We start from the raw sequence: 285588 nt of genomic DNA, 5'->3' as shown, positions 1-285588 counted from the left end.
TTTATAATCCTTTTACGCATACAAACGACAAAATGATTGGAATCCATGTTGAATTTATGATGATAATTGCCCATTTAAGAAAAACCACTGATTTTCAGATAGAACAATGTCTGAGCAAGTATGGCCATGGAATGTTTAATGTTGAATCTATTAGTGAATGTGAACATTCAAAATACCATTTTGCGTGTCTTACACGATCAAAGGTCATTACCAAGTGTATGACTGTATGACAGCCAACACTCTCCTCCTCATACACCCTGTCAGTCTCCTGACCCTCGGAGGGGGCAGTCTACGCCATTCCTCGTGTAAAGCTGCTTTCAATTGGACCAGGGTCTGTACAGGAGGATCCCTTTGTTGGACACGACGACAAATCATATACCAGACATGCTCGCGTGGGTTAAGATCGGGCTCATTCAATCAATATCTCAGGAGGTGCTTAACTAAGTTCTTTGTGTATACTTATTCTTCAGTGTTTCGTCATGGAACTTGGTTCTGCTTCATATGTAAAATTAACTCTTTATTGAGTATTTTGTTGATTGTGTTCCCGATAATGTTCCAATTTACTTTGGACTGTAATATATTGCAATATTGTCTGTTCTTATGTACATTTCTTCTAGGTGTGGTTGGGCAATGCTTGTTTGTATAGTGTTGCTATTGTTATCAAAATGCCAATTTCATCTATTTCTGGATCTAACACTTCAATACTGTGATAGGCTCATTTACATCTTTGACAATTACCCTTTTCTGTTTTCGATGAATATGTTATGGGATGGCCTCTAAACATCGTTAAAAATGTCCTTACACAGTTGGTCATCAATGATACATGTTTGTCAAGTACATCTTTTGCATCTTTATATAAGTTACTGAATCGTTTACACGTACCTCTGATCAATTCCTGTTAGCCAAAGGATGCGATTGTATTTCCAGTTACATCTACGTTATCTATTTCACTTATTTTCAAAGAGAACAAAGCTATTGAGTGATAGGACCAATATCATGGGTCGATTCAGTCTGGATCAATACAATTCTCGATGTTAGATACACAATGAATTTGTTATGTAGTTTTTGTATTATTTACACTTCGTACAGTCCCATTTGTTCAGATCAATGTAGTCCATTATCAATAATACGGTAATCGACAGCAGTTTTTTCTTCTTCTAAGTGTTTGTGTTGTACAGTAGAATACATCTCTGCAGTAATATGAAAAAGACACGATTGTGATTTGCAAGAAGAGGTTTCAAATTACTGTTACCACCTCTGATTGAATCAGCTGATCTGATAAGCAACCACATCACAACAGATGACACTATTATTGTACAATTTACCCTGTAAGTAGTGATCACGAAGCATAGATATTACTATAAAGCATGAGCTTAAACAAACTCGTGTGTTAGCAAACACCCTGTGGTAGAATGTGTCATTCTGTAAAACACCAGATACCACAGCTTGAAGACAGCTTCCCCCTCGTCTACAAGGGATCATTTCTGACTTTGACACAGAATGATTTAGAGCAAAATCTTTGCTGCAATTTACACTTCCTATTTTTGCTACATTGTACCCTTCCTATTATTGGCAAACTTATTTCCGGCAATCTAAATCTTATCACACAATTGTGATTTGCTCGTTTTCTTTCATTGTTTGTGTTTGATCAAACGATGATGCGTCAGCAAAGCAAGAAACGTCTTTGAGCTATAGGTATGCTGGAAACTCCCAAAGTGGCCGGAACGTCCAATGTTTCACAGTAGTACGAAGAACGGAGTTCTGGATCAGAATACGAGTCTATGAAATTGTATGACCAAGTTTTGGGCAGATCCATGCAATAGTTACATTGTCAACACACATCAATGGTAAGACAACGTCCACACTGCGGTAATCGTCGCTGATCATATGTCATATATTTCAAAGAATCTGCATCTTTAACACTTCCTTGTCTGAGGTGATCGTGTATTGCGAGTCTCAGGCTAATGTCTATATGAGACAACATGAAGTTCGTGGTAGTTCTGGTATGGAAATAGGTGACATCGCAGTTTCCAAACCCGTCTCTACATTGAGCGGGACTCGACATTACTGTCGTGACATCAAGCTTTGACGTTTTGTCCAAAAAGGACGACAAGTGTGAATCGTCAATGCTCACCTCCAACAGTACATCATGGACACCATGGCATGGCCAGCAATGAAATTAAACCTTTTCTCATTGTACTTTTCTGCAGCATGAAAGGGAGACGTGTTTGTTGGCGTCGCGGGATACCCTTAATGTATCAAAACTTGGTCAAGCGCAGCAAGATGAGTAGGACGGACTGTTGTGAGACTCTCACACACGATGTCGTGTGAACTGAATCTTTGATATATCGCGGCGGTACAACTATCCATAAACATTTACGATATTCGCCCAATGTCCTTCAAGATCGTTTCCGGTCATCTACTGATTGTAATATGATAGATCATTAGTACTGTCGTACAACTATTCTGATCAACAACCCTCACAAAATATTGGGCTAAACCGTAATTTGGTCCTTTGAAAACTTCATTAACATCTAAATATTTGAGGAGCATTTCAATTTGTCAACGTTAAATACTGTTTGCGCGTTTCCAAATAAACTACCGGGCAAACTAAAGTTATCACCGACTACACTTGACAAAAACATAGAAACAAAGACGTATGTGACTTTTATGATAAATGAAATATTTTTACAAAGAGGAATTATTTTCAAGTAATTTGACTGGAATGTCCTTGCAAATGCAAAGGGTCAAAACAACAAAAATCACACAAATCAGAGTTCATTCAAAGAGTGCATAAAGAGTCACATAATGAGTCAGGAGTCAGGGGACACGCCATCAATAGCGAGTGTGACCACCCTGGGCATCCATACACGCCGACTTCTCATTGACATCGTTAGTCGACGGATGGCGTCAGCCGGATTCCTGTTCCATAAGTCCAAGTCAGCCTGTCGGTTCGCCGAAGGTTGTACAAGCTGTCTCAGTTCATGGTCCCAGAGATTCATGTCTAGAGAACACGCTGACTAAGGCAATACGTTGACGTTGACGTTTTGCAATTCGACCAATTCTGGCGGTAACATATGTTGTATTTGGGATTACACTTTCTTTGTAAAGTACAGATTCTAGTACTTTTGTTTGGTTTAGTCCCATCCGGGATTCGAACCCACACCCTCAGAGTCACCTCATCGCCAGCACACAAAGTCAGACGCCTAGACCGCTCGGCAAAAGCGGCTTCCACAAAAATGGAAGTACAACTGGTAGTCTAGACTGCGGACTTTGTGTACCCCTCTGATAAGTGTTAATTGGCACGGCTCCCACGGGCGAAAGCTACGAAATACACAATGCCATTTAGAAAGTGGTCAAATGTAACATATGTTATATTTAGGATTACACTTTCTTTGTAAAGTACAGATTCTAGTACTTTTGTTGCCTTTGTACTTTACAAAGGAAATGTAATCCTAAATATAACATATGTTACATTTGACCACTTTCTAAATGGCATTGTGTATTTCGTAGCTTTCGTTTGAAGTTTTGCAGATAGCTGCGTTGTTATCGGTGCTATGTTGCGTTTTGTCGAATGTTTTTTTCTGCTTGGGTTCAAACCACTAGGAGCGTTTATGTTTGTTTCGTTTTGTATACAATTACTTTAAATGTGATATTTTTCTTTTGCCCGATGGTTTATATAATGACTGAAAGACGGTAATAATTGTAAGTTGGTAGTTTGACGTTTGACATCATGGTAATATATTGTGTAAGACTTGTACTAGTAGGAACGATCATCAGCAACGTGCAATTTTAACTGAAAAAAGCATCTTATATCTCTTGAGAAGTAAACAATTCTATCCGCATGTCATATGAAGATGTGGGGTTTTTTTCTTAGTGTTTCCTGGATGGTTGCAATCCTCTTGATGGCTGGCTACCTGTAGTATACTATGACAAAGGTGCTGATGAACTACTACAGCTACCCTGTGATCACCAACACCAAGTTGGATGTGCATGAGGAACTACCTTTTCCAGCTGTCACATTCTGCAATCTGAGTCCCTACAACCTTACAAGTGTTCGAGCAGTTGATGCTTATCTGGAGGAGTATTTCGCTAAAACCAGCCTCTTCGGATCATATATGGGCCCCATAAATTGGAGTGACCCTAGTTATGGGTCAACATTTCGAGACAGCCACAACCATGACTGGTGGAAAAATATGTACATGACTCCTACACAAATGTTTTCTCTGTGTTGGATGAATGGTATGGAATATCACCCCTGCACCATTGCAATGGAACCTATTTTGACTCACATGGGTCAATGTGCCACCTTCAACTGGAATGCTCGAGATGTTACTAAAGTTCGACTCACTGGATCAGATAACGGTCTCGTCATGCATGCGGGTATTGGTCATGCCAACTATGTTCTTGGGTCTCAGCTGGCTGCTGGTATGAAGGTAAATATCACATAAATGCAAAATTTGAATGCTAGTGTGCATGAACCCATGCAAAAATTTCACTACCTGCACATAAATATTACATTAATTATTGACATTTTTACATTGGATTAGAATAAGTGTAAAAATGTTTGTTGAATTAAATAACACAGTAAGTCACGAAGAAAGGCAGTTATTATTTCCTATTTATACTGAAGCACAAAAGTACATGTTCAATCTCCACGTGGCAATGTTTTCTTCCTGCCGAACACCTTTAGGACCCCTTGTTTTGTTCAGTAAGGATGGAGTCTGAACATCCTTTACGTATTGTCAGTTGTTGCTTGGTGGCCATGTGGCTGATGTAGTCGCTTCTAACTGCAGGTGTTCATTTACTGTGTTGTGTACCGCATGCAGGGTCACTTGTAACAGCAGGTGTTCATTCACTGTGTTGTTTACCGCATGCAGGTAATCTTACACGATCCTCGTATCCACCCAGATGTAGCATCATCTTCCTTCTTGGCAGCACAAGGGACATCAACTTATGCTGTTGTTAAAAGATCGACGGTATGTATGTCACTATTGATAGGCGCTATTTCACACCACACTTCTCTAAAAATAAATATATGTAATGCATTTCTCTCAATAACACTACCTATCAGACCTCATGGACGCTACCATATAAATTATTCCCCCGAATATTTAGATTACAATATTACATAAAGAAGTTCGATTGAATTAATGCGTGTAGGTGCCCTAACTTTGTATAAATGCTGCAGCCTTTTTGTGACATAACATAATTGCATTGCATACTCTCCATATCACAGTAGATTCAATTTGATAAAACTTGTAACGACAGAATTTCATATAACGTTAAGAAGTGAGTGAGTGATTTAAAATTTAACGTCACCCCGGGAATATTTCAGCCATATGGTGACGAGAAATGTTGTACATACACAATAAATACAAGTAATTAAATAACCAGTCACCGACGGACTGTAAAATAACTAGAGTATCACAAAAAAAAGAGTTAAAACTAGCTAGTATTATATTTTAGACAATACAATGTAACAAAATGGGCTAGTGATCGCCAACAACCGAAAGTAGATCACCATACTAGGGCCCATGCTGGATTATAACGTTAAGAAAACTTTAAACAACCGTCAATCTGATTCATATTCAAAGGTGAAAAAACCCAGGAGATACATAATTCTGTACTGCTGACGTCCGTTTACGTACAGACACCCACTGGCCGCCGTTGTATGCACTCAATCTATTTCGAGATGGTTTAAACCTCGTGACGATTATTAACCAGAGAGTCCAGTGCTTTCAGCCACAGGGGAACCTTATCAGAAAATAGTGTTTGTTTTAGGGAATGAACTGAACATGCCTGGATACTTCATCACCCTCATTTACCAACACCCTTCAGTACTTCGACGTTTACACTTATGAAAACTGTCTCCAGGAATGCATCACACTGAAAACACACGACCGATGCGGGTGCATCAGACCAGCAGATAATGGTAGGCTGAATCATGATGTAGCCACCAAATTGATTTATAATTCGATGATTACAGCATTGGCTTGACCGTTCGTTGTCTCGCAGAGGCATGCCACTATTTCCAGGATGTTTACGAGGCAGTCGGAGATGTGAATCATTTTCAATCGGTAGTACAAGCAGGACAATCGCTGACGATCCTTAAACTCAGCTAAGATGCGAGTGAATGAGTCAGGTTTTAACACTGCCTGGTATCCTAATAACATAAGACCTATCAGCTGACAATGGGCGGATGGTATTGCAGTACTAAGTAATGCAGGTGTCGGCCGTGAAACACCTTACTGGTAACATATAACTGGCGGAGACCAGGATTCTAAAAGCGTGGGTTTGAAAGATAATGCCACTAATTGTATTTGTGATAAATAGTAAGTCAATACGAAGCTAAAACAATGCTATAGGGTTATCCAACATATGAAACACACTGTTATGATAGTATTAAATACGCGTCAAACAAATGCCAACTTTGTACTTGTACAGAGGTAGTTCAAATAATTCTCCATTCACAGTATATGACTTGTTATTTTACCCATACACATCAGTCAGAACTAACGCTCTGTGCGTCATTGTGATTCAGATTTCAAGGGTGATGGCTGCTCCCGGGGTATAAGATTTCGTTCGTTCAATTGGCCACGTGATATTGCTTGACGATTTTATTTCAAAATGCATTACGAAACCGTTCTCAATCTTTCAATGTTCAAATTGATTGTTATAACTCATACCTGTTTTACGAGTATACTCTTATTTTCAGCAACTATTGGAAACATTTGTTCCATGTATACGTTCACTACATGCTATGACCCGGTTTATGGTAAGTTTACTCTACTAACAGATGTGCTGTGAATGAATGTGTGGACGTAGTATGGAACTGCAACAATATGCATGATGTATCGACGCTAAAAATATTAACACTATAAGACTCATGTTCATTATTAAACAGAACACTGGGGCTTGGTGTTTGCTGTCCCCACAAACACTCTCCGACTTATTTACATATATATGTTACAGTCAATCTGTCAAACTAGTCATTTGGTCAAATGACTGAAACAATCAGTCATTTGGTCAAATGACTAAACTTCTCAGCCATTTGACCAAATGAGTAAATTTTTTGACCAGTCATTTGACCAAATGACCAAATGACTAAATCGTTTAAGTTAAAAAATGAAACACACAAAAAAATAAAGTGAACACTTTATTTATCCAGTTTCAACATAGAGCTTTGCATTACTTGTTTTGATTTGACCAAATGACTGAAACATTTAGTCTTTTGACCAAATGAGTGATCGTTTTAGGAATTTGACCAAATGACTGGAATTTTCAGTCATTTGGTCAAATGACTGGTTTGACAGATTGACTGTAACATATATACTCTTAAAAAAGAGTAGGGAAACCTGAACTTTCAATTTGGATAGGAAATATAAGCTTTAACAAACCTTTCAAAGACAGACATCTTATGAACGCACTACCATTTCTCTTTATCGACACCCCTAAACACAATGCATGGAATACACAACGCAGTAGCCCCATACACGTGCAGGGGGTGTCATTCTTGATTTTGATGGTTTTCAAGAAGGTTGATAATTCACTGACCATTTATTTATACATTCATCTTTGTTGTTAGTGTTGGTTAGTGTTTGTTTTTGAAAATGAAAACCGTACACATGCCAATTTCACATCATACACAAATCATATTTCAAGAGCGATAACTGTACAAACAAATATGGTCATAAGGAAATGCAAGTGGTGATGCACTCTCAAAACATTCATTATTATCATATCAACATTGATTGACTCATTGATTCATTATTATCATATCAACATTTATTTGCAATCGTACATAAAATATGAAGCTTCCCTACTTTATTTGAAGAGTATATGTTGTACCAGAGAATTTATTCTCTTATCAGAATTATTCTTCTATGTATATATAATACGTGTTCATTACATCTAACTTTGCATATATGTTACAGAGCGTATTCATTTCGTGTAACTTTGATGTTTCAATTATTCAGTTTGTACATGTTTTAGATACTAAACTCATTAATGGATTAATTATTTACCATTGTTTTTCAGAATATTTCATGCAGCATAGGGAAATTCTTAAATCTTGCGGCTGTCAAATGTCATGTTCATTCGATACTTACGATGTTAAAGTATCCACTGCGAGATTCCCCTCAAATGCGACATTGGCACTCAGTGTAGAGCTTGGGTTTGCACCAGATGAGAAATTTATCAGGTAACAAATAATCGACGAGCATCAAGGATATCTAATCTAATTCGGTGCCAATAATAAAAGTCACCACGGACCACACACTCACTAAACATACCTCATGACAGTTGTGCCAGAAATAATGAACTGCGTTTAAGGAGTTGATTGGTTGTCCATAGACTGTAACTGTTGACAGTATCTCAGAAATGCCGGCAAACAATTAGGTTAAATAGATATGTAAACACAGATGGCTGGAGACTTATTAATTATGTTTATATCCATCAACTGAGAATGCTCTGTTTGTTTGGTTTCCACGGCGTTTCTGGCCAATGGAGTTTCGCGCATCCTTCCATAGTTAGCACTGTCCAATGATTTAGCTTTACGTGGCATACAATCAATCAGTAAAATGCCTCCTGCAGAACCGAATATGGTGCCCATTGCCATGCCAGCCGATGGTTGAGTGAGAAACTTCTTCGGAGGCGGAGGCTCTCGACAACTTTCAGTTCAGATGGCGATCGTGACCCCGCGGTTTCTAGGTACCCCTCGTTCGGATAGCATGGACATACCAAGATGCTCATGAATAATGGTTTCGAAAGTTCCAACTGATATTCGGAATTCCTTAGAAACTTTGAACAGATACTTCATTCGTGGGTCAGACAAAGTTCTTTTCATAGCGGCTATGGTGTCCGGTTGGGTGGCATCTGTAGGCCTGCTTGACCGTCGGTCATAGCCTGTGGACTCTCTGCCCCTTTTAAACTGTAGAGATCAAAGCAAACTGTGGAATAGTCAGGAGTATCCTTACCCATCACTTCATACATGTGATCATGGATTTGGTTTCCCCTCCTTGGTAAGGAACTATTACAGCGCGTTGTTCATGTTTGAGAGAACCCACGATTGTGACCACCCTTAGGTGAATGAAGCCATTGTCTCTAATTTAGTGTTGTGTCTGGAATTTGCTATGACACGTGTCAAGCGATGTTATGACTAGCGTCACACCTGCCACAAGCTGACATTGTTTGTGTAAACACAAATGCCCATGTTGTAATATCGTTATCCTGTCGTATTATTAAGATAATAATAAAGACTATATCTTTACAGGGAAAACGTTCTCGAAATTAGGGTTTTCTATGAAAACCTGATCGTTCAATCAACAGAACAAACCCCACGGTATACTACGGAGACTATCATAGGTAAGCATTAAAAGTCACGATTTTCATATTCAAGGAATTTAGAAAGTATAGCACAGTATGTGTAACCTAACCCAGCCAAATGGTGAACAGCAAGTTACACTTAGAATGCACCGAACATTCAAACCTTTATCACGTGTTTCACAGAAATATGCATATGTATTAAGTTAATGTGTTCATGTGTCAACCACACTTGTCTACATTTTGCTGTCGTCACAATTTGGCGATATTTTCGTATTTAATATTTATTCATGTCGTCCAGTGTAAGTTCCAACTCTGTGCTGTAATGTAAGGATGCGGCTGTAAAACATAAAACAGTGATGGTTCCAGGGCTATGCAAAAAGATAAGCCTATCCTGCCTTGAGTGGATAGACAGAAAGGGTTGAAACCACTTGTGTAATAATCAACATAAAGGAACACCAAACGTTAGAATGTTTTCAGTGACTATGTTTCAAAGAAAATACAAACTGTGACGGGTAACCTTTTTATGTTGCCAGGTAACCTGGGTGGGCAGATGGGCATCTGCCTCGGAGCCAGCATTCTGACTCTAACTGAACTCGGAGAGTTCCTGCTCAGCGTTTGTTTGATAGTGTTCAAAAAGAGAAGACATGGCGGCAGAGTCGAACATACCAACACCTCCCAACACTAAGTACTAACAACCCAAAATAATGTTGGACTATTTATTTGTGATAGTTTTTAGACATTTTGGAAAGAACCAACCCTGATTCATTCAGTTACTCTACAATAGGTAAATCTGTTGTTGTTAGTTAGTTACACGTCATATGGGTGCATCTACACAAAAGTTGAACCAATGTTGTTTGACCGTCACAAAATTATACAATATGCATAGGTCTGCGGATTGACACATTAAATACCGCTTGCAGTAATCATCTACCTACACACCAAACACCATCCACGAAGATCACTAGGGGAGGAGGACGTTCCTATTCTGAGTCAATTCTCAAGTGGTATTAACACCATGTGTCGGTAAGCCCAATCTAAGTGTCATAGCTCTGGTGGTTTCAGGAAATTCTGTACGCTCAAAACCATGTAAAGAGAGTTTTCAAATAAACAGTAATAATGCAAGGGAAAACCCGGCCAATCATGAAATTAATCAGAACACCACTATGATGCTGGATCCTTTTCTGTGGCATGGTTATATCTCACCTTGGAAACGTTTTTTTAACGTTTTGACACTGTATAAAGAAGGGGACCATGATTGCCATCCAATCGACAATAATTTAGTATATGCCCGTGGTGTTGGTTGCATGCCACACTCCCAAATGTGTTTTACGTTTTGACGACAATTGATGCTGTTTGATGGATGATACCCAAGGCCACGTGTATGTGAATACTCCGAATCTCTAGTATGACATCATATCATCAATAGCCTGTTGGGACAACGTAGATTACATAATTCAAATCCATAGATGTTAGCAAGAGTTTTGAAAACACAAATAGAGCTGATAAACTGTCAAGGCAGCAAGCAACGTCCTCAGAGAACACACGTAAAACCATCAGTCATCAAGGCTAACTCTCAAGCCCCCTACTGCTGCTGCTGAGTCTCCCATGTTATATCGACGTCGTGTGAACAACGACGCACTCCCACTAAGTCCATCAGTGTCCGTTCAAGTATGGGATGGAGTGAGTGAGTTACACTTTAATGTCACCTTGGCAATATTTCAGCTAAATAGTGACGAGTAAAGAATGGAACGTAGCTGCAAAGGGAGCTCCTGGAGGACAACGTGATTCCTTTGATCACGCAGTTCTGGCAGAGATAATAAAAAAAAAACACATCTCTTGCTTCGTTTGTGTCAAGAGGACTCACTAAGTCTTGTTATAGCCCGCTCTCGTCTACTCATCTGCAGCTCGCCTTTGTGACTATAACCAGCATGTTGAAATTTACTTATCCTGTTGTTGTGTTCTGCTCCTATCGTTCTGAGCTAAATCATTCACCACTGCAATCCATACTCAGTGTGATTAATTTTCAGCACATGGTTTATATAAGTGCAGTTTGAGTTTCGTTTATCAGAAGTGCAGCAACGTCGATGTGCTTATTAAAATATACGACACTCGACATTTTCTATTACAAAAATGAAATGCACCTTGGCTCCAGTTTTTTTTGTTACTCTAAAACGTCACGTTTCTGACTTTCTTTCACCCTGTATCAAATCGAAGACACAAAACATTCCATTATCCTCGATGCTGGTGTCATAATGTAAAAAATCATTCACGAAATGCATCGCTTTCTTGGACAAAAGGCTGATAATGGCCTGACGGTAACACGCTAAATGTATCAAAAACAAAACACATATAAACTATTTTTAAAGAAAGAAATATAGACGATCCGTGAACGGAGCAGGCTGGGTTGTGTATCGAAATACTCTAATCTATTAGGTGGTTTCTTTCTTCAAGATTTTCAAGACGTGGTTGTCTAAAAGTTTAATCCACAATGTGTACAATGTGTATAGCCCATTTATGGTGTCCCCACCGTCTTGTCAGAGGAATATTCATCTGTACCCACTTATTCATTTCGGTGTGATGATTTTCAATAATGAGAATTAATAGCTGTTTATTCATACAATTGTTCAATTATTTGATATCACTTGATAAACACATTGGCATCAATAGAACCGTGGAAACGGTTTCAAACCTTCAACACGTCGATATCACACGTGTTCACAATACAACGTCATGAAAAGTCAGTGTTTACTGTTCCTAGTATGGTGATCTACCTTCAGTTGTTGGAGATCTATAGCCCGTGTTTTATATTGTATTGTCTGCTTTAATTAAAATGTTTTAGTTTTCCATGCTAGTTTTATGTCCATATCTGTGATACTCTATTTTACAGTCCGTCGATGACTGGTTATTTACCTACTTGTATTTATTGTGTATGCCCAACATTTCTCGTCACTATATGTCTGAAATATTGCCGCTGTGACGTTAAATGTTAACTCACTCACTCACTCAGTCAATGTTTACTGTACAAACAAATGAGACGTTCGAATTATCATTTGTTGTAATTACTCCACGGCTGTGGCAAGACGATGACGCAAGTGAAGTAGTTATAGTCCTGGGCTTTGGTAGTTACTCTGATGCTTCTCGACAGCTGTTTCTCGGGCGAGCTTGGTCTTGTTCTTAATCTGCAGGAAACGAACCCTGTATCCCTGGTTTCAGCATCTTGGATACCCGGTGCTATGTGACACCGTCCTTGCTGACACTCCATGGTGGACGAGGAGCAGGACGCTGAATCTTTTTCCTTTTAGCATGACCCACCAACAAGCCGGTTCTGCTGGAAATGAAAAAGCGAACTTGATCGTCCATTTGGCACTAATTCTGCAAACGTCGATTCCTGGCCTAGATGCCTAGTGATTGTGTCTTCAGATTATCTACCCATTAAGCTAAACCCATTTGCTGTGTCCAAGGCTATCTATGGGATTTGTGGGCAAGTGAGAAGTGTCACCCGTCCCCGTAGTGCTTTACTTCTGGTGGAGTGCGCACGGAGACTGTAAGCTCTAAACCTTATGTCTGTAGGACAGGCTGTCTGTATGATATGAACAAAGCGGACATTTTTACAGAGCTTGAATATGAGGATGCAGTTACAGTGGTGAAACGTTTCACCATTAGAAAGGGTGGGATCATAGCTAAAACAAATTCTTATCTCCTAACATTTGCCAGATCATCTGTTCTACAGTAACTTTTCAACATGTTAACATCGGAGTGGATGTGTATGTCCCCAATCCACTCATGGTTCCAACTCATGCCGTAATTATGCAGTGTGTCATTGCTGTGGAGATCACCATGACGACACAGACTATCAGAATGATCTCAAATGTGTAAACTGTAACGGGGCGCATCCTGCTTTGTTTAGGTCATGCCCTGAATACCAAAGGGAATCAAACATAATCAACATAAAATGTTACAAAACAAATGTCCTATCTGGAAAAAACCTTTACACAAACCAATCTTCAAACGCGTCAAACATCCCGTATTCTGCTGCAGTCACCTGCTCTGTAGCAATGTCCTCAGCTGCATGCCAGACTGACATGTAATGGATCAAGTCAGAAAAACATGTCTTTTCATCCAAAAAATATACTTCCCCATCCAAAAAGCCTACTGCCCCAGTCACTCTGTCGACGTCTGGGTCTGAGACATCATAATCGATTGCTTCACAACGAGCCATTTCACAGCCAACCACCGAGGCGTCCAAACAGAAGAAAGGAAACCAAATTAAATAGAAACTTGCCATCTACTGACTCTTCACCTTCAGAGGTTCTTCTCTAAAATGTATTTGGACCTCTAGATATGGAGGTTACTCTGTCCCCAGAGGACAGGCGGAGGAATATTTCCTCCTCCCATTCAAGAGAACGATCGCCAGTTGAGCCACCATGACTCAACTGGCCAATATAATTCAGTGGAACTGCAGGGGACTTAAAAGAACTTCAACGAAATACTGTTACTAATTCAATATTTTCAACCGTCAGAATTATTTCTCCAAGAGACATAACTAACAATTTCAGATAACTTTGATTTACGACAGTACAATGATAACCATTCCTTCTCTCCTCCAGGATATAGAGCGACAGGATGTGCTTTCATTGTGGTGCGGCCGTGTGTATTACATAGCCTTGTCCCTATTAATACAAATCTTCAGACTGATGGTGTTCGTTTAACTTTGCACATTGCATTGACTCTGTGCAGCTTGTATATTCCATCTTCGTCTAATATTCAACGTTCGGATCTTCAAAATCTCTATGATCAGCTTCCAAAGCCATGTGTTTTCATAGGCGACCTGAACGGACACAACACGCTTTGGGGTAAGTCTCCATACTAGTAATAAAGGTAAATTTCTCGAGAAATTTATTTCAGAAAATAATCTCTGTATAGTTAACGACGATACAAGCACCTACATGTATCTACATCCAGCTACTGAAACATATTCTGCCATAGATCTTACACTCACCGATCCCTCCTCATATAATGAATTTAAATGTGTTGTCTATGGTGACATATGTGGGAGTGATCACTTCCTTTAACGAGGTGTGTCTGTAAAACCATCGAACGAATGGTTAACAATAGATGAATTTGTATTTGGAAACCTCTACTAATTTTAATCTTCAATGTGGTTTCCGAAAAATTCGTAGTACTATCGATCATATAGTACGAGTTTAGTCTTTGTAAGATTTTAAATGATTCAGTCGATGGATCACTTCTTGTCGATGACTTAAATATTTCTTGTCGTGGTAAAACCCTCTTACACCTATATCGATCATTGGTCCGATCGAAACTTGATTATGGCTCCACAAAAGCAAAAGCAACCTAAACCTATTAAATTCTGTCCACCATCTTTCAGAAATAGACAGTCTCTACCTCGAGGCCAATGAGCAATCACTTGACCAACGCCGTCTAAAATTATCTTTACAGTAAATAACAAAACTATATTCAAATGGGTCTAACCCTGCGTTTAACTGTGTTTTCAATCCTCTTTGTGATGTTCTACACAACAAAAAGTCTTTTCTTATTCCGCCTCTATGACTAAGAATAAAACTGTGTCTTTAACCCCTCAATGAGGATATGTACAGCAAAAGGTCTTCTCTTTTCTCGCCTTCAGGAATAAGAGTAAAACCATTCATTTCTGCTGCTGGAGTTGAGGTAGAAAATATATCTCTTTCCCGCCTTCACTCTTCTCCACCTTGGCCACAAGTTGACCTAACACTGACAGCATTTAAACATTCAGAATCTAAATGAATTACAATATAAACACGAATTTAATCAATAAGGAAATAAATATAATAAATACATGCAAATCCTTCTTTACAAATGGTCCAAGGAGGGTGGCGTAGTTGCTTGTGCTACTGTCATTGGATCCAGAACAAATATCTTCTTAATTACCAAATAACAGTTCTAATTTCACAGCAGGCTAACGTCGTATTCCAGCTCTTACATATATTAATAAAGACAGTAAATATAAACAATACATAATATTTTAGACTCTCTTTCTTGCCTCCGGGCTATTAAAATCTCTTTTGTAAACATCCAGACTTAATGGAAATTATTGAAGAATAATCATCTTGCTACTGGCCAATGCGACATAGTTCTCTGTTGGTTACGTTGCCACGTTGGCATTTCTGGTAACACAATGGCCGATCTTGCTGCTAAGGCAGCACTGAACAAATCTGTGAGACCACTCCAAAATTCAATACGCTGATTACAACGCTGTCATTAGATCTTCCATCCGTCATCTGATGCAAAAGAAGTGGGACGCCCAAGTAGGTATGAATAAATTACATGACATTTAACCATCGGTTACGCCAACCTGGTTGTCAGTCCAAATTTGAAGGTGTCATTATGCTATAAAGTTAAACCCACGAACATTTGTTAAAAGGTGAAGATCATCCGTTTTGTATCCCTTGTGATGAAAGAATCAAGGTCAAGTATGTCCTGCTTGACTATATTGATTTTTCCATCACAAGGGATAATTATTTCAATGTCAAGACATTGAGAATTCCTTTTAACGATAATTTTCATTTAATCATTGCATTTTTGTTACATATATTACATCAATATTTTAAAATTGGTTTTTTAATTCAGTAGCTGAGATTGTTAGTGTCTGTATTGTCATATGTGGTTGAATCATTGTAAAATTATTGTCCTCCTCTGGGGGTACGTACATCCCAAAACATTTAAGGAAGATTTAAACATGTCATCCCCTTTAATCGTAGAATTTATGTTATTTCAGTTCATGGCTAGATTGTATAAACTTGCTAACAGCTGAAGGGATGGTGTCAACCCAGCTAGGGTCCATACAGGAGGCATATGTACTGTAAGTTCCAAAGGTCCCTAATATGGTGAACTACCTTCAGCTGTGGGCAATCTATGGCCTACTGTTATAGTGTACTGTCTGCTGTGGGTAAAATAGTTTAGATGTACATTCATACACTATTTTTTCACATCTGAGATTTTAGTTGTTTTACTGTGCTTTGTTGACAGGCTTTTTATAATATACATGCATTTGTGGTGAATTTATAACTTGTTTTAGTCACAATATCGCTGAAATATGTGACTGTAAATCTTCACTCACTCACTCACTCACTGCTCTAATTCCACAACCAGGTCGTATGCATATCGTAATCCCTAACTGGATTTACACCATCCCTTCAGCTGTTAGCAATTTAGACACATCTACCCATACAATTAAAATGGCACATATTCTACGACTGAAAACAGTGGAGAGATTAAACTGCCTTTGAATATGTTGGGACTTACGTATCCTCTCAGGAGGGCAATAGTTTTACACCCTTGGAGGATACAACCACTAACAATCTCAGTGACTGATTTAAACGACCAATTATATAAAATACATCTATCTACCACAGATATGTCTCAAAATATATCAATCACTTCAATTTGTTTTAAAATTCGATAATAAAATGATAAGTAACATTATAAAAAAGATCCTTCAATGTTTTGACATTGAAATATTTATCCCTTGTGATTGACAAATGAACACGCAGGACATGCTGAACCGTGATTCTTTCATCACAAGGAATGCAAAAGTGAGAATGTTCTACTTCCAATAAGTACTCATGACTATACCTACTTTGTTTGTCCATTTGACGTTTTTAATCAATATATTTCCTTTAAGGTGTTGGCGGTTGATTAGAAACTTCGTCAGTTATTTAACAAATACATTCTACTGTTCAAACAATGGTAGATACCTCGTCTTACATGGCCTTACATACCGTCCCGCATACTCTCTGGAGCGGACAGTAATGTTACGGTACTTAAAACCCCGTCGAAGGGACAACCACAAACAATCTCCGTTAACATACACTAACAGTTTATAAAATACATCATTTTGTACTTTCTTTTTTAAAACTTATATTTAACATGCATTATCTTTACTAATAAGGCCCTGTACTGCCTGTGGACGTTTGACTGTAATTATTTCATCACGAGGGATAGAAAACCCATGATATTAACCTTTTGATTATCATATATGTTGTGACCAAGACGGAATCGTCTCAAACTTATCATTCCATATATGAACTGACATATGAAATAGGTGATAGCGGCAGTTTGTTTCATTGCACATAACTTATAAAGACCTAATTGAGTGCCCCTGTCACATTGTGGAATTGTGCACATCTTAATGCTATGACTGCATTATTCTATAAGGATAATATGTGCCTGTGACCAGTAGACATTAACGTGTATTTTCGGGTCATATATATTGCACGACATTATTCATGATAGAAGATGAAAGAAGTTGAAAACAATCCCTACCGAATTACCCCATAATATTTAATAAACAATGAACCATTAGTGGTGGAACATGTGATTGAGACCGCATTCAGATGATCAGTAATAGCAAAGTATTTTGAAGGATACACATTGATTCTATCAAATATAAAGACAATGTGGAGTAGCCAACGATTCATCAGTGCCAGTATTGTAACACAGGCATCAACCTACACACATTTAGATCGATACAAATAGAGTGAATAATGATATTATTTGCTCAGAACGAGATCGATTTTCGGGGCAGTTTGCTGAAGCCAAATGTGTGATTCATCAGTCTACAAAGGGTGGCTTAGGGACTATATGTCGCTGTAAAATGGAGTCTAAAACAGGATTAAAAGCTGCATGGACAGAGAAACCATCATGTACTGAGAAGAAAATAGGTAGTTTGTGGACTGATTTTACCCAGAACACAGGATTCCATGGAGTGAATAAACTCACCCCCGGACGACACTACAAGATTAGATGGTGAGTTGTTTCTTACAAAGTAGCATTATCTGATAATGTGACCAGTGTAGTATTGTCTGAAGGTATCATTTACGAAGTGAGTGTAACGCTTTCAACTCAGTTAAATTTATTTTGTAATCCTATATTGATATTTATGTTCTTCAAACTACTCAAACTTAGTATGCATCTGTTTCGTGTTCACAAAATATAAATGCAGTGTTGAAAGATCATGTATCAAGTAGTTTGTGAGGATGAATACAGAGCAGCTACGTATATAATCTGAGGTTTTACCTTCAGTACTATTTCTACTCAAGTGCCTCTTGTGACTGCACAGATGCACAGATGGTGCTGGTGTATTGTTGTTATTATTTCTCTTCACCTGATCTACATATATTTACATATATGTGGAACTACATAGCAACAATCATTAACAACCTTAAATATATTGTTCATAGTATGCCTGATGGTGTGGACCTGCTGCATGGCAATGTTGCAATCATGGTTACTGAAAATGAAGCTATATCTAACGCAGTCCAACATTATACACATATGACTATTAATCAAGCACCACCAAATTTTTATCATATACTACCAATCAAATGTTTAGACTCAATTAAAGCACTCGCTATATGTCATGTATATATGTATGGCTACATCGAAGATAAAATTCTCCACTATCTTCGGGGAAACCAACAGTTACTGCAAATCTTATGCTGATGAATTGCATGAGGATCATGCATTAAACTGCTGAAAAGCCTGTGCAAATATCGTGCATGTGAACAGCTGCGTTTTGGCATACGGTTTTGTTAAGTGAGTGAGTGAGTATGGTTTTACACCGCTTTTAGCAATATTCCAGCAATATCACGGCGGGGGGACACACATTTTACACATTTGACCTTTGTGGGGAATCGAACCCGGGTCTTCGGCGTGACAAGCGAACTCTTTAAACCACTAGGCTACCCCTCAACCCCCAGTTTTGTTAAGAATTCGCCAATTTCAACTGAGTTTCATCATTTATTGACAATAATATTTTCAACATTACAAATTTGTTTAACAATACATCAGTTCATGTGTAAACAGTACCTTTAAACAGTTTATTTTTCAAAGTTTAGACAAGTTGACTGAAGTAAGTGGCTACATTTACACCAGTGAGTCTAAACTTTTGATGGATAGTATATGCACCGAAACATTACTTGTTTGTATAAGCATTAAAAACCAAATTCTCAAATGATGACTTCTCATGGAGTGCCTACAAAATTAAAATAGTGTTACGTACACAGATTCCACAGATGAAACTTAAAAGTGAATGGGAAATCAGTCGGTAAAAGAACTTGGTGTGAAACCAAGAAAACACAAACCAATGTGATAGCATTAGCAACTGTAATCTAAAATCAACTAATATTACCAACGAATTCAAATCTCTATAAGGGCATTACAGTCTCGGTGCAAAATAGAATAGCAGCATAAATTCAAAGGCAGTCTAATACCTCAAAATGTACCTCGGCGGCGGGATCCAGTGCTTACTGTTGAACACGTTGACCATTGAGTATCCAACTTGCAGTCAAATCAAGCGTTACCCCACACCATCACGGAGCCATCAACTGCATGGATCCTCTCCCCGGTGCCCCGTTACGATGTCTGTAACACGCAAAAGGTCGAGACTTTCATCAGACCAATGGACTCTACTCCATGTCCTCAAGGTCCGGCATTAGGAACCTGCATAAACCTAGACATCCGTACGCTGTTGTTATAGTCCTTGCCCGTCCCGGACTTCCAATGTCTTCAAGGCTTTGGACGAGCTTTTGCTTTACTTGTGGCCACGTGCCTCTTCAAAGGTCAACTTATAACCGTCTAGTTCAAGATGGTGTTGAGGCAGGATATCTCTACGTCACGAATTGCAATAGCGCGCCAGTTTTTGAATGAATCTTATTATGAGAATATCAGTTTATTTTCTATGTTAATACAGAATTCATAACCCAAATGTGTCTGTCACCTTTACTAAACGTTAACATGCCAACCATTTATTTTGAGGTTCTGTGTGAAGCGCATGGTCATGTGCATTCCAGTACTCCCCGTGCATGATCGCCTGTTTGGATCAACATGTCATTTTTAAAAAAAGAGAGAGAAACAAGAATTATATTTAGGTGGTGCTTAATTAATACTCATGTTTAAATATGTACTGCTGAACGACGACAAGATGTAAGGAGTTATTCAGCTGAGTAATTTCCGTCCTATGAGTGAATAGCATATCCCTTGCAAGTTTAATAAAATTGCCGGCTTATTTGTCATACCTGAAAAACACATAATATTACCTCTCTTCGGAGAAGTGTGTATATTCTTATAGGATTGTTTTGTTAGCTTTTCGTGGACTGTCGCAGTTTTGGCGATGACAGCATACATGACCTACAACATAACAAAGGAGCTGATGAATTACTACAGATACCCAGTGATAACTAACACGAAGGTGGAAGTCCTCGAGGAGTTGCCTTTTCCTGCCGTCACCTTCTGTAATCTGACTCCGGTTAATCTGACCAAGATTAGAGCAGTTGATCCTTATCTGGAGGAGTATTACACAAAAGTCAGCATGTTAGGACGACGGATGGGGAATATAAATTGGAGTGACCCTGGCTACGGGTCAACATTTCGGAAGAGTCATAAACATGACTGGTGGGAAAATATGTCCATGACTCTAAGCCGAATGTTTTATATGTGTTTGATGAATGGCGTTGAACATCGCCCCTGCACCATTGCAATGAAACCTGTTTTCACTAACATGGGTCGCTGTGCCACCTTTAACTGGAATGCTTCTGATGTTGCTAAAGTTAGACTTACTGGATCGGACAACAATCTTATCATGTATGCCAATATTGATCAGCCCAACTATGTTCCTGGGTCACAGCTTGCTGCTGGGATAAAGGTATGCAAAACAAAGTAATGCACAGTAAATGGGAAGATGATTTACACAATGCACAACTGAGAATCACATGCTTACCTTTGCGTTTTCCTTTTATTAGTTGTACATGTGTACCAACACTCGATGTAACTGCCACGTAAATCGTTCCTGGGGTTATTCCAGTAAGCATATAAATGTATTAACGGCAAACTATATATATAGTGTATAGATGATGTTTTATGCATCTACCAGAACAATCATGGTTTTTGTGTGAAACCGTTTATCATGTTCAGTGATTTGATGGTGAAGTGACATACAAATATGACACTCACTAAATATATTGCTGTTTCACTCACTGCAGGTAATCTTACACGATCCTCGTGTACACCCAGATATAGCGACATCTTCCTTCCTGGCAGCTCCAGGAACATCAACATACGCGTCTGTTCTCAGATCAACGGTAACTCACTTACACGTTCACTTCCATAGTCTCTGCTAAAGCACGCTGTCATCTTGTAACTTTCAACTTTTGTAAATATGCATGTGTCAGGTGCTTTTTTGTATTTTCCATACCAGTAATGAGTTTCAGCTCCGTTCGTTTGATTTATTTTAGAATTAATAGTGACGGGATATGGTTGTTTATACGGATGCTCATTTCAACGCAAAGAGTCCAACATCTCAAACTTTAAGAAATAGTCATGAATGACGGTCACTGAACCCCAGTGAGCAATGGAATAGGAATTCAAATCACACTGACCAACGCTTTGAATTAGATATTATTTACGTCCTGACAGTTGATATCAGTACTGGTGTCAAGTTTCAAAACGCGGTAGCACTGAAAGCACAGATTACTGCATCGAACTACTTTTAGCACACAAGGATCAAATTATAAACACTACCAACATCATTTTTGTGCAAATAATGCAATTATTGTTTAGACAAAATAAGATGCATGTTATTTATGAAGTTTTTTGTATCAGTACGAGTACCTGCCACCACCCTATCAGGCCTTCAAGAACCGGACATGCTTGGATACTTTATCACCCTCATTTAACAACACGCTGCAATATTTCGACACCTACACATATGAAAACTGTCTTCAGGAATGCGTTACCAGGATAACACGCGACCGGTGTGGTTGCATAAGGGCCTCAGATAACGGTAAGATTGACTGACAATTACTGGAACAGAATGGTTAACTATTAAGCTGTGGTTTATAGAATCCCGTCTCCTCTCACAAATATAAAACAAGCTCTAAGTTAGTGGTCAATACATACAATTATTAAATAAACACGTAAATAAATATCTACAATTAACTGACGACACCTTAACCGCATGTAGGTTGTAATAATGGGTTTTAAATGAACATGTTGTTATGAGCATAGAAGTACCTAGGCTTGTTTCTCATTTTGTTTTAAAATGCCATTTTTCTAACCATTATGCTTTTATTTCCAGCAATTTTTGGACCAATTTGTTCCATTTATATCTTCACAACCTGCTATGATCCAACATATAGTGAGTTCATTCTGCTGCTATGAGAGTTTATGAATGCGTGTTTCGGTTTTTCGAAAATTCATTTACAATCACCTAAGCATGAATTATGAGCAAACGTAGATATTCTCGCCCATGGGCCAACTGTTAGTTGAAGTTTGAGCCATATGGATTTACTTTCATTCATATACAACCAGTTTTGAGCAAACGTAAATATTGTCGCCCATGAATTTCCGAACGAAAGAAATGACATTGTTTCATCATTACAGTCTATGAAAATAGCTACTTGAATTTTGTCAAATCCTAAGTCAGTTTCAAGACTTAAGGTTACAGAATTAAATGGTGAGTGAGTGAGTCAAAGTTTATAGTCACAGCGGCAGTATTGCAGCCATATCGAAATTACATTGTGATGTCTTACATGTATTCTTGGTATATCCTGCACACGAACGTGTTTGGGTTTGGAAATCTAGGGAGCATAACCCGCACTTGAACTTAATATGTCTTATAAGACACGTACAAAAAACACAATAGCAATGGCCCTTTTTAATATTCAGCTGTCTTCCATTTAAATGCTACCATATTTAATTCAGCTTTTAATTACTCCCCTGTGAATTATATACTTCTTTTTGTCAGAACAATTTATGCAAAATGCGACGATTCAGAAATCCTGCGGCTGTCAAGTGCCATGTTCATTCGAGACATACGATGTCAAAGTATCCACATCGAGATACCCATCCAATGTGTCAATGGCGCTCATTCTCAAGCTTGGATTTGCACCAGATGAGGCATTTATTAGGTACCTCTGCGAATCATATGATAATAAGTTGTAAGATGCACAGAATATCTACAAGTAACGAGGACCGGTCATATTTCGCAAGCGAGTTAATGATGTCGTGATCCTGAAAGAAACACCTGACATTTTCCAATTGAACCCATGGCTCTTCGGTTGTCAAATGCTTACACTTAAAAACTGATATGAATAGTAGGATTTCACTATGGTGACTGTACGTTATTTTCCCTGTCCTTGTACAACAACTTGTACTAATAAAAGCTACATAATTTCAGAGAAAACTATCTCGAAATAAGGTTGTTCTATAACAACCTGATCGTTCAGTCGACATCACAAGCTCCACAGTATACAACTGAAACCATGATAGGTGAGTGGCAGATTCATATTTATCGCTTTCAAAAAACCTTTCAAAGTTATCGACCATCGTGAACAGGTCTAAACATCACCTATCACGTTGGATGCAACGTTTGTAATCACAATCTGATTTCATATTAATTTAGCGATTAAACGTCACACTGCAAAGGACATCTCCTAACGGGTATATATATTTTGTGTTGTCAGGTAACCTGGGAGGTCAGATGGGCATCTGTCTGGGAGCCAGTATCCTGACTCTCACAGAACTCGGAGAGTTCCTCCTCATTCTCATTCTCACAATCTTCAGGAGATGGAAATATGGCGGCCAAGTCAAGCATATCAAACCTATTCAGCACTGAAGTAAAGTGTTGTCTACAGCCAATTAAGCACAATTTAAAGTATTTTAATATACTTTGAAAGTAACATTAGAAGCATATGACAATTTTGATTATCCCCAGTACGTTAAGGAAATCATTTTATATTTCAGATATCTTGATAGTTCTTTAATGTGATGAAGGAAACATTTTTATGCTAATTAGTAGTAAAAAATACCTGTTGTACATCACAAAAAGAGTGATTTAGCTAAATCTGAATGTTTGAATCTGTTCAAATAAATAGAAACATAGTCCCCATCGTCAGAACGCGTGTGATTTGTCCACGTAACTTCTCCTAATAAGTCTTTCACATTTGTATTGTCATGTTCACAGTATCAACAAATGCGACAAGCAGTTGTATCGTCATTTTATATTTTGTCAGGAAGGGTTGAGATTTTTTTAACGCAAATAATATTTCCGAACATGCAGATGGGAATTTTTTGAAGAGTTGCCTGAAATTCCATTCCATCATCCTTATTTAGGGATCACGTGAGAGAGACGCGCATCCGAATGTGTTCTCAGTTAGGTTTTCATTTGTTTTGCGATTGTTAACTTCCTTTGGATTCTTCATTCGGAAGTGTTTGGTCGAGTGAGTAAGAGGACTTTTAGTTCAAGATACCAAGTTGGGATTAACCAATCCTTTTCGAGATTCTGCCACCGGGATAGCCATTGTTTTAGCAGAAGTCCCTCTCGACGGAATTGTCTACTACCCTCAAGTAATGTTTCATGATCAGAAGGCGTGATCCAGTCGTGAGCCACAAGAGAACAGCTCACTCAAGTGGAAAGCTAGCGGTACCAGAGATTCTGGTAAGTAGCGTAGTCGAGAGGAAAGCCGTAAAATCAGCCAGCGAGGCAGATGACTGTGCGGATTGCCATCACAAGGGATAAGTATTCAAAGTCAAAACATTGAAGGATCTTTTTAATGTGAATTTACATTTAATATTTGCATTTTTATTTTTATTATTTTCTAGTGGTTTTTACTGTTTCGTTGACAGGTCTTTATCATTTACATGTTTTTATGGTTAATTAATACTTCTTTTAGTCACAATATGACTGAAATATTGCAGATGTGACTGTACATTTGAATTCACTCACTGTGTGGATTGAGATCCTTTTGAAATCCGATGACAAGTTGGGATCCAAAGGAATGGAGTCCTGGCTACTGCAATTAATGAAGCGCTTCCAAATTAATACTCATGTAGCCACGGGGGAGAAGTATCGAATACCTGAAAACTGCCATAGTCTGACGGTGCCTAGAGTAAATACGCCAATATGCAAATCATTAACACTTCAAACAACAGATACCTCAAGGTCTCCTGTCAAAGACAATTTTCCGATGTCAGAGTTGACAACTGAAATGATGACAGCTTCAAACGACAAGACCAACAATGTCTTGTTTGGCTAAACAGCCTCGGATTCACAAAAACGCTGGCAGGGGATTGGATCCGTCGTCATGGAGACCACAGCGGGATGGGAAACGAAACTATGACAGGGATCAGCGGCATCAGAGATACAGTGAAATTGATCAGGTTTTTTACTACAAAGCCAGCCAACTTCATTCAAGATAAAGAGACGATACCAGCACCAAAGCAAGTTTTAGACTGGTCTTGGGACAAGGATGGAGAGTTGAGAAGACACAATTTCAATTTTATTCACACTATTGATAAATGTATGGTTGGTGGCATAAGCTTTTGTTTGCCGCAGTGGGAAGCAATATTACTTCTGACCGGTATATACTAGACCCTCTCAGTGAAGGTTATAAACTTCAGTCTTGAATTTGAACACAAACCTTGCCAATCCCGACAACCGAAAGGACTGACGTTTAGCAAAAGTGAACAAATGGATATCAGTAATAAAACCATTAGCATCCTCAGATGGGGCATCATCGAAACGATTGAGACCTGCAATGACCAGTTCATATCTGTAGGGACAAAACTAGAGCGGTATCCGGGTCATATTAGAACCCGCTTACCTGAGCACAGATAGAGAAGATCACGTTCAAAATGATACCATTAAGGCAGCCATTACCGTTATGAAACCAAATTCCTGAATTGCCACCACCCAAACCAGGGTTATTGATACAAACAGTTTTGCCGCTCAAGAATGACTAGTACGCATGCGCGTCTCTCTCACGTAACCCCGAAGTCAGAAAGATGGTTCATGGAATCTCTATCAGACTTCACCTTACAGGTCAGTCTCGTTTAATTGTGTAAATATATTCTGCGTCACAGCATTGCCTCTGCCACTATTGCAGCTACAGCCTCGGGGTCCAGTCTCTTTGTATAGTTGGTTGGTTTGTTGTTTAACGCCTCACTCACCAATATTCCAGCTGTATGGCGGCGATCTGTAAATAGTCCAGTCTGGACCAGACAATCCAGTGATCACCCTCAAGAGCATCATTATACGGAATTGGGATACGATGGCATATGTCACCCACGTCAGCAAGCCTGACCACAATGTGAATGCTAAATACAAGTTTTGTTATGTTCAGTAATGTTCACCATTGTTAAACCATGCATGTACGAGTGTTTTGAACGGTGGCCTACTTGTTAACACACTAGTCTTGAAATCCAAAGTGTTAGGGTTCAAATCCAGCTCAATCATAAAAACTTCTGCAAATTCAATCAGTAAATATATGGCTTCACTTTCCTAATTGATGATCACATGACCTAACCCTTGCACAAAATCTTCATGCAAAGTCTGATTCACTGTGATATCCACATGGTCACCTGGCTGTCTGCAAACCTGTATAGCAACACAAATGTGAATACTTTTAATCATATCTTGTGCGCTTTAAATGATATTTGGATAGTATATGTTGTAGGATTATCATTTAGAATATTTTGACCATCATTTTGTGCAATTTTGATAGAAAGCTGTTTTTGAAGCACATTATTGTAATGCATTATCTGACAATCTTCAAACGTTTTATCTTATAATTTTGAAGTGCTTTATTTGATACTCTTGAAATCCTATATTTGAAAATTCAGAAAAGTTATATTGAAATGCTGCAATCAATGTATTATCTAAATGAATCATTTTGTTTCTTTTAGTTTCGTAAACCTCATTGATGGATCAACGTTAATATGCAAGTGATATGTCAACGATTAACGACAAACTGTAACCTTAATAAATCCCTGTCGATGCGAATCTAGAAGTTGTGTTCTTGCATCTACACACAGGATCCCTTTAGTCGCCAGTTACGAGAAACTGAAGACCAATTCTAAGCCGTGCTGAAATCTGAGTAACAATGTGATTATCACGCTCTATGAGTGTCATCTCTCATAGCACAAACCAGTCCGTTCATCAGACGCATACATACATGCACATATAAAGGTATGTGATTTGTAATCAGCTTACATATCACTCATAAATATAACCCAACACAATGCATCGTTTTTATATCCAAAACAAATTTATCACAGTATGAATGAGTGAGTTTACTTTTACGCCGCACTCAGCAATATTACAGCTATAAGGCGGCGGTTTGTAAATAATCGAGTCTGGACCAGACAATCCAGTGGTCAATAGCATGATCATCGATCTACGCCATTGGGATTAGAAGACATGTGTCAACTATGTCAGCGAGCCTGACCACCCGATCCCGTTAGTCTCCTCTTACGATAAGCATGGGTTACTAAAGATCAAGTCTAACCCGGATCTTCACGGGTTTGTCACAATAAAACCAAAAACAGTCACATGTATATGCTAAGCTAACTAGGAGTAATTTCAATTTCTCCTTTGTGGACATATTATCGTACTTTCATGTTCAGGATAGTACTTTTTGATTTACGATTAATTGTGGGCTGCGTTTACACAGGAGTGGTGTCATCGGACCCTGGTGTGTGCACACTTGTACAATCATCATCATACATGATCCACATACTTACTGGCAGCAGATAATGTGTTAACAAGACTGTACTGTGATGGCTTTTGATAAAAATAATACTCATTGCTGGCGTCGAAACTAATTTTACATTGATGTCACTTGCTTATGCAGGGTTGTCACTGAGACATGTGTTCAAATGGAAAGAGACGCTGATTTGCGCAAAGACGAGTCCAACAATTCATCAATTTGTATTTCCTGTAGTGGTAGGAAACTGTCATTCAACTGATGCTGGGTTGTCTATCCCGGATGCACCGCTTGGAGATGGGGCCACTATTGGCTGTACGTCTGAGAGCTGAGCTATCTGACAGTATGGAGGGGGGTCATCCTTCACGACTTCACTGTAGGCAGGGGGTGGTGTAAACACACCCACAGGTCCTTGACGATTGGAAAGGGGAATGGAATAGACGCTGTTGTTCCCTGATCTGTCCCGCTGTTGGTCGTTGGTTGTTGATTTTTTCAAGGGGCAGACTCCACAACAGCAGCACACAACTACCACAAGAACGACGATGCCAGCGAATACACCTCCAATTATTGCCCCAAAGTTCCTTTTATAAGCAGCTGTAAAAATACAAAAACAGCGTTTAACTTAAGAAAGAGTAACTTGCTTATTCTGCGTTTACACTTGGTTACGATGGCCACGATTCAGATTTTTTGTTTTAAATCGTAACTCATCTTGTAAAGCGTGAGAGATCGCAGATCCAAATCGTGGTGATCGCAAGATATCTCCATGATCGTGAGACATCTTGATAATCGTGGCAAAATATTAAACATGTTTAATAACAAATCGTATAAGAGCGTGAGAAAGCGTGAAAAAGCGCAATGGAGCGTGTCGGGATGATCGTAATACATCGTAATAACAGTATGAGATGTTAGTTCCCATTATCCCACGATTCTGCCACGATCCATAGCGACTCTACAAAAACCTGTTACGATTGTATTAAGATCTCCTGTGCTGTGCCACGTTGTACACAATCTATCTCGATTTCAATGAATTTCTATGAACTTATTAACACGCTATACTATGAATAACCTCCACGGTCTATCTCGACCCGTCACGATTTATTACGCTCCCTTGTGCTGCGACACGTTCTTCTGCGCTTGGTGTGCTTTCCTATAAATTGTGTCACGCTGCCAAACGAAATTTATTGTGATCCAACTGCAAGGCATATCACACTATTTTATCGTCATTTGTATTGTAGAATATAGGGAATGGGATCGAAAAAGGTCAAGGGAAAAGGAAAAGGTTCTAAAGTTACTCATGATGTCCGAGAATCGTGTCACAATCGTGTTTATTCGCCCTTCTTTGTCTAAACAGAAGGTTACAAAAGGTAACAGATCGTTATGAACGTCTCAAAACGCAAGAAATCGCAACAGATCGTAAACTCAAATCAAGATGATCCTAAAAAGTCGCTACAGGTCGTCAAATATTCGCAACAGATCTTCATTGAAGTGTAATTGATCGGATACTCAATCGTAAGAATGCGTAAAAGATCCAATCAGAGCGTATGAAACCGTAACAGAGCGTCAAGAAAGCGAACAATAAACAAAACGTTCCACGATCTTGAAGATCTACTACGATATTTGGTTCGCGTCGGGTCTGCATAACCGTGGCCTAATCGTGGCCTAGTGTAAACGCAGCGTAAGTTCATTTCACACTACGCTTCTGCGATGGATGGTTTTAGGTGTCGTCTGGTTTCAAGTATTTTGAGATACGTATAATCGTGAACTACTTTCCTCGGGACAATGACACTTCATAATACACTACTCTGTTGTTTTTCCACTAATGTTGTGGGTGGGGATGGTGTGTGTGTGTGTGTGTGTGTGTGTGTGTGTGTGTGTGTGTGTGTGTGTGTGTGTGTGTGTGTGTGTGTGTGTGTGCGCGTGCGTGTGCGTGTGTGTGTGTGTGTGTGTGTGTGTGTGTTTTCTTGTATGACAGGTGTCACATATTAAAAATGATGAGTTTTTAAACCCGTGACGTCATCAATAGATAAGCCGCTCACGTGATCCATACTGTAGTTGCTATGAACGTTAACCTGTCCCTCTGATTCATCATTACTGGTTTATTGAAAAGAGGTGTAACCTAAAACCATGAAAATAATGTAACAAAGACGAAAACCCAGACTATGTAGGTTGAAATGTTTGAGTAACTGTATTTAGACATCTTCAAATTTTCTCTGGGTATAGGAGGATACCCCGGTTGTTAAGTTTTGACGGGCAACCAACTGTGGTTGTTGGCCTGACCGTGGTCACAGTCTGATGAAGTAATGACCGTCCACATAAATACATAGTAGCGGTTGGGTTATCAATTCAAACAAAATGATATATTTATGAGAAATATGTACGGTTTCAAATTTAGCGGTAGTAAAACACAATTACAGAATCTACAAAACTCGCTTAAAACCGTTCTGTTTTGCCCAACAGTAGTTTAAGTAGTCTATTAAAGTATAATTAATTACCTTAACGTGTTTATGCCAGAGGTACACCCTCATGTCCTGTTCCATACTTTCGGAATTTTTGTCAACAGCCTCGCGAACATGCCAGCGAATCCGATTCAATTTGAATCCATTACACTTTGAACCCACTAGGTCACAACACACTTTCCAAATTGTTGAAAATAATATCCTTAAAATCGAATTTGAGCACAAAGTACACACATGAGTATGTAAGAGCCACCACAGCGACTCTTCTGTCGCACGCAGACGTAGAGGTGCGTGAAATCGTCAAGTTGAGAGGGCGCAAAATTCAACAGTATCTAAATTCGGTACAACACGGACTTCTCATCACAGCAAAAGCGCCTCCACTCTTACATTGTGCAAGGCACCAATAATTAGATATCAAAGGCTCTATCTCAGTCATATAATCATGTTAACCTTGCGCAAACTGCAGCTGCTCTCCTGTCGCATCTTTCCAAATTTCCAATATGCAACGTGAAGGTAAACAATGACTTCCGAGAAAAAGTCAAGGCCATGAGATTGCTGCCATTATTCGGGTGGGGAAAGGGTCTACGGTGGAGTTATAATATGTGAACCAAGCTTTTAAAACTTATTTGATACATGTTTTCCAATTTATCAGTTAATGATTGATGATTATTGCACTCTATTTCGTGGAACATTAGTTTGGCGAATCTAGAAATCGAACCAATGCACCCTGGAGGCCTGATTCGATCGCTTTGTCAAGCAGGCCATCTGTTTTTTGTTCTTGGTATTTGAAACCAAACACTTACGTTCAGATGTTGGATGGTCGGCAGTGACAGACAACTTAAATCCTGACGAAGACCTCGAACCATCGGCGTGGAATAGAATCTTCAAAGTTGACCATACAGTCTCTGTTTCTGGTCCATTTGATCCGCACCATCGACCGAGCCAGTATTCTTGTGTTCCGTCAACTAATAAAACAGTTCACCATCCATATTGTGAGACGAGTTTGTAGAACGATTCACGTCAAGAAATGTTTGATAGGACAAGAACATAAAACCAGTTTACCTTAAGCCATACATATTATAGGGATATGAAATAAACTTTGTAGTTATTACTACAGACAACTTTACATATATTTCCTGGTGTAGCGATCGCCTCCATGATGTAGTGGTTAGACCGTCCGCCCGGAGAGCGGAAGGTCGCGTCATACCAAAAAGACGTTAAAATATGGTACTTGTTGGTCCCTGCCTGGCGCTCGGCATTAATTGGTACAACAAGGACTGGTCGGCTCGGAGTCAGTCTAATGTGTCTGAGTGGGGTATTCATGCTTCACTGTTGCATGATATCTCAGTGGGCTATCACTTTAAAACCAGCTTAAGTCTGGGCTAGTACAAGCAGCCGCACATACACATGCATACACGTCGTCATATGAGCGAAAGATTCTCAAGCACGACGCAAAACCCATTTTCACCTCACCTCACCTCCTGGTGCATCAAGCGATGATAACATGAAACATCGATAACATGAAACATCGATAACCCGAACCCCGCTATTCCCGGAAATAAAATGACTCATGGAAAGAATGATTATGGGGCAGAACGAACCCGTGATTAGTATTGCCGGAAAAAAACATAATCTGGATGATTGAACACACGTGCCAGTTGTGTTCTGTGCCAGTGTGGAATATAAATTATAAGTTATATCACAACATTGGAGCTAAATGTGAGAGGGAAGCCGGAAATCACCACTGTGGTGTACAGCTTTTGTGAAAAACGTAAACAAAATCTGCACTGTGAATTCCGTGTTTTAAAATATTGTGCCAAAGGTTTTAATTGCAGCAATATAACCGTACCGGTCTGACACCGCATTCATCGTGTCTACCTTTACCTTTCGACGGAGCCCAAAGACCTTATTTACGTAATTTGGTTCAGACGGATGCCTTTAGGCTTGTGCCATCCAAACACATCTGTTTTAGCGAGTGAGTTCGAGGTGCATCATTACAGAGTGTCTCCCACAGTGATATTTGCTGAAATATTGTTAAAAGTTGCGTAAAACTAAACTCAGTCACTCAAAACGGAGTGGATAAAAGAGCTTCCTGTGCCGGTTGGAACATTACCCTCTTTGAGAACTACATAATCCCTGGAACACGACGTGTCATATGGAAGGTTGAAATTCACCACCTTAACATCGATTGAAGGTCCATCAACACCAGTGCTGATCTTCCAAGCACAATCCGCATTCCTAAAATTGAAGCAATATTCTCATATTAGCGCGGGAATGCGTGTTGTATGTACAGTCGCGCACCGTTGTCTCGATATTCATGGCACCAAGAAATAGTACCGAGTTTTCCGAACTTCGAGATAACTGTATGTATGTATGTGTGTATGTATGTATGTATGTATGTATGTATGTATGTATGTATGTATGTATGTATGTATGTATGTATGTATGTATGTATGTATGTATGTATGTATGTAAGTAGGTAGGTGTGTATGTATGTGCGTGCGTGCATGTATGTATGTATGTAACACTATGTATCTATATGTGTATGTAGGTATGTATGTATGTAGGTAGGTAGGTAGGTAGGCACATATAGGTAGGTAAGTAGGCAGGCAGGCAGGTAGGTGTGTGTATGTATGTATGTATGTATGTATGTATGTATGTATGTATGTATGTATGTATGTATGTATGTATGTATGTATGTATGTATGTCTGTATGTATGTCTGTATGTCTGTATGTATGTATGTATGTATGCATACATGTGTGCGCGCGCGTGTGCATGCATGCACATATGTAAGAATGTGTGTGCATGCTATGTGTCTGTCTCTCCGTCTCTGTGTAAGTATGTATCTTACAGAGTAAGTGTGTAAGTATGCATGCATGCATGCAAGCAGGCAGATGTGTGTATGTATATAAGAATGCATCTGTGTGTGTGCGTGCGTGCATACATGCATATATGTAAGAATGTATGTGTGCATGTTGTTTGTCTCTGTCTCTGTGTGTAAGTATGTATGTAATGATGAGTGTGTGTGTGCATGTGTGTAATACATTTTGCGTAATACACATTGTATGTGTGTACACATATGGTGTGTATAGAGTACCTCCACACCACTCCTTGCGTTCGGAGTTCAGTGTAACAGTTTGGCAGATGCTGCAACATGACTAATGGATTTGACAGTTTTATTGTGATGTATATGAAGTTAAACGTCATCAGTATGTGCAACACGTACCACTCTTGTAATCAAAACCAAATTATGACTATCAAATACCACCAGCGAATCATTAAAGCGTGTTAGGTGTATGCTCTGTGTTGCTACGCTATGGGTGGTAAAAGACAATACAGTCAAACACTGTCGTTTCAACGTTGAACTTCGAGTTATCCGAGGTTCTAAACAACCGCAATAGATAATGAATAAGGAATACACTAGGACCAAGCTTTTACTTCGAGACAACAATAGGTTCGACACATGAAATTTCGGCACAACGGTGTTTGACTGTAACATGAATATACGATAGTCATCCTTGACTCGAGGAAACTATTCAGCATGAACTATTCAGAACATACTCAGCTGTTATCTCGACTATCTGATTCAAAAAGGTATTTGGGAGACCTGGAACTTGCATATATCGTACATCAGTACACCTCCTATATCACATATAGGGTCTGATGACGCGTTGACCATGCAGAATGTAAAGGTGTGTACTTACGCTGGATAGTTAAAGGGATAGTTCGGTGATTCAATATATTTTATTTCAGAACCGCTGAGTTGTAAGTCTTGACCACACCCTGAAATACAGAAGGCGTCACATTAAACAGGTACATTGCATTAATTGGTGACGTCTTCGGACCATCATGATCAGTGAGTGAGCATGATGTTACGCCGTTTTAGCAAAATTCAAGCAATATCGCGCTGGGGTGGGGGTGGGGTGGGGACACCAGAAATGGGCTTCACAATCTGTAACCATGTGGGGAATCGAACCCGGGTGTTCGACGTGACGAGCGAATGCTCTAACCACCAGCTGTTGTAGGCAGAAGGAGTAAGCTATCCCCGGTTATATGATAGCCGTCCATTTTTGCGAAAAAACTGTCAAGAATTATTCATGAGATATCTGACGTCTCACCGCCATATGTTACAGGTATAGGTGTGGTCTCTCTGTGGAAACACAGTATATTCTAGCCTTGCTCCAAGGCTGTACTGAATGCTGAGCCAGTGGATGTATAGTAATTCTATCCCTCGAAGGGGCAAGTCTAGATAAGCGGACAGTACATCTAAGAACGCCAGTTTTTTTGTGTTTTTTTAGAAATTATAATTTAAATTATTAATATTTACCTTAAAGACTTTATATTCATGCGGTGACAAATACCAGGTATGTGACAAGTGTTACGTACGATACGTTTCTGTCGTTGAGGGTAATATTAGACAGCATATGTGACAGCAGTATGAATGCTATAGTATTTATAGCCGGTACAGGGGATATGATTGCTCGAAAAAACTGTCAAGAATTATTCATGAGATATCTGACGTCTCACCGCCATATGTTACAGGTATAGGTGTGGTCTCTCTGTGGAAACACAGTATATTCTAGCCTTGCTCCAAGGCTGTACTGAATGCTGAGCCAGTGGATGTATAGTAATTCTATCCCTCGAAGGGGCAAGTCTAGATAAGCGGACAGTACATCTAAGAACGCCAGTTTTTTTGTGTTTTTTTAGAAATTATAATTTAAATTATTAATATTTACCTTAAAGACTTTATATTCATGCGGTGACAAATACCAGGTATGTGACAAGTGTTACGTACGATACGTTTCTGTCGTTGAGGGTAATATTAGACAGCATATGTGACAGCAGTATGAATACTATAGTATTTATAGCCGGTACAGGGGATATGATTGCTCGATGGCTCAGTATATAATGGTTTAGACGGATAGAATACAAAACAGACATGGAAGGCTCATCAGGGCCCACTTGCATGAAACAATCCAAGTTACAATCAACCTTAGGCCCCTACAATAAATTTTTAAATCACCATACAATTGTATACTAATCCATTTCCACAAAGCCGATCTTAGCGCGAATGTAAGACGACGTGGATTTTAGCCTGGATCCTAGCTAAGATCGGACTCTTCACAATCTTCAAACGTGAAGCTGATTACTTGAGTGAAACAGACCCTGACTTGCAATTCAACGTAATTGGATCACATACAACAACGATCTTAGCTACTAAAGACTCGTCCGGACCAATTGTAAGTTTCGATTGCAGCTTTCAATGACCTCAGCCTTCAAACGCTTTGTGCAAGCGAGTGGCAATTCTAACCGAATCCTAAGATCGTGATCTTAAGAATTTACAACAGCTGTAGCGCTAACATTGCTTTGTGCATGCGGGCCCTGGAGTAGATGACACAATCCCTCAGTCTGAGTGTTCATTAAAATACGCATGGGTTTAATAAAATCATTTTGTTATGGATTCGAATTCTGACTCTGCTCTAAGATTTACATGATTTACTTGAAAGGAAAAGTGTGATTTAAGGAAAGCCTCTAACTGGCTTCCTGTAAAAAATATATATTTTGCTTGCAATCATATTCTGTCATTCACCTCATGAAGGTGCAAGAAGTAGACCAGAAACGTCGTGTTGTAAATATTAAAGAAGTTGTAAATGCATACCATACGTTGTTATGAAAGCTTGTGATACATTAAAGATAAAGGAGTACCTGACGTTGTCGACTTGTACTTCAACGTAAACCCTTTTCTGGTGACAGAGCTGTCGGTGTGGAAGGTGAGGGTTATGTAGTTGCTGGAGCTGAAGACGGTCCCGATGGTATAACCACAGTACTTGCCTAACTGAGCGGCGTAAGACGATGAACCTTAAATAAATTAGCTAATGACTAGTCATCATCAGTCCTGAATTGAATAGTATGCAAAACCATAAGCTTTGACTTGTTGAGTTGTCCAAAGGGTTTAGTTGAGACAAATACATTGTGAACTTGGATCCGTTTAAATTAATACAAAATACAATATGACAACTATTGACTGAATCCCAGTTCACTTCAACTAAAAAGAGTGTATTTTTATGAACATACAACGTTCCATTGTACTTACCGTCACTGATTAAGAGATAGTCAGATGCACACGAAACCGCATGCTCTATAAAGAGATCGACAATTTCAACAACTACTTTTCGTCCAACCGGTGCGAAAATTGTCCATCGACAATGCAAGTTGCTGCAAAGAGGAAATTGGAACATCAGTAAAGACATGTTCAAATCAGACCCGTTTCAGAGAGTGAATAAGGTTTTATGCCCCTTTAAATGTAGTCAAGCAATATCAGGGCTTTTCAGCTTGTAACCTGTGAAGAATTGCTGACAGGCCTTCAACTTCAATCCAATTTGCTTTGGCTACGAGGCAAGACTATACGATTACTCTCCGTAACTGCTCAGAGAGATAAAAACCGTGACGACCATGCTTGTTGTAAGAAGCGACTAACTGGAACAGGTGGTCAGGCTTGCTGACTCATGTCATCATATCCCAATTGCGTAGATCAGTGGTCATGCTGTTGATCACTGGGACAACCAGTCGAACAGGTAAATACGATAGAGAAACTTACAAAATATGTACATGTCACTTAGATGTTCTAATATGGAACTAAGGTCATGCATTGAAATATCAAATGACGTTCCATAATATCAAGAGACGTATTACAAATTGACTTTCACATGCTTTACGTACGCTTCAAGCACTCAATGGGTGTGTGAGTGATTGGACTGACTGACTGAGTTTAGTTTTACGCCGCTTTTAGCAATATTCCAGCAATATCACGGCGGGGGACACCAGAAATGGGCTTAACACATTGTGCCCATGTGGGGAATCGAACCCGGGCCTTCGGCGTGACGAGCCAACGCTTTAACCACTAGGCTACCCCACCGCCCGTGAGTGATTGGAGATGGAGATGGGTGGAGTGAGTGGGTTCAAACTGCACTGAAAAGTAAATGTATTATAAGAGTACCACAGGTTGGCTTTCATAATCGTGCAGATTTTAGTTCCTCGATAGCTTCTCAATAATGGGGGTTCGGGGCAGGGAGTGTGTTGCAATTCATTTTCACCCATTCTCACGAGGGATTCAATGGTCATTTAATAAACTTTCAGGACAAAAGAGGGGTTGGGAGGGGAGCGCACCTCTGCACAACCCCTCTCTGGATCCGCCTATGGGTGTAGGCATATTTAAGATCAACTTTGCATTTCCAGTCGTTCAGGTGAGGGAAAATGGAAGCCTTTAATGAAGAGTCCGATCTAACTCAGACGTTTACCAAGAGGAAACACTAACGGCAATGAATGTCATGAAAAAGGTTTGCTTAATTTTTAACGCAGCACCCAGCAGTATTTCCGCTATATGATAGCGTTCTGTCCACAATCGCGTCTGGATCCGAAAAACAAAAACAGTGATTGACATCGTGAGCGTCGAACTATGCAATGGGTATACGATGGCATGTGCCAATCAAATCAGCGACCCTGACTCCACGATCCCGCTAGTCGCATCGGATTACAACATGCAAAGGTTGATAAGTCCAATTCTAACCCGGATCGTCATATTTCATGATGACGAAAGAAAGAACAAATGGCGAACATAGAACAATAGGACCACAGCCCACAAGTTGGCAACAAATCTGAACCCCAAATTGGGTCCAGTACTTGACTTTTCGAGGAGCAAGGGGTTAATGTTCCATCAATATCCCATAAATAGGTTTCACACACTACCCATGTGGGAATCGAACCCGGCTCTTCTGCGTGTCGACCGGACGCTATACTAACTAGGCTACCCCACTGTGCAGACTTTTCGCAGAAGGAATAGCAATTACATTTACCTCATGATAACCCCATATTGTTGGAGGGCAGGTGATACATTTGATGCTCAAAACGTTATCACACGTTGTATACTCACTGTGTCGTCATTCAGTAATGGTATCGGGGCGGTGGGGTAGTCTAGTGGTTAAAACGTTGGCTCGTCACGCCGAAGACCAGGGTTCGAATCCCCACAGGGGTACAATGAGTGAAGCCCATTTCTGGTGTCCCCGCCGTGATATTGCTGGAATATTGCTAAAAGCGGCGTAAAACCAAACTCAGTCAGTCAGTAATGGTATCATCTGTATCTACTTACTTAGCATAGTTGCCAGGGTACCCGGGGGAAGTCAAATGTTGCCATACGGACGTGGATGCGCTCAGCGACGAACTGGAACAATTCCTGTCACTTGGTGTCTCTACGTTAAAGGAACCAATGAAGACTTAAGTCACAGCTATCAACGCATCCACAATCAAACAATCTAAGAAGTATCACAGATAATTACAGTTGGTATGTTTGTTGAACTAGCCTTTTTCGCTGTCCATAATTCGTTTATATCCAGATATTAAAAATCATAAATAGGATACTTTGAAATCATGTTAAGGTAACGATATAGAAAGGTCATTTATGATACTGACGAAATGTGCATGTTTTCTCTTACAGCGTTATGCAGAAGCATGTCAAAATATGTATTTTTAAAGATATTCAGAAAACGGTTTTGTCCTGTATTAAATCCAACACTAATATTTTCTTGAACAAAACATGACTACTTGCACATTGAATTCCCTTTGAAGTATTTTTAATCCCGACCGTTGCTCATTTTACACCTAAATTATTATACATTGAAAAGTGTTGAAAAAGCAAAATGTTAGTGCAATGCAAAATGAGCGATAACTCTTTTCAAATTTTTATTTCAGTTTTAAAACTTTTCTTCTGGTTTCGTGGATGCAAACAAGAAGCTGTTTTAATAGTCCATTCACCAACACACACATACCAGTAGTTGCTAGGACATATCCAGCTTTGTATTTCAATTTGAACCCTCTATTTGGGCTGTTGGTGTGGAAGGTGACGGTCATGTGATTGCCTGAGCTGACGACGGTGGCGTTCCTATGGTTAGAACCACAATATCTCCCCAGCTGAGCAACATTAGGCGAGGAACCTTGAAAAACATTCCCTAATGGTAATCATCACTCAAGAATAAACGGGTTCAGAACATAGTTTCCAACTAATACATATCCAAAATCTATTATTATTGACTAAGTGAGTGAGTGAGTTAAGATTAATAGTCACATTGGCAATATTTCAGTCATTGCGTGACTTAAAGACGTATACATTGATAATAAATACAAAAACCTGTCGACGAAGGACAGTAAAATAACTAGATTATCACAGATAGAAACGTAAAACCAGTAATTACTCTAAAGCATTTTAACTATAGAGGACAACACAATATAAAATCAGGTTATAGATTGACAACATTATTGACGTAGGCCTTAATACGAAAATAGTCACAACTTCATCCTGTTATATTCTGAACTGATATAAAGACCTATGATAATATTCATCAGATACGACGCTAAACGTTTTGAGCGGGAAGACGGTTATATCAAAATAGGTTTGTGGACAAAACACGAAAAACAGTTAACTTAAAATTGGATTGATGTGAAGATTTTTATTATAAATCATGAATGAACTTGTTGCAGATATCCACATTGTGCTTACCGTCACTGAAGAGAAGATAGTTACTAGTACATGATGCGTCGATAGAAAGAACCACAATTTCCACTTTTATGTTATATCCAATGCTTGCAGATATTGTCCATGTGCAGTGCATGCTGCTGCAAACAGAATTTGTTACAGATGTCCGAACGTACACAAGGAGCAGAGACATATGTATAAAAACACATCGATACACTCTCACAAAAACCAAAAACAAAACAAACAAAACAAAATAACAACGTGTATGACTTTCATTATGATACTTGCAAAAAATTACCAGTGAGGGAGAAAGCGAATACATTATTCCGTCGAACTTAGCCACCTAGTTTGATAAAATGCAATCAACTAAATCACACAGGCTGATGTCAGGCAATCAAGTAATCCACACAGTCTGATATCAGGCAATCAACTAAATCACACAGGCTGATGACAGACAATCAACTAAATCACACAGTCTGATGACAAGCAATCAACTAAATCACACAGTCTGATGACAAGCAATCAACTAAATCAGACAGTATGATGACAAGCAATCAACTAAATCACACAGTCTGATGACAAGCAATCAACTAAATCACACAGTCTGATGACTGAATGACATTTAGAAATGACACACAAAAAGGGATGGCAGGGTTTAGATATGGACATCAACGTTTGTAGTATAATAACAGTGTGTTCCTCAATTCACAGAACGTCATATCCATACTATTTATCTCATTTACCATCAGGGTTATTCCTGCTCACTGTGTTTATGATGATTGGCATACTTCCTGCATTCACAAACTGTCTAGGATAAACCTCTCCAATATGCGTCAGCCTCGTGCAAATGGCACATTTCGACAATGCTACCAAGAGGCAGTTCTTGCATCAAGAATTAAAAGTAGGCCCATGTACCAATTGGTGAATGTGATACAACGTGATACGTATTCGGTGCCATATTCTCGTTTCCGAAATGTTAAAATCCAAGGTATCACATGTATCACCCAACTTTACCTTTATAGTGCTACTTATATGAGTATCGCCCAAGTTAATTCATGTACATTGCTGGTCACGTGTTACTCTAATGTACTTATCACGTGTCTATTGCCTTTGAACTCCTAAAGTATACTAATATTTGTCCCGTGTTCACACTGTATACTTTTCCTCTTGTATGGGTAATGCCGGCCCTCATTATGAAGAGCTCGTCATGTGTGTACTGGATTATGTGCATCACATGTTTAGTGTCCCTTGCCATGTTTGGGGTGATTATGAATGTTTCAGCGCTTGTCATGTGTATAGAAATAAGACATTTCAGTGAAGCAGTGCTTGTCATGTGAATAGAAATAAGACATTTCAGTGAGACAGTGCTTGTAATGTGTATAGAAATAAGACATTTCAGTGAGACAGTGCTTGTCATGTGTGTAGAAATAAGGCGTTTCAGTGAGATAGTGCTTGTCATGTGTATAGAAATAAGGCGTTTCAGTGAGACAGTGCTTGTCGTGTGTATAGAAATAAGCCGTTTCAGTGAGACAGTGCTTGTCATGTGTATAGAAATAAGACATTTCAGTGAGCCAGTGCTTGTCATGTGTATAGAAATAAGACATTTCATTGAGACAGTGCTTGTCATGTGTATAGAAATAAGGCGTTTCAGTGAGACAGTGCTTATCATGTGTATAGAAATAAGGCGTTTCAGTGAGACAGTGCTTGTAATGTGTATAGAAATAAGCCGTTTCAGTGAGACAGTGCTTGTCATGTGTATAGAAATAAGGCGTTTCAGTGAGCCAGTGCTTGTCATGTGTATAGAAATAAGACATTTCAGTGAGACAGTGCTTGTCATGTGTGTAGAAATAAGGCGTTTCAGTGAGACAGTGCTTGTCATGTGTATAGAAATAAGACATTTCAGTGAGACAGTGCTTGTCATGTGTATAGAAATAAGGCGTTTCAGTGAGACAGTGCTTATCATGTGTATAGAAATAAGGCGTTTCAGTGAGACAGTGCTTGTCGTGTGTATAGAAATAAGCCGTTTCAGTGAGACAGTGCTTGTCATGTGTATAGAAATAAGGCGTTTCAGTGAGCCAGTGCTTGTCATGTGTATAGAAATAAGACATTTCAGTGAGACAGTGCTTGTCATGTGTGTAGAAATAAGGCGTTTCAGTGAGCCAGTGCTTATCAGGTGTATAGAAATAAGGCGTTTCAGTGAGACAGTGCTTGTCGTGTGTAGAAATAAGGCGTTTCAGTGAGACAGTGCTTGTCATGTGTATAGAAATAAGGCGTTTCAGTGAGACAGTGCTTGACGTGTGTAGAAATAAGGCGTTTCAATGAGACAGTGCTTATCATGTGTGTAGACATAAGGCGTTTCAGTGAGACAGTTTTGGTTTACGCCGGAGATAGGAAAATCACAAAGAGGTACACCAGTGATGGGGTTCACACATCGAGGGGACGCAACCCGGACGCTCGGCGCGACGAGCGAACGCTTTACCCAGCAGGCTACATGCTCGCCCCCAATGCTTTTGAAGTTTTACCTGTAGTTTGGACTGCCGCGGACTGTCACCTGTTATGTGCTTCTTGTCATGTAAGTTGTGCCATTGATGCAATGCAGTATTGACTTGACAGGGATGTGGTTCTACTTACTTGTAAGATGAGGGATAGCCGGGAGACGTCAAATACCTTTCCGTGTACAGACTGGCCGTAAGATATGACAGACAGTTGGAACCTGCCAACATGTGACAAACATAATAATTTACGGTATTTTAAATTATGATTCCAAGAATCTAGACTGGTACATTGAAGATCCTGGATAGCATCTGTAACATTCTATCCAAAATAATCCGATTTAGATCGATGGACACATATGTGTGCGTACCTGAAGATTTTCAACAATGTTGACGCTTACCGTTCTAACACTGGCATCAACAACGTGGGAAGGACAAAGTTGACCCAAATAGAACGAAAATTAATACCCGTGAACGAAGTAAACGAGCTTGTTGTGGGCATTTGGTTTGAAAAGCACAAAAATCTCTCACAAATTGTGAGATCTCTGGTTCTCAAATAATAGTATTTTCAAAACGGAGATGCGAACGAGAATATGACCTTACTAAAACACAAAAATTATAATACTTGCAGGGATTATCTGCGGAGTACTGCAAACGAAAGCCTTTCCCTGTGACTGTACTGTCTGAGTGAAATGTGATGGTCATATGGTTACTGGAGCTGACGATGGGAGAAGAGGTAATGTTACAGACCTTTGTCTGGCCAGCAAAGGCAGAAGAACCTTAAATGTAAAAGGTATTATATTACTAACTGACGAATGTAGTCTTCGAATTCCATTTACATGTACTATCGATGCAGTTATGATCACTAATATGCCAAATACTGTGCAATGGTTCTTTTGGATGAAAATAGTTTGAGGTTTTGTTATAGTACAATCAGAATTGTTTCTGAAAACTGGCAAGCATTTGAGTTTTTCTTGAAACATTGAATTGAATGAAGGTTTTGGGAAAACCTTACTTTACAAACATTTAAGGTAGTGACATTAAAAACACAGGATACCAGGATTAGTTTGTGTACAACAGGAGATGCCAAATTTAAATGTTTAGATTTAAATCATTTTCTCATTTATATATGTCACTGTCACTTAATGACTTGATTATTTCTCGGGGTGTGTCATTTTGAGTGAAATAATTTCATTTTCGAACCTATTTTACCCTCAAACACTTCCTGTCCCTGATATGGTGATCTACCTTCTGTTGTTGGCGATCTATAGCCTGTTTTTATATTGTATTGTCTATATAGTGCTATTAGTTTAAACTTTCCACGCTAGTTTTAATTCTAATTGTGATATTCCAGTTGTTTTACTGTCCTTTGATGACAGGTTTTTATACTATACACATATTCCATCTTAAATATGTTCTCGTCACGATATTGCTGAAATATTGCCGATGTGACGATAAATATTAACTCACTCACTCACTCAAACACTTCCTAGATACCCTTCAGCTTATCCCTGTTGTATGTTGTTACAAGTATAATAGCTGCATGTGACGAAAAACATTAAATGAGTGCATTTCAACAGGTCTTTACATTTTTTTCACTTTTTACATTCAAACAGAAACAACAAAAACTGAATAGACAATGCCATTTAGAAAGTGGTCAAATTTCATAACAAAATAACCCCTGAACAGGTCAATTTAACATCGCAGTGTCTCCTTGTTACCACACATTCATGTAATTGCCTCGGACAGCCTCAGCTACTGCAGAGAACGAATTGCAGAAATATATTCCATAGATCCTAGTTTTACCTACCGTCATTGAATAATAGATAATCCTTTGCGCACGATGGCGCTGTTTCCATATCAACAAACAGAATTTCAATCCTGATGCTGTTTCCAGACGGCGCAATAATAGTCCATTGGCAGTCTAATCCACTGCAACATATGAAAATAAGATACAGAAAGGAGAACAAGGACGTTCTGTAGAACCTCACGTTTCAAAATGTATCTTTGGGGAGGAATTATGACCCGTCTTTGTCTCAATAACTGTTCATGAAAATTATATTAATGTTTGTGTCTGAACATGATTGAAACTCGCGAACAAAATATTACATCAAGCACACCTTTGTAAACTTTGACACAATGTTTATTTTGACTTCGATCATAGGTTACCTAGTCCAAAAAAACAACTGGTCATCATGCACACTTGCATATTTTCATCTTGTAAACATTCTGGAACATTCAGTCAGAGATCGTAATATATTATAAGGGTAACGCTATTTTTCAGGTCATTATCATTTGCAGAAGCTCGAGGTCTTTTATTAACTGCCCGACAGAGGAGGGCAGTTGAAGACCGAGGGCATCTGCAAATGATAATGCCCTGAAAAATAGCGTTACCGTTATTATCGCTAAAATGGGTAGAATGTTTAACAAAATGAACACAAACAACCGTATCGGCTTTGAAGCATTTCCTGCTAACAACAAACGACGGAGTTCACTGACACACGTTTTACAGGTATGGAAACGTCATAGAACAAAACAAATGAGGTCACTATTGAGAGTCACCACATTCGCCCTTGACCTTTGCCCACACTACCAGCCGCCATTTTTTCAATGCGCAACAACGTTCCAGTTCCAGTCGATGTTTGTATTTCTGCATGTTGCAATTTATGGTACAATCGTTAAGGTTGGCACCGGCAAGAAAGTGCAAAATATCACATCTATATGTGTCGAGTGTGAAGCAATTTGGGGGCATTAACAAGTTACATTGGCCCGCTCAATTCTGATAACATGCGGGCGTTTAAATTATAATTCTATCAATTTTAGCTATAAGTAATGATAAGAAGGGTCAGAATATTTTCCAAGTGTTATTCACCTTTGGTAGTTGTGAGGATAGCCAGGGGAGACAATCTGTATCGGACTCTTCCCTGCAGGCAACGTAACGTTGCAAGTCGTTGCTGACATTGGAGACAAGATCATGCATAATACATATTACAATTCCACTTTGAGATAAATATATGCTACTGACATATTTTGTATTGCCCATAATTATTGAACCTATTGATTATGTTTCAGCGTTTCCTCTGGACTGATTTAAGCACAAAAAGAAAACAAAGCAATTAACCACTGCGAATGCATACGGTGTACAAACGCGATATGATTCCAGAGAGTTACAATTAAATCCAGTCTTTAAATCGGGACAATGGCAGTGGGACTGTTACCCTCCGTATTCAATGTTGTGATTCATGAACAAACACGAAACGCTCTTCTTGTACGGAAGTCATTTCTTTTTCGTCAATCCACAAATAGTATACTCAACGAGCAGCTCACAATAGAATTTTTTTCCGAAAATGATGTTTTAGAGAGAAAGGTCCCTTGATAAGGTACGTTAAACACACTGCAAACCCGATATACCTTCGTGTAGCATTCATAAACGCAATATTTTTGTGTAAGAATTCACACCAAATAAACGTGTAAGAAAATAAGTATATTAAGTAAATCACAACATCGATTTGACTTCGAACATATTGATCGTTTTCAGAGAGATTGGACTACTAAGTTATATTTAAGTTGCTGAATTCAAACACACCAGGTACAGCTTTGTAAAGCATTCTGAATCCCCTGTGGTTTGTCGTGGCATCAGTGTGTAGATGAACCCGCAATGAGTTGCCTCCACTGACAAATACGGGTTTTTCGTCACCACAGAAGCTGCCGAGTGTCTCAGAACCTAGATTGGAACAAAAATCAACAGTTTTATGTGTATGTTTCACATACAGTTTCATATGGAATCCGAGAAGGGACATTGTCGCGTTGTCGCATTGTCGCCCTCTCAAAAACAAGTAAAATGTGGTAAAATAAACCAAAACGCGACACGCGACACGCGATATCGAGACAACGCGACATTTCGCCCATTTGTCGCATTGTCGCGATGTCGCGTGTCGTGTTTTGAATAATAATTTAGTTATTCCTCCAAAGGGTGACACGCGACATAGCGACAATTTTCAAGGTCAAAATATGTCGCGTTGTCGTATTGTCGCCCTATGTAATATGTGTAAAAACATCTAAAAATTGACTAAAACGCGACACGCGATGTTTCTGCCGATGTGGCCTGGATTTTAACAATATTTCAGTTTTTTCACAACCTGTGAGCTTAATATGGGTGAAACGTTCAAAGTGATGAATGTGTATGGTGCTGGGATTCGAACCTATGATCATAGTTATCTAGTGTGACTAAGAGACACAACCCTGCACAGCAAATTGCCTCGCCTTGAATGACAGGGCCACCGTGTGCCGTGATTGCAATGAATAGTAGCGCTAATAATTTGTCTGGCTGCTAAAACACACTTTATTGGCTAAACACACTTACAATATATAAAACAATAAAGCAACAATAAAAGATTTGCGTTAAGTTCAGGAAAAGCAGCCCCATTGCCATTACGAGCACTACTTCATTTTGAAAACCATTGGAGGTAACAAAAGACCAGTGAAGTCTGAAAAAGAGTATAACATTTAGACTAATTGACTTTCTACACATGCGCATCGGTAATAGAAAAGGGCGACAACGCGACAATGCGACATATATTTTGTCGCATTGTCGCGTGTTGCATTTAGTCATAAGATATAATAAATACTATACTCAATATTTTAACAAAGCGCGACACGCGACAATGCGACAACGCGACATTTCATCAAAATGTCGCGTTGTCGCATTGTCGCGTGTCGCGTTTTAGTTAATTTTTAGACTGTTTTTACAAATCCTACATAGGGCGACAATGCGACAACGCGACATATTTTGACCTTGAAAATTGTCGCTATGTCGCGTGTCGCCCTTTTGAGGAATAGACAAAATACTTTTTCAAAACGCGACATGCGACAATGCGACAAATGGGCGAAATGTCGCGTTGTCGCGATGTCGCGTGTCGCGTTTTGGTTAATTTTGCCTCATTTTGCTTGTATTTGAGAGGGCGAAAACGCGACAATGCGACAACGCGACAATGTCCCTTTCAGGATTCCATGGGTACACATACAGAGATACAGTGTCAGTTCCACAATAAGGTAAAATATGTAATGATCATAATCGTGAGTCAAGTGGCAGAGCAAACGTGGAATGGAAGACCAACATCACACATATTTCTGGCCTGCATACATACCATGGTATGAAAATACAACATCACAGTCACTTTCGCTGCTGGCAATCCATAGCCTGGTTTTATATTATATTGTTCTCTTTAATGATGTCGTTTTATGATAATATGCTAGTTTTACTTTGATATCTGTGATACACTAGTAGTTTTACTGTTCTTCACCAAAAGACTTTTAATTTCTAATTTCCTTGATCTATGACTTAGAAATCAATGGTTCTCGTCACGATATGGCTGAAATATTGCCAATGTCCCAATAAATAGTAACTTACTCAATCACTAACAGGCACTGCAGACGTTAATGGTCAACATTGCACTTACTACCTCAGCTCTTCTTTTTTTTAAATGGATCATTGTAAGTACCTTGCAGAACTAATGTCATCCTACATTTAAGCTTCGAAGAACAAGAGTATCAACGGAAGTGAAGTATTATACATTACCATGCTAGAACTTGGCATGTCACTGCATACGCACCGATACAGACATCATGGAGCCATCATCATTATATATATTCTTTGATGCTTTGTATGTATTTCTCCATCATAAAAGGATGAAGAAGAAGGTACAGATCATAAGATTGATCCCGACTTACTGTTTTGTCCGTTATATACAGTTACGTAGTCTCGGCCACAGACCCTTCGTGTGCAGTCGTCTCCAAGTTCCGAGTCGCTGGTATACAATATAACAGTTTGGTTTGGGTGTTTTGTTGTAATATCCCAGGTACATGACTGGAGCCTGAAAACTGACGCATGTTTCTGAACTGTTTGGCCACCAAAAAATACAGTTTGCGAAATGAGCCATATGGTTAGGTAGGATAGCTTAGTTTTTTAGCCTATTTGATTTCGTCAAGCCAAAGGCCAAAGTTAAATTCCCGAAATTCGCATAAAGCAAGAAGCGTAACTGTGATGTTCTTGGTTTATCACTGAAATCGTCGTAAAGCCAATAGCCGGACATTTAAAAATAGTTTAGGAATAATATCATAAAGCTAGCTTATTTAAAGTTACTTCAGTATCGCAATCTGAGCGTGTTTTCTGATCAAGGGGAGACAACAACCAGAAGGGCCTCTTTCATAGGATCGACACTCTTTCGTGGCTGAATTGTCTTTCCCAGTCCTGAATTTAGGACATCAACCTGAAAATTGCCGTTTGTTTTCTATGATAAAGTTATCAATTAATAAATATGGAATATTTCATTGTATGCTCTTTCATTCAATCGTGCTATATTTTAACATATATTTAATATTGTAGATGATATGTTATTAAAGTTACTCACAGGAAGTAGGAGTTTGGGTATCCAGGCGAGGTAAATGTCTTGCCGACAGAAGTTGCTACGAGAGGTACACCGCAGAGGGCTCTCTCTGAATGTGATAACAGTGTTTATATATTACCCACTCAGTGAATGCATTTATTCAAATAGTTAAGTATTATTAAGTATTTATTCTTTAAAATTATGACAAATTTTATATTTATATTGTTTAAACATGACTTCATATCGGCCCTGCAAGGGCTATCGAATGTACATGATCCCGCTGTGTAATTATGTACTTTGCAAACCTCCCAGTTGGCATTGAGAGATGTAGATTTATTCAAATACATTGTTTGATATTGTTTAGACCATGGACTATATGTAACTTCATTGCAAAGGAATATCCAGTTTTGATTTTACCAGAAACAGATAAATTTTGGGATAAAGGAGGCACATCTGTGGAAGCGCTATAGTTCGATCACTACAAATGCTCCTGTTTTCGACGAGACTTCTTGAAGAACTCAGAATCAATTGGACTCCTCCCTTACAGATAATAGTGTTGTGGGTCAAAATGCTTAAGCGTCAGTCTTTACAACAGTATTACTCTCGTACAGATGTGTTCGCGAGACTTCATTGTCCCAATTATTACTTCAATTTCACTAATGCTCACATGATATTGGGCTGGGTCATTTAATGTATCTATGGTATAAAATGTTAAAGTCAAAGAGTAGTTTTGATATAAAAGCAATCACAATTTCGGATCAAACCATTTTCACTTATCCCTCAATTCCCCGACGCAGAAAATATTTGACATGACCCATGCCGCATCACTATATTCAGAATAAGCTTACGTATATATTGTCATTTTGCACTGCAGAAATGTTGTGTTTATACTTTAAATGTTTACGAGGTGTTGTTGATTATGAAGAACGTCAAAGCCTTACCCACCTTTTGATTCGTAATATCTAATTAGGAAACCTCTTTTCGTGACACTGTTATCAGTCTTGAACACAGCGTGGAAGTGTTGGTCGTCATCGACAATGATAGTCCATCTGTTTGAACCACAAATTCTGTGTACATTTGCGGATGTATGATCACCTGGGAAGGGAGGAAATGTAATTGTCAGGATATATTTGCTGTCCCTTCATTTGGACTGTTACATATTACAAAGATAAATTGTAAATGTTATGTTAGCATCAGTAATAGTTAAGGAAAAATTTCAACTGAATACATGTATATGATTCCACATAAAAACAACCCAGAGTGTCATTGAAGCAACATTAATCAGTGAAATTTCTAGGTTCGTTGATCAATTTTCATCATCAACAGGTTTGAGTGAGTTTTGTAATTTCTAACCATAACTATTTTACCGTTATTTATGGTGTATATGGAAAGAGCGTCATAGCGACAGGTGGGAGGTGAGCCTTCGATGTTACTGTACACCATATCAAGTACAACTCTGTAGCCGCTTGTCTGAGGGTAGATGTCCCAAAAGCAGGTTTCATTACTGAAGAAACAACGGTTATATTTGAGTCACATGAACATTACATTTGAAATCCCCTCACTATTTTAATATTCTCTTTTGCCATGTTTGACCTTTCACTAAAAGGCGTTAAAGAAAGTAATATAAAGAATAACACTTCAGTCATATGAAAGCTTACAATGATACTTACAATATATATATATAATCACATATGACGCAAAAAAACAGGAATTTCGTTTGTCATTCAGTTTATGTCCATATGTGCAGCATCTGTTTACGGTTTTACGTACTCAGTATTTCGTCAATAGAATGTATAAAAATCAGCAATGGTAAAAATGAACGATTTCGGTATGGGAGAGCATACATGACGTGAATGATTAAAATAAATATTCTTTCACTTACTTTCTATAGCTGTTAGGGTAGTTAGGAGATGTGAAGTTCAGTGGTTCTCTCTCTGCATAGAGTGTAACGTTGCACGCACCTGTAAAGAACACGCTCACAACAGTATAGACTTCAGGTAAGTATTTTCTTTCGTTGTATCACCTTGATCAAAACTACATTACTTCGAATGTCAGTTGTGAATGCACGGGTGGATATAGGTGAAGATACAGTTTTCTGGTGTCTATACATTGTTGCTTTAAGACAGCAGTTTCATTAACTGTGGGAAGGGTGTTGATTTTTGGTTAATCGGTTAACCTACAGTTTGTAAGCTGCATGAATCTGTGTTTATGGTCAGGAAACAAGTATTTTGCCTCAACATAAAACGACAATATATAATATATATAAACAATGATGGTTTACACGAGTTGTGTCGATGTCAATACACGGGCGCACGCACACACACACACACACACACACACACACACACACACACACACACACACTCTCTCTCTCTCTCTCTCTCTCACACACACACACACACACACACACATACATACATACATACATACATACATACATACATACATACATACATACATACATACATACATACATACATACATACATACATACCACACATCTTTGATATATCCCATAACAGATCTCTGAGCAGTAGGGCTCTATCAATGCATCGATAGTATGTGTGACTATCGCTAGGTTAGCAATTGATAGTTAATTGTTTTTATTAACTAATTATAAACTATAAAACAATTTGTTTTGTATTTTTATTGTTTAGGTACAGACATGTCAGTTATTGAAAGAGATTGAAACTACTTACTATTTATATTTCCGTATTATCAACTTATTTCATATGTTCTTCACATAGATGAATATAATACCACGTACACGAAATATATCAATTTCAATGTAGCACAGGAATGACACAATCCAGTCGGCATAAGTACATTCATTCCAATGTCAACATCTGTTTTTTTCCAGAATGCGGGTGGCATAAAATCTAGAGATTTGATGTAACGTGCAGTATGTGTAAAAAGACATATCCGTTCAAATTAATCATTTTCCTTTAGACTGACGTGACACAAAGCATATTAAATTCCTATAATAGTAAATGTATTAAAACTTATGGTTTATGCAAATGAAAACAAAGTATAAACTCCTTGGATACAAGTAAAAAACCCTTTACTTCCCACCATCAAAGTACCACCAGATCATATTCACGATTCAACAAACTGTTGTTATCAAATCCAGAAACTTGTGGCGGGCTAACTTAGTTCAAACAAACGAAAGGTGATAAGCAGTAACAGAATAGGGATAAGCGTGCATTTCTACACTGAAGACAGGCCGCAGTTTCAGCTGATTAACAATATTTTAGGAGAAGTGTCCACGATAGATTTTTTTTGTTATTTAAACAAAATCGGATTTTTAAATAAATTAATATTAATGTTCGAAAATATACACTCAATGTTCTCACATTGAAAGTAGAATCCTCAATATTAGTATTGAAATCATTATGAAATCGAAAAAAAAAACAGGCCAGAGCTCCATCCCCACCCCCACCCTTGTGCCCGCCCCCGTGATCACAATGATATAAGGCTTTTAAATTTTCCAGTAAGTATTCGATATTTAGATTAAAACATCCACGAAATCACGTGAAACGCCATGAATTGTGTTTTAGTAATGTTTCAGATGGGTGTATGTTGTACATGACACAACAGAAAAGTGACGGGTGCCACCGGTGGGGCAGGTATTATTATCATAGGATTTTATATATAGCGCAAATATCCTCGCAACTAGTACATGCTCAAGGCGCTGGTATTTTTCTCTCGATCATTGGACGTCAATCTCAACGGCACATGTTATTATCAATTTCAATTCCCTGGGGACCATGCAACTCTTACAGCCACTAGACGCAGCGAGTTATTGCGGCTTTCCCTTCCTTAGGAGGTACCCATTCACAGCTGGATGACACATAGTTACAGTACAAGCTGCACGTTGCTGTGTTTGCAGGTATTCACGTGATCACTCTCTGGTCATATACCAACGGATTCGTGAGTTCTTTTAAGTGCACAGGGTTGTGTACTGTACACTAGGGGTTTTGACAACACTGAGAGAGTCACAAAGTTGACTTCAAGGCTTCTACTCCCGGTCTCAAGTGGGCTCAATCCTGGCACCTCAAGCTCGCTGGATCACTAGGCCAACTCGCCCACCATTCCCCAAATCATCACTGTTCATAGTGATTGATAAACACAAGCTCTGTTATCGTATCGCATGGTGATAATCACTTAATTGTCGAGTTCAGACCCGATTTGTTTACAAGCAACACCATACAGCTGTAATACTGCTGAAACAAATATCTCCTCATGATATAGTCACAATTGTACCATCGACTCCGCTTTTGGCAGAGAATATTGATGAATGTGGAAAGGGTTTTGTCGCATCTATTCTCACAAAATTCAAACCTGCGAAGTGCCTTCATGTTCGTGAAGTTTTTGGATTTATCAAACATAGGGTTGAAGTGGAGGGACATACTTTATACGATTTATGAAGAAAAGTACTTAAATACTGTTTAACAGTAATGTATATTCCAAAGAAATGCACCCGGAATGTAACTATACTATTGTATATTCCATAAGAAAATAGACGGTACAAAACAAAAGGGATTATTGTTTCCTTATGAGTCTTCTTTTGTGCCAGTATATACATATCCATTGAATATTTCAACTGATCTAGGAGCCTCGGTGTCTTATACCACGCCATTTTCCAACTTACGGTTATCTTGACTGAACCGAGCCCGTCCCGCTGAGTGTGTAAACATGATATCGCCATTTTGTTTAAACGAATGGCTGGACGGGTGTATGCGTTCGATATGAAATTATGCATTATTTGTACCACACTTATCATATTACGAGTGAAAAATATGAATATTGAAGATGTGTCCCTCAACTAGACATTAATTTAACCCTCTACATTTTCTACATGTGTAGATACACTGCCAGATATGCATTACGGGAATATGATGGCGATACTGCGGTTTGAACTGATCTAAGAGTCCATGTCATTTGAAGTGTTTAATTTGACAAACAGATAATTGAGCACCTCAAAAACAACCACAATAACACTCACCTGAACCACAAACCAAATGCCACAACAACAGGGCACATACCCCAAAGAAACAAGGTATGTTCATAATAGCGTCCCTTCGTCGCCGCCAGCTCTCCCTAGAAAACGACAGTATCAAATTATTCCGCGATGTATCGAAACACCGTCTGTGTACACACTTGTTTGTTGAGACTTTTAAAGCTAGACAAGAGCAATATCACATTACTATATAAATATCCCGATATGGTCCATTTCAACGTCAAAGTAAAGTCCGTGGTGATCACCGAATGGGACCAGGATGTGACCTATGACCTTATCAGATAACAACCGTCTGACAAATGAGTGTTAGACTGACACGTAGTCACATGCCTTCTATACAGTAAGTTATACAGTATTGTCTACACATTTGCATGTTGTGTTACAACGTTTTGTGTCTATATTCAAGGCTTACTAAAGCGCTGTTCATAAATATGCGCTACGTAAGTAAATACGGGAGCAAGTGAGGTCACTTCAACAAAGATACTGAAATCCATACCACCGCCAAGTGCTGGTAAATACAAGAAAGAACTAAATTCACTAAACATTGTTCCAATTTTAACACTCGAACTACATTCTAAATTGTACAGTAATTGCGATGCGATGTATTCTTATTAATTATGTTCGCTGTGATTAATGTTTAGCTAATTAGCATAAATATGTAAACATCATATGTTAATGATACACGATATGACGACGTGTGAGTTATAGATGTGTGGAAGTCGCATAGTAAAATGTCACTCTAAGCTGATGAAATTAGCAAGGGCGAAATACTTCTATGGGAGGGGGTTGAGGCAAATAATTATGATGAATATGAATCTATACATAAGGAGATTCTTGAGGGGCATTTAGAAATTGGTATTCAAGTAAAAGGCAAAGATTATGGATGACAACTTCTACTTTATTGTATGTCACAACGTTTCTGGGGCTATTCCTTGCCCCTTCGTCAGGTGAATTGTAACAAACAAGATACATCAACGAGTATATATGCTAAATGTACAAGAAGCCAGTGTTGCCGGTATATACAATAAATTGGATAAGAAACGGGAGATGAAAGAGTGACATGTACTGATGATAGGTATTGTTTACACAAGGGAAGAGTTTATACAAGTGATTAGCATTTTTTGAATAGAAGCCAGTAAACTAAGTATTTGTCCACATATCATTAGATATAAACCCTAACTGTTTAAACAATGATCACATGTGTATATCTTCAAAGGCTTTCAGCGAAAAACATGCGATTGAGTGCATAAGGGCATGTTCGCGTTGTCGCCTCCTATAACATTATGCAACAAAAGTCCACTCAATCAAACCACAAAAATGTGACAACGTGACATTGTTGACGTTTGTGGCATTGTCAAGATTATAATTGTCGTGTTACTGCATATTTGGACCCCACGTTTACGGATTTATGACAGGGCGACAGTGTGACAAAGCGATATATATTTCAACCTTCAAAACTGTCGCGTTGTCGCATTGTCACCAATTTGTGAATATATCATTCATAATATCATTGCAAGTCACTGACAATGCAACACAAGTGGCCGCAATGCTAATTCTAACAGTCCGTTACCATACCCGGTTGAGGCACACAGCGTGTCCACGTCAAAAAGAGCTCTACTAGTGAATGAATAGTGTGTACAGAATCGCAAATGTCATAATATACAATTTACTGCTGCATTGCGTGTACTGTTTATGTCGATTATATACATCGTATCCAGGTGTGAAACAGCCCGTAGTGTTCAGAGTGAAGAGTAAATGAACGACCGTATTAAATGTTACTGACACACATTACTGTTTTACATTTACTATAATTTTATATAATAGATTGTGTGCTGTATTCTTAATATTGGACGTGGTTTTGGTCTTCTTGTGTACATGCATCACAGAAAGCATCTCATCTTAAAGGGTCACTACTCTGCGAAGGTCAGTCCCTAGTATGGTGATCTACTTTCAGTTGTTGGCGATCTATAGTCCGTGTTTTATATTTTATCATACAATGGATAGTGTTCTCGGCAGGATAAAGCCAACGGATATTTTCGGTATCCGTTGGGGTCATATACGGATATCGATGCAAATTAGAGAGGTCATATGCAAATTTCAGGGTCTACTTTCACAGTGTAAACAAACATGGCGTCAAGGGTCGGCGGTCGTGTCCGGATTGACGACCGTGGTTACGGTACTGTCAGTGCTTTGATCCAAGAAAATTCATGCCTGGTTATGATAGATGTAGTAGATTACAAAGCGAAGATAGAAATTCATAGGCTTACGAAGATACCAACATCAGTTCCCCGACCGACTGTCAGTGTTTGCGAGAGAACGGCATAGGAATCCAGGTGCACAATGTCACGCGAACATTAAAGCGTATTTTGTTGTTCAAAAGGTTAATTGAAGGTTTCTGAAGTTTCTTAGACGTAAGCTAAGATTTGTTGACAACAATACGTGCTTTGGCATAAAAGCTTACTGGGAACTAGATGACCTAACGCAGTCAGCTGAGTGATCAGGAGAAAATTATGTCAGCGGGCTTTTGACGTAACGTATTACTCCGCACATATTTGTGACGTCATAGACATTCCACGAAGTTTAGGTTCATGATTTGTGGCATTTGAAATCGCATTTTTTTTTAAATTATAAAGCAAAAATGACATTGTATGATAAATAGGTTATCACACTCGTGTGTTTTGGGATGGTTTATATCCTGCATTAGGAATAATCATTGTATTTAGCTCGCCTGTGTTTTGGGATGGTTAATATCCTGCATTAGGAATAAACATTATGTATTTAGCTCGCCAAGGCTCGCTAAATACAATGATTATTCCTAATGCAGGATATTAACCATCCCAAAACACACTCGCGTGATAACCTATATGTATTGTCTTCTTCAATTAAAATGTTTTAGATTTACATGCTAGTTTTATGTTCATATCTGTGATACTCTAGTATTTTTACGGTTTTACTCTTCAAACTTGTTTTCGTCACGATATGTCTGAGATATTGCCGATGTGACGTTAAATATTAACTCACTCACTCAGCGAAGGTCCGTTCATGAAAAATCATATTAGCTAATTCGATAACCATTGACTGCCGGTCGGCCGTTCTTTGAGACATCTGTTCTATATCAGTCATGTCAAAGCGTGTGCAATGTGATCAGGGCGGAAATATGTCAGTTTGGTCAACCTGTCGAATCGTGTCCTTCGCGTCCAACTCAACATACTGCTAATCTTTCGACACGTGTTATGTGAAATGTTTTGCAATTTGTTCATTTACAAGATAAAGTGATATGTTGCAACGGTGCACTTGACGATTCACGTGACGTCCCAAGTTACAAGACCACTATTATATTATGCTAACATTTGTGTAGCACCGATATCCAGCTCAGTTGCTGGAGACGCTTTTGTTTTTCCCTCGATCACTAGATGTGAGTCACAACGGCACATCGTACTATCAATCGCAACTCCCTGGGGATCATACAACGACTAGGATTGTATATCGTGATCATTATACCCTTAATAACTCTGCCTGGGTGCAAGATGTTTTTCTGCTGCCGAGAAGTGAACATTACCATCACTGTTTGATTGTCACATCCACTGCTATTGTTATATTACTGTTGAATGCCACAGTGATAACTTTGTACTGATTTGAGAACTCATCAATGTTTGAATACAAGTGTTAATGACATCGTATTTCTTTGGTGCTTGTCCTACTTTTACGGATACCTTTCTAGTCTCAACCTGGTAATCAACACATAAAACAAACAACAATATTACGAATCCTCAGTGATTCGAATTCTTTGTGTGTAAAGGCAAGTCAACATGATTTATAAATCCAAAAACGGTGTGTCAGTTGCTGACTACGTCAACGTGGACATCATATTAGTTACACCGTATCTGCTTAAAGTGGGAAGGAAACCCGATATCACATTTCTTTCCATGCTTCAAACCTAGTTCACGGTTAACCTGTTAGTTTCAACTTGGAAATCAACACGTAACGGCATCAATAATATAAGGAAACCATGATAATTCGAATTCAGAGTGTTCAAACAGGGCACCAGGACTTATAACTAAAGCATTTGTTAATGAAATCCTGTGTCAGTGTTTGGCAAAGTCAACGGGGACATATCAGTTATTTTACAAGCTAAAATGGGGAAGGATACCCGCAGTCACACAGGTCTCTGATGTTTCCTTCTCTGGATACAGTTATACAAGGTTAACGAGGTTCTTACAACACTTGATTAACAATGAATACAGTTAAAATCACCGACATAGGGTTCCTGATGCAGTCGTTCCAAAAAGCCAACTGTCATTGTTACTCATTTCAGGGGAAACCATGATTGAGTATAAACCAGTACCATCATAGAGCTCCACACAGTCAGAGGCACATGTCGTACCCAATGTCGAACATCACCACTGTAACATAGATTACGTATCCCTCAGTGGAAGTGTTGATCGTCCACAGACAGTCCGCATTGCTAAAATTAAAACAATGCAATAGTATTAGCCTTGGCTTACGATTGTACATATGAAATCGAAAATATGCCATTAATGTTGAAACTTAATATTGCATTATCAGAAGATCACTTTAGTTTTTGATTTCACAGGCATTGCAATTACATATCTGAACTTTTACAAATTATATAAACTCATCCTTCAGAGTGAAGGGAGTTAACTGACCACAAAATTTCAGTTTCCAATTTCATGTCTATTATGAGTTATGCCCCTCCTATATTTCTGGTACTGTCCTAATCACGTTCGACGTGTCATATTACTTTCTTCAAGCGAACTCTCGGCCGTTCAAGACTACATGCCCAGTGATCAAATTCTGCTGTCTAAACCTTGTAGTGTTACTGGAATGGGTCCTGAGTCTCCACAGCCAAAAGGAGCAGTTTCAGCACCTCACTGAACCATCGTTACAAATAGTTCTGCAATCACATATGTTCTCCTTTAACAGACCATGGTAATCAGACACACTCACATGTGAGGTGAAATTGGGTTTAACGTCGTGCTTGACAATATTTCGCTCATATGACGACGTGCATGCGTGTGTATGTGTGTGTGCGGCTGCTTGTACTAGCCCAGACTGAAGCTGGTTTTATAGTGCTAGCCCACTGAGATACCATGCCGCAGTGAAGCATGAATACCCCACTCAGACACATTATACTGACTCCGAGCCGACCAGTCCTTGTTGTACCCATTAATGCCGAGCGCCAGGCAGGGACCAACAAGTACCATATTTTAACGTCTTTTGGTATGACGCGGTCGGGGATCGAACCCGCGACCTTCCGCTCTAAGGGCGGACGCTCTAACCACTACACCACGGAGGCGGTCCACTCACGTGTACTCTGTGCATGCATGTGTATGTGTGGCTGCTTGTACTAGCCCAGACTGAAGCTGGGTTTATTGTGCTAGCTCACTGAGATACCACGCTGCAGTTAAACATGAATTCCCTACTCAGACACATTATACTGACTCCGGCCAGTCCGTGTTGTACCCATTAATGCCGAGTGCATGGCGGGGAACAACAAATACCATTTTTTAACGTCTTTTGGTGTGACGCGGCTGGGGATCGAACCCGCGACCTTCCGCTCTCCGGGCAGACGCTCGAACCACTACACCACAGAAGTGGTCCACACACACACATCTATACTCATAGTAATCACACTCACAGGTGATCTGTTGGTAGATTATGATAACCACGCTCACATGTACTCTGTTGATAGATCATAGTACACACACACACACACACACACATACTCTGTTGATAGATCATAGTAATCACACTCACAGGTGCTCTGTTGGTAGATTATGATAACCGCGCTCACATGTACTCTGTTGATAGATCATAGTACACACACACACACATACTCTGTTGATAGATCATAGTAATCACACTCACAGGTGCTCCGTTGGTAGATTATGATAACCACGCTCACATGTACTCTGTTGATAGATCATAGTACACACACACACACACACACACACACACATACTCTGTTGATAGATCATAGTAATCACACACACACACATGTTATCCGTTGATAGATGATGGTAATCATACACACACATGTACTTGTTGATAGACCATGGTAATCACACATGCATGTACTCTGTCGATAGACAGTGGTAATGACACACACATATAATGTGTTGATAGACCATGGTAATCACACTCATATATACTCTGTTGACAGATCATGGTAATCACACACGCACACACATGTTACTGATAGATCATGGTGATCACGCACATGGTATCTGTTGATAGATGTACTGTGTTGATAGATCATGGTAATCACACACACATGTACTCTGTTGATAGATCATGGTAATCACACACACATGTACTCTGTTGATAGATCATGGTAATCACACACACATGTACTCTGTTGATAGATCATGGTAATCACACACACATGTACTCTGTTGATAGGCAATGGCAATCACACACAACTTTTACTGCTGTGGTATATTTTATATTTATATTCAATTAGTTCATCGTACATTACATAAAGTAATAGCTGAATCGATAACAGGGGTATGAAATACATGACGATGCTGTTCATCAGACATTCAAACACACCAAGGAAGAGGTACTGACACAGAAGGGGCTTAAGCATACATCTTTGTGCATCTGGCCCCTTCCAAACCATGGCCATATTGAAATTCTTCCCTGCACATTTAACAGTATCATCAATATGTCTATCACTATCGAAATGTGTACACTGGTAGATAGGTCCCATAGTTCATGCGTCCCAAACAAGTATAAGTCAACTGTATATCATATAAGTAAACGCTAAAAATGAACATTATTTATTGTTTTGTTAGATGGTTACTTGTACAAGTGTTAGGGAACAAACTGGTTGTGCAGGCAGCGTATCAAACATACAAATGACCCTTAACATATAATAATAATAATAATAATAATAATAAGGGTACTTATACTGCGCAATACTCCATACCACAAAGGGGCATGCTCAAAGCGCGCACAAATGTTTAAAAACAAACACATCAAAAAGTCACATGAATCAGTATTGTAGTAAATATGAGCTTGGAGAGAGTTACTGTTTATATCGACTGAAAAGGTGTGTTTTGAGGTTACGCTTGAACACTTGAAGGGATGGAGCTGTACGTAATTTAAGTGGAAGTGAGTTCCATAGTGCGGTTGCAACTGAAGCAAAAGAACGGGCACCAAATGTCTTGAGGTTGAATGATGGAGGATCCAGCAGGTGTTGGTTACTGGATCTGAGGGCACGAGCAGGAGTGTATGGTGTGAGAAGATCACACAAGTATGAGGGAGCCGTGGAGTTAACACACTGGTAAGCGAGAGTGAGTACCTTGAAATGAATTCTTTCATGGATCCGTAACCAGTGTAAGGAATCCAGAATGAACTGTACGTCACTGGATGGCTTAGAACGGCTAACAAGACGGGCAGCTTTATTTTGGAGAGATTGTAGGTGCTTTATCTGGGTTTTGGAGGCACGTGTAAGCAGACTGTTGCAGTAGTCCAATCTTGACAGAATGAGGGAGCGAACAAGCAGAGCGGTGGTGTCTTGGGTCAGTTGGTGGCGAATGCTGGATATGTTACGGAGGTGATAGTGAATAGTTTTGCACAGCTGATTTATATGAGTTTCCAGCATTACATTCATTATTTGCTCTTTCAACTTCACAAATGACAATATATAACAAAGAAGGACATGCTCAATGATTTATACTTCACATTCGATACTACAACGTTGGGGATGATTTAACATAGGAACGATGACAACTATCTGCACATGACATCTACTTGGTGGGAATTTCTCTATTTGTGCGAGGTCTTTTTTACATTTACCACACTACACAAAAGATACACGCAGGAAATGTTCTGTATAAATTAAGCACAGTGTCATAGTGACAAAAAAATTATCAACGCCAGGAAATTTGGAAAACATCAGCAAACAGCAAAACGCAACAGCACTGCGATATGTCTCTAAAATGACTCTCCTGCTTGTCAGCTTCAGTTTCGTTGATAACTCTCTCTGTTCACTATACCACTGATCAGAGCATACAAAGTATTTCACTCCAAACCATAGTACGTTACAGAATCGTCACACATGTTGACCTCACAGCCAACACACAGTTCAACCCAAATCATCCGTCTACAGTCAAACAAAATTGCAACGTGCACCTGACGTACATGCTTGTCCATTTGGAGGCGTTATATCTAGCAGTGCATTTTTATGCTGTGAGTAAAGAGGTTTCAATTCACCTTACATGTCTCACATTTGAGGTATTGCATAATACCGCGCGTTCGTGTCATATGTCAGGGATTGGCAAAGAACACACATACTTCATCACAAGTAATCTGTGTGTTTGTTTGTTTTTTTAGAAACGCACTGCATTATTCAAGCTGTATGTCAGTGGTTTCGCAATGTTCCAGGCTGATCCAGACAATCCAGTGATTGACATCATGAGCATCGATCTTTCCAGCTGGTATAAAATGACATCCATTAAACACTGTATCGAACTTTTAATCTGTTAGATGCCTCTTATGACAAGCTTGCTGAAGAGTAGTTTTAATATGTATCCCAACTGGCACCACAAGAAAAAATAGAACAGATCAAAACATAGTTGACAGTTTTGACAGAGGGGTAAGTAGTATCTCACCTTTATGGGGAAACGATGCATCAGAAAAGAGATACGAGATACATTTAAGCTCTGTTAAACTACAGCACACGCATAGGTATATATATGGCACACCTGTCATTCCTCTCCGTCCCACACTGTACAATGATATTCACTTGAAACAGGGTTACACAAGAAATAACAGTCCCACGTGGCAATATTTGTCTTTCTTGTTTCCGTCTGTTGTGCGGTGGTATTATATAATCCAAAGGGTACCAAGTAGTAGAAATTCTTGACTCTAACTGGAGCCAGGTTTGTTAGTCCACATAGGTGTAATATATGAATATGGGTCCTGGTGTGCGATGCTGTTATACTGTTAGAATAATGTCAAAACTTGGTAGAAACTCGCGGAGTAATCATTTTACGCATCTGAAGACTTTACCGTTTACACTGTTGTGCACGTCTTGCAAGGATTAAAACTAACGGAAGAATTCACCCTACTATTGTACAAAAAATAACAGATGGCGTGTTTTACAGAGGTTATGAAGAAGCTGTGTTTAACAATTGTTAATAGGGTGTGTGTTTTGTAATTAAAAATATCACATTGATTAGGTGATAGTCATTAACAATTACAATTGTCATATTATGTCACACCGTCTGTGATTTTCCTTTGCCTTGTCCTTCCCGTTTTGTGATCAATCTTGTGACCACTCACACTACTTAGTTTGAAATACAGTTGAGCACAGCCTCTGACATTCTGATGTTGTTAACATTACATATGTTGGATCAGAGCAAGACGGACAATCGTGTTGATATAGGCACGCATGTGCGGGGCTAGCAACTGGTTATGAAAAAAAAGGTGATCTGATAAGCGTGTTTGATTTGTTCGGATGTCGGTTGGGGCTACCGCAGACGAGGCCTCGCAGTTACAATTAGGCGTTACAGTTACATTGTGAGGTGATCTACTAATGGCAGTCTTAGATGAGTGACAGGACGCCATCATGACCATACCTTATGCCGTTGGAATATGTGTTTTATTGTTTGGGCCGCTGGTCTCAGGTGAGTGTCATATATATTCGTTATGACATATATTATAATCGATAACTTGTGTGGAAGGCCGTGATTTGAGGCTGATATATGGTCCTGCTTCATTTCGTGTACTCGTATGAGCTGAAGTTCATGTAGATCTCGATACTGTTAGTGAGTACTTAGGATTTACCCTATGTCTGTCTGGGTCAGTTGCCATGTTTTGTTTGTACGGTCCAGAGCTGTTTACTAGGAGCGCTCTGATTGGACGAATGGAGCACGCTGTAGCGCGCATCAGTCATTTGTCTGAATGACGAGCAGCTGGTTAGAGGTGAGAGCTCTCTCGCACCAGTACGTTCTGAATAAGACGACACGACTCCCTTTCTCTTAAGATGATTCTTGAATAAAGTATTCTTTCGTGGTATGGTTAAGTAGGGTTAGACGGGGTGGGATGATTCATTTTGCTGGCTCTTTCAGTGAGTCTACGCATTCTATTTTGTAGGAATGTTAGCAAAGCCATATCCAAAATTTCACATGTGTGGGTAATGTGGTTAACCAGATATTTGTCATCACAACACATTGGGGTATAATATTTGTAACAAAATTGCAGAAAATAAAAACGATTTGTCTATTGGTACCTCTTGGATAATGGTATGCCCTCACATAATGTCATATAAAATATGTTCAGTATAGTATTGGATGACTTCCCGTCATGATCAACAGTCAAAGATTTGGATTGCCTGATTTATGTTTAGTCGGGGGCTATTTCTAAGGACACCCCCATATTAATCTTTCAAAAACATTGTGTCCAGATATTCAAGCTGGCACTGTTTACAATATATTGTGAGCTGACACTTGTGTGACCATTCAGTATTTAGTTTGAACCCATGGCATCATGTATGCAGAAGGGAAAACATTAGAATAAGCCATGCCCTTATGATTACGTCATCTGAAACGGGGGATGGATAGTGTCTGCAAAACGAGCTCTTTCAGTCAACATGAAGGGGGGAGTCACTTTAACAAGCGATTGTAATTTCAAATTGCTTTTTATGAACTTTAATGTCTAAGTGTGATTCTAGGTGACTTCTATCAATCTCAAACACACAATATATTTCTTGCATATTTTGTTTCCTGAAGTTTTTGATGCATTTATTGTAGATTTTGCGTTTTAGTGAGGGTACCAAGATAAAAGGTCAAACAAACTGGGGATCGTGAGACTGGAACATAGCAAAACCAAATTGCTTGAGCTTGACAGATAATATGTAGAAAAATAAAACATAAAATTTGTACTGCATTTGTATCGTTTTCTTGGTGATTCTACATACTTTTTGATCGCCCCTCGTATATGGTTACATCGAAGATGAATTTCTCTACAACTTGAGGGAACCAACTGCAAACCTTAAGCGGATGGGTTGCAAGGGGATCATGCATCAAAATTGCTGAAAAGCATGTACAAATATCGTGAATAGCTGCGTTTTGGTGTTGAGTTTTGTTAAGAATTCGCCAATTTTTACTGAGTTTCACCATATATTGAACTCATGACAATAATCTTTTCAACGTTACGAATTTGTTTTACAATTAGAAGATAAAGCTACTCTGTTTTCAAAAATACAGTTTATACTGTGAGCAAGTACAATTATTTGATTTTCTTCAAGCGAATTATTGATCTCCCCTACTGTATGACAATCGACTCGCCCAAATGCAAGCCGTGAACTAAGTTTAGTCGCCGCAAACTTTATTCACGGAAATAATTGTTGATGACCACCTTACTATTCCCAATTTGGAAAAGACCTTACATGCCACGTTTTATGTGGGATACACTGACAGTGGAAGTGGAAGGACTGGGCATTACGGCCGAGACGGAAGCGGTCAGGTTAGGACGTGTGGGCCGACGTGTGTTGTCGACGTCAACACACGAAGATCTGGACCCGCTTTGAATATACTTCCGCTTTTGCGCTGCTGACGGAGTTTCGTAGTTTCTTCACTGGGATTAGGGTCAAGAAATTCTTCTTCAAACCATTCGCTTTTCACTTACAAAACACCAAAGATGCTGCCGAGATAGAAATTGCCGATGTCCGACATGTTTGTTTACAAACAATAGGGTCAACGAGTTCGTTGTATTCATACGCGGTAATTCGGTCACTTTAATTAGCGGTCCTTAAACTGTCATTTAAGTACGGTTTTGATGAGCTCTCAGCCAATCAGAATCGAGTATCACACATTGTCGTCTAGAATGGATCAGTTCATGTGTAAACAGTACTTTTAAAAAGTATGGACTATTTTGCTAAATCTCGTTTAGAACAGTTGACTGAAGTAAGTGGCTACATTTACACTAGTGAGTCTAAACTTTTGATGGGTAATATATTTTTCGTTTCTACAGAGACAGGGCACGTGTTTGATTGTGGTAGTTCATTTCTCAGCGCCAACATATCCACCTGGGGAGTTTTGTCATCCCCTGGGTACCCAAACTACAACTACAGCAAGTAAGTATACTTAATCGTTGTTGAAAACCCTATTGCTTGTTGGCACATGCATACAGTGAATTCTTCCCAGTCGTTTTGGTGCTTCAATGTACACTGCACAGTTGTCAAGGGCTGGAATGCCAAACAAAAGCGCATCATGATAACAATCAAACATCATAGCTGTCTTGCCGTTTACACAGATCGCTAGGGCTATATACTGTTCATAAACATCTCACATAAGGACACTAAAATAATGTATTGTGATTAGGCAGCTGTAGGAAATAACGATCGATTTATTCTTGATTCCAGATATGAATTTGTATCCCATCATCGGCTACAATGGATAATGGATATGATACGTGTATGGTACTTCATAATACAACAGTAACATGACTGCATTCATTCATGTCGATGTCAGTGACACACATACCAGAATTATCATGAATTATTGTTGAGAAATACCATTAGTTACTGGACAGTGTTTGGTCCTGCATCTTTACAAACTCTACCTAATAATCAAATCATCCTTGATGACTTCAAGTGATCCTGATTTGGAAACATTCTGAGGGCTTTCTCGTTCTCGCTCGAAGACAATGCTGCAGCTGTTGAGTAACTGGGAACCGCATCCCAATGGACAGTAGTCATAAGATGGAAAATGGATGTTATATATCATCTTGGGATTATAGGTAATTATAAGGAACAACACTAATGATATTGATGGAGAGTGTTGTGGACATGAGACTCCTGTACCAGATGATTCAGCAGGCTTTTGCGTGCTGTCTGATAAGCTTTCTGCCGCGCCAGCATAGAATGTCGTATTTTTTTACCCAATCTGCGCCAACGTTTAAGAGTATGATTTCTTTGTAGCAACATGGACTGCAGATGGACAATCACTGCACCCGGTGGACATATAGTAAAAGTCGACTTTGAGAATATTTCTTTGGATGACAAATCCTGCGCAAAAGACTACCTTAACATCAGTGACGGTAAGTACAATGTTCCATTTGTACACAAGTACTAAGATATAGCGCATTGGTTTGCAATTATCAATGATCATTAATTACTATCAATCGCCTCAAGCTGTCTTAAATGCATGTGCCATGGGCATATCTTCACTGGAATAATTCAATGTATTTATCGAAGGTCCCACGCCTTTCGACCCACGGTTGGGTATATACTGTGATGACATCACGGGGTACATCGTCAGCTCGGGCAGCGCCATGACAATCACCTTCCACACTGACAGCTCTGTGACAGACAGAGGATTTTCTCTGAAATACATTGCATGGATACGAGGTACTTTCTATAGTTTTGTAAATTGCTTTTGATAAACCAACGTTTTATGTTTAATTTGGTGACTTTGAAATAAGTTGGTTTTGGTTAATGCATATAAAAATGATGCTGTATGGCCTTAAGCAAAAATACATGTAAAAGGGAAATCGATTTCCTTCCATAGTTACAACATAGAGGGGCGGTGGGGTAGCCTAATGGTTAAAGCGTTCGCTCGTCACGCCGAAAACCCGGGTTCTAATCCCCACATGGGTACAATGTGTGAAGCCTATTTCTGGTGGCCCCCGCCGTGATGTTGCTGGAATATTGCTAAAAGCGTCGGAAAACCAATCTCAGTCAGTCAGTCAGTCTTTCCATAGTGAAACAATCTGTGTTTCAAAACAATTCCTTTTGTGACACATTTGTTATATTCCCTTGTAGCAATGGTCTCTAACCAGCAAGATGGGGTCAAATTGCCAAGGTTATGCGAACTCTTTGAAGCCAGAATAACACAGGGGACTCATCATGTGTTGCTTTATACATGGCAGTTACTCTAATCTGGTTTGGGAAGATTGTTTAAAATGTGCAAACATCAGTTTTGTGCATACCACAACTTTTGATTCGGGATGACGATGTAAACTACTTGTATATAACGTCATACCAGACCGAGTGCATCTGAGTTGCAGTCTAACTCCCAATTGAAACTTCCGCATTGAGGTTACCTTGACCTAAGTATCACTACGCGCAAGCGATATATCACACATGTGTACGTGAGATCGCATTCCTCCGCCTGACGTCATCAATCAAGTGCCAGGTTCTGATTATGAAAGAAACAAAACAGAATAATTGACTCAACACAACTTCCATTTAATAACTATTCAAAGAAATAGTTAAACGATTTCATTTGGGATACTATTTAGATTCATTATCGTCATTCACACCCTGCAGGCGACCACATCTGATAGCCGTGCAATACGGAAGTTGGAAATCAATATTGAAATCGCTTAAGCTCGATATCACTTTTGCAGGGCTATATTGCTGACGTAAACTGAAATAGGCACGTAATAAAACCTGCCTTTTTATCCATCCGTCGAAATAACAATGACAAGAGCTCCATTTATCCATACATCCCTATTATATCATTTCAATGTACGTCACAAAGGAGTTGGCTTCTCTTTTATGTATTTATGTGAATTAATTTTACATGTTTGACACAGTTGTATGTAAAACGTTAAAAAGGCAAACTTGTTTATATGTGCCAACAAATGGAGGCGGTCTCGTTGCCCTGCTGAAGTGTTGTGAAAGTTATTTATTTTTTAACGAAAAAAATTCCTAAACATGTAATTCTCTACAATGTCAATGATTCAGAAGCAAAACATTTATTATTTTGGTTAAAGATGGAGGATGTGACACCTGAGATATTTGTGTATTTTGAAAGATTAGTAACCCACCCCTTTTCGTAATGCTTCAAATGGTATACTGCCTCGTGTCTCCAATTGCATCCGCTTCATCAAAGAGTGAGTGAGTGAGCCGCTTTTAATAATATCAAGGCGGGGACACCAGAAATAGGCTTCACACATTGTACCCATGTGGCGAATCGAATCCGGGTCTCCGGCGTGACGAGGAACACTTTAACCACTAGGCTACCCCACCGCCCCGCTTCTTCTTAGAAACTCCTCATGAAACCAGTGTTGCAGAACTGTTTAATATCACAGAAATGCTTCCATGTTTCAGGGTGTGGCGGACATAACGTCGTGCTAAGCAATGAGACGAAATATATTTCATCACCAAATCGTCCTTTTTCTTATCCAAAGTAAGTATACGGCACACGTTACAGGATAACACGGTAACAATATCACTCTAAAAACAATACACGAATCTTTCGTTTGTCTTCATACTGTTAATTGAGCCCTAGGTGATGTTTTGCTTTCATGTTGATGTTTATGCATCACATGCATTTAATTCTATTCTGATGTACATGCTGCTGTGCAGTTTCGTTGTACGGAGCTTGTGTTACAGCGGGTAAAGGGATCAGCAAAATGTTGTCTTATATACACCTAGAGCCACTTGGAGAAACATCCACAATATAATACCCGTAGTTTCCGTGAAAGTTGATCTAAGATATATATTGTATTAAAATCGACTTAAATTCTCTTAAAACGTCTCCTAGAACACATGGTAGATATAGTGTCTTCCGATTTAAGGTCGAGACATCACCCCGTCCCGAACGTACAAAATAACGTTTATCGATCAACACATCATGTTCTTCATTGTTCTTTGCGTTCTATGGCGAAGCTATTTTAGTGACATTATTTCATATGTACACTCGTAAGGCAAGGCTTAGACTAATGCCTTGTTTCAATTTTAGAAATGTGGACTGTGAGTGGACAATCAGCACTTCCATTGAGGGATACGTAATCCATGTTACAGCACCGATGTTCGACATTGAGTACGGCTCCAGATGTACCCGTGACTATGTGGAACTCTATGATGGTAATGACGACGAGGCACTGTGACAGTTGGCCTTTCTGAATGACTGTACCAGGAACCCTATGTCGATGATTTTAACTGTATTTCTTGTAAGTCCATCCTCGATAATCTCCAGGGTATTCGTTACGATAACTCTCCACTATACCCTGGATGCATCTACGGCTCGGTCTGATGATTTTATCACCTCCTTTGGTTGGCTTTTTATCCAATCAGGTGTCTACGCTGGGAAGTTGAGCGTACCAATCACAACTCACTTTCGCTCCTTAAATTATTTAACCGTATAAATTTGGCAATACAATTGATGCAGAGGTACTCTGAAAGAGGTAGAAGGAGTTCTTACATATATTTTTCAGACCTTTCAATTTGTATTTATGATTTCCCCAATCAGTGTGGCACTGCGAACCAATCTTCACGGCTGCGACCGCTATCTTTGTTGACACTGGCAAGTTCGGTTGTAGCGGCGGCTTAGCTGATTGGCTACTGCGAGAATGCGGAGCCAGCAAAGGGAGGTAATAACATTATCGGGCCGAGCCATAGTGAGTGAGTGAGTGAGTTACAATTTATCATCACATCGGCAATATTTCAGCAATATTGTGACGAGAACAATTAGTAGTTATACATAGTAATTAAAGTAAATTACAAAAACCTGTCAACGAAGGACAGTAGAATAGCTAGATTATCACAGATATGAATTTAAAACTAGTAATTGTATCTAAAACAGCTAACTATAGATGACAATACAATTATAATTTATATAATAACAGGCTATACATTGCCAACATCTGAAGGTAGATCACCATAGTAGGGACCATGGGGACTTACAGTACATTTGCTTCCTGCATGGACACTAGCTGGATTTACACCATCCCGTCAGCCATTAGCAATCTAGCCACAAATTAAAAGAATCTATATATATACTACGATTAAAAATAATAGTAGGTTTAAATTTACATTGAATGCTTTGGGACTTACGCACCCTCTCAGGAGGACAATAATTTTACAATACTTCAACCCCCTTTGAGGGTACAGCCACTAACAATCCCAGTTACTAATCTAAACTATCAATAATAAAATGCTTATCTATCCGAGCCGTAGATGCATCCGGGGTACCTGTGGAGATTTTTCGGAACTTATACCCTGGAGATTATCGAGGATGTTGTATGTCAAATGTCGTTAGAATCTCGTTAACATTGTATAACTGCGTTCAAAGTAGAAAGGGCGGTGGGGTAGCCTAGTGGTTAAAGCGTTGGCTCGTCACGCCGAAGACCCGGGTTCGAATCCCCACAAGGGTACAATGTGTGAAGCCCATTTCTGGTGTTCCCCGCCGTGATGTTGCTGGAATATTGCTAAAAGCATCTAAAACCAAACTCAGTCCGTCAGTCAAAGTAGAAAACATCAGTATCCAGTGTAAATTCGGGTTGACACAAGATTTGATTAACAGATTTTTTTAGTTATAAATTCTGGAGACCTGTTCAAGCACACTGGTTTATCAAGGTTTCGTTTTATGATTGATGCTGTTACGTGTTGATACCATTTCCCAAGTTGAAACTAAAACGTTAGCCGGGAAGTAGTCCGTAAAAGAGCTAGGTTTGAAGCAAGAAATGAGTGAGTGAGTGAGTTAAAATTGTACATCGCATCGGCAATATTACAGCCAAATAGCGATGAAAACAAGGTAATCACTTTAAAAAAATCTGTCGATTAGTAGTGAGTGAGTACTGTTTTATGCCGCTTTTAGCAATATTTCAGCAATATCACTGCGGGGGACACCAGAAATGGGCTTCACATATTGTACCCATGTGGGGAATCGAATCCGGGTCTTCGGCGTGACGAGCGAACGCTTTAACCATTAGGCTACCCCACCGGACAGTAAAACCAACTTGACAATCACAGACATATATTTAAAACTAGTAATGAAATCTAAAATACTTTAACTATAGAGGACGATACAATATGAAAACAGGCTATAGATCGCCAACAACTGAAGGTAGATCACCAAACTAGGGACCATGGGGACTTACAGTACATTTGCTACCTGCATGGACCTTAGCTGGATTTATATCATCCCTTCAGGCGCTGGCGATTGTAGTAGAATTAAGCCATAAATTAATCACAAAAAAAATACGTTTATAGAATCCGGTAAGTTTAAATTTACTTTAAATGTTTCGGGACTTACCTACCCTCTCAGGAGAACAATAACTTTATAATATTTAAACCCCCCTTTGAGGGTACAGACACTAAGCAAAGAAGTGTGATATCGGGTTTTCTTCCCACTTTAAGCAGATACGATGTAAAGTAAAGGATATGATGTCCACGTTGACGTAGATAGCAATTGACACCCAGGGTTTTTATATTTTATAAATCATGTTGATCTGTCTTTACTCAAAAAATTCGAATCACGGAATATTCGTACTATTATTGTTTGCATTACGTATTGATTCCCAAGTTGAAGCTAAAAGGTTTTCCGTAAAGTATGTGTGAAACAAATCAGCAGCAAAAATGTGATGTAATTAAAACTTGTATGACAGCACAAAGTTATCACTGTGGCATTCAACAGTAATATAACAAGAGCAGTGGTTGTGGCAATCAAACAGTGATGGTAATGTTCTCCTCTCGGCAGCAGAAATCCATCTTGCACCCAGGCAGAGTTATTGAGGGTATAATGATCACGATATACAATCCTAGTCGTTGTATGATCCCCAGGGAGTTGCGATTGATAGTACGATGTGCCGTGGAGACTGACATCTAGTGATCAGTAAATCATCTTGCACCCAGGCAGAGTCATCGAGGGTATAGTAATGACGATATACGATCCTAGTCTTCGGGCAACTTGAGATGTCAGGTGAGATGAGTGAGTGAGTGAGTTGATATTTAACGTCACGTCGGCAATATTTCAGCCATATCGTGACGATCAGGTGAGATGAGAGGCAACAGGAGTGTAGTACATTTCAGTATCAAATATAACACCTGTCTAAATACAACACACCACTGCCCCCATTGAATACCACGTGCACAATGTATTGCACTTGGAACATTATCTTACCTTCATGTAAAATACTTTAATTTCATTGGTCAATGACGGTTTAACAAGTTCCCGTGTCACCCTCTCAGGGTGACAGCTGGAAAAAATATTACCCGCTGCCACGGTAACCGCCAAGCTCTCCGCCGAGAAGGTGTATCGCTAAACAATCGTATGACGTCATAATATGACGCATGCAGTGTCCGGAGTTCGAAAACCGTTCGATCAGCTCTTTTTGAGTTCACTATGTACAGATCTATTTTACCGACTTTCACTGCTTTATTTAAGCTATTTTATACATTAAGCCGTTTGCACACTCAGCTTAAACATGATTAACCATTTTATAGCAGTATTAAGCTTGTCAGAATATGCTTCAATGATTTAAAACATTCAGTCGAGAGGCAGACGCCATTTTGTTTACGTGTCATATAGTCGATAGCCTACCGGCCTACCGGCTCGGGTGACACTGCTACAAAGAGGCGTACATCAGACCGTATTACCCTCGAGAGAAGCATACAACTTATACAGTAACACAATGAACATCACTGCTGCGTTACATTACCATAATTATAAACGATGCTGTTAATGTTGTGTCTACACCAGAAGGTAAAAAGTCATTTAGAATAGCATAGTTTCATCCCGAAATAAGACCAAAGCAAAGACTTTTTTAACGCAATATATCTCTCAAAAATGTTTGTAAAGTTCGCTGATGTTATTTGTTCTAATTATGACATGGGCTCACAGGTTATATATTCTGTCCATAGTCACGGGAACAAATGAAACCTCCCTCGGTCGATGGTGTAGGTCAGATGGACCAGATACAGAGAGCACAGGGCAGCGAATGAAAGTTCGATTCCACTCGGATGATTTGATTACACGCAGCGGATTTATCTTGGCCTTCGTTGCTGGCGAGCCAACAACCTCGAGCTCTGACAGTACGTATTTCAGTATTTTTTCGTTCATTTCAGAATGCACTGAACCTTTCATTGAGATCCATAAATTGTCATCCCAAATGCATGTTTCAGCCATTTCACATTTCATTTTATACGTTTTATTTAACACCTGGAGAGTCCTTTGCACCGTTATAACATACTACTAACGACGAATACTTAAATGAACAAATGGGTAAAACAAGCAATATGTAAAATTGGGCCAGAAGGGAACGCTTGGTCAGAACGGCCTAGATTCGACCAGGTCTTGTTTCCTGGACTTATGTTCGTTAGTGCGATAAGCTGATAGGCTTTGACATGACTGATACAGCTTCAGAACAGTTAGGTAAGGTTTCGTTCGTCACACCGGCGACCTTGACGTCCCCTAGTGTGTGAAATCGACATCTGATATTCACCATCTTGACATTGCTTGAATATTGCTAAAAGTGGCTTAGAAACCACACTCACGCAAAGTAGCCTTAAAATACACAGACTCACACTGTCCCATCGTGCCAGAGCGTTATGCCACCAGGTTTAGCGGGTGTAATTGTCGTTGCATCGTAATTGTCCCTTGACCTATGTGAGTCTACATAATCTGGAAGTTGGGCAGCAACTTGACATGGTTAGAGATTCCTGGATTGCTGCAACAGTGTCACAATACCACAATGCTGATGCAATAAAATAACTTCACAGAATCTTATGCTTCTATCTCAAAACAGTACTCAACAATACAAAATACAAATGGCTTGTAAGATCATGTAGCACGCATATTTAAAGGATTAAAATTTAAGAAGTCCTTGAACTTGACTTTTATTTGTTCAGCTGGTGCGCCCAATAACTTAGGAGCCGTTCTTGGGGGTGTATTTGGCGGCATTGCGGCTCTGGGTATTGCATCGTGTTGCTGCTATAGAATATGCTCCAGGAAGAAAGCCATGTCCAACGAGGAGCAGCAGAGGAACAGATCACGGGAAGACAACGTCTCCTTCATCAACATCCCCAGCTACGCGCAAACTACGCCTTCTGCTCCTACTGCCCCTTCTCCTTCTGCTCCTACTGCCCCTTCTCCTACTGCTGCTTCAGCTCCTACTGTTCTTACTCCTCCTTCTGATCTGGAGATCAAGTTTCAACCACCTCCTTCTTACAATGATATCCTGGAGGATGATCCCCCACCGTACTGTCAGACAGTTCATCTATCAGACATACAGCCTGTTGTGACGTCATCCCATATCAGTGCATTTGAATATCAAGAGATGGATACCCATCAGGACCCATTTGAGTGACAGTTTCACATACCGTACATGTTTGCATCACTGGAGTAAACAGAACACGGGACGCATACGTGTCTATCATCCAAAACTGTGCTACACTGGAGATATTGCTTGTGTGAGATCAAACGATATTCCTAGGAGATTTTGTACAATGCCAAAACGTCAGAACCTGATGACATCACAATGCTATGACGTCATACAGTTGGTAACGTCACAATACTATGACATCGCAGCACTGTAAGTCTAATGGCAGTATCGTGTTCAGTACGTTTTTCATTGAAAACTAATAAAGAGTGATTTTTTATGATGAATAGAATCTCACCCTCGTGTCTTCAGATATCAAACATATCACCACTCGTTGATAAAAGTGTTGTTTTTTTCACTTTTGTCAACTTGTGGTGATATATTTGATATCATAAGGAAACGCAGGTGAGATTCTCTACATACTCATGCACACATTCTTTTCGTCCATATTAACTTTGAGGGAAAATAACCTACCTAATTTTTGAAAAATCTATTATTTGATATTCATCAATCAAAAACATTCAGCGTAATTAATGCAAGTTTGGAAAATGTGACTTGCCTCTTCTTCATATTGACTTATTAATGGGGTGATCAAATGGCTACCATTTATTAAATGTACTAAACGCCTGACAATATGTTTTCGTGGCGTGATGTAAGCAAAGGTTACTCTCATCAGTTTCTGAATACATTGTTGCATTCTTTTTAAAAAAGTACCAAAAACTTTCAGCCACATCAAAGTAACTAAAATCGAGTTTTGTGCATTTTTAATTTTATAAAAAATGAACGCCTGCGATCGCAAATGATATCAACGTCATCAAATCTTCTGAATCAACCAAAAATGTGATATATAGTATATATACTTATATTGTGACATCTAGGGCCCGAACTGTTTGGGTCCTGCACGATGTTGATAGTTTAACTGTATACAAACAAAGGACAGGTGGCAGGTTTTGCAAATGGCAGATCGCTTTAATAAACACTGTCTTAACAGGTATTAGTAGGTCAGAACAAGCGGAAATTTGTAAGATAGATAGTGTCACGTGCTGTGTTATATATTGTGTAATAATGTTTCAAGTGTATGACAATGTACAGTGAGGGAGGGGGAGAAATGACAGGTGTGCTATATTTATACATATGCGTGTGCTATATTCAAACAGAATTCTGGAAGCTACTACAATGTTCAGCAAACCCTACGGGCCTTTTCATTCGAACATATTCAGAACCAGGGAATCTTCAGGTGTCTTAGCTACATCACTTGTTTCTTATTTCACAATACATCTCACGGTACAGTCAGTCTGATTTCATTTCAGGCCGACGAATTGGTCACTATCACAAAATCTAATAATTCCAGCAAAACCAAATTTTGTACACTCACTAAAATCGACAGACCAACTCTGATGATTTTGGAGACCCGAAAAAAAGGATGTTTTACAAACGATCATTATTTTGTTGTCACTTTTGCCTATTTTTACGAGGAATACCACTTGCTGGTAGAACAGCCAGAATGCGAGTTTCGCGTGTGAAATTGAAATGCTACTACACATGCTTGTTGATTACCTGGCTGTACGGTATTGGTCACACAAGTCCACCCGTTTAGGACACATGTATACAGAGTACTTTAATCTCCGTGTTCCCATCCCAGGTTGATTTCTCTCTTTCAAACACATGAGCGTATCTTTAAGTGGTTCTATTTTCTCGTGTTTTCTATGATGCATCTTTCCCATGGTGTTGACATACTACAGATCGTATCACCCCTCTGTCAAAGCTGTCAACTATATGTGTTGAACAGTTCTATTTTCTCGTGTGGTGCTTGTTGAGATACAGATTAGACCTGGCCTTCAGCAAGCTTGTCATTTTTTTAATAGGATATTTATAGTGCATTCTCAAGGCGCTGGTATTTTTTCCCTCGATCATTGGATGTCAATCTCAACGGCACATCGCATTATCAATCTCAACTCCCTGGGGAGTATACAACTCTTGCAGCCACTAGGCGCACAGAGTTATTGTGGCTTTCTAATCCTAACGAGGTACCCATTCACAGCTGGGTGGACTGGGACACACAGTCAGAGTAATTTGTCCATGTTCACTGCACGTTGCTGTACCCGCAACTAAGTGTTTGCACGTATTTATGTGGCCACCATCTGGTCAAAAAACCAACGGATTCATGGGTTCTTTTAAGTGCACAGGGTTGTGTACTGTACACTAGGGGTTGTGACAACACTGAAAGAGTCTGCACACAAAGTTGACTCCAAGGTTTTTACACCCGGTCACAGGTGGGCTCGATCCCGACACCTCAACCTCGCTGGATCATTAGACTGGCGCCTTAGCCAGTTCGCCCACCGCGTCATAAGAGGCGTCGAACAGAAGTTCGATACAGTGTTTAATGGATGTCATGTTATACCAATTGCAAAGATCGATGCGTATGATGTCAATCACTGGATTGTCTAGATCAGCCTGGGAAATTACGTAACCGCCGATACACAGCTTGAATAATGCAGTGCTTTTCTAAAAACAAACATTACTTGTGATGAAGTATGTGCGTCCTTGTCGAACGCGCTCATCCCTGTCATAACCTGCTAACCTGGCACGAAATATGCAATACGTCGGATGTGAGATGTGTAAGGTGAATGGAAACCTGTTTACTCACTGCATAACACTGTTAGATGTAACGCCTCCAAGTGAGCAATCATATAAGTTAAGTGCACATTGTAAGTTTGTTTGACTGTTGACGGAAGATTTGGGTTGACCTCTGTGTTGACTGTGGGATCATCAAGTGTAACTATTATGTAAACGTGGTGGGGTTTGGAGTGAAAGACTTTGTCTGCTCTGAACAACGATACAGTGTATAGAGAGCGTTATCAAAGGATGTGTAAACGTGATAAGCAGGGGAGTCATTTGGGAGACCTGTCACAGTTTTGTTGAGTTTTTCGTCTTTGCTGATTTTTTCGCAATTTCCTGGCGTTGGTAATATTTTTGTCACTGTTTCCATGCTAATGTTCAAGTTCTACGGAACATATAATTTCGAGCGTGCATCTTCTGTACAGTATGGTAAATGTAGGAGTTCTCACACAGAAATGAAATTCACACGAAGTGGTCAAGTACTGGTAGTTGTCACCGTTAGTATGAAAAATCATCCCCAACAATGAAGTATGCAATGTGAGTATAGATCATCGAGCATGTACTGCTTTGTTAGATATTATCATTTGTGAAATTGTAAGATCAAATCATGAATATTATTCTTGGTATGTTAAATGTCATTTCTATGTTTGATATGTTACCTGGATAAACAAGTTTCTTGCCTCATACCTAGACAAGTAAAAACACTGTCTAACAAGACAATACAATTCTGTCGCACAAACCAATTGTAATTTAAACCAATGTTTGGGGCAGAGTGAGTGAGTGAGTTAGTTTAAACCATTGTTTGAGGCATATTGATTGGGTGAGTGAGTGAAGATTTTAAGTCATATCGGCAATATTTCAGCCATATCGTGACTAAATCAAGTTAGTGATTTATAGTAATTAAATGTACATGTTCAAAAAACCTGTCAACGAAGGGCAGTAAAGTAAAACAACTATAATATCACAGATATAAATATAAAACTAGTAATTAAATCTAAAATGTTTTAACTTCAGATGACAATGCAATATAAAAACAGGTTATAGATTGCCAACAACCGAAGGAAGATCACCATACAAGGGACCATGAGGACTTTGGGCACGTTGCTAGTTATCATATAAGTCTTGATATTATATCTTACTTAGAATTTGCTACGAATCGGCGTCCAACTCCAGATATAATACATACAAGTATGGTTGGATGGGTCGTTCTTTTCTAGCAGAAATTAGCGCCTCAGTGGTGTAGTGGTTAGAGCGTCCCCCCGAAGAGCGAAATGTCACGGGTTCCATTCCCGACCGCATCATACCAAAAGACGTTACAATGTGGTACTTGTTGGTCCCTGGATACAACAAGGACTGGTCGGTTCAGAGTCAGTATAATGTTGTCTGAGGGGGGTATTCATGCTTAACTGCGGCATGGTATCTCGGTGAGCTAGCACTATAACACCAACTTAAGCCTGGGCTAGTACAAGCGGCCACACACACACAACGTCATCAACGTCATCATAGGAGCGAAATATTCTAAAGTACGACGTTAAACCCAATTTCGCCTCACCTGTCGCAGTAATTACCTCCATTTGACCATTACCCTCATCCTCACGTGTCCGGAAATCGTTTTTTATGGGTTTACGTGTATGATATACAGCTGAATTAGACTTGTTTGGGACACGTGAACTAGGAGACGTATCTACAAGGGTATACATCCTAAGCGGATTGTGAGAGGCTAGATGGTTAACAATTACGATCCCGACAAATAAGAGTTCAGTCACTGCTGGGAGAACAGAGGCATATATTTAATTACAATACGCTCGACAGCATGGAGCAATGTTTAACGTGTCCTTCAGTGGACAGTACTTCTCGTTCGCTCATGATTGTGATGATCATAACTGAATATCGATCAGTTTTGAAATTTCATTGATTTGTAAAGTGAACTCATGTATAAACATAGGTAGTCGATCATGTGTTAAAGTTATTGAACTGACTTATGAAACAAATATGTCTTTGATTTGTGAACAATCGCAGATATTATTTACCGTGGGTAGGTGTACTCTCGTAAACTAAAGATATTGATTTTATTCGTAGAATACACGTGAATGTGACATTTCTTATTTACTCACTCAGTACAAAACATGTACATTATGATCACCTGGAAGTCACTCAATTTAGGCAGGCTGGGTTATCTTTCCCTTGATGTGGAGATGCACCGCCAGGGGATGGCGTCACAAGTGGCTGTACATCTGGCACAGCCTGGCAGTACAGGCCATGGTCAGCCTCCACACTTTCATTGTAGCCTGGGGGTGGAGTAGACCTGGCCGGATGAGTAGTAGATGTAGTTGTCGTGTATTTGGGACAGGGGACGGAAACTACGTTGGTCACTGATCTGTTCGACTGGTCTTTGGTAGTAGACTTTTTCTTGATACAAATTCCACAGCAGCAGATTATTATTACAAGCACAGCCACGGTGCCACCGAGTATGCTGCCGAGTAAGGTTCCAGTGTTCGGGAGCCAAAACGCTGTACGACAAAGCAGAAACAAGACGGCAAAGTTTAAGGGCAGAAAACAGCGTGCATATTAGTGGTGGTACGATTAATTGAAATAATCGGAGATTGGTTGCAGTGACTAAACGACCAAGCAATCGATCATGTTTTCTCATAATCGAACACAAACAATTCTGGAACACTTTTTGCATTAACAATATTTTTCACAAGGTTGGTTTTGTAAGTTACATTTCATAACCACTACAAGCTTGTTCCAAGTCATGATTACATTTATCTTAAAGACTCATGGAATTTTATGTTCCTAACATACTAGTTAAGTAGTAATCCTTTCAAGATGTGAAATTTGCCACACCAAAAACCCAAAGAACTACATGTTTTTTCATTATGTTTTTTTTTTCATTAACAAAAACAACAACATAAAAACAGGAAAATTTCATAAATGAGGCTAACCAATTATTTTCGATGATTGATCGGTTGTAATGAAGCAATCATCAATTATGAGGTTTTAACCAATTCCCAACACTAGTGCATATCAGGTTTAGACTGACAGTATGCGTCAATGAGTGCTCCACAACCAATCATCCCGAATCCCAGACTTTCTTTTTTTTGTGAAGCCTGTAAACAGCACATTGGTCAATGTATGTATTTAGCTCAACTTGTAAAATCCGGTTTGAACATTATTGCCTATTTCAGCTTTGAACATAGTTCTACATAATGAGGGAGAATTTGAAATATAAAAACTGAACACTTGACAGCGAAGTAAGAGTTTGGTCTTCGCGGCCACCCATCTCCAACATCTCACTGCTGCCCAGTTCTTAATATCTACAAACAACTTTGTTATGTCCATGTTTAAGTTAATCCCATATGGCTACTTAACTCCATCTGCTCTGTTAGAAGAAAGAAACAAAAGGACGTAAGTAAACTACCGTTTACTAACGAACTCGATCTGACCACCAATTGTAGTTCGTTGTAACCGTAATTCGTTGTATGCATTACGACTAAAATATAAATCAAACCAGATGGTCGAGATAAAAACAGTCAACATCAATAATATCAATCAGTTCGTTATAAACGTAGTTTACTGTAAAATCAATTCGAATAGCATGGATATGAACTTGACGTAAAGGTTTTACATCTCATTCACCTTACAGATGTTCAGCTTATTCCCACATGATTAAATCATAACATACTTACGCGCTGATGTTGGCTTTCCAGCAATGAATGCCAACTTAAATCCAATGTAAGTAGGGGAATTATGGGAGTGGAATCGAACCCTCACAGTCATCTCTGTACTCCGTATATTCGGTCCACCATATCCACACCATCGACCGATCAAGTATTCATTTGGTCCATCGACTGAGACAGGAAAAATATAATGTGTATAAATAATACTGCCAATTCAAAATCGAAAAACACGACCTACAGATGCTGAAGTGTTTTGGTAGGCAATCTTCCTTTACATACATTTGGGGAAATGAATCTCAACAATCCGAATCTAGGTATTCTGAAGAGGTTGCCTGTTCAATGATTGTCGCAATGCCCTTTCACAACAAATAGATAAGTTGAACTCCACTATTCGCATTATGAGCGAAACACTCTCTGCCTTGAAAACAGTTGTGGACCAAAACACAATCAACGTCAATAATCAACTCGAAAAGATCCAAGCAGAGAACAGTGATTTGAAGATGACTATAAAAAGGCAGTCAACAATTATATCATCCTTAGAGAACAAACTTGACAAAAATGAAGTTTACTCCAGCCGTAACAATCTACTGATATTTGGTCTGAAAATGAAAGATAAAGAAAGTAACAACGATACTACGTTTATGGTGGAGGACCTGGAGATAGACGATGTAGATGAGATACAGTTCCACACAGTACATAGACTTGGGGCTAGGCGTGGAACCAGTACACCTGCACCTATCATCGCTAAGTTTGTATCTCGGGACGACAAGAATCGTGTATTCATGCAGGCGATGAAACACCTTAAAGGTAACAATGAATATCGGATCTCTGAGGACTTCTCGATGAAAGTTAGAGAAAGAAGAAAGAAGTTAGGACCCCATCTCAAACAGGCCAGAGAGGAAGGTAAAACTGCCTTCCTCAAAGCAGACTATTTGATCATCGATGGAGTCAAGTACTTCTTTAATGAGGTGACAAATGACGTCATGAGAGTATCTAGGTCCTCTGATTACGGTAGAGAACCACTGGATTCCTCTCTATATTGTGCCTTTATAGACTTTAGAAAGGCGTTTGATATGGTGAATAGAAAAAAGCTGTTATATATTTTATTACAAAATGGTATCCATGGTAAATTTTTCAATGTCATAAAAAGTATGTATACTAATGTTAAATAAACAGTTACTTTTGATTATGGTAAACAATTAACAAACTCTTTTTACAGTTCCTGCGGTGTCAGAAAAGGATGTACACTAAGCTCAGTGTTGTTTTCGCTATTCATAAATGAGCTTGTGTGTGATTTGCAGAGCCAATTTGATGATGGTATCTTTATATCCAATGAAATGTTGAACCTTATTGCCTTGTTGTGTGCTGATGATTTGATACTAATTGCAGATAGCGTTGTTAAGTTGCAAATACGATTGGATGCCCTACATAATTATTCTTATAGATTGGGTATGGACATTAAATTAGCTAAAAGTAAAATAATTGTCTTTAAAATGGGTGGGCCTCTGTCTAAATATGAAACATTCTTCTTTAATGGGAATCCTATTGCAATATTAAATGCATATAAATATTTGGGGTTAATGACAACGCCTAAATTGATATGGACTAGAGCCTGTAAAACATTAGCGGAGCAGGCAAGTAAAGCATTATGGCCCATAAAATCATTGATCAGACGTTTTGAATTTACAGTATAAGATGCGTTCTTTTTATTTGATAAAAAGATTACTCCAATTCTTACATACGGGGCTGAAAATTGGGGTTGGGAAGAAAGGAGTAATATTGAAATTATTCATAGGAAGTTTTGTAAATTTGTTCTCCATATTAGTTATAAATCGTCGAATGCCGTATCATACGGTGAGTGTGGAAGATATCCACTTTATGTTTCCTATCATATTAAATGTATTAAGTATTGGCTACGATTGTTGAGAATGCAACGTCAAAGATATGCTTTCCAATGTTATAATATGCTGTTGTCCATTCTTGAGAGAAAAAGACCGAGTTGGGCCGATCAAGGAAAATATTTACTTTTTCGTTATGGCTATGGTTTTGTTTGGATAAGCCAAGAGGTTGAGGATCCAGATCATTTTATTTATATCTTTAGTCAACGTGTTAAAGAATGTGCTTATCAGAACTGGCTCTATTCTCTTCAGAGTGATTCTCTCGCATTTTATCATTCTCATAAGTCTTTGCTTAAATGTGAAAAATATTTGTTAAATATCAGTTCCCATGAGCATAGACGTGTATTAACTTTATTTAGAAGTGGATATCTGAGTAAGAAAATGTCTTTAGTAATAACTCTTACATTTGTAAACACTGTAATGTAATGCTGAATGAAAAACATGTACTGTATGATTGTGTATATTTTGTAACATAGAGAAAGCGTTTCATCCCAAATTGTAGTAGTGGTAACCATAATAATGTTTCAAACCTGTGCCAATCAAATAATAACATATTTCTGTTAAATCTTGCTAAATTTCTTAAACATGTGTTTGAATGTATAAAACTAAAGAAAGTAACTCTGTAGAATCTTATGTTATATTGTACATTTGTACTTTGGGTCATATGGCCTTTCTACAAATAAAAATCTTGAATCTTGAATCTTGAACAAGATAATTCAGTGGAGAATATCGGTCATTATTTTGCAATCTCGAACATGACCCTGTTTGGCATGTGGGTTAGCTGGACTGTTGAAGGTGTAACATTTATATCACAATTTGTCAGCTGTTATTTCAGAGAACTCGAAGTGATGCAGGTCAGTGATGCTTAATACGTTGATGGAAGAGACCCAACCCTGCCAACCATACCACGTCATTTAACTTTGAAAAGTTACTTCCCTATCAACAAGGTTTTGTTTGTTTGTTTAACGACACACTTAGCAGCATTACAGCTATATGGTGGCAGTCTGCAAATAATCGAGTCTGGAGCAGACAATCCAGTGATAAACAGCGTGGCCATCGATCTACGTAATTGAGATACGATGACATGTGTCAATCATGTCAACGAGCCTGACCACACGATCCCCGTTAGTCGCCTCTTACGACAAGCATGGGTTACTGAAAACCAATTCTAACCCGGATCCACACGGATGCCCTATCAACAAGACCGCGTTGTCGTAAACGAATATGTCCTACACAAACAGTTACAATCGTCGAACTGGGAAAAACTAGTTTTAACCTGATGCAGTGGCTGAAGTAACACACTGTCGCCGTTACATTTTATATGCTAGGAAGACACAGGGGAGCATTACCATCGTAGAGTTTTAGGTAGTCTGTACACATGGCGTCAGAAATAAGGTTGAACTCCTCCGTCACAACATAGATTACATATCCGTTAACATTAGTGCTAATTGTCCAGGCACAGTTCGAATTTCTAAAATGGAAAAAAATCATAATTAATATCAGTGCATGTGGAATATGCAAAGGAATATGGACATGTTTTACATACTAAGAACAGAAACATAATATCACGAAACATGAAACAAACTGTCGCGAAATATATCGCGAGATAATTATTATTACCAACTTCAAAGAGTGTGCAGTAAAACCATCGATAAAATTCGTCAAAGAGTCTAAGAGTAAGTGAGTGAGCGAGTTTAATTTTTGCGGCACTCAGCAACATCGAGTCTTGACCAGACAATCCAGTTATCAACAACATGAGCATCGATCTACGCAATTGGGATACGATGACATGTGTAAACCCAGTCAGCGAGCCTGACCACCCGATCCCGTTAGTCGCCTCTTACGACAAGTATGGGTTACTGAAGATCAATTCTAACCCGGATCTTCACGGGTCCAAAGAGTCTAAGAATAGTTAACAGGGTTATATACGTCGAAGGTGCAATGCGGTCTGTATTTAGGTGTTTCTGATGTTTGCGTTAGTTTGCATTCAAATCTAATCCGAAGATAACATACGTGACACATAGATATACAGAGATACCATACACATTATTATAACGTTCTAAGAAATGTACCCTCATTTTGACTTTTTCTGTGGAGGTTGATATTGTGATAATTCATGATATTTGACTGATGATGTTGTGCCGAACGAATAGAGTAATGAATTATATCCTTCTAAAATAGGCTTCAACATTTTTACATGTGTTTGTACCTGGTACCATCTTTTGGCAGGATACACTCAAATGATTATGACAGGAGGAATCGAATCATACAAGAGACTTTACTTCAAGCAGATATTTCTTCTGGTCATGTATGTTTTTTCTGATTCTATTAATTACATCTTATACATGTATTGTTTACTCACGGTGGATAGTACGAAGGATAGTTCGGTGATTCAACATATGCTGTTTCCCGAAAGCCAATCACTTTATCTTCGCCACATCCTGGAATACATGAAGTTGCGAGAATGGAGGATTATAGAAAGGTTACCTGCATGTATATGTACATATATCCGGATTTTGGGAGTGTCTGATAATACGGATAGAGAAATGTCATGAACAGAATATTCGTATGAGCATTATAGGTTCACCATGTCATTATGTTTTGGTGGAGATGGCATAATTCCCTCCAGTTTGGGAATCAGATGAATGCGAAAAGATTTACATTTTTCTCTGAAGGAAAGAGTCAACCATCCGTGTTTTTTCTTCCGAACATGTCCAATGAACAATGACCATTTTTGTAAATATTGTGGGCAAAATGTTTATCTCAAATATTTTTTAACATATTGCACTTATTCAACAGAGCTTCATTTTAATTTTTTACAGCACTATTGATGCAACAGGGTAGAGAGGAGACACTCTTAAAGATGAATACCTGACGGTATCGCCTTGTACATCAAACTGAATTCTGCGTGTCTGGCAGTGCCGTCGGTATGGAAGGTTATGGTCACATCTTTGTTGGAGCTCATGACGTTCCCGGTGGTGGATCCACAATATCTTGCTAATTCGGCGGAATTAGACGAGGAACCTTGAATAAATATATTTCATGACAACCATCACTCGTACATTGGTGAGTTATGACGCTTTTTTATAATACCAATGATACTTTAACCATAGTATATGAAAGCAAAACCTCAGCCTGTTTAGAACTTGCAAAAGACCAATGTTACTCCTTCATTGATCAGTGTTATTCAAACACATTTTGAGATGAAGAACAAATATTTGTCGAATACAGACATTGTGCTTACCGTCACTGACGAGAAGGTAATTCCCTGCACACGATGTTGATTCTCCTATAGACAGTTCCTCAATTTCAACGGATACTTCATTTCCAACAAGAGCAGAAATTCTCCAGCTGCAGTTTACTTGGCTAAACACAGGATATTACAGCATCACTTCTCATGGAGGAACAGATCATACCAAAAATCAAGGGCAGCCAACCATATATATTGAAACTCAAGTAACATTATGTGAATTGTCGTTATGAACATCTTTACTATCAGCTGGTCGTAACATTTAGTGAATGAATACAGTTCGTTTTGACAATACTCCATCAATATCGCGGCTTTACATGTTACCAGTTTAAAAGAAAAATACAGGACCAAAAGGGGGCAGCGAAAATGAATGTACAGTTTCCACCTTTGGTGAACTATCCTGAACCATTAAAGTGTTTGGACTACCGAGTGCATAACTAGACCAAATATAAACTGCGGTGATTTCGGCACCAGATTTGTAGAGGTTGTATGTGGTTTTCGACAGATCCTTCAAAATCGACCGCCTCCGTAGTGGTTAGAGCGTCCGCTCAGAGAGCGGAAGGTCGCGGGTTCGTCATACCAAAAGACATTAAAATATGGTACTTGTTGGTCCCTGCCTGGCGCTCGGCATTAATGGGTACAAGGACTGGTCGGCTCGGAGTCAGCATAATGTGTCTGAGTGGGGTATTCATGCTTCACTGCGGCATGGTATCTCAGTGGGCTAGCACTATAAAACCAGCTTAAGTCTGGGCTAGTACAAGCAGTCGCACATACACATACACACGCATGCACGTCGTCATATGAGCGAAGTATTCTCAAGCACGACGTTAAATCAAATTCCACCTTACCTCACCTCCTTCGAAATCTGATTATGTTGTTAAAGGTGCTCAAATGTCATGATGCACTTCCCGAAGTACACATGCTCGACACAGTCGTGGAAAGGGTTGAAATATTCTTCTATCGTAGCATCTTGAGGTTGTGTATAACATGTGGCTTATTCAACAGCGGGCATTTCTTGTATGCATCTACTTACCCTGCATAATTGCTTGGGAGACTAGGAGACGACAATAGGTTCCACGTGGAAGTGGCACTGAGCCTTGACGTTCCACAACTTGGCACATATGGTGTCACTACACAAACAATATGGAAACCAAGGAATACTTTAGTCACAGCAATCCCATCCGAGTTGATTTGAAACACTTTGTTTTAAACAATCAATTACGAACAATCGCCGATATAATTACAGTTGCAAACAATATGAACCATTTTACAATTAGCAATATTCACAGGTAACACCAGTTGACAAAAATCGGATCAAAGACTTAAAAAGGTTTAAAGGTTGAGATATGCTAAGATCCATAAGAGATGTGCATCATTAAGAAATGTGTAGAAGAGTTAAGAAATTCGTTGCTGATTTTGATTAGACAACACTAGACGTAATTTAGCTAAAATACCGAAAAATGCTCATTTTCGAGATGTTGGAACATTTGAAAATAGTGAGTGAGTAAGTTTAGTTTTAAACCGTTTTTAGCAATATTCCATCAATATCACGACGGGGAACACCAGAAATGGGTTTCACACATTGTACCCATGTGGGAATTGAACCCAAATCTTCGGTGTGAAGTGAACGCTATAACCACTAGGCTACCCCACCGCCCCTATGTGAAAATAAGCAAGATCAACACTGAATATTCCTGTGCATGTATAAGCCTCAGATAGGTGTCGGATATTATGTTGGCTTGCATATGTTGACTTGTATCATAGTTCCCGTGGATGTAGAGGGTACATGTGTGCATGGCGGGTGGACCTGTGGGGCCTGATACTGTGGTATCACGTGGTATCATCAGTATTTGTTAGTGATTCAAAAACAGATCTTCGTGCTGTCATATAGTCTCTCTTGGTAGGTGTTTCAGGTGAATGTGGAAAGGATTTTGTCGGTTTTATTTAACTCATTTTAGTCGTCGGTCAAATCCCAAATTGGCCATTTTTAGAGGAAACGCTTTAGTAGAACATATGAATACGTCCATTAGTTTTCCGAAGAAGTGTTAGTTTTCGTTACCTAACGTTTCTTGTAAATGTGATTTTTGTGTGATTTTAATTATGGCTAAATTTGAGTACTATCACCGGCTGCTGAAGGGATGATGAAAATCCAAATAGGGTCCATGTAGGTAGCAAAGGTACTGTAAGTCCCCATGGTCCTTAGCATGGTGATCAACCTTCAGTTGCTGGTGACCTACAGCTCGTTCTTATATTGTACTGTTGTCTCTCGTGATATATTTTTATGATAGCGTACTAGTTTTAAATTAACAGCTGTGTATTCTAGCAGTTTCACTATCCTTCGATGACAGGATTTTACGTTAGACATTTATTAATTTGAATATTGACATCAACTGTTCTCGTCACGATATGGCTGCAATATTGCCGATTTGACGTTAATCTTAACTCACACACTCACTCTGGTAAATGTGGAAAGGATTTTGTCGGTTTTATCTCACTCAGTTTAACCGTCTTTCAAAACATATTTCTTGAACCTTAAGGTTGAAGTGTACACGAAACAATCACGATTTTTTTATGTGTGACCAAATGTGAGTTTTTGAATTAATTAACATCAATGCTTGAAAATATACACTCATTTTCTTACAATATATATAACCTCAATATAAGAGCTGAAATGTTATGACATTATGAGGACTTTGTTTGCCGAGCTAAACGCCACTTGATTTAGATTGGTCTCTAGTCTAGTCTCAAATCAAAAGATATTAATTCTGAAATTGATCACATGAACATGTTTTTGTAATATACGAAAGAAGCATACGAATTGAAAATGTAAGCAGAGGGATTGATTGGTCGTGTGTATTTTCATTCATAATCTCACCTCAGCGAAAATACCAAACATACAAAAATGTTGACGTACGTATGACATCACTATCTGTAAGCGACTTCCACAAAATGGCGTGTTCAGCGACATGAGCACGCCGGATATTAATTAGAAGGAAACTTTTGTCGTTTATTGTTTCAAGCAACGTATGTATGCATAATGGTGGTATGTAAGTGGTCTGATAATCTGCTTGTTGTCATTTTCTTTTTGTGTTCATTGTGATCATAAGGATCCTCATCCCAGAAAATGAAATATCTATTCCCTAACTCAGTTATACCTGTCGTTGTGGTTGTTGGCAGGAATCTTCCAGCTGTGTATTTTAAAGAAAAGCCTCTCCTTCTTGCAGAGCCGTCGGTGTGGAAGGTGATGGTCATGTGGTTACTGGAGCTGATGACTTGTTTGCCCGTAAAACCACAATATTTACCGAGGACAGCGGCTTCATATGATGACCCTTTGATACAAATAGTACCTCCTAATCATTCCCGGATTTGGGAGTTCTGAATTGTTATTATAAGACCAATAAATCGCGCGCTGATGCGCTTAAGATGTCAACAAGCATAATGACACATTCTTATTTTTAGTTGTGACGAATATGCATAAACAAAATGAACGTCAGTGTCATTTTAATTAGCTTCGACTAATGGGATAGTCGAGTTAAAGACATTCCAACACATAAGGCAACAGGAATATGTTTAGATTTTATAGCTTACCATCGCTGAAGAGAAGATAGTCAGCTTCACAGGACGTCGAGTTTTCAATATCAAGAGACACAATGCTGACTTTTACTTTATACCCAGCCGGTGCGGAAATTGTCCACGAGCATTGTAGGTTGCTACAGATAGAATCAGAATCAGAACCAGCTTTGAATGAAGCACCCAACATCATGCATTCACATGTAAAAATAACATTCGCCGGCCAAAATATGTACGATTTTAGTGAACATCTTGGTCATTGATTAATATTCTGAGATTTGTTCTTTCACTTCTTCTAGTACGTTCCCTAGTATGGCTGATATTACCTGACTAAAGCTGCTAATACACAAAGTATTCACCACATTCCACATGTATTCCTATTAAACACAACGTGTAAGCACAGATACACATAACTTCCTAGAGGCAGTTCTTTCAACCATAAGACCGCCTCCGTGGTTTAGTGGTTAGAGCGTCCGCCCGAAGAGCGGAAGGTCGCGGGGTCGATCCCCGACCGCGTCATACCAAAAGACGTTAAAATATGGTACTTGTTGGTCCCTGTCTGTCGCTCGGCATTAATGGGTACAAGGACTGGTCGGCTCGGAGTCAGTATAAAGTGTCTGAGTGGGGTATTCATGCTTCACTGCGACATGGTATCTCAGTGGGCTAGTACTATAAAACCAGCTTAAGTCTGGGCTAGTACCAGCAGCCGCACATACACATACACACACATGCACGTCATCATATGAGCGAAATATTCTCAAGCACGACGTTAAACCCAATCTCACCTCACCTCATCTTTCAACCATAACCATATTATTCTCCTCAACTACATGTAACTGGGCGTGTTACATTCAATCTCAATTATACACAGTAAAACCTATATGTTTTCAAAAGTTTGTAAAATTCAAATATTTCTTTATCTAATCAATATAGCACCTTGCGCATATGTGCTTTACACGCAAGCATCTTGTCCTGTGGACATGCTAATGCTCATATGAACTTCCTTAGCAGGGGTGTAGGTCTGCTTGCTGTTATGTTTAATGATAAACATTGCCCTATATTGAGTCAATAGTATAGGTCTACTGGCTTATCGTGGTAGTAATTGTAATTCTTTGGTCCCTGTCTTGTGTTACGGATTAAATGTTGTATTATTCATTTAACAGTAGTGTTGCACTTACTAATAATAGTATGAAGGATAGCCGGGTGAGGTCAGATACGTCTCTGTATTGGGTGAGGCGCGGAGATCTGGTGTTCCACAAGTGAAATCTGCGACAACAAAAGTGAAAATGTACATTGATGATAAATACTATTTACGAAATAGACGATTAGGTCACCAAACAAATATTAGTTAATGTTAGTGGAGTCTAAAGCCTGTTACACAAATAAAATCGAGCCTGAGATGTTCAACGATGTCCACCACGGTAGCTCATAAGCTGATGCAGCTTAATTTAATGGTTTATTAAGTTTATTATATTATTTATTTAAGAGTGAGAGACTGTGATTTTTGACTTTCAGGAAAATAATATTTTCACTACTGTGGCGAACATTTGTTCACTACAGTAAAGATATAACTTTGCCTGAACTATTTCATAGGTCAACAAAGTTTTCACTCGTATCTTGTTCCACAGCAGAATATAAGCCTATGTGAACACATGCATTTCACCAAATGAATTTGGTTATCAGGCCAACCTCCTCTGATCGAATTTTCAGGTATTAATTATTTCGGTTTTAAATGAAATTTAGAGCTATTATAATTTTGTTATATACCTCTGATTTTCCAACACAGTAGGTTTATCTCCATTCTACCATGACAATTTTATGAACACTTTCAGTTGGAACTCTTTCTTTGGTTACGAGTCAATACGTGAAGGGGCCTCGCATTCCAATCTCAAGTGGCATCGCCCGAAACGGGGTGATTGGTGGCAAACCGTCAATAGCTAACAAACACCAGATCCAGTAATAACAAATAACGTTTTGTTTTTTCAATGCATTAATCACCAATCATTAACTGATAAATTGGAAAACATATATTACATAAGTTTAAAAAGCTTGGTTCCCATTTTCAAATTCCACCGTAGACCCTTTACCCAACCCAAATAATGGCAGCAACCTCATGGCCTTGACCTTTTCTCGGAAGTCATCGTTTACCTTTACGTTGCATATCGGAAATTTGGAAAGATGCGACAGGAGAGCAGTTTGCGCAAGGTTAACCTGATGATATGACTGAAATTTAAGAGTAGAGGCGCTTTTGCTGTGATGAGAAGTCCGTGTTGTACCGAATTTAGATACTGTTGAATTTTGCGCCCTCTCAACTTGACGATTTCACGCATGACTCTTACATACTCATGTGTGTACTTTGTGCTCAAATTCGATTTCTACAAATATTATTTTCTACATTTTGGAAAGTGTTTTGTGACCTAGTGGCTTCAAATTGAATCGGATTCGCTGGCATGTTCGCGAGGCTGTTGACAAAGAGCCAGATTTGTGGTGATATTTCCGAAAGGATGGAACAGGACATGAGGGTGTACCTCTGGCATAAACACGGTAAGGTAATTAATTATACTTTAATACACTACTTTAGATCAAGCAGTGTAATGGATAAGAGGGATCATGACTAAGCTAAATAGTTTTTTCAACGATATTATATTTTTAGAAAGAAATATGTTGGGCTAAACAGAGCGGTTTTAAGTGAATTTTGCAGATTCTGTAATTGTGTTTTACTACCGCTAAATTTGAAACCCTACAAATTTCTAAAAATATATCATTTTGTTGGAATTGATAACCCAACTGTTTATTTATGTGGACGGAAGGCATTAACATTTCTTCTGCGTTCGATGTTAATGCATCCTCCGTTACCGGATCAAGAACAGTGGCGATATCGTTGAGGAAAGCTGATAATAAATTAAATACGGAAATTATGTAGCAGTCTATTGCTTAATCTATTTTGACATGACATAGAATCAACGTAAACATATTTTTCTTGTTTAATTTTTATTCGGAAAGCAGACGATGTTTTGATCTTGTTCGGCTGAATATTAAATTAATTTGTTTCTATGCTTTCGAAGTACTTTTGTAGGTATAAACACCCATTGCTGTGATTTACGCAAGTAGTTAGTGGTGCCCATCATCGCTAAATCCATCTTTAAAGACATATGTGTAATTTCCGACAGCAAAATCGCCGTAATTTATCGATGCATCGGTAGGTTGTTTGGTGTCCGCCATGTTGGTAGGCAGACAAAAAAGTGCATTACCGTAAACAATATATAATTGCGCACGGAAAATCAGAGACCTGTATAACGTGATTCTATACCTCTGAATAACTTTAATTAACCAATCACAATCCAGTGTTTACTGAAGTCATGGTAGAAACATGTTTACATTTGATTAAACAAAACTGAAAGCATATAATAAATAGAATATTTCAAATATGATGTATCTGTCATCTGGTGACAGGAAATATCGTCAGTGTATATTTTAGACTAAGACAGCAAATGAATGATAATGAAACACCAAACGCCAAACTGTTTGGTTTCGTTTCACATTAAACGACTTGAAGAACATTACCATTCGAGTACTTCAAACGAAAGCCTTGTCCTGTCGCGGAACTGTCTGTGTGAAATATAATGGTCATATGGTTGTCCATGCTGATGATTGGAGTGGACGTCACTTCACAGATCTTTGCCAGTTGTGTGTCATAAGTCTCAGGGCCTTAAAAATAATATTTATTATTGAATAAGTGGCGAAAGTAGATTCAGTTTCTGTTAACATGGTGTCTTCAGTTAGATTGGGGGTGATGGGGTAGCCTAGTGGATAATGCGTTCCCTCGTCACGCTGAGGACGCGGGTTCGATTCCCCACATGGGTACAATGTGTGAGGCCCATCTTCCTGTGTCCCCCGCCGTGATATTGCTGGAATATTGCTAAAGCCTGCGTAAAACCATACTCTCTCACTCACTTCAGTTAGATTACGATTCTTGAAAGTTGCGATTCCTAAACTTGTCATCGTTCTTATGACTTATGCAATATCTGAGCTTATCTCAGTGACTTATGCGATAACTGACAAGCATAATATTTAGAAATGAACAATTAATTATTCGTATAAAGCGTCTATACAAACTTTTCAGTCCTCGAAGCAACAACACCTCGGTTGATGATAAGGAATCTTTGTGTCGATAAATACGTTTAAACATTCAAGGTCATTGCAATGTGTTGAATATCCCAAGACTGGCGACACTCGCGCTATAGTAATGTGTTTATAACATCCAGAAGGAATTAGACGTGATGAGAATTGCTCAAGAGCAAACCAGTCTGACAGTAGGAGAAAACGTTTTTCAGTGGCTTAATTTGTAAACCGAAAGCGCGGGACCTTGTATTCACGTTTTGATACCGCACAGTTTGAATAATGCTGTTGGCGGCGATAAACATCAAATATGTCCAGGGAAGAATTTTCATATCGCCACAATATTTGAATATAAAATAATATGGTTCCATCATTGTAAATTTTCATAGTATGTGAACGGAAAAAGGCATTGTTTTTAACTGATGGAACAATCAATGTATTTCTAAAACACACATGTGATTAAAACGGAAAACGATATATTAGTCAAAAATAATTACAAAGGGTTTCTCGACTCGTGTTGTCCACATGAATGTTTCCTCTCATAACTGGGGCTATAACTGCCTCAAAAGAAACTTGTATAACAAATAACTCAATTTTACCTACCGTCTTTAAACAGAAGATAGTCGTTCAGGCATGATGTCGTTTTTTCCATATACATATACAAAACTTCAACATTGATGTTGGTTCTATACGGCGCAGTAATAGACCATTGGCACTGTAATCCACTGTAAATAGATGGCGAGATCAGAAACAGCGGTCGTGTTCCTTATCACACTGTAATAATGCTCTTGAAAGAATACATGTCTGCGGGATATTTCAAAACGCTCTAAATTAGCCGTATAAAGTTCAAATGAGTTAAATCGTGTGTCATGATTCTTATAAACATACGTTCATGCATGTACAACCTCCAAAATATGAAAACATGAGCAACATTAACTTTTCTGGTTTTCGAAAACAAAATATGTCATCCTCAGCATAGATTCATGATAACTGATGATAAACTGGTCACATTGCAGGTAGTTTCTGGACTTTTAGGTTTTCAGAATTAAATTGTGACGTGTTATCAGCAATAATACTATAATTTGAGTTAACATTGACCGACAACCGAGGAGGCGACAAACCGCATCGGGTTGTATGGCTCGGTAAGCGAGTTGATGCATATGCCAATAATGTTGATAAATACCTATGATGTCAATCACTGAATTTTCTGGTCATGACTAGGCCCTATGCCAACTACAGACAGGCATCATAGTATAGCTGGAATATTTCTCAATAAATATTTATGATTGTATGTAAATCAATATATAATAATTTAATTATAAAAAGTGTGATTGACACTATTACGGAATTAGTAAATGATCAGTGTTGTTAACATATACTGAGGGAAAAAAAATAAGGGATCACATGAAAGCACAAGTGTTCCTTTATTTTTTACCAGTTTTTTCACAAGCTGTGCGATTCAAAGTTTGTAAAGAAACCTTGGGAAAAATAAAGGAACACTAATGCTTTCATGTGATCCCTTATTTTTTTCCCTCAGTATGTTTTTACAACACATAGAGTGTTCACGCACAGATCAAGGCGTTGTTCAGATGAGCACAGTTGGAAAAAGTAAAAAGTTGTGCTACGTTAACAGCAGCATTAACATCCTCATTTCGAGTATTAAGGAAATCGTTGTAGTTATTTCGTTATCTTTGATATATCACGTTCTCTATATGAAACATTTTCTTCATTTAGTTTACTTCTATTACCTTGTCTTGTTGTTCCGATCAACGCTATATTTATTTCTCTTTGGAATCCGAATTGTACCAATAGTTTCATCCAGTGTTAGTGTAACAAGTAGCTTATTGCAGTATTGTCTTTGTGAAAGGGTGGTACATTGCATCATTAGAACAGAGATAATGTGTTAACTAATCCATTGGAATCAACAGGCAGATTTCCACCATGCAAGAATAATTTTATACCCATGTATGTATATTTCCGTAAAGCATGGTTACCGAGAGAATCGGAGTGTCTATTCAAATTATTGTATATGCACTTCTTTGAGAGGCACTTTTGAAGTTGTATAGATGAAGGAAGACCAAGTTCTATGGAAGTGCGATTGCTTGATAACGGTGTTAGTACCTACACCGATACGTCGCATTCATTGCAATAAAGAAGTTGACTATTCATAGAACTTGGCCTTCCTTCAATGTATATGCAATTAGTAATCTAAATAATTTCTGTTTACCGTTGATAGTTGTCAGGGTAACCAGGGGGAGACAAGATGTATTGGACTCGGCCCTGCAGGCAGCGTCAGATTGCACGTCGTTGCTGACATTGGATACAAGACATTACATATACAATTACAATACCATTTGGATGGATGGAAGTACGCATGAATGGATGAGCGGGGGGATAAATGGCCGTCTGAAAGTCGCTCTGGATTAACTGATGGGCCGCTGGGTGAATGGGTGGATAGGTGGGTGTGTATTTGGATGGATGGATGGATGGATGGATGGGTGGGTGGGTGGAAGGTTGGGCCGTTGGGTAAATGGGTGGTTGGACGGAAAGATAGATGGACGGATGCATGGATTGGCGGGTTTGAAACTGATAATCTGATTCTGATTCTCTGTATATCGTAATTGCATTTATGCGCGCCCAAGTCACAATCTAGATTGTTCACTGCATACAAACCCGGTACAGCTGTGTACATCATTTTGAATCCTTTGTGGTTGTTTCTGCCATCGGTTTGAAGATGGACGCGCATAGAATCCCCGCTGCTGGAGAAGACGGGTTGTTGGAGACCACAGAAGGTGCCGAGCATGTCAGCACCTGGACAAAGTGATATTGCTATTGGCAGTGAACATAACATATCACCTCTAACTAGCATAATCTTCATTTTTGTGAAGCCCATGCAGGAAGCAAATGTACTGTAAGTCCCCATGGTCCCTATTATTGTGATCTACCTTCAGTTGTTGGCAGTATATAGGCAGTTTTTAAATTGTATTTTCATCTATAGTTAAACTGTTTTAGATATAATTTCTAGTTTTAAATTTTTATCTGTGATAATCTAATTATTCTACTGCCCTTCATTGACAAGTTTTTATAATTTACCATGAATTACTATGTGTACAATTAATTGTTCTCGTCATGATGTGGCTGACATATTGCCGATGTGACGATACATTGTTACTCATTCATTCATATCTGTGAAATATAATACCGAGTGTAGGCATCAAGTTTGATTATTTCCCAACGTGAACTATCCACAACCTACACTCCAGGCTTTTGAGTATGTGACGCCACAAGACATTCATGTTTGTCATCAGTCAGCTGCCACAGAAACTAAACGTTACTAATAATCATCATTTTTTATTTAACAGCATTTGTGAAACGTACGGCTAAATCCCTACCAGTTAAAGACTAGTTTTATGTTAAGCACTCCATTAGTTAAAACAATTCTAATAGCAAAACATATCGGATTATCCTTCCACAGAGACAATTCAGATTGTAAAGCAACCAACTGAATTAATTAACCAACCCATGTGCCAGAATGTTCACACATCTTTGCTGCTCATCACAATAATACACTAAACGCCAAAAAGAAACGTCACCCTCCTTTCTTAATGACGGAGGTACCTATCTACGGCGGACGTTGTGATGCGTGGACGTCCATTTCTTGGTCTGTCTACGGTAACCCCAGTATGTCCGAAGCCCTGAATAAGTCTTATAACCGTGATACGGTTGCATCCGAGGGCGTTGGCAAGAGCATTGCATGTCGACCCCATCTGCACCATCCCAGTGGCTCTTTCTCTCCCTTCAGCTGTTAATCGTGGCATTTTGCTCGTTCTTGTGTATCATATCATGCATTATAGTCTTTCTTTATACCCCAAAAAGTCATTCTACATGTGACATGGATGCAAATACTGCTTGAATATTGCTGCGTTTTGGCGATTGATATTGCTATGTGTAAACAGAAAATGAAAAAAAAGTTACTTTGCAAACAAAAACGTTAATCAAAGATAATTTTAGATGTTCCTAAACAATTTTTCACAATACCAAAGACACGTTTTACCTGTTTTCACTAATGCAAATCAGCAGAAAATGTTTTAAAAGACAGAAATCATAGGAATGACTATTTTACAATTTACAACAATTGTTTCTTGTTTTAATAGTTGAAAAATGGTGACTTTAAATGGCTTTTCTTTGTCTCAAAGCAGAATTATATGTCAACCTTTGTTTGTGACATCTAAATCAGTGTTATTGGTATATTTCGGCATGGACGAAAATAGGACAATTTAACTCTTCTGAAAACGATGCATTTCACCAAAATATATTTGTGATTTGCATAAAGCTATGTTGTTAAGCTTTCTTCTGAATTAATACCTTCTAACATATCTTTGATAGTATTGAAGTAATTCATAAAGGTAGGAGGATAACGTTCCTTTTGGCGCTTAGTGTAATGACAAGAAACTATTCCGCTATTCTCAGATGAATTTGGAATATCAATATAAAATTTACTGCTTTATCAATTCGACTTCTTTTGAAAATATGAAATTCACACGTCAGTCTTGCTTTCTCATTAGACTGTATTTCACAGTCTACATAGAATTCCAAATATGCACACGGACACACATCTCCATAATAGACACACATGGTAACACAGGGTAGCTAATGGAACCACACTTAGAATGAAACGCAAGGCCATGTTACTACACATACTCTTCATACTGCTTTTTTACAAAATCAGGTAGAGGTTGATGGTCAACATTAAGCCTATTAAGCAGCCACGGTGTTGCACTGTTCATACATTCATGGGACATTGACCTTAAACACAAACATTAAGCTTTATGAACCCAATGGTTTCATAGGAGGTGGGGTAGCCTAATGGTTAAAGCGTTGGCTCGTCACGCCGAAGACCCGGGTTCGAATCTCCACGTGGACACAATGTGTGAAGCCCATTTCTGGTGTCCCCCGCCATGATGTTGCTTGAATATTGCTAAAAGCGGCGTAAAAAACAAACTCAGTCAGTCAGTCATAGGAGGTGTGGACAAACAGAATATACATTACATGAATACGCCGTTATAAAAATATAAAATGAACGGGTCCGAACAAACAAATGAACAAACAGTTTGTCATATCAGTTCGATATGAACGCAGTATTCTGTATATTATTACAGACATTATTAAGCCATCATAATGTAGAATAATGTTTTCATTTTCTGATGGAACATTTATATTTACTTATCGAAAATGTAATAGGATGATGACGATCAAATAAATCTTTACTTACCGTACTGACCATTATAAACAGCCACATAATCTCTGTCACAAGTTCTTTGTGAGTTGTAGTTCTCAAGTACCGAGTCCATGGCGGACAATAAAATAGTTTGGTTTCGTTCTGCTGTAATAGTCCAGGTACATGATTGTGCCCTGAAAACATAGCAGTTTGTAAGTGAGTTTTGGGCAAATCAAGAACTACCAACACACGAAATTGAAATATCTGAAAGAGTGCAGAAGGAGCCCTGTTTGGGGAGTTCGTAAAACGTAAGCCCAGGCTCAACACCTTACATGGACACAATTCATGAATCCAATTTCTGGTGTTACTTGCTGCGAATATTGCGTAACTGAAATATTGCTTTAAGCATCACAGAACCCGATTTGCTCACTCACTGATGTGTATGCATATTTTGCACCGCAATTCAGTGAGTGAGATTTCGTTGCGTTTTTGCACTGGGAGAGGCAGGTCATACACATGGGTTTCTAAAATATAGTCGGCGTTGTTACTAACGAAATAGAAGACATCGGCGTTGTTGTTAACTGTGTAGCAGACAACCGCGATCAGTAAACGCAGTTTTTATGCGGAACTATATCAGTGTCCCTTTAAAATAGTTTGAGACCTTAGAAGTAGATTTCCAAATATGCGATCCAGTGAGTGAGTGAGTGAGTGATTGAACAGGGCTAATCACCCAGTCAAACACTATTCGAGTTTCGAGTTGACCATTCAACACTTGTGGTATACATGTGGGGAGAATGCCACAGTAGCAGTGTGGGAAATAACCACTGGCCAGCTAGCCTGTGGCTAGTAAAAATCCAGTTGGGCAAGTAATGGCCACAGTTACTGGCCCGACTGACTAGTGAATTTTCATGAGGTCATTTTGTAAATATATAACTCTCTCCGAGTTGTTAATTGTAATACACTTTTAAATCATGCAAGATTATGGGCTGATAAATATGTTCATCATATTAGCAGCTTAATGATGAAACCCGTGTCTCCACTCAGATTTCGAATTATGTTGTGGGCTTATATAACTTTCAGTCATAGCTAGCCCGACTGGCTAGCAAAGTTTGGAAGCTATTTCACACACTGCACAGTAGTGAAGTTCATTTGCCACTTTAGTAAAACCCATGAACCAGGGTGCGGTGCTGACAAATCTAGAAACGAAATAGGAGCGAACCGGGATTCGAGCCCTCAATTATAGTCTTCTGGCTTGCCCAAGGGACGCAAGTCTGCACGGTCAGCTGCACAAATTAACCTCGATCAGATAGATTAGAGTTCAGTCTATATTTCTAATCAAATTTACAGCTGATCTTCTTGCCAGACCTATCATATCGTAATTTGACAGAGTTGGATCATTTGGATAAGTCCTTTAAGCAGTATAATATCAAAGTTACTCACGGGAGGTCGGTGTTTGGGTATCCAGGGGAGGTAAATGTCTTGCCGAAAGATGTTGCCACGAGGGAACCACCACAACTTGAGTCCCCTGGGTGTGACAAGGACATAATTTGCTTGACTTAAAAACCTCAAGGTAAGTTTCTATTCTTTAATGATTGTGACACATTCAAACGTGTCATTTAGGAGTCCACTGATTGATACTGCGACGTCGAATTAGGCGATAAACATTCTGTAATGCACATGCAAAACAGGGATATTTTCAGCGCCATTTTCATATTATTCAGTGTCAAGTACAACTTAACGCCGTAATATCTACATGCAACCTAGCACATGGTGAAAAGGACGAAGTGTATTTGACACACATTCTACCTCGACTGAAAATAGTGGGGCACACCAGAAATGAGCTTCACACACTGTATCTATGTTGGGAACCTGGGTCTACAGCGTGACGAGCTTACGCTATCACTATTAGGCTACCCCACACGAAACACGAAACAGAACCACGTTCAGCCACATTATGTAAACATACAGTTGTTCATGTCTTCGATAAACGTACTGCAAATGCTTTACCCTTTTGGTACCTTAACTAAGAATTCGCAGACAAATTCAAATTGAAGATACTTCCATTGTCTTATTACCATTATAAAAGTAACGTTATCAATCGTCAGTGTAAGCAAGATTCTATACATAGGTATCAAACTATGTAGTAAAGGAGAAGGAAAATATGATTGACGTGTTCATGTAGTGTGATCATTTTGTTTTAGGTTTGATTTGAACAAAACTATGATTGTACAGATGTATTGACAAATATCGTGAAACTTTGATAAGCAGGAAAGTTAGAGCCTAACAACGTCTCTCTTTAACAAGTTTCGAGTTCATCAACTGAGCCATTGTTTAATCATGTAACTCATTTACGACGTGAACCCGGTGCCAAGTCATTGCAGATTATGGTTGAATAAGACAGTTAGCTACATGTTATGTTGAAGCTTACGCATCCTCAGTAAAGTACAGATTCTAGTTCATTTATTGGGTTTGAATCCGATCCGGGATTCGAACCCACACCCTTAGAGGCAAGCACCAAATCAGCGACTCAACCCAATAAACGAACTAGAATCTGGTCTTTACTGAGAAATGTTAATCCCAATTTTAACGTATGTTACATTTCACCACACTTTTAATGGCATTGTGTATTCCAGGTAGCTAGTGTCGAGTGGAGATTGTCAGCTGCGTGTGTTAATGACTCAGTGGAACTGTGTACATGTCGGTTTAGTCATTAACGCTCATGGCGCGGTCTGGTAGCCTTGTGGTTAAAGCGTTCGCTTGTCATGCCGAAGGTCCGGGTTCGATTCCTCATATGGGTACAATGTTTGAAGATACTTTCTGGTGTCCCCTGCCGTGATATTGCTGGAAGATTGCTAAAAGCGGCGTAGAACTAAACTCATCATTCACACATTAACGCTCTCACATGTACAGCAACACTCACTTCCATATTTACAATGTAACACATCTCTAGGGATAAAAAAATGTTAACATATATTTTCTTCGTAAAGAGTTCTCGTCAACAGATATAAAATAACGATATTGTGAGGTTTCCTGGAATGTAAGGTATTTACATTATATGTACAGGTATTTGAAATTAAGAGGTTTCTATTTGTCGAAAATTCATTGTATGTATAACACCCACCTGAACCTGAAACGATCGGCCCCAACAACAAGACACACACTGAAAGGAAACAATGTTTGTTCATAATGCCCTGTCTCCGCTTACAGCGCCCGCCTGAGCTGTTACTGTAAATAATCACGTCTCACATGACATATTTCAGTATCAAGCTAAAGTCTGTAGTTGACCCCGATTAGACACCATGTGACAAATAGGGTTATCAGATATCATTACCACCTGAGTGATAAACAGGTATTGACTCAACACACAGCAATCCCCACAGTAGACAACCATGACGTTCAACGACCTTCGAGCCATTTTATGGCTCACTCCCACATCTAGCTGATGTACAAATACACATCTTATGCGCGCAAGTTTGTGCTTCATCAGAGCAATGACTACTGCGTGAGTAAGTGACTGAGTGTAGCTTTACGCCGCACTAAGCAATATTCCACCTATTTGGCGGTGGTCGGTAAATAATCGAGTGTGGACCAGACAATCCAGTGATCAACAGCATGAGCATCGATCTGCACAATTGTGATACGATGACATGTGTCAACCAAGTCAGCGAGCCTGACCACCCGATCCCGTTATTGACCTCTTACTACAGCATGCATGTGGGTTGCTGAAGATCAATTCTAACCCGGATCTTCACGAATGTGATGACTTAATTATTTTAGTGTGACTTGAATTTGCATACCGTACTTATAAATTTAAGATGGATTTGGTATATGTACCGATGCTGATCAGAACAGTCACGCCGTGATGTCCATGTTCTCGAGTCTTTTTCATGGTATTTCTGATTACGGGTGGATGTATTAAGAAAGTACTTCATATCAAGGCTTGACAAATATATCATTCTAAATATCCCTTCATATGTGTGTCTATAATATAAAATACATTATCTTGGTCAATATTGTTTAAAGAGCTCGTAAACCCGATTGAATCACTCAGGTACCTGTGTCGAGAATCGATTTCCAACAGTTTTGTTTTACTGGTGCTTCAGTCATGTTTCTCTGTCAAGATATCTGCGCATTCAATCGATCCATATTAGCATTTTAAACTCAAACGCAATTATAGCTGAATTATTATATTATGTAAAATGAGTAAATGTTTCGAATACATCCTGAATGTTCTGGGATGAATTCCTTTGAAAAAGGATTGGAATTTGTCATTCTGACTTCGCTCACAAGTTGACCTTAGAGAAGGAGGGAAATAATTTGTGCATGTCAATGACACGAACATCAGGTGTCAGCACACACTCCGAATAAAGTGTTCCAATAATGAGGCGGACATTCATGAAATCTCTGACATGTGTGTATTGCTTCTTAATGTCATTCAAGGACTTGAAGATTACATACGTCCCCACCGCACCATGAAATGCGCCTGCAACACTGGACGACGAGGCCAACCTTCCTGACATACGGCAGGACTTACCACGACATGTTTCACTGGGTGAGTGAGTGAGTTTAGTTATACGCCGCGCTAAGCAATATTCCAGCTACACGGTGGCGGTCTGTAAATAATCGAGTCTGGACCAGACAATCCAGTGATCAACATCATACGCAATTGGGATACGATGACATGTGTCAACAAAGTCAGCGAGCCTGACCACCCGATCCCGTATGAAGCATGTGATGTGTAACAGACCTCGTCATCATAAATAGAAACACAAAGAATTATTTCTTATATAAAATAAGTATATTAACAAGCAATTACAAAGACAATTATCTACAACGTGGAGGTATGCCAAATATTCCTGTCATTGTAGCTTGATCTCCTTTTTACTCCCTAAAGTGTACTAATGCTTCTTTGTGTATAAACATTGCAACATTCAGCGCCACATATACAAGAAGAAGAAGTTTATTCGTATTCAAGGCCTCGTGGCCAATAGTACAAAAGAGTATAATACATAATTTCAGTGCTCATGGACATCGAAGTTATTATTTACATATTATGCAAATTAAATTGGTAGACTTCGTTTCAGAGAGATTGCAAGATTTTTTAAGCATTCTAAATTTTGCGAAGACATTAACAAAATAAAGTGTTCATGTTTTGGATAAGTATAAACATAACTTGGTAACAACAGTTTTCTGCTTTCATCATATAGTATGGACAAAGCAATGAAAAGTGAAACTCATCTTGGATGACATATGATTACATTTTGCACACTTCAGCAATTAAATATTTATATATTTATCATATCGATTTTGCTGTACATTTAGCTTATGGCCCATGCATGTAAATTTACACAGAATACGTAGTAGGTCTCTATTCTGAGTAAGTTTCAAAATGTACAGCTCTGGTTCAAGAACAGTCGTGTAAACACAATAGTTATACAGATATATACCTTTTACGTATACTCTTTTCTGCAAAACAAGAACGGACAAGTATTTTCAGAAAACAAGACAAAATAGCAAGCCATAAATATCTTTATGATCAAATGGCTTTGACATCAAATAGCGTGAAAATAAGGTTCAGTTATTGACTGTTAGACATCAAGGGTCAAACTGCTAATTTGTAGGAAGGCACACATGGATGTTTTTCACGCAATGGTAAACGACTGCCTACATAATAAAGCTTATAGCATTGTATACGTCTATAACAATAATGCTTATAACACATGACTATTTCTCTTTCTCACTCTCCCTTTCTCTCCCTCTCTCACGTTCCATACATATATATGTTAAAATGTAATACATATACACATATTTATACATATACATATACACACAATAATATACACACACATATATAAATATATACACATATCAAATATTATATGTGTGTGCATACATAAACACACACACATCCATCCATCCATCCATCCATCCATCCATCCATCCAAACATACACATACATACAAACATATATACATACATACACACAAACATGTATGTATATATATATATATATCTGTGTGTGTGTGTATGTGTATGTATAAGCATATGCTATATATATACATTGTATTGTTATTTTCGGACGCATCCTCCCCATCTCCCCCATCTCCCCTCTCTCTCTCTCTCTCTCTCTCTCTCTCTCTCTCTCTCTCTCTCTCAACTATACTTCACTAACAACTACTGAGTTATCTGTCATTTGATAGGTAGGAGGTGGAGTCTCATGAGGCTGTGAGAGCAAAAGCGAAGCTATCTGACTGTACGGAGGGGGATCATTCTTCACAGCTTCGTGGTAACTTGGGGGCGCGTCAAACACGGCCGTTGGAGAAGTTGTAGTCGCTGGGAGATTGTGGATAGGGGGGGGAAAGACAGTATTCACGTTGGCGTCGCGTGATCTGTTCCTTTGAAACTGGCCATTGCGAGTGTCTTTTTTCCTTTTGTAAATTGCATAACAGCCGACTGGTACAACTGCCATGGCGACAATGAAGCCAGTCACCCCTCCAATTATGCCTCCAACGTTCGGTGCCGTATCTGGACAAAAAACAACAAAGAAAGAAACACTGTCGAGTTAAAGTAAGTGAAGGTGCTTTTCAGGAATATTCCAGCAACATCGAGGGACCCCAGAAATGGGCTTCAAACATTGCAGCCATGTGCGGAATCGAACCCGGCTCTTCGAATGTTTCAAGCACTAGCCTACCCCACTGCCCCACATAGATGTAAAGAAAAGTGTCAATAATGTTGCATCGTCATATCACTGAATCAATTAACGTGCGATCGGGAACCTATTTTGAACACACTATCAGAAAGTTTGTATAGCTGTGTGTGGGGGGCATGTCAAAATCAAAATTGTATATATTGAGCTCAGTAACTACAGATGAGGCTGATAACAGTGAATGAGTTCACATTTACGCAGCTTTTAGCAGTATTCCAGCAATACCATGGCAGGGGACACCACAAATGTGCTTTCACCAATGAACCCAAGTGGAAAATCGAAGCCGGGTCTTCCGCGTAATGAGCGAACGTGTTAATCACGAGGCTACCCCACCGCCCCCGATTGATAACAGTATTACATTTAACCATTTGTCCAGCCTAAAGTTCTGTGTAGGTAGAAATCAGTATATAATGTGTAGTATTGACTCATGGTAACTGCAACTGACGGGCGGTGGGGTAGCCCAGTGGTTAAAGCGTCACGCGGGAATCCCGTGTTCGATTCTCCACATGGGTACAATGTTTGAACCTCTTTTCTGATATTGCTTGAATATTGCGAATATCTGGAGTATGCAAACTATAGCAAAGGTATTGTGATTATGAAAAACACAAAGGGGAAGGTATATTGCTTCTGTAGTGAGTGAGTGAGTGAGTGAGTGAGTGTACACTCTTAATGTATTTTCATACACACATACATCTAAGGAAACATACCCGCCAATGTTTTCTCGCCGGTGGTGAAAGCTAACTCAAATCCACGGTTGGACCAGGCGTCGTCAGTGTGGAATCGAACCTTCATGCTCGTCCCTGTACTCTGTGTATTTGGGCCATCCGACCCACACCATCGACCGAGCGAGTATTCATATAATTCCACGACTGACACAAAACATAAATTGGATAAATATGCAGATTAAAAAAAAAGAAGCTGAAATTGAAAACGTTGGTGATGTACAAAATGCTGTGTCAAATAGGATTTAGAACATTTAAACTTACGTAGAACAGTAAACCTTTCTTTATAGATATTTTCGGATTGATTGATTGATTGATTGAGTTTGGCTTTACGCCGCTTTTAGCAATATTCCAGTAATATCACGGCGGGGGACACCAGAAATGGGCTTCACATATTGTACCCATATGGGGATTCGAACCCGGGTCTTCGGCGTAACGAGCGAACGCTTTATCCACTAGGCTACCCCACCACCCGATATTTTAGGTGATATATGAACCAATGACTCTTGAACATATATTTTCTCATGTAGCATGCATAAATCAACAAATGTGGAAACAAAAATACTTTGAAACCTGGATAATCCGAACGCATTTGTAACCACTACCGTGGACGTTCACAATTTTAGTTTAAAGGAACAACAGGGTTTCACACGCAGTAGTTGTAGTAACAATGAATGATCTGTAATTAACTTATTTAACATAAATGAAACCCCACTGTCATTGTAACACTATTATAGAAAATAGTTTGATAGGCAATTACCATTGTAGAGTTGTAAATAGTCAGAGAGAACACTTAAGGGAAAACTCAAGGTCGAAATACTTCACTTTGACATGGATTACATATGCGTCGACATCAGTGCTGACTGTCCACTCACAGTCCGCATTTCTGAAATATGTATTGAAACAACAAATGGAAAAACAACTTTGGCACGTGGTATATACAAATGAATGAGTCAGCCAGTCCGCCAGTGAGTCTGAGCATGAGTGTTACAAGGAAAAGGTGTACAGTATACACAATAACAGAACTCCTTATAGCGAAACAATGTCGTGATTACACTTAGATGCGTGTGATTGCAGTGTCTAAAAATATTGTCGGGAGCTCACGTGCAGTTGCGGTGGTTAACAAACACTTCGCATCTATTCTTATTAAGTGGTAATAAACATTCTCCTCGCATCCACATTGTATGTGGACATGTTGCCCTATGTATTTGGGTCAAATAGCCATTAGCTTAGGCTGTAGGATACAAAATATGTTTTAATTGGTTTATCGGTATGTTTGTATTGTTATTAAATCGTCCGGATGTATTGATATATTGACATCACTTTTGAGGTAGTTAATGACGGATTTCCGCATTAAGAGCATGGTTTAATTTTCATGAGTAATTTGGGTCCCTCAGTGACCCACTCAGTATGAGCCTCACAGTCAATTTTAAGTAACTACCGAGCAAGCAAATGTACATTCTGTTTCATTGACATGAAGCTTCCATAAGTCCTTACGAGACTTCCTCAGTGGCTCATGTGTGTGCACCAAAAAGCGTTCATCTGTCCATATTATCTGCATGATCATTTGGATCGTGGCTTTCAGGAAGTAACAATTAACCAGATTTAGTTTTCTAAGAATTTAGAAGGTTAGTCAATCTTGCCATAGTGTTGTTTGGTGATAATATATTAAAAAATCACAACCATGTATGTATTTTTTAATATGAATATCTGAAACGAAATTGTATTGAAAGTAACCTTTGAAAGTATACTCATGTTTTGTAACCTCTGTACTTTAGATTCATTGTATTCTCAATGTGCATGTAATACATTTAGGTTTGAAATGCAGGTCCATCTGTAAAGTCTTGGGTGCAGCCCAAAATTGGTGATTATGAATTCTGTTTGTTTTAATATATACTTTCACAAAGAACTATTTGAATTAAATACAGAATGTATGTTTAATATAGAATTTGATATAGAATTAGTCACTTGTGACTGTAAATGTACAATTATTTTCAGTTATGGGCAAAAGTAGTACCACGTGTATTGCCTAGCTATTTTTGCAGAATTATGAAAAACGAAAAGGCAGGATACTAATACACGAACCCTGTTCTACAAGCCCTCTCTTTTGTCCGTTGCTGTTTACTTACTGTGGGTAGTAAAATGGGTAATTCGGTGACTGAATCAATGTTGTTTCAGAAGATCCTAGCATGTGATGTTCCCCACATCCTGAAACAAATCGAACAGAATAGTCTTTATCATGTTCATAATTTAAGTGTTAAATTAGGAAATTCTTTCCACTTTGTCAAGTTTTTAATTTTGTTTGAGGCCTTGTATGCCGTAATTATGATGAAACGATTTTGTAGGCCTTTTTAGTCGGAATAACTCAAACTGTTGATGTAGGGACTGCCAACCTTCGAACAGCATCAAAGAAATCCGATCACGAAATATCAAGATATCCAGAGACATGTCCATGGAAGAGTAACGTTCAACAAAATCTTTCGTCAACAGTAAATACAGTTGTTCATTTGTCACACAACATTATGTAACACATCATAAACTAATAACTAACTAGTATCGAATATCTACATATGTGCATATGTTAAGCACCACCAACTTCAACTGGAAATTCCAAGTATAAAAAAAATTCGCATGAACATAACCAATACGATTCCCAACAAGGATCCACTTTCCATGTGCTTGTTCAAAGTGATGAACAAATGTCAGTTCATTTGAAATGCGTGCTTTTAAGGGTTAAAGTTAACCACCCCTTGCGCTTGAAAATCACACTTTATCTGGAGAGATTTGAACATTTTGCTCTGTGAAGTTCAATTTGAAATTATGCGCCGATAACTATCCCAGGGCACCAGATGGCACATACTGTAAATCGACAAAGTTTTGCGGGCAGGAAAGTTTTGCTAGTATTGCGAATGAACTCCAGGTGTAAAACTTTCCAGGCGTAATGACATCTCTCATTTTGTTAAGCAATTATTACCGGTCCATGTAAATTACGTGATCAAACAATGTCAAAAAGTCCAGATGTTCGCCTACCGGTAATTCCTTAACACAATGTACTTACTTCACAGCAATCACTTACATTTTGCGTCTACTCACGTCTCGAAATGAAGTGTAGCTGACAGTAAATGGATACGCATACATATTTTGTTTTGCCAAGAGTCATAACTAGTGTAGCTGGACGATCACATGTCAACAAACTGCTTTCTCAGTGGAAATAGTAAGATCGCGCTAAACCTCATCGGTGACAGGTTAAATTGTTCCATGCTTAACAACTATCCGGCAATACACAAAAAGGCTGTCGCATAACCTTATACATAGTTTACATGTATAGAGCAAAACCTGCAATGAAAATGACACAATGCTAGAATATATTTCTCTTTATAAAACAATAGTTTCAGATTCTATCTTTTTAAGATCACTGCATCAGAATTCATCTCGGTATATTATCGGGTACGTTTTAACTAAATCAGCGGTAGGGGAACGTCTGCACTGCACAGCTGATTGCTATTTCCGGCGCTGTATACGAGACAAGTACACACGGTAATCTCAATTAATCCCTGCATAAGAGACAATGCCTAGCAAAACAAATTAGAACTGAATAGGTAAATAATCTTTTCTAGCGATGCTTAATTGCAAATTTGACGTCTTTGGTCTTCTTTTGTATGTTCGTTCACGCGAAGCGATACGACGTATTGTCAACAATTCGACTTGATTTTACAAAAGTGGACTCGCAAAACAAACACGACGTAGAACTGGCTGGGTTGTTGATCACGCAAAACATTGACGACGGGGAACTTTGTCGATTTACAGTATTGGGTATGCATAGAGCTGGTCTGTCGTGTCGTGCCATCGGTAGATATTTGAACATTAATCACACTGTTATAAGCAGATTGATTGCCAAGCATCGTGCCACTGGTGATGTCAAGGACAGACCAAGGTCAGGCTGACCTAGGAGAAGCAGTGTCAGAGATGACCGAGACCCTTATGCGGGTAGCCAGAATGAATCCTTGGCCGAACACTGGGCAGTTACGTGAAGGATGGCGACCAGGTAACAGAGTCTCGTCCAGTACTGTTCGTCGAAGACTCAACCGTGCCGGACTAAGAGCAAGACGACCAATACGACGGCCATTAATGTCTGCCAGACACAAGCAGCTGCGACTAGAGTGGTGTAGAGCCTCGTGAACACTGGAACTTGAGAACCTGGAGGCGTGTCCACAGGTCAGATGGAAGCAGGTTTTCGCTTCATGCTATCGGTGGTCGTTTGCGAGTGTGGAGAGCACGCGGTACCGCCTATGCCCAGCGTAATATTGCTGAGGAAGTTCCATTTGATGGTGGATCTGTTATGATAGGGGGTTGTTGTTAGGATTGTAAACTGCAGCTGGTTCAAGTTCGTGGAAACCTTAATGGGCAAGGTTACCAACAAATTCTTGACAATCAGGTCGTACCACATTTTGATGGACATCCACTAGCATCCAGACCAATATTCATGGATGACAATGCTCGGCCTCATTCTGCTCGTGCCGTCACTGACTTCCTCAGGAGGAACGCCATTGAGACTCTTCCTTATTGGCCAGCCCGAAGCCCAGATTTAAATCCCATTGATCATGTGAGGGACGTAATGGGTCGGTAAATCAGAAGGAGGAATCCCCCTGTGCAAACTGTGCAAGAACTGGTTCAGGTTCTCCAAGAGGAGTGGCAGAGGATTCCGATTTGGAGAATCGAACGATTGGTTCACAGCACGAGAAAACGCGTCAGACATGTTATCCGTGCGCAGGGTGGTTATACCCGAAATTGATGAGACTACACAGAGGGATTGTGCATTACATAATCCATGATTGTGCGAGATTGCATTGGTGGCTGACAATCAAAGTTGGTTCAGGTCCCATTTTCTGCATTTTAAGTGCTGAACAAACGTTACGAATATATTCTACATTTTTTGATAATTTGTCTCCTGTAATGATTCTCAGGCGTTAAAAACGATGGTGGCTTTTAAGCAGACACACAACACCATTCCACTTATGCATTATATACCCAAGACGAATATAGTTTCAAAACTAACACCAATATGTAGGTGGTGCTTAACTTTGCACAGGTGTATATTTCCATGACTGTTTGAACGTGAAGGGCAGAAATAGGGACATGTATGCATATACAATGTACCGCAATATAATGTATGGGCCAGTTTTACGGCATATTTGTTGTGGCAGTATTCGAGTTTTCATAACGAAATATTTATATTGTACAAACAAAACAATCGTCCATATTCAAAGATCGATTTTATATACATAACGAGCGTTGGGTTATTCATATTTATTTGATAGCAGAGATCGAGCTGTTTTTAGAAAACTCTGAATCATCATGATGTGAAGCTTAAAGAATCTCTACCACTTCAGAGGCATGAATGAGTGAGTGAGTTTAGTTTCACGCCGCCTGTATTAATATTTCGGCAATATCACGGCGGGGGACACCAGATATGGGCTTCACACACTGTACCCATGTGGGGATTCGAACCCGGGTCTTCGGCGTGACGAGAGAACGCTTTAACCATCAGGCTAAACCCCCCCCCCCCCCTCAGTTGGCATGGCGTAACATGAATTAAACATACTCATCAAACAATTCTTGATTTTTGTAAAGCAATACACAGATGTATAAATTTTCAGTTTTCTTTTCCAATTCAAAAGAAGAGAATAAATGTATTTGTTTTCTGAAAGGAACAAGTAAATGTGAGTACCTCGCGTCGCCGTGTATTTCAAAGAAAACCCTCTTGTAACAGATTCGTCGGTGTGGAACGTGATGATCATGTAGTTGCTGGAGCTTACGACGTTCTTGAGGAAGGTATCACAGTATTTAGCCAACGGTGAGGCGCTAGACGAGGAATCTAGAATAGGTATTTTTCTTGGTTATAATCATTACCGAATTGGCAAAGTTTAAACATTGCAATCTAGAAACAAAACGTTGGGCTAGTTAGTCAGCGACCCGTCAGTGACTCACTTAAATCGTCAGTTAAGAAGTAACTTTAGTCAACCAGAGACAACGTATATGCATTATTGATAAAAAGTATAACTTTTTATACTCTTTAAAAAGAGTTGAATATATAAGCATTTGCCTAAAGAAATGTTTCTGCTTACTGTCAACAAAGAGAAGATAGTCACGTGTACATCCTTCCGAGAGTTGCAAAGAAAGGGACATGATTTCAACTTTTATCTTATTTCCATTTGTTGTAGATATTGTCCACGTGCAAGATACGTTGCTGCAAAGAAAATGTCAAGGAAAATATACTGAGCAGCAAAAGAAACGTCAGTTTGGAATTTTCCTTCGAAGAAACGGATAACTGAAAACTCATATAATGTTTTGATTGTAATATTTGACAACATCTCCAACTTTACCTTCCAAAACTCAGAATGGAACCAAGGTAATGGTCTCAAAAACGCAACCTGATCTCGGAGATGGTACGGTGTTCTCCATGTTTTGAATGCAACTAATGCTACACGTGCTGTTCACAAGGACCAGCCCTATAAAAGCATCATGGTATGGGGTGGAATAGGCCTGGACCAGAGAGTGGGTCCTGTGGTGTTCCAGAGCCTTGGTCCAGGGAGAGGAGGCGGTATCATAGCGGTGAGCTACATCGACCAAGCTCTCAGACCCCACGTTATACCACATTTTCGCACATTATCCAGCATGATAACGCCCAGGCCCATACTGCCAGAGCTACACGGGACTTCCTACAGCAGAACGGTGTCAACATTGTGCAGTGGCCAGCCCTTAGTCCTGATTTAAACCAAATTGAACATCTTTAGTATGAATTCAGAGGAGACTGAATAAAGTCATACCAAGGCCGAACACAGCCGATTTATTGCGCCAGGCCTTTCTCAGAGTGTAGTTCCAGGTACCAATGGCCTTCATCAATCGATTGGTGCGCTCTATGCATAGACGCTGTGCTGCGGTTATTGCCGCTCGTGGTGGTCACACTAGACACTGAAGTCAGGAGTCTGAATGGACTGCAAACGTCCACGCAATGTCTTGAAATTGTGCTATTCATTGATGTGTCAAGATGTGTCAAGATATTGTACACAAAAAACTTTTTGAGCTGCTTATTATGCCCATTTCTGTAATGATTTGATTACAGTGCCTATGTAATTTTGAATTCGTACTGACGTTTTTTGCTGCTGAGTATATTAAACGACCACATAGAAATATAATCCTTTATATGTTAAAGGCAATATGAACATGGCATGGTTCTTACCAATTTACAAGTGATTAAGTGAGTTAAGGTTTACAGTAACATCGGCAATATTTCAGCCATATCGTGACTAAAACAAATTTTGCATCACCACAAATATATGTAAATTATAAATAAAACCAACTAGAATATCACAGTATCAAGAAATAAAACTAGCATCTCTCTATAAAATTGGATTTCAAATTAGGACAAAACAGTATAAAAATGGGCTATAGGTCACCTATAGACCATGGGGACTTACAGTGCCTTTGCTACCTACATGGACCCTAGTTGGATTTACACCATCCCTTCAGCAGCTGGCGATTGTAGGACAAATTTAGCCGAAATTTAAAATTATAACAAAAATACTACGATTAAAAAGTATGGTTGAGCTATATTGACTTTGAAAGTTTTGGGACTTACGTACCCTCTCAGGAGGACAATAATGTTACTGTTCTTGAACCCCATTTGAGGGTACAGCCACTAACAATCGCAGTTGCTAATTTAAACTGCCATGCATGTTTATAATACCATAGAACATAACCAATTTACAAAATACGTAAATGTTTCAGCCATTTTACAACTTGACTGAGAAGTCTTATTTTACAGATTGACTCAAGAAGTTTCAAAATATCTTAAAAACTAATTAACGGATTGATAATGCTAGAAAGAGAACATTCATTGACTTTCTCTTTTTTAAAAGAATATTTACATCTGTGATTTTGCAATCTCCAGCTAATGACATTCAGTATTAAAATGCTTGGAATTCGATCTCATAATTGAAGCATAATTGGATTTTCGTTTGTAATCGAATGTCTACTGCCTGTCATTTTTACGTTGCCTTTTATACTTTGTTACAGATTTTGGGAAATGTAAAATACTTTCAAATTTTCATACAATGATTGTCCATTTCAAACGCATTGGAGTAATTACGTACAATGTATTTGTGGTGCAAAGTATATAATATGCATTTTGCTTTTGTATTTTCATCAATTATTGAACTTTCTAAATTTTTCAATCACAGAAAAGACCCTGGAATAAGTCTCACTAACTCGGTTTCGGTGACCCATTTTCATCTTTCTTTGCTATCAAGCTGTTTTGAATGTTCAGTGACATAATAAGATTTAGACTTTGCATGTTTCAGCACATGAGTGTATTGGTCTCGCACCGCTCAGGTCAAATATATCCAAACAGCTCATTTCAGGGGTTATGAAGAAACATACTTGGAGCAGATGCTTGGCCCTAGGTTGATCGTCTTTGGAATTTGGCCACGAAACAGAATTACAGATTTTCTCTTCAATGTGCTTTTTTCATTCATATTTGTCAGGGTTGTTCATTCCAGCATAATCAAAGGTAAACCCACACGTGTGTGTGACATTTAAAGACGTCTGATATTGTTCATTCACACATTGCAAGAATTAAAAAATGTATAATGTGACGTTTCCGGTGAGCCAAAGATGGATTTGTCCCACATGGTCCTATTGATTATGTTAAGATATGTATTATCTGATAATAGAGAGTGCTTATTGAAGTCATGGACTTCTGCATGTCATCCGTTGTTTTTCCACATTCAACTACTTCAGTTGTTCCAGCAGTAGACATTATTCACTCGGCAAAGTTATATTAAAGAGAGGAATTAGCTCCAAGAACACAACCTCAAGAAAGGAACAAGACAACTCATCCGTTACATTGGTTCCCCTCCCTACCATTTCTCTTCGGAAATGTAAATATTATGTAATTATGAAACGTTAATGTCAGAAATTGCCGAACAATTTGTAAACTGAAAGCAAACTCGACATGAAAATTACATGAAATTTCACAAAAAGTTAGTGATGATATCGGGGCCTATTCAATACGGCAACTATGTCCTATTGTACCGGTATTACCCTCCGCTCACGCAAAACATTAAGGCTTTTCAGCTTGCCGACGAATAGCAACGCACCAGACAATCCAGACACACCGGTAATCATATGATCGCGGTGCCAAAAACTTTTTTGACATTCTATCGCAGGTATATATTTTACAACTAAATGGATATGTGACTTTTTTATATTGTCTGCTGCGTAGAACGGCAAAAATCTGCTGGTTGAAAAATATATCTTGACAGAAGTAGAAAATATGGTAATTTCCCCACCTTGGCTGTCCCATACAGCGGTTCGCTGTGCGGAGGCGACATACATGAAAGTAGATAACTGTCTCTGTTAGATTACTCCTGTGCTTTTACATTGAGCAAACAATAAACAATTTGAATTATTTCTAGATTACGATCATGATGCTTTGTTTTAGAGACGGACGTTTACATGTTTTGCCAGTAACATTAGGTCTTTTAAACAGGTAAGGCAAACTAAAACACATATGATGCAGGATCAAAGGATGATAGGACCACGTCATGCTTTAGGACGACGGCTCTGCAATACAACGTCCGTATCTCGGATCAAGAACTACCCGAGAAGATCCGGGTTAGAATTGATCTTCAGTAACCCATGCTTGTCGTAAGAGGCGACTGACGGGATCGGGTGGTCAGACTCGCTGACTGGGTTGACACATATCATTGCATCCCAACTGCGTAGATCGATGATCATGCTGTTATCACTGGATTGTCTGGTCCAGACTCGATTAGTCAGAGACCGCCGCCATATAGCTGGAATATTGCTGAGTGCGGCGTAAAACTAAATTAACTCACTCACTGGATCAAGAACTTGATTCCTCATGGTTGAAAGGGCCTTCCTAAACAGGTTGGGATATGGTCAGAGTCCTACAATTGTTTAGATGTTTAGATTTCTCAGCGCTAATATATGTGTTTCTGATACATTGGCAAGGAATTGTCTTTATAGTAATGTAATTGTCACTGTATGTATCCTCCCAGAACTGCATGCATCTTCTTACTTGCCATAGTTGCCGGGGTAACCAGGAGACGTCAAATAGTTCGTCATGGAAACTTCGGCGTTGAGTCGATTTCCACAAACACGCTCGGCGGTTGGTATCACTACAATCACAGTCAAAGAGACATGGCAGTAGGTGAACTTATATATATTAACGAAACTACAAATCAACATTATTCGCACCAAGACAATTCGTCCAATGTGCTTATATTTTCTAAGAGCGCTTACAAGCCTACGAGATCTCCATGAATCATGAATTTATGTTCCCTGAACATATTCAAATATACAGGGTAAATCAACCGAACACATCAATGTCAATTTGGAACTGTTTGAAGCAGGGTTCTCGGATCATAATAAGTACCAGAGTTAGACAATAAGAAAATCAAGGTAGAGTTATCTCCCTTCCATCGATTTGCATTTGCAAAACATCGGTAATTTCCGTACATCATACGTGACTCGATGTTTCGAGATAAAGAATTACTAACACAAAGTACCAAATGAATTCCCACAGTTCGGCATTCCCAGCGAGTAACATAAATAGAGGATATTTTGTTAATGTTGTCAAATAACATGTATATTTCATCTCGTGGTCTGACAAAGTTGTTATGTTCACTAGTGGCACAATGAACATATAAACTTTGTCAGACCACGAGATGAAATATACATGTTACTTGACAACATTAACAAAACATTCTGTTTATTATATTTTGATCATTGTGTATAAATGATCGAGACATCGAGTAAGTCTGCATAACCATTTAATCAGAAAGTAGTTCCAGGCAAAAGTGATATATAACTCAGTGAAATAACATGTTATTCTACTCAGGGAAAATACCTGTATTTTCACCAATATTTACAGTATTTCACCCTTAAGAATATAATAAAAAGTGTTACTTGCTTGTAAGTGGGTTACATTGAAATCAAAAGAAGAGCGCTCACCCACTCAGAAAACGACATTTATGTGTGAGGTAAGATAAAGGTCCTTGCAAAAGGATGTTGCAAGATTTAGGAAGACGTTAAAAGAACTTATATGTAGAAATAACAAAAGTTGTTAACCTGTCTACCGCTGCCTGGAATATCCACAAGAAGCAATTTGGATACTTACTAAATGGACAATTTTGTAATGATCATATTTACTAATATTTACAAGTTTTGTAAAGCTCCAATTTACAAAGATTATATGTTTTGTGTAAATGTAGAAGAATTGTACCAGTACTTCTTTCTGTTTCTCCTTTTTGAGTGGATACCCCTTTTAATATCACTCTTATGTCAATGTCAGGAGGTGTGTATAGACAACTATTTCAAGTATATATTTTTTTATTGATCTATATACATGTATCTCCACTACCTCACACACAAAAACCGACATTAGTGCATACTAACACGTACGCACGTTCGCACACAAAGAAGTTCCTCCCTCCCCACATTCCCTAAACCCCGATAAAGTTTTGTCTTTGTCAGTGTACCTGCTTTGTACTTCAGACGAAACTTTATTCCTCTGACAGAGCCATTGGTGTTAAAGACTATGGTGATGTAGTTGCTAGAGCTGACAGCGTCCCTGGTGGAAAGGGAACCACAGTACCTTCCTAGCAGAGCATCTTGAGATGAGGGACCTTCAACAAATGTATTCTATACTAATCGTCATTCTTGATTTGGCAGTTTTCATAATGCTGATCAAATCGTTAATCATGGTATATACAGCCAAGACCAAGAACAAGACCAAATATAATACCGTAAACATCAATAATTTTCGGTTGACCGGACAGTCAGTGTCGAATTATTGAGAAATGACTAGAAACTAATACAAAAGTCACTGCCTTTTTATCTGAAGTATTTTTACAAAGACAGGTATTGTACTTACCGTCCTTTAAAAGCAGATAGTCAGTCCAGCAATACTGGTCCATATAAAGATCCATAATGTAGACTTCTATTTTATATCCAGTTGGGGCCGAAACTGTCCACTTGCAATTTAGTTTTCTGCAGGTGCAAGTGCTGAATGAGCTATCATAGGTATGCACAGATTAAATCCATAATCATACGGTAACGTGTTTATACACACACGTGACATGATTTGCTACTTGTTGAGTGCTACGTACTGTTATGTGTTGGTACTACTTGCTGTACCCGTGTGCAGTGCTATATATAACTTAAGTGTGTGTTGCTATTTGCCACTTGTGGAGTGCTACACAATGTTATTTGTTGGTACTACTTGCTTCACCCGTGTGTAGTGCTATATATAACTTAAGTGTGTGTTGCTATTTGCCGCTTGTGGAGTGCTACACTATGTTATGTGTTGGTACTACTTGCTTGACCCGTGTGCAGTGCTATATATAACTTAAGTGTGTGTTGCTATTTGCCACTTGTGGAGTGCTACACTATGTTATGTGTTGGTACTACTTGCTTCACCCGTGTGTAGTGCTATATATATAACTTAAGTGTGTGTTGCTATTTGCCACTTGTGGAGTGCTACACGTGTGGAGTGCTATGTTATGTGTTGGTACTACTTGCTTGACCCGTGTGCAGTGCTATATATAACTTAAGTGTGTGTTGCTATTTGCCACTTGTGGAGTGCTACACAATGTTATGTGTTGGTACTACTTGCTTGACCCGTGTGCAGTGCTATATATAACTTAAGTGTGTGTTGCTATTTGCCACTTGTGGAGTGGTACACAATGTTATGTGTTGGTACTACTTGCTTGACCCGTGTGCAGTGCTATATATAACATAAGTGTGTGCTGCTATTTGCCACTTGTGGAGTGGTACACAATGTTATCTGTTGGTACTACTTGCTTGACCCGTGTGCAGTGCTATATATAACTTAAGTGTGTGTTGCTATTTGCCACTTTTGGAGTGCTACACTATGTTATATGTTGGTACTACTTGCTTGACCCGTGTGTAGTGCTATATATAACTTAAGTGTGTGTTGCTATTTGCCACTTGTGGAGTGCTACACAATGTTATGTGTTGGTACTACTTGCTTGACCCGTGTGTAGTGCTATATATACACTTAAGTGTGTGTTGCTATTTGCCGCTTGAGGTGTGTTACACGATGTTATGTGTTGGTACTACTTGCTTGACCCGTGTGCAGTGCTTTATATAACATAAGTGTGTGTTGCTATTTGCCACTTGTGGAGTGGTACACAATGTTATCTGTTGGTACTACTTGCTTGACCCGTGTGCAGTGCTATATATAACTTAAGTGTGTGTTGCTATTTGCCACTTGTGGAGTGGTACACAATGTTATGTGTTGGTACTACTTGCTTGACCCGTGTGTAGTGCTATGTATAACTTATGTATGTGTTGCTATTTGCCACTTGTGGAGTGCTACACAATGTTATGTGTTGGTACTACTTGCTTGGCCGTGTGTAGTGCTAAGTGTAAGTCGCTATTTGCCAATTGAAAAATGCCATTCTTAACGTGTGTTGTCCTTCTTACCCTTTGAGTGGCGTTACTTTCTTTGGCAAGAGAGTACTTTCTTACTTGGAATAGAGTGATGGATAGCCAGGAGACGAAAGATACTTGTCCATAGTAGAAGCAGAAATATTTGATTTTCCACAAGCGGAACCTACAACAGCATAAAACAAAAAATGATTATACACTTTGCATATTTGTCGATCCTATTTAATTTTAGGGTAAATAGTAAACGCTATCGGCAAGCAACTGGAACCGAGCGCTGACGGGGATTAAAAATGTTCTGTCGTTAACAGATAAGTTACAGAAATTCAGAAAAGACTGTGCCCGAATTTGCCATTGATATGGAATCCGTTAGCTCTCATAATGACAATGAAAGACTCGTGGTTTGGGGAGAGCGTACAAAAAGGTAACTTTAGTTTGATTGAGTTTGAACTTTGTTTAACGTCGCATTAAGCAATATTCCAGCTGTATGGCGGCGATTTGTGTATGATGGTGTCTGGACCAGGCAATCCAGTAATATACAGCATAGGCATCGATCACTGCAATTGGGATGCGATGACAAGTGTCAGCCACGTCAGCGATCCTGACAACCAGATCGCCGCTTACGACAACCACGGCTTGCTGAAGACCAATTCTAACCTGGATCTTCACGGGTGGGCAGTTGGTTACAAGAAATAACTTTACAGAAGGGTGTGTGTTTATTTCATCAGTTTTGGTCAAATCGGAAAAAGGAACAAGAGTATGGATATGATCGAAAACAATAAAAAATGATCGGCTTCGTAAAACAACCACGTGCAGAAAAATAATAGCATTACCAGCGAAGTACTGTAAACGAAAGCCTCTTCCTGTGGTGGAATTGTCTGAGTGAAATAGGATGGCCATATGATTCCTGGCACTTTTGATGGGAAAAGATATAACGTTGCAAATCCTTGCCAGTGTGGGAGCAATGCTTGTAAGGGAACCTAAAGTGGGAAGATGTAATACAAGTAATTAATTAACGAATGTAGTTTCATCTGTGCACTGACATGTCAACCTGAACAACACTGAGACCAATAAGCAATTAAACAATATGTCCGCAATTTGCCCCAAAGTGCCATCCTTCATTTTCCATCATATTGATGTATTGTTTAACAAATAAATATTTCATTCAAGATAACACATCTTACGATATTACCTAAGATTATGACAAAGCTTTCATAATTACTATAATGTGACATTTTGAAGAAAGATATACCTTATCTCGTCTTTGTTTTCTTTTACTTTTCTTTTTTTCTTTCTTTTATTTATTTATTTATTTTTTTGCTATTTGATTATATGTATATGTATGGCCCCGTAGCAACAACGGTGTGCACTACAAGCTGCCTAGAAACAGTCATGTGACCATCTCCTCCCTTCGGGTACCCATTCACTACTAGGTGCACAGGGGCAATTTTAAATAAATGCTTTAGGCGCGTGATTCTAAATATGTTACAGGTGCCTCATCGCTTTACCTACCATCTTTAAAGAGCAGATAATCGTTGCTGCACAATGGTACTGTCTCCATATCAAGGACGATAACTTTAACAGTGATGAAACTTCCAGTGGGCGCGTATATGATCCAGTGGCAATCTAATCCACTACAAAGTAAAAAAACATTCCTAAACAGAGAACACACTACAGTTCCATATTATATTAAAAGGTGGTGTTTTGTTATGACAAAACACCACATGACAGCCTTTGTCTCATTAATGACAGACTTTGTCTCATTAACTTCTGGTGATGGTGACATATATTTATCTTTGAAATACTTTGAGGGAGGAGAACAAACACTATTACAGTGTGGGTTACAGTGTGCAAAGACAATGGCTTTGTACTTACTGTTTACGCAGAGTACAGATACAATGTAAGTGCAAATTGTATAGATTCAGTGTACAGATTAAATGAATAGATAGAATACAGGATCATGTAAAATTCAGAGTGTACTGTGTATGGATACAGTGAACAGATTCAGTGTACATGAACAAATAGGGTGTACAGATCATATCGATCTACACAATCAAGTCAGCGAGCCTGACCACCCGATCCCGTTACTCGCCTCTTTCCACAAGCATGTGTTACTGAAGATCAATTCTAACCCGGACCTTCACGGGTGGTTCCGTTTATAAGAGAGGGTTTCAAGGTTTGATCCACATTTCCTGCATTAATGCCATTATTTGATCGGTTCATCATCCGATATATATCACCATGTCAATATACAAGACTGTGTCCATGAAAGTGCAACTTTATTAAAGAAATATACACATACTGACACTTTGCACCATTGCCTCGTATTAATGGTCCAACAAACGTTTTATTATTGTTAATATCAACTTCAGAATAAACTACTGTTATATCTAGTTTTTAAAAATATTAGCTTCCTACAGCATGTATATTATATATTTACCAATGAATCACTTTGACCAGAGAAATAGATCATATGTAACAGTACGCAATGTGAACACACTCTTTCGATATGCAAGTGCTCATGTAGACACGACTTACATAAGAGGTAGTGGGAATTAAACTGACCATTTTCGAGCGTGCACACCTAACTCGTAATTATTTTTATCAGACTGTTTTCTTGTTAACTGTCTGACCGTGTAATTTACCTTTGGTAGCCTTGAGGATAACCTGGAGAGACAAGCTGCATTGGACTTTCACCTGCAGGTATCGTAAGGACGCATCTTGCTGCTGCAGTGTAGAGGCGCAATGGTATAAAAGGAAAACTGCTATCAATACAAACGCACTTGAATAAATGAATGAATGAATGAGTGAATATTTAACGTCACATCGGCAATGTTTCAGCCATATCGTAACGGGAACAAATTTGGCGTTTATAAGGAATATGTAATGCAATATAAAACCCGTCGTCAAGGGACAGTAAAACAACTAGACTATCACAGGTAGAATTAAAACTAGCATGCAACGATAAAACTAATAGCATTATTTGGACAATACCAAACAAATAAAAACAGACTATAAATCGCCAGCAGCTGAAGGTATATCACCATACTAGGTAGGGTCCCAGGACTTACTTTTGCTCCCTGCATGGACCCTAGCTTGATTTACGCCATTGCGGTGGCCATTATTAAAAACAACAAATATACCACGATTAAATGTTTGGTAGAACTAAATTTATTTCGAATGTTCGAATGTTTCCAGAGATAGTGTGTGTGTGTGTGTGCATACATCTTAGAAAAAGGTTATCAGTATTCATTCTCTGCACTATAATACAGGTGTAGCTCAGTCACCTGAGGCCCCGTAAATCGTTGTTCAAAGTAAAACCTATTTTGCACACCTTAAACCATTTATCATTGTTTAGAATCCCAGTTCCCTCAGAATAAATGTCAAGGTTTCTGAGCCCCATTCCAGCGCTCGTGAGCTTCACCAAAACGATAAACGCCTGTGACCTACATAAAGCTGCCAAACCATGATATAAAGCACTCATTTAAAAACGGGGTTAAAGCCAACGTACTATGTCAATACACGTATACATAAGGTAACGTTTGAACGCATCAGTAATTATTCCTTTAGAAATATAGTGAAACCGTCTTAGCCACAAACGCATCTGAAAATCCCTCTTCCTTTAGATTACTGCAGCCGATTAGATCTCACTATCGCAACTATATTGTTCAACTGTATATTATATCCTTTCAGGGGCGATGGGTAGCCCAGTGGTTAAAGCGTTCGCTCGTCACGTCAAAGACCCGGGTTCCATTCCACTCATGGGTACAATGTGTAAAGCCCATTCTGGTGTCCCCCGCTGTGATATTGCTGGAATATTGCAAAAAGCGGCGTAAACTCACTCACTCATTCATATCGTTTTATACATGTTTCGTTGTGATGTATGTGAATGAATTCCGTTTGGGCAATACAATCAGAAGTAATATTAACAATCAGGCCATTAATAACCATTAGTAAAATATTGATCTGCAGTCGACAGATCAGGTAAGACAACTGCTAAAACCGTTAATTTCTTACAAACCATCTACAGCTTTGTATCGTATTTTGAATCCTTTGAAGTTGTTTTCGTGATTTGTTTGTAGATGGACGCGCATTAAGTTCCCACCGCTGGTGAAGACGGGTTGTTGGTCGCCACAAAACGTTCCGAGTACATCAGAACCTAGAACAGCATAGGAACTAAGTGATCATCAAAGTAGAATTGTGAACCTCATCTTTTACCAATGAGGCACGACAAGAAGATATAACCATGAACTGCGCATAACATGCCAACACACGAATTCCTTGTGCTGGAGGGTAATGTCCACTCGATTTCATTGGGAAATATGACGCCGAAGGAAAGCTGATTATTTCTTAAACTGACGACTTACATAATTCATTCAAACCACCATACCTATATCAAATTTTAACATTACATGAAATACCCACAATCTGAGATTGGTTTCACGTTCTTTGAAATCTGACGTTTTGAAATGAGGTTGCCTTTGTGACACAATCATCATCTATATACTTACTGTATCGACCGTCATATACAGTGACGTTGTCCGAGTCACAAGTGCCGACTGCGGAGATGCTCTCAAGTTCCGAGTCCTCAGTGTCCAGTACAAGTGTTTGGTTTTGATGTTCTGTTGTAATAGTCCAGGTACATGACTGTGTCCTGAAATACATATAAACACCACTAAGTCGCTTCATTTGATGTATATTGAGCTGGATTGGCATAGGCCTCATGAAAGGGTAGCACATCATTATCTCAGTCTCTGGTCAAGCTGCAGAGCTTCATCTTAGATGGGCGAAAGATAATAACACATTCAGTTTAGCTGGGCTTTCGTATTTTTTGCGCTGTTTTGTTCCTTTTTGTTTTGTTTTGAGATTTTTGTGATTTTGGTTTTTGGTTGCTTTCCTTTTTGTTTTGTTCTGGCCTTATTTACCAGTTTCGAGTCGGACCTGAGTGATGCATTAACATTTTGTGTAAAATAAGACAAGGTCGTGTTTCTAATTGGGCATGTGTCACGAAGGACGAGCCTCAAACGTTATATACACGGGTAAACTTAATTCATGTAAGTCAATAACATTATGCAATAAGATCCCTGTACATCGCATTGTTTGTAGGATAAAAAAACTTAATCATGGGCTGATGGTCTGTACTTTCGAAAAAGACTGTAATGAATCCATATTGAGGCGATGGGTATTTCAGTCGCTTGGGTTGGAAGTCCGTTAAAAAGCTTGAATCTGCCTGTCCGATCTTTATGCATCGGTAATTGTTGCAATATAATGATTACTCCTTATGACTATTTGTAATACAATGACTGTTCCCGTCATCCGGGTTGTTGTACCATCATGGCTGACTAAAGTGGACAATAGTGGATCGTTTAGTTGTGTTGTCTTTAAGCTTGGGTAACTTATCGTGATATTGGTGTTTGAAACAGTAATAAAGTTGATCTTAAACAAGAATAGGAAAATGCATGCCCTGTTCTTGTCAATCCTACAATACCTTATTTGACAAGCTTTAGATATATGTGGTGTTTCTTGTGTACATAGTATGAGAATAACTCACGTGAGGTAAGTGTTTGGGTATCCGGGTGAAGTAAATGTCTTGCCTGCAGATGTTGCAACGAGTGATCTGCCACAGCTTGAGACCCCTGAATGTGATAAGGGTACATCTTGAAAGACTCATATGATACATGAAGATATGACTGTGCACTCACTAATGAAAGGTTGTTTTTGATATTATTTACTGACTTTGACAACTTCAACACTGATAAAATGAAATCGTGCAATTTCGGGGTTTGAATCTGTCGGAGAATACTTATTGACAAGTAATTCTTCCTCCAGTTGTACTGTTATTGTTACAAATAAATGCTTTTTGTTCATAGACATTGCAAACTGATTTTTAAGCGATTCCAGCATAATTCAGGTGTGGGCATAAATTCAGCAGAAGAGCAACGACAGTTTTGGCGAGATCAATGATGACGTCATATATTGCTTTCAACAGTGCTAAAATTTATGCCTGTAAAACATTAAGACATCATAGTATTGATGAGTGTTGAAGATAGAATAAGTAGCTTCCTATCGATTAATACTGAGAATATATCTGTCACCATCCGCGAAAGCCAATACGTTTACTTGGTGGTTAAGAAAAGGAGTGAATTGTGACGAATTGTGACGAATGATCTGCGCTAGATGAATCATTTGAATAGTAACATATGTTATATTTGGGATTACACTTTCTTAGTAAAGTACAGATTCTAGTACTTTTGGGGTTGAGTAACATCCGGGAGTCAGAGTCAGGCACCTAATCGCCATCACACAAAGTAAGACGCCTAGACCGCTCAGCCACCGCAGCTGCCACAAGGTGGTGCGGCGATTAGGTGAATGACTCTTATCTAAAATGGCATTGTGTATTTCATTTGAATAGGTTTCAATAATAGCTTTAATGTTATATATTTGATGAAATGATCATAATTGTATGTATGTGTTATATGAACATGTATGACATAATTATGAACATCTGGGAAATAATAAGATAAATAAATAATAAATAATAGTTTTAAGGTTTTGTTTCTGATAAAATGCATACTGCTAATTCCGAATAATTGGCGTCTAAGCTATTGACCAATCAGGTACAATCATTACTTATATTTCCATCTTTGGTTACATAAATAAAATGCAGATAAGACTGAAATGGTAACACGATTTACTACCGTTGAGACAGACCTCTCCTTCTACAAAAATCTTCATTTTGAGGCTTATGTAATGAAATCATTCAAACATTGTCATTAATTTACTTACCTTCTGTTTCATAATATCTAATTAAGAAACCCCTTGCGGTAGTACTGCTGTCAGTCTTGAAAACGACGTGAAAATGTTGGTCGTTACGGGTAATAACATTCCGTCGGGTTTCTCCACAAATTTGGTGAAACTTGATCGTATTTGTATTATCTGTGAAGGAGAAAGTGGTTGTCCCTAAAGGTGCTTGTTGATACTTGACAGTTTGTAAATAAGCATTCTTTGTTTCAAGTATAAAATGTATTGTTGTATCGATAATACTTGAGCTCATGGAATTGAACACAACATGGAACTGTTTAACATGGACTCATTGTAAGTTATTGACAAAACCAACGATCTTCATCCGGACAATAAAGGCCAATACAAGAAATACATCAACGCATTACCACGAAAGCAATCCTCTTTAATATATACTCCTTAAAAAAGGAAGTATAAGGATACGAAGTATAAGCGTAAACAAACTTTCCAAAAACAGACATCTTCTGAACGCACAACCATTGATCTTTATCACCACCCCTAAACACAATGTATGGGTTGCACGTGCAAAAACGCAGTAGCCCTATACACGTGCATTGGATGTTATTCTTTATTTCGAAAGTTTTCAAGAAGGTCGATAAATCACTGTAGACCATTAATTTTGACAATCATAATGCATCGCACAGTTGTTTGTGTTTGTTTCTAGCTGGGTTTTTTCGCTTGAAAATGAAAATCGTAAACATGCAAATTTCACTTCATACACCAATCATTTTTCAAAAGCGATTAATGTACAAACAATTATGATCATAAGTAAGTGCAAGTGGTGATGTCAAAACATTCATTATTATCATATCAACATTGACTGATTCCGATATAGCTCCCAATTGTTTCAATCGTCAATTAAAAATGAAGTTCCCCTACTTTCTAACGAGTATACAGATTGGAATTTGACATAACTAATGATTTAAAATTAAAGGACTATTTTACTGTATAAATTAATTGTTTTACCGTTACTTTTCGCGTATAAAGTAAGGACGTCCATTGTGCAGGAGTTGGAGTCCTCGATATTGGAATAGACCATGTCGAGGACAACCCTGTAGCCGCTTGTTTGTGGGTAGATGTCCCAGAAACAGTTTTCATTACTGTAAAGGAATTGTAAATAAATATAGCGATTTAACAATAAAAAACACTATCAGGCTCAACATCACATAAACTTGTTTCTATTTTTTGTACAATGCTTAACACATAACGTAATAAAACAGATCATGTTTGAGATTTTAATCATTCTCAAATCTAAAACTCGTAATAACAATATTCCTATAATAATTCATATGAATATGTTAGGATGACTTTGTGATTGAAGCACTAGAGTGTTGAATACCTATACTAATTATTCTCAACAGTACTTCATAGGATATGTATATATAATGCTCCATATCACAACCCGTAGTGTACAGTACACAACCCTGTGCGCTTAAGAGAACCCACTAATCTATATGACCAGATGGTGGGCACATGAATACGTGCAAACACTGAGTTGCGGGTACATCAACGTGTAGCAAAACTTCGACAAAGTACTGTGACTATGTGTCCCAGTCCACCCAGCTGTGAATGGGTACCTCGTAAGGATGGGAAAGCCACATTAATTTGATCCGTTACGAGTTGTATGATCCACACGGAGTTGCGATTGACATCAAATGATCGAGAGAAAAACAAAGCGCCTTAGCAGCTGAGCTTGATATTGGCGCTATACAATTATTAGTTTGAATGAATGAATACAATAAATAAATATAGTTGCATGATAAAGAACACATCTATACTGATTACATGTATCACGATTATGATTCTACATACTTTCTGTAGTTACGTGGGTAGTTTGGAGATGTGAAATTCAGGGGTTCCCTCTGGGCATGAAGCGTGACGTTACAATCACCTGCAAAGAACATGTTCATTGTATAATACGTCGGCTCATATTAATGTTTTCATTTTATCAACATAATTGGTACACAAACTGTTCAAGCACTTTCAATGCCCATTTTTGATGTTCAGAAACCTGGAACGGGATGTTTTGTGGCCTTCAAAATCTTCCCATCACACTCTGACAAATGTATAACTCTCATGCACCAGGTAATGACGCTCATGATGTGATTTACAGCTAATGGAAGCCATGATGCAAGTAATTTGAAATTCCCATTTCATTCATGAACTGATATTAACGCGCACATCTGTATGAAAACCATAACATTGCTCGTTTATGTTTTTATTCCCTAGTCAGCAGTGTTTTATATTATATTATTAGTCTTTAAATATTTATGTATTGACAAGACAATCCCGTGATTAACGTCATGAGCATCGCTCTATGCATTTACAACATGATGACATGCAACAAAGTCAGCGTGCCTGACCACGCGGTCTCTTCAGCCGCCTCTTACGACAAAACACGGGATGCTGAAGACCAAACCCATATCAGCAAAGATCTGATATCTTTCTGACGTTTTATTGTCAACATCATGTCCACGTGTCACATGTACACACACCTTTTGCTTTCATAATGTTACTTATAGGACAGCTATTATGTCCTTCATTATCCATATAACAGTAAAACAACATTGTCTGCACAGCAGTGTCCTCAATGCATATCCATGTTCAGCCGTTATTTGTGCATGTGGTGTATGAAACGAGTTGTGCCAATGAAAACAACATACACATTTGCCTCATAATTTTCAACATTTGACTTTACAAGGCAACTTAATAAGTGAGCTTGGTAATGCCATCGTTAATCTATACTTCCAATCAAGGGTTAGACTCACTAGTGTAAATAGAGTCACTTCAGGCAACTGTTAACTGAATTTTGCAAACATAGTCCATACTGTTTAAAGGTACTGTTTACACCTGAACTGATGTATTGTAAAAAAATTCGTAACGTTGAAACGATTATTGTCGTGAGTTTAATAAATGATAAACATCAGTGAAAATTGGCGAATTCTTAATAAAACTTTACATCAAAACGCATCTGTTCACATGCACGATACTTCCTTGACGTGTGAGATAATAATTGACAGCAGGGACCGAACGCACTCTATTCCATGGGAAGTAGTGTACAACAGAGCTGTGACGTTAGACAAATCGGCTGTGCTAGATACTTGGAAGGATAATTCTAGTTTTTTGTTTACTCCGGATAATTGTCGGAATTTTGACAACTTTCACCATTCACATGTTCAGGGTGAGTTGGAAAATACTAGTATTAAATCAGCTGCCACATTTGACATCGCCAGTTTGAACTCGGAATTAATTTTACAAGCGGTGACGGATGCGGTATCTAGAGCCAAGCGTGGCAAGCCGACAGGATTGGGCTTAATCAGCGCAGAAGCTCTGAAAATAATCTATAAATTCATCTATAAATATAGTATTTAATCTCTTCACGTATTGCTTTGATAACATTACCTGTCCTGACATATGGAGGTGAAATATCCTGCTCCTAATCAGAGAACCGAACACTGACCTCCGTGACCCGTTAACGGGCTATTTCACTTATCTCTGTGCCGTGTAAAATGTACAGTGACGTTTTCAACGTCCGCCTTTCCCGATGACTGGAGGTGAATAATATATTGTGTGATGAATACATGGGTTTCGAAGAAATAGGGGAACGCATGATCATCATTATACCTTATATTCTTTGCTTCATAATAGAGAGAATGCAAAACAATCAACGTTTGTTTGTTACATCGACGCTGTGAAGGCTTTCGATAAGGTTGATGGAGGCTATACATGGTATAAACTTTAACTCTTAGGGATAACAGGTAAATTCTAAGAAGCTATAAAACAATGTAGGACAAAACATCTAGTCAAGTGGATATCATAGGCCAGTCAAATTATCAAAACGGTCCTAAAATGATGAAGAAATGAAACTTGGCAGATATGTTCTGCAAACCTTCCTACATAACATACTACAAGACCCCTAAAATCCCACTTGAGATAACTCCATAGTGCACGTGCAAACATGCCTACCCTATGCAACCTTTTGCTAACCTAAAAGACCAATTGTGCTTGATAAAATAGTCACAACTTCTTTATTTCTGTACATCAGTACATAAATGTTTGACAACTGAGTGACTATATCTCCAGATTGTTGACTATTATTTCAGAAAGAAAAAAAATCACATTTCGGAGTTGTGGGTCTTTTTGTGCTAAAAATAGAATCTTTCTCTGTTTTTACCCTTGGGTGACACAACGATCTATAGGTATAATGATAAGGCTTAGATATGTCCAAAACACATTGAAGTGTATTGTTCAATGTCTTTTTCACCACAAACCACCAAATATTACTTAATAAAATCATATTTTTACATTTTGACTGAATTATTTTTGGCATTTTGGCATTTTTAGAAGTCAATGAAAACTCAAACATTTGCAATAATTTGATTTTTACACCCAAATTGAAATTTTATAATTTCATAAAAACACATTTAAGTAGCCATTTCCAAGCAATTGCTGCACTTGCAGATAAACCCTCAGTCAATGTTTTCTCGATGCTGCCGATGTATGTGGGAAGGCAGATAACTGCATTTGTGTGTGAATGGGACACTTGGCAACGGCTCTCGTGAAACAATAATAACTGTGCTCATTCAGGGATTTAACATACTTAGGTGCTCCATACAATGCCAGTAAGAACTGCTCTCCTGCAAACGCAATCATATCCTTTGTGGATAATTGATTATGGAACGCTTTGTCCTGTCGTTTTGTGAACAACATGACAGCTTTTTTCTTTCCCTGTCGGTACAAGGCTGATGTAGTGTAACAACCAGTCATGGCATGGAGAAGAGCAACCCAGAAAAGAAGCTCTCTGGCAATGCTTGCCGTAACAACGAAATGTTATATAGACGATCAGCAGTCTTTCCGCTCCCAGTTTTAATGAAGTACAATCTTTCTGAAGCACACAAATGGATGAGGAGCACCAGAAGATCAACATCAGTCCCAACAACAATGGCGTTGTGCCCATTATCAGCACAATCAATACCCGTTTGTACAATGAGAAGGTCAACATCTGCACTGGCTTGTTTCACTGGGATATTGAGCTCATGAAATTGTTAATAATAATAATAATAATAAACAATAATAGTGCATATTTGTAACGCGCACATATCCACGCTCAGAAGCATGCTCTTGGCGCTACATAAATACCTTAAAATAAATACATTATACATACAAAGCAAGAAAACTACAATGAATAGGTGCATAATACATAAACAATAAAGGCTATTGAGGATAATATTTAGCAAAGAGGTAGGTTTTGAGATTTAATTTAAAAGAGTCCAGAGATTCAGAGTGTTTGAGGTCAAAGGGGGGTAGACTTCCACAAGACAGGGGAAGTGCAGGAGAAAGTTCTGTATCCAAAGGTTTTAAGTTTGTAGTTCGGCACTGTCAGAAGGTTTTGCTGCTGTGAGCGAAGTTCGCGCGATGGACTGTAGGGGTTGATCAGATCTGCAATGTAGGGTGAAGCCTAGCCGTGAAGGGACTTGTATGTGAGGCAGAGCGTCTTGAATTGAATCCTGGCTCTCACAGGTAACCAGTGGAGCTGCTTTAGAACTGTTGTGTCAAAGCCTCTATCAAAATGTGACTTGTTTTTACCATTGGACGGGAATTTACCCTGTTTGATCGTCTATGGTGTTTCAGAATTGAAGACAATATCAGTGCCCCCGGACTCTGTTCAACACCTTTTGTGGACACAGACTCGCCATACCCATCAAACACAATGATGCAATTGTTTCCAAAGTGTAATTGACATATGTCAGATTAGCATCATAAACATCATTGTATTTTCTGCTTTTCACTTTTCTCAACAAGTATCAACCATCAACTATGTACATAGCATCTGGAAGAACTTCCTCATCATGTGGAAGGCTTTGTTTGCCTGGCAAAGAATCAATGACAGAGTTTTCTGTTATTCTCATTGAGTACTCATCGAATAGTGATAGAGCACATGGAAAAAGTTCATATTTCAAACAAGATAAAAAGTCCCACAGAATGGGCAATGGGATCACTTTGGATACTTCATAATTGTCAACACTTCTGGCACATTCCTTGTATCAACTCCAGCAGGGAGTGTCCTCCAATTTCAACTATACTCCACTCATCCAAAGCGTATCCAAAAGAATATGCACAGAGAAGAGGTCAGCTTTCTGACATTGGAAATGTCGTCAACAGTCAAACCAAGCAAACCTTTCTTGCTCTGAAATGAACAAGTTAAAATACCAATTGACTTGGACCTGACATTGTCTGCTGAAACAGCTTTGTTACGCTTGATAACATCAGATATACAGACAGAACTACCTGGTGTGACACACATGATTCCACCCATACTATGAAATGTGCCATATCCATCAAGTGTGCGAACATTAAAATCTGCATTGTCAAAGACAAATTGCATGAAGGTATTTTCACCAATCTCATGATCTGCAGCCATTGCAGAATGTTCATAGGAAATAGCCTCATTATATGATGAACACACTCCCAAGGCTGACATAACATCCAGAAGGTCGGTGTATATACACGGCTAAACCAAGTTGTAACATAGAAAGAAATGATCTTTCTCTTGTTGCTGAGAGTATTTGGTGACAAATAACAGATGCATTCCTTTGCTTTGTAGCAACATCACCTTTCGTATCTTTGTTTGTATTCCTTTCAACCAAAACACTGCGATTATTAGGCACATTCATCATGTGATTATGAAAAGCATCATCAGCAGGAGTGTAATGGTCAGTATCACAAAGCATTGACCTGATGTCCTCCCTATGATATCCGCAGCTGTTTTCACTATGCGCAACCGTTCTTATTCAGGGTTCTGAATTCCCAACTTCTGAGAATACCATGCATTACTAAGGATCTTGTGGCCACTATTTCTAATGCAAAATAACGGTTTCCTTCCACGAATGCTAGAAATGATAACACCATCACCACAGTGAGCTAGCAATTTTGATCTCAGGGATTTTTCACTACATTCAATCTCACCATAAACACAGTTTACAATTCCCTCAGTTTGCTCACGAGGTCGAGTCCTCTGTTGGATACTGACATTCATCATTTTGTTCCAGAAATTCAAACAAATCATCAAAGGCTCTGCTAAGTTTTTCATCTGCAGGTCTATCCTTCCCTCTGATAGAACGTGGTCTGCAAAAGAATTTCTTATTACATGTATGGTGATACCTGCCATTCGGCAGCCACTAAATCTATGGCGCTTGATATCCGTTCAATAACATCACCACGATATTCAGCCATGTCAAGAATGGAATCTTTGGAACTAATCGTTCGAACTTCAAAAATATCCCTCTTGTATTTAGGTTTTTAAGTCTCTGAAACTATATCACAATTTTCTCCACAGAACAAGCAATTCATTTTGAAATTGAAATTTGACAGTGATGATCTTAAGGAAACCGTCTTTTGAGGTGAGGGATTCACATCTGCTAAAATAGAAGATTCACGAGTATAATCTTTGCGGCAGTTTAGATGAACTGAAACTAAAGATATTCCAGATAAGTTTTCAGCAATTCCATCTTTGCGCCTTATACTACTTTGCAGTAAGGTAGTTAGACTTCTTGTGACCGTGACAATATCACCAGGAGAAAATCTTTTGCTGCATATAATACAACACTCTGTTGGATCCATCGTGAAATAAAACTTGTCCGTGGAACTAGCAGGTTGAAATGAAGATATGCTTCAGTATGTCAGTGATAGAAACCCTCTCAAAACTATCTTGAAGAGAAAAGATGGAAGCAAGGATAGAAATGTTGTGAGAAGCACATGCAATCGATTTCTCACAAACCATCAAATCAAATTGGTCCATCAAACTAGAAACTTTATAAAACTGTTACTGCATTTGCTTCAGTGAATGGTAATACCAGAGGCCTTCTCAAATCACTTGGAAGAGAAAGGTTTGTGACAAGATATGTATTCCTTACCAGCCAAGTAAGCTACACAGAATGGAAACTGTTCAACTTAATTGCTAACTGTTCGTGGTAAACTACCCGCCGACAAAAGTCAAATCACTTGATCAATGCTATGCATCCTAGAACCTCTTAAGTGGACGATGATAGTTGATGAGCAATTATGGACGAAAAGAACAAGTGGTAGTTTACCGCCTCAGGGAATTATTGTTTCAGCCATTCGTGGGGTTTTTGTGAAATAATTGTTGCTATGTATCAGTGCTTTTTATAATTGTTGCGATTTTCAATGGAAATGAAATTATAATTATAAGTATAGCTATTGTATTAAAACTTTCAGATAATGTTCAATTTGCCATGAAAGTATTAAAATGTTTACTTATCAGTAACTTTGTTGAATATTATTGTGATAAGACTCATGCATACAAAGCGAGGGGATAGGGGTTGGGGGTAACACAGTTTTCTGGCTGGTATGCATATCGATGAAATTTCGCGTTTTGCCAGTTTCAATTTAAATGTTTAAATGAAATATGTCTGCCAACTATTTGGTACCATTGGATAGATAAATCACATGGCAATTTATTCACGTATGTATAAGACCAATTAAATTTCATAATAAAAGGTTTCAGGCCAAAATTCAGACCCAGGGTCACAATTTCCTAGAATTTTATATTTAGAACAAAACGGGATGTGCACGTGAGGCAAATATTTATTTTCTACTTTTTAAAGTATTCTAATATAAGTGCACTATAATCCATTATATCTGTCAAATTGAATGGGATTATATATTATTAAATAAAGATTTTATGAGCACTTCTGTTTTTAAAACAGGATTTTCTTAGAAGAAAATTATCGTAGGGTATGCATGTTTGCACGTGCACTGTGGATTTAGCTCAAATGGAATTTTAGGGGGATTTTAGTATGTTATGCAGAAAGGTCCATATAATATATATGTCAAGTTTCGTTTCGTCATCATTTGTTTTACCTTGGCCCGAAAATGGCTAATTTGACTGGCCTATCAATGGCCATCTCATTAGCCCACTCAGTGTGCACTCGGAGTCAGACAGGGTTGCGTGCTCCCCATACTTTTCTCAATCTTCATCAACGTTCTTGCCAAATAAATTAACAATCTTGACTGTGGAGTGAAAATAGGGGATAGTTTATTTCTCTACGCCGATGATATTGCCAATATTGCGCCCGACGAATCGAGCTTACAACGTATTTTTGACGGTGTTCGAAATGGAGGAAGCTTATTAATATAGAGAAAACCAAAGTTGTTCATTATCGACCGAATCGGACACATTTTAGCGAAAGACCATTTCACCTTGGCAAGGACGAATTATCTTATGCAAACTCGTACACGTATTTAGGATTATCGTTCCAGGAACACTTGATCTTAACTTTACTGCCAAGGAGCTTGCTAAATCAGCTGGGAGGGCACTAGGCGTAATAATTAGTAAATTCAAACCCCTTAACAGTCTTCAGCGTCCACTATAGTAACCTGGTACAACCTATACTGTCGTACGGAGCCGCTATTTGGGGCCTGGGAGAATACAAATGCTTGAATAATATTCAACATCGTGTCAGTCGATGTTTTTCTTGGGAGTTGGTTGTAAAACATCGGATATAGCTGTGGGGGGCGAAATGGGATCGTTGTCATCAGTAACTATTCAACGAATAGAAGTCGCGCGTATGTGGAAGAGGCTTTCCTCCACCACTCCCGACCGACATGTGATGTTACAACTGGTCAAAAGGCTTTCGTAAATCGCGGTAAAAAAATGTTCTGAACTGATTGCAGACACTTAACTTGAATATCTCCAACGTCAGAAATATATCATCAGCTAACTTCTTAGTGATAAAAGATCGATTGTTGTTGATCGATTCAGATGAATGGGTGAATCAGTTATGGAACGATCGAGGTTTGACTAATGGGAATAAACTACGCCCGAATGTTTTGTTCAAATCCAGTTTAAATGCCGAAGCTTACCTAAGATCTATATCAAACAGGCGACATCGAAGTGAACACCCAAATGCTCTGTATCCGAGCCGTTCCTGTTTACCCTTTTCATGTATGATACAATACTTTGACCAGCTCCAAAATATTGTTATGATGACATTATTCACCGATGTTAAACACACCTGAAAGTTCTGGTTACTGAGAATGCTAATGCTATGTACATATTGTAATGAAAATATTTTTGGCCTTTCTCTCGTTCTCTTTTTCCCCATTTCTTTCAGTAATTCGGGAATATATATATGTATGATGTGCGCGTGTGTGTGTGAAAAAGTGAGAGAGTGAGAAAGAGAAATGTACGTCAATATTTTTTCTTCATACGCAACCACTTGTGCCTTTTCCAGTTGGTGTTTGGCAAAGCAAAATGTTCAGTTTACATATCCCCATGCCCCGACTGTTTATTTAGATATGCACCTGTTTGTCAAGTCGCTTCAGGTCATCATGACATATCCCAGCATGCCTCTCGGATAATGTGACAACTAACAATGGCGGACTCCGCTACCTTGTGCAAACAACCGACAGACTGCGTGTCCTCCATTCATATCAAACTTTACTCGATGGAGGAGCAACAGATGTACATCTATAATTTATAATCAGCTTAATACAGATACAATATTATGTGAACTATTATCATTTCAGTGAATATGTCACCTGTAGTCATCGCACCCGTGCTGCTAAATATAGACACTGCAATACCAAACACCACAGGTTTACTTTGATTTCAACTAGGAAGGAACTCGTTGACATGTTTCATCATGTGAGACCCGTTAAAATGTCATTTTAGATATTCATTATTATATAGGTTATGACAAAATATGCTGCACACATACCTGAGACCAGATGGCCAAACACCAGCAAACATACTCCAACGAAACAAGGTATATTCATTATGGACACATATCGTCGCTGACAGTCCCGCTCAATATTCACAGTGTTGTGTAATGACACCGGTAACACAAGTTACAGTTCATAGTCTTGTGACGAGTATGTAATTCGAAACTAACATTACATCAAAACACCCAGACGTGACGAGCTGTCGATAAGGTCATGTCATCAAGATAAGGTTTCTCTCGTGGTAGTTACCCTGAGATCCGGATGGATGACATTGTTTTGATAAACGACTGTTGGGTCAACGCATGTCACTGTGGCTATGGCAACAGGAAAAATGTCTCTATTCAGTTATAGTTGGTTGGTTGTTTAACACCGCATTCAGCAATATTCCAGCTAAATGTCGGCGGTCTGTAATTAATCGAGTCTGGACCAGACAGTCCAGTGATCAACGTCGATCTACGCAAATAGGATACGATGACATGACATGGTGTCAACCAAGTCAGCGAGCCTGACCACCCGATCCCGTGAGTCGCCTCTTACGACAAGTATGGGTTACTGAAGGTCAATTCCAAACCGGATCTTCACGGATCCTCTGTTAAGCGCGTATACATGCATTGCGTACAAGTTTAGTGTCTCAAAGGTTGAGCACAACTGCTCGTAGCAAAACAGACTCGGAAATTGATTGTTTCTTGAGTATTTACCATGAAAGTAATTAACTGTTCCAGCCCGGATAACACCATTGGACAAAACCGATACCCGTTGGAGGTCATTTATTGAACAAATACGGAATATATTTCATTCGATTCGAAGCCTCTCTTGTTTCTGCGCTGTTTCGATGTGTGTTTGAAAGTGCCTGCTAGCTTACAGCCATACATATGCTCTCTATTTAGGAACGCAGGCGAGTCTTTTTCAAGACGCTCAACAGAAACGATGTTCTGAACATGCAAGGGTGCATTGCTTCACTCCCTCAGAACACTGACTGGTTATCATTGACATTTCTCTACTCGAAGTACACACGCGAGCTTTTCAGGTACAACATGCCTAAATATGTATTGCATATATCAGGAAAAGTTCAGTTATTCGTTCTTTTATCGATGTTTCAGACAAGACATTAGTGTCCGCATTGTTACCAATTGGTACTCATAAAGAGCCACATCTGCAGGTTGCTTGGAGCTGTCGTCTCGACCTATTTCACATGAACCGTATGCGAAGGACACAATTTTACTCCATCCCAAGCAAGTGTCTATCATGCTGTGAGGAATTGAGGTGTGTGTGTGTGTGTGTGTGCGTGCGTGCGTGCGTGCGTGCGTGTGTGTGTGTGTGTGTGTGGGCCAAGGAATAAAGTTCCATTTGGAGTAGAATGTGACCCCTCCACAGTGTAGTGACTAGGGTGCGTGTGTTAGCCTAGTGGTTGAAGAGTTCGCTCGTAATGCCGAAGACCCGGGTTCGATTCCCCACATATGTAAAATGTGTGAAGCCCATTTCTGGGGTCCTTCGCCGTGATATTGCTGGAATGTTGCTAAAAGCGGCGTACAACCATGCTCGCTCACTGAAATGCATGGGTTTTGTAATGATGTTCTGGAATTATTTATTTGTTCATGCGAAAAGCTGGTATAATTAATTATATTTAAACTATGAAAGATAAATATGTTAAACTTTGAAAGGGTAGTTAACCTCAACGTTACCCTTTGCACGTTTTGGAGTAGTCACGTTTTGTGGATTTGTGAGTTCCACGTGGTACATGGTTGTTTTTCTGCCAAACTGTCTTCGGATGAGGATATGTTTTAACTCACGGCATTTGTTGAGGTCTGACAGCAATTAAACTTCTTCTAATGCATGTGCTTCTATTGACAATCACTGGATTATCTGGTAAAAGGCTCGAATAATTTCAGACTGCTGCCATATAGCTGGGATATTGCTAGATGCAGGCTTAAACAGAAAAAAACCGTTAAAAAAAGATATTACGTTGGTGATAATACACTTACACGAGCATGTAAATGTACATGACGTGTTATTGACACTAGCTCCAGTCTTCAGACTCAACTCAAGGCATCTACAAGCGATGTGTAATTTGAGGTTTTGTGGGTGTTTCAAAAGATGTTCTTATTGTTGAATGTTAGACTGGTAAAGTGATGTGGAATAGCAGCCTTCTTAGATTTGCTTGCGAACAAATACTGTCGCTGCAACCATACTGTTTAGTGGTGTGCCTTATTACTGGATAAGAGGTATCTCCCTTTTAAGGTTCTTTTTCAGCGTTTTGTCATAGAAGTCAGTTGACAAGCACTGGACCTTGTGGTGCTCCTGTCGTGCGATGTAATGTTGTTTGAAACTGTTTTCTGTCGCCATCGCTGACGACAAACCTGCTGTGGGTGTCATTATGATAATAATATCTATTTTGTTTATCGATGATAACCATGTTAAAATACAAAATCACAAAAAAAGAGTTGCAAAGTTTTCATCATAGACATAAAAGAGAAATACATGTTGTAGGCCACAAATTCCGTAATAGGTCCGACTGATACTTCTCTGTTGTGTACGCTGGCATGTTAAGATATCAATGTTCCCAATTACGAAGATGATAATTACAATGAAATAAAGGGAATATTTCGACAGGTTTGAGAGGTGATAATAATAATAATAAGTGCATTTGTGATGCACTATTGTCCACCCGTTGCGGTTGCTCAAAGTGCACACAGCCTGATTATTATTACACCGGATAACCCAAGCTGTTTGTGAGGCGCTATAAGGTTAATAGTCACATGAATTATCCCACCGGGTACCCTTTTTCTGCTGGGTGAACAGAGGCAAATTTGAACAAACTCACTTGCCTAAGGTGAGACCACATGTATCACATGTGCTTCGTTGTGGAGCAAGACAGAAGTCCCTAGAAACTCTCAGGAGTCAAGATGTTAAACATGGTCACCCATCCAAGACTCTCCGCGCAGAACGTTGGTTAACTTCAACTGAATTGTGACCTGAGTTCTATGCACAGGACCACACACTGATGAGTAACTGTTAATATGTTTTCTTTGCTTTGGACAGGATCACCGGATCTTTCGTAAGAGGTTTGGCTTTAACGATCTGATGTACAGCGAACGTACTTCTTACATGGTACTTCTAATGATGGGTTAAGTATCGGAGAATGGAAAACAAGCAATTCGGACAATTCAGAGAGATACGAGAGATTAGAAGTACTCTAGTCCCTGATCGTCCCTGGACGAATACGAATGTTTTTCGTTTCTTTTGCGACACCATACCTACTGTTCAGGGATGATAAGAATCATTAACCCATAAGACGACAACAACCTTGCAAATCATGTTTCCAGGACGTGCAATACTGCTTAACTGACTGTATATCCCACTGATTAAGATGTTGACGTCAGTTGCTGGTCGTCTACAAACTGTAAACTCCTCGGACTATTTATGAAGTGAGGTCTTAGCAGATTGGAGCATGCACATTGAAGTACGAATCAAGTATGTAAATAACACTGTATTTTCAGCTGTTACTAAAGTACTGGCATAAACGTCGTTTCAAGGTTATCACATGTGCACGTGTCTCTTCCACGTCAATTACACAAATCATGCACGCAACAGGACGCCGTAGCACTAAACCTCTGAGCTACGAAATGTCGGATTATCTGCCCCTTGATTTGCAGATGCGCCACCACGGTATGAAGGCACAACGGGCTGCAAGTCTAACTGTGCCACCACTTCAAAGTACGAAGGGGGGTCATTTTTAACAACATCATCATAACATGGAGGTGATGGTTCAGGCACAGTTGGTTCATCCACTGGCGCGGACGGTTGGTTGGAATATGAGATAGAGTAAATGTTGTTGGTGATGGTGTCATGGGAACTGTTATTTGTCATGGTTACCGTCAGGTTCCTATGTGGCTGGTTGTTGGGAGGGACTTCTTTCTGCGGCACCACACACAACAAACAACTACTAAAAGTACGAACACAACAGCTCCAACTGTCCCACCAATTATGCCCCCAACACTGGGGTCGAAAGAACCTGAAACATATGTTTGTATTTTATAAATAATATGATTTTTGTGTCATTTTTATACATTTTTACATTAAGCATACCGCGATTAAAACTTTCATTTCCGGACGTAAAAATAGTTTTGATTCATATGAATATTAATAAATCAATCTTTACTCGGTACTTAAAAGGTCACAGGCCTATAGTACATTTATATACGCAATATGTACAACTGAGCAGAAGAAAAGCATGTGTCAAATTCTTACAGATTACCGGTACAAATTTAAAGCAGATTTTCTATGGATAAAGGCGAAATAGATATACATTGACAGGTTCTGTAATTCAATAGTATTTTCATTAGTTAATAGTGTGGTCATTTTTATTTCATTTGGATGGGTATAATAGTAGCATGTTAAATATTTCTTTCTAAGGTTTTCATAGGCGGGCCAGATCAAAATGAAATGGTATTCGTCTTCTGAAACTTTAACGTTACAGAGGTTGCAAATTCTATGATTGCGAGGAATATCAATAAAACGCCCAGCTTCAACAAACAACTCGAGCGAAGAGCAGCGAAAACGGAATAAAGCTACACGGAATTTTTCTACTGAGATTGTTGATAAATATTATTTTTGGCATAGTTCATATTTCCATTGTTTATAATACAGACATTTAGGGGATAGATAGATTGATTCAAACCATGTTTGTTGATAGATGTCTTTTATTCTTTCATCTGAATAGCGTCTGACTGACTGAGTATGGTTTTACGCCGCTTTTAGCAATATTCCAGCAACATCACGGCGGGGAAAAGTGTCTGAATAAGTGATGAATTCGGAAGGGTTGAAGTAGCCTTCGAACGTAAAGAAGGTTTTACATACTTTTACTCGCATGTGATGGTGGGCCAGCAGAAAAGGACAATGAAAATCCAGCGAAGGAGACTGAAAGGTCCGATCGGAACACAACGTAAACTGCCGGCCCTGAACTCTCTACTTTCGGTCCCTTCCTTCCACACCACCGGCCGAGAGACAAAGCGGATCGACTCGGACCTGATTCGGGGGGACGACAGAAAAGCATTGGTGAGTCAAAACATTTTGACACAATACTGTATGTTGCTTTTTCATGTTTCATTTCCTGTGTATCCATAAAAGTTATGCTGCAAATGTAACCAACTTTTTCTGTCTTGCGATATTACCCACTGTGCTCAAGTGGTAAAGACTCTTCAAAACTAGTGAGTGAGTGAGTTAAGTTTTACGCCTCTTTTAGGAATATTAAAGCAATATCACGGCAAAAGACACCAGAAATGGGCTTCACACATTATCCATGTGGAGAATCGAACCCGGGTCTTCCGCTTGACGAGCGAACGCTTTAACCACTAGGCTACCCCACCGTCCTTTCATCAAAACTAAAGCCATTCACGAGCTAAAGTATAGTTTGCTCATGACAACTACAAGTGAGTTACGTTACCAATCGGCAACATACGACATACTGGAACTCAGATGCCAATGACAATTTGTTAAAGACAATTTTCGAAAAAAACCCAGAAATATGCTTGTTGGCGGTGTTAATATATATGTAAATAATGTGTTTTGCTTTAAAAGAAGTAGTGATTTAGAAATCATACGTGATCATAAGTTCATATAAGATGCACACCCCAGCTGTCAGCAATAAAATAATGAAGATATACGTTGAGCCTGATGTCATACATAATTACCATCATAAATCTGTACATAGTCCATGGTGCAGCGGTCGTCTAATTCAAGTTCGAAATTCGATACTCTGCTACTGATCACATGGTCCTCTTTTGCAGTAAAGATTTTCCATGTGCAGTCCGCCTCGCTGAAACAGTACGATAAACAGTATGAGGTGGATAGGCCATGGTACTTCTCAGCCATCAACAGTGTGTGCACATTACTTCAAATAGAACCATGCCTATGTTTGGATAAGAAGATCCAAACAGTGTTTGGGCATTTGTGTAGCAAGCAGGTTTGCATTTGTATTTTGTGCATGTGTTCAGGATAAATGAAAAATACTTCAACTTTGTGTGCAGACTCTTTCACAACACTGTGCACTTAAAAGAACCCACGAATCCGTTGATATATGACCCGATGGTGGCCACATGAATACATCCAAAACACCCAGCTGCGGGTACCGTAACGTGCGGTAAAACTTTGACAAAATACTGTAACTATGTGTTCCAGTCCACCCAGCTGTGAGTGGGTACCTCGTAAGGATGGGAAGGCCACATTAACTTGGTGCGCCTAGTGCCTGCAAGAGCTGTATGGTCCCCGGGGAGTTGAGATTGGTAATATGATGTGCCCCTGGGACTGACATCCAATGATCGAGTGAAAAACAAAGAAGCGCATTGAGCATGCATGTGGGATAGACATGGCGCTATAAAACTTGGGCCTACCCATATAATACTTCGGAAGTTCATATCCATGACAATAGTTTGGTGTTTGCACTAAGATGAACACATGAACATGGGACGACGTGTTCTAGAGTCGATCAAGCAATGTTATCTTACCTCATACATAAATGTCGTTTTCCGATTGGCTGGGCGCTCTTCTATTATTATACTGGCTAACGAGCGAGTAACATTTTCTCTGTTATCCGCTGTTAATGCCAAACTGTGGGAATTCATTTGGTTCAGTATGGATAGCAACTTGTTATTTAAGAAGTTGCTATCCATATACTTGTCTTATATATTCACTAACTTCTAAATGCCTCTCAAGAATTTCGTGTTAGTAATTCTTTATCTCGAATAATTGAGTTACGTATGATGTACGGAAATTGCCGATGCTTTGCGAATGCAAATTGATGGAAGGGAGATAACTCTAAATTTGCTTTTCCTAACTCTGGTATTTCTTATTATGACCATTCCAAACATTTCTAAATTAACACTAACATGTTCGGTAAGATAAAGACATTGTTCATTGATCCCTCGGGGCCAATGGGTTGATGTGCCATCTACCCCCAAAGGGCTCACGGAACATAAGCAAATATAGAGGGTACATCAACCCCATGCCCCCATCGTGACCAGTGAACAGCTTATAATGTAGACTATCAACACGGTCTACAGGGTAATGCCCCCCTGCTCTCTGTGTGTGACATGACTAAACCTGTGTTTGCAAATATGTTGCAGGTAAACTTACTCTGGATAATCCTGGGGGTAGTTAGGAGATTCAATAATGGCGTCTAAATACGTCACGTCAGTGTCAGCTCCACAGACTGAAAGACAGAAGAACGAATACAGTTTAAATCTTCAATATGATGTGGAATACGCTATCCTAGTCTTGTAAAGGTATTGTTCTTTTCCTCATGTCCACTGTCGCTATTTATAACGGGTTGGTCACTGGATTGTCTAGTACAGACTCGATTATTTACAGACCGCCACCATATAGCTGGAATGTTGCTGAGTGCAGCCGAAAACAACCAACCAACCAACAAGCCAACTATATATGACGCTTTCAGTGAAAATCGTAAACATACATACACTGATAATTATATATGCACGTGCTACGTAGAATCGAATGTGAATCCGGCTAAATTAGGACATGGTATTCTCCTTGCAAAAGCAGTTGATACTGATGCATCGTGTCCCTACGACATAGTTCCTCAAAGCTGTTGTATTGCAGGGGCGGTAGGGTAGCCTAATGGTTAAAGCGTTCGCTCGTCACGCCAAAGACCCGGGTTCGATTCCCCATATGAGTACAGTGTGTGAAGTCCATTTCTGGTGTCTCCGCTGTGATATTGCTGGAATATTGCTAAAAGTGGCGTAAAACCATACTCACTCTCATTCACACACACTCACACACACACTCATTCACTCACTCACCCACTCACTCACTCACTCACTGTTGCATTGCATCCTAGCAACAATGTCATAAGCCGGAAGTGGTCCAGACAGAATGTGTGCATTTTCATTTCAATGAAATATCAAGTTTGCCAGGCTTACAATCACGTTTGGTTCGTCCTGTACAATAAGCTGCATATGTAAGAGGCAGTGACGTTTTCTTCAATATTCCTGCAATATCAGGGTGATGGACACCAACGGGAAGCTTCAGACATTGTTCGTATATGGTAAGTCGTACCCGTTTTGTTCGTGGTGATGGGCTCATGTTTGAACCACATGACTATCCCACAACCCCTTATATGAATGAATTAGTGCTCAATGAATCGTGGCTTTATGCACATTCCTTACAAACGAAAGGTGGCGAGAGTGTACCTCGTGGTGCTGTGGCGAATATCCCCGCTGTGTACTTCACATTAAATCCCGTTGATACCACCGCATTGTCGGTGTGGAAGGTGATGGTCATGCTGATCCCGAAACTGAAGATGTACCTAGATGATGCAGTACAAAGCCTTTGCAACTGAACACCATCAGCCGATGCACCTAAAATGATTACATTCATGTTGATATTTTACCACGATAATTTACACCAGTCAAATTAGAGTAAACGTGCACAAATACCTTCGGTATACGTAGTATGTGATCTCTGTGGCAACCATTAGAGTAATATTTAATCAAAAGAGTGGAAAAGCCGTAATAAAAATATATGTAGAAAGAGCACATATATTTACGGTACTTACCGTCACTGAATAGAAGATAGTCAGACACACAACCTGTCGACGTTTCCATTTGAATGTTCACAACTTCGACCCTTATTATATTTCCAAGGGGCGCGGTGATGGTCCAAATACAGTCTAGGTTGCTGAAACAAGATAAATTCGGCATGAACGTTAAAGAAAAGCAAGTTTTATGGACGTCAACTTCTTCATTATTTCGGAATGTATGCTTGCTCCTTCATTACGTGAATGCTAGGGGATATCAGCGGGATATTTAATTATTATGCATACATTGAGGCACTAGAAAGAAACCATGTTTAACAATGTTGAGGAAGTCGTGATACACTAAACCAGCATAGTAATTGATGTGTCGGGATATAGATTATAAACACGAGGAGGCCAGTGATGTACAAACACAACATGGTAATTGATGTGATGGGATATAGAATACAAACACGAGAAATTGATGTGAGTGATACACTACGAGGACGCCAACAATATAGAATAAAACACGAGGGACGGCGAGTGATACACAAAACAACATGGTATGGGGATATAGAATACAAACACGAGGAGGCCAGTGATACACAAACACAACATGGTAATTGATACAAACACGAGAACATGGTAAGTGATGATGGGATATAGAATACAAACACGAGGAGGCCAGTGATACACGAAGACAGCATGATACACGAAGATGATAATTGTGATGTGATGGGATAGAATAAAAACACGAGAACGGCCAGTGATATACAAAAACAACATGGTAATTGATGTGATGGGATATAGAATACAAACACGAGGAGGCCAGTGATACACGAAGACAGCATGGTAATGTGATGTGATGGGATATAGAATACAAACACGAGGAGGCCAGTGATACACGAAAACAACATGGTAATTGATGTGATGGGATATAGAATACAAACACGAGGAGGCCAGTGATACACGAACACAACATGGTAATTGATGTGATGGGATATAGAATACAAACACGAGGAGGCCAGTGATACACGAAGACAGCATGGTAAGTGATGTGATGGGATATAGAATACAAACACGAGGAGGCCAGTGATACACGAAGACAACATGATGTGATGGGATATAGAATACAAACACGAGGAGGCCAGTGATACAAACACAACATGGTAATTGATGTGATGGGATATAGTGGTATATAGAATACAAACACGAGGAGGCCAGTGATACACTAAAACAGCATGGTAATTGATGTGATGGGATATAGAATACAAACACGAGGAGGCCAGTGATACACGAACACAAAATGGTAATTGATGTGATGGGATATAGAATACAAACACGAGGGGCCAGTGATACACAAACACAACATGGTAATTGATGTGATGGGATATAGAATACAAACACGAGGACGGCCAGTGATACACTAAAACAACATGGTAATTGATGTGATGGGATATAGAATACAAACACGAGGAGGCCAGTGATACACAAAAACAACATGGTAATTGATGTGATGGGATATAGAATACAAACACGAGGAGGCCAGTGAGACTCGAAAACAACATGGTAATTGATGTGATGGGATATAGAATACAAACACGAGGATTCCAGTGATACACGAAGACAGCATGGTAATTGATGTGATGGGATATAGAACACAGACACTGGAGGCCAGTGATACATTGGTCCCTTACAGACATGAGGAAGAGAGGCCAGTGATCCATGGTAACTGGTTGGATATGCAATTCAAACGTTGATGCCAGAGCCTCAATGTGTGCACATATATCCCCCTGGTACTCCTTACCATTCACCTGATAATGGAGCAAGTATACACTCCGAAACGTCGTGTTATTTACAATAAAGAAGTTGACATCCATAAATCTATGCTAAAAGCAGAGTCGATTGTACAACTGTAACTGTACCATGAGCACATATTTGATACAGCAATATTACAGCTGTATGATTTTGTTTGTAAGCTAATCGAGGAAACACTATAAGCATGTGTCATTATGCGATACGATAACAGAGCGTGTGTTTATGAATCACTATGACAAAGTGGTGATACCAGGTGTTCGCGAAAAGGCGAGCTTATACTGCCCCACCGGTGGCACCCGTCATAAATAAAAACACATGCAAATTCTCGTCAATTGTTCACCTGAAATATTTCGGGAACGTGTGGTACAGGTCAAAATAATATTTGCATCAGACATCCATTTTTGTCACTGATGCATCAAATTTTCTCCCTGTGGTCCCAACGTCGTCACAGAGACGTGATATAAGTATTAGATGACTTCTGTTTTATGAAGCTGTGGAAATGTCTTCTGTTACACGGGGAATCATGATCATTGCAAATTTGAGATTCCGTCAAAGGGACACATGTATACATTGACCTTTTGATGCTTTTTGTAGTGTCTGTACAGAAGTAGCGAAATTGTAATGCCAATTGAATATATACGAATGAAGATATCAAGGCACTTAAAACATGTAACGGGTGACACGTAACCTTACCAACTTACTTTGGATAAAATGACGGGTATCCCGGTGAAGTCAGGTATGTATCCCTGGTTGTATATGCCCTCAGTTCAGTCTCTCCACACTGGCGGTTTGGATCTGTTGACGCTGGAGTTACTTCAAACAACAGCAGTAATTAGATGTGGAACAATCATTAAATTACTAGTCCGTGGTGTGTGTGTGTGTGTGTGTGTGTGTGTGGTGGGGGTGGGGGTGGATGGGGGTCAAGGAATAATGTTCCATTTGTAGTAGAATGTGACCCCTCCACGGTGTAGTGACTAGGGTGACTGTCACTATAGAAGGTCGTTAGTAGTATCATGACAGCGCCATACCTGAATGCCTGTACTTGTTGTTATCAGGGCTGATATTAAGGGGATGGATTAACGACAGGAATGCTCGAAGTAGGCTACAAACCGACACCGATAAGACTCAGCATACTCCGCACACATGCGGGCATGCACATCGCACGTGACACAATCATGAACTTGACGTTAGTCCATAGTCTATCTCAACTCAACTCAACTCAACTCAACTCAACTCAACATAACAATGCATATCGCTTGTTCCACATGTATGTTCATCTTACCTGCAGAGTACTGCAAACTGAATCCACGCCCTGTAACGGAGCTGTCGGTGTGGAATGTGATGAACATGATGTTGCTTGAGCTGAAGATGTTCATAGTCGTAGACCGACAAACTTTAGCCAGTGTGGTATTTCGAGCTCCTGGAATGTACGAATAGAATACCTATCACATTTATAAAGAAAAACTGAATCGCGGTTTTGCTAGGAACATTTTAAAGAAGAAGGAAGAGTAAAAATGTTTAACATTTCGGTGATACCCACCACCATAAATCCCCGTACTTGGAATCTGGTAGCTGTAGTGTTTCTGTTACGTCTTGGTGGCGCCACCGGTGACGATCCAGGTTAGAATATTGATCTTCAGTAACCATGCTTGTCGTAAGAGCCGACTAACGGGATCGGGTGGTCAGACTCGCTGACTTGGTTGACGCATGTCATCGTATCCCAAATTCGTAGAACGATGCTCTTGACGACGCCACTGAGAACATTTGGGCACATGTGTGCCTAAATGAAGTGACACATTTTGAAGAATAAACATGCCTCTCAACGACAATGTACCTACCGTCTCTGAAGAGGAGGAAATCCCTCGTGCACAAATCTGAAGTCTCCATATCAAGATACATAATGTCAACTTTGATAGACTTTCTATTCTCTCCAACAATTTTCCACTGGCAGTCTAACCCACTGGAATAAAACAAAACTTCATGCAACCATTTAGTTAGTGATCATATCACACAGTACAACAGATTGAACAATACTGATGAAGGGTAAACTTAGTATCCATTCTTGAGAAGCAGTCTTTTAACAAATGAGAGTTAATACTTGGTCCGAAGTTTAACGCTAAAATGCTTCAATAAGTTGTTTGGTGAACATAATGGAAGTTGAAGAAAATATTCTTAAGTCGATTCCTCCTTCGACAGAAATTTTGTGTACTGAAGAAATGACCGACACAAGCCATTGCTTCGAAACAAAAATCCCTGACCTATGAAAAATTATTAATAGTTGGTCCTTCATTTCAACTATATAACTTTGAACTTTACAAAATGTCACAAATTAATGTTTTGGGATTGCATCGGACTGGTTTGAGGTACATGAGGGAGAAAGGGTAGTGAGCTTGTCACTGTACAAGTGGTAAATAACATTGAATTTTTACACTGATTTAACACCCAAAAAACACTCAGAACCGAACACGGCAAAATACTGAAGAACGAATAATATTAAAAATATATAAGACATGATTTGTTAGAAGTAATATGATACATTTGATACGATTTGAAATAAAATGATCTGTTTCTATTTAAAGTTAGATAAACACGATATACGGAGCTTTTCAGTGGATGATTCATTAGAAGCTAATCTAGAGTCTCGTACTTACTTAAGGTAATGTGATGGGTAACCCGGGGAAGTCAGATACTGGCGCCAGCTGTGGGCGCTGAGGTGCATATTTCCACAGGCAGACCCCACTGTCGACAAAACAAATTAATTAATAAGCTTTTCCAAAGGACAAGAACATGTCAAAGTCACGTGCAAGGATGACATGTGTATCATTCTCAAGGGCGCCGACCGAAGGGAAACATTGTTGGCGAGTGTCCTTCATGAAAATATAATTTGCTTTTTGTTGGTGAGCTTAGTCAAGCCCTTTGTTCAGTTTTTCGGCCATCGGTCTATTGTTTAAATGACGTAAGTGTACTTGTATCTTCAACACGACGTAAGTGTACTGAGGTATGTATCGTCAATACGACGCATGTGTACTGACTTATGTATCTTTAGCACAACGTTAGTGTAGTGATATCTGGATTTTTGTATAATGTTAATAATCATTTAATTATTGAATTTTTAAAAGAAATAGAATTACTTGATTAAGTTAGATTGATATGTTTTGTATATGGATCTATATGTTATTATGGCTAGTTTAAATTAATAACTTTGACTGTTAGTGGCGGTATCCTCACAGGAGGTTGAAATATTGTAAAGTTATTGTCCTCCTGTGGGGGTACGTAAGTCTCAAAGCATTCAAGATAAATTTATACTTACCATATTTTTTAAACGTAGTTTTGTAATTTTAAAGTATGGCTAGATTTGACTACAATCGCCAGTGGCCGAAGGGATGGTGTAAGTCCAGCTAGGGTCCAGGTAGGTAACAAAGGCAATGTAAGTCCCAATGGTTCCTAGTATGGTGATCTACCTTCAGTTGCTGGCGATCTATAGCCCATGTTTACATTGTATTGTCCAAAAATAGTTTTCTACTTTTAAAGATACATGCTAGCAAGTTTTTACTCATTTTGTGATAATCTAGTAATTTTTCTGTCCTTCGTTGACAGGGTTTTATATGTAATGTGTATATATTATGAATTTAAACTAGTTTTAGTCACGATATGGCTGAAATATTGCCGATGTGACTTAATATTTTAATTCACTCACTCACTGATGTATGCATCTTCGGCATGAGTTAAGTATGCTTCGTTATGTATCTTCAACATTACGTAAGTCTACTGACGTATGTATCTTCAACATTATGTCAGTGTCCTGAGCTATTTATCTTCAGCAAGACTTAGGTGTACTGAGGTATGTATTTTCAACATGGCGTAAGTGTACTGAGGTTTGTGTTGTCAACACGACGTAAGTGTACTGAGATTTGTGTCGTCAACACGACGTAAGTGTACTGAGGTTTGTGTCGTCAACACGACGTAAGTGTACTGAGATTTGTGTCGTCAACACGACGTAAGTGTACTGAGATTTGTGTTGTCAACACGACGTAAGTGCACTGATGTATGTCGCAACTAATCACACAAAACAGAGTATGAGTAGTCAATGTAACACCCAATTCACATTACTAAACTGTGGGGTTACATCACCAATTGTCTTACCACTCTGAAAAACGAATATATATGCAAATACATACCGGCTGAGTACTTCAAACGAAATCCCCTATGTGAGATGCCTAGGTCGGAATGAAAGGTGATTTGCATTTGATTATAGGAGCTGTATATATCTCCACTTCCGGGACCACATATTCGAGTGATGGTTTCAGCATTAGAACCAGTACCTGTAATTGAAAGAAATGTCAGTGTTTAAGCAAACGTTTCATCTTCAACTTATACAATCTAGTGGAAGAGCAAAGCACGCGTTATCATACTGGGAGAAGATAAGTGGTTCGAACCTTCCATCAACGGATCCTGTCTCCTGACCTTAGCCGTTTCTTGATAATTCCGTCCATTTTACCTATAACACTATGATTTATTCATCATTGTCAGATTTAGTCAGTGTGTACATAATAAAGTTCGAGGAGTGATATGATTCACCTTTGACCTAGAGGAACTTTGACCTGGTTTAAATAATGAATTTCTTTCACGAAAAACGGCGTTAAGCGAGTTGAATTAGAATGGGGATAACTGTACTGTGTTTGACGAATTGGGGACGTATACCGGTGGTTATATAGCCGCAAAAACAGTTATCCCCTAATTCACCTGTTATTTACTTGTAATTTGTTTCGGTCTGATTGTTCTCAAAGTGTTGATTTTTCATTTTGATATTCAAACTAATTATACATAGCACACCACAATTAGTGTCTAATCAAAGATTTTACAAAATTCAACATGCAGTTTCTATGAATATATTCTATATATATTTAAATCCTTTCGAAACATAGTATTAGAGGCCTCATAACTAACCTTTACAGTGAGTGAGTTAAAATTTTAAGTCACATCGGCAGTATTTCAGCAATATCGTGACTATGAGTGTCAAAAATAAACTCAGGCAATGTAAACATCTGTCAACGAAGGACTGTAAAATATCTAGATTATCATAGATGTAAATTTAAAAATAGCTTGTAATCATAAAACAATATTTCTACAGAACAATACAATATAAAAATGGGCTTTAGATGGCCACCAACCGAATATAGATCGCCATACTAGGGACACCTTTACAATGGAAACGGTTAAGCACAATACCATTATAATATATTTAGTAAGCACAAATGCGGCGTGTGTGTGATCTGCTGGTATGGGTCTACTTACCATCTTTGAACACAAGGTAATCCATTTGGCACAAACCAGACGACGATTCAAGTTCAATGTCCAAAACTTCAACTTTAATTTGTTTTCCAGATGGACCATAAATCTCCCAAACGCAGTATAAGTCACTGTAGCGAAGACAGCAACATATTATTCTTATTCATTATCATATCGAATCATATTGAATGTATTCATGTTATAACTTGATGCAAATTTATTCCTCCGACGGTTTGAATTTTTGTTTATGTTCACTCTTCGGTGCAATAAAAAAAATGTTTAAAAAGCAAAAAGGCAAAAACAATTTGTTTTCTGCAATTTGTTTATGCGCATTGTTTTCTGCAAATACCAGTATAACGGTTTGAGTGTTTGCATAATATATGAAACCAATAGCAAAATTTACAACTGATGTTTTCTTGAGACCAACATTTGTGATTGTATTGTACTTACTCGGGGTAACTTTTGGGATAGCCAGGCGATGTCAGGTACTTGTCACTGAAGCTGGAAGCCGTTAGACTTGTACTTCCGCATACAGCTTGAAAAGTAACATATCAAGGTAAGGTTCTTCTGAGCCAGAAGGATTCACAGTTGAAGATAAAGTAGAAGGCCGGATTCTAACGTCATTCTACTTTTTATGTATGGTACGGAGAAGTACATGTCGATGTGAGACTGATTTCGCTACTTAATTTGTGCGTGCGAGTAGACTAAAATACTGAAATTTCCCACATCCCGTGTGACATTAATAGCCTCAATCTACGCAATTGGGATACGATGACACGCATCAACCAAGTCAGCGATCCTGACCACCTGATTCAGATTGACGCCTTTCGTGACAAACAGGGGTTGCTACAGACCTATTCTAACCCGGATCCTCCCGGTGAAAACATATTTTTCAAGTCCATTTGTTTTCAGATAACGACAGTCAGAACAATTAGGTACAGGATTTACCATAATTATCAACAAAGTGTACACTCTCATTATAACCAAGAGTGCATAGACAATGTATACGTCTAGTTATAGAATACCTGATGGTATGTGTGTATATCGACAAATGGCATACAAAAGAAAATACGTACGTGGCTTTGGGAGATTATTTTAAAATATTATAAATATTTCGAAAAGTCACAAAAGTTTCAACTCACGAACATTGCGTACGTGTTGCCAAAGCTCCACAGATATCCGCTACAATGTTGAGCGTGGGATATCATGAAATTCATGAGTTTAAAATGAGTTGGTAAAAGCGTATGAAATGCACCAGCAGTATAAAACGCAGTCGACTGAGATTGTTTGTGCTGCACCTGTTAAAGGCACGCATCGCAATGCTAAGACTATCAGCTGCGGAGCGACAACATGGAATGTCAAAGATGGGGGTATTCGAACGGCCACACTGACACAACGTTCAGCTGTACAAGACAGAGAGTCGTCGGACTATGTGACGCCTCAACCAGGTTGGCCAGACATACTACAGTCTCAGAACTAGAAGATCGAGTGTGACCACCACACAAGATAACCATCACCTGTGCATTCTGCATCAGCACAACCGGATGTTTACAGTGACCCCATCAGCATCAACAGCCTTTGGTAAACTGCATTAGTAGGAACAAAGTGGTGAGACGACTATGCTGTCGGCATCCCGGCCTTTCCGGAGCATATCATTAACCCGTCATCGACTAAATCAACGTCACAATTGGCCCGATATCTGTGGTGTCTATGCTTAAAGTTATCTGGATGATTAGCTGTGAGTGCAGGGTCTGGAAAGATTGTGCAGTCTATACCCATACAGAATATGTGTTCAGGGGTCATGTGAATTCAGGAATTGTTTAGCGGACGCCAGGCATGCTCCAGTGATACGTACATTGTATTTCTTTGTAGGATACCCTCACAGTCCTCTGGTTACCTGACCGCAGGATGACCGTCAGAGAATTACTCCTACTGGTGTACTGCACGTCAGATGAACCACACCATTTTCCCAGCAAGTCTGACTCATCGGTGCTTCTCCCTACACATACATCAGAATTATATACTCAGCAAAATTAGAAACTTGAAACACACGTAACTGGTAATAATTGTGAGGGGTAATTCTTTTCACTTTCTTGTTGTGCGGCACACACGGTAAAGACATGTAGGCTGTTTTGACATGGCCTTGGTGATGGACAAGTAACATTTGCATGTTCTTAGGGCGTTAAAAAAGACTTAAAACAGAATAATCACATGCAGAAAATCAGGTCATCACCTTAGCTATCCCATCCACACAGACTTTGATGAGCAGGAAAATGTTTCAAACACAACTTTGCAGCGACTGACAAGCCGGCAACGTGACCGGGCCATTGTTTCTGGAATTTCTGGTCTAGCAGTTTCAAGAACTTTCGGCTGCATTCGTCTGAGACATCACAATGTGAACACCCGTGTGACGCACACCACGATTACGTTTAAAGCAGATTTGTGATTGCAACCTCCACCTACAGTCAGTTGTTTAGAGGTATGATGTCAGCAGTCAGTACAGACCGTCAGGAATCGACTGCTTTTCAGAGGTGTGCGATCTTGACGACCATACACGTGATCTATACTCAACAAAATAAAGTTAAGGACCATCCCAATATTTAGTATTTAAGTATTACATGGATCATTAGATGCTAAAATATTGATAATTGAGGTGGTCCTTAACTTTTTTGTTGAGTATATATTGACCCAATGTCATTACGCTCAACGTCTAAGTTGACTTAGTACCTGTAATAATCATTCAGAATGTGACAGGACATACCGTCGTATATGTACAGTTCTACACAGGTTCCGTTGGCCGACTCATCCATATCTGATGCAAGAAGTTGGATGCCTACTCGTCCACGTGATGCAGGTGACTTGATATACCACTCACATTTCCAACTAAGAAAAATACAGAAAATAAAGGTAGCAATATTCATTTTACAAATTATGCTAATTGTACTGTTACCAATTTCAAACATATGTCTTGAGAGACAGACGAAATAACTCAGACCTCGTCCTACAAAACGGTCTCGGCATTAAGACTGTTGAAACTTTCCATTACTGAGTAACAATAGTTGTATGGGGATGAGGGGTATGGTGGCATGGTGGGCGAGCTGTATAAGGCGCCAGGCTAGTGATCCAGCGAGCTTTAGGTGCCGGGATCGAACCCACTTGTGACCGGGTGTAAAAACATTGGAGTCAACTTTGTGTGCAGACTCTTTCAATGTTGTCACAACCCCTTGTGTACAGTACACAACCCTGTGCACAACCCAAGAATCCGTTGGTAAATGACCAGATGGTGGCCACATGAAAACAAACTTTTCGTTGCGGGTACAGCAACGTCCAGTAAACTAGGACAAAGTAATGTGCCTATGTGTCCCAGTCCACCCAGACGTGAATGGGTACTTCGAAAGGATGGGAAAGCCACATTAAGTTGGTGCGGCTATTGGCTGCACAAGTTGTATGATCCCCAGGGAGTTGAGCTTGAAAATACGATGTTCCTTTGAGATTGACAGCCAATGATTGAGGGAAAACAAAGCGCTTTGAGCATGCATGTAGATGGGATGGACTATAGCGCTATATAAATACACAAATATATATATATATAATATGATAAGTAATGACTACATGCAATGTAAAATATGTCACAATGCAAAGGACCAGCGTTACCTTTCTCCAGTGGAGACAATCTTCAGTGGGTACTGCGCTGCCGTCAGTGTCACTTTGCACATCGTTGCTAATAATGGAGACAAAAGTAAGTAAATGTTTACGCTACCAGTATTGTTATAAGGTCAATTGTATCCCTTGACCATAAGAAAATTACAACAGATTCCTTCTTTAGATTTGATGTTATTCTCATGGGTGCTTTAACGTTGGGAAAGCCACGGAGACAGATTGTTTGCGCCGTAGTTGATGTGAAGTAAGGGGGGCGGTGGGGTAGCCTAGTGGTAAAAGCGTTGGCTCGTCACGCCGAAGACCCGGGTTAGAATCCCCACATGGGTACAATGTGTGAAGCCCATTTCTGGTGTCCCCCCGCCGTGATGTTGCTGGAATATTGCTAAAAGCGGCGTAAAACCAAACTCAGTCAGTCAGTCAGTGAAGTAAGGGCAGAACGCAGTCGCCATGAGAAACAGAACAGATAAATCTGACATTATTACGATTAAGAAAAGGGATACACCACCGATCAGTGTATGTTCAAGGATAGATACAGTTAACGAATCAAAACAAGGAATGTGAACATGTGATCACGATCAGGTCAGGTTTGAACCATGAAAAAGATACAGTTAACACGAGTAGAGTAGTGCGCGCATTTCAACTGACGGAAGCCGAACGCCGTCATCCAGCTTCCCACTGTGGTACAAGCATATCCTGCCTTGGCAAAGTAAACCAATGTGGGTTTATAACTTAGTGTACATCATTTTATGAATGTGTGCCATACGGAAATACGTTCTGGTAACGGTTGTAGGGTTTACTGACGCCCGAACGCAGTTACGTGAGTGTGAGTGTGTGAGTTTATTTTTACTCCCATTTTAGCAATATTCCAGTAATATCACGGCGGGGGACACAAGAAATGGCCTTTACACATTGTACCCATATGGGAAATCGAACCCGGGTCTTCAGGGTGACGAGCGAACATTTTCACCAGTGGGCTACCCCGTCGTCCCTGCACAGTTACGACAACATTCTAACTGTATAATTGCAAAACGGACAAACATGCATTTCTATCTATTTGAGATTATACATGGATTCAGCGACATGATCACTTATGTGAATGTGCATGGGCCTAAAAAGCAAAATCCGCCGAAATTTTCACCTCAAGTGATTATATATATTACATGTATTCCTGATCCGTGATTGGCTACTCCGCGATGATGAATTAAGGCCAGAGTATGACAGACTACTTTCCTGCTGGAATTGTATTGGCAAAGTGGTCGTGCTGCGGTTGAAATCCTGCTTGCATCGAACATTTGGTTTTGGAGTAGTTGTTATCTAGATGTCCCTATCACCGTCTACAGATATGGCACGAATGGAAGTCTCATGACATCACCAATGATAATTGTTTATGAATTAATGCGCCACTGTCATCATAAAGATAGACAAAATATACTCGTCGATTCATTGCTAAAGCGATGCGGTTTTGAAGTAAGAAACAGGATACTGCACTCGTGCCTGCCTACCTAATCTCACAACTCCGGAACCACAAGTAAACATAGGTCATCACACAAAACATACACACCTGGGACAGCCTTGTATCTCATTTGAAATCCCTTGTAGTTGTTTGTGTTATCTGAGTGGAAGTAAACTCGCATTGACGAAACACTGCTGAGAAAAACGGGTTTATCTGTCCCACAGAATGTGCCAAGGAGATCCGAACCTGGAAGTGATCATTACAACCTTGTTGGACATTGATTACCTTGTTCTTTGAAATTCACCACTGAACATGCTGATATGAGTACCTTGTTTGCTGTATATTTCCTACGCTATAACAAAATACTCACACCAAGCCATCTTCCATGCCCGTATTAATATTGATTTTGTTCTGATGTAATTCTATATCCAATGAATCAAAATTTATTTTGTTCTCGTCAAACTGTTCTTTTCCCGACTTTACCCATCAGACAAAGCTACATGTTTGATTTACAAGTGTAGTATTGGCGTAATTTTTCGTTACACGCAGATTGATCATTTGTGATTGATATGGAACTCACGAGTTTGACCATTATACACGTTGACGTAATCGCCGTAACAAATTCCTCCCGATGACGGGTTCTGAAATACAGCATCGATGGTTTCCAGGAAAACAATCTGATTTTGTTGTTCTGTCGTAATTGTCCACTCACGTGTCTGCATTCTGAAAGACAGATTCATTATTCAGAATGTGCTTTCAGTACATTAATAAATTCTGCAAAATAGCAAAGTCAAAATCTTCTTCTGAACAATTTACAACCTTATCCCCCTTACTTCTGTAAATACCATAAATCATACATTCACGAAAAGGAATTAGATATGGCTAAGTAGTACAATCAATAGAACTAAATGTAACCAATGTAACCAAGAGTGGAGGTTGAAAACTTCACAGAAATGCCACCGCAATCGTTGCCTTAGGTTTGTTCTACTGTCATTAAACGGTTCAGCTATGCATGCAGCGTGTATCTGGTTCATGCGATATTCTATTTAGCCCATTACATTACATACAATCATACAAATTTCATACATACTCGAGTGAGATGACACCTTAGGTCAATACTGTCTGCCTTCTACTGCTACATACATGCATACATACATACATATACATACATACATACAGACATACATACATACATACATACATACACACACATACATACATGCATGTATACATACATACATACATACATACATATTACATACATACATACATACATACATACACAGTATCATACATACATACATACATACATGCACAGTATTACATACATACATACATACATACATACATACATACATACATACATACATACATACATACATACATACATACATACATACATACATACATACATACATACATACATACATACATACATACATACATACATACATACATTACATACATACACAGTATTACATACATTTATTGAACAGTTTTTCTTCACTAAATGTGTCTTTCATAACATGTACCTTTAGTTTCGAATAATAATGGTTTATGAAACGATATATTTATTGTGCAAGTAGTTCAGGTGTAAGCGTTTATATCGGTTCAGATACTTTGATACTTTCAACAACGGGTACATATTGGTCCTAAGCAATAAACGTGAAGTATCTACAGTTTTATTCTTAAAACTCTAAGGCATCTAAAACTAATGAATTCGTGGCAAGCCTTGTAAATGGTAACTGTTCAGGGTGTTTGTCTAGTGATAGCATTTTGAACTGAACAAGCCATTTATTCCATGAAAACATTTTCCAAGATCCGAAAAGGTCATACTTAAAATCAAGACACGCATAGTCGTACAATATATGCTAAATGCATTGTTGTAATCTAAAGTATATACAACTTCCCCTATGATTTTAAATGAAATATAGCATGCACGGCATTTATTCCATACAATCAGCTACCTCTCACCAGGCACTGTGGCGCCGTTAAGTAAAGTGTACTCGATCATATTTGCGGGTGTTTATTCCGAAACATATTTTAGGGTATGTATTAGAGGTATTCTCATACATGTTTGATAACTTGTATGTTTTAAATGGCAAAAATATACAACTCACGGGTAGTACGCATTTGGGTACCCGGGACTGGTGAATGTTTTACTTCCTACTGTCGCCTGCAGTCGCTTCATTTCGGTCCCATCTGTTGACATGTTCAGAATATTGCATATGTGGCCCAAACTGTGTGACGGGAGCTATATATACTACCCATCAAAAGTTTAGACTAACTAGTGTACATGTAGCCAATTACTTCAGTCAACTGATCTAAACTAGATTTTGCAAAATATTCTATACTGTTTAAAGGTACTGTTTACACATGAACTGATGTATTGTAAAACAAATTCGTAACATTGGAAAGATTATTGTCCTGAGATCAATGAATGATGAAACTCAGTGAACATTGGCGAATCCTTTCTACAACTTTACACCAAAACGCAACTGTTCACATGCACGATATTTGCACAGGCTTTTCAGCAGTTGAATGCATGGTCATCGTGCAATTCATCTGCATAAGGTTTGTAGTTGGTTCGCCCAAGTTAGTAGATGTAACAATATAAAACATATACATAACATATATAGAGTGCTTTAAATGAATCTTAACTTTTGGTCGGTAGTATATTCGTTTGACTAACATAAAGGTGAGGTGAGGTGAAATAGGGTTTTACGTCGTGCTTGAGAATATTTCGCTCATATGACGACGTGCATGCGTGTGTATGTGTATGTGCGGCTGCTTGTACTAGCCCAGACTGAAGCTGGTGTTATAGTGCTAGCCCACTGAGATACCAGGCCGCAGTGAAGCATGAATACCCCACTCAGACACATTATACTGACTCCGAGCCGACCAGTCCTTGTTGTACTCATTAATGCCGAGCGCCAGACAGGGACCAACAAGTACCACATTTTAACGTCTTTTGGTATGACGCGGTCGGGGATCGAACCCGCGACCTTCCGCTCTCGACTAACATAAAGGGAGCTTAATAACGATAAACAGGTCCATTAACTGAAATTCTGATGATATCGGTGCAATGTCTTCAGTCTTAATGATGGATCAGTGTTCACTCGACTTTCCTTCTCAACTCACTGAGGAGAGTACTGATTCTCTACGAATTGTATTAGTACCAACACACGTGAAAAAAAGCACCATTTAGATTCTTGATTTTCATTTAATTAACACAAATATACTGGACTGAAATATTGGTTGTTAAAGTAAGTACATGAACTGTCATATTATTCTCAAATTTACCTTCACTTTCGTAGTATCGAATCAGAAAACCGCTTTCAGTGATGCTGTTATCCGTCTTGAAAACAACGTAAAAGTATTGACCTTGTGGAGCTGACATACTTTTCCTCGTTTTTCCACATATCTTGTGGATACTGTCGATCCTCAAGTCCCCTGTCGATCAAATAAAAATCTCTGGTAAGAGTTATCTCAATTTCTAGATATAAAATATTTCAATGCGTATTTATTTAACCATATTTGGCTACTCATATTTTCTACTTTCCATTTCTCTTGCTTTGCTGCAGTTGTGAAAAAGCAAACAGAACGTAAATCACAAAATAATATAGACGTCACTTTCTTCTTTATTCTTTACACCATGTTTCTGGGCTTTTCTCGACTGGGCTGGGTTCACCTGACGAAGGGACAAGGAAATCCCAGAAACGTATATACAATAAAGAAGACGTTGACATCCATAACAGTTTGTCTTATACTTGTTACCAACTTCTATATGCCTTTCAAGAACTTCACGAAAAAGGTGTGTAAAGGCTACCTGCCTAAGCAAATATTTATCAAGTAATATTATTTTTTATGCATATCGTACGCGGAACGGTTTTTCAGCAGAATTGCATCCATATAGAAAACAGTATCCATGCAGGAAGCGACAAGAACAACAAAGGCGGGTAAGTCGGAATTACAAATGCAATGAAGAGTATATATAACATACCGGAATGTTTCATGTTTAGGGTTAGACTGTCCAAGCATGAATAAATTGAGCCTGCGATGTTGCTGTAAACCATGTCGAGTACAACTCTGTATCCGCTTGTTTGGGGGTAGATGTTCCAATAACAATAGTCATTGCTGTTGACGAAACTGTACGTTATTATACATGTTAGAAGCATGCTCCGTTATATTGAATACTCTCCAAAAGGTGGCAGATCTTGAAATGAACATATTGTATCTGTCGTCAGAAGATCGGCTTTGAACGAATGATAAAATATAACCTGATGCTCTGACATGCCGAAATATTGCATAATGCCATTTCGGTATTACACATCCCCACTGACTCAAAATGAATTAGTGTCACGTAGACAAAAAAAGAGAATGCAAATCAAATCATTGTACATACTTTCTGTAGTTGTGAGGGTAGTTTGGAGAAGTGAAGTTCAGCGGCTCCCTCTGAGCATAGAGCGTAATGTTGCATGCATCTGTAAAGAACATATTCAAGATATATCCATGTATATGTAAGAGATTATGTCCCGAATCCCGTAGAGTCCTGTATCATTCTAAATCCTCAAACAAAAAGCATATTGGTTATGAGATGTTTAGAAATCATAACTGGATATATAAGAATGTAATCATCAGCTTTTGCAAATCAATATTCCTTTAATCACCTTTCCACCAGTTGCCGAATCTCTGATTAAAGCGAGCATAGGTTCCCAAATTTGTGACATCCTAGTGCATTCTATATTTTCCTAATTTAGTTGTTAAGATCAAAATGCTCCTAATTCTCTGGTGAACCACTTCTTCAACTTTTCAACCGAATGATTATATATCGTTGTCTTGTAATGAGATATCAAATTCTACTGTAGAACATAGCCACATTAAATGACGGAAACAACTGTGAAGACGTGACACATTCAAATGTTTGTAATGTAATGGTTCTCTCCGATGACTGTGTGGTCGTTATCGATTGTGACATTTGCTTTGATGCACCAGTATTAAAAATGACAGGCTGACCGTCTTCTTCATCTTCTTTGAGCTCTCCTTCCACACCCGAAAGACGTGATTGGAGCATATCGAGTATCAATTATATGTAATAGCAATGTATTTGATATTTAGGTAACTGATAATCACTAAGCGCATTCACAAGCACGGAGCAATCAAATTATATCATAGTTATCTAATTTACAAATATCCGACCAATACTGTTATCTGTGAATCCCAGATGTTACATGCTAATAATACTAGCAAGGGAATCACCAAGTTTAACGGACTTGTAAACATGTTCTTTGCTATATTGTGGCTTAATGTTGTGTCATACAGGTTGATGTGTCCTAAAAATGTCTTGCCAGTGAGGAATCTGTAGCATTTTTTAATTTAGAATTTCTGAAATTATTAGTCATATGTTGACATGCGGATTGGGAATGAAGCCAGAAAAAAAAGCTATTTCAAATGGCTAACACAAACCCTGATTTATTCGCAACAGAGGTGTCCTTAACATTCAACATTTGTAACTGAAGTAAACAACTCACAGACAATTTGTTCTATTATAATTATTGGTATGTCCTGATTTCACACTGCGGTGCTGTTGTTTCGCGTGGTGTAAACCCATACCACTCACAATCGCTGACCTGATAGGTAACTTGAATACCCGACATGACTGAGATGAAAACGCCGTTGCTATGCCCGTTACAAATGTAAATAAAACCGTTGCTATGCATGTTCCAAATGTAAATATTGGAAAACACCAGCTGGTCATGACACAGCATTCCCGACTATAGTTCGTGCCTTTATAAAGGAACAATGTAACGAGCATCATATGGATTAGAAAACGGCACGTTCTCTTCTTCAAAATTTATTTCTATGGTCGCTGAAATGAGTCAAACATGTTGTCTGCCACGGAGTGTGGGTCATCTCGAATATTCACAGCGTATTTCACACAGTGTGTAAGCATTAAGCAATCTTTCATCCACCATTTTGTTTGAGCGATAAGCAGAACACACACCTTTATTATAGAAATACTATTTATCCTCATACCATTTCACTTTATAGTTTCCATTAGACTTCTGTTTACTTCGAGAATAAATTGTATCAAATAATATTGTGTGTGTATTCAGTATTGATGAACAGGTGTTTGTGTTGGTATATTGATTTCTGAATGTACCGTATTTCGATATAGTTCCTGACACTACATACACATTGTACGAACTAGGTCGTTTGATATTTGTGTACCACTTCTATATCCAGGTGTGAATGGACGTTCAAGCATGATACTACGATCAATACCCACCTGAACTAGTGATTAATGCTCCCAACAGCATAACACACACTCCATGGAGAACACGTACGTCCATTATTTCCATCGTTCGTCCACGATCACTAGCTTTACAGTTTAAGCTCACATGGCCAAGTCTGTGTGCAGGGAGAGGTATACCCTACTGTATGTCGACATCAGAGTACATCCTAGTTACCGCGAGTCTTCACCTCGTCCGGGTGTGTTTGACTGGACGCTCAGTTCAGGCTGATAAGCGCCATTTGAGTCAACACACATTCTCAGGCAACTGTGTCACGGTATCTTTGTTGGCCGGGGTGATTCAGGTTGGCGAATAACAATTAGGTCAGACCGCGGCGTGTCAGCTTAATCTAGGTTGAAAGCTACGCAGGTTGTAAATAAAGAATGAAAACCATTCGGACGAATCGTTTTTGTCCAACCCAACGAACGATAAATATAAGGTAAGGGGCATAACCCTGGGCTCTCGTACCTCAACAGTGTCTTGCTTATTTTGTTATACAAGAAGAAGGAGATCACGAAGAAAAGCAACTCGGCTTGGACCCACTGCTTCATGCAGATGCGTAATATGTTGACAAACATAAATGTACTTTCGTACTTTCATAGCTAGACTATGTTTATGGAAATTATGGACAATTTTTTAAAGAAAATCAAGATTTAAGGATGTCAACTTTTTTATTGTAAGTAACACAAAAATTCGGAGCGTATGCTTGTTCCTTCATCAGGTGAATAGTAGGGAGTATACTGGAAGGAGCAAGCATACGCTCCGAAACGTCGTGTTACTCACAATAAAGATGCTGAAATCCATAAATCTTGCGTTTCTTATGCATTCCACTTCTAAATGCCCTTCAAAAGTTACACTTTCTATCCATACTTTCTATGGATTTAGATAGAACATTGATCATTTTACAAAGTAATATTTTCAGATCAATTTCCCATTTCTATTTTGGAAAAATGAAAAGTGTTTGCGGTACACGATAGTATTTTTTTATTTGTGAAAGGTGCGTACAATGTTCCGTACAAAAAGTGATGAATCTATAGGTTAATAAATCTTATATTTTATACGACGATTGTCAGATATCACCATAACGTTCTTCCATAACTGTATATTTGATCTTTCCTGAAAATATAACTTTGCCACAAGGCTCTCAATGTCTTACGGATAAGAAGTCTAGAAATATATGGACTAAAGCATACAACCTTGTCCAACGCCACATGAAACATGGAACGGTTTTGTTGTTTCTCAAACATTATGCGCAAATGCAACAGTTAAACTATATAGAACACATGAATGATGTAACTGCTAGGACGCTAGCATATGTTTGAATAGACTAATCATTCATCCAGACCTGTACCTCTAAAATATGCATTCAGTGTGTAAATACTATCCCGGAGAAACTCTAGGGTGGTTCCATCTAGCACAGCAAATTTATTCACGGATCATGTCTCTAAGCTTCTTTCAGTATGCTGTTAATTGCTATAAAGTCTAAAATTCAAAGTTTAAGCATATGTATTTATTGACGTTTCTGTATATAATGCATTCCTTGATATAGGGTATCATGTAACACGCACGAAGAACAGTATATAATTAGAATAAGAACACGAGAAGCAATATGCACTCACAGGAACATAAAGCAAATTACGTTATGGTACTGAATGGTAGTGAAGGCCGAGGAATGTGTGGGATTCAAAACAATTCACTTGTGATTAAGGAAGCCTTTTATCCTTATTCAGCGAAAGTGAAGCTAAGTGCGTTTATTAGATTAAAGAGTCAACGTTCCTTTGCTGAAATATCATTGAATGGTCTTTTGTCTCGTAATATAATATTGTGTGTTTATACAACATTCAATTGACATGAGTCATATTGTTTTCTCGCTTCAAGTTGTTTGTTTTGGGTTTTGTTGTTGTTGTTTTTTATATGTTTTTATTCTATTTGATATTACCAGTAAAAGGGGATTTTAAATGTTAATATTCAATCTGAAATCTGTGTAGACTTGTTCGTGGTATATTGTTGACCGTGGTGTAAATCAACATTCATTCGCTCCCTCAGTCCAAACCGTATGAATATAATAAGGTACAATACATGATTCTTGGGCACGAACGTGTTGCTGTATTTTAAGTTGGTTCCTCGTGATAACGAAGTCAGTATCGGCGCTGCCAACCAACACTGGACACACTTGTAATAAAAAGTAAAATCCTATTAAATATATTAAACATGTTTTAGATATAAAACAAACATTATACAGATATGTTATGGACATGAAACTTTGCAGCATATCAGTTTGTTCCATTTTTGAAATTATGTATGTAAAACGTACCAGTTCAGTCCAAAGGATATGCCTGTGTAAAGGATAGATATTGAAGGGCCCGATATGAAACAGTCGGATATCAATCTGATATCATACACATAACGCTAATATCTATCTATTTATCTTTCTATCAACATATGTACATCTATAAATATTATATATAGATAAGTTTCGATTTACACCTGACACGAGAATCAAATACTTCAGCACAACAACGAGAAAGAGACCATCGTGAAGAGAAGGGGCATAACTCGTCCGTGCTTAAATCGTATGTACACGCATGAATGTCAGCGAAGATAGATTGTGGATAGTTTCTCTTGGTAGTCGACTAATATGGGGCTGTGTACCGTTAAATATGTATCTTTCGTAATTTTGTAGCTTTTCTATAATATTACCAAGGAAAGTCTACATTACGATCAGCTGAAAATGATGTCTCAGTTTTTCGCTGCTTGTGCTTTGGCGAATCAACATTGCGTGTATGGAGACTGACATGGGGAATGATGACATGCTGAAACATCAATAGGAGTGGGGCGGTATGGTAGCCTAGTGGCTAAAGCGTTATCTCGTCACACCGACGACCCGGGTTCGATTCCCAACGTGGGTACAATGCGTCAAGTCCATTTCTAGTGTCTTCCGCCGTGATATTGCTGGAATATTGCTAAAAGTGGCGTAAAAACACTCTCACTCCATACACGCTAGGGGAATTCGTCTAAAAATTGCTTTACAATGACCTTTGCAAACACTATGTCGTGTCTCAGAACGATTTGAACTCCGTGTGCCAATAAAGTTGTACTAATGCTTTTAACAGTTTACCTTTGATCTGTCCTAAAAGAACTTCGGCCCACTTTTTTGGCTCGAGACATTACAAACAAGTACCGGTGATGTTTAGTTAGCGAGAAAGGGCAACTTGTCTTTTCCTTGCAAATCAGCTGAACAGTAAACATATGTCGTGTCCGTGTGTGACACCCATGTAAGGAGTAGTGTTCTGATAAACTGAATGTATAAAATACAGGTCCAGTCTTTGTCCCAAACCCTAGTGGCATCACAAACATGAATAGGTCAACACGACAAGAGATAAAGATATCCCATACTTTAGTCTCTTGTGATCTTTGAACATGAGATGGAGTCATGTCATAATTATACCTGTACCAAAACCAGTTAAAGACTCCAAACCACCATCAAGCTTTGATACATCGTTCTCTGTAAATTCCGTTGACAAATGCCAACAGATTTTGGATGGAAAACGTATGGTTCGAATACATAGTGCAGGGGCTTATGTAGCAAAAATGCTTCCCGTGGGAAGTGGATGTTAATTTTTTGGAACCACTGATAGTTGTGATCAGTATTGCATATGGATTCAGAAAAACCATGATTCCATTTTTTCTGATGATTATAAGTGTCACTCTGGGATAACTGAACATCGGTACCCATAATCGAAAAAAAATCATAATTTTATAAAACTATCACAACATAGGCATGTAGTATGTCAAAATGTACCTTGTGATGGGTGTTTTACGACTATTAGTATATATCATAAATCTCAATAATATATGATGCATAATAATCACTATGATCATAAGTGCTTCTGTTAAAACTGAAAGTTTGTTGCAGAGGGTATGCAGTCAACCCTGCTTGTGTGTGTGTATTTATGTGTTAGCATCTTTACTCAAATACTACTAGATGGATGTCAATGAAACTTTCTGGATCTCTTGGGTATGTCCCCAGGACAAATCAATTAGAAGTTGAAAAAGTACACTCTTCAAAAAAAGAAACGCAAAAGCAAAATATCATTGAAAACTTATTCAGTTATGTAAATCAACGAAAATAAACGGTTGAGCATTGAAATTATGTAGAGCAATACGTTGGTATCTCGTACACACTTCAAAGAATGATAGTCATCATAGTCATTACTGCTGTCCACGAGGTGACGTTGACGTTACTACCTTCTAGGGCCACCTCTTACTGCTAGAACTGCACGGCACCTCCTTGACACAGATTGAATCAGTTGTTGGATGTTTCGTTGTGGAATCCTACATTCCTCCTGCAGCATGTTTAACAACAGTTACTGTTAAAGCCTCAATGGCGGATTACGATGTTGACGTACACGGTTATCTATCTGATCCCACACATAATCAATTGGTTTCAGATCCGGGGATCTGGAGGGCCAGGGGAGGACACTGATGTTGTTTTTGTCCAGGTAGTCCACTGTAGCACGTGCTGTGTGAGGTCTGGCGTTGTCCTGGTGGTACAGCTCCCTTTGGCGGTCGACAAGACGATGCACGTGAGGACAGAGAATCTGGTCGATATATCTCGCGGCATTTAGATTGCCTTGGACGAGCACCAATTCCGATCTGCAGGTGCATGACATAGCTCCCCACATCATCACACCATCTCCACCAAATCTGTCCACTTGCTTAATGCATTTGGATGCAAAACGTTCTTTCCGTGGTCTGTAGACACGCTGTCTTCCGTCACGTTGCTTTGGGGGATACCGCGATTCATCATTAAACCACATGTGCGTCCAGTTTCCAAGGCCAATGAGTGCACCGCGTTACACCACCTGACTCACGGACGTTGATGTAATCGTGTCAGAGAGGGTTCAACTTGTGGACGTCTGGCACGCATATCTACCTCTCGGAAACGGTTCCTCTTTGTCTGGTCGGACATTCTCCGGGCTACAAACCGTTCTTGTGCAGTGTCCCGGGCGGAATGATGGCTGTCACGTAATTGGGTTACCCGGATGTATCGATCTTGGGCTGTGTGGTGACTCACGGTCTTCCTGGTCTTGGTTGGTCATTTGTCGAAATGGAATGCACAAAACGATCCCACAAACGAGGTATTGTGCTGGGATGAACGCTGAAGGTCTTCGCCACGACACTCTTGGATTCGCCAGCTTGTAATCGTCCAATGGCAATATTTCGGTGGGCATCGCTGAGACGTCCCATTTTCTCATCCAATATTTGCAAGGGTCCTGGGTGAATTTAGGACATACATTTGGGTATTTTATAGTCATAGGTTGCACGCGAAAAAGCTATAATTGCGGCTTTTGGTTGTATTCCATACCAGTCAAGCTCATCATGACAATCATGGTCAATAAAACCATTCAAAATTGTTTATGGTTGCATTCGCTCACGCATGTTCTTCTAAACCATACCAACAGCAATATTCAATCCTCAAAACATGCTTGATTTGACATTTGCGTACCAACTTTCATTTGTGTTGGAAGAGTGTATGTTAATGTACATGTACTACATAATCACAATGTTAAAAAATGGAGGATATGAATAATAACTAAAAAAGTTATGGATGGATTTGAATGAATCTTGGTGGTTATGTTAGGTATGACACAAGGGCTATCTGCGTACGGTTCGGTGAAAGTACATTAAAGTCCCAATACACAGTAGTACTTTAAAAATGTAATAGTGAAAGGAAATTGCTATGCAATGCGGAGGCATGTTCTCTAACGAGGGCCCTTGTAGTTTCCAAATTAAGAAGAAAAAAGAACTCATGCTTGTGTTTGTATGACAAATAATGTCGAAGCTTGTATTTCAACAGCATATCTCGTTCTTGCATGTTAGTGACGGATTGATTGACTATGCAAGTTACTTATGTTTATGAAAACATGTTTTTCTCGAAATGGTGTCGCAAGCAATTTTTGGAACTCATATCAATTACCCAACAATGACAGTTATGGCTAACAGGAAAAATGGAACCATGTTTTTCCTGAATCCATGCACAATAGTCATTACAATTAGTATTGGTTCCAAAAATTAACATGTAATTCCCACTGAATTACACAAGCCCCTGCACTAAAATAGGAAAACGCCGTTTTTCGGTAAAATGCCAACACACGAAAAATGCACGTTTTCGGGAAAATAGCCTATATCCGACAAAAAGAACGCTTTTGGGTTTTCAAAAGTTGGGATCCCATTCAGTCTGAAACTCCATGAGTTTGCACTGGAACATTTGTCACAACTCCGTGCTGAGTTTTCATTCCGAGTGAGCAGCTATCGTTCAGTTTCATACATTTAATGATTGCGCGGAGAACGTCATTTAAAAATTGACAGCACGTGGATTTAGTCGCTTGAAACCCGAACGACAATTTCCAGCAAGAAACAAATATTCGGCATCAGGCTTCTAAATTGCGCCTGGCAACAACATCGACGGGACGGGATCGAAATGTAACCCCAGGGGATCTTTTTGTATGCTCAAGCAGACACCAGTACCGACAAAATGCCATCAAATAGCTGCATCTTAACCTATTGACGTTAATCGTATGGTTATATCAATACTTCATAGACTGTACATATTGTCTGAAAACAGAAAGGATCTCTCCTTTATATTTGATCACCAGTCATTTCCATCATAATATTCATAATAAACCTGACACTGCTATGAATGCAAAGCTTGAAATGAATGCACATCTTTATCAATTGCCGTGCTTGCTTTATCAGAAACCTTGTCGTAGCCTAGCATTTGTCACGGTCACAGATGTTGCGTAAGGTGCGTTACCTCTTTGTAAGGTTTACATTTCCTAAAGTACCCAATGGGATTGGGGCTTCTGTCAAGTCTTCTTCGTATACACTCATCTCCGAATTGTCCTCTCAGGAAAACCATCCCTGCAAGATGCTGATGGAGATGCGTAAGTATATGATCTTAAAGTCTAAAGGTCGGGTGCTTTGAGAAAACAGTGGTATTTGTAGTATTGAAAATAACTTTTTGTGTAACTTTGTCACAAGCAAATTATGGAATTATGGACATTTGAGCTTACATAAAGAAACGGAGAAAGAATCGATGAGTTCTCCATTAAATAGGTTGTTTGCCAAGGTAGAGTTTCATCAGGTCTTTTTTCTTATTGTCATGCTTAATACAGGGAATATCTCGGCTGAAGTTTATTTTCTAGAGTTAATAGGTCGACTGCCCTATCAAATTTAGACTATGTGCCTATGATTTTCTTTGACAATTTCCATTGCATCAAAAACAATTCTCATATGAATTTAGCTTAAATAGACGCGTAAAAAGTCAGAGCCTCTGTATTTGTCTATCTTTAAATTTGTCAAAGGCTCTAATATATATGGTAACTGTAACCGTATCCTTCTCGTAGCTGGAATATTATTTGTCAAAGAAAGCTGTATATATCTATCTATACATCTATACTAAAACTTGTAAAATGTTGATATCCAGGAACATACTGCTGAAAAGCGCTTTTGTGTCTGAGAAATATAATTTCACTGATCAACAAACAAACGTGAAAAGGTGTGTCTTGAGGTTTGATTTGAATCCAGTGAGAGTGTCTGTATGATGTTGTATGATGACTAAGTACTGGATACACATCGGCATAATACACTGACAGCCAAACACCGTTGGGTTGAACGTTGATGTGTCGAGCGTAAAAACTTGGTCAATGGATATTCTTTCAATAGTCATCATTTTTCGTTTGCATCGAACGTTTGATGGCTAGAAGTATGTAGGCTCATTTAACTTCGACACAACAGTGGTCGTGGCAACGCATTGCCATATTCGGAATGTGAGTTTGACACAGTGGGAATTGGACATATCCGACAACTGGAGTCTAGTGAAATTGCGTTTCCGCACCCATACGTAACTGTTGATCCCTGTGGTAAACGCGATCATGTCTATTCCAGCTTCATCACGGCGCCCTGCACTGGCAATGCGCTGGGTGTTGGTGTCCATTGCCCTTACCTTGATGCCGGTTGTGATGTCCAGACCAGGAATAATCTCAATGACACTCCAACCAGAGCTATATGGTAAACAGAATGAACAAAATCTACGACCAAAATATTTGTGATGTGTTCACTTTTAACTGTGCACTGTATTTTGACATTCTGTCTTCAAAAAATGGTAGTTATGTATCTTACTGGAAAAGCTACAGCCATGGTGCAGCGAGGAGACGCTGTTTCAGCTTACGTCATACTTACGTATATTTGACGTAAATGTTGATATCTGACACCCACTTATATAAGCAGTGTTATAACACCCAATTCTGTGTCCCCTGTTAGTTACAAATACAGCGATACGCCGGTCAAAGTTGACGTCATCCTTTAATCCATGTAAATAGATGCTACACTCAGCAATGTTCCTTCCATATCAGTTCAGTGATAGACCAGACAATTCAGTGATTTATATTGTTGATATAATTATGAAAACAGCAAATATAAAATATTGCTGTGCACCTCCTCTGAGTCCCTGAAAGAGCGTGACACATCGAGGTCATGGTCAGAAGTAAAATGTTGTTTGTGTTTTATTGTGGTTTTATTTTCGTTTTATTTTTAATTAAGTGACCATGTACTTCAAGGGAAAAGCAGGGACATTTATATATCGATACCTTCACAATAGAGTAATTACAGAAGGTCAGTGATACATTCGTAATGTTTTCAGCTGAAATTGTGTACACCTTGAACGAGGAGGGATGCGATATAAACGGCACTACGAAAATCTATGATGGAGAGTTTAGTCTGGACATCACAGGACCTTGTGTTACCTATCTCTGTACCAATACCGGTGTCAGCCTTAAAGAAGGTTCAGGTGAGGTTCTATGGCAGGCCGTTGCTTGGTAATGTGTGTTTTATTCTTTGACAGCAGCTTTTTGTTCTAACTGTTATGGTTATGTACTCATTGTGTGTGTAATGAACCTGCTGGACGGATGTGTTGACAAATGGATGGGATGATGGATTGACTGATCACCATTGGTATTGAGTGTCTTCCATTTATATGGCGTGAGTGAATGAGTTTGGTTTTACGCCGCTATTCCAGGTATATGGCGGTGGTCTGTCAATAATCGAGTCTCGACCAGAAAACCCAGTGATCAACAGCACACGCTTCGATCTACGCCATTGGGATACGATGACATGTGTCACCCAAGTCAGCGAGACTGGCCACCCGACCCCGTTCGTCACCTCTTACGAAAAACATGGGTTACTGAAGATCAATTCTAACCCGGATCTTCACGGTTGCCATTCATATGGAACCCTGTGTTTAAAGGCGACTTAAACTTGATACATCATGTTAATATCGTCTCTCTATAATCGTCATATTCTTGATGTTGCGTGCGGGGATGGCAATATCACGAATAACGCTACTGTAGTTCAGTGATTTATCACAGTACATCCAGATGCTACCAACAGCTACCTACTAATATAACACCTAAAACACACTCCTGTATATTCTATCCGTTAACAGGCTGCATGGGAAAAGGTGGTTGTGTTCCGGGACTGGAACGGTATGGCTGCCAAGCATTTGTGTGCAAGGATTCGGACCACACTTTCAATGGGAAGAAGTACATGTGGCTCGTTAACTCCGGTGCTAAAGGTATGCTTATTAATCATGTTTCCTGGACTAGTCTTTATGTAATTTCCCTATATTTCAACACTGATATAACAACTAGTAAAATTTCATTCCATGACATAAGTGACTTAAAAGCATTCATTACCTTTCATTAGTATGTCTGTATTCTTGTACTAATGCAATAAAAAAGCTAAGTGCTTTACATAAGAAACTGTCTGTCATGATAAATGGTGTACTTTGCACCACAGTTACTTCACAAAAATGTCTTTCTTCAGTATAGAGGTCCACTTTGTTGCCATGCTAAAAGGCGGCGTGTCATAGGTGCCAGACATGATAGTTGGTTGGTTGGCTGCTGTTTAATGCCGCTCTCAGCAAGATTCCAGCCATATGACGGCGTTCTGTAAATATTCGAGTCTAGACCAGACAATCTAATGATCAAAATTATGAGCACCGATCTACACAATTAAGATACGATGACATGCGTCAACCAAGTCTGCGAGCCTGACCACCCGATCCCACTAGTCGCCTCTTACGACAAGCATGGTTACTGACGATCAATTCTAACCCGGATCTTCACGGGTATGCCAAACATGAAGTGTTTAGAGGAAACGGGTCAGTAGTCAGTCACATCATGTCTTCAATACATGTGTTTATTTTTTCTTTTTGTGGGTGGATAAAGGTCAATACTAGTGTTCTGGCTTATAAAATATGTTCTGGCCCTGAGCACTGTAATTTTCAGACTGACTAGCTGAATGCTACTGTCAATGTACAGACCAGTATTTACGACTTTTCAGAGCAGTGTGGGATACTGGACGAACAGAACTGCTTCGACCTTAACAAGTGGTACATGGTGCTCAACTTCCAGTGTATGTGTGAGTCAACTACAGAGGTGGTGTGCAGTTTGAACGAACAGCCCCCAACTGTTGCTGCCGCGAACACTAACGATGACATCGTCTCCACATCAAGAACTAATGGCTAGGCAACATTGGTTCCTAACCCTACCTTCGTGTCTCCTAAAGTCAAATGGATTTAAGACATTTGTGTTTATTGTATTATCTTTTGACAGAACATTTTCATGTGCTCTCAACTTTAGATATGTCTTTGTCAATACCAAATTATAAAACATATTTTCAAAAGTATAAATTTGACCTGAATTATTTCAAGGTGATAATGCCATCTTTGAAACAGATCCCAATGGAACCGATATTACGGACAACCCACTTTTGAAAAAAAATCTCCATCACAAGACAAAGCGAGTACTGAAAAAGCATTCATGTTAAACAATAATGGCTTTCTCTGAAAAAGGATGATGTCTCCTCTCTTTTTTACGTACATTTTGTAACAAATGAAGTATTATCGATCGCCACCAAAGCGTTTCTAAACTCACACACAACTAAAGAGAACTGTTTCATGTGGTTTAAGATGATGTAAAATATATACGTAAACTTGTGAATTGTTTTTTTTAATACTTTTCATGGAAGAGGTAATTAGTAGTGTGAAGATCGGGCCCGACTGCAATTATCAGACATCAATCTGATTTCTGACTGTGGTTACATTTGGCGTTTGATCAGTACATTTAGCCCTGACATTACATGTCTGCCTAGAGGTTAATTTAGTCCAACCCTGCGTACAAATGTGGCAGCATCACTGTGATTGTCAGGTATATACCCATAGGGACGTTCCCGCCGATAAGTTAAACCTTACTCTTGTTATGTCACGGAGTTAAAAACGGGAGGATACCCACTGTGACTCGAAATGCTATTGGTGCTGTGATAGCATGGGCCTCTATAGGGCACAATTCTGGATTAACTCATGACCATTTGATCTTGATATCTTCTTGAGACTACTCAGTACAGCCAATTGCGTCGTCTTAAACAACTGGTGAACGCGAACAAGTCGACAAGACGTGAGAACTTAAAATATTCCTACTTCTAACATACCTCACTGACAGGGGTGGTGGGGTAGCCTTATGGTTAAAGCGTTCGCTCGTCACGCCGAACACCCGGGTTCGATTCCCGACATGGGTACAATGTGAGAAGCCCATTTCTGGTGTCCCCTGCCGTGATATTACTGGAATATTGCTAAAGGCGGCGTAAACCAAACGCACTCACTCACTCATTACTGATAACCGTACTATGGTTGATTGCAACAGATAACGGTATCTTTATCAAACAGCTGGGCACAAAACGCCTCTTTGAACAACAAAGAATTGACATTAACAAGGTAACTTTTTCTTCGTTGATTATACAGCTCCCAAATGTATCTAACATATATCTATTACAACAGTATTTACTGTTCTTACATTGTCTCAGCACAATAAGGATTGGTTATGTCATAGTTCATTGTTTCAAAACAATGTGACCTAATATTTAACCTGGATAAACATCCTCCTCTTTCTAAAACCTTACATGTTATCCAATGGACTCTTAACCAGCTGCATTTATAGTGTGCGCAATATGTGTTGCAACTGTACTGCAATTTCAATTTCAAAATCCTGGTACTGTTTATGTATCGACATCGACATAATGTATAAAGCCTCGAGCATCATGGAGTAGTTAAAGTGTCCGTTGTAAACTACTTGAATTAAAATCAATCGCAGCATCCGTGGATTTATACGTTCATGTATTTGCATTAAAATGGTAATGTCAATTATTGGATATCGGATAACTCTGTGTTCCAATCCAATCCAATCCAACCTTTGTCGTTAGTATTGACTTTGTGTACTTTCTTTCAATTTCAAGCACATGCGTCGGCGTCGTAAAGTGCCCCAGTAGTTGGCACATTTCCACTCTTGTGAATAATGGCTGTAGTTGTAGCAAAGAATGGAGGTCTTCAGATTACACAAATCCACATATTTTCCCATAGAGAAAGTCAGTTCAGTTTTATGGCGGCGTTTTTTCCCATAGACTTCCATAGGAACGTGATATTGTCTTGTTTAAAACCACTAAATGTATATATATATGCACAGTATCGCTTTTAAGCCACAATAGAAACACAAAGTTCCTTTTCCGAGTACAGGAAGTTGAACACAACAATCCCAGTTCCGCACCAAATGTCACCAACTTGAAAATATCTCTGCCCAAATTCAGCATAAGTTATTGTGTTAAAAACGACAACACTAAATATTGACAAATATGGTCAGTTTAATTACTGGATGGATGTACAGTTACAAAGAAAGGTCTTACAAAATATCACCAAATCACAGCTATCAAATGATTCAATCTGCACTGAAGGCTCCCGACTCAAAGTGTTTGTTAAACTACGGAATCTGATTTAGTGCAGTATAACCTGCAACGTACAAGACCCTTTTCAATCTACCTACTTAAACCTGCAGTCGCGTAAAACCTTCCTTGATTATCACAGGGTATAATATTTACCTTTTGCTAGGGTACAGTCACCGCCATAGTTTCATCATACTGATACACTAAAGACACCGACCCAATCACAGTGCTCTCACAAGGAAAGTTGTGCTAAGTAATTATCATATGACATTACCCTCATATTACAATGCCCATATACATGTATATACAAATAATTTCATTAAGCACCCCTGTATTTGTGCTATGATAAGATTTCAACACGTACTTTAAACGTCATGAGTTTTTTCTGACCCGTATGATCTTTTGAGTCATAAAAACGGCAAAATGATTGGAATCCATGTTGATTTTATGATGACAATTGCTCATTTAAAAAAAATACTGATTTTCATACAAAACCGTGTCTGTTCAAGTAGGCCCTGGAATGTTTCATGTTGAATTTGTTGGTGCATGTGAACATTCAAAATGTGATTTTGCGTGTCTTACACGACTCAAGGTCAATACCGAGACTCAGTGTAACCTCCATGTGACTGTCTAACAGGCAGCACTCTCCTCCTCATATCCCATATCAGCCTCCTGATCCTCTGAAGGGGTTGACTATGCCATTCCTCGTGTAAAGCAGCTTCCAATTTAGCCCGGTTCAGTACAGGAGGATCCATTTGTTGCATACGACGACCACTCATGTCCCAGATATGCTCCAAAGGGTTAAGATCGGGGCTCATTCAATCGTGAGATATGTCAGGGGGTGACATCGCATCAATTCCTAACATTTATTGAGGTAAATTGTTGAAATCTCATTTTAGAATTTTGTTACATTTTGAAATGTACTCATTTGTTTTTGTTGGTTTGTTGTTTTACGTGGCACCCAGCAATAATCCAACTATATGGTGGCGGTCTGTAAATATTCGAGTAAGCACCAGACAACCCAGTGATCAACACTATAATCATCGATCTACGTAATTGGGATACAATGACATGTGTCGTACGACAAGCATGGGTTGCGGAAGACCATATCCGGATCTTCAAGGGTTATACTTATCTGCATCGAGGACAAATACCAATATGATATTATCCACGATGGTCTCATCTCTCTGTTGAACACAATACAGACACAGACGGAAACATAAAAATAACTACGTTAGCATCCAGACCATTCACAGTCAGATCAAAGTGTTTCGTGTCGATCATCCACAATACATTTTGCCATTTCTAATTTACGATTTAAGTCGATTTAAAATCCGAGACGTTTAATTAAAAAGCCACAACGATTAAAATATTTAACGTCAGGGCGCACAATTTATCTGAACAGAGTAAAGGATCAATATCGGTACATGTAGATCGTTTATAAAGCCATTAAACTAACATGGTCCATCGAATGTATTGACAGCATCCACGAAAAGATGTCAAGTAAATATCACTGAGTGTCTGTCAATGATAATCGCAAAGAACAATTTCTAGCTTCTATCGACACTTATTTGACTTGTCACTTGGCACAATTGCTACCCAAGTGAATATAAGGTGGCATGCGGGTGTGTTTAAGAACTGGATATGGTATTACATACACATTCTGTAAAATGAGAACTTATGCTTCAGTGGAACTCTGATTTGGTTTATGTATTTCCATATCGATGCATAATTTACTCATCCTCCACATGTTACAATTTCTATACAATGTGTGTCCTGCAAGGTCGCTGTTGTCGAGGTTCTAAAATGTCCAACATTGCTATCCTGGTCCCTCCTCCCACGCAAGTGTACTAGTGTTATTTAAAAGCCGGGACACGGAGACCCGTCAGTAAAGACAAACCAGGGTCGACAGCGTCAGCTACCTCGGTAAGTATGACATATGTCTCTCACAGTTTTACAAACTAAAGGAGGGATTAGAACAATAGGAAAACTATGGTTACTTGTTCTGTATCTCAACAATGATAAAGAAATACATTTTGGAAAGAGGAGATCAAAATGAGGAAATGACTTCAGATGATGGTAAATAATTCTCTTGAGACTAGAAATAATGTAATTTGCCAGTTGTGGATAATGTTACCACAGGCCAAACACCATAAGCAGCTAGTATAAATGTGAATGTAATAACATGATTAGTTGACGCAAAAATTGAACATCTGACGAGGAAGCGAAGTTTGTAAATCTGATCTCTACGGAAAGAAGTGTAGCTGATTAATCAGCTTGATTCTATGGCGAGCATTGAATGTCCTGTAATTCATCAAATGTATTTTACATCTGCAGATATCATCAGCTTTACATAATTATTTTGTACATAACATAATACATACACCTGAGTTGTCTCTTGGATATATTGAATAGATTAGAATGTCGCTGCTTCGATGCCGTTCCAGACAGTACCAAAATGCGATAAATGATGGTTCTTGTCGGTATCTCTCTTGGTTCTCCGCGTTGTTGAGAACGCGAACCCGTTGGCTCGGAATTAGCATAATAAGAGGACGATTAACTCTAGAATGATATGGCAGTGGCCTGACACAAAAAGAAACGGAATTATTTCATGCAATCACACACACACATACACATATATATACAAGACACGGGCACACATCGCACTTCAGAATTATCACGCCATATTCCTGATCTCTTTACCATGCTTTGTAACTTAACCTTACAGCACGAATACGAAAAAGACACCATGAAACTGAGACTTCTCCTTTTCTTGGGATTGTTCCTCCACCTGGCCTACACTGAAACAACGGAGGACACTACTGAGGACACAACTGAGGACCACACCGAGGATACGACGGAGGACACAACTGAGGACGACACCGAGGACACGACTGAAGACACAACTGAAGACACTACTGAATCTGGTAAAATACAATTGCAACAAAGATGTTCAATCATCATCCTTACAATACCCAACAAAGCTATGGTCGGGTGCTAAAATAATTGACGCGATACTTATTCTTTGTCATGGTACAGGTCGACGACGATCAATCATTGGTTGGGATTTGATAACTACAGGCCGCCCCCAAAACATGGGAATAAAATCATGCATTTTTTGTGACTCGCAAAGAAATTGTCAATTAACGGATGACTCAATTTGATATTCGCTATGAAATCTGTCCTTTGCTTGTCAATAATTCACCTGTAATCTTGGCACTCGTTCATTCAACGCCTCTGAATTGATTCATCGATAAAGAAAATAGTGTTCACACAACACTAAAAGACGCACAGACAAACCACTCGGAAGTCAAAAGGACGACTGCCACAAGCAATTGGGTACATAAATTGGGTATATATATTGTGTTGGGTACATATTCTAACCCAAGTCGTCGATGTACTATAACAGGCAATAAGACTGGCCACACATTATGACCGCCTTACACTTGAACTTGACTCTGTCGTTGGTGTTGGAAGCTATCTGTCGTAATCTCCCAAGAATCTGCTTTACACCTTAAGGTACCTCCCTGCATAACGATACTATGGGGATTTCGGTTAAGATTGCACGTTCCCCAGAACCAATGGATAGCCGGGTTCGGTCTGGTGTGTTTACAACCGTCGTCCCTTAGCTGTAATAATGCTTAGTGTGGAGTCAAACAACACACAAGCACAATGCTACTCTGTGTTGAGATCTGCGGACACCCAATAAACGGTCGGATCAGGAGAACGCCTAGCGAATCTTGATCTGTCGTTTTACAGAAGGCAAGCGCTGCTGATCAATGTTTACAAAACCCCATACCTCTGATCTATAACATATACGTGCACCCTCATGCTACAGATATTAAACGAGAATCGAGAGGTTGACTATAGGTAGTATTTTGTGGATTCGTTAGTAGACATAAATTAGCTTTTAATGGTTTTCGACAAATTGAAGTTTTTATCGTTTTGAAATGTTGTTTCTTTTGACGGAACATAATTAGGCGCAATGATGTTTTACATAAATGTCTTCGTCGCCTAAGATAAAAATACGTCGACTTTTGTAATGTCTTACATTACAATGTCAGAGAGTTTGGGTGTTTGGGGTTTTTTTTGCAATATTTTGCACTTCAATAACACATAAAACTTAGAAAGTAGCTTCAGGAGATGCAAGGTCTTCTCGTAATGAGACAACGCCATTAGCATATAGTATCAGCAAGAATGGAGTGCACCACATGTAAATATGTTCCCATCGTCCAAACTTTTAATATCCAACCCTTTGCAGCCATGTATAAAAAAAGTAAAATGTTATAGGTAATTTACATCGTAACTGTTGAAAATAGCAAAGGAGATAAATGTTAACCTTGACTAGCTACGTAGGTCGTATGTTGTTTCAATCTCTACAATGTTCCTGTAAGCAATATTTCACTAACTTTCACTAAGCCAAGTTTCCAGACACTGTCGAAAGTCTTAGTAATATATATGAACGCATTATATAGTTTTATTATTTTTTAGTATATTGGTACTAATCATATTCATAACCAGTATGTCAACAGCTGTCTTCTCTGATATTAGTTCATTGTCATTTTCATTTAAAGATGATGATGTCACCGACGATACAACGTTCCCAACAAAGACACATCTAGGTGACCCCGACCTCTCTGAAGAAATGTATGAACTGGAGATGAAGTAAACGCAACATTCCGCGACTGCGGCAGCAACATTTGTCACCGTCTACTGGAAATAGTTGTTTCTTATGATGCGCCATGCTGCTTCCTTTCTCTACATTATCAATAAAGTTCATGTATACCAAGCAGGAAGAACCTGGTTACGTGTTTCTTACATCTGTGTTAAACGTGAAGATACGGGTTAGAACTGATCTCCAGCAACCTAAGCTTGTTGTAAGAGGCAAGTAACGGCATCGGGTGGTCAGGTTCGCTGAACTGGTTGACACATGTCATCGTATCCCAGTTGCGTAGATCAATATTCATGTTGTTGATCACTAGATTGACTGGTACAGACTCGATTACGTACAGATCGTCGCCACATAGTAACCAAACAAGACATCTTATATATGTGACTGAATCTGTACTATGAAGGCAATAATACAGCCTTAAGATAAAAACATCTATATGCGTAGGCGTTAGAAAATAACTATCATGAAACAAGACATAGTTACTGGTAACATGCATGTTTAATAAACTTTGTTAAACTATCCGTTAATTCATTCTTTCAAGATTTCACACTATGTTGGGACCCACGGGGAGAGTCCATTCGGTCACAAATATTTAATTAATGTCATCCCCTCTCCATGTAAAATGCATTAATCATGGAAAATGCATTGATATGAAATGAGTGTATGTATATATTACATGATTATAACATATTGATATTGCAAGTCAGATTATAACGATCACAGTAGTCCTGTTCTTGAATGCTCACAGACCATTCATAATGTTGTAAGCTGCATATCCCGAACCACCGCATAAAACTTCACCGTACAGCATTACAGATATTGATCTGTATTGATGCAGGTAACACCTTTGCGAACACATGTTCCGAATGTAATCAATAAGCGTGGTTTCCACTTACCGATGCGGTCGTATAATATATCGTCCCGCAGTGTGTAAGTCCTAGAAATACGATCATACATCTACAATGTATGGTGGCAGACAGGGGGCATTGCTTTCTCCCTTTCATTTACGGCAGCGAGAAAGGGGCATGGATTGCTGTAGACCACATGTTTGGTGCTGCGTTTTATTTACCAATACGTCAGACGTACTTTTCGGTTAAAACGTTTTTGAACATTATATTAACTGTTTTCACTTGAAATGACAATTTTCATATAACACGAGACGATAAATTGTTAGTACGGGTGGGGGAGAAAACTTTACTGCCGCATTATCTGAAGGCGATGCCCCTTCTCAGCAAAGGTATTTTATCTTGTGGGCACATTTTCGGAACGGTTGGCCTTCACTAAACTTCACAGGCTTCCTGTTTGTCTATGTACCAAACATGCCTAAAAGGGGTACGGTTTATAATAAAGCAGTAGTCCATTTGTTCTCCCGAACTAGGTCAATTTAGGCAGCGTTTCTTTGTATTCTTTATGTATTTAGTATCATTATATGGCAGATCAGCACCATACATATTTAGGATACCAATCCAGGTATTGTTTAAACAGCTCGAATCGTGCTGGCTAGGACTGTCATTCTGACCGATCGCAGTTCTTCTTTTAAAAGAGTTAAACAAATATGTTTATCATGACATTTTTTAAACCCCATACGGTTGAGGAGGGCATGCATTTATGTATTATTTAATTTACAATTGTGTAAAATGATACGTGATTGGAAAGTACCAAGTACATGTGACGTCTTGTGGCAGCAGAGTACATGAAAGGTTTGTTGCAACCGTAGTTTACTGTTGAGATTAGTACTTGGAAATGTGAATTCTTACGTATTAGAAACAAAATTCTTGGCATGACTGCTACAACCTAACTCACCTACGTAATAATCCACATTCTAACATTCTACATGACTTCAGTTAATACTAGATTGTGATTGGTTAATTAAGGTCATTCAGAGGTATAATAATTTCGTTATATACCTCTGATTTTCCAACGCAGTATGTTTATCTCCTACTTAGATTATGTCGTAATGTACGATGTGTTTGCTGTGTTTCAGATATTTGCCATTACTAATTTAAATGGTAATTCGGGACTTTTCTACAGCGTTAAACAATTCCATAAAGTTTCCGTTGCACACGTGAGTGTGTGCGGTTTCATGCCAACGTCAGCAAATTTAGAGGTACATCCAACAGCCTGTAATTCATCGTGTCTAGACCAAATATGTCGACTGTTGAAGTAGGATCATCGATTACCTGTCAAGTATGATGGTACTAAAACTCGACCATTGTTTTGTATACACCTTATATTGCCTTATGGGCGCACAGCAGTGGTATCAATATGATCGCTTGGTGAAGCTTGGTCACATATTGCAAGGGCTCCCATTTGATCAAATCAGTTGAAGTTAAGCAACGTTCGGCGCGGATAGCTCTTGGATGGGTGACCGTATTTGGCAGCTTGACTCCTGGCAGGTTCTAGGACTTCACCCCTGCCCCACAACGAACTACAAGTGATACATGTGCTCTCACCTTAGGCAAGTGAGTCTGATCAAAATTGCCTCTGTTAACCAGGCAGAAAATGGGTACCCGGTAGAAGAAGTCATGTGACTATTAACCTTCTAGCGCCTCACAGGTAGCTTGGGTTATCCGGGGTAATGATAATCAGATTGTGCGCTTTGAGCATCCTTTGTGAGCTTTGAGCAGGATATGAAGCCTGGAAAGGCGCGTTATAAGTATTATTATTTGATCACTATCAGGGTAGAATATCAACATGCACTTGTCTAAGCGTTATCAAATACCCAACACAAAATCAAGTCGAGGATATATTTTTTTGTCTATGCTTGACGCTGTCAGTTGCAACATTCCCAATACGTGACAGCAACATTTAGATAATGTCTGTCCCGAACAATATCCAGTGAGCTATTTTCAAGGAATGACGGATCCGTGTATGATGATACGCAGTCAACCATTCCACCGAGTCTGCACTCGATCCTTTTACGGCCAACAAACTTTAAGCTTGCAGAAGACCTATTTTAAATTAAATTCCCAATGGGATTCCTACTATCAAACATCAACAAATTGCTTATTTTGGATGCAAAACACAATATTCCAACATGAAGATGAATTTTTATGACGCGTCGAGGCCTGGTGGGTGGATGGGGAAAGTGAAGGAGGCATTGGAAGTTCTTAAAAAGTGCTGCTTGCCTTCTTTTGAGGAAAATTAATATATAATGAAGAATTTCGTCTGATCAATTTAAAAGAATATGAATATAGTTGAAAGAGCCTTTGGAAAGTACGTGGAATGCAAGAAAATTCCGAAGAATAGTGAATGGATATTCATCACTGGTACATAACGATGATAAGTTATATGAATTTATTCGGCTACTCGAGTGGAGACAGAAACAGTAGAAGTGCTCTCCCTTTGATCATTCGAAGTACCGAGGAAAATGTCGATAAGTCTTGCTATACGAATCGAGTACTGGTCATATAGATCTATCATGCCACGGAATCCGTATTTGAAAAATGATAATTGAAACATACATGATTGTTGTTGACATAAAGTACCAACATCACCTTATGGCCTTGTTCCCAACATTCGTAGGGAATACTGTCGGTGCAAGAAAGAGAGAAGTAAGACTATGCAATTAGAGCATCGTCTCTGTGTGTTTAGGGTGATCATTGACCGTTAGATAAGTGTACACATTTTAAATAACAGTCTCAGTTTGTTTCAGCGACTCCAATCATGATGACTGTGACAATAATTTTGACCGATCACAGGCTAACATAAAGAGTAAATATGTTGATCCTGACGTTTTCAAAACGGATATTTATACTGGTTGAATGATTTCGTGGTACATCTATACATTTGAAAAGTTACACATCTAGAAACGTACACTTGCTTCTGGACAACTATGTGTATGTTATGCTTTCTGTCAACATGGGACTACAGCAACACAAACATTTCTTTCCATATCACTGTACACACAATTCCCACACACACTATTCGGCGGGCAAGCTTCTAAATCAGACATGAACAAATAGTTATTATTCTATTATTCCTCGCATGTCTCCTCGACGTAGCACCAATATTCGAAAATACTTTATTACTTAGATCATTTATAGACCCGTCACTCTTCGGTGTGCAATTGTATGATTAGAATACCATGGACAGATCTTTAGAGTCCTATGTAGGTCAGGAGACGCGTATCCTCTTAGTCGATAACAGCACGACGTGCAACAGCTGGACAACCACTATTTCATCATCGTCAACACGCGTCCCCGAGAAAACGAGTCATCGTTCCCCCTGCAAGTCTGTTCACCTAGAAGACAGGCTTACAGGATCGTTGCCATCATATACTGGCCAGAGTCCACACCATGGTCCAGCAGGTTAGTACAACATAGTTTGTTATTCAGTGACCGTCAACAGATGTTAACCCAGCTCCCACGTCAACAAGTCATCCATCCCCAATGATGCTCTATCTGTTTAACCAAACCTTCTACCCTTATGGCGAGTGGGTTCCAAACTATATTGGGAAGTATATTGTATATATGTATAATAAAATGCCCAAATTCCCACTGATTCATGCAACACGTGAGATCGGGTTACAATCGCATACAAAGCAAATGTAATTGATTCATTCAATTTGAATATTATCTAATTGAGTATTATATCATACAGTGTTATCTTGGTACTATATATGAACCAACTGCCCAACGTATACGATAAGTGACTCGTATTTTTCGGTTAAAACTACAAAATTATGTATATTTTCAACCTGTTTTCATTTGAAATGACAAATCGATTATTTTGAGCTTGAATATTGCTAATTGACGTAGTCATCAATATTTCATCCATATTACGGTGGCATGGAAGACTAAGGTTGGACGTAATGATCAGCAAGGGTACTATATCGAGGTTAGGCATGCACACCCCAACGTAATGCTGAAGTTACATTGTACGCCGCTTCAGCAATAGTCCAGACACACAGTGGCAAGGGACTAAACGAACACGATTTCCACTGTGCCACCATATGATGATCGAACCAGAATCAGCTGGTATATCACAGATTTTAATCACTAAGCTCCATTACACATATAGTGTTGTAATGTAAAGGAAAAAGGAAAAATAGGTTCAATTTATCACGCTCCACATTGGGAATGCTACTCACCAGTTTGACTTTCATTGCTTGAGCCAGATGTTTAAAATAATACACAAAGAACTTAATTAAGCACCACCTGTATGTTCGCAATGATAGGTTTTCAACACGCATACAAAATTTCTCGTGGTGACCACGATGGAAAAACAAGCGTTTTTCTGACTCGGATGATCCTTTTGGACGAAAAAAAAGACAAAATGATTGGAATCCATGTTGATTTTGTGATGAAAAAAACACACCCACTGATTTCAATACAAAACTATGTCTGTACAAGTATGGCCCTGGCATGTTTAATGTTGAATATATAATTATTGGTGAATGTGAACATTCAAAATGCCATTTTTGCTTGTCTTACACGAATCAAAGTCAATACCGAGTGTAACCTCCGGTATAACAGCCAGCACCCTCCTCCACATACCCTCTGTCAGCCTCCTGATCCTCTGAAGGGGCAGTCTACGCCATTCCTCGTGTAAAGCACCTTCAATTTGGGCCAGTTTCTGTACAGGAGGTCCCTTTGTTGTACACGGCGACCAATCATGTCCCAGACATGCTCCAAAGGGTTAAGATTGGGGCTCATTCAATCGTGAGATATGTCAGGGGGTGCTTAACAAAGTTTGTTACGTATATATACTCATGGACGAAGCACGTTAACGGTTTCCATGACTACCACAAATCGAATCTGCAACGTCTTACATGTGAACTATTTCTATCACTAAACAGTTTGTTGTTATTCTGGATTCCTAGTTTGAACTGTCAAAACAAACCTGCATGTTGCTATCTATTTACACACACACACACACACACACACACACACACACACACACACACACACACACACACACACACACACACACACACACACACACACACACACACACACACAGTATATATATTTCGTTTACAGGAAAATAAACACTATCCATCAGTCCGAACACAAAACATCGTCAAGTGATCTTGGAAATACGCACCCAAGAATGGGAAAACACACGAGTGTATCTGTTCAATTTTAATCAGATTCATTTATGTATTGGGTGTCATAATTAGGGTCCACGTCTTGAGTGAGCCAGCCCATCCCATGTATGGCTACAGCTTTTCATTTCGAAGGCGATGCATCGATTTTTATACACATTGTACATACGATAACGAACATACAAATGTTAATGATGGCTCCCTACGTTTCACTATCAATAAAACTTAGATGTACAATTGCTGTTGACTGGATATAACAGACTATTAAAATACACTTAACAATGACAATTCTGGTGCGCATTACGCCTAACCTCCTACTTGCTAGTGCAAAGAAATAAATAAAAGATAGACCTAACCTGTTAAAAGGTGCGTGGTCCGTATCGTAATTGTCGTTGTGGGAACATTTAGGTATATATATGTGCGGCTTTTATTAATCTCACTGGTCGTGAAACAGAAAGAAGTAACTTCCAGCGCCTATATATCAGTAAGTAAACATTTACAATATAGCGAACTTCTGTGATCTCGAACTATAACTCGAAACACCAGTTATGATCTTTGCCAACGAGCGATCGACTAGCAACGTTCGATTAGAACTACGCATAAATCAATTTTGTCGATGGTTTAGTTGACTTCGAGTTAACTGCTTTACTCATATGGAGCTTACTTTTATGTTATATCTACAAAAATATCACATTTTTATACTAAATATATTTATGAAGTTATTCTCAACATGCAACATGTGTACCATCTTTCATAAAACGCTGCATCCTTTAAAAGTAATTATTTCTGAATACATCTTGCAAATATATTTAAACTTGACAGATATTCCGTATGTAGAAGTTGACGTTAATAATTATGAAGCTCTCTTTCTTCTGATAATACCTTAAGGAAACTCCACCCGTACTATCATAAACCGACTGACTTTGTATTATATATACTCATGATATGCTCACAACAGTACAATCGACTCTGCTTTGAGCAGAGATTTCTTATGGATTGAAAGGAAATTGTCGCTTCTGTCTTGAAGGATTGACTCCTGTCCACCATGTAATGTGTTTTTAATTTCTTGTTGTCACCGATTGCGTTTTTAATTTTGAAAGCACATGTCACTGGAAACTATTTTGGACAATTTCAGAAAGATTCCACAGAATAACAATGCACGGCCGCTGCCTTTTGCTCATGGTTCTACTCGTGCAGTCAGCATGCTTTTACCAGTTGGTGGCAGGTCGGTATAATTTTCTTAATGTATACAAATACATTGCAGTCGATAATCAAACACTTTGTAAAGCTGTGTTGCGTTTTGAGTTGAAACTCAGCTACTTGACAATATCGGTGTATTTCCAGAAATATGTGTTTGCTACAAGGTGTGACCTTTTGGGATATGTGTAACGGGTCGAGCATGAGTTGTGTGACTCATGCGTACATGATGTTTTGTATGAATACATGGTGAATAGTCGCCACTCAGTGTTGAGGTACTGAACCACTAACACTTGTTTTAGTTTGACCAACGTCAGCCAGTTTCTGAATCACTGTGATGCCAAATGACAGGATGACTTGACCAGAGATGGGTTATATATGTTGCAGGAACTCTACCAAGCCACGACCACGTTGAAGAACATGAGACTACGACTACAGAGCCTGTTACTGATCTCCTCACTACCACCACGGAACACGTTCCTGATCCTGATCTGATTCAATAATTACCGATCTGTTTGAACCAATTGATGTTATTATGACCTATTGACATTTTACAACCACTTTCAAAGGATAGTTCAATACATATGCTGGGATACAGCCATATCACGCGATGATTGATATCGCATTACAGTGAACTCATTTGGCAGAACAAAAGGCGAACTACAAAATAAAGCACTTTCAGATAATAGTTTGAATGTACAGTTAAATGGGCAACCCTGGATGACTATTGTAAAAGTATCACCTTCACATCTTATTTATACAAATGTAACAAAATGTATCTTCTACAATATATAAGAAAGTAAAACTCGCTACCATTTTGACGTTTGTGCATTACATTTGAAACACTAATTATTAATATTTCTAAATGTGATGCAAAATAAATATATGGCTTCAATTATTCTGGCCTAGTGTCCCTTGTTGTGATCTAGTTCGTCAAGGTATCGAATGGTGGATCTCTTGTAATTTGCAAAACATTATTTGAGTCGATTTTTGTTGGGGTCAAGATTAAACACTTAGATCTATAATGTTCTTTTACCGATAAGTAGGGACTCACAATTTGTTCATTAAATATGCCGAGACTCTTTTGCCAACAATGCAAATACTGCATCCCTTCCTCTTTGTCTGTTTTCTTTCTTAAAAATCATAAAACAAATTTACATAGATGGTTATGTCAAATCAGTAATTCAGGTAACAAACAGGGGAAGCACAGTGGGATATTTTCACTCTGCATAGTTGTGAATCCTACCCAACCCAACCACATTCTCTTTGTAGGTTCCACCAAAGAGGTAAACTTCACTACCTCTAACTTTATTTTGTTTGTGAAACGCAATTATACACATCGGATAACGTTTCTGAGACAGGTTCAACTTATACACTCTTGATGCCATTCCTAATCAAATTTCAACTCATTCGGCCCTGATAACACACATAAACCACGTTGAACTAGTTCACTGCAGATAGCAGTTACAGACCTATTTCAAATCATCCATCCTGTCCATAATGCCTAGAACAATACACATGATGTCTCTGGATTATGTGATCCAGACACGAATATTTACAAACCGCCATCATATAGTTTGAACATTGATCGCTGGGGTGAAACAAAAACCAAACACACAACACTAACGGTACATACTATACCATCACCATTATTATAGGATATTTATATAGAGCACATATCCACGTAACTAGTGCATGCTCAAGGCGCTGGTATTTTTTCCCTCGATCATTGGATGTCAATCTCAACAGCACATCGTATTATCACTCTCAACTCCCTGGGGAGTATACAACTCTTGCAGCCACCAGGCGCACCGAGTTATTGTGGCTTTCTCATCCTAACGAGGTACCCATTCACAGCTGGGTGGACTGGGTCACCTAGTGTTTATATGATTATTACCCGATTGTGATGATACTATGTGTTTAAGACGAATAATGAGCGTAAACATTCTTTCTTACTGGCGACACCCAAATTCACTCAAAGGCGAGTCAAGTGTTGAGTAAGTAAGCATCAGCATCTTATGACGTCATGGACCGTACCCGTCTGTGTCGGCCACGCTGTACGTCAGAAAGAGAAGATGCAGCTCTTTCGAGACTTGTACGACACGATCCATTTGCAACAAGCACTGTTCTGAAAAGGGAGTGGTTACCTCATTGCCGCATATTCCCTAGACATGTCTGTATTCGTATTAAAACTGCTGGATATCGTGCCAGAAGACCTATCGGAAGACATATGTTGTCACGTGGCCACAACACAGCACGATTGGCATGATGTCGAACACGTACTCACTTGAATAATGCGTCATGGAGAAGAATTCACTGATTTGATGAGAGTCATTTTCTGTTATTCATGACAGATGGTAGATCATGTGTTTGGCGACGTAAGAACATGGTATATGCCCAGAGGAACATCATGGAACAGGTTCCATTTGGCGGTGGTTCGGACATGATTTTGGGATGCTTGTCATATGACTGCAAGGTGCCACTGGTAACAGTAAGAGGCAACCTTAATGGCCAACGATACCAAACAGGGATCCTGTACAGTGTTGTAGTGCCTCATTTGGACAACCATCCTCTAAACACAAGGGCCAGTGTATATGGATAATAACGCTCGACCACACACTGCGCGTATTGTTGTGGATTGTCTGAGACATGCTGTAGCCATTGTTGTTTGGACTCGAAATTCTCCATTTTTGACCTTTCTTTAAAAAATCATATTATTATGATCTTTACCAAAACTTTCATTTTAACATTTTCTTTTTGTGTCAGTATTTGCTGTGCAAAGAACAGTGAGAACGCATTTGTTTACGCAGGTAATATAGCGAACACATCGAATCAAACATCAGCAATATATTCAAATATGGCTGTTGCGATACTTTTGTCTTTGTGTATAGCTGAAATATTGCTGAGTGAGGTATTAAACAAACAAACAAACAAAACATCTTACATCTGTAATACGAATCTGGGAACCCGTGAAGGTCAGGGTTAGAACATTGACCTTCAGTAACCCATGCTTGTCGTAAGAGGCGACTAACGAGATCGGGTGTTCAGACTCGCTGACTTGGTTGCCACATGTCAGCGATTCCCAACTGCGCAGATCGATGTTCATGCTGTTGATCACTGGATTGTCTGGTCCAGACTCGATTACTTACACACCGCCGCCATATATCTGGAATATTGCTGAGTGCGGCGTAAAACTAAACTCAATTACTCACTCACTCACGAATCTGGGCCGTGTACTATGACGGCAATAATGCAACCTTAGGATACAATAATATACATGCGTAGTCGTTATACAATATACATAATGAAACAAGAGATGGTTAAGACAACATACATGTCTCTGCATGGTTCTGTAACAAGATGCAACAACACCCGATTTATAAATGTCGGTTCAATTTATCACCTTAAACAGGCGGAAGACTATTCATTAGTTTCACACACATTGTATGAACCAGAAATATTACATGGACGAAACTTGTTAACGGGTTTTCATGACTACCACAGATCGGATCTACTATCAATGTCTTTCAAGTGAGATGTAGCTATCACCAAGTATTCAGGTCTTATTCTCTATTCCTATTTGAGCTCTGAAAACGCTTAAGAAGCTTACATGCCGTTTATATATATACTAGTATTCGTTTACATAAAAATAAAGACAATCCATCAATGCAAACAAAGACATTTGCCATTCGCTAAGTGATCTTCGAAATGCGTACCCAAGGATGGGTACACATACGTGTCTTACGTGTCAGTTCAGCTTTAATTAGATTCATTTATGTCTTGGGTGTAATAATAAGGAAGCACTTGAGTGAGGCAGGTTATCGCATGTAAAGCTAGTTTCCGTTCGGATATATCGATGTTTATACAGCGTTGTACATATAAATGGCATTCATACCTTCCTTCATTGTACTTTCAATAGTACTATCAATGTCAACTTAAATGCAGAATTGCTGTTGAATGAATATATCCGACAATTAAAATACCTTTAACAATGACAATTCCCGTGCACATTACGTCTGACATGCTACTTGCTGTGCCAATAAATAAATAAAAGATAGACCTATTTTTTTTATAAAAAGTGCGTGGTCTGTATCGTAATTGTCGTTGATGGTACATTTGGGTATATATATGGCTTATATTAACGTCACTTGCAGTGAAACAGGAAGAAATGACTTTCAGCTTTTTACATCGGTAAGTAAACGTTTAAAATAGCGAAATTTGGTTAAATCGAACTATAATTCGAAACATGTAGTCATGATTTTTGCCAACAAGTGATTGACTTACTGCGTTCGGTTTGAACTGCGCATAAATCCATTCTTTCGATGGTTCAGTTGACTTCGAGTTTCCTCATATGGAACATAATTTCGTGTTATATCTATAGAAATAGCACTTTTTATATAACAATTATTTTTTTATGAAGTTATTCCTTACATTGAACATATGTATATCGTTTATGAAACGCAGCATCTTTTAAAAGTAATTATTTCTGGACACATCTGGCAAATTTATTTACCCTGGACAGCTATTCCGTATTCTGCACGATCGCGAAGGTGATGTAGTTAATATGAATCTCTCTTCCTTCTGATAATACGTAAAGGAAACTCCATCTGTACTGTCATACGGCTCGTCACGATATGGCTTAGATGTTGCCGATGTGACTCACTCACTCACTGTCATACGGAAACATAACCGACTGACTTGTTATTTGTTTTAGAAAGATTGCCTTCTGTCAACCATGTAATGTATTTTTAATTTGTTGTCACCGATTATGTTTTTAATATACCATGTTGAATGCACATGATACCGGAAACTGTTTGGTACACTTTCAGGAAGAAATCACAGAATAACAATGCACGGTCGTGTCCTTTTGCTTGCGGTTCTGCGCGTGCAGTCAGCATGCTTTTACCATGTGCGGGCAGGTCGGTATATTTTGTTTAATTCTTACAAAACATTGCAGTCGATAATCAAACAATGATTGAGTATAAATAGAGTTACTCGTGCCTCTACGGTGTTTTGAATGAGTACAGGGTGATTTTGCATTAGTCTCTCAGTGTTGAGGTTCTGACCCGCTAACCCGGGACGTGGTTTAGTTTGACCAACGTCAGCCACTTTCTGAATCACTGTGATGCTCTCGGACAGGACCACCTCTGTGGTGTAGTGGTTAGAGCGTCCGCCCAGAGAGCGGAAGGTCGCGGGTTCGATCCCCGACCGCGTCATACCAAAAGACGTTAAAATATGGTACTTGTTGGTCCCTGCCTGGCGCTCGGCATTAATGGGTACAACAAGGACTGGTCGGCTCGGAGTCAGTATAATGTGTCTGAGTGGGGTATTCATGCTTCACTGCGGCATGGTATCCCAGCGGGCTAGCACTATAAAACCAGCTTCAGTCTGGGCTAGTACAAGCAGCCGCACATACACATGCATGCACGTCATCCTATGAGCGAAATATTCTCAAGCACGACGTTAAACCCATTTAAATCACCTCACCTATCGGACGGGATAACATGATCAGAGATGTGCCATATATTTTGCAGGAACTCTTCAGAGCCACGACGACGTAGTAGAACATGAGACGACAGAGCCTGTTATTGATCCCGCCGTTACTACCACCACGGAATTCACTCCTTATTGCTTTGATTGGTTGCAAGACATATGACCTGTTGCAACCAACTGATGTTATCATCATCCATCGCGTAGCTGAATTCCATTGACATTTGCGACCACTTTCAAATGATAGTTCACGAGTTATCCTGGAACACAGTCACATCATGTGAGCTCATGTAAAGGATGGAAGAACAAAACAAAACGAACTAAAGTAATTTTGAAATAATACTTTGACTAAAGAGTTAAATGGGCAACCATGGATGGCTATTGTAAACCCTTCACATCTTGTACATACATGTGTAACAAAATGTTTCTTCTACAATATATGAGAAAGTAATTTAACAAGACAACCATTTTCACGCTTGTGGAATACATTTGTAACACTAACGAATAATATTGTAAATGTGAGGCAAAATAAATATATGGCTTCCTTTATTCTGGCCTAGTTTCTCTTATGTGACCTGGTTCGTCAAGGTAACGAGAACTAGATCTCTTGGAATTTGCAAACAATATTTGCAGTCGATTCTTGCTAGCTACTCTAAAGTTTGGTTTCGATCATGTCAATACGTTTCAAAAACTTTGATTATTAATGTTCTTTCACCGGTAATTAGGGACTCAAAATTTGCTTATCAAATACGACGAGACGCTTTAACCCACAATGCAAATGCTGTGTCACTTTCCTTTTCTCTATCTTTCTATAAAAATTGAATCATAAAACAAAGGTGAATGGGTGTATATGTCAAATTAGTGTCAAATAACACACAAGGGAAGCACACACCACACGAAGGAATTTTTTTCTATTCAAAGCGGCATAACGATAATATTTAATTTGACCATCTAAAACCAAAACGGCCTGATATAGGCAATATCCCTGCTCACGATTCCTCAGAATTTTGCACCTGCATGTTACAAACCACTTTTCCTCCCTGACATGTTCATTTAAGTTGACACTTCCCAACGTACACGTGCGTTTTTGCGATTTGCATTCGTTCCATGTACACAAACCAGCATTATAATGGCGTCATTATAACAACCAAACACTACTTTTGAAAACTATTTGAAATTTCATTTATCAATATCATCTATGCGTTTCTGTTTGGGTAGAGTATATGTTATTATTCCACGTAATACCACCACGCAATGTCCTTGGTACAATATATGATTCACTGTGTGCAACAGACATTGTAACAGGTGTTTGCTGCGAAAACACGGCCAAAGTCTGACCCACCACAGGTGTCTGAGACAGACACATTAAACCGCGAAAAACGAGAATATATGGTACACACAAACAGCAAGATCGTCTCATATTCTACAAGTAAAATAGGTCACTTTGTTCTCTACTTCTGTGGTCGTCACAAAATATTCGATTTTTACTGCTTACATGGCGTTTAAATGTACCACCAAATACCTGTGTCAAAGATTAGCCATAAACCTTAATGCTATATCATGGAAGGACCTTCTCTATATTAACAGGAAATATTAGAAACAAGCGGAATTGACACCATGCGTATTCTCAAAAACTCCAAGGATTTTGCCTCTGAAGCCTTGGTGTGTTCCAGACACAATACCTCTGTGAACAATAAACAGCGAACGGTTTAGGAAACCAGCAAGAGTGAGAGTAGCTATAACACCACAACGATCACGTCTTTGCTGGCCGAACCGGTCACAGGGATGCCTTTCCCAAACACATTGACGGCATTCCTTAAAACATCTTACACCAATATCATTTTTGATGTAATTGGCTGATAACATTGGAACAAACATTGTCTTTGTTTTACTCGTTCTAAATGGGTGGCGTAATGGATTGCCCTTCGCACAGTGTGTATATGTTTAGCTGATACTACGAGGGAAGATTGTACTGTCATGATCAGTTATTGCGTTCTGCATGTGCAAACACGAAGAGAATATCTCATTTAAACATGATACCCTTCAGATCAAAATTAAACTTTATGTTATTCCAGTCACTGGAAATCCATTGCATCACATTACATTATGTATAAACTAGATCGTGATTGTCTCCAGCCATTATGAATTGTCAATGGTTGTGTTTATAAGAACAAATCACTTTCATAATCTGTAAATATGTGTAACTGTGTAAAATAGGTCGTTGGGATTTTTGTAAATGTCAAATGGAACAGACGCTTGGTACGATTGAACTAAGCACGTTATGACACAAACGACAGATCCTCAACATCCCAAATCTCAACATTTGGCGAACATAAACAATTGTTTTATGAAAATTATCGACTATAGTTATTAGTGTCATTTCTCAGTTCCCCGTTCCTTTCGAGCTCCATTAAGACGCACGGACTTTTAATAATAATAACAGAGCAATTGTATAGCGCCTTTCCAGGCTAAATGTCCTGTTCAAGACGCAAAGCTGAAACAACCTACAGCTATATCAAATTATACTTCTTTCAGAGTTTTGAGGGAATATAGTGACAGAGTAATGAAATCAAGCATAATTTATTGAACGAAATGTAGATCGTTGTGTACAAGTCTTTAAGTGACCAATCTCATATTCTAATTTATTGCTTTAAATGTTCAAATTGCAAAACACAAACAAATTTAGACATAAAAGGTACCTGATAATTTGAGAATTACAATAATGTGCCTTAAGAAACTTAGTCTAAAACGTTCTCAGACCCGATAATTTACAAAGAGTCGAGAATTCGAATATATTTGGGGCAAAAAAATACGTTTATGTCATCTGACAAGGATTAAATACTTACTAAGTAGACATCTTTCAAGGTGATTAAGTCCCCGATTCCAATAATAAAGGCAAAGATGGCATTATGTTACTAAACTAGCAGTGGTAATGATAAAGTTAGTGAGTGAGTTTACTTTTACGCCGCTTTTAACAATATTCCAGCAACATCACGTCGGGGGACACCATAAATGGGCTTCACACATTGTACCCATGTGGTGAATCGAACCCGGGTCTTCAGGGTGACGAGCGAACGCATTAACCACTAGGCTACCCCACCGCCCCGATAATGGTAAAGATAAGGTCATGATATGGTTTGATGTCATGATACTGTTACGTTTTAACTTTCATTTTCAGAACATTACTTTTCTTGGTTGGTTTCCTTTGGGTACTGAATACTTTCTGTGACCAAGTGCCTATAGTAAACATTTCACAGTCAATAAAAATAATCATTGTGGATAAAATCAGTTTGTATGATGAGTGAAGCAAGATTCAACCATGATACCAGACTACAAGCGACACGACCTTGCATCTACGGCAAAACATTAAAGAGGAAACACTTAAGCGGCAAAAAGTAGCGTTCAATGTTTTTTGTTGCTAAACACAACCCCATACCATTTTCTCTGGGTCCAGCGCAGGTGCAGTTGTGCCCAGCGTAGACGTTCATTACGGTATGTGTGTCGATAATATTTATTGACTGCAACACTTAAGGAGTCTGTTGCCGTCGGTTTACAAGATCTCATATCATATTAACATATTTCACTCCATGTATCTATGTGTACCTTATTAACCTCAATGACTATCAATTCCTCTTTTACTCTAACAGACTTTGATCAATCCAAAGGACGACTGCATGATACGGTCAGACAATAACACGTGTATCATTGAATGTCATTACTCTTGAATTCATGTACATGGGTAAAGGGTACACAGTCTACCTGAGTGAATAATAATGTGCAGTAAATGTGTGCATCACAGAATGGAAAGCTTCCTGAAACGTATTTGTGACTATAAGAACATATAATGACATTTAAAGAGTGAGTGGATTGTATTGTAACGCCTTTTTAGACTTCAGTGTATGTCACCTTCATGGGTGAAGCCGTAAAATGAATGATATTATTTTTTTTAAATTAATTTTATTAATCTTTCCGATAATGGCTGGGAAAATAGAATGTATAACATGAATTATATAGCTAAAAATTAGTAAGATAGCCCTTTGCTAGCATTGCATTAATGGTCGTTTCTCTATCAAAATAAAATCGTACAGGTAAACTGCTCTGCATTGTTTGGAAACGCCCGACAGCTGGTTTTGTTGCACTTGGACGATGTACTGCTGAAAATAAGTGCTACTGGTTAATAAATGTCAGCATTGTCGGATAAAGTGGGATCGGTCTCACATCAGGCATGGAAGTTGCACAGTGGTAAGTGGACAATAGCGCAATGGTCTGCTGCACAGGTAATTGATATTTGAATTTATTGGTGATAATATTAAAGATTATTCTTCAACCTCCACCCACATAACTTAAAAGTTGTATAAAATATTAAACATACACATTTTAAGGGACCCGACAAACAAATGAAGCTGAAAAAAAATGCAGTATATAATCAAACTGGAGTGCAGCTGCATCTGGTCAGTTCCCTGTACAGTCCACCATAGCAGTATCAGCATTGACGGTATCAGGACCCTCTTGTATATGATCACGCCGAAGACCCGGGTTCGAATCCCCACATGGGTACAATGTGTGACGCCCATTTATGGTGTCCCCCGCCGTGATGTTGCTAGAATATTGCTAAAAGCGGCGTAAAACCAGACTCAGTCAGTCAGTCTGTCTTGTATATGATAACGTCAGGCGATTTAAGGGTACGCTAGAGCAGTGTGCAAAATAGTTTCCAAATTTTGCTTGCCAGTCGGGCTAGCTATGCCTGAAAATTACTAGCCCACACAATAATTCACCAGCCCGAAATTTGAATGTAGACACGGGTTTCGTCATTAAGCTATTAATATGGCGAACATTGTTATCAGCCATAGTTTTGCATGATTTAAAAGTGTATTATAACTTCACAAGTCGGAAAGAGGAATTCATTTGCAAAATGACCCCATGAAAATTCATTGGCCAGCCGGGCCAGTGATTGTGGAGATTTACTGGCCCGACTGGATTTTTACGAGCCACGGGCCAGCGGATTTTAACTGGTGTTTGCGAAGAAATAAGTGTAAACATCCTTACATTTTCCTACACACATCACAAATTCACGTAAAGGCAAGTTCACTTTCGTAAACACTTTTGAAAGCTTCCCAAAGATAACACTGAATGTTCGATTCCTGATAAACAGCTTTCGTGGAGAAGGAAAGGCGACAGAGCACGTTATATTTATTGTATCTCGCGGGTTATGGGTGAGTGAGTGTGGTTTTACGCCGCTTTTAGCAATATGCCAACAGGGGACAGCAGAAAATGGGCTTCACACATTGTTTCCACGTGAAGAATCGAACCCGGGCATCGACGTGACGAGCGAACGCTTTAACCACTAGGCTACCATACCGCCCCTCGCGGGTAATGAAACGTAGACACTATAGACTGGACATGCTGGAATGTTGCTATCAAATGACAGTTGCATATTGTAACATAAAAGCCATCCAAATTTCCAGTATTGTGGATTATCTTGAACCAATTTGATGCAGAGTTATTACCATGAACCAGAAGCGATTTTAGAGGCATCTTTCATTTCTCTTTCAGTAAATATTAGTTGAACGGATTTACATATTTGATCATTTTTTTTACGGATATCCGATGTATACATGCATACATACATACATACACTGACATTGGCATCGTACATAATTTAGACAGACTTGTCTCTTCTATTATTTTCTTATATTACCTCATCTTACACACTTCGCATTTGCTTGTACGATAATTGATTGATTTAAACATATTTATCTCCAATGAAGGGAAGCGGATTGGTAAACAAGCATAATCCTATATGAATACCGCTCCAGGATACAATGTAAGGAACAGTTAACATGTCATGATAAATGTACAATGTGAATGAAATATAAATAATGCAAAAACGAGAAATAACGCCAATCATTGTCAAAAAGTAGTTGTCATGTAAACAAATTATTTTGGATCCAATTGATTGTTAATGATTGTAACTGCATGTATATTGTACATCACTTAAGACAATTCCTTTAATTATGATGCGTGTCTGTATATTTGTATAACATCACAATATTTTTCTTTGTAATTATCATTTACATATTTACCTTTGTCCATCTTGTAACTTTGGTTTTTATAATTTTGAGTTTCTGAGTTAAATAAAGAACGTGAATAAACAGAATAATATACTAGAAAATAGGAAAGGGGAGCAGTGTTATCGCATGGCAAGGACATGAATTGCATCAGATGTTGTGTGTGTCGTGTGCGGATTGGTATAGTAGTGTGGGAATCCAAGCAGTCAGTACAAGCTCGATCCAAACAGTGCACTGTGCACCAACCACGGAAACAACACGTGGACATCTCGCTTGAGTTCCTGATACTGCTGACTCACTAGAACTTTAGCAACAATGGCCACTTTGAACACTCATTTACGCCATCTTAATGTATCAATTTGAGCACAATATGTTCCACAATCGATACTAACGAACATAAAAACACATGCAACAATTCCGTTTACATCCGTCATGATAATGAACCACAATTTGAATTCACTTCATTTCAGAAATCCAATATTACAAATTCTCTACAAAGCGTTTAAATCGATGTTGACTATTTAACATTTTCGTGCGTATATGCATCCATATGGAACTATAGTTTAATCTACATGTGTGTGAATAGGTGATGTTGGGCAGGTCCTAGTTTCTGCAGAAACAATTTTCAGTTTGCAGGTTCTTCAGAAAATAGCATCGATTTAATTGAAAACCGGTGGAGACCGAGGGTGGGTAGAGAGCGAGGGTCGGTGGAGACCCAGGGTGGGAAGAGAGCGAGGGTCGGTGTTTTGGAAACGAGGGTCGGTGGGGATCAAGGGTCGGCCAAGTCAAAACATTGATTACGCAACAGTGTCGTTTCCTGTTGACTGGGTCCCGTCCTATTGCGCAAATTAGTATAATAACCAATCCAGAAGGTTGAGACCAATTCATTTGACTGGATACATAATTAATAATCAGTATTATTTGATACATCTAAGCACTTGTATATTGCAACATTACGCTCCTTCTAATCCTTGCAAACACGTCGTGAAGCGTGCTCTATCGTACAGCGAGCTGTTTCAACGGAAACCTGGAAATCGTGGAAATCTCAAAACGAGGCTCTCCCGCTAGAAAAGTTTGGCGGTCTGGTACGGACTTGATCTTATATCAAACACACTGTGCGTTACAGAACTGCACTACATAAGCACACAAAACACATAACAGATGTAACCAATAAGCCAGATGCATTGTGATTCATTTTACGACCTCATCAAACAGGGGCAGTCTGTGACGTCTTAGTTAAGGTCATGCTGCCTACACCTCGCCATAAAATATAGAAATACGATGTTATTAATGTTTAAAATTAAAATACATTGTAACTATCATTTTCTGATGAAAGAAACAATTGGAATTCAGTGTAACCATAGATGTTTGTGATGTCTATTTTCACTTTCACACGAGAAAATTCGGATCGGCAGAAAAGTAGGTCATTGTCTGAATAGGTTAATGAGACTCATGTTTCGGTTTGGGGAGCAAGATTGGATAGGGATCGAGGGTCGATGGACCTAAAAATTGGTAGGGAGCAAGGGTCGGTGGGGAGCGAGCTCGAGGTCGGATAGGGATCGAGGGTCGGTTGAGAATGAGAGTCGTTGGCAAGCGAGGGTGAGTAGGGAGCGAGATCTGCTTGAGAGGTTGGGTAGGGATCGAGGGACTGTTGAGAGCAAGGTTGGGTAGGGATCGAGGAAACGGTGGTGAGCAAGGTTGGGTAGGGAGTGAGGGTCGGTTGAGAGCAAGGTTGGGTTGGGAGCGAGGGTCGGTGGGGAATGAGCATCGTTGGCGAGCGAGGGTGGTTATGGAGCGAGATTCGTTTGAGAGCGAGGGTTGTTAGGGAACGATTGTCGGTGGGAATCGAGAGGCGGTGGAGATCGAGGGTCGGCGGGGAGATCATGGTATGTTTTTCCCAGGAATGTCAACGTATAATATATATACTATTTTAGTTTTTGGCCTAATCAATGCTCCTGTATGTCTGTCAATGTACATGTCAGTAAGTGAATGTTGCTGAAGGTATTTCAGTAACAGTCCTTCTATATCCTGACTGTTCGGATCAGATACGCCAGTGACTGAAACCACATCACACACCATGCCATCCACCGACAGATGGTCATCCAATCCCCTTTAGCCGGCACTGATTACAATCATATGACACTTGGGACCATTTTGTCCCAGGAATCCCCATGTGGTGAAAACACACACACACAGACACACACACACGCACTCACGCATACGCATATACACACGCACATGCACATGTACACACACACACACACACACACACACACACACACATATGTGCACATGCACACATATGTACCTGCACTTTAGTGTGACTCATATACTTCTACTGGCCATAAGGTTCTCTTTGGCACATGCTTGTACACAACTGATAATGCTACACATGTTTAACACAGCGTTTGAGTACTCGTGTCAATACTACAGAATAGAAACTGTTCATAGAATACGTTGATTGCTAATCAATATTCAATAACATATGAATAGTGGAAACCTTCGAGCTCAGTATAGTCAATGGGCTTGATATTTTAGAAAAAAAAAATCAATTTACTTATTGCGCCATATGCATTACCTGTAACGCGAGATTGGAGATGTTCTGTCAACGCGTCGTTAATGCACAAACCCGATTATTACAGTACTGAAATTTCCACCGTAGCTACATATGCTTTACATAAATGTACGACATTAATATAAATTTAAGGTATCTTTAAGCATAAGATACTAGCATATGTTAACGTATATACACATATAAACATATAGACATGTGTGTGCATCTTTATTAGGGCTATACATGGGCATATAAAAGATATGAAACATATTGATAAAAATAATTTTCAGTCATTTGACATAAATATCCGCTGTTCGATTCCCACTACATTATCTGCATGTGTCCGTGAATCTCTATCAAATAGTAAAGATACCTGGTGATATTCTTGAGTAAGTAAGTGTACCCCACATTACTAGAGGCAGCTCACACAAACACGTGCACAGCCAAGGCATTTATTCACCGGCACAAAAACGTGCAACATGCAACGCAAATAAAAATCAGACAACGTCTTGGTCACTGAAAGTTCCTTCATAATGGCTTCGTTGTTGTTTGTAACGATGTCAGAATTACGACAAGTAAGATCCGGTTAGAATTGATCTTCAGTAACCCATGTTGTCGTAAAATGCGACTAACGGGATCGGGTGGTCAGGCTCGCTGACTTGGTTGACATATGTCATCATATCCTAATTGCGTAGATCGATGCTCATGCTGTTGTTCACTGGATTGTCTGCTCCAGACTCGATTATTTACAGACCGCCGCCATATAGCTAGAATATTGCTGAGTGCGGCGTAAAACTAAACACACTCACTCACTCGTGTGAAGAAAAATAATACCTTCCGCACTTTCGCAATGTTCACTAATTACCTCATGAGTTGACGATCTACTGACAGTAACATGAAAACCTATTTGTTCACAGCAGAATCCACTTAGATACTTTCACTCCTGCTTCGAATACTCATGACATATTAGTATAGGATATTTATATAGCGCACATGCTCACGGTGCTGGAGTGTTCCTCTTTCTGGAATTTTAAAACTAGAGTATTCAACTCATGCAGCCTGTTAGACCCAACGAGTTATCTCACGGACTCATCCACCCAAGGTACCCATTTACAGCTGCGTGAACTGGGACACATAGTCACAATATTGGAAGCTATCTTTTCAATATTTTATGTTTGAAGACGTTTTATGGCAACGAATACATAATGTTCAACAAGACATTTTCACACAATATTTGAATTTTAGCAACAGGAAACAAATGTAACAAAGGATGGATATTTGCATCATTGAATTCTATATTTTTCCAATGTTATATATTTTTAACACATTTCATACATGATCAAAACGAAGTTTTCTTTGCGACGGAAGACATTGTATGTTATTTCAATGAGATTAATTTAACACACCAACTGACAATTTACCTGATAATACATGTAATTTACATCCGTGTTTTGAATCATGTACGAAACGAGGCAGCAGCTTGTGGCTGGTTTATTAAAGTAAGTAAATATACATTAGACCGACACAGTGGCTGAAAGAACTAGCCCCGAGTGTAGCTAATTCTCATTTATCGTGGATATCATGTTTCGTATGTGGAGGTTATTTCACAGTTGCCAATTCTTGCTGCGCAGTTGTAGTTCCCTAACCATTTGCTAACACGTGTTTTAACATTAGTGGTGGACTGAGTGACATTCAACAGACTTTAGAATTTGGCGTGTGCATGTACGAATCCCAGATTGTCTCCTAGTTTTGATGTTTTGTTTGTCAACATCAGTTGTCATCAGATGCTAAGCATTTCTGACCTGTGTCACTCTTGGCATCACCTCAGATATTATTCCTATTAACTGTTCCAATCTGCATTTGACACATTCACATATCTACGCAACAGGAATTCCACTGGTTTCAGTAGTTCACTGTCACGCTTGATAAGCACTTAATGTTCTCGGTGTAATTTCAACTGAGAATTTCAAAGCGATACACAAGTGCTGATAGGTATCATTGACATCTTATCGAGTGAGTGGGTGAGTTTAATTTTACGCCGCACTCAGCAATATCCCAGCTATATATGGCGGCGGATTGACATCTTATCCTTCAGAATCAATATTCTTTTAGGCACAAACATAACGGATTACAAAGATGGAATGGGCATATGGTTACAAAATATATTTTTACAGTAGTCATCAATAAACGAAAGTATGTTTACAACCTGTTGCAAGGATGAGTGATGGTTAGATAGATATTTAATATCAGTTCTTTTAAATTAATGTTCATTACAACAACAAAAAACTCGGTATTTTTTGGGGCCCTCTTTTCACATCTAGTTGGTTTTGCATAAAGATTCAGAGAGACAAATAACCCACCACAAGGCTGTATGGCAAAAGGGTTGATTTCAACTTTCCAATAGTCGAGCAATATTTCAACAGCACCAACTTTTGGGGTGCAATCGAGCGTGCTCTTTTTATCAAGATTTCAAAGAACGTCATGCCACCCTTGTTCGATCAAGGATACATCATTCAAGGCCTCAGTAAATCTGTCAATAAGTGTTATGGCAGGCATGAGAAGTAAATGTCCAAATTTGATGCATCAGTCATAAACATAAAGTCCCATGCAATTCCCTATTTTGACTTGCAGGTGAACAATTGACGAGAACTGGCATATGTTTATGACGGGTGCCACCAGTGGGGTTGGAAACGCTCACCTCTTCGGGAAGACCTGGTGTCATCACTATTTCAAGTTATATGAGAGACATGTGGAGGAAAAGTCCAAATTTGATGCATCAGTGTCCAATGCAGTTCATCGTAGCGCATGGTGATAGTCACTGGATTATCTGGTTCAGACTCGATTTGTTTACAAACAACATCGTACGGCTGTAATACTGCGGAAACAAATTTATACTCATGATATAGTCACAATTTTGCAATCGACTCTGCTTTAAGTAGAGATTTCTTAGGGATGTGGGAGGGTTTTGTCGCTTCTATTTAAATGCTCTCTGCACATAACACGACCTTCGAACAGCAATATTTTAATAAAGTGCTCATTTTATTTTAAAATATTGTAAAATTTCAATATGCACTTGCTGATTATATATAGCACTTTGTCAGACTATAATGGGCACAAATTGAAATGTTCACGTGACCTGTATCCAGGTATACCTGAGTACTGTAAACACGATTCAAGCAGGGTGTGAATTTGAAACGGAACTAACCCTACTCACTTAATACCTGGCCTTGTATGTTGTAGTATCTGACATATTGCTCTTTGCTCTTTGATGAAACAATTTTTAGGACGTTTTAAGTGAGAACAACTACAATTTTTTCCATGTAGGGCTGACAGACCTTGGATGACAGGAACAAAACAGGTTTATTCCAATTCCGTTTTCAACCTTTCATTGTGTTCATTCTACTAATGGCAGCATCAAACACTCAACCGACAGTGGAAGACAGTTAGAAGGTGTCTTTTTCCTTTTAGGTTATTGTTGGTAAAGCTTTGGTACTATCCATAATCATCTTAAAGTTTTAATCCCAATTGTTGGGAGGTTGCTCACGAAACTTTGGTCCATAAAAGACGCACTTGTCTTGGTATAACTTACGAAGAGTGTTATTGTCAATGATACAGATGTCACCTTTCATTACATGGCATACAGTTTGGTAACAGGTATGTGAGTCTTCGCAGCCACAAGTAGTGGAATTTACATCATGAACTACCAAGTCCACGGTCTCCAACACGTTCCTATTATTGGACATGACCTTTTAACCCATGGCTCCCAAATTGACCTGTGGCTCTAATTCATAAACTACACGTTGCCAAGCAATTGTCAGTTTTGACCAATGAAAACAATTATATTTGAAAAGGGAGAAACTGGGGAACGTCGGAATACGTGCTGACATGTGACCAACAACAAATTATACTATTTGTTTTCAAAGGCCTGTGTAAATAATAGAATATTTAACATCAAAATCTTTAAAATCGGTACTTTGTGTACTTTGTGTAAACAACATATCATTAATTTTCAAATATATGTTAGTCGAAGGTCCAAATTCTAAATTCCATTCACATGAAAACCTCGTATGTAATTGAGCAGACCTTGTGATCACATCTCGCTGATATCCTGCCTCTACATTGTGTATTCCAGATGAACAAGTAGTTTAGGTTACCCAGTTGACTCGTTCACTTGTAACAAGAACCGATGGACAGGTCTCTTTACCTTTTCATAAAGCTCAAGCAGTTTTGACCATTTCTAATAGGAGATTGTTTAAGGAAGAAAATATGCCATTTTCAAAATAAACATATTATGTTTTCGTAAAGAAACGCTTAGACTAGCAGTAAGATTTAAACACACCAAAAATATTCTGATTAATATGGAATGTATAGTTTGGCATGTTACGAATGTAAAAATTATTACATTCAGGCATGCGTACATATCCTGTAAAATATGTTTTAGTATAGAAATATTATCAATATTCAGAAACTTATCTTTTTCCATAGGTTATCCAATCCAGGTACATTTCTTAAAGCAGATTAAAGTTTGACTCATTCATACAGATCTTCGGTGCCTAAAACAACAGATATCTTTTACAAAATATTCCTCTTTCCAAAAAATAGTACATTCCCTGGTGTCAACAATGTCATCAAGTATGATCACAGATGTTGCCACGTTCGTGCAAAAAAATCACGACTAATATTAACATGTTGACATTGTTACGACACAAAGTACACGTGTAAACACGTATGATTCGTCAGAGGTCACCTCCATTAAGACCACCTTATTCAAATTTACACATGTCAAAGAAACAGGTATATATACGTGTGGAATATTGAAACATTACACTTCCAAGAGTTGATAAACTGCGACAGTTTTCTCTATCGTAAGTATAACTTAGCTTGTTTCATTATTTAGATTCTTCTGATGTTTGTTTGTGTTTCATTCAAAACCGCTTTGCTATGAGGACGTGAGTGAGTGGGTGAGTGACCTCAGACTCTACGTGCAAGAGGTGGTGTGCCAGAATTACTCTTGGACATCAGATTGTCACCAGATATTGCTATCTTGGAAGAAAACGCTCAAAGGTACTTTGTTAAATGCATTGTAACGGTACTGATCATGCGTCGTTTGCAACGTTTACATGACAAAGACATGGTTCGCACATATGAGAACGTTGTTACTCAAACGTTGAAAGTTCCTCAGACTATTATCAGCAGTTTGTCAAATACAGCTGATGAGCAACCGCTCTTTGGCATAAATCTTCACCCGGGCAGAGGACGATGACATTACGAAATCGGTTTTGTTGCAAACTACCACTCAGATATGAGATCTGTTACTTGCGGAAGATACTCTGAGTACTCGTCCTCCATGTGTCATCCTATGGCGTCATCGTTGGGATAATCGGTGTTGGGGTTATGTCATGTTTCCTGACGGATCGAAGTTCATTCTCGACTTCTATGACCAAGGGCCCGAGAAAAGCGTTTCGATAAGTCCTAATGAACGTTTCACGGACGTTGTTGTCATATAACAAAACCGGTTTGATGGTGGGTTTGTAGTCTCATGGTGAGGGTCACACTGAATGTGTGACCTGCCACTTTGTCTATGGATCTTAGGCGCAGTCCTGGTGTCATTTGCATTTCGTTTTGTTGAACGTTTCATTTTCTTGATGACAATGCACGTACTCGTCATGCCCAGCTTGTATTCTAATGCCTCCAACAGCAACACAGCCATGTCATGGACAACATTCATCCCTGACCAGTCCAGTATATAGCAAGGCTGTGATGTCATTGGCATCTCAGTGAACCTGATGCAGTTCTCTCTGATCAGTAGAACAACATGAGTCAAGTTGAAATTGGTACTCTCATCAGAAGCATGTCTCGACGAATTCTAGCATTTGTGAACAATAGAGGTGGTTCTACATGAAATTAGTGACATGGTTGCAAAAAGATGCAAATTAATAAATTCACACCCGACCTCTTTAATGACCTGCTCATTAAACCAACCATCACAGCCCAATATATATTTTTGCCTGCTGCTTAGAAGATCTGTTGATATTATTTCCTTGTGTCAATATCACATAGACCAGAAGAGTTATCTTGGTAATTTCAATAACCTTGCATTTTTGGCTCTGTACATTACCTGTTAATTTAGTTTGATATTTCATTATTGCGCTTACCTTTTGACAGGTCTCCCATGATTTTAGTATTTTCGTCCATCAGAGAGTACCATTATCTGTATGGACTAATGCCAAAAATAATTATGGATATTTTAAGTCGAACTGATTATCTGGTGCGCATGAGTCCAGGACAGACAGGCATTTGCTTAAACATGTTTTGTTCCATATATTTCAGAAACGCCTGAAGAACAGTCACTATGAGGACCAAGACAATTATGATCATGGCGGTTGTGCTTGCATTTGCCTGCTTGTGGCAAATGGGTGACGCCCAGGATAGTGAGTTCAAATGAATAGTTTACATCTCTGAATAAAAGCGTTTGTGTGTAAATTGAAGGTGTATGATCCGTCGGTCGATGTCTCTACGACTATCAGATGTATCAGATTCCCAGATATGCACGATCTTGTCTTTTTCATTTATACACACAATACTACTTAAACACTCTTTGGAATGCACAGTACAGCTGTCACATTAAATGATTTAAAGGTGTCATGAATCGTCAAATTGTATCTTTCTGATGATGTAACAGTTGATGCGCAGCCATCATTTCAGAAGTCCATATTAACCCGGAATGACAGTTCTATTGTTTATTTCTGACCTTACTTTGGAGAATGACCCTGTTTTCATTTCACTGCGATGACAATAAAAAATACTGCAATCAAAAGGGATGAATATACCCACAAAGGGATGTGTAGTATATATAACCTTGAAGATATGTTTGATTACACTAAACAAAAGGTTTCCTTTTAGTGTGATACTATTCTGATGGTATGATGAATGTGTATGTTTCTTTATTAACGTCCGATTGCCGTTATCATCATGTCATATTTTGGAGACGTTATATTTGATGGTCTTATCTATGGATTTTAAAGCCATAGTGTTTCCTTCTCAATAATGAGTTTTGTATATAGCTGTGTTCCATACGTCTTTGTTTCGCCCTTGTTTCGTAGTTTTGGAATATTTTCTAATTAAATATAATCTTCTCAGCAACTCCACCTGCTCCTGCTTCTCAACCTGCCCCTCAAACTGCCCCTCAACCTGCTTCTCCACCTGCAAATAATTCAAGCGGAGAAACCGGTGGTAATGATGATGCAGGTGATGACGGAGGTGATGACGGAGGTGATGACGGTGGAGATGACGGTGGCGATGACGGAGGTGATGACGGTGGAGACGACGGAGGTGATGACTTTGGAGATGAAGGAGGGGATGACGGTGGAGATGACGGAGGTGATGACGGAGGTGATGACGGTGGAGATGACGGAGGTGATAATGGCAGTGACTAGTGATCAAATGCAATAGACATATTGCTGTAAAACGTGGCGGACTCGGGTTTCATGAAGACTGGCTTCCCTAGAAAACAAGTTGTTCAGAGTGATTTGATCTGATGGACATCATTAAACACGACAAATCTCAAGTGTGCTGTTATGTATGAAACAGCGCATACTCTGCACAACAGTGCATATTTCTACTGTTTACAAACACATGCTTCTGTTTGTTTAGAATTCGTTCCTCTCTTCGTCGTGGTCGTCAAATTACAATAAACAACTGACCGTCTTCTTTGTTTTGTGCACTTTGTTTAATTAGAAGGTTTACCTGAAACGTGTTATGAATCGTTTATAGCGCTACGACATTTGTAAGCCTATGATAAACTACTGAATTTAGGCTTATCGTTACGAATTCTTTGTGGCAGTGTTTGCCCTTAACACTGAAAAGCTGCAGGCACTAAGGACCCAGAACCATAAAAAGTTGTGCTTCCTGATCAGAATGTGCAGGCCCTATATTTTAATATGGAAATAAGACTCTTAGTTATTGGGGATGCAGAAAACAAAAGCTGTGGCTCCGAGTGGTTTTCTGTCGCCTTCGGTCCAATGGACCGACGTTGATTTCGAACGCTGCTTTGTGGATCAGGACCCTGGTTTACATGAAAGAGTGAATGAGTGTGGATATACACCGCTTTGAACAATATTCCATCAGTGACACCAGCTGTTTGAAATCTTATTAAATAATGGTGTCTGGTGAGGCACGAACTGGGAAGCAGAGAAACGCAAACAAGCAAGTAACACCGAAGGGGTCGTTGTTGATACGGGTACTACAGATATGTACCCAAGGTACGTTTTTGTACGCCGAAGTGTACGCTGAACAAAGACAGCATGCACAACGTGCCCGGTACCCTAAACGGAAGACAAGTCTACATTGTACTGAGATAGTGTAATCCAAAATTTATCATGTAATTTTGTTATATTTGATCATTTTTTAAATGGGATCGAAAGTGTTTCGCGTTTATTTAGCTTCCGTTCGCATCATTACAAGTGACACTGTGCATCACGCAATATTTTGTCACTGTGTGTTTTGTTTAAGTTTATAACACAATCCAATGCATCTTACACAATAGTATGACAGTTCGGTCTCGTCCCTGGATAAGTTTCTGTATTCCGATTTTGGTAGGTTACGTTTCTCTGTACAGGGTACATGTATGCGGTACCCGCCCCGAAAACGACTCCTTTAGCCCAAGTAACCGTATAATTATGATGTCCAGCTTTGGGACAAACGCTGAATCTTAGGTGACATATTGGCGTGGCCCGTCCCTCTTAGCAACGTCATCTTGTAGTTTCTATGAGCTCTATCCATTATAGACCCAAATATAAATACTCATGGAAACTAATAAGGGAACACATGTAAGTACACGTGTTCCTTTTATTTTTTTCCAGGTTTCTTCACAAGGTATATATTGCACTGTGAGTGAAATTCTGAAAATATATAAAGGAACAGAGACATGTGGAGAAAAAAGTCCAAATTTGATGCATCAGTGACACAAATGATGTCCAATGCACTTCATCGTATCGCATGGTGATAGTCACTGGTTCAGACTCGATTTGTTTACAAACAACATCGTAGTACGGCTGTAATACTGCGGAAACAAATTTATACTCATGATATAGTCACAATTTTGCAATCGACTCTGCTTTAAGTAGAGATTTCTTAGGGATGTGGGAGGGTTTTGTCGCTTCTATTTAAATGCTCTCTGCACATAACACGACCTTCGAACAGCAATATTTTAATAAAGTGCTCATTTTATTTTAAAATATTGTAAAATTTCAATATGCACTTGCTGATTATATATAGCACTTTGTCAGACTATAATGGGCACAAATTGAAATGTTCACGTGACCTGTATCCAGGTATACCTGAGTACTGTAAACACGATTCAAGCAGGGTAAACTGAATTTGAAACGGAACTAACCCTACTCACTTAATACCTGGCCTTGTATGTGGCAATATCTGAAATATTGCTCTTTGCTCTTTGATGAAACAATTAAAGGACGTTTTAAGTGGGAACAACTACAATTTTTTCCATGTAGGGCCGACAGACCTTGGATGACAGGAACAAAACAGGTTTATTCCAATTCCGTTTTCACCCTTTCATTTTGTTCATTCTACTAATGGCAGCATCAAACACTCAACCGACAGTGGAAGTCAGTTAGCAGGTGTCTTTTCCACTTTAGGTTATTGTTGGTAAAGCTTTGGTACTATCCATAATTATCTTAAAGTTTTAATCCCAATTGTTGGGAGGTTGCTCACGAAACTTTGGTCCATAAAAGACGCACTTGTCTTGGTATAACTTACGAAGAGTGTTATTGTCAATGATACAGATGTCACCTTTCATTACATGGCATACAGTTTGGTAACAGGTATGTGAGTCTTCGCAGCCACAAGTAGTGGAATTTACATCAAGTCCACGGTCTCCAACACGTTCCTATTATTGGACATGACCTTTTAACCCATGGCTCCCAAATTGACCTGTGGCTCTAATTCATAAACTACACGTTGCCAAGCAATTGTCAGTTTTGACCAATGAAAACAATTATATTTGAAAAGGGAGAAACTGGGGAACGTCGGAATACGTGCTGACATGTGACCAACAACAAATTATACTATTTGTTTTCAAAGGCCTGTGTAAATAATAGAATATTTAACATCAAAATCTTTAAAATCGGTACTTTGTGTACTTTGTGTAAACAACATATCATTAATTTTCAAATATATGTTAGTCGAAGGTCCAAATTCTAAATTCCATTCACATGAAAACCTCGTATGTAATTGAGCAGACCTTGTGATCACATCTCGCTGATATCCTGCCTCTACATTGTGTATTCCAGATGAACAAGTAGTTTAGGTTACCCAGTTGACTCGTTCACTTGTAACAAGAACCGATGGACAGGTCTCTTTACCTTTTCATAAAGCTCAAGCAGTTTTGACCATTTCTAATAGGAGATTGTTTAAGGAAGAAAATATGCCATTTTCAAAATAAACATATTATGTTTTCGTAAAGAAACGCTTAGACTGGCAGTAAGATTTAAACACCAAAACATATTCCGAATAATATGGAATGTATAGTTGGGCACGTTACGAGTGTAAAAGTTATTAAATTCAGGCATGCGTACATATCCTGTAAAATATGTTTTAGTATAGAAATATTATCAATATTCAGAAACTTATCTTTTTCCATAGGTTATCCAATCCAGGTACATTTCTTAAAGCAGATTAAAGTTTGACTCATTCATACAGATCTTCGGTGCCTAAAACAACAGATATCTTTTACAAAATATTCCTCTTTCCAAAAATAGTACATTCCTGGTGTCAACAATGTCATCAAGTATGATCACAGATGTTGCCACGTTCGTGCAAAAAAATCACGACTAATATTAACATGTTGACATTGTTACGACACAAAGTACACGTGTAAACACGTATGATTCGTCAGAGGTCACCTCCATTAAGACCACCTTATTCAAATTTACACATGTCAAAGAAACAGGTATATATACGTGTGGAATATTGAAACATTACACTTCCAAGAGTTGATAAACTGCGACAGTTTTCTCTATCGTAAGTATAACTTAGCTTGTTTCATTATTTAGATTCTTCTGATGTTTGTTTGTGTTTCATTCAAAACCGCTTTGCTATGAGGACGTGAGTGAGTGGGTGAGTGACCTCAGACTCTACGTGCAAGAGGTGGTGTGCCAGAATTACTCTTGGACATCAGATTGTCACCAGACGTATATTGCTATCTTGGAAGAAAACGCTCAAAGGTTCTTTGTTAAATGCATTGTAACAGTACTGATCATGCGTCGTTTGCAACGTTTACATGACAAAGACATGGCTCGCACATATGAGAACGTTGTTACTCAAACGTTGAAAGTTCCTCAGACTATTATCAGCAGTTTGTCAAATACAGCTGATGAGCAACCGCTCTTTGGCATAAATCTTCACCCGGGCAGAGGACGATGACATTACGAAATCGGTTTTGTTGCAAACTACCACTCAGATATGAGATCTGTTACTTGCGGAAGATACTCTGAGTACTCGTCCTCCATGTGTCATCCTATGGCGTCATCGTTGGGATAATCGGTGTTGGGGTTATGTCATGTTTCCTGACGGATCGAAGTTCATTCTCGACTTTTATGACCAAGGGCCCGAGAAAAGCGTTTCGATAAGTCCTAATGAACGTTTCACGGACGTTGTTGTCATATAACAAAACCGGTTTGATGGTGGGTTTGTAGTGTCATGGTGAGGGTCATACTGACTGTGTGACCTGCCACTTTGTCTATGGATCATTGATGCAATCCTGGCGTCATTTGCATTTCGTTTTGTTGAACGTTTCATTTTCTTGATGACAATACACGTACTCGTCATGCCCGGCTTGTATTCTAATGCCTCCAACAGCAACACAGCCATGTCATGGACAACATTCATCCCTGACCAGTCCAGTATATAGCACGGCTGTCATGTCATTGGCATCTCAGTGAACCTGATGCAGTTCTCTCTGATCAGTAGCACAACATGACTCAAGTTGAAATTGGTACTCTCATCAGAAGCTTCTCTCGACGAATTCTGGCATTCGTGAACAATAGAGGTGGTTTTACATTAAATTAGTGACATGGCTGCAAAAAAATGCAAATATATAAATTCACGCCCGACCTCTTTAATGACCTGCTCATTAAACCAACCTTTACAGCCCAATATATATTACTGCCTGCTGCTTAGAAGATCTGTTGATATTATTTCCTTGTGTCAATATCAAATAGACCAGAAGAGTTATCTTGGTTATTTCAAAAACCTTGCATTTTTGGCTCTGTACATTACCTGTTAATTTAGTTTGATATTTCATTATTGCGCTTACCTTTTGACAGGTCTCCCATGATTTTAGTATTTTCGTCCATCAGAGAGTACCATTATCTGTATGGACTAATGCGAAAAATAATTATGGATATTGTAAGTCGAACTGATTATCTGGTGCGCATGAGTCCAGGACAGACAGGCATTTGCTTAAACATATGTTTTGTTCCATATATTTCAGAAACGCCTGAGGAACAGTCACTATGAGGACCAAGACAATTATGATCATGGCGGTTGTGCTTGCATTTGCCTGCTTGTGGCAAATGGGTGACGCCCAGGATAGTGAGTTCAAATGAATAGTTTACATCTCTGAATAAAAGCGTTTGTGTGTAAATTGAAGGTGTATGATCCGTCGGTCGATGTCTCTACGACTATCAGATGTATCAGATTCCCAGATATGCACGATCTTGTCTTTTTCATTTATACACACAATACTACTTAAACACTCTTTGGAAACTGCACAGTACAGCTGTCACATTAAATGGTTTAAAGGTGTCATGAAACGTGTCTTCAAATTGTATCTTTCTGATGATGTAACAGTTGATGCGCAGCCATCATTTCAGAAGTCCATATTAACCCGGAATGACAGTTCTATTGTTTATTTCTGACCTTACTTTGGAGAATGACCCTGTTTTCATTTCACTGCGATGACAATAAGAAAATACTGCAATCCAAAAGGGATGAATATACCCACAAGGGATGTGTAGTATATATAACCTTGAAGATATGTTTGATTACACTAAACAAAAGGTTTCCTTTTAGTGTGATACTATTCTGATGGTATGATGAATGTGTATGTTTCTTTATTAACGTCCGATTGCCGTTATCATCATGTCATATTTTGGAGACGTTATATTTGATGGTCTTATCTATGGATTTTAAAGCCATAGTGTTTCCTTCTCAATAATGAGTTTTGTATATAGCTGTGTTCCATACGTCTTTGTTTCGCCCTTGTTTCGTAGTTTTGGAATATTTTCTAATTAAATATAATCTTCTCAGCAACTCCACCTGCTCCTGCTTCTCAACCTGCCCCTCAAACTGCCCCTCAACCTGCTTCTCCACCTGCAAATAATTCAAGCGGAGAAACCGGTGGTAATGATGATGCAGGTGATGACGGAGGTGATGACGGAGGTGATGATGACGGAGGTGATGACGGTGGAGATGACGGTGGCGATGACGGAGGTGATGACGGTGGAGACGACGGAGGTGATGACTTTGGAGATGAAGGAGGGGATGACGGTGGAGATGACGGAGGTGATGACGGAGGTGATGACGGTGGAGATGACGGAGGTGATAATGGCAGTGACTAGTGATCAAATGCAATAGACATATTGCTGTAAAACGTGGCGGACTCGGGTTTCATGAAGACTGGCTTCCTAGAAAACAAGTTGTTCAGAGTGATTTGATCTGATGGACATCATTAAACACGACAAATCTCAAGTGTGCTGTTATGTATGAAACAGCGCATACTCTGCACAACAGTGCATATTTCTACTGTTTACAAACACATGCTTCTGTTTGTTTAGAATTCGTTCCTCTCTTCGTCGTGGTCGTCAAATTACAATAAACAACTGACCGTCTTCTTTGCTTTGTGCACTTTGTTTAATTAGAAGGTTTGCCTGAAACGTGTTATGAACAGGGTCCCGATCCACAAATCGTTTATAGCGCTACGACATTTGTAAGCCTATGATAAACTACTGAATTTAGGCTTATCGTTACGAATTCTTTGTGGCAGTGTTTGCCCTTAACACTAAAAAGCTGCAGGCACTAAGGACCCAGAACCATAAAAAGTTGTGCTTCCTGATCAGAATGTGCAGGCCCTATATTTTAATATGGAAATAAGACTCTTAGTTATTGGGTATGCAGAAAACAAAAGCTGTGGCTCCGAGTGGTTTTCTGTCGCCTTCGGTCCAACAGACGGACGTTGATTTCGAACGCTGCTTTGTGGATCAGGACCCTGGTTTACATGAAAGAGTGAATGAGTGTGGATATACACCGCTTTGAGCAATATTCCATCAGTGACACCAGCTGTTTGAAATCTTATTAAATAATGGTGTCTGGTGAGGCACGAACTGGGAAGCAGAGAAACGCAAACAAGCAAGTAACACCGAAGGGGTCGTTGTTGATACGGGTACTACAGATATGTACCCAAGGTACGTTTTGTACGCGGAAGTGTACGCTGAACAAAGACAGCATGCATAACGTGCCCGGTACCCTAAACGGAAGACGAGTCTACATTGTACTGAGTGTAATCCCAAATATATCATGTAATTTTGTTATATTTGATCATTTTTTAAATAGGATCACAAGTGTATCGCGTTTATTTAGCTTCCATTCGCATCATTACAAGTGACACTGTGCATCGTGCAATATTTGTCACTGTGTGTTTTGTTTAAGTTTATAACACAATCCAATGCATCTTATACAATAGTATGACAGTTCGGTCTCGTCCCTAGATAAGTTTCTGTATTCCGATTTTGGTAGGGTACGTTTCTCTGTACAGGGTACAGTAGTACCCGCGCCGAAAACGACCCCTTTAACCCAAGTAACTGTATAATTATGATGTCCAGCTTTGGAAAAAGGCTGAATCTTAAGTGACATATTGGCGTGGCCCGCTCCTCTTAGCACCGTCGATCTTGTAGTGTCTATGAGTTCTATCCATTATAGATCAAAATATATACTCATGGAAACTAATAAGGGAACACATGTAAGTACATGTGCTCCTTTATTCTTTTCCAGGTTTCTTCACAAGGTATATATTGCACTGTGAGTGAAATTCTGAAAATATGTAAAGGAACACTTATACTTTCATGTGTTACATTATTCGTTTCTATGAGTATATCACGCTTGATAAGCACTTAATGTTCTCGGTGGAATTTCAACTGAGAAATTCAACACGATACACAACTGTTGATAGGTATCATTGTCATCTTATCCTTCAGAATCAGTATTCTTTTAGGCACAAGCATAAAGCATTACAAAGGTGGAATGGGCATATGGTTACAAAATATATTTTTAAGTAGTCATCAATAAACGAAAGTATGTTTACAACCTGTTGCAAGGATGAGTGATGGTTAGATAGATATTTAATATCAGTTCTTTCAAATTAATGTTCATTACAGAAAACACAAACTCGGTATTTTTTGGGCCCTCTTTTCACTTCTAATTGGTTTTGCATAAAGATTCAGAGAGACAAATAACTCTCCACAAGGCTTTATGGCAAAAAGGATGATTTCTACTTTCCAATAATCGATCAATATTCCAACAACACCAGCCTTTGGTGTTTACATTTCAGAACTTTTGGGGTACAATCGAGCTTGTTCTTTTTATCAAAATTTCAAAGAGCGTCTTGCCACCCTTGTTCCCTATTTTGACTTGCAGGTGAACAATTGACGAGACTTGGCATATGTTTATGACGGGTGCCACCAGTGGGGTCGGAAACGCTCACCTTTTCGAGAAGATCTTGTATCATCACTATTTCAAGTTATATGGGAGACATGTGGAGGAAAAGTCCAAATTTGATGCATCAGTGACACAAATGATGTCCAATGCAATTCATCGTATCGCATGGTGATAGTCACTGGTTAAGACTTGTTTGTATACAAACAACATCGTACAGCTGTAATACTGCTGAAACAAATGTATACTCATGACATAGTCACAATTTTGCAATCGACTCTGCTTTTAGCAGAGATTTCTTAGGGATGTGGGAGGGTTTTGTCGCTTCTATTTAAATGCTCTCTGCACATAACACGACCTTCGAACAGCAATATTTAATAAAGTGCTCATTTTATTTTAAAATATTGTAAAATTTCAATATGCACTTGCTGATTATATATAGCACTTTGTCAGACTATAATGGGCACAAATTGAAATGTTCACGTGACCTGTATCCAGGTATACCTGAGTACTGTAAACACGATTCAAGCAGGGTAAACTGAATTTGAAACGGAACTAACCCTACTCACTTAATACCTGGCCTTGTATGTGGCAATATCTGAAATATTGCCCTGTGCTCTTTGATGAAACAATTAAAGGACGTTTTAAGTGGGAACAACTACAATTTTTCCATGTAGGGCCGACAAACCTTGGATGACAGGAACAGAACAGGTTTATTCCAATTCCGTTTTCACCCTTTTATTTTGTTCATTCTAGTAGTAGAAGCATCAAACACTCAACCGACAGTGGAAGTCAGTTAGCAGGTGTCTTTTCCCCTTTAGGTTATTGTTGGTAAAGCTTTGGTACTATCCATAATCATCTTAAAGTTTTAATCCCAATTGTTGGGAGGTTGCTCACGAAACTTTGGTCCATAAAAGACGCACTTGTCTTGGTATAACTTACGAAGAGTGTTATTGTCAATGATACAGATGTCACCTTTCATTACATGGCATACAGTTTGGTAACAGGTATGTGAGTCTTCGCAGCCACAAGTAGTGGAATTTACATCATGAACTGCCAAGTCCACGGTCTCCAACACGTTCCTATTATTGGACATGACCTTTTAACCCATGGCTCCCAAATTGACCTGTGGCTCTAATTCATAAACTACACGTTGCCAAGCAATTGTCAGTTTTGACCAATGAAAACAATTATATTTGAAAAGGGAGAAACTGGGGAACGTCGGAATACGTGCTGACATGTGACCAACAACAAATTATACTATTTGTTTTCAAAGGCCTGTGTAAATAATAGAATATTTAACATCAAAATCTTTAAAATCGGTACTTTGTGTACTTTTAAATAAACAAAATATCATTAATTTTCAAATATATGTTAGTCGAAGGTCCAAATTCTAAATTCCATTCACATGAAAACCTCGTATGTAATTGAGCAGACCTTGTGATCACATCTCGCTGGTATCCTGCCTCTACATTGTGTATTCCAGATGAACAAGTAGTTTAGGTTACCCAGTTGACTCGTTCACTTGTAACAAGAACCGATTGACAGGACTCTTTACCTTTTCATAAAGCTCAAGCAGTTTTGACCATTTCTAATAGGAGATTGTTTAAGGAAGAGAATATGCCATTTTCAAAATAAACATATTATGTTTTCGTAAAGAAACGCTTAGACTGGCAGTAAGATTTAAACACACAAAATATATTCTGATTAATATGAAATGTATAGTTGGGCTTGTTACGAAAGTAAAAATTATTAAATTCAGGTATGCGTACATATCCTGTAAAATATGTTTTAGTATAGAAATATTATCAATATTCAGAAACTTATCATTTTCCATAGGTTATCCAATCCAGGTACATTTCTTAAAGCAGATTAAATTTGGACTAATACATACAGATCTTCGGTGCCTAAAACAACAGATATCATTTATAAAATATTCCTCTTTCCAAAAAATAGTACATTCCCTGGTGTCAACATGTCAAGTATGATCACAGATGTTGCCATGTTCGTGCAAAAAAGCATGATTAATATTAATATGTTGACATTGTAACGACACAAAGTACACGTGTTAACATGTATGTACTCCAACAATTGAATCGTCAGAGGTCACCTCCATTAAGACCACCTTATTCAAATTTACACATGTCAGAGAAACAGGTATATATACGTGTGGAATATTGAAACATTACACTTCCAGGAGTTGATTAGCTGCGTGAGTTTTGTCTATCGTAAGTATAACTTAGTTGTTTCATTATTTAGATTCTTCTGATGTTTGTTTGTGTTTCATTCAAAACCGCTTTGCTATGAGGGCATGAGTGAGTGGGTGAGTGACCTCAGACTGTACGTGCAAGAGGTGGTGTGCCAGAATTACTCTTGGACATCAGATTGTCACCAGACGTATATTGCTATCTTGGAGGAAAACGCTCAAATGCATTGTAACAGTACTGATCATGCGTCGTTTGCAACGTTTACATGACAAAGACATGGCTCGCACATATGAGAACGTTGTTACTTAAACGCTGATCGTTTCTCAGACTATTATCAGCAATTTGACAAATATAGCTGATGAGCAACCACTCTTTGTCAAAAATCTTCACCAAGGGGAGAGGACGATGACATTACGAAATCGGTTTTGTTGCAAACTACCACTCAGATATGAGATCTGTTACTTGCGTAAGATACTCTGAGAACTCGTCCTCCATGTGTCATCCTATGGCGTCATCGTTGGGATAATCGGTGTTGGGGTTATGTCATGTTTCCTGACGGATCGAAGTTCATTCTCGACTTTTATGACCAAGGGCCCGAGAAAAGCGTTTCGATAAGTCCTAATGAACGTTTCACGGTCGTTGTTGTCATATAACAAAACCAGTTTGATGGTGGGTTTGTAGTGTCATGGTGACGGTCACACTGACTGTGTGACCTGCCACTTTGTCTATGGATCATTGGCGCAATCCTGGCGTCATTTGCATTTCGTTTTGTTGAACGTTTCATTTTCTTGATGACAATACACGTACTCGTCATGCCCGGCTTGTATTCTAATGCCTCCAACAGCAACACAGCCATGTCATGGACAACATTCATCCCTGACCAGTCCAGTATATAGCAGGGGCGGTGGGGTAGCCTAATGGTTAAAGCGTTGGCTCGTCACGCCGAAGACCTGGGTTCGAATCCCCACATGGGCACAATGTGTGAAGCCCATTTCTGGTGTCCCCCGCCGTGATGTTGCTGGAATATTGCTAAAAGCGGCGTAAAACCAAACTCAGTCAGTCAGTCAGTATAAAGCACGGCTGTCATGTCATTGGCATCTCAGTGAACCTGATGCAGTTCTCTCTGATCAGTAGAACAACATGAGTCAAGTTGAAATTGGTACTCTCATCAGAAGCATGTCTCGACGAATTCTGGCATTCGTGAACAATAGAGGTGGTTTCACATTAAATTAGTGACATGGCTGCAAAAAATGCAAATTAATAAATTCACGCCCGACCTCTTTAATGACCTGCTCATTAAACCAACCATCACAGCCCAATATATATTTTTGCCTGCTGCTTAGAAGATCTGTTGATATTATTTCCTTGTGTCAATATCACATAGACCAGAAGAGTTATCTTGGTAATTTCAATAACCTTGCATTTTTGGCTCTGTACATTACCTGTTAATTTAGTTTGATATTTCATTATTGCGCTTACCTTTTGACAGGTCTCCCATGATTTTAGTATTTTCGTCCATCAGAGAGTACCATTATCTGTATGGACTAATGCGAAAAATAATTATGGATATTGTAAGTCGAACTGATTATCTGGTGCGCATGAGTCCAGGACAGACAGGCATTTGCTTAAACATATGTTTTGTTCCATATATTTCAGAAACGCCTGAAGAACAGTCACTATGAGGACCAAGACAATTATGATCATGGCGGTTGTGCTTGCATTTGCCTGCTTGTGGCAAATGGGTGACGCCCAGGATAGTGAGTTCAAATGAATAGTTTACATCTCTGAATAAAAGCGTTTGTGTGTAAATTGAAGGTGTATGATCCGTCGGTCGATGTCTCTACGACTATCAGATGTATCAGATTCCCAGATATGCACGATCTTGTCTTTTTCATTCATACACACAATACTACTTAAATACACTTGGGAAACTGCACAGTACAGCTGTCACATTAAATGGTTTAAAGGTGTCATGAAACGTGTCTTCAAATTGTATCTTTCTGATGATGTAACAGTTGATGCGCAGCCATCATTTCAGAAGTCCATATTAACCCGGAATGACAGTTCTATTGTTTATTTCTGACCTTACTTTGGAGAATGACCCTGTTTTCATTTCACTGCGATGACAATAAGAAAATACTGCAATGCAAAAGGGATGAATACTTTTGTTCATATACCCACAAGGGACGTGTAGTATATATAACCTTGAAGATATGTTTGATTACACTAAACAAAAGGTTTCCTTTTAGTGTTATTCTATTCTGATGGTATGATGAATTTGTATGTTTCTTTATTAACGTCCGATTGCCGTTATCATCATGTCATATTTTGGAGACGTTATATTTGATGGTCTTATCTATGGATTTAAAGTCATAGTGTTTCCTTCTCAATAATGAGTTTTGTATATAGCTGTGTTCTATACGTCAATTGGTCGCCTTTGTTTTGTAGTTTTGGAATATTTTCTAATTAAATATAATCTTCTCAGCAACTCCTCCTGCCCCTGCTCCTCAACCTGCCCCTCAACCTGCTTCTCCACCTGCAAATAATCCAAGCGGAGAAACGGTGGTAATGGTGATGACGGTGGAGATGACGGAGGTGATGACGGTGGAGATGACGGTGGAGATGACGGAGGTGATGACGGTGGAGATGACGGAGGTGATGACGGTGGAGATGACGGAGGTGATGACGGTGGAGATGACGGAGATGATAATGACAGTGACTAGTGATCAAATGCAATAGACATATTGCTGTAAAACGTGGCGGAATCGGGTTTCATGTAGACTGGCTTCCCTAGAAAACAAGTCGTTCAGAGTGATTTGATCTGATGGACATCAGTAAACACGACAAATCTCAAGTGTGCTGTTATGTATGAAACAGCGCATACTCTGCACAACAGTGCATATTTCTACTGTTTACAAACACATGCTTCTGTTTGTTTAGAATTCGTTCCTCTCTTCGTCGTGGTCGTCAAATTACAATAAACAACTGACCGTCTTCTTTGTTTTGTGCACTTTGTTTAATTAGAAGGTTTACCTGAAACGTGTTATGAACAGGGTCCCGATCCACAAATCGTTTATAGCGCTACGACATTTGTAAGCCTATGATAAACTACTGAATTTAGGCTTATCGTTACGAATCCTTTGTGGCAGTGTTTGCCCTTAACACTAAAAAGCTGCAGGCACTAAGGACCCAGAACCATAAAAAGTTGTGTTTCCTGATCAGAATGTGCAGGCTCTATATTTTAATATGGAAATAAGACTCTTAGTTATTGGGTATGCAGAAAACAAAAGCTGTGGCTCCGAGTGGTTTTCTGTCGCCTTCGGTCCAACAGACGGACGTTGATTTAGAACGCTGCTTTGTGGATCGGGACCCAGTGAATGAGTGTGGATATACACCGCTTTTAGCAATATTCCATCAGTGACACCAACTGTTTGAAATCTTATTAAATAATGGTGTCTGGTGAGGCACGAACTAGGAAGCAGAGAAACGCAAACAAGCAAGTAACACCGAAGGGGTCGTTGTTGACACGGGTACTACAGATATGTACCCAAGGTACGTTTTTGTACGCGGAAGTGTACGCTGAACAAAGACAGCATGCACAACGTGCCCGGTACCCTAAACGGAAGACGAGTCTACATTGTACTGAGATAGTGTAATCCCAAATATGTCATGTAATTTTGTTATATTTGATCATTTTTTAAATAGGATCACAAGTGTATCGCGTTTATTTAGCTTCCATTCGCATCATTACAAGTGACACTGTGCATTACGCAATATTTGTCACTGTGTGTTTTGTTTAAGTTTATAACACAATCCAATGCATCTTATACAATGGCATGACAGTTCGGTCTCGTCCCTAGATAAGTTTCTGTATTCCGATTTTGGTAGGGTACGTTTCTCTGTACAGGGTACATGTCTGTGGTACCCGCGCCGAAAACGACCCCCTTTAGCCCAAGTAATCATATAATTATGATATCTAGCTTTGGGACAAAGGCTGAATCTTAAGTGACATATTGGCGTGGCCCGTTCCTCTTAAATTCTGAAAATATATAAAGGAACACTTTCACGTGCTACCTTATTCGTTTCTATGAGTATATGTAGATGGCGTCATGGAAAAATATAATTGCGAAACAACTTAGGAATAGGCCAATACACAGCCTAGTAAGCAAAAAGCACCGCCATAGACATAGACACTGAGCATAGTGACGTGTGAGTGGGTATGGTTTTAAGCCGTTTTTAGCAATATTCCAGCAGGAGACAGCGGGAGACACCAGAAATAGGCATCACACACTGTACCCATGTGGAGAACGAGTGGAAGCATTAACCATTAGGCTACCCCAGAATTGTAGATGCCACACGATAGAAATGGCTAAGCCTTTCAAGATTTTTGCTACTTTTAGTTCACATAAGATCTAAATGTATTTTTCTTGATTGTATAAGGGTAACCACATCTCTGTAATTGATTTGGGGTCTCACAAATACAAAAAATGATAAATCGACACGTGTATAGTCACATTAAACAAATGTTAACAATCAGGATAAATTCTGGGGTTCGAACGCCTGGTCACAGAGGACTATGACAGATACAAGATAGACAGAAAACACTATTGGACTTTCCATAGTAGATTCATTATACACAAAGTAAAGCCTTGTTAATACAAACGACACTGTTCCAAAAATTATCCAACATAACAAATAAATTATTACAGAGTTTTCGACATGATTTAAAGAAGAAAACCTGCCATTTATAAAATCGACATCTATGTTTTCGAAACAAACACTGAACATACCAGGTTTTTAGCACAATAAACGTATTCAACTAACAATGGAATGTTTAGTTGTGAATGCAATGAATAGATATCATAAAAACGTACTAAATTTAGTCATGTGTACATATCCAGTAAAATATGTTATATTTTCGAAATATTAATCAAAATGAGAAAAGCACTTTTATCCAAAGGTTATGTAGTTGGTGTTGTGCAGTTATTTATCCAGATTATATCCTAATTAATTCCTTTAGCTCCTCATTACGTAACACATAAGATATCACTAATAAAGTATTCCTCTTTCAAACACTAAACAACTTAGGATGTTCAACTGGAAGTGTGTGATACACAGTCAGAATAAATGACTCATGATAGACGGTAACATCCACTGCTGTTGGCAATGTCTCTGCCCAGAATCACAGATGTTGCCACGTATTTTTAAAAACAACAAACGCGCCAACCACAATGCCAAAAGGGATGTTATTAAAACGTCCACGTGGCGCCACGTACAACTCCATCGACGTAATCGTCAGCGATCACCTCAATTACGACCACCTTATTCAAATGCGAGGTCACAGAAACAGGTATATAAAGGTGTGGAATATTGCAACATACATTCCAGGGGTTTGTTTCCTGTGACAGTGTGTCTAGCGTAAGTCGAATTCATTTTCTTTCATTAATTGTCTCTTCTGCAAATTGCTTGTGTTTTGCATCGTACAGATAAAATGATATGACGTCATCGAATCACGAAATAAGTTGATCCTTGTTCATGATATTAATCACTTAAACCCAAGCCTACAACTTAGATAAGGGACCTGTGGCAACAGGTTACTTTTGTAACTTAAGGAATAGATGTGAAATTGTACGCATAGATGACATTTGTGTGCAAGACGTACATGTGCCATCCTATGACGCCATTGGAATAAGAGGCGTCAGCAATGGGATAATCGGCGTTGGGCTAGTGTCACGTTTCCTGACGAATCAGTATGGCTTGTTTTCGTCACGATATGGCTGCAATATTGCCGGTGTGACGTTAAATATTAAGTCACTCACTCACTCCTGACGAATCGAAGATCACTTTCGATCTCCATGACCGGGTGTCCGAGAACATGACCGGGTGTCCATGACCGGATGTCCGAGAACAGCGGTGGGTTCATGGTGGAATTTTCCAGTGGCTGGGAGAATTACGCTCCAAAGAATAATCGCTGCAACAACTGTTTGGTCAACTGTTCATCTTTCTGATGTTAATGCACATTTTCGTCCAGCCAGTATTGTGGTCCAGCTCCGCCAACACCACAACGTCCATGCCATGGCCTACGGTCAGCAATGGCCATTCCTGAGCAGATCTGGGACGTCATTTACAGATGTGTTCTTCGGCGTCAAATATCCACCCACCACTCTCAGTCGTGAAGATCCGGGTTAGAATTGTTCTTCAGCAACTAATGTTTGTTGGAAGAGGCGACACATGTCATCGTATCACAACTGCGTAAATCGATGCTCACGATGTTGATCACTGGATTGTTTGGTCTAGACGCGAAAATTCCGCCACATAGCTGCAATATTGCTGAGTGCGGCGTTGAATAATAAACACTCTCACTGACCTTGGTGTTACCCTCGCTGGTGACATGAATCGCGTTGAATTTGGCCCACTCAGCGGGAGCGTAGTTCGGTGGTTTTAGCATGAATGTCCAGAGAATAGCATTTGTTGAATACACTTATGAAATGACATAATCATGGACATTGTTACTCAAACTGATTATCTGGTTTTGGAGGAGTCCGAGGTAATAATGTCACAAAAACAGCATTAAACTCGTGTCTTTTTCCAAACCTTTCAGAAAGGCCAGAAGAACAGTCACTATGAGGACCCAGACGCTTATGACCATGGCGGTAGTGCTAGTATTTGCCTGTTTGTGGCAAATGGGGGACGCCCTGCCTGGTAAGTTCAAAGTGTGTTTGTACATCTCCCAAGAAGGGTGTTTACGTGTAAATGGAAACAAAAGTAGTTCCGCGCGTCGATGCCTGTAAGACAATGCAAGAAAAGCTTTTAATTTCATCCAGTAATACTTCCTAAAAACTCAAATGTTGTCAAGTTTAAAATGGGCTGGCACTGCAAAGACGAAAACTTGGGTGTTTGGGATTTTTTGTGGGGGTGGATTGGAGGTGTCTGTATACGGGTTTTGGACAGAAAGACGATGATGAAATTAAGACTAAGGAAAAGTTGAGTGTCCAGAAAGTGTCTGGAAAAGCGTCATGTTTTTCAATGTTTTTTACAAATGGAAACTAACAAAAACACAGTCACTGTGGTACGTAATGCCCGCGTCTTTCCACAGTATGCGCTTTTTAACAATGAATGTGTGACAGCTTAGTGCACATGATGTACATGTTGATTGAACATTTTTCTTTTGCAACCATTTCTATGCAATAGCGATGAATCTACTTAAAGATAAAGACCTTTCCATGTTAAGTCAAACCATAATATCACAATTATAAGAATAAAACAATATTGCCTTCTTCCGATGAGAAGATCCGCCGATTTTCTGTTTTGTCACATTATTATTGTTTCTGTTTTTCGACGACTTATCATGATGAAAATGAAAGTCATTGTGTAAACTTATTGTGACCTGAGAAGTACACACCCTTAAATTTGGCTGCGGCCAGAGCAGCAAGGAAAGCGTTCCCCTTCACTCTAAGTTTTCCTGGACCGGTCTGGTCTGGTTTAATCAATGACAAAAAGTAGAATACAACCCACATAAAACAGTCGTTATTATGTCACTCTAACTTTTCGGTAATGATAGTTAAGAAGATCCAATATGCTGGCAAAGTCATGGATAACAATTTTCATGATATCAGCTTTTTGATTACGCTTCACTGCAAATGTAATATGGTCTATAGTTTAGCTGTTACTGTGCTTTGTCCATTCCTAAATACATTGCATTGCACTTGGAAGGGTGCCATGTAACTTTAGATAGTATCTTTGTAATGAATTAACACCTTACATACAACCGTCATTTAAACCGTCAATATTCCCAAATGGGCCAGTTCGACTGTTCACTTATGACGGCAACGCTATTTTCACGAATGTCAACATTTTCATTTCACTACCAAATCAATAAGAAGATGCTGCTATAAAGAGGACGATTACGTTTGTTACTGTGTCGACAAAAATTATGTAGTACACGAACAATTGAAAAGCATCCGATTAAACAAGACAAAACCTTTCCTCTTTATGTGATAAAATGATGTGCGAATGCACCTTTGTCACCCCTCGAACGACAAGCTTGGGTTACTTAAGATCAATTCTAACCTGGATCTTCACGGGTCTCAATAAAACAATTGTGATTGACAACGTCACCTTGCCATCAGGGTAATATTCTATTTTGGTGGTGGTTTCCTGAGATACCATATCTACGAGGGCAAACCTTCCACGATGGAATGTAAAGCCATGTTGCTTACTTGGCAATAACAGGTGTTGTAGATAGCTGTTCTACATACGTCACTGGGTCGCCTTGTTTTCGTGGTTATGAAATAGTTTCTTCTCGTTTTCTGACAGGCACGCCACCTGCCACGACATCATCTCTAGAACCACCATCAACAACAACAACAACAACAACAACAAGAAGTAGTGGTGATGACGGTGGCGATGGGAGTGATGACGGTGACGATGACGGTGACGATGACGGTGGCGATGACGGTGGCGATGACGGTGGCGATGACGGTGGCGATGGGAGTGATGACGGTGGCGATGACGGAGGTGATGATGGCAGTGATGACGGCGGTGATGATGGCAATGAATAGTGATCAAATGCAATAGACATGTTGCTGTAAAACTTGGCGGACTCGAGTTTCATGTAGACTAGCTTCCCTTGAAAACAAAATTATCGTTCAAGGTGATCTGATTTAAGGAGACATCAGTAAACACGTTAAAGCTCAAGTGAGCTCTTATTTATGAAACACATATACTTTGCACAACGGTGCCTCTTTCTACTGTTTACAAGGACGTGTTTCTGTCTGTTCAGAATTCTATCCTAAGTAACACACACTGTATTCTCGTCGTTGTCGTGGAATGACAATAAACACCTGACCGTCTTCTTAGTTTTGTTCACTCTGTTTATCTGGTTTATCTGAACGAGCTTTAAGCAAGATTCCAGCAGTGATGCACATATTTGAAATCGTATAAAAATAATAATTACCAACGACCAGGCCCGTGAAGACCCGGATTAGATTTAGTGACCTCTGCTTCTCATAAGAGGCGACTAACGTGATCGGGGGTTCAGGCTCGCTGAGATGCTTGACACATGTCATCGTATCCCAATTACGTAGATCGATGATCATGATGTTGATCGCTGGATTTTTGGTCCAGACTCGATTATTTACAGACAGCCGCCAGTTTAAATTTGAATAAAAACTATGGAATATGAATTCTTCTGTGGATTAAACGAGACTGACAATGCAGCAATGACTTGATATCTCTATTTATGCCCGAGAGCGGAAGGTCGCGGGTTCGATCCCCGACCGCGTCATACCAAAAGACGTTAAAATATGGTACTTGTTGGTCCCTGCCTGGCGTTCGGCATTAATTGGTACAACAAGGACTGGTCGGCTCGGAGTCAGTATAATGTGTCTGAGTTGGGTATTCATGCTTCACTGCGGCATGGTATCTCAGTGGGCTAGCACTATAAAACCAGCTTTAGTCTGGGCTAGTACAAGCAGCCGCACATAAACATACACACGCATGCACGTCGTCATGTGAGCGAAATATTCTCAAGCACGACGTTAAACCCAATTTCACCTCACCTCATCTATTTATGCCTGCTGTGACTACACAATGCCATATAAAAAGTGACCAAATGCATCATAGAAAGTGTAATCCCAAATATAACATATGATGCATATGCCTGCTGTCACACACTATGTCCGAGCTGACCCTGGCCTTTAAATAATGTTGTCGGGTGAATGACCTGAGAGAGACGCAACTAAGCAGTGCAGGAACGTTGATTCGTCTTTAAGATATCATGTACACTACTGGCTATAAGTTCAATCCCCTTACACACGTTGAGCATGTAACACGGGTGTGCAACGGGCGTGCAAAGCGTTTGAGTCCCGTGAGTAGTGTTAGGGTTACATTATTTAATTTGTATGAATTTTAAATCGGAAATATGCCAGAGTGAGTGGGTGAGTTTAGTTTTACGCCGCACTCAGCAATATCCCAGCTATATGGCGGCGGTCTGTAAATAATAGAGTCTGGACCAAACAATCCAGTGATCAACAGCATGAGCATCGATCTGCGCAATTGGGAACCGATGACATGTCTCAACCAAGTCAGCGAGCCTGACCACCCGATCCCGTTAGTCGCCTCTTACGGCAAGCATAGTCACCTTTTGTGGCAATCATGGGTTGCTGAAGACCTATTCTAGCCCGGATCTTAGCTGTTGTTGGTTCAGGTAGCCTTCTTGGGTGATGACACGGCAGACTTTTAGGACATTTAGGAATAAGTAGAGAGCTTATCACGTTTGGCTGCTAGAGCTATATAGGTCCAAGAGGGACCCTCCATGGTGGGCATGGTGGGCATGATGGACGAGCTGGCTAAGGCGCCAGGCTAGTGATCCAGCGAGCTTGAGCTGTCGGGATCGAGCCCACCTGTGACCGGATATAAAAAACCTTGAAATCAACTTTGTGTGTAGGCTCTTTCAGTGTTGTCACAACCCCTAGTGTACAGTACACAACCCTGTGCACTTAAAAGAACCCTCGAATCCGTTGGTATATGACAAGATGGTGGCCACATGAATACGTGCAAACACCTAGTATCGGATACAGCAACGTGCAAAGTACTGTGACTATGTGTCCCAGTCCATCCAGCTGTGAATGGGTACCTCGTAAAGACGAGAAAGCTGCAAAATCTCGGTGCGCCTTGTGCCTGCAAGATTTGTTTGCTCCCCGGCGAGTTGAGGTTGATAAGACGATGTGCCATTGAGATTGACATCCAATAATGGAGGGAAAAAATGTCAGCGCCTTGAGCATGTACCAGTTGCGTGGATATGTGCCCTATATAAATATCCTATCCTATGTAGGTGTTATCAGAAGGGCTTGACTCATTATTACTGGTAGTAATTGGTTTATTCAATAAAGGGGCCACAGGCCCATTATACAGTTACATGAGTCATATCATGAAAGTGGAAAATCTGGAGCGCCATATCACTGTACAAGATACATCAATAAACATACACTTAATGGGTTGTACAAGTTTTGTTGAGGTAATTGTTACGTTGTTTGAATGCAAGGAACAAAAACTTCGCTAAACGATTTAAAATACCTGAATCGTGTGATGTGCAAAGCAATACCAGTTTATCATAAGAAGGATGAGTACAATAGAACTCAGGCAAAATTGAATGTCTGAGATTATAGTAAAAAGGACATTCCAAACACATGTGATATTCTTTCTCAATTACAGGTGTAACACAAAATGGACATAATCTAGAATTTCTTGTCAGACCAGATTTTCTTCCAGACTCTATCATTACCTGATGGCCTGAACAGCGAAATATACTAAGAGCCTTACGATAAGCTGGTACATCCAGACAAGTTAAATACACCTCTCTCTCAAAAGAAAGTTTAATGTCAGAATATAAATTCAGTTTAGGATAGGAATGAATACGTGTAAACCAAGTTTATGTATCTACATCAATACATCTATTTCTAAAGGTTCCAATAAAAGATGAAAGGTCTAAGTCTAGTTGGTTTTCCCATACATATCCAAAACCATACTTGTCTAATAGCTGTTTTACTTGTAACGCCCAAGAAGGTATTCCAATTTCTGCTAGTCTATATTGATAAAGATAAGCATTTGATAAGATTATATTGTCATTCTGTTGAATCAACCGTACCCAAAAACTGATAATTCTTACAAATTGATTTACTTTCACTGAATAACGACCTAATTCACCACGAGCTAAAATATTTGGAACTCCTCTTGGAAGATACAATATTTCCTTCAAGAATTTATCATGTACATTAAGAATATCTTGAGAAGGATGGAAACCCCAAATTTCCGTAGCATACATCAATATAGGTAATATCTTAACATCGAAAAGTTTTAATAGCACATCTAATGGCAAATTAGTATACATATGGATTCCACTTTTTAAAGAAAACAAAGCTTTCAAAGCTTGCTGCGACAAAATATTTTAAGTTACAAACCAGCTTCCAGATGATGACAAATGAATACCAAGATATTTATAAGTGGGTACAATGTCAAGAGGTGAACCATCCAAACTGAAACGTTCATATTTGCGAAGTCGCCCGGCCTTCCTGAACACAATTATCTTACTTTTGTCAGTGTTTATTTTAAGTTTCCATCTATTACAATATAAAAGTAGTTTATCTAGACGTTTCTGTAACCCGTTGACAGTCATATCGAATAGAGCGATATCATCCGCAAAAAGCAAAATAAACAACTCTATGACACCTAAGTTGACACATCGCTGACCATCTGAACCCATGAAATCGACGATATCGTTAATAAAAAAAGAAAACAGAAAGGGAGACAACTGGCAGCCTTGGCGAACACCTGTTGAACACTCAAACAATGGAGTTTACCCATCATTAAGAGAAATACAAGCTTTGACATCTTCATACATATTCTTTAGAATCCTAAATATTCTACCTTTAACGTTCCCTGTCCAAAGTTTGAACAAGAGACTATATCGATACACCGAGTCGAATCCTGACTTTAAGTCTATAAATGCACAGAAAAAAACGCGATTTGTGCAATAAAATATATTTTTCAATCAAGACATTTATAATATATATGTTATCACTTGTACGAAAACCCTTCCGAAATCCAGCTTGTTCAGGTGATAGGAACTGTTCTTCCGATGCCCAATCATTTAACCTTCTACACAATATTTTGGAAAAAATCTTACCAGAAACCTCTAATAGATATATAGGTCTGTAGTTAGTAGGATCCGCTGCAATACCCTTTTTGTAATCGTGAATAATCGTGAATAATAAGTTCATTCTTTCGGGTAAAAACCGGTTGACAGGATCAAATTAAATAAAGTACATAGTAAATAAAGACACTTTTGTGGTGCATTCTTAAAAAAATTCAATCGGCATTCCAGAGTATCCTGGAGATTTGCCACACTGCATATCATTAATTGCATAACATATTTCCTGTAGCGTAATATCACTGTCTAGGTTATTGTATACAATAATCGTTTCATGTATCAGACGATCAGTTAATGTCCTTACAAAGTTCTCAACATAATCGTAAAAATCCTTCTCATCGGGTGTTTGATATGTACTACTAAACAGAGTTTTAAAATGAGTGGTCCATACTGGAGTGTCAATTGTGGTGGTCAAACGTGGGCGTTTGTTTCTGACAATATTCCAAAAACTTCGCATGTTCTTATTTAAGATGGCACTCGATAGATTATGGTTAAATGCATCAAACGATTGTGTCGCTTTAATTGCACATAACTGTTCCAGGCAACAACGTAACTTTGTTTGTCCCTATCAGAGTTCGAAGCATGAAATGCACGGAGATAACGTCTCGCTACTGCCCGTGCATGCCAACACTCTACATCATACCAGTTATGTCCCTTTAGAAGGCACAGTTCGACTGTCAATCAAACGTCTTTTACACGAGCTGGCACATGTTTCAATTGTCCTCTTGAACCCACGGTAACCTTGTTGCACGTCTCTCCTCTCCATTGGATCCGTCGTATCAGCAATATTTACTTGGTTCCAACAATCTAAATATTCTTGACGATAGTTCTCATCCCAAACATATCTCGTTTTGGGTGATAATTGAACGTTGTTTTCTGTGACGTCGCTTAGGTTAATGAACCTTTTTATTGAAAATGTGACTGGAAAATGTGATGATTCAATTTCCGAGAGAATATCAAAGTTTGTTATTAAATGAAATGTTGAGTCATGGCACAAAACATAATCAACGACACTTTTTCCCTCGTTCGTTGTACATGTAATTTTTCCAACATTCTTGTCACAGTGACACTTTCCATTACAAATTCTTAAACCTGTTTTCTTACAGAATTCTAACAATGCACGTCCACGTTTATTCACAAATGAGTCTTGCGATCGTCTCGGATAAGGTTCGTCTTGAACGTAATCCATGTCGTCATGCATAGGTAAGTATTTAGAATCGTCATGCTCGATGTAGTCCGGGTGCGACCCGTCACCTGTTCTAGCGTTCAAATCAACATTTAATGTGATATGACAATCAGTATATAAACTACGGTACCTTTCGATATCACGTTCTAGAATATCCAGAATAGGTTCGTTTGCATGATCACTTGATCCTTCAGGAGAGAAGTAGAAGATACACAACAATATCACTGGATTGTGGGGCATACGCATCTCAAACCACATTATGTCAGTCGATACACTTTTAAGCTGTTTGGCGTACTTAAGTATATCTTCCTTGAAAAGAGCACAGAGTCCCCCAGAATTTCTAATGGCAGATCTAGTTTTCCTTCTAGTACTATAAAATTGAATAAATCCAGGGATTGAGAATATGTCATCTGCATTCGCCCATGTATCTACACATGAAATCACATGAAAACGTGTTAACAGTTTCATAAAATTAATATTTCTTACTTTTCCTTTTAGGCCTTCAATATTCCACGAGAGTAATTTCTAGTCTGCAATAGTGAGTATATTTTCTGGGCCCTGACATCCTCCCTATGCTGCCGTATCAGTTGATTCGACGCGTGGTGGTAGCGTTCTCACAATGGTGAGGTCTCCATCTTCATCCAGTTTGTAGATCTTGTTATCCACCTGTAACTTGTCATACCGAAGCATGGAAAACTTGCCTTTTTCTTTAGCTTGGGTCATGAATTTCTTTAGTTGTCGTCTGGTATCTCTAACTCTCTCTGTATAGTCCTGTGATATTCCAATTTTCTGACCTTTTAAATGTTTAGTTGCTGACAAGATAATCTGTTTATGCTTTGGATTTTTTAATGTCACTAGCACCGGCCTTGGCCCAGGAGACTTTGACGGCAGCCGTCTTACACTTGTGAATTCAATTTCATCTGTCAGTCCTGTTATGGTTTCGACCACGTTAGTTACTTTTTCTTCTGTAGTTTGTTGAGTTTGTTTTGGTGATTCTTCTATGTTGTAAAATATCAGATTGTCCTTTTTGGCATGAGACTCAAGACTGTCCAGCTTATAGGTAAGTTTGGTGACGTGGCTGCCTAACTTGGTATTTTCTTCAGTAGTAACAGTCATATCGCGCTCCAGATTTCGTACTCTCGTTGACAAATCCCGAAAATTGTCATCAATTTCTTTTCTGAAATATCTTTACTTTTTCTTTAAAAAGTTCTGTGATTGATAAGTTGCTTGTCTCCTTAGTGGTCCCGGATTTGTTTCAATGTCATTGCTCATTTGAAGAAGTAAGACGGAGATAAACAAAACAATCTTCAAAGCAGCGCCGAATCCATTTGGAGCGTGCAGCACGTGCATCCGCATGGCGGCACATCGTCGCTGTCTCCTCGCCATGAAGGAAATAAAGGTTGACTGGAAACACCCAATTCGACATCTGTACATAGTCAAATCACATCCCATTTTGACCACAGAGGTATAAAAAATGTCTCTTGTAAAATTTGGTGTTCAATTCGGCCAGCAACACTTATTATTTCACATTTAAGCCGCAGCTCAGTGGACCCCGACTTCTCATCGTCCCCGCTAGGTGGCGCTCCCATTACTGATGAAGGATGCTATTGTCAACAATAGAGAAGTCACCTGTCATCACTGTATATTAAATCTTATATATTAAAGGGGAATATACGGGTACAGGCCAAAAGCCCATCAGGACAAAAGCCCTTGGTACAAAAGACCCTCGATGAAAAGCCCCTCAAGACAAAAGCTCGTCGCTAATTTGAGCACCCCTGTCAAAAGCCCCTCGATTCATGAGTGAGTGAGTGAGTTAATATTTAACGCCACCTCGGCAATATATCAGCCATATCGTGACGAGAACAATTAATGATTATATCATATATCAATAAATTTAGAAATTAAAACCTGTTGTCGAAGAACAGTAAAACTTCTAGTGTATCACAGATATCCATTTAAAACTAGTAATTAAATATGAAACATGTTAATTAGAAATGACACGACAATGTGAAAACAGGCGAAAGATCGCCAACAACTGAAGGTAGATCACCATACTAGGGACCCTCGATTCATGTATTTCATAAAAGAATGAACATTTCTCATTGCTCTTTTATATTTTATAAAGAACTTTAAGTAGGAAAAAGTATTTTTGTTTAATAAAGTATAATATAATTTTCCTATTGCTTTTATGCATTCATAAGGTATTTTAAGTATTTTATCATATCAATTGCAATGTAAACTAAAAGGAGAAAATGTGATAATTTCTGTCCGCCACAGATAATGGATTACGCCACCTTACGGCATCAACAAAATGGATTTTCTTTACGCCTTAGGCCACAACATTGGGATGTGTTCATTTGTTTAATTATTAATTATGATGCAATGCAATTTTTCATGTCATTAATCATTTCTTGTTGATTTGTTTGGTGAAATTTATTGCAGATTCACTAAAATTATTTGCTAATTATATATTAATTATATATTATTTAGGGTCATTATATCATGAGGCAATGAAAATGTTCATGTCATAAATCATTTCTTGTCTTTAATCATATTTTCCAATTAATACATAAAGTGAGAGGCTTTTGTCATTTTTCGAGGGGCTTTTGTGCGAGGGGCTTTTGTGCGAGGGGCTTTTGTGCCAAGGGCTTTTTTCCAAGAATCTAATTTACATGGTCATCTGCCAAGTCCACGTTCTCCAACACGTTCCTTAAACTGAACTTGTCGTTTCACCGACGGCTTCCATATTGACTCTGATGTATAAATTACCTGTTTTGCCAGTCAAGTGTCAATTGTGACCTACTGGGTCCAACCAGAACCAAAATGCCTTTGTAGGCAATTTCGCATCTGGAGCTAACATTTGACAACATAATATTTCCTATCCTCGATAATCTCCAGCGTATACGTTACGATCACTCTCCACTATACCCTGGATGCATCCACGGCTTGGCCCGATAATTATATTAACTCCCTTTGCTGGCTCCGCATTCTCACAGTAGCCAATCAGCTAAGCCGGCGTCACATTCCAGCTTGACAGTGTCAACAAGGATAGCAGTTCGCAGTGCCACTCAGAGTTTTTGGGAAATCATACAGACAAATTGACAGATCTGAAACTCATTTTAAAAAAATATATATAAAAGAACTCCTTCTACCTCTTTCAGAGTACCTCTGCATCAACTGTGTTGCTAAGTTTAAACGGTCAGATAATTTACGAAGCGAAAGTGAGTTTTGTTAGTTCGCTCAACTTCCCAGCGTAGACACCTGATTGGATAAAAAGTCAGCCAAGGGAGGTAATAAAATAACCGGGCCAAGCCCAAGGGTATAGTGGAGAGTTATCGAGGATGAATAGTTCCCCACTTCTGCATAACCATGTATTCCACGACAAATATTAACCATAATCAGAAAAAAAATTTATATCCTAAGGTTATGTAGTTGGGATTGTGTTCAACCCTGGTGCAGTTATTCAATCAGAGTATACTATAATTAATTCCTATAGCTTCTGATAACCTAGCACATAAGATACAGTATAACCAGAAATTATTGAGAATTTAAAGATTGTACATTTTTTATTTTTTTAACTCATTACTCGCGTACTAAATGTGAATATTAGCAGCACATAGCTCCAGATTCAAAGACAGGTGAACAGTTAGTATTTTGTCAAGTCACCATGGGCAGCAATGCAGGCTTCAATGCGGCGGGGCATATTACTGATCAAAGAAGTTAGAAGGTCGTAGTCCATGCTGTCCCAATATCGGACCACCTCTTCTTTCATTTCAGCAATATTTGTCAGATTTTTCTTATTGACACTTTCCTTCATAAGTCCCCAAACATTTTCTATTGGATTAAGGTCGGGGCTATAGCTTGGCCAATCTAATAATGTCATATTTTGGGTCCGAAACCAGGCCTGTGAATGCTTTGAACGATGTTGTCGGTCGTTGTCCTGCTGGAAAATCCAAAAATTTCCATAGAACATGTGAGCAGATGGAAGTAAATGTCCCTCGAGAATATCTGTGTACTGCTCACTGTTCATATTCCCTTCAAATACATAGAGGGGCGTTGCCCCTAACACAGATATGCCACCCCACACGTAAAATTTCGGACTGTACTTTGGGCGCTGACACAAAGGTTTTTCAGTTTGTTTGGTCCAGAATTTCAGTGTATTAGGAAACAGCCACACAGAACTTTCATCTGAGAAAATCACATTGTCCCAGTTAAATTTTCTATGCTGTAAGCACCAGTACAACCTCCGCTCCTTTTGTTCAGGTTTCATGATCGGTGATGGAATTCCTCGACTTTTCTACCAACCCATTGCATGCAGCTCAGTTCTAAGTGTCTCCTTACAGGCAGCCACAGTTCCTCTATCAATCACATCCAGTCTTAAGTTTTCTTAACTCCTTCGTTTGTTTTTAGAAACAAGAATACCAAGCCGCCTCCTGTCACCGACAGACAATTTTCTGGACCTACTTGCGCCTCCCTGGTGCTCAATGCCATATCCATTTGCAATATTTTTCAAAACATGATAAACAGTGGACAAAGGGATGCCTGTTCTACTTGAAATCACTATAGCTGATCTGATGTCCTTGTTATAATACTCTAAATCATCCATACTGAGGATCACTGAAAATGTCGTCTTCTAGCAAGTAAACAAAGGGGCATAACTCTTCACAAACTAATGAAAAAGGATAAACGGAGCTGTCTCTCTTGAATGATACCAAGCACTTGATAGCTGTTCAAGGTTGTTTATGCTGGAAATCCAATTAAACATATTCCTAAAATTCTCAATAATTTCTGGTCATACTATAGCACTCTCAAAATATTCCCCTGTTAAACATTAAACAACTTAAGGTGTTCAATTGAAAGTGAGTGATCAATAGTCAGAAAAATGTCTCATTACAGACGTTAACATTCACTGCTGTTGGCAATGTCTGTGCGCATATTCGCAGATGTTGCAAGTTTTGTTTTTAAAAAAAAAAGAAAAAATACGACGCGCCAATGGCGATGTTGTTAAAACGCCCACCTGACATCACGTACCACCCCAACGACGCAATCGTCAGCGATCACCTCCATTAAGACCACCTTATTCAAATTCGAGGAGGTCATGGAAACAGGTATTTATAGGTGTGGACCACTGAAAAATACATTCCAGGGATTGGTTTGCTGTGAGAGTGTGTCCAGCGTAAGTCAAACTTATTTTTTGTTTCATCATTTGACTCTTCTGCAAATTGTTTCTGTTTGTGTTACAGATAAAATGTAATATGACGTCATCGAATCCAAAATTAAGTTGATCCATGTTCATGATATTAATCACTTAAACCCAAACATACAACTTGGAAAAAGAACCTGCTGCAACAGGTTACATTTGTAACGAAACGAATATATGCGAAATCGTATGAAATAATGACATTTGCGTGCACGACATTAACGTGCCATTCTATGACGTCATTTGAATTAGCGGCGTCAGCAATTGGATAATCAGCGTTGGGCCTCTGTCATGTTTTCTAAATGAATAGAAGTTCACTCTCGACTTCCATGAGTGAGCGTCCGAGAACAGCGTTTTGGAACGTCCTGATAAGCGCTTCAGATACGTTAATGTCTTATTGTTTTGGTTTTGTTTTTTGGTTTTGTTGTTTGTTTTTTGTTTTGTTGTTGTTGTTGTTGTTTTGTATTTTGTGTGTGTGTGACTTATAGTTTCTTTTCAGATCAGATAACTGACGTGAATCAAACGGTTATATGATTTACACACGGAACAGTACAGATGTGTGTGATATCACATTAAGTACGGTGTCTCAATTATTTTTTAGAGGGAGGGTTCAGAGTCCCATGGGGTGGTGTCTCAAATACTGGGCCAAGTGTACTTCACAGAGTCAATACTATCGACACTTGAAACAACCATTTGCCTGGTAATGTTTCTTTCTGATGATGATGCGCGTTTTCATCATACCAGGATTGTAATCGAGTTCCTCCAACAGCACAACGTCCAAGGCCAACAGACCTGGCCAGTTCTGAACACGTCTCGGACATCATTGATAAACATGTTCGTCTGAGTCAAACATCCACACAGCCACTCCCAATGAACCCGTGAAGATCTGGGTTAGCATTGGTCTTCCGAAACCTAACCTTGTCGTAGGAGGCTACTGACGGTAGTGCATGGTCAGGCTGGCTCACTTGGTTGACTGCGTATATCGATGCTCACTATGTTGATCACTGGAATGTCTGGTCCACACTGGAGTCTTCACAGACCAGCGCCATATAGCTGGAATAATGATGAGTTTGGCGTCAAACAACAGACAAACACTCTCAATGGCATTGGTGCTACTCTCGCTTGTGAGTAGAACAACATGAGTCACGTTGAATTTGGCTGATGACCACTGAGCGAATTTGGCCCATTCATCCCAGCCTTGGGATTTGGGCATGTACAGCGGAGTATCATTTGTTGGATAGACTTATGCAAAGAAACATTCATTGACATTGCAACTCTAACTGATTATCTGATGTGAAGACCGACTGAGACGATGATGTTCTTTTCTTTTTAAAAAGAGAAACAGCATTGAATACGTGTTTTGTTCCATACATTTCAGAAAAGCCAAACGAACAGTCACTATGAGGACCCAGACGCTTATGATCATGGCGGTAGTGCTGGTATTTGCCTGTTTGTGGCAAACGGGTGACGCCCTGCCAGGTGAGTTCAAAGTGTCCCTTTTTTACATCTCTCGAGAAATGCAAAATATATGTTCCGTCGGTCAAGGCTGGTATGAGTGTGCATCTGATGTCGGTAACCGTTTGAGTTTTTTTATGTCTCAACCAGGTAATCCTTCTCAAGCGCTGTAAAGTTAAATCGGCTGACACCGCTTGGACGATACCTTGGAAGCTATCTCTCTGTATGTGTGTGAGTGTGTGTGCTTGTGTTTGTCTTTTACGGACTTTGGACAGAAACACGAGGGAAGTTCAATTAAAATGGATTAACTGGTGGGCGTCCAGAAAGTGTCTGATAAAGTGTCGTTTTTCTAAGGCGAAATTGGATGGATAAAAGATATGTTTTTGCTCCACCTTGTACAACTGGTAATGGACACTCACAAAGAGTCCCTGAAGTACGTAATGCCCATGGTTTCACTTAGTGTGCAGTAGGTTTCGATAAGTTGACTATTGGATAGTGCGCTTTTTATTGGTAATTGGGTAATGACCGCGTAATGTGTAATAAGAAAATATTGTCTTCGCTTTCCGAAAACCACAACGATTCAGGTTCAGAGTCCGACATTTGTTTGCGTTTTTCACTTTACTTGTAGGAATGTCAGTATCGGGTTCGCGCTTCGCTAAAGTATTGAACGCTTCGTTCATAGAACCCATGAAATAAGTCATTCTGTCCATGCTAGCCTCCATTTTCGACATAAACGTACACGGTACTGTCGAAATCTCACGTCTGGCTTGCTGATGGTTTGTCTTTGCAAACCTTCTGGGTGAGTTCCATTGTCAAGTTGGTCATTATCGGACTACATGGTTTCATCCGCGTCGCAATCCGCCATTTTGCTTGTGTCAGATCAGCACGGTGACAATGCAATATTTTGACTAGATTCTAATCGATGAGAGTACAGTGAAACTATGCTTCAACGTTTGTGTACCCCATGGTTTCAACAAACCAAGAAAATAACCAGCTAGATGAAGCAGGTTCTGAGTTCATCTACCGCTTCACATGAAGAAAGGTGAACAGCGTCTGCTCACCTCGAAGCTAACGGCGCAATAAAGATAAAGGAAGCGGTCGCTTCTCACGTAGTGACGTAATACTATGACGAGGTAGAATTATTGTGATAGTATCCAGTGTCAGTTTGTCAGTATGCATTGTGGAAGTGATCAATTACTGTTCAGTTTTACCTGATGATGGGGCCAGCACAAGCCCTGAAACGCTGTACTCAAGAATAACAAGAAGATATAACCCAGGAAAAATCTCTATGTTCATCAACAGATTCATATCCAAATTTTCACCGCATTAATGTCGTATAAACATTACTTAGTGCATAGTTAAAAGACACTTTTTCAAACTGGAGCGCCATTTCAAGAAGGGGCCAAGAACGAATGTTCAGTATCCCTTGAAGGTCCAGGTTATAATTGGTCTTCAGCAACCCATGCTTATCAGAAAAGGCGACAAATGGGATCGGACGGTAAAGTATGCTCACTTATTACATGAAATGAGCTGTGTATAGAATCAGTTTGCACACTCCAAATTTGCTTTTGAATGTACGTACCGGCCAACCAGGAACGGTGTAACCTACCATCATGTATTATCTCCGATCCAGTTCATCACATAACAAGTGTACTACTTGTTAGGGTTACCATGTACATGCCCATTGTGGAAGTGTACTTACTAGACTAGACAATGGCATTATGAATGGATAGCCAGTAGTGTTACATGGTATCGGTGACATTTCAAATATTTTTGCTTTATGCATAGTGAGTTGAGACTAATGTGTGTAGGCTAATGACCAAACACCGTGACCACCATACACAAAGTCCATGGTCTAGACTACCAATTGCTAGGCTTCCATCGAAGGTGCGTTGGCTGAGTGGGTTAGACGGCTTACTTTGTGTGCTGGCGATAAGGTGCTTGACTCTTAGGGTGTGCGTTACTTAGTGTACGAGGTGTACTTACTCCCGGATGGGACTCTACCCAACAAATGTACTAGAATCTGTACTTTATAGAGAAAGTATAATCCCAAATCTAACATGTGTCACACCGTGACCAGTTGCTTCACTTGGCACACTCTTACCCGGGATTGTCATCGATATATCGACATCGGGCAATGGACGACAATGTGATATTCTCATTCCATCTATGAAACTAACAATATTGTTTCTGGTATGTACGTATTCATGCTTGTACATGTGCATGAGGCAACACATGCTCGTATGATGAGGACGAAACTGCCTTGAAGTGACACCAAGCGAAGATGAAGGGATGTTGCAGTCGTTTCTACTTCAGTTTTCAGGAACTTAACACGCGTGAAAATGCATCACTATATAGCACTGACACACTGGCAAATGATACCTTGGAACTAAATAAAGTCACGACTGATGTGATTCAAATGTTTGCTAAATTAGTTTGTTGGGTTCAGTTACTTCTGTGGCCTGCCTTTCACTGCAGTCGAACCGGTGGCTATGTCGTTTAGAGCGGCCGCATGAAGACAGAAAAGTTCACTACAGAAAGAGGTCAAAGATGGTTTATCTGTATGGATGAAACGGTTATGAAGATTCAACGATGTATGTCGTAAATTATACGTTATGATACAGATTCCCTCATTTTGAGACTGAAGAAATCAAATCTTGTCAAAGTATTACAGAATTACAGGGACATATTCTTGCATCATACCTAAATTCATTTAAGGTACTGGATAGGCCCAAATGCTTGTTCCATGAACAGTAAAAAAGGGGGCAAGTCCTTTAAGTGAGTGAGAGTTAAAATTTATCGTCACATCGGCAATATTGCAGCCATATCGTGACGAGAACAATTAATTTTATACATAGTAAGTAATGGTAAACTGTAAAAACATGTCAACGAAGGACAGTAAAATAACTAGATTATCACAGATTCGAATTTAAAACTAGTAATTAAATCTAAAACAGTTTAACTATAGATGACAATACAGATTAAAACCAGGCTATAGATCACCAACAACTGAAGGTAGATCACCATACTAGGGACCATGGGAACTTACAGTACCTTTGCTTCCTGCATGGGCCCTAGCTGGATGGTAAGTCTTTTATAATGTGCTCATTGCTCCATCATGGTCGCTCATACTATCTACCACTGGGTTATCGGACTGAATCTGCGAAAACAGAATATTACACACACAGTCGCGGGAAAGACACAAGAAAGTTGGTAAGTTTGTTATTTAACGCCACATTTAGCAATATTCCAGCTATGAAGATGGCGGCAGTCTGTAAAGAATCCAGTAAGGACCAGACAATCCACTGATCAACAGCATGAGCATCAATCTACGCAACTGGGATACGATGACATGTGTCAACCACGTCAGCGAGCCTGACCACACGATCCCGTTAGTCGCCTTTACGACAAGCATGGGTTACTCAAGATTAATTTTAACCTGGGTCTTCACGAGTTGAACAACAAAAGAGAAAGATAAAGAGCTGGAGAAGGTTTCACTGTATAGCATGGTCATATTGAATTACTTTTTAGTTTTGCTTTTTTTAATAACGATAAACATTCAATGAATAAGGACCGGGATGGAAGAAGAGTCAAATAAATCGTAATTTCGTCTTGAGCAGGACGGAATATTTACAGGAAGTTTAAATGTCATGCAAACGAATAGATTCGGTTTTTGACTCACTGTCACTTCAACACGCACTGTAATAATGTAACACGCACTGTAATCATGTAACACGCACTCACTTACTTGTATTGAAAATTGAATATACTAGCAGGTACCTCCTAGTCAATGGTGCAAGAATCGCAAAATATACGAACGTCTTTTTCTTACATTTGCCAGTATTGAATATCCTTACCTATCATTACGGAAAAGTCACAGTGACATAATAACGACAGTTTTATGTGGGATGTACCTTGTTTGAATGAAACGCACTCTGAAGTTTTCTCTATAATCCTACTTATTGTCACTGATTAAACCAGATCAGAACAGTAAAAGCAAAGTGAGAACGAAGAGGAGTGTGTTTCTTGCAACTTTGGCTGCAGCCAAATTTAAGGGTGCGTACTTTTCAGGTCATGTGCTTTGTTTAATATGCTTTGAAAGTGTACAATATTGATCGAAACAAACAACTACGTTATATTTGAAAAAGGAGTGGTTTCAAGCAAAGTAGTATAGTGCAGGGACTGTCAGACAGACCGGTTATGACCATGTATCGGTATCGTGAACAATATATAACTTAAAGTCATTAAACCGTATTATTTTCCGTTCCTTTCAGCCCTTTATTCATTGCACAAACAATAAATGAAGCAAGCCTAAATTATCCTCAGGTTCAGATTCTGAATGTCCCATCTCACTTGGCACCCTGTTCAATTGAAATGGAGTTCTTATATAGTCTGATAAATCTAGTTATTACTCTGTTTTGGGGGATTCGCTGGTGTGTAGTGTACGTCGTGTCATTCTGTAGGCTTACTAGACCAAACCCGTTTGCAAAAATGCACATGTATTCTGTTGGCTAAAAGTCTGGGTACTATTCTCGTATATTCAGTGATATGATATCTGGTTTTTGTTACACTTCACTACAAAAGTATTAACCGTTACAGGGCCTTGTCCATTTCTAAATACAATGAATTCTATTCTCAACGTTATCATTACGTTATTTACACGTGCACTCAAACAGTTGCGATGTTATATAACACGTACGTACTTTAAATAGTCCGTAGTATCGAGATGCAATCTGTTAAGCAAACCGCATGCCCAGAACGGCTGAATTAGGCATTTCCTCTGACAGGTTTTTGACCCGCGTCAGACTCTGGCCTGAAATCTGACACGCGAGAGGTGACCCGTGAAAGGTGGTAAAGAAAAATCAGAAGGTACTGTTGCGTGATTGACAATGTCAATCGAGATAAGGGTGGAACGTTACAAGAAATCTGATGACAAATAACAAAATGGTTAGACAGAAGAAAACATGAAAGTAACACGGAAACGTCTGTCTTTTTCGTCCAATACAGAAACAGGTTTTTGTGTTTTAAATGAAGGGTGCCGTGTAATGTCTCTTTAAACGGTATCTTAGTGATGATTTAACAGCTTACGCACATATTTCATTTCAACATTTTCCCAGCCTGGCAGTACAAGTTGTTATGACTTTACTTTCGAGAATGAGCCAGTTTTTATGTCATTGTCGAAACAATAAGAAGATATTGCTATAAAAAGGACGACTACTTTCGTACCCATGCCCACATTTGATTAAACAATTGATAGATTAAGTTTAGTTTTACGCCGCACTCAGAAATATTACATCTATGGCGGCGGTCTGTAAATAATCAAGTCTGGACCAGACAATCCAGCGATCAATAGCATGACAATCGATCTACGCAACTGGAATACGTTGACATGTGTCAACCAATCAGCGAATTGGTCGCGCGTTTTCTGGTGACTCCCTCGTATTCTCCCGGCTAGTACAAGTCCCTAACGCTGACCCGGTCCGGTAATGTTTTCTCTGTTTTACCGCGACGTGCCGCCGACGCTGGTGATGATTCGACTGATTTCATTTTGATGGCTTTGACAGGTCTTTTGCCCACGAGTCTGGTGACTTCGTTGTTGATGACATCCACCACTCGGGGCAAGCGTACAACCCATTCCGTGTTTCTGTTTTTGGGATCCATTAAATCCTGCGAGTACTGATGTGAGAACAGACGTTCGGCTAAGGTGCGATTGAATCTCTCGACTATGGCTTTGCTTCCGTGAGCTCGCACCACGCCTCGTCTCACCTGGACTTTGTGCTTGGCCAGCAGTTGTGACATGGCTCCCATGAAGTCGCGTCCGGGATCGATTTGCAATACGGCAGGACAGGCCAAGCGACCGCGTTTGTATATGCGTTCAAAGGCTTTGGCGACTTTGTTCGAATCTTTCGTTGTCAACGGTTCGGCTTCCTTGTAGTCGACGACTGTCAGGGCATACTTGTAGGTTTTTCGTCTCACCCTGTCGTGAGGGAGAAACAGGAGGTCGGCTAGGTGGAAGTGATTCAGCGTTGAAATGTCGAATTTTCTTCTCGGGATGTATCGAGGCGCCGGCAGGTTGACTTGACGATGGCCCTACCAATATTGCGCACGATCGTGCGTTGGTCGTTCGTGTACTCCAACGGGATCTGGAAAGCCAGTCGAGCCATGCCGGGGACGATGACGTCGTTCGCGCCCTATTTGGGGAGTCGAACCAGCAGCGTTTGGTTTTGATCAATCATGCTCGGATTGTGGGTGATCGTCACCGACTGATGCACGGCTTTGACACCCAGGGGTTCTCTCGATCTTCGGAAAGGATCTAGCTTTCGTCCGTATTGCGACATTGTTTATATTGAGTTTAATATCAAAATATAAAATTGCGGACGATATTCCCGAGTCCTGCGTTTCATTCAGCTAAAAACAACTCTCGCCTCGATAATATATAACAAGTACTAAAATACGTTGGATTGTTAGCTTTTTGCCAGACCGACCCCACTATTTTAAAAAGTGATTAGGCCTATTTCCTAAACTATTTGACCGATTTTCGTGAAGTTTTGCATGCATCTCGGCAGATGGTTACGCTATAGCAAAACGGCATTGGGAACACTCTCGATGACTTCATTAGATGAATCAAGACTTAATTACGACAAAAAGTTGGACATTTTGCCTTTTCCCGACCGACCCCATGCTCACTTAAAAGTCAATATTTCAGAACCTATTCGACCGAGTTTCATCAAATTTTGCATGCACCTCAGTAGTAGTATTCACAATGGGGCTACAGGATTAGGGATTTCCCGTGGGCTCCTGTAGCCCCATTGTGTATACTACTGAAGATCAATTCTAACCTGGATCTTCACGGGTCTCAATTAAACAAGACAAAGCTTTTCTCTTTGTGTGATACTGATGTTATGTGAATGCATCTTTGTCATTGATAACGTCACCTTGCCATCAGGGTAATATCCCATTTTGGCGGCTGTTTTCTATGATACCATATCTTTGAAGGTCTGATCTACGAGGGCGAACCCAACACGATGGATTTTAAAGCCATAATTGCGTACTTCGCAATAACGGGTTTTATAGATAGGTGTTCTACATACGTCACTGCGTCGCCTTTGTTTCGTGGTTACGGAATATTTTCTCATTTTCTCACAGGCACGCAACCTACAACAACACCTGCACCACCAGGAAAACCTGGTCCACCTGCTGGCGGTAATGTTGATGACGATGACGACGATGATGGTAATGATGACGACGGTGACGATGGCGATGACGATGGCGATGACGGTGGCGATGGCGATGACGATGGCGGTGATGATGGAGGTGATGATGGGGAAGATTAGAGATAAAATTCAATGGACATCACTGCTATAAAACGTGTCGGTCTCAGGTTTCATGTTGACTGGCTTCCCTTCAACCAACATTGCCGTTCAAGGAGATTTCATCTAATATAAAGGACATAACATAAGTAAGCAGGATAAAGCTTATCTGACCTGTTATTTGTGAAAAAAAAAGACGTACACTTTGCACACAGTGCCTATTTCTACTGTTTACAAAGATAATGTTTGTTCAGAATTGTATCTTCACTATCACACACTGTGTCTACGTCATTGTCATCATGTGAAATAAACACCTGACCGTCTTCATTGTTTTGTCCACTTTGTTTCATGAGCAGGTTTATCTGAAATTTGTAATAAGCGGGTGATTTTGAACGTGTAAGTGGCTATGTGTTTTTTCACCGCTGTTCCTGCAATGACTGAAATATATAAAACCTTATATTATGGAAAATGACTAACAACAAAATTACATTCACTGTGGAACTAGTCAACATCCATCTGGGAATCGTCAATCTTTGATTTTGAAACATATTATGAAATGACGATTAATCATTGAATTAACTGACAATGCTGCAATATGCCTGTTGAATAATATTGAACCTAATATTCCAGCTAACACAGGTCTTTAAATATGAGTGTCTTGGCCAGGCACTCCAGTGATTGATGTGGTGAGCGGCGATCCGGGGGTCGTGATCAACCGAACAACCGAGACTGGCCAGCCCTACCATTTCGTTGCCTTTTACAACGAGCTTACACTACAACACATAATTCATTTGCAGTATTTTCATATGCTTAGCTTCTGATAAACAGAGCTATCCGTTGGTATTCTGAGAAATATCCCAATGGAAATATGTGGTTCCCGCCGTGTGTTGTAGCATGACAAATTTATATTCCGAAAGGTTATAATCTGATCAATGTTTAACTTGTCAATGATTGTCGATATCAAACTCTCAATTGTGGTCGTAATACCTGCAATCCCAAAGACGGACACAAACAAACATGCGACAGTAATTACATAGACGAAGAAACATGAGAAATATTAGATGATTGAACAAACTAACACGTCGTCATCTACATCTACAAATATACACTTTAAGGATACCAAATGAGTTGAGTTAAAATTTTTAAACTAAGTCGGAATTATGCCGGTTCAACTGTGAAATTACTCATCTGAGATACCGTCCTCCAGATTAACATCAATACCCTACTGAGACATTACACTGACACTCTGTCCCATCAGATGCTGTGACACTGTGCCCCATCAACATTTAAGGACACTTCTACAGGGCTCTCATACCTCAAGCTTACTACAGGCTACTCGTGTTAGTGTTTATATCTTAAGCGATGTGCCGTTACCTGGCTTCCCCGTGCTGCTATAACACCTCTTCACACTTGTACATGTGCCTCTCTATCCTTATTGTGTTCATCATTTGCTTGATAACGGTGTTAGAACCTACACCGAAACGTCCCTCCCTCTGTGATAAAGAATTGTCTATCCATCTAATGTTATCCTTTACGCTTGACAGTAGGCTGCTTGCGACATATACGTTTCTTATTATCTGAACTACCTGCCTTGATATAACTGACGAAGGTTGTTTTTGTCAGTGATAGGGAAGTCATCTGTCATCACATGGCCTACAAGCAGTGATGGTCATTTCGACTTTGATATAGATTGCAGATACAATACCATTTTCTCAGTCAACATATACCTTTTCGGAAAGCAACACTGAAAATAGCACTGATATTCTTACTAAAAAGGAATAAATAGAGGATATTTTGTTCATCTCGTGGTCTGACGAAGTTGATATGTTCACGAGTGGCGCAGACCACGAGATGAAATATATATGGTATTTGACAACATTAACAAAATAAACTATCGAATAACTCTTTAATCAGAAAGTAGTTCCAGGCAAAAGTGATATTCTACTCAGTGAAATAACATGTTATTCTATGTTCACGAGTGGCACCAGTATGTACAGTATTTCACCCTTAAGAATATAATAATGTGGACTATGCAATGCAAAATTTTACAGGTAATGAATTTTTTTCCATACAATAACGTAATGAAATATGGCATGTGAAAACATCCTATGAAGTATGTTACATTATATAAATATTTACTATTTTCAGAGATGTATCTTTATCTAGAGGTTATGCAGTTAGGTTTATATTCAATTTTGGGGCGACTTCTAAATCAAAGTAAATCACAATTCATTCATATAGTCCTATGGAGCTGAAAAAAGAAATCACTCAGCAAATGTTCGTGTTTCAAAGACTGAACAACTGTGCGAAGTGTACAATCAACAGTCGCAGTAAATGTCTCATTGCATACACTTACATTTCATACTGTCAGCAATGTTTCTGAGCATAATCACATGTGTTGCCACCTTCCAGCACATAGTAACTCACCAATCACAATTAGTATCGGGATGTTTTGACGACGCTAAGTCCACGTGTCAGCAGGTAAGTACTCCGACTTCTTAATCGTCAGAGGTCACCTACACAAAGACCAAGTTATTCAAATTCACAGAGGTCATACCAACAAGTATATATATATACCTGTGAAATACTGCAGTTACATTCTAGGACCTGTGTAGCTGCAAGAGTTTTGTCTCGCGTAAGTTGAACTTATTTTGTTCCATCACTGACGCTTCTGCAAATTGATTTGAGCTTTTTTTGGTTCTGTAATATTTTTTTCTCATCATTTGTACAGATCAAATGAATTATCGCAGGTGTTTCTGTGCGGATCTTTTGGACGTTAAGACTAACACAGCCAAGCACTAAAACCTCCATGGGTGATAGAGCCTTTTCTGTAGCAGCACCAGCTCTATGGAACAATCTTCCAGTCACTTTTCAAGAACTTACTCAAAACCTACTTCTTCAAGATGGCTTCTGAATAGAACTATTTTCACACTTATTGTGTTTTAACGATGTATGCAGCGCCTTTGAGCATCTGTGATGGAAACTAGGCGTTATACAAGCCAATTATTATTATTATTATTAATATACTTTTTCATTTGTAGTGAGTGACTGAGTTAAAGTATATAGTCACATCGGCAATATTTCAGCCATATTATGACGAAAACAGTTAATATGATAAGAAAATCAATATTATAAAATCTGTCGACAAACGAAAAGTAAAACATCTAAATATCACAATTTGAGGTATTAAAACTAGCATTTAACTTAAAAATATATGACTATTAGGGACAATACAAAATATAAATGGGCTAGAGATCGCCAAGTTTTCATTTGTAAGGCGTTATGCAGCTGTTTAGTTTTTATGTTAAATATTTTTGTCATGGTACGGAGGAAACCTGTTCGATTGGCATAATGTGCATGCGTTGGTGAGTGAGTGAGTGAGTGAGTTTTACGCTGCACTCAGCAATATTCCAGCTATATGGCAGACATGCACTGGTAAACGATCAAGGTGCACATTTGTGTGATGTAACCTCATTGTCACTAAATCATTATCCTGAATAATATCTTTACGTTTTCAGTTATTTTAGACTATCCATAGAACTTGGTTTTCCCTCATCTATATAACTTTTAAAAGGCCTCTCAAAGAAATGTTCATATAAAACATACATACATTTATGAGTCAGTTCATAGATCGCACAATAGCTTGCAAGGGATTCTATGTATTATCTTTACATGCATTCTGATGCCCTAAATTTAACTATTAAATCGTATACATTTTACTTTTGTACATCAGTAAGCAAAGTTTGAAGGATGACCAAAAAGCGTAGAATTAAGGCTGACTATTATTTGTAAATGACATACATCTACAAGCTTGATAGTATTTTAGAATTTATTTTTGGGATACATTTCAAATTTGAATTTTAATCCCTTTCTGCTCATATTGTAAATAGTTTGTTTTACAATTAGGCAGATAACATTGAAGGGATTGTTGTTTCTTCTTTTGAACCAAAATATGATATGTTCTTATGTAAAATCAATTATCCTTCTCCGAACTTTTCTATCCATTTTAACTTTCACGTTGGCTTCGTTAATTGCATGTTGTTGTATCCAAACTTGGGTTGATGCTCATGCCGTTAATCACTAGGTTTTCCAGTGCAGAATCGAAAACGAGCATTAGCCTCATGAAATCGATATTGTGTAGATTTCAATATAATGTCTAAAAATGAATACTAATCAGTCAGAGAATGTGTGTGTTATTTGGACCGACCCTTGCATGTTTCCGTTCATATTTGACCATAATTTTAAATAGCTGTGAAATGCTATGCAATCAATATGTCGAACATTAACTTTCACTATATCAGTAAGATATTTGGGAGAAATTACGGCATTTAATGTCGATCAATGTCTTTTGTGCACGCACAACAGTTATTGATTGGTCATGTCTAAATATGCCAGCATACCAGTATTACATGTATAGCATCTGGGGGATTTAGTTTAAGTTCGTGTTAGAGCCTAAGAAGCCGAAATAATTGATATCGACTTTAGTACCTGTAACACGGCGTGGATAATTGGCTTTGTTAACTTTATACGTTCATCTGAACAATGCATATCAGCCACGTAGTCACTTAGCCGAAGCACGCGGTGGCTGGGTGGGTAAGATCGTTGACTTGTGTGCTGGTAACTAGGTGCCTCTCTCCGACAGTATGGGTTTGAATCCTGGATGGGACTCAAGATAAATTAGTACTAGAATCTATACTTTATTAGTGAGTTAGTTGAGCTTTCCGCCCTCATCAATATTCCAGCTATATGGCGGCGGTCTGTAACTAATACACACAATCCAGTGATAAACAGCATGAGCATCGATCTATGCAATTGGGACACGATGGCATGTGTCAACCAACTCAGCGAACCTGATCACACGATCCCGTTAGTCGTCTCTTACGACAAGCGTGGGTTACTGAAGATCAGCTCTAACAGGGATCTTCACGGGTTCATCTTTAGGAGTGTAACAGGACATTCAAGTATTGAAATATTGATATGTGTAACAACACAATTGTCATGAGACAGTGGTAATGTCTAGACACCATAAACATAATTGAGAAGCAGAAATTAGTTGAATTCACTTGACCAACTTCAACAGATGTCTCTTCAAGCATGGGTTACTGAAAATCACAATTACAAATATACCCTGTGTTACATTAGATCAATTTTAGATGGCATCGTGTGTTCATAACATGACACACGATGTAATTGTTCCAGTGATCCAAAGCATGCCTCCAAGATTTCTAGCATGTCGAACTTAACCCCCGAAGTCATAAATAATCTATTTCGGCACCATCTCACTTCACCAACTATTAGAACCCGGTATATTCCACTGCCTACTATCCAGTAGTTATGATGAGATCCTTTCTAGTTGATAATACCATGTGGATCAGAAGATGCCTTTGGCTTTGGGCACTGTATAGCACCTATGAATTTTAGTTTAATAGTTTCATTATTGCGTTTTTCATGTAAGTCGTAAAACAAAGAGAAGCATTTTTGGGTCAGACTCAAGAAATTGTAACTTAAACTGACTATCTGTTACGGAGGAGGTCGAGACAATGGTGTATTTCTGTTTACAAACAACATTGAACATATGTTGTTGTTTTTCATACATTACAGAAAGGCCTAAGGACCAGTCACTATGAGGACCCAGACAATTGTTATCATGGCAGTAGTGCTTGTATTTGCCTGCTTGTGGCAAATGGGTGACGCCCAGCCAGGTGAGTTCGACTTAATTGTTTACGAAACGTGTTCATGTGTAAATTGAAAAAATACATTCCGTCTGTCAGTGCATGTATGACTATGGACCTGATGCCAAGAAAGCCATGAGATATTTGTCATTTGGTTCGAGAACGACCCCGTTTTCATTTCATTGTCATAACAAGACGCATTGCCATAAATATGACGTTTGGGTTTGCACCGATGACTGCCAAAACGTGTAGTATATGTAATATAGAAAATGAAATTGTTTAAACGTCAACGTTTTTCTTCTTTTTGTGATACTGATGCTATAGGAAACGTGCTTGGTGCACTGCTGGCATTCTGTTAGTTTTGTAAGTCATTATCTTTGGAGCTCTGACCTGATCTAGGAGGGAAAGCATACCACCCTGCATATTAAAGTCATGTCGTTTACTTGTCCATGTAGCTATAGGTGAGTCCCATATGTCAGTAGGTCGCCTTTGTGTCACTGTTACGGAATATATTCTCATTCCATATAATCCTTCCAGCCGCCACTACAGCTGCTGCCAAACCAGCTGCAGGAGGGCCTCCTGCACCACCACCTCCACCACCTGGTGATGACGGTGAGGAGGAGGAGGATGACGATGATGGTGACGGTGATGATGACGGTGATGATGACGGTGATGATGACGGTGATGAGTAGACATAAAATGCAATGGACATCACTGCTTTAAAACGTGGCGGACTCAGGTTTTATGTTGACTGGCTTCGTCGTTCGTGGTGACTTTAATTTGAGTGACATCAGTAAACACGATAAAGTTCAATTGAGCTGTTATTTATAAAACAGCGTATACTTGCACAACAGTGCACATTTCTGCTGCTTCCACAGGCATATTTCTGTTTGTTCAGAATTCTATCCACACTATCAAACACTCTCTCTTCGTCGTTGTCTGTAAATGATAATAAACACCTGACCGTCTGCTTAGTTTTGTTCACTTTGTTTAATGAACAGCTTTACGTGTAATATTAAATGTGCAGGCTTACATGCAAATGGGATGTAAGTATGGTTTCAGTGAGTGATTGCGGTTTTGCGATGCTTCCAGCAATACTCCAGCAAAGCAAAACAGAAATGGGCGTCACATAGTGTTTCTTTGAGGCGAATCGAACCCAAATCCTCGACGTGACCAGGGAACGCGTCTACCACTAGGCTAAACCACAGCCGTTATCTGAAAGAAGATACTGGATTAAAATATTACAAACTTTAATCATAAATGTGTGAGTGAGTTACTTAAATAAGTGCAGATAGTGAGTGAGTTTAGTTTTACGCCGCACTCAGCAATATTCCCGCCATATGGCGGCGGTCTGTAAATATTCGAGTCTGGACCAGACAAGTCAGTGATCAACAGCATGAGCGTGGACCTGCGCAAATGGGAACCGATGACATGTTTCAACCAAGTCAGCGATCCTGATCACCCGATCCCGTTAGTCGCCTCTTACGACAAGCATGGGTTGGTGAAGACCAATATTCTAACCCGGACCTTCACGGGTATTAATCATGAATATGTATACAAAATGAAAAAACTTCATTTCAAGACGAGTCACTTCCCTTTCAAAAAAAAAATGTCAATATATGATATTAAAATAAAATGTAAATATGAAATATAGATTATGTAATGAATTCAAACAGGCTGTCGAACACCATATCAGAGGATGACCAGCTTTTGGGCTAACTCTATATCTGAACACCCTGGATGTCGAGTTTTCGCAAACACTTTTCAATATGGCGGAAAACACCCTTCGGCGTTCTTCGTGTTTCGTGTTCTTCGTGTTTCTTCCAAACATCCAATCGATTGTAGGTTTATCGGCAACGTTTCAGAATTGCCTTTGGTGATTTAATGAAGAACACATATCAGTGATCACTAACTGAGCCACATGTTATTTTTGAACTGTAATACTTCGATTAATTATCTGATTTCAAAATATACACCAAATAAGGCTGTGAATCGGGCTTTTGTAAAGTGTCCAAAATGGCGTCATTTACGATGTTCCTTATTTGAGAGGTCATTTTCAGCACTTGTGCTTTGTCTAAAATGATAGTGGATGGTATCAGGAAACAGGAAATGCAGTGTTCAAAACTGTGTGTGCGTGACATGTTTAGAATTTTATTTGACTTCGAAGGGAGGGTTGAAGAGAAAGGGCATTTATGTCCCTCTGGCATCCAGGGGGTTGAGCCACTTGTTGACATTCTTTGGCCTTTTCATTAATGTTTTCACCAGAGTTGGAGTTCTGTCCATTGTACGACCCAAAATATAGTTACACAACCTGTTTTGATTCTGACCGTACACAGCCTCAGAGGTATCCAGACCAACAAACCGGACCTTGTCGGCTCGTTTTATATATCTGACGCCATTACATAACTTAAGAAACCTGGGGTGAGTGAGTGAGTTAACATTTAACGTAACCTCGGCAATATTCCAGCCATGTAGTGATGAGAAATGTTGGGCATACACAATAAATACAAGAAGGTAAATAACCAGTCATCGATGGACTGTAAAATAACCAGAGTATCACAGATGTGGATATAAAACTAGCATGGAAAACTAAAACATTAACAAACCTTGAAATATCTGCGACTGGCTTTTGCGAAATGTTTTGCTTTCCGAAGTCTTAAGATGCCCGACTACAGTTGTTCGTGGTGCCTAATGCTTGGTAGCACCCAGTATGTTTAATATATTGAGGGGTTATGTTATATTCTATATGTTTCAACTGATTTGCATATCTGCAATAAATAACAACTATTGATATCGAACTCACGATCACAGAGGAAAGGGGCCGTGGTGTAGCCTAGTGGTTAAAGCGTTCAGTCGTCACGCTGAAGACCCGGGTTCGATTCACCGCATGGACACAATTGGTCTGGTGTCCCCTTCCGTGATATTGCTGGAATATTGCTAAAAGCGGCGTGAAACTAAACTCAACCTCTCACGGACTTTAAGACCATGGCATTCTTAAAGTAGACAACTAACATTACTGGGCCATTCCATGATTATTTAGGCATACAATAAAACCCCGTAAATACGAACGCTATCTGTGCCCAACTAAATTACCAATAATCTGACATTGCTAATTATTAGCACTGAGTTATGATGACCCTTATAGGTGTTAATTCCAAACACGCCGAAGACCCGGGTTCGAATCCCCACATGGGTACAATGAGTGAAGCCCATTTCTGGTGTCCCCCGCCGTGATATTGCTGGAATATTGCTAAAAGCGGCGTAAAACCAAACTTAGTCAGTCAGTCAGTTAATTCCAAAAATGTCAATCAAACATCAAAGGCCATTTCAAGAAAACTGAAAACCGCTGTCCGTAACAATTGGGTTCAACTGTATTGAATTAATTACTTAAAGGCACTATTTCATACCCCACTTCTCTAAAAATAAATAATGTATTAATCACAATAATACTAACTATCAACCCTCAGGGAAACTACCATATATATATATTTTTAAGAAAAAAAAGGATTATTTTAGATTAGAATATGAAACTAAAAAGTCAGTATGTGTTTCTGTGTGTCTGTGTGTGTGTTGTTAATAAGTGTGTGGTGGGAAAAAGTTAAGCATAATGATATAATATAAAAAGGTATGGAAAGTCGAGGTGGGAGCAACTGAATTCGCTTTTAATTGTGCATGATGTGAGTTGTAGCACGTGTTTTCGATCCAATCAATATGTCTTCATATACATGTACTAGCACGAAAATCCATTATACTACCTGCGTACTACCTGAGTCTTGCAACACCCGGGAACACGCATTATGAGTCTTCACACACGGAAGCAACTACTGAATTACAATTATCAGCTTGTGTGCATGACATTTCCTCATGTAAAACTACTCCAATGTGTTGTAGAAATGGTAATAAATGACATATTTAGCTTATTATTACTTTGACTGTCTGCGATATATCATATATCAGAATAACAATTTATTTATAGCGTTGAAATTCAAGGACATGTATTGTGAAGTTGCTTGCTTTTATTAACTTGCTAATATGAAATCCCTGTGCAGGTAATTTCCACAGAGCTGACACACAACCAGCAGACAGACACCTCACAGATAAAACCACACCAAACATAAACCCTACACATATCCAGCGAACAGCTAGCCGAACATATGTGCTGCCGATTTGGGGTGTGGGTTCGAATCTCGAATGGGACTCAACCCAACAAAAGTACAGAAATCTGTACTTTACTAAGAAAGTGTAAACCCAAATATAACATATGTTACATTTGACCACTTTCTAAATGGCATTTTGTAATCATAGCTTTCGGTCGTGGGAGCCGTGCCTATTTACACTTATTAGAGGGATACACAAAGTACACAAAGTACAGCACCGTACACAAAGTACACCACCGTACACAAAGTCCGGATCCGCATTCTAGACTACCAGTTGTCCGACTTCCATTTTTGTATCAGCGCCCAAAGTACAGTCCGAAATTTAACGTGTGGGGTGGCATATCTGTGTTAGGGGCAACGCCCCTCTGTGTGTTTAGAGGGAATATGAACAGTGAGCGGTACACAGACATTTTCGAGGGATATTCTCATTTACTTCCAATTGCTCACGTGTTCTATTGAAATTTTTGGATTTTCCAGCAGGACAACGACCCAAAACATCGTTCAAAGCATTCACAGGCCTGGTTTCGGACCCAAAATATGACATTATTAGATTGGCCAAGCTATAGCCCTGACCTAAATCCATAAGAAAATGTTTGGGGACTTATGAAGGAAAGTGTCAATAAGAAAAATCTGACAAATATTGCTGAAATGAAAGAAGAGGTGGTCCGATATTGGGACAGCATGGATTTTCGATTTTCTAACTTCTTTGATCAGTGGTATGCCCCGCCGCATTGAAGCCTGCATTGCTGCCCATGGTGACTTGACAAAATACTAACTGTTCACCTGTCTTTGAATCTGGAGTTACATTCTGCTAATATTCACATTTAATACGTGAGTAATGAGTGAAAAAAATATAATAAATTACAATCTTTAAATTCTCAATAATTTCTGGTTGTACTATAAGTAGTGAGTGAGTTAAAGCTTATAGTCACAGCGGCAGTATTTCAGCTATATCGTGACTTAAAACAGTTATAAATTCATGATAAATGCGCACGTATTAAAAACCTGTCGACGAGGGACAGTCAAAACAACTAGGATATCACAGTAATAGAAAATAAAACTAGCATATATCTCTAAAATAGGATTTCAAATTAGGACAATACAATATTAAAAAAGGGCTGAGGATCGTAAACAACAAAAGGTAGATCACCACTCTAGGGACCATGGGGACTTACAGTACTTTGGTTACCTGCATGGACCCTAGCTATACTATAAGTAAATATATATCCTTAATTGTGACCCTCTCTCCTTTTTATATCATTCCAATTTTTGAAAATGCTTATACACTTAAATGCTTTCATGTTGGAGGAAGTACAAAACAAGTACTAATCATTTTACTATCGACAATCATTATAGTCTGCAGATAAGCAGATTAACGTTGTTTCATTCGAAACTTTCCTTGTCCTGTACCATAACACAGAGGGAACAAAGTCACCTGTATGAATAGTCCGACGATTAAGCCAGATGTAATGTGCATATCTGACTAGGTTAGCACCAACTATCCATAGTGTATCGCCGCTGACTGCAAAGGAGCCACGAGCGTAAGTAACGTTTCATAGTGCTATCCCGGTTAGCAATGCTTAGCGTGAATACATAATACCTTCTAAAAACTGGTCAAATGTAGCATATTTATGTTGACCCATCCAGGGCTAAGCAAAGTACATGATCTTGATTACAAGTTGGGTTTATGTGCTGGTGATTATGGGCATCATAATCGTGTATGTGTAACGTGTATGTGTAACGTGTAGGTGTAACGTGTATGTGTAACGTGTAGGTGTAACGTGTAGGTGTAACGTGCAGGTGTAACGTGTAGGTGTAACGTGTAGGTGTAACGTGTAGGTGTAACGTGTAGGTTTTCGTTCCTTTCAAGTATCGGCCGCGATGAACTGGAATGAGCTACCAGCTCACCTTAGAACAAACCCAACAGTTACATGTTTCAAATCAAACCTAAAGACATACCTTTTCTCTATGTTTCAAAAGTGACTCCTAAATTCTATCTTGTCTGCGCTATGAGTATGCTGTCGGTGTGGATTTAGCGCAATATGAATGGACTAATTATTATTATTATTATTATTATTATTATTATTATTATTATAGGTGTAACGTGTAGGTTCCATATCCCGGATGGACTCAGGAGCCTACAAGCACTTAAAATCAATCCATTACTGGAATGTGAAATCCCAAACATCACATGTGTAAAATTGCTTGACAACTGGCATTATCACATCATAATTGGGGGTTAGTGGTTAAAGCGTTCGCTCGTCACGCCGACGACCCGGGTTCGATTCCCCGCATTGGTACAATGTGTGAATCCCATTTCTGGTGCGCCTCGCCGTGATATTGCTGGAATGTTACCAATAGAGGCGTAAAATAACTAACTCATTCATAATAGCCCCCCCTCCATGGTACTGTGCACAGACTATCTGCCAGTAGAACGGAATGTCTCTGGTTGTATTCCCTGTCGTGTGATAAGCTTTGGGCTCGGAGTTAGAATTCTGTTAATTCTGTAGGGTTTCTATGTTAAACTGCAGCATGCCAACTCATTGGTCTTGTACTTGAAACCAGGAATATGGTCAATTCCCTCTCCCTACTAGTCACACACGCGTGCAGACACACAAAAAACACACGTATATTTAACTGGTAAATACGGCGTAAATTCTAATTCCACATTACCTATTAACATGATTAAACGTTTCGGTACGCCATGTCAGTTACCATCCAATTATTGGCTATATGAACGCATCATACAACCTTTGGATTTGTAAATAGACCATGCTACTTTGTGATCGAGCCATTGGCAATGTTACTTCATGACTATGTTACTTAATGAACCAGCCATTGACTATGCTACGTAGTGATCCACCCATTGGCTATATTGCTTAGAGACCACGCCATTGGCTATGTTACTTAATGATCCAGCCATTGGCTATGTTACTTAATGATCCAGCCGTTGCCTATGCTTCTTAGTGATCCAGCCATTGGCTATGTAACTTGGTGACCCGGCCATTGACTAGGTAACTTAGTGATCCAGCCATTGGCGATGTTAGTTAATGATCCAGCCATTGGTTATGTAACTTAGTGACCCCGCCATTGGCTATGTTACTTATTGTGAATTATTGTCCTCCTTCGAGGGTACGTAAGTCCCAAAACTTTCAAAGTCAATTTCAACTTACCAGTATTTTTAAACAGTATTCTTGTTATTTTAATTTTGGCTAACATTACTTCCAATCGCCAACAGCTGAAGGGATGGTGTAAATCCAACTAGGGTCCATGCAGGTAGCAAAGGTATTGTAAGTCCCCATGGTCCTTAGTATGGTGATCAATTTTCAGTTGCTGGTGATCTATAGCCCGTTCTTATATTGTACTGTTGTCTCTCGTCATATATTTTTAGCGTACTAATTTTAAATTAAGAGCTGTGGTATTCTAGTAGTTTTTACTGTCCTTCGATGACACGTTTTTACGTTATACATTTATTGATTTCAATATTGACATCAACTTTTATCGTCACGATATGGCTGCAATATTGCCGATGTGACGTTACATTTTAACTCACTCACTCACTCACTATGGTACTTAGTGATCCGGCCATTGACTATGTGACGTAGTGATCCACCCATTGGCTATGTAACTTAGTGGCCACGCCATTGGCTATGCAACATAGTGATCGAGCCATTGGCTATGTTACTCAATGATCCAGCCATTGGCTATGTATCTTAGTGGATCCAGTCGCACTTAATGATCAAGCCGTTGGCTATGTTACTTAGTGATCAAGCCATTGGCTATGTTACTTAGCGATCCATCCATTGGCTATGTTACTTAATGATCCAGCCATTGGCTATGTAACTTAGTGGCCATGCCATTGACTATGTTTTACTAGTGATCCAGTCATTGGCTATGTTACTTAATGATCAAGCCGTTGGCTATGTTACTTAGTGATCAAGCCATTGGCTATGTTACTTAGCGATCCATCCATTGGCTATGTTACTTAATGATCCAGCCATTGGCTACTTAGTGGCCACGCCATTGACTATGTTTTACTAGTGATCCAGTCATTGGCTATGTTACTTAATGATCAAGCCGTTGGCTATGTTACTTAGTGATCAAGCCATTGGCTATGTTACTTAGCGATCCATCCATTGGCTATGTTACTTAATGATCCAGCCATTGGCTATGTAACTTAGTGGCCACGCCATTGACTATGTTTTACTAGTGATCCAGTCATTGGCTATGTTACTTAATGATCAAGCCGTTGGCTATGTTACTTAGCGATCAAGCCATTAGCTATGTTACTTAGCGATCCATCCATTGGCTATGTTACTTAATGATCCAGCCATTGGCTATGTAACTTAGTGGCCACGCCATTGACTATGTTTTACTAGTGATCCAGACATTGGCTATGTTACTTAATGATCAAGCCGTTGGCTGTGTTACTTAGTGATCAAGCCATTGGCTATGTTACTTAGCGATCCATCCATTGGCTATGTTACTGAATGATCCAGCCATTGGCTATGTAACTTAGTGGCCACGCCATTCCATATGTTATTTAGTGATTCACCCATTGGCTATGCAACCTAGTGATCCACCCACTGGCTATGTTACTTAACGATCCAGCCATTGGCTATGTTACTTATTGATCCAGCTATTAGCAATGTAACTTAGTGACCCCGCCATTGGCTATGTTACTTAGTGATGAATCCATTGGCCATGGGGCGTCATGATCCATCCACTGGTTGCTCAACTCACGACTGAACCACTGGCTTTGCCACTTAATGACCCAGTCATTGCGTGTGGTGTTTCATGGTGCAACATTTGTGTATGTCACTTCATAATCCATCCTTTGGCTCTGTTTGACTGACTTCATCAAAGAATCATTGACTTTGTAACTTAACAACGTATGGTATGGATTTACAACTTCTTTAATATTTACAACACGACGTTTCTGGGCTACTTCTTGCCCCTTCATCAGGTGATTGACAGAATATAATACAAGCAAAATAGATAGTATATACAGGAAGCCAATGAGATAGTAATACAGATACAGATGTATACAGATTAAGTGATGTGTTTAGATGAGATACAGAGTTCAAAGAGATTAAGTGGTATGTTTATGTTACTTAAACACACAATCTTTGGTAATGTAACTTCATCATCCAATGATTGGATGTGCCATTTTATAATCATTCAAAATGCACTCAGCATTTGGATATGTCACTTAATAATCCAACAAGTGGCTGTTTGACTCACCTAACCAAAGAATCACTGGCTATGTAACTTTATCATCCTATCATTGGATATGTCATGATGCTATAATCATCGAAAATGATTGCACACCCTTGTCATGTATGGTAGTGTTTGCCAGAAAGTGTACTTCTGGTAATCAGCCATCCTTGGAGGGTTTCACACAGAGACTCCAGACAATCCCCCAGAGTTTGTCTCGAGAGATAGTGAGTATCCCATAATCCCCTCACCTGCCACTGTAGACATTACGAGTACAAGTCAAGTTCAAGTCAAGTACAAGTACAAATATTGGAATCGTCAATCCATAATTCGAAAGTTGTGGTCTGCCGCACTCCAAAGGAGCCACATTTACGCCTTAAACTACAGCACATATGGGTACTTTGCACTTTGATCATCAACCTCCCACACCCCTCTCCCCAATATTCCAGAATATCTGAGCATTATCATTTCAATTCCAGCAAAGATGAATAATACCTTGATGGCAAAGACTGTGATCCTTTTTGTTCAACTTTCAAAACTATCAGGTATGTTGAAGTTGACATATTCATAAGCTAACGGTGCGGTTTTGAAAGTGAAATAGCTATGTATAAATGAGAAGACCATGTCCGTTTACATGGTTTATAGGAAGCGTAATGAAGATGCGGTATGGAATTGGTCCGATGAAGGCATGTTTGTCGTATAGGGCCAACAAACGGTGTTCAAGCTCGCTGATTTGGCTGATGCAGGCAGCTGTATCACCATTACTTAGGTCGATGCTTATGATGTCAATCACACAACTATTGCGGCTTATTGCAACAAGATGTTTTGATATATACTAGGCAGCAAAAGAAACGTCAGTTTGGAATTTTCTTTCGCAGAAATGGATAACTGTAAACACATTTAATGTTTTGATTGTTTATTTTTGCCATCATCTCCAACTTTACCCGAGCAAAGAGATTCCTTCCCAAACTCAGAATGGAACCCAGGAAATGGTCTCAAAAACGCAACCTGATCTCGGAGATGGTACGGTGTTCTCCATGTTTTTCATGCAACTCATACTGCACGTGCTGTTCCCAAGGACCAGCCCTATAAAATGCACGCCCAAACCTGGTTGAAACATTCACATTACAACGTCAGCAGGATGACAACTCAGGAACCAGGCCCTAGGAAGCTGACCACACTGCACAAGCCGTTGCCAATCACTTCCAGGTGAACGTTCGGACCATCTACAGGCTGCAGCAACGTTTCCGGGCCACCAACACCACAAATGATCGCCCTCGTAGTGGCAGCCCAAGGGTGACCACAAGACGACAAGATCGCCATGTTGTGCGACAGCACGTACATAATCCCTTATAAAACCTCCATTGCCGTAGACCTTACCGTGGACCTATCCTCACCCCTCGTCATTGGCGTGAACGTCTACAGTTTGCCCTACAACACCAAAACTGGCGATACAGGCAATGGAGAACTGTTCTGTCCACAGATGAGAGTCGGTACTGCGTATCAACTGCAGCTGGCAGAACAAGAATATGGCGACGACGTGGCCAGCGTTACTCAGACCAATGTGTTATGGAAAGAGACTCATGGGGAGGTGCAAGCATCATGATATGGGGTGGAATAGGCCTGAACCAGGGAGTGGGTCCTGCGGTGTTCCAGGACCTTGGTCCAGGGAAAGGGGGCGGCATCACAGCGGTGCGCTACATCGACCAAGCTCTCAGACCCCACGTCATATCACATTTCGCACGTCACCGGAACAACATTTTCCAGCATGATAACGCCCGGGCCCATACTGCCAGAGCTACACGGGACTTCCTACAGCAGAACGGTGTCAAAATTGTGCAGTGGCCAGCCCTTAGTCCCGATTTAAACTCAATTGAACATCTTTGAGATGAAATTCAGAGGAGGCTGAAGAATGTCATATCAAGGCGGAACACAGCCGATTATTGCGCCAGGCCTTTCTCAGAGTGTGATTCCAGACGCCAAAAGCCTTCATCAATCGATTGGTGCATTCCATGCATAGACGCTGTGCTACAGTTATTGCCGCTCGTGGTGGTCACACTAGACACTGAAGTCAAGAGTCAGAATGGACTGCAAACGTTCACGTAATGTCTGGAAATTGTGCTGAGAAATTCATTGATGTGTCAGAATATTGTACAAAAAAAATGTTTTTGATCCACTTATAATGTTCATTTATGTAATGATTTGATTACAGTGCCTATTTAATTTTGAATTCGTATTGACGTTTTTCTTTTGCTGCTGAGTATATATGGATATCAACCAAAGATTCAATATCTCACCGACGGCCTCCGTCGCCTAGTCAATAGAACATCTGCGAGACCTGTAGGTCCAAAGGACTTCATGTTTCTCTGTTTGGGGGTCGGCGTTGAGGCAGGTCGAAGCATCACTGCATGGTATCCCTGTCAACTGAGCGATCGTATCCCAGCTGGCTAGACCTATAAAAGCTGCGTCTGTGAAGGCAACTGTAGGCAGGCACGAACATTCCTCGCTGTACATGAAAACAATGTTGAAAGCGCCGTTTAAGCAGAAACAAACTCATCTCACCGTTTCATATTTCAATCACTTTGTTTTGAGGTTCGAGCCTGATAAACATTGTCACTGGACTTGAAGTCAGCGTGTTGGCCATCGTCGGCGCTGTTGCAGTTTTGATCTACGTCAGACGGAGAAGGAGGGCGAGAGGTAACATTGATCTCCTAGTTAACACACATGATACCATTACAGCAGGTCGGTATGATTTTTCAACATATTTAACGGTATTAAAGCAAAACCATGGCTGGGTCACCGGATATGAGTCACACACGGTATGCCAATGTGAGGAATCGCGCTTAAGCGAAGTGACAAACGCTTCATCAACTAGGCTTAACCCACCGCCCCAAATATCACTGACAGCATTACGATGCAATATCAGAGCTACCATTGTACCAGCGCACAGAGCATACTATTGTGTGAATAGATGCGCTATAGAAATGCACATACATGCATTATTGTACCTGTAGTTTCAGGTGATTACATAGCCTGCACTGATAATGCAATGTTGCTAATCCTGGTTCAGATAATTCAGCAAACATTATTACCAGGAAAATTGAAATAACCAGGAAAACTGTTGAAGATAAACATGTTCCAAATATTTCCGCAATGTCAGTAACGGTACAATTACTCATAACTATTATCTCATGAATAAAGATTGTATGTATTCGCAAACGAGGTTGTCAAGCATTTAACATTGCGCTGATAAAAACATATAGTACTTGTTTAGGCAAATTGTGTGAACAGCGGATGCTATCGGTTGGACACTCAATGTAATAGGCGTTAAAATCATTTAAAAAATAGTCAGTAGCTTATTTGTAATTTCAAAAAGAATAAAAATATCGCTAAATCCCACCCGCATCACTGTTAAGATTGCTGTTTATCTAAATCACGTGAAAACTAAATCCGTTTCAATCAGGACATTGTGGCATTAGCGGGAATAGTTTAGATAGTCCAAGTGATGAATGTCCGTTTGCTGTTCTGATGAAAATTATATGGAACGAATGACCTTTTGAAAACTTTCTGGCATGAATGACCGTTTGAAAACTGTCCTGGTGATGAACGTCCGTTTGGGAACTCAGTGATGAATGTCCTTTGGCCAATTATTGTTGTGATGAATGTCCGTTTGGCAACTGTCCAGGTGATGATTGACTGTTTGACTAATGCCATTGTGATGAATCCCCTTTGATGAATGTTCGTTTGGCAACTGTCTAGGTGGTGAATGTCCGTTTGACAACTACCTACGTGATGCATGTCCTTTTGACAACTATCTATGTGATGAAGCTTCCTAAAACAATTTCGATCTGACGAATACCTAGTAACAGTAACTAGTGTTAATTTCAGGATACTGCCTAGCTTTTACCACTCATATGTTTCAGTACTCCATACAGTCAGAGGACCAACCGAGGGCCAAGGGGCACGAAATTCATGTCAGGATATCGTGTACGATGAGATTGATGACAGAAAGCCACCACTCCAGCAAACAAACAGTTCCGCCGTTTCCAATGTCTATAGCACCATGACAAGAGATTCCACTGAGGTTTGCTACACTGAAATAAACACAGATACAATCTACACCGACGGAGCAACACCGCTAGTCCTGAACGCAAATATTGACGTCATCCATGGCGCCCAAGCGAGTACTGACAACACTGGCTACATAAACGTTTCTTCAGGCGAGTCAGCCACCACAGTTGATCTCGTCACGGAGAACATATATAGTTGTGTACGCGAGGAGCTCAATATGACCAAGAACAACAGTGGCACTCCACATCCCACATCCCGGACAAGAGCACAGAGCCAATACATCAACGATGCATTTGAAGATGACATAGACTTTTGATTAATGCAAATTCACCACAGTATGCTCACAAATTCAGTCCAGATCTATCGCATTCATGTTCATTGATCACTACAATGGAACTGAAAGTAGGGTGATACTATTTAGCTTTAGGGAATGGGGGCAATAATAGGGGTTGCTGAACATATCAGATTTCTTTCGAAAATATTATTGGTTGGATGTGACGTTACAAATGAAAATACGATTTATCACATATTGGCTCATTATACTGAAAATGCACGAGGAAGTTTCTGAAGAATAATTATCCAGATAACGATGACTGTTAGATTAAGGATCTAAAATCACATCGAACACATGGCTTGGGCACTTAAATGAATGGCCAAACGTTGACTACAGAGACTGTCTATAATTGGACGTCTACATTATTCGACTCTTCGATATGTCACATTTACAACGTAATATCATTTGAGAGCCAATTGCAGCGAGGGGGATATTTATCAAATTCCCTAGTAATATATTAAAAAAATGCTGTGTTCAAATTTCAACGAAGTTTGACTGAAAATCAATTTAATGTTGTGGAAAGAAGGTCACTATTGAAACATTTAAGAATATTTTAAGCGTTCCTTGTAAATATTTCAGTGTCTGCTCTTGCGATCTTTGCCATTGTCATAGTCTTAAAATCACTACAATGAATCTAAAATTATGATGATTATGGTTCAATAATAAGTTGCATATTTACATGAATATTTTATTTAACAATCAGTATAACATTTATATATTTCTTAAGATGAAGTATCCACGTAGCTGACCGTCACAAATCAGTTAACTCTGAATTATGCAAGATAGTCAAGCCGTCTCTGTTAGGGTTATGCCCCAGGCCGTAACATGCTGTGCATGGCCGGGCGCAACGTCATTGTAAGTAGCTTATGTCCGTTGCGTAGTGATATAAATGATTTAAGTAGACAGTGCACTCCATGACAAAGATCTAATTGCAATTGATACACCAGATTTTAGATTACAGCTACAATATTAGGTAACTCAGAAATTCCACAGAAGGCCTGAGTCCCTATATATACTGAGTCTAGTAGCAGACACTTCACTCTGCTACGAATAAAGACTTCAAGGGACTCAGCAGCCTTCTCTCTGTTTTTAAGGTAAGATTGTATTATTGTACTAGTTAAAGTCGGGAAGTTATACCGTGTGATATGCGCTCTACTTATGTGTGCTACCTTTTTCATAGCCTTAACCTCACGTTTATACAGTTCAGTATACCACAAGACAACATGGATGCAAATAGTATGTTTATATATGTAGATATTAATACAGTAGTCTAGTTGTACATTAACTGTTGATATGCCAAGTGATAGATAGTCATTAAAGCACTTAGTATGAGTACGTGTACATTGTGGTAAATACCCGCGGGTAACCTCACGTAAATACCGGCTCATGCGAATATTGGCTATGCTACGTCTATCAGTCGGTTAAGCATTTACGGCATTGAAATAATACAGTATGTAAATTACAGGTATATGTAATTACATCAGTAACGCTAGAATGCCGTAAATGTAAGTATTAACAGTTCATGTATGATATACGTTAGCTAGAATAAGATATAATAAATCCCTGTCTAGTATTGTACACAACTTACTTTGTAAATGTATTACCGTATTGGTTCTAATTATCAGTGACTCGCAAACCAATCATTTAAGTCGGCCAACTTTGCCTGGATAACAATACCGCTGTTACGCTGCTAAGGTTTATTTAACTGTTAGTCATTTACCGTATCTACCATGTATATTTATTATTGTGTGCAATCTCTCAATAAGTATATAATTACCGACTCTGCTACGAATAAAGACTTCAAGGGACTCAGCAGCCTTCTCTCTGTTTTTAAGGTGATGGCCGAGTAGTCAGCTCTGCCAAGTTAATTCCCCCAAATATCTTGTCGTCAATGTGATGTAGCACCAGACAAACAAGCAGCCCCCGAAACACAACCTACGTCAGTTGATGGAGATCAAAGATCCCGGTGCTAATGAAAGGCGTAACATCCGGAAACTACAGGTCAAGGTTGCGGTCTTCCAATCTTGAGTCCTTAGAAACACCGAGTCTGCCGGCAGAGTCATCATCGACACCAGCTCCAAATACAACATCATCGATGCCAACAGCTGGAATATCAACTTCATCTGCATCAACGTCAACATCAACGACAACAGCAACAACGTCAATATCAACCTCGACATCAACGTCAGAATTAACAGCATCAACAACAACAACATCATCATCAACAACAACAAGTTCAAGTGTTTTATTTACTTCCCCATCTACAAGTATGTCCATGTCACATATTCAGCTTCCAAAATACTCAGGTAAGCAGGATGCAATTAACTGGTGGTCAGATCTAGAGACCTGGGTGAAACTCCAAGGTACTGATCAAAACAGAGCTTGCTTATTTTGAACTTTCTCTTAGAAGGACCAGCAAAACAGTGGCATCTATCCTTAAGTGAAGATATCAAATCAGACTGGAATAGTTTGAAACAAGCTTTCTATTCTAGATTTCAACCATCAGGACAATTTGATCTCTCCGTGCTAGCCATAAATCAGCAACCTGCTGAGTCAGTATCTGATTACATCAGTAGAGTGGAACAGGCAACTTCTAGGAAGTCTATACCAACAGATATCTTAGTTGCTATAGCTGTGAATGGACTGAACCCTTCCGTCAGACAATGGGTCTACAATAAAGAGCCCAAAACATTGGAACAAGTGCGTCATCAGGGTGAACTTGCAGCCAAGTCATACCTCAGTGTCCAGCAGCCAGATCAAGCTAGCCTCACAGACCAAGTCACTAAACTGTCAGCACTAGTGATGTCACTGATGGAGAACCAACCGAGACCCGTGGCAGCTGCAATGTCTACACAGCAGGAGACACTCCAAGATGACTGTCAGCAAGGAGTCAGGTACCAGTCACAACCTCGACGAGATGTCTACAGTTCCAGACAAGAACGTCTTCAGTCATCGTATCCTGGTCAACAGTCGGAGCACAGGCCACGTGACTTCAGAAGAGAGCACCACCGTCCATCCAGCAGGGACAGCAGAGAAAGATGCTCAGGATGTGGTGGGTATTGTTCTCAGCGTAATTATTGTCCCCATCGGCATACAATTTGCAATTTTTGCAGGAAGAAGGGTCATCATACATCTGTTTGCTATCAGGTTCTTCTGTCTAAGGTACATAACGCATAGGGACGCGTGCCTGATTCCAAGGATCCACTTAGAATCAGGCACCCATGTAAACTGCCCAAACCATCAAACTCCCCTTTCAATCGTAGTAAACCTACTACCCCAATCTCATCCAATCCTAGTCAACATGAAGTATCTCTTGTAGCCCCTCTATGCAAACTAGAATAAGATATAATAAATCCCTGTCTAGTATTGTACACAACTTACTTTGTAAATGTATTACCGTATTGGTTCTAATTATCAGTGACTCGCAAACCAATCATTTAAGTCGGCCAACTTTGCCTGGATAACAATACCACTGTTACGCTGCTAAGGTTTATTTAACTGTTAGTCATTTACCGTATCTACCATGTATATTTATTATTGTGTGCAATCTCTCAATAAGTATATAATTACCGACTCTGCTACGAATAAAGACTTCAAGGACTCAGCAGCCTTCTCTCTGTTTTTAAGGTGATGGCCGAGTAGTCAGCTCTGCCAAGTTAATTCCCCAAATATCTTGTCGTCAATGTGATGTAGCACCAGACAAACAAGCAGCCCCCGAAACACACAACCTACGTCAGTCAGTAACAAGCTACGTCACCATTAAGTCATCATGATTGCACGTGTATGTGTGTGCGCGCGAGTGTGTGTGCGTGCGTGCGCACGTATGTACGTGTGTGTTTGCAGGGGTAGGGGGCAGGTGTAGAGGAGGAGTGAGGTAGGTGGGTGAGATGACTTGAGAGAGATAAAATATCTTGTGCTGGAAATAAATCGTTCTGTATAATGTTATTAGGACTACAAGTCAATTCGACATAGCTGCATTGTATATATTGCAGGACATAATGTTATGCTTGTATATTTTGGGTTAAAGAGTGACACCGATGTATATTGTTCGGTACAGACCAGTATGACGGATATTTATATTGTTGGCTGCTGGTCAGTGTCACATTATTGTATATTGTGGACATGTGGACCACAGGTCAATGTGCAAGGTACATTTTGTCAATTACAGGTCACTGTGACAAAGCAGCATATTAGCGACTGCAGATCAATGAGAAATATCAATATTGCTGATTAACGTCAGCGACATACATCTGTATATTTTTACTGCTAGTCAATCATATTTTACAATAGAGTGATTAGTTGTTAGTGTATTACAATGTTTCAAATTCAGTAGATGTTAACGATATTTTGTATTGACAGTGATGAGTTGTCAGGACAGTATTACTATCTAATGTGAGCAGTGGTGCGGACGTTATCATACTCTGATCCTTTGAAGGCAAAAGTAATATGGCATCCTATAGAACAGCTTAGACTAATCCACCGTGAATAGTACTTTCTGTGAGATATTTAGATTATATTAGTGAATAAGCGCATTCCTCTCTTTATCGTTGTTCTCAACTAACGGTTGGTTATAAAAACAATTATTTATCCCGGGTGCCCAGATTAGCAAACCGAAACATGAGTCTCACTAACCAGTTCAGACAATGACCTACTTTCCAGCCGATCCGAATTTTTTTTCGTGTGAAAGTGAAAAGAGACACTACAAACAACTATGGTTACACTGAATTCCAATTCCTTTTTTTCACAAGAAAATGTTATTTACAATTTATTTTAATTTTAAAGTTCAAACACTTCGTATTTATATATTTTATATCGAGGTTTAGGCAGCATGTCATTAACTAAGATGTCACAGACTGCCCATGTAAAATGATTCACAATTCATGCGGCTCACCGGTTACACCTGTTATGTGTTCTCTGCCTTTATTACATGCATTTTGTGAACGTACAATGTGTTTGATATAATATCAAGTCCGTACCAGACCGCCAAACGTTTCTAGCGGCAGAGGCTCGTTTTGAGATTTCCACGGTTTCCAGATTTCCGTTTGTCAGAGCACGCTGCACAACAGAGCACGCTACACGACGTGTGCAAGGATTAGAAGGAGCGTAGTGTTGCAATATACAAATGCTTAAATGTATCAAATAATACTGATTAATATTTATATATATCCAGTTGAATGAGTTTGTCTAACAATTCTGGACTGGTTATTGTCCTAAGTTACGCAATAGGAACCCAGTCTGCAGGAAACGAGACTATGTAATCAATGGTTTCACTAACCTATTGCGGAAGCTGGGTAAATAACAGTATCACTTATTTTATTGCTATCACCACTGCACTTTAATTTACACTGCCATTGTAACTGTTTTACCTTTATTTCCTTTTACTTCCTCCCTTTTGTGAACTCCCATTGCAACTACCTGCTCTAATTTGTATTCATTTGTAAACCCAGTCAATGCATAATACAATCGTGAAATGTTCAACATGTTGATGTTTTTGTCGGTTTCACATTGAATAGGTTTGTGTACAGATTTCCGGGTTAACGTCATATCTAAATTAGAAATCGTCAAGTAACAACATCACTTAGATGTATAATATATCGTTGACTGCTTGTCAATATTACAAATATGTATATTGTTGACCGCTTGTCAATATTACATAGATGTATATTGTTGACTGCTGGCCAATATTAGAAGGAAGTATATTGTTGACTGCTGGTCAATATTACAAAGACGTATATTGTTGATGCTGGTCACTATTACAAAGACGTAGCTTTCTGACTGCTGGCCAGTATTACAAGGAGGTATATTGTTGACTGGTCGTCATTATTGCAATCAAGCATATTGTTGACTGCTGGTCAAGATTACAAAGAGGTATACTGTTGACTTCTGGTCAAGATTACAAAGAGGTATAGCGCTGTGTGTCGTAATAAGCAGATGTTGTAAATAGTAATAAACTTTGATTTTTTTTTAAAAAAGACAAAAAAATAATTCAATTGGTGTCGACTCAAATGGCAGTAATAGTTATATATCATGGCATCGATGGAAATTCTGTTTAATGTAGTCTTTGATATACGGGGAAATATAAATAAACCTAAAATGTGCAAATGAGCAAAGCCGGATACGAACATCACTGACTCACTAAAAACTCACATTTTATTTATCATTAGTTTACTCTATCCACCACAAGCCTTGTTTGTTAGCGACACATTTATAAAAATCTTGTCATTGTTGATGCTTGAATGTACAGACAGTCGTCTCTCATACGCTCACACACGCTGACCTGGAAGGATGCTACGGCACGTTTGTCTTCACCATCCCCTCTCCGCACTTTATCCGGAAAGGACGCTACCACATGGTTTTGTATGTCGTCAACAATCCCCCACCACACAATTTTGATTAGAAGTCAGTTTGACCACTGCGTCAAAAAGGACTTGAACAGGTTACAGAATCGGGAAAATACTACACTAATCAAATATCAAACGTATTAAATCATTGGACACAGTGACCGGTCTAGTCTGTCGTACAGACCCCGAAGCAAATATATCCAAGAAAGCCCACACAAGTCTAGAAAATGTGGCAAGTCTAGATTTCCACAGCTTCAGGAAGAAAGTCTCAGCGCTCCTTTTCATTATATATATATTTTTTTTACCATGAACTTTTTCAGTAAAATATGTTCATTTCAGAGACTAGTTGTTAGTCTATGACCGGTCACCAGAGATCATTTAACAGACAAATGTTACCAGGGAAGAGTTTGTTTTCATGAATATCAGTTAACGTTTGCTTGATGGCTAATAGCGTCAGTTCCACACATCAAACGAATAACGAATTGGGACTGTTTCTAATTAGAACAGTACACACATGCAAATACCTTTCACTGATTCGAAGATGCACAGAGAACATATACTATAATTTGATATAAACATATAAGTATATGTTTGGCGCCGTATATACAAATGATAAATTGTTTGTGTAATGACATGAAGTAACAGTAATGAGACCAAAGCGTTCATGATTAAAGCTAAGGCTGAACAGCAAGCAACATTGTTTCAACAATGTCTGAAGTCAATAGCTTTGAATACCGTTCCCAATTTACATTGATCAAACATGTTACTGTTATTCGTATTGATATACATTTTCTTCCCCCTCTACATGTGTTACAGAAATCAATATTACCTCCGTCAACACAACGGTTTCATCGTGACGACAATAGATGACATTATTGTCCGTGTAAGTACTTGGAATAAATGTCATCCACATAAGGCGTAATTCGACACTAACTTTGCTGCCTACGTATATATCTATTGTTTGAAAATGTCCATGTGTACTGACCCGATTTCACGCAGGTTGAGGCAAGGCGGTTACAGATGACAGTAAGTAGTTTCATATGAGCAGTTTCAGAGATTGTGTGTCCTATTGCACTGTCATAATTGTGATTGACAGTGACTTGTCTATGAATTTTATTTCTGTATAAATTTTACGAACGCTGTCTTTTCATTAGTAATTAACTTGGTGGCAGGTCTAAACATTTGTTACTTTCCGCGATAATACAGTCTACTCGAGAATGATATCGTGGATGATTTATGTGGGTATTACCCATGACCACACGGTTATTTCCCGAGAATGTGTTTCATGATGACTGGAATGATTTAGAAGTACGTCGTTATTGTCAACTTAGGCGTCAAATTCAGAATTCACTCCAGACACATATGTATATTATCTGTAATTTCTCGTCTACGTTGTCCAGCTTCAATTGATTTGTGTTTTACATTGTTTGCTCTTAACCATAAATATGGTTTCAGTGAGGAATTGATATTCTAAAATACGTACGTACAGGACATGACATAAAATTTCGTTTAGACCATAATATGAGATGTATAGAAGACCTTGTTGCGTTTAATATTATGACGAGAAAAAACATTTCTAGCATTGTTTGCTGGTGGTCTTTAACCAGCTTTTGGATGGTACAGTTCTGTTGAAGAAATAATGCATTTATACATGATGCGTATTTTTTTATTTTTCAGACCTAGTTTTGTGAATTAGTATTTTGTAATTATTTGCGATCATCTTGCTTTTCTTTCTTGTCATGCTTTTATAGTTGACACATTGTTCTCATCACTAAATGACAGAATTGTAACTCACTCACTGCTCTTGTTCTTACTATAAACATGATAACAGTAAGCATTCTACATAATCAGTGTTTTCTAAATCAAAAGTTTAAAGGTACGAAAATTGAAACAAAAATCTTTTAAACAATCATGTGACATCTATGAAATTCATATTTGCATTACTTATTGTTTGGCTTAATCATATAGCCCTGAAATAGCAGGCATTTCACCCATTCACAGATATATACATACAACGATACTCAACGACAATGTGTACTAAAGTATGCATATGCTTATGCATGCGCCAGTCAGATGTAACCTATGTTTTATTCCAGACATCCCCGGCTGACGTACAATCATGTTTGTTCTACACCTGGTGTTTGTGATTATGTCTGTACAATCAAGCCTTTCCTTCCCACTCACCTGTACGCTTGTGGTCATTAACAAGTCAGGTAAACACCTTCCTCGACAAAGACAAGAATGAGTTATTGTACAATGTGTAATATAATTAAAACATTTTAGTTTGCCATCAGAGTGCGAAGTCTTATATTATGATAATTATATAGATGACGTTTGTTAATCACTGAGCTCGGTGAATTAGCCTTTAGATTACTCTGACAAAACAGGAGTATGATCGCCTCACTCTATATTCATTGAACATGGCTTTTGATTATATGTTCTTCGTACATATATGTATACCGTTCAATTATTACATCGGAATATTCGTCGTCTTTAAAGGTGGTGAGAAAGACTAGTGTTTACAACGTTCGGTCGTCACGAAAACACGGGTTCGATTCCCCTCATAAATACAACGTGTGAAGCCCAATTCTGGTGTTGCTGGAATATTGCTGAAAGTGGCGTAAAACCACTCACTCACTCACTCGTCAGCCTGATGCACTCATGATGTGTGTAGGTTCACGATGTCACAATGAAACGTTTAAAGTTACTTTCACTACACAGCCACACACCACAACACCTCACATCGATGTCGTTTCGGATACCGAGAATTCAGATTTTGTAGATAACTGTTATTGCTACAGCAGTCACAATGAATGATTCTTAGCCTGTATCTGTTTCAGCGTCGACAAACAAGACCAACGATGGCATTGAAATTATACCAAACGTGCAAGTAGATGCTTTCAAAAATTCATTTGATCCGTCCACGATTGATACCAGCACTACACCAGGTAAAGATGCAGCTCCACAACAACCATATACTGACTCTAACGGACCAGGGATCGAGATGGTAACACTATCTACCACTAAAAGTGTCACAATAACACAACCAGAATCGGCACCTGCACCTGGTCCTGACAATCAAACATCGGCAGCTGGGAGTACAGTGTCACTTTCTGATACAACTGCTGTTGACAAGACAGTGGATGAGAAAACGACCACATCTGACACGACTATAAAAGAGACAACGGCAGCTGATGTGACTGTTGAGACAAAGGTAACAGCTGAGGAGACCTCAAATGCTGACACAGCCGTAAAGGAGACCACGACCAGTCCTGACGCGACAGTAAAGGAGACCACGACCACAGCCGATACGACAGTTAAGGAGACCACAACCACAGCTGATACGACAGTAAAGGAGACAACTAGTATACCATATTATGACGATGAACATCAGGGTCATGGTAGACCCTCCGGAAACACCTTCTACAGAACTTATTACAATCCCACAATCTACAACCATCGATCCTCCAATGGTGTATGATTATTAATAATACACCAGCCGCCCCACATGTTGAACATACTAATATCAATTGTTCGTTTCAATAACCTCAGCCGAAGGCAAAATTGATAAACCCCCTTTTGATCAGTATTGTTGAAAGTGTGTTTGTTTACAAGATGTAATATGCATGTCTGCATTGTCACCATGAATGGGAGAGGGGTAGCTTAGTGGCTGCAATAACTTTTCAAGCCTTGAAGAGCCCAGAGAAACCCGACATTTCAACCATACCGTGTACATATAGAAATTGGAAGAGATATAACAAACTAACATAATTTTAATTACGACCATTTACTGACAACGGAATTTGACTATTCCACTTATGTGTATACGCGTATCCGTAAAAACGTTTAATACACATTGTCAAATATTTCTTGTTTTGGTAACATTGAAACAATCCAGGTATCGCATGAATGGCCATCCCTATCTGAAATACTTTTTTCATGTCTTCCAATTTGGTTTCATGGTAAAGGCTGTCATTTCTTTCAAAACATATTTCTGGAACAGGAATTATGAATACCATAACTGCATGCTCTAACAGTCACGAGTACACCTATACAATCAACGGTATCATTCGATAAGTCTATGAGGTTTGTGCTTAATCGTGCGTTTGACAAAAGTGGTTTAACAATAATACCTGACCACTGCCCTGACCATGCGATATCCTGCGATTTAACTGAAATACTGCTAAAATGACTTCAACCAACATCGATTGCTTTGCTCAGTCGCTTTCTCTTATTAAAATCCAATCGTTTTTGGTTACATTGAAACGTAATGTTGTCTATTTTTATATTAAAATTGTTCCTTGCTGAATTCGCTAGTTTTCTGTTCATCTGTGACTAGATTCAGTGTAGGTACTAACGAAGACAAGACGGTTCGGTGTAAGCCTCTATGTGTTTGTGTCTTATAAACAGAGTGAGTGAGTTAAGATTTAACGTCACATCGGCAATATTTCAGCCATATCGTGACGAAAACATATTTGACATTGAAATGAAACATGTGTATATTATATAAACATGTCGTCAAAGGACAGTAAAACAACTAGAATATCACAATAAGAGTTAAAACTAGCTTGGAAAGTGAAAACTCATAGCACTATTTGGACAATACAATATAAAAACAGGCGATAGATCGCCAACATCTGAAAGTAGATCACCATACTAGGGACTCCTATAAACAGACACATTAAAACACATGTATAGGGAATAAATCACAGATTTAGGATAACTATACACATACACACACACACACACACACATACACAAACACACACACAAATACACATGCATAAACCTAACATATATACACAATGTATGACACATACTATTTACATCACACAAGGGATAATTCCTGTATTTATCCTTAGAAAGCTTACACAATGAAATTATAATGGAATAATTACACTGCCACTATCACAAGATAGATGTGCTAAGCATCTGAGAATGACTCCATGATAAGTGAAATGCTGTATAAGTACAGTCAACTACGTTTGTAACGAGCAGGCGGATATAACGAAATGTTTTGGTCACGGTCACTTTCTGTATATTTTAGTCGAATATTGAACTACGAATATTTCGAACTGAAAATCATAGTCCCTTGACTTCGTTATAAGCGTAGTTTACTTTTAATCCGAATTCTACCATGACTACGTGAATTTGATTGGACAATCAATAAAATGAGATACTTTCATACTTTCATATTGGCACTGCCGCTCTCCTTTCGCTTGACCACCAACATGGCTGATATCAACGCAACAGACGTGATGGAATTGTTGATAATATAATAATAAAACTCGAAAAATACAATTTATTGTATTTATTTCCGAATCTATATGGGAACCTCACTGTGATGTTTAGAGACAATCAATTCGGTCTAACATTCATCTAATTTTCAAACCCAGTACGTTTATCTCCTATATCTTGCGGCATCTAGACAAAGGAAAACCCAACAAGTAGCACCTGAAACCCAGTTTACGTTACAGTTAGCATACTGTTTACATGTCACAACATGAGACCGCATGCCCCAAAGTCAACATCAGTTACTATTACATCGACTATGATACCTATCACAGATCGAATGTCTCCTTGTCTCAGCATCATTGGGATTGGTTTGACAATTAAACATGTTCAACAAAAATTAAAATGGATTAAATGGATAGTGAGTGAGTGAGTTTAGTTTTACGCCGCACTCAGCAATACCCCAGCTATACGGCGGCGGTCTGTAAATAATCGAGTCTGGACCAGACAATCCAGTGATCAACAGCATGAGCATCGATCTGCGCAATTGGGAACCGATGACATGTTTCAACCAAGTCAGCGAAACTGACCACCCGATCCCGTTAGTCGCCTCTTACGACAAGCATCGTCGCCTTTTATGGCAAGCACATGGGTTGCTGAAGACCTATTCTACCCGGGATCTACACGGGTTGATTACATGGATAGACTATTATTAGTCTAAAATAGGGATAAAGGCATTTCACTAAACCATACTCCAAGTATTTATTGATGTGAAACAACAGGCTTGCCGACTTGGTTGACACGTGTCATCGTATCCCAATAGCGTAGATAGATGCTCATGATGTCAGTCAATGGATTTTCTTGTCCAGACTGGATTATTCACTGACTGCCACATGTAACCGGAATACTGCTCACTCCAGCGTAAAATAACAAACAAACAAAACCGTTACTTTCCATGGAAAGTATGATCAATAGAGCTGTCAGATCACTCTTTCAACTTCATGAATTAGGCTGCAAGTCGGCCTCCCTGTCTGGGGAAGACCATTGAATATTATCAATAAAAATTAAGACGATAGCAATTCGTAATGGCGTTCCAAAGCATTTCCAACAATGGATACAATGTGTATTTCTTGTGTCCCCCGTCGTGGTCTTGTTGAAATTTTGCCAAAGCCGATCCAAAGCTTATTCACCAACTCAGGTCCGTGACAATGTGACAAGGAGTAATGTTCTAAGGGAAGTAACTCCCGCTAACAAACAGGATCATAACAGGACACACACGTACGAATTCTGTTTTAAACTTTATGCCGATTTGTTGCAAGGATAGATATAATAAGACGCGGAGGCTTTATGAAAGTTATGTAAACTGTCAATATGCCACAACAGTTAAATTTGTAATCACTGAGTTGGAACGAATCGTTTTGCACCAAGTCTTGTCCTGTGAACAATATGTTTTAGAAATGAAACTGGTTGGTGCAAATATAGAACAAGCAAACGAGCATAAACATACTGATAATTATCATTCCTGTTAATAAATGTCTAATTTCCCACTGCGTTATACAACATTCATTCATTCCATACTATAGTCTGGCAGAAAACTTTTCGTGACGGTGTTTAGTCACTCTACTCAACAACTACATGTACAATCGTTTTCTAATTTGGCATGATGCATTATAATTGTTCTACCATTAATTTGATATGGCATTGTTTGTTGTCGCATACTTTTGCGTTAGTGAAACAAATGTGGACAACTTAAAGCGCAATAATATTCCAATTATGTACTGCCAAAAAATATTTTACAGTAGTGAGCTGAATAGTCTTAAGAATTACGAGTTGGTACGTGTGGCATATTTGGCTGTGCTCTAAGAGAGACATGGCAGTGTTTGTTGTCGCATACTTTTGCGTTAGTGAAACAAATGTGGACAACTTAAAGCTCAATAATATTCCAATTATGTACTGCCAAAAAATATTTTACAGTAGTGAGCTGAATAGTCTTAAGAATTACGAGTTGGTACGTGTGGCATATTTGGCTGTGCTCTAAGAGAGACATCCTCGATAATCTCCAGGGTATACGTTACGATAACTCTCCACTATACCCTGGATGCATCCACGGCTTAGGGCGATGATTTTATTACCTCATTTGGCTGGCTCCGCATTCTCACAGTAGCCAATCAGCTAAGCCGCCGTTACAACGGAGCTTGCCAGTGTCAACAAGGATAGCGGTCGCAGTCGCGAAGTTTTGTTTAGCAGTGCCACTCAGATTTTTGGGGAAATAATAAAGACAAATTGACAGATCTGAAACTTTAAAAAATATATGAAAGAACTCCTTCTACTTCATTCAGAGTGCCTCTGCATCAATTGTGCTGACAAGTTGTAACGGTTAGATAATTTAAGAAGCGAAAGTGAGTTGTGATTGGTATGCTCAACTTCCCAGCGTAGGCACCTGATTGGATAAAAAGCCAGCCAATTGAGGTAATAAAATCATCGCCATAAGCCGTGGATGCATCCAGGGTATAGCGGAGAGTGATCGTAACGTATACGCTGGAGATTATCGAGGATGTAAGAGAGATCAAGTGCTATTCTATTGGGACAGCTAGGGACACTTGAGAGGACAAAGAGGCACCTCATCGCCCTTTGTTCACCACTGAACCTTTTAATCCCTCGAAACAAGCACCTCACAAGATCTGCCAACACCGCAGACAAGACGTAACTGATACTAGTAGCAAAAGCGAGTGCAGCTTAATAAGGCGTGTTAGCTTGCGTAATACTGCTTTCTTTGTCAGGCTCTTTTGGTGATAAGAATAATGAGTTCACGTGGATATATATATATATATATATATGTCTGCGGATCTAAGTCGACCATATCAGATTAATGTCTATTAATATATCGCTCATCTCCTACGTATATACGATATATTAAGTACTACGTAGGGGATAATTTGTCCTGCGTAGGAGAACATATGTCTAACGTAGGAGATATTAAGTCCTACGTAATAGATAGTGAAACCAAACATTTTTTTCACCGTGGCCCTACTACGCTTCCGTAGTACTAAACCCTAACTTGAAACTCTACATATTACTGTAAGAGACAGTTATCATGAGCATAGAACCGTTCATAGAGAACCGTTCTCTGTCAAGTTTGTACAGGAGGTGGTGCGCGTGTAAACGTATGAAGTAATATCCGTTACATGTGCAACACGAATGGCGTTATGAATTAGCTTCACAATATCATCTGCGACTGAACATCTTCGATATTCACTGCGCGATCAAAGGTAACAAGAGTTTTTAAAACTCCCAGCGTTGTTGAGTGAGCGACTCAACATGGATTTATGCAAACACCATGCAGGGCATTGATTAGATTCATGTTCCCAAAGGAAAGACCAGCACGAACAAACACAGGCGGTCACTGCACGCTCTCGCTTTATGAGATATACGACGACAGATGGTTGTTGTCACAACATGTACTCAGTGAATGTTCAATAGCAAAAAACAGTCAGTAGTTTGCAAACTAAATTAAAAAAGCAAGGTTTCTTTTTATCCACTATTATGTATCATTTAGCATGTGTTAAGTTGTAGAAACGCTACACTTCAAAGAGTAAATAAGCACAAGAACTTCCATTTGTTTTCCGTTGTCAGATCACATAATGCCAATGTCATCTCTGGGCGCGGGACGTGGATTGACTGAAAAGCAAATCAGCTCGGGATACTTTCTGTGTTTCAAAGACAGCTATTTAACATTAATGGCTGGTGTAAATCACATAGTGCCAATGTCATCTCTGGGCGTGGGACGTGAAGTGACTGAAAAGCAAATCAGCTCGGAATAGAAGCTGTGTTTCAAAGACAGGTATTTAACGTGAAAGACTAGTGTAAATTTTGCAGTAATGACTTTTTAATAACGATCGAAATGGGTTGACCAATATGAATAATCTCTCCATATATGCCTATGAGTATGAAGTCAAGTACATGTAATGCCTTGCAAATGGTATTATTGATAAATATAACTTGACAAACGTTCAGCCATTATTTGGGCTGTGGGGTAGCCAAGTGGCTAAAGCGTTCACTCGTCACGCCGAAGACCCGGGTTCGATTCCCCACATGGGTACTATGTGTGAAGCCCATTTTAGGTGTCCCCCGCCGTGATATTGCCGGAATATTGCTAAAAGCGGGTTAAACTAAACTCATCCACTCACTTCATTATAACCGACACTGTCCATGTATTTCTAGACTAATGCTTAGTTCCTCAATACATATAATTGTGACAGTAACAAACAAGCCCATTTAAATTGAAAAGGAGCCCCAGGGAGACCAGAGATTACCTGAGGAAATCTAGACTTGCTTTATTTAGGGCTTTAGCACTGCAGAGAGAGCTTGGCAGTAGGGAAAATAATGTGGTTCAGGGACTGTGAGACAGACTCATGTATTTCATGCAGCCCCGACTATTTTGCCGTCGCCCATGTCCGTGTATGAACCATACAGAGACACATACAAATTGCATGTTACAATAACGTCAGTAAAAGCTGATATCATCTAAATGCGTTTTCATGCAAGATTAAAGAGTTACAATGCCTTTAAGGAGATATGCAAATAAACGATAAGAAGGAATCTCGTAGCATGCTGTTACTCTGTAATCAACGAGTGAGTGAGTGAGTGAGTGAGTGAGTGTGGTTTGCGCCGCTTTTTGTCATATTCCAGCAATATCTCGGGGGTGGCCTCACACATTATGCAAATATGGGAAATTGAACCCGGATCCACGAGCGAACGCTTTAACCACTAGCTAAGCAAACCGACCCTCCATGATCAACGAGGACACGTGACCAGAACATAATTTGTTAAACATCAAGCACATTCCTATGGTTGACACGCACCGCCAGATGTTAACGGTGAACGCGCTGATAATGTTGTGAAGCACGTTCACGTGAGTGTGTGGGATGCACGAGCAGTGTGTCCGTGATCTACATGCTATGTAACGGGTCTGTCTACTACAGCCAGACAACACGTACTTACAATAGATCGTCCATACAGGTAAACTGTGAGATTCCTCCGATGATAACGAGTTCCAGTGTACCAACTTGATTTTTATGCATACTATGATTTTGCTTGCTTGGTTCCTCATTTCATTAAATTGCACATACGAATACACATTTGTTTGCATCTCTAATACAAGTGGACGTTGCTTTGCATAGCATTGACTACATGCATAATACGTTGTGTGGTATATGTG

General features: G+C 39.2%; 14 protein-coding genes and 1 long non-coding RNA gene across 23 annotated transcripts; 11 read left to right on the top strand and 4 right to left on the bottom strand.

Moving 5' to 3' along the window:
* Nucleotides 1-18028: 18028 nt before the first annotated feature.
* Nucleotides 18029-24019, top strand: LOC124285537 (acid-sensing ion channel 5-like). The gene is made up of 4 exons (XM_046721778.1): nt 18029-18132; nt 20470-21028; nt 21985-22165; nt 23847-24019. Exons 2-4 carry the CDS (start codon nt 20498-20500, stop codon nt 23996-23998), a joined length of 864 nt encoding a protein of 287 aa, XP_046577734.1. The 5' UTR covers nt 18029-18132; nt 20470-20497; the 3' UTR covers nt 23999-24019.
* A 3776-nt stretch (nt 24020-27795) lies between these two features.
* Nucleotides 27796-54023, bottom strand: LOC124285571 (tolloid-like protein 2). Of its 2 annotated transcripts, XM_046721822.1 has the most exons (21): nt 53936-54007; nt 53734-53828; nt 50611-50689; nt 50096-50232; nt 49674-49823; nt 48753-48837; nt 48073-48215; nt 45929-46066; nt 45215-45296; nt 44153-44274; nt 42972-43121; nt 42482-42563; nt 39875-39990; nt 39147-39311; nt 38471-38570; nt 36419-36540; nt 36031-36183; nt 34029-34107; nt 32436-32560; nt 31126-31287; nt 27796-28460 (listed from the first exon to the last, which is right to left on the bottom strand). In XM_046721822.1, the coding sequence occupies exons 2-21, from the start codon at nt 53795-53797 to the stop codon at nt 28117-28119; spliced, it is 2598 nt and encodes an 865-aa protein (XP_046577778.1). In that variant the 5' UTR covers nt 53798-53828; nt 53936-54007; the 3' UTR covers nt 27796-28116. The 2 variants fall into 2 exon arrangements, with proteins under 2 accessions (XP_046577778.1, XP_046577776.1); XM_046721820.1 differs by having other exon boundaries at nt 53734-54023.
* Nucleotides 54024-63238: 9215 nt separating this feature from the next.
* LOC124285547 (dorsal-ventral patterning tolloid-like protein 1) lies at nt 63239-76166 on the top strand. 3 transcript variants are annotated; one of them, XM_046721792.1, is made up of 8 exons: nt 63239-63404; nt 65752-65854; nt 66701-66819; nt 66977-67129; nt 68837-68915; nt 69471-69595; nt 73373-73543; nt 74360-76166. In XM_046721792.1, exons 1-8 carry the CDS (start codon nt 63347-63349, stop codon nt 74815-74817), a joined length of 1266 nt encoding a protein of 421 aa, XP_046577748.1. In that variant the 5' UTR covers nt 63239-63346; the 3' UTR covers nt 74818-76166. The 3 variants fall into 3 exon arrangements, with proteins under 3 accessions (XP_046577748.1, XP_046577749.1, XP_046577747.1); XM_046721793.1 differs by lacking the exon at nt 65752-65854; XM_046721791.1 differs by lacking the exon at nt 63239-63404 and having other exon boundaries at nt 65619-65854.
* Nucleotides 76167-79537: 3371 nt separating this feature from the next.
* On the bottom strand, nt 79538-102419 carry LOC124285546 (tolloid-like protein 2). Its single transcript, XM_046721790.1, has 17 exons — nt 102305-102419; nt 100624-100708; nt 99238-99377; nt 96639-96776; nt 96193-96275; nt 94569-94690; nt 93411-93554; nt 91025-91112; nt 89865-89986; nt 89432-89605; nt 87310-87406; nt 86271-86392; nt 85898-86050; nt 85389-85467; nt 84376-84497; nt 81138-81299; nt 79538-79958 (listed from the first exon to the last, which is right to left on the bottom strand). Exons 6-17 carry the CDS (start codon nt 94621-94623, stop codon nt 79603-79605), a joined length of 1674 nt encoding a protein of 557 aa, XP_046577746.1. The 5' UTR covers nt 94624-94690; nt 96193-96275; nt 96639-96776; nt 99238-99377; nt 100624-100708; nt 102305-102419; the 3' UTR covers nt 79538-79602.
* A 3193-nt stretch (nt 102420-105612) lies between these two features.
* LOC124285545 (deleted in malignant brain tumors 1 protein-like) lies at nt 105613-137951 on the bottom strand. Of its 2 annotated transcripts, XM_046721787.1 has the most exons (20): nt 137646-137951; nt 128719-128797; nt 127873-128006; nt 126892-127041; nt 125657-125741; nt 124617-124759; nt 124127-124264; nt 122751-122832; nt 121618-121739; nt 120939-121085; nt 120190-120274; nt 118571-118686; nt 118176-118322; nt 116714-116813; nt 112737-112858; nt 112340-112486; nt 108741-108819; nt 107372-107497; nt 106597-106758; nt 105613-105708 (listed from the first exon to the last, which is right to left on the bottom strand). In XM_046721787.1, the coding sequence occupies exons 1-18, from the start codon at nt 137701-137703 to the stop codon at nt 107392-107394; spliced, it is 2040 nt and encodes a 679-aa protein (XP_046577743.1). In that variant the 5' UTR covers nt 137704-137951; the 3' UTR covers nt 105613-105708; nt 106597-106758; nt 107372-107391. The 2 variants fall into 2 exon arrangements, with proteins under 2 accessions (XP_046577743.1, XP_046577745.1); XM_046721789.1 differs by lacking the exons at nt 127873-128006; nt 128719-128797.
* On the top strand, nt 129431-153069 carry LOC124285557. The gene is made up of 5 exons (XR_006900835.1): nt 129431-129440; nt 130901-130907; nt 137995-137999; nt 142858-142868; nt 152950-153069. It is a non-coding gene; the product is annotated as an uncharacterized LOC124285557 (long non-coding RNA).
* On the bottom strand, nt 140086-206435 carry LOC124285540 (cubilin-like). 2 transcript variants are annotated; one of them, XM_046721782.1, is made up of 23 exons: nt 206249-206435; nt 162802-162880; nt 162400-162533; nt 161700-161849; nt 160517-160598; nt 158977-159119; nt 158505-158642; nt 156938-157004; nt 156045-156166; nt 155139-155282; nt 153734-153818; nt 153290-153414; nt 152173-152316; nt 150646-150733; nt 149833-149954; nt 149277-149414; nt 148696-148807; nt 146219-146340; nt 145854-146021; nt 144781-144856; nt 143340-143464; nt 142507-142674; nt 140086-141661 (listed from the first exon to the last, which is right to left on the bottom strand). In XM_046721782.1, exons 3-23 carry the CDS (start codon nt 162470-162472, stop codon nt 141525-141527), a joined length of 2529 nt encoding a protein of 842 aa, XP_046577738.1. In that variant the 5' UTR covers nt 162473-162533; nt 162802-162880; nt 206249-206435; the 3' UTR covers nt 140086-141524. The 2 variants fall into 2 exon arrangements, with proteins under 2 accessions (XP_046577738.1, XP_046577737.1); XM_046721781.1 differs by lacking the exon at nt 206249-206435 and adding an exon at nt 164686-165093.
* LOC124285555 (histone deacetylase HDT3-like) lies at nt 179410-182309 on the top strand. The gene is made up of 3 exons (XM_046721803.1): nt 179410-179446; nt 180249-180447; nt 182095-182309. Exons 2-3 carry the CDS (start codon nt 180270-180272, stop codon nt 182187-182189), a joined length of 273 nt encoding a protein of 90 aa, XP_046577759.1. The 5' UTR covers nt 179410-179446; nt 180249-180269; the 3' UTR covers nt 182190-182309.
* Nucleotides 186280-190336, top strand: LOC124285536. The gene is made up of 3 exons (XM_046721777.1): nt 186280-186502; nt 189377-189466; nt 189826-190336. Exons 1-3 carry the CDS (start codon nt 186280-186282, stop codon nt 189939-189941), a joined length of 429 nt encoding a protein of 142 aa, XP_046577733.1. The 3' UTR covers nt 189942-190336.
* A 3415-nt stretch (nt 206436-209850) lies between the features above and the next one.
* On the top strand, nt 209851-230338 carry LOC124285551 (uncharacterized transmembrane protein DDB_G0289901-like). Its single transcript, XM_046721797.1, has 3 exons — nt 209851-209981; nt 210691-210873; nt 229879-230338. The coding sequence occupies exons 1-3, from the start codon at nt 209903-209905 to the stop codon at nt 230061-230063; spliced, it is 447 nt and encodes a 148-aa protein (XP_046577753.1). The 5' UTR covers nt 209851-209902; the 3' UTR covers nt 230064-230338.
* Nucleotides 216043-217460, top strand: LOC124285552 (trihydrophobin-like). The gene is made up of 3 exons (XM_046721798.1): nt 216043-216162; nt 216880-216978; nt 217027-217460. Exons 1-3 carry the CDS (start codon nt 216084-216086, stop codon nt 217188-217190), a joined length of 342 nt encoding a protein of 113 aa, XP_046577754.1. The 5' UTR covers nt 216043-216083; the 3' UTR covers nt 217191-217460.
* LOC124285553 lies at nt 221401-224480 on the top strand. Its single transcript, XM_046721799.1, has 3 exons — nt 221401-221507; nt 223143-223243; nt 223972-224480. Exons 2-3 carry the CDS (start codon nt 223165-223167, stop codon nt 224223-224225), a joined length of 333 nt encoding a protein of 110 aa, XP_046577755.1. The 5' UTR covers nt 221401-221507; nt 223143-223164; the 3' UTR covers nt 224226-224480.
* LOC124285554 (trigger factor-like) lies at nt 226668-249669 on the top strand. 2 transcript variants are annotated; one of them, XM_046721802.1, is made up of 3 exons: nt 226668-226846; nt 241960-242060; nt 249183-249669. In XM_046721802.1, the coding sequence occupies exons 2-3, from the start codon at nt 241982-241984 to the stop codon at nt 249368-249370; spliced, it is 267 nt and encodes an 88-aa protein (XP_046577758.1). In that variant the 5' UTR covers nt 226668-226846; nt 241960-241981; the 3' UTR covers nt 249371-249669. The 2 variants fall into 2 exon arrangements, with proteins under 2 accessions (XP_046577758.1, XP_046577757.1); XM_046721801.1 differs by lacking the exon at nt 226668-226846 and adding an exon at nt 240474-240557.
* Nucleotides 249670-250434: 765 nt separating this feature from the next.
* On the top strand, nt 250435-255986 carry LOC124285556 (histone deacetylase HDT2-like). 2 transcript variants are annotated; one of them, XM_046721805.1, is made up of 3 exons: nt 250435-250686; nt 254948-255048; nt 255556-255986. In XM_046721805.1, exons 2-3 carry the CDS (start codon nt 254970-254972, stop codon nt 255708-255710), a joined length of 234 nt encoding a protein of 77 aa, XP_046577761.1. In that variant the 5' UTR covers nt 250435-250686; nt 254948-254969; the 3' UTR covers nt 255711-255986. The 2 variants fall into 2 exon arrangements, with proteins under 2 accessions (XP_046577761.1, XP_046577760.1); XM_046721804.1 differs by lacking the exon at nt 250435-250686 and having other exon boundaries at nt 254287-255048.
* A 19980-nt stretch (nt 255987-275966) lies between these two features.
* On the top strand, nt 275967-279447 carry LOC124285549 (mucin-5AC-like). Of its 2 annotated transcripts, none has more exons than XM_046721796.1 (3): nt 275967-276021; nt 277235-277351; nt 277979-279447. In XM_046721796.1, exons 2-3 carry the CDS (start codon nt 277258-277260, stop codon nt 278617-278619), a joined length of 735 nt encoding a protein of 244 aa, XP_046577752.1. In that variant the 5' UTR covers nt 275967-276021; nt 277235-277257; the 3' UTR covers nt 278620-279447. The 2 variants fall into 2 exon arrangements, with proteins under 2 accessions (XP_046577752.1, XP_046577751.1); XM_046721795.1 differs by having other exon boundaries at nt 276000-276164.
* The last annotated feature ends 6141 nt before the right edge of the window (nt 279448-285588 follow it).

The sequence above is a fragment of the Haliotis rubra genome, unplaced genomic scaffold (genome assembly GCF_003918875.1).
Source record: "Haliotis rubra isolate DU_JTF1 unplaced genomic scaffold, ASM391887v1 Scf362, whole genome shotgun sequence".
Classification (NCBI taxonomy): Eukaryota; Metazoa; Mollusca; class Gastropoda; order Lepetellida; family Haliotidae; genus Haliotis; species Haliotis rubra.
The sequence above is the reverse complement of the archived record's forward strand: the minus strand, read 5'-3'. Positions and strand labels throughout refer to the sequence as shown.

Bases quoted from the DNA above. Each gene is read 5' to 3' on its own strand.
- LOC124285537 (XM_046721778.1), top strand. From the start codon at position 20,498: ATGACAGCATACATGACCTACAACATAACAAAGGAGCTGATGAATTAC. The intron at 21,029-21,984 runs GTATGCAAAACA...TTTTTGTATCAG, and splicing joins AGCTTGCTGCTGGGATAAAG to TACGAGTACCTGCCACCACC. The intron at 22,166-23,846 runs GTAAGATTGACT...TTGTGTTGTCAG, and splicing joins CATAAGGGCCTCAGATAACG to GTAACCTGGGAGGTCAGATG.
- LOC124285571 (XM_046721820.1), bottom strand. From the start codon at position 53,797: ATGAACATACCTTGTTTCTTTGGGGTATGTGCCCTGTTGTTGTGGCAT. The intron at 50,233-50,610 runs GTAAGTGAAAGA...TTGTTTCTTCAG, and splicing joins TACCCTAACAGCTATAGAAA to TAATGAAACCTGCTTTTGGG. The intron at 43,122-44,152 runs GTAGGTAAAACT...TTTACATTTAAG, and splicing joins TTATCTATTATTCAATGACG to GTTCTTCTGCCTTTGCTGGC.
- LOC124285547 (XM_046721791.1), top strand. From the start codon at position 65,643: ATGGACTATTTTGCTAAATCTCGTTTAGAACAGTTGACTGAAGTAAGT. The intron at 65,855-66,700 runs GTAAGTATACTT...ATTTCTTTGTAG, and splicing joins CCAAACTACAACTACAGCAA to CAACATGGACTGCAGATGGA. The intron at 66,820-66,976 runs GTAAGTACAATG...TATTTATCGAAG, and splicing joins CTACCTTAACATCAGTGACG to GTCCCACGCCTTTCGACCCA.
- LOC124285546 (XM_046721790.1), bottom strand. From the start codon at position 94,623: ATGTATATGGAAAAAACGACATCATGCCTGAACGACTATCTTCTGTTT. The intron at 86,393-87,309 runs GTAAGTAGATGC...TCCTGTGTTTAG, and splicing joins CTCCCAAGCAATTATGCAGG to CCAAGTAAACTGCAGCTGGA. The intron at 86,051-86,270 runs GTAAGCACAATG...TATTTATTCAAG, and splicing joins TTACCTTCTCGTCAGTGACG to GTTCCTCGTCTAATTCCGCC.
- LOC124285545 (XM_046721787.1), bottom strand. From the start codon at position 137,703: ATGAATATACCTTGTTTCGTTGGAGTATGTTTGCTGGTGTTTGGCCAT. The intron at 127,042-127,872 runs GTAAAACAATTA...TCTCCTTCACAG, and splicing joins TTTATACGCGAAAAGTAACG to ATAATACAAATACGATCAAG. The intron at 107,498-108,740 runs GTAAGTAAACAG...TACATATTTCAG, and splicing joins TACCCATTTTACTACCCACA to AAATGCGGACTGTGAGTGGA.
- LOC124285540 (XM_046721781.1), bottom strand. From the start codon at position 164,758: ATGGAAATAATGGACGTACGTGTTCTCCATGGAGTGTGTGTTATGCTG. The intron at 149,955-150,645 runs GTAAGTACGAGA...GTTTTATTCCAG, and splicing joins TACCCATCACATTACCTTAA to TGGGTTAGACTGCCAGTGGA. The intron at 146,022-146,218 runs GTAAGTACCGTA...TAATCATTTTAG, and splicing joins CTATCTTCTATTCAGTGACG to GTGCATCGGCTGATGGTGTT.
- LOC124285555 (XM_046721803.1), top strand. From the start codon at position 180,270: ATGAAACTGAGACTTCTCCTTTTCTTGGGATTGTTCCTCCACCTGGCC. The intron at 180,448-182,094 runs GTAAAATACAAT...TTTCATTTAAAG, and splicing joins TGAAGACACTACTGAATCTG to ATGATGATGTCACCGACGAT.
- LOC124285536 (XM_046721777.1), top strand. From the start codon at position 186,280: ATGGACAGATCTTTAGAGTCCTATGTAGGTCAGGAGACGCGTATCCTC. The intron at 186,503-189,376 runs GTTAGTACAACA...GGACAATTTCAG, and splicing joins TCCACACCATGGTCCAGCAG to AAAGATTCCACAGAATAACA. The intron at 189,467-189,825 runs GTCGGTATAATT...TATATGTTGCAG, and splicing joins CTTTTACCAGTTGGTGGCAG to GAACTCTACCAAGCCACGAC.
- LOC124285551 (XM_046721797.1), top strand. From the start codon at position 209,903: ATGAGGACCAAGACAATTATGATCATGGCGGTTGTGCTTGCATTTGCC. The intron at 209,982-210,690 runs GTGAGTTCAAAT...TAATCTTCTCAG, and splicing joins AATGGGTGACGCCCAGGATA to CAACTCCACCTGCTCCTGCT. The intron at 210,874-229,878 runs ACGACGGAGGTG...AAGAAGTAGTGG, and splicing joins CGGAGGTGATGACGGTGGAG to TGATGACGGTGGCGATGGGA.
- LOC124285552 (XM_046721798.1), top strand. From the start codon at position 216,084: ATGAGGACCAAGACAATTATGATCATGGCGGTTGTGCTTGCATTTGCC. The intron at 216,163-216,879 runs GTGAGTTCAAAT...TAATCTTCTCAG, and splicing joins AATGGGTGACGCCCAGGATA to CAACTCCACCTGCTCCTGCT. The intron at 216,979-217,026 runs ATGATGCAGGTG...ATGATGACGGAG, and splicing joins CGGAGAAACCGGTGGTAATG to GTGATGACGGTGGAGATGAC.
- LOC124285553 (XM_046721799.1), top strand. From the start codon at position 223,165: ATGAGGACCAAGACAATTATGATCATGGCGGTTGTGCTTGCATTTGCC. The intron at 223,244-223,971 runs GTGAGTTCAAAT...TAATCTTCTCAG, and splicing joins AATGGGTGACGCCCAGGATA to CAACTCCTCCTGCCCCTGCT.
- LOC124285554 (XM_046721802.1), top strand. From the start codon at position 241,982: ATGAGGACCCAGACGCTTATGATCATGGCGGTAGTGCTGGTATTTGCC. The intron at 242,061-249,182 runs GTGAGTTCAAAG...ATTTTCTCACAG, and splicing joins AACGGGTGACGCCCTGCCAG to GCACGCAACCTACAACAACA.
- LOC124285556 (XM_046721805.1), top strand. From the start codon at position 254,970: ATGAGGACCCAGACAATTGTTATCATGGCAGTAGTGCTTGTATTTGCC. The intron at 255,049-255,555 runs GTGAGTTCGACT...TAATCCTTCCAG, and splicing joins AATGGGTGACGCCCAGCCAG to CCGCCACTACAGCTGCTGCC.
- LOC124285549 (XM_046721796.1), top strand. From the start codon at position 277,258: ATGTTTGTTCTACACCTGGTGTTTGTGATTATGTCTGTACAATCAAGC. The intron at 277,352-277,978 runs GTAAACACCTTC...TATCTGTTTCAG, and splicing joins TGTGGTCATTAACAAGTCAG to CGTCGACAAACAAGACCAAC.